General features: G+C 39.7%; 9 protein-coding genes across 14 annotated transcripts in view; 6 read left to right on the top strand and 3 right to left on the bottom strand.

Annotated features, from left to right (window-relative positions):
* Positions 1-7,270, top strand: part of guk1a (guanylate kinase 1a) — a 12,272-nt gene extending 5,002 nt beyond the window's left edge. The window contains exons 2-7 of the mRNA XM_022213174.2: positions 1,229-1,342; positions 1,963-2,004; positions 2,126-2,361; positions 2,904-2,988; positions 3,082-3,167; positions 5,969-7,270. Coding sequence (XP_022068866.2) covers positions 1,229-1,342; positions 1,963-2,004; positions 2,126-2,361; positions 2,904-2,988; positions 3,082-3,167; positions 5,969-6,007 — 602 coding nt within the window. The 3' untranslated portion in view covers positions 6,008-7,270. The remainder of the gene's footprint in view (positions 1-1,228; positions 1,343-1,962; positions 2,005-2,125; positions 2,362-2,903; positions 2,989-3,081; positions 3,168-5,968) is intronic.
* Positions 7,271-8,675: 1,405 nt separating this feature from the next.
* obscnb (obscurin, cytoskeletal calmodulin and titin-interacting RhoGEF b) lies at positions 8,676-66,215 on the bottom strand. Its single transcript, XM_051953619.1, has 79 exons — positions 65,129-66,215; positions 62,291-62,560; positions 61,394-61,654; positions 60,335-60,640; positions 59,977-60,243; positions 59,727-59,833; positions 59,105-59,273; positions 58,567-58,842; positions 58,190-58,471; positions 57,569-57,844; positions 57,196-57,471; positions 56,805-57,086; positions 52,954-53,229; positions 52,595-52,867; positions 52,224-52,490; positions 51,869-52,138; positions 51,515-51,781; positions 51,076-51,342; positions 50,878-50,990; positions 50,635-50,788; positions 50,363-50,524; positions 50,147-50,251; positions 48,937-49,203; positions 47,505-47,774; positions 47,150-47,416; positions 46,752-47,018; positions 46,247-46,513; positions 45,883-46,152; positions 45,528-45,797; positions 44,689-44,955; positions 43,308-43,574; positions 42,925-43,191; positions 42,416-42,682; positions 40,949-41,215; positions 40,440-40,706; positions 39,983-40,249; positions 39,142-39,178; positions 37,167-37,258; positions 34,217-34,483; positions 33,722-33,988; positions 33,048-33,317; positions 31,790-32,056; positions 30,999-31,277; positions 30,288-30,545; positions 29,774-30,040; positions 29,349-29,621; positions 26,963-27,229; positions 26,475-26,750; positions 26,086-26,358; positions 25,456-25,746; positions 25,209-25,238; positions 23,651-24,985; positions 23,187-23,468; positions 22,465-22,546; positions 22,232-22,356; positions 21,951-22,148; positions 21,703-21,735; positions 21,497-21,595; positions 21,122-21,340; positions 20,970-21,003; positions 20,814-20,866; positions 20,584-20,682; positions 19,400-19,456; positions 18,400-18,539; positions 16,888-17,088; positions 16,724-16,800; positions 16,469-16,639; positions 16,176-16,335; positions 15,886-16,002; positions 15,569-15,733; positions 15,326-15,484; positions 15,055-15,232; positions 14,810-14,923; positions 14,555-14,722; positions 14,277-14,379; positions 14,026-14,155; positions 12,017-12,110; positions 11,753-11,795; positions 8,676-11,113 (listed from the first exon to the last, which is right to left on the bottom strand). The coding sequence occupies exons 1-79, from the start codon at positions 66,213-66,215 to the stop codon at positions 10,012-10,014; spliced, it is 18,912 nt and encodes a 6,303-aa protein (XP_051809579.1). The 3' UTR covers positions 8,676-10,011.
* Positions 66,216-73,328: 7,113 nt separating this feature from the next.
* atg9b (autophagy related 9B) lies at positions 73,329-84,871 on the bottom strand. Its single transcript, XM_051953748.1, has 15 exons — positions 84,566-84,871; positions 84,162-84,296; positions 83,942-83,987; positions 83,639-83,701; positions 82,698-82,868; positions 80,714-80,855; positions 79,794-80,542; positions 79,221-79,374; positions 78,801-78,980; positions 78,426-78,671; positions 78,074-78,312; positions 77,866-77,959; positions 77,474-77,558; positions 76,542-76,714; positions 73,329-76,393 (listed from the first exon to the last, which is right to left on the bottom strand). The coding sequence occupies exons 2-14, from the start codon at positions 84,268-84,270 to the stop codon at positions 76,560-76,562; spliced, it is 2,433 nt and encodes an 810-aa protein (XP_051809708.1). The 5' UTR covers positions 84,271-84,296; positions 84,566-84,871; the 3' UTR covers positions 73,329-76,393; positions 76,542-76,559.
* Positions 84,872-85,078: 207 nt separating this feature from the next.
* Positions 85,079-93,502, top strand: abcb8 (ATP-binding cassette, sub-family B (MDR/TAP), member 8). The gene is made up of 16 exons (XM_022194459.2): positions 85,079-85,295; positions 86,443-86,773; positions 86,867-87,022; positions 88,010-88,104; positions 89,763-89,868; positions 89,980-90,141; positions 90,565-90,650; positions 90,763-90,860; positions 90,968-91,073; positions 91,183-91,216; positions 91,380-91,516; positions 91,619-91,713; positions 91,791-91,924; positions 92,033-92,180; positions 92,263-92,513; positions 92,738-93,502. The coding sequence occupies exons 1-16, from the start codon at positions 85,192-85,194 to the stop codon at positions 92,819-92,821; spliced, it is 2,127 nt and encodes a 708-aa protein (XP_022050151.1). The 5' UTR covers positions 85,079-85,191; the 3' UTR covers positions 92,822-93,502.
* Positions 93,503-94,117: 615 nt separating this feature from the next.
* On the top strand, positions 94,118-103,799 carry cdk5 (cyclin-dependent kinase 5). Its single transcript, XM_022194460.2, has 12 exons — positions 94,118-94,317; positions 94,661-94,749; positions 94,843-94,910; positions 95,031-95,091; positions 95,169-95,225; positions 95,385-95,480; positions 95,754-95,828; positions 97,378-97,474; positions 98,539-98,608; positions 98,774-98,834; positions 98,932-99,012; positions 99,850-103,799. Exons 1-12 carry the CDS (start codon positions 94,281-94,283, stop codon positions 99,934-99,936), a joined length of 879 nt encoding a protein of 292 aa, XP_022050152.1. The 5' UTR covers positions 94,118-94,280; the 3' UTR covers positions 99,937-103,799.
* A 64-nt stretch (positions 103,800-103,863) lies between these two features.
* asic1c (acid-sensing (proton-gated) ion channel 1c) lies at positions 103,864-211,874 on the bottom strand. 6 transcript variants are annotated; one of them, XM_022194467.2, is made up of 11 exons: positions 210,213-211,874; positions 120,312-120,462; positions 117,169-117,296; positions 115,192-115,342; positions 115,029-115,085; positions 114,443-114,596; positions 114,122-114,213; positions 113,684-113,763; positions 112,997-113,068; positions 108,252-108,304; positions 103,864-107,122 (listed from the first exon to the last, which is right to left on the bottom strand). In XM_022194467.2, exons 1-11 carry the CDS (start codon positions 210,765-210,767, stop codon positions 107,044-107,046), a joined length of 1,572 nt encoding a protein of 523 aa, XP_022050159.1. In that variant the 5' UTR covers positions 210,768-211,874; the 3' UTR covers positions 103,864-107,043. The 6 variants fall into 6 exon arrangements, with proteins under 6 accessions (XP_022050159.1, XP_022050158.1, XP_051809709.1 ...); XM_022194466.2 differs by lacking the exon at positions 117,169-117,296 and adding an exon at positions 119,607-119,734 and having other exon boundaries at positions 210,213-211,872; XM_051953749.1 differs by lacking the exons at positions 117,169-117,296; positions 210,213-211,874 and adding exons at positions 119,607-119,734; positions 138,159-138,755.
* Positions 211,875-225,081: 13,207 nt separating this feature from the next.
* On the top strand, positions 225,082-225,631 carry zgc:92591 (uncharacterized protein LOC436997 homolog). Its single transcript, XM_022194450.2, has 2 exons — positions 225,082-225,290; positions 225,376-225,631. Exons 1-2 carry the CDS (start codon positions 225,177-225,179, stop codon positions 225,610-225,612), a joined length of 351 nt encoding a protein of 116 aa, XP_022050142.1. The 5' UTR covers positions 225,082-225,176; the 3' UTR covers positions 225,613-225,631.
* A 7,661-nt stretch (positions 225,632-233,292) lies between these two features.
* On the top strand, positions 233,293-238,194 carry asb10 (ankyrin repeat and SOCS box containing 10). Its single transcript, XM_022194451.2, has 5 exons — positions 233,293-233,728; positions 234,981-235,248; positions 235,834-236,338; positions 236,878-236,991; positions 237,477-238,194. The coding sequence occupies exons 1-5, from the start codon at positions 233,404-233,406 to the stop codon at positions 237,660-237,662; spliced, it is 1,398 nt and encodes a 465-aa protein (XP_022050143.1). The 5' UTR covers positions 233,293-233,403; the 3' UTR covers positions 237,663-238,194.
* A 1,748-nt stretch (positions 238,195-239,942) lies between these two features.
* gbx1 (gastrulation brain homeobox 1) lies at positions 239,943-242,491 on the top strand. Its single transcript, XM_022194453.2, has 2 exons — positions 239,943-240,721; positions 241,431-242,491. The coding sequence occupies exons 1-2, from the start codon at positions 240,271-240,273 to the stop codon at positions 241,943-241,945; spliced, it is 966 nt and encodes a 321-aa protein (XP_022050145.1). The 5' UTR covers positions 239,943-240,270; the 3' UTR covers positions 241,946-242,491.
* Positions 242,492-247,283: the final 4,792 nt, after the last annotated feature.

The raw sequence follows: 247,283 nt of genomic DNA on the forward strand, positions 1-247,283 counted from the left end.
CCTTGAATAGGAGTGTGATATTTGTATTCAAAGCAGTCATTCAGTTTGAGCTGCTTGTTTTGCTTCGCTCTTCGTTTTTTTCCGGACATCATGAGCAGTGGAAGGCTCTCCAATTAGCGAGTAATTGCTCCTCCACAGCACCATGGCAACCTCACAGCTTCCTAATCAGTCGATTGCCTCTGCTCTTCTGAGAGCTGTTTTGGTGTCATCATTTGGTTTGTGTTTGAGAAGCGCTGGCTTATCATTTTATCATGTGGCTACCACCTGACCGAGGCGTGTCTGAACTCGTCGGTGCGCTGTGGTGTGACTGAGTCAAAACCTGCTAAGGAGTAAAAATGTGTGACAAATCATCTAGAAATTCAAATTCTTTTATTCATTAATCAAAGGACATTTTATTACACTTTCATGATTGCCATAACAATAGAAGCATATGAAAAGATAGTAAACTAGGCACGTTTTTGACAAATGCCCTATCAACGTGGAGCCATACATCTAGCAGATACCACCACGTCTTATGTACGTTATGTTTTGACAGGCAGCGATCTAGTTATATATGATCGATATATTTTGATCACAGACGGGCTGTTAGCCACAAATGATTTATTTTTCAGTCGGAAATATTTCAGTGGGTTGATTGATTTCAGAGAATGTTTTGTTGTACTGTTTTTCGCGACTTGATTTTTTGACGGACGCGGTAACATGCATAAGGGCTGTAATTTCCTTTCGTTTTTATTATACAATATGCTCTTGAATCTAGTTCGACTCGTTTTTAGTAGGTCAATATCTATGTTTTTCAGAATAAAGTTTGTTTTGTGGCAAATATAAATTGTAAAGCAGCAGGGGAACTCCAAATGTTGGCTCATCGGAATTGTTACACTCAGCACCATCGTAATTCGTCGATTATGAAAATAAAACCTTATTTTTCTCGAGAAATCATTAGAACTGACACATGGAATTGTTTCTGTTATCTCCTTTAACTTTATTATTTTGTCTAAACTATTTTTAAGGCACATTTTCTGGAAAATAGTCTTAAGAAAAGACTTTTTGAAATACTAAATCTAATTTTACCCATTAGCAGATAGTGACTTCACTTTTTAAATCATAAGTTTGTGCACAGCCTAATTGTGCTCTGCTGATGACTCATGTCAGATTCCAGCGGTTATGCCTTGCCTCCAACTCCACCCAGCAGTTTCCCTCAGTGATCTCTGTTTTTCCTCCTCTCTTCCAGCTATGGCTGGACCCAGGCCTGTGGTGCTCAGCGGCCCGTCGGGGGCAGGCAAGAGCACTCTGTTGAAGAAACTCATGAAAGAATATGACAGCGTCTTTGGCTTCAGTGTCTCCCGTAAGTGCACCGGTGTCTGTTCTCGTAAAGAAAGCATTCAACAATAACATTTGTGATGCAGACTTATGCACGTAACCCTGTAAAACCCAAATATATATATGCATATATACTGTAACTATGACAACAATTGAACACTACCTCAGCTGCCTGCTGACGATCACATGATTGCGATCCTACTACAAATCCACCGCTGCCAACTTATTGGAAATGATACAAGGAACAATTGATTAAATTATGGGTGTGTTTCCGAGTTTCCCCATCGCTCTCTACATATTTAGGTCACGCGATTCAGTGTCCGCACATAGTGTACACTTGCCTAACACACGCCTGTGCTCAGCACAAGGCCAATTGTCATTGTACAGCTGCAACAAAATAAGTGTTACTTGAGTTAAAATGTAATAAAAGATAAGATAAAATGAATACTAAAATACACAATGTAAGAGAATTTTCATGACTTGTCTATTTTCCAACATTATTGCATAAAACAGTTCATCTCTTAATCAGATGATTAGTCAACAATGAAATTCAGTTCTGTCATGGGCTAATAGATTGACAAACTGTTGAAGCTCTAGATTTAAATACAGTAGAGACTGTGACACAAATTTCTTCTCATTTCTCAGATACAACGAGAAATCCTCGACCTGGAGAAGAGAATGGCAGAGGTACAGCATGTAACTCCACTCTCACAACCGCTAAAATATCTTTTTTTTTTTTTTAATATCTCAACCTGAATCTGTGGTTTTCTTTATGTGTATGCTGTATGTGTACTTTGTTGGGTTTCAGATTACCATTACGTTACACGGGAGGTGATGCAGGCAGGGATCGACAACGGCGATTTCATCGAGAACGCAGAGTTTTCGGGGAACATGTACGGGACGAGTAAAGCCGCTGTGCAAGACGTCCAGGCCAAGAACCTCATCTGTATCCTTGACATCGACATGCAGGGTGTGAGGAACATCAAAAGGACAGACCTCAATCCCATCTACATCTCCATCCAGCCGCCGTCTATGGAAATCCTGGTGAGCACAGAGGAAAAGACATTTCACTGAATCAATATGTCGGTCATGTGTCTGTAGGTTCCATTATCCTGAACAGCTGCATTACACCACAGTATCCTGGTAATAGAGGGTTTGGCTGCTTTGTGAATACATACACTACCCTTCTAAAGGTTGGGCTCACTTAGAAATGTTCTTATTTTTGAAAGAAAAGCAGTTTTTTCAATGAAGATAACATTAAATAATTCAGAAATACAGTCTAGATGTTGTTAATGTGGTAAATGACTGTTCTAGCTGGAAACAGCTGATTTTTAATGGAATATCTCCATAGGGGTACAGAGGAACATTCCCAGCAACCATCACTCCTGTGTTCTAATGCTACACTGTGTTAGCTAATGGTGTTGAAAGGCTAATTGATGATTAGAAAACCCTTGTGCACTTATGTTACCACATGAATAAATGTGTGAGTTTTCATGGAAATCTTGAAATTGTCTGAGTGACCCCAAACCTTTTGGACTGTAGTGTATGTGGCTTGAAACTGTTCTTTGCTTTTTTTTTTGTTCCAGGAAAAACGTTTAAGAGACAGAAAAACCGAATCAGAGGAGAGTCTCCAGAGGCGTTTATGTGCAGCTAGGGTGGATATGGAGTTCAGTAAGTAGTAGATGGTTTGCTCAGCACAATTAAAAAATTTCAAACCACATAGATATTAAAATGATGACTGAGCATAATTGTTTCACCTTCTAGGTAAAGAGCCTGGTGTGTTTGATGTCATAATTGTCAATGATGTTTTGGAGGAATCTTATGGGCAGTTAAGAAATGCTCTTCTTGAGGTGAGTTACAGAACACAGACCTACATCAAATAACCAACACACTTAGATAGTGTTTTATGGTTTTTCCGTAAAGGAAGATTTTAATACCTTTACACAGTGAATTAATGTTTTCACATGAACAAGGTTCAGTTAAAGCAAGACTGTGTAGTTTTAGAAAGGAGATAAACACAATATTCCCGTGACTTCAGATGTGACATCTTTTCCGTTGACAGTTTGCTACACATCTCCCATGAAAAGCAATTGTCTAATCATAACTCAAGAGCTCTGTTTTTACTCTGCGAAGGAACGCAGCGGAGTTATGTGACAATTGGCTTAGGTTTGTCTGTCTTACTGCCTGTTAGCAACATTACTCAAAATTGGATTAATGGATTTGGATGAAATTTTCAGGAAAGATCAGAAATGACACAAGGACCAAGTGATTAGATTTTGGCAGTGATGTGGCTTATCGTCTGGATCCATGGATTTGTTAAAGATTTCTGTGTCATTCCAAGATAGCGTCACTGTAACTATGACGACAAATGAACCCTCCATCAGCTGCCTGCTGACGATCACATGATTGCGATCCTCCTACAGATTGACTGTTGTGGACTTGTCGGGACTCATCCCGCGGAAATGATGCAAGGAACAATTGATTAAAATGTGGGGGTGTTTCCGAGTTCCATCAATTCCCACCGCCCGCTACATATTTAGGTCATGACTCAGCAGCCTTGGTAGAGTACTGCCCTCTCTGAGTGCTTTTCTTCTTTAACAAAGTGCTGTGCTACTCTGAATTTTATTGCTCCACACTGAAATCCATCCATTATCTATACACCACTTAGTCCTCATTAGGGAGCTGGAGTCTATCCCAGCTTAGAGTGAAGGCAGGAGACACCCTGGACAGGTCACCAGTCTATCACAGGGCTACATGTAGAGACAGACAATCACACTCGCATTCACACCTACAGATACTTTAGGATTACCAATTAACCGCAGCATGTTTTTGGACTGTGTGAGGAAGCCAAAGAACCCACAGGACCGAGGTGAACATGCAGGCTTCATAAAGAAAGATCTTCTAGCTGCGGTGCTACCCACTGACCCACTGCGCAGTCCCCACTCTGAAATGTTTTCTTTCAAAGTACAGTTTTAAAACAAAATTTATTGCCATCTAGATACATGTTTTAGAAAGCTTCTGGTAAGGACCTATAGTGACTAAGACCCAATCAGAACACCAATGTAGGTGTCTACGACATCATTTCCTGTAGTCTTTTTTTTCATGTGTACACATCAACACTGAAAACAGAGTTCTGGAAAATGATGCATTTTCAGTCTTAATACTCCACTTGCTATGTGGCAGCAATGTTTAAATGTCCCATGTTGTGCTCTTTTTCAACAAATTAATGAAAGTTTCACAAATCTCTGTAATACCTTTCAATTTCTATGCATAAAACACCACAGAGATGTGTTTTTTTCTTTATCATGACCATATAACCTATTAGCCCTGTTTTCAATGGGCTGTTTCATTTTAGGCAGCTTTAAATACAGCTTAGCTGAATTTATGGTTATAAAATCAGTATTTCTACGATGCAGAGCTGCAGCTTGGAAATGTGGTGATTGCTGGTTAACATGTAGTCTTAATGTGTAGTACTTCAGTCACTGGTTCAAGTTGTCTCAAAACAGAAATAGAAAAATATGGAAATACAACTGAGAGCAGCTTTATTGGGACCTAGTATATGTGAGTTTATTGGTTTCAGTATGACTCGTATCTTAACAGGTTTACTTTACAGCTCCAAGTTTATAACAACCAATAAACACAACAAAAAAAGGCTTTTCAGCTTTCATTTTCGTTATCTGTATAAATGTGGGCAAAGCCTGTTAAACAAGAAAAGCACTCAGAGAGCGCAGTACTCTGCCAAGGCTGCTCAGTCCTTGTATCTTTTCCGATGGCTGAAATCTTGGAAAAAAACCAAAAACAAAACATGGCAGAAATCACGGCACTATAGAATGTGGCCATTTAATATAAATGTACCCACAAACAAAATGACCTTGCACTGAGCACAAGCGTGTGCTATGTATGTGCACATTTTGTACGGATACCGGATCGTGTGACCTAAATATGTAGCGGGCGGCGGGAATGAATGGGACTCAGAAACACTCAATTTAATCATTTGTTTCTTGTATCATTTCCGATGGATAAGTCGGCAGCGGTTGATTTGTAGTAAGATCACAGTCATGTGATCATCAGCAGGCAGCTGACGTAGTGTTTACTTGTAGTTACAGTGACGCTGTGCTGCTATCTCACAATGATACAGAAATCTTTAACAAATCCATGGATCCAGACGATAAGCCACATCACTGGCAAAATCTACTCAGGTGGCCCTTGTGTCATTTCTGGCCTTCCCTGAAAATTTCATCCAAATCCGTTTGCCCAGTTGTGAGTAATATTGCCCACAGACAAACGTACACCAATCGTCGCAGAATAATAATTACAGTGGTCACTACATTTTCGATTGATATTTGCATGGCAACACATGAATAAGTGGGTTATGTAACTGCGTGTGTCTTGTCTACAATAATTGTGCTTCTGTCACATTACGTTTCAGAATGCCACCTTTATGTATTTGATGCATCCAAATTAGAAGAATCTTGGGGAAACAGAATTTCTCAATGTCCTGTAGTTACTACTTTAGACCACAGTGGTCACTGTTGAGCAAAAGTTCCATAGTCTTGCTTTCTTCATCTTTGGCTGTAGATTTGTCTGTACCTCTGACCAAATTTACATAAAAATATTTGGAGTATTGCAATATTTTTTTTTGTCTTTCTAGGAAATTAATAAGGTCAAGAAAATCAGCACGTCTTTGTAGGGGACAGCAGCATCCTCCAGTCCCGTCCAGCCACTCCTCACAGAACAACAGACCTCCATTCCAGTCTTGTACATTCCCTCAGATGGTGGCCTGTGAAGACAACATCCTCTACAGATATACCAACATGTAGGGTTTTACATGGTGTTTAAAAGTAGTTATTACCAAATGATAATGTGTTGTAAAGTGGAACATCTTTTTTTTTTCTTCTTACTGACGGGAAGCATTTTTACTTTCATGAAATGAAGCTACTCCAAGAATTTTTACTTGAAGTGTGACTAGCATGGTATGCAGGCAGTTCTGTGTCGGACAGAAGTCGATACGTGCAGCCTTTGTTCTCACAGCACAAACAGGAAGTAACAGAACTTCATTCCATCAAGTGGACAAACCTGTTTTTCAAGGGGTATGAAAAATGCACATATTTGGATTTGATGGCTCGTGGTGCCAAGTTGTGCTACTCTAATCACTTCAGGATTTTTATTTTTGTGTAACCAGCCAAGTGTACTGGTGACACACAGTGAGAGTTTAATGTCAGCACTCAGGCCGCTGTTGGTGTCAAGTTCAGGAGGGAAACTCGTCTCTGGCGGCTGCTTTACTTTCAGCTGTACTTTTAAAACAACAGAATTATTCCAGTGCTGGTAAATGCTTTTCCTTAATGTGCTAACTCCATTGTAGTTTTGTTTGCTGGTTAAATACAGTCGTGCTGTAGTAGGATTAAATCCCATCATAGAGTTGGAAATTATGCTTGGAACAAAGTGTAACTAAGTTTAGAGCTTTTTTTATTTATATTTTTTGTTTGTGTGTCGGGGGGGTATAACAGACAATTTAACTGTTTTTATTTTACTGTTGTAAATTTGTAAAACTTTTATATTGAGTAACTTTATTACTTTGCAGCTTCACCTGTACAGTAAATGATGTTCAGTGGATTTGATTCTTCAAGAACAAAGGGTTAAATGGCATATTTATCTTTTTTATATGTGAATTAGAATGAAGCACACAGTAAGTCCTTTTACTTGAAAACTAAAAAAAAAAAAGTAGAATTCATTAATTGGCATGATTTTTTTTTATTACATTTTTTAATTTTGTGGATGTTAAAACTATCCATGCCATTCTATTCAGGTCCCTCCTAAGATCCTTTCCTTCACGCTGATTGGTTTGTGTTCCTGATATTACCGACTGTCCAGTTAAATATGTTATGTGAAAATGTAACATCATGCTTCCAGTCCTCTGATTTGTCATTTCAGATTAAATCAGCCCTTACATAAAGTGCTTGTTGTGGGATAAATGTGTCATGTATTTCTTACGTCCATTAATAAACTATGATACATGTGCAAACGCCAATAAACATGTTACACTATAAAAATGCACAATTTGTCTGCGAAGAAATAACATACCTGCCAACTACTCCGGTTTTGCCGTAATGATTACGGTTTTCATGATCCCACTCCGGGTTACGGTTTTATTAATCAAAATACGGATTTTTTCACAGTGGACCATTAAACCAAGTAGACCATTAAATCAAACACACACTAAATTCTTCAGATCAATCATTCTGCGCTTCATGCACACACCCTCATCATGGAAAACACGAAAAAAATGCGTATGATGCAGCCGTTGCAGGCCGAGCCTGCTCTCCTTTGACCTAGGCAGGTTACGGCGTGTGTGTGTGTGACGTGAGGAGGAGCGCTGCAGCTGTGTGTGTGTGTGTGTGTGTGTGTGTGTGTGTGTTGCAGACACGAGTGTGAAAACGGAGGCAGAGCGAAATGCACCACGATGATAACAATACAATAAAAAACTTAAAGATAAGTTTTAGCGCTAGCGCTTGGCGCTACCCGAGGCTGCCCAACCACGGTTCGGCGGCCGGCAGAATCGGGTCGGTAACACAGATTTTAAGATAAAGGCAATTAATTAATTGAGCAGCTTCAGGTAACAAGTGCCACAGTGTGTCCCATTCAAAAGAACAACTGAAGAAAGCCAAGAGATGCACCATGGAAAATAATAATGCTTGAGAGTTGAGACTGGACTCATCTGATAAGAAGAGACAACTTCAGTTCATAGTAACTGGTCTAGTTGTGAAAAATGTGCTGACTCTACTGTTGATGTGTGCAGACTCTTTGTGAATGTTAGGCTTTGAAATGACAAGACTTATTTTACATACAGTGATGTATTTTTGATAAGTCAATAATGTTGTTATTGGGTATAAGGATTCAAGTTATAACTTCCAAAAATATCTTTTCATGAACAGAAGTAGGTAATATTTCCTAATGACTTTATGGTAAATGAAACATCAAACAATTGTTCATTAAAAAAGAGAAATGTCATCACAATATTGAAAAATGTGATCTGGATGCCTGTGATATTTTGAGTTTAGTACCTGTCAAATTAAAGGAACATTCTGAAACGCTATATATTATTAAGTTTGTCCTTGATCTTTTCCATCAGCATTTATGAATTGACAGTTGAAGTAACATGGAAACATGATTCTTAGCCACATTCTAAGTTGATTTAATGCTAAAAATCATTTGGTGTCGGGGGGCTTCGCCCCCCCTGTACCCCCCACCAGGACTTTGTCCTGGACCTACCAGGGCCTGCGGCCCCTGGGCCCCGGCTGACTACGAGGCTTTTCAGGTTTCAAAAGTTGGCAGGTATGAAATAATGAAGTTGGTCGTAATGAGTATTTGCAGTACATTTATTTAATTCAACACTTTGTACTCAACCTTACTTTGTCCAAAACTACACATGTACAGTGCAAGCAATTACAATCTGTTAGTGCTTTAATAATAATACATAACGTAACCCTTGTAACTGACTGAAAACACCTTTAAGCAACACAAACGACACACATCTCTCAGGAGAAAGTTATTCTAGTCAATTAAAATGCATTAAAAAGGGAGTAAATCCAGTGAGCTCAAGTGTTTTACACAAACATTTGCACTTTGATATAAGGAGACGGTTCAAGTTAGTCTGGATAAACACCATCTGCTTTAGAGAAGCAAATACATGCAGGCACGCAATTAAATATGTGTCACTTACACGTGATTATCCCCGTTGCAGCCTGTGAGTTTGCAGGTAATCGCACTGCATTAACAAAAAGCTGAGTACAAAATTCAGTTCACAGTTCATGGCAGGAACATGTGCTGCACAATAATTAATGATGCAAATGTAAAACAGACTATCAGTTCATCTACCAAATGATCTGCTTGTACTGTATAAGTGTTATATTTGCATGAGCTGCTCACCAAAAAAAACTCCTAAACTCCAACCTAGTACAGAATCCTAACTCCATAATTTGATCAAACATCTTTGATTGAACTTAAACAGTCACCAAAGTTATGCTGCTAGATTTATAGTCAGTGCTGCTTGTTTAAAATGAGTAAAACTTGCAGTCATCACCTCACAAACTCATTTCTTGAAAGGTACAAAAGTAAATCCGAAAAAAATATAAATACCTAAATGTTTATCTATCTGTGTATGTATACAACAGCAGCCATCAGGATGATGACGCTTTGATCAGTTAATATTGGTGAATCAAGTCCATGATTTAGTGAAGGTATTTATGAAGGTATGTATCAATGAAAATGGCGGTGAATGTTTTCGTACGAATTTCAACTCAATACCACACACTGAAATTGTTAGTCAGCAGAAAGTCAGAGTCATTTCTTGGCTTCTGTCCACCACGTATACTGTACAACTCACACTCTTTATGTTTTAGCAGCTGTAACAGAACAGCATGGGTCTGAAGCCTGCTTATAGTGACTTAGTTATCCCTACGGTTTCCAACTCACCCAATCCAAAGAGACCATCTGATTCCAAACATCTGTCAAGAAAACAACTCTGCGGATGAGCCTATTTTCTGATTGGCAACTTCAAAATGGAATGGTTTGTCAAATGTAGTAAATGTACCGCAGGTTAGGATTCGTCTTTTTTTTTTTTTTTAATCATGCAAGTAGAAACATCCTCATTTAAGACTAAGAGGGTTCGTGGTGTCAAATAAACTTTGTTGGCTTCTACTGGTTCTGGTAATTGTTATCCCGAATTTGAAGAGTGACAGGGTTGCCAACTGATGTGTAACCGTAGGTCTGAGTGGACACTTTGGTTTTGAAGCTTCGCTGCCCGCCCTCAACTCTCTGCACCTCTGAGCAGTATGAAGGCTTCAATTCCAGCTTTGCGTGGCTCACTTGGATGGGGACGTCCCTCTCCATCCTGGATCGGGCTCCACTGGCCTGTGGGGCAGCAGACGAGAAAAGGCTACTGGAGAGATGCTCCCTGAAGCGACCGAAGAAGCCGCTCCTCTGCCTCGGCACCATGTCAGGACGCCCGACGTTAAGAAGCACCGGCTGCCCCACTGAAGACCCGCCGATCTCCCTCTGGAGCACAGAGATCTCACAGGGCTTTTCATCAGGAACAGGATGGGAGGCGGAGGAGCCGTAAGTCTCTCCTTCTTCTGGGATGTAATCCTCCAAGTCCTCGAGGGTCAAAACGTGATCTCCTTGTTTGAGGACAACAGGCTCGTGCTTTCTGAACTGACCACATTCTTTATCTTCATCATCAGGTTCAAAGATGACAGTGTGTTGATCGTCCAGATCGTCACTGTCCTCTCCAGCTGTGGTAAGGACAGATGAGACCTCATGTGGTTCTCCAGAGGCAGCAGGAGTCTCCTCTTCCTCCCAGGAGAGCGGCTGGCTGCTGATGTCTCCCTGCAGCTGGGCCTGAGCTTGATCCACCAGCTTGTTGTTGGAATTGTTAGTATTTGGGTTTTCCAGCGGAGATCTTTTGGGTCTCGAGGGAGTGGATGCACGCTCAGACCCTGCCGGAGAGATTCCTCTCCTCCGAGGCAGCCTGGGAGACTTATTGACCTTATACTCAATGACCTCCTCTACTTCAACCCACCTGGGCTTGCTATCCATCACCCGGGCTTCAGCGCCCTGAGGCTCAGTGACGTACAGAGTTGGGATGGTGGTCTTTCTCTGAGCGGGCATCCTCTTCTGCCGCGCCGTAGGAGGCTCAGGCGTGGAAGTCTCGGAGCGGTGGGCACCAGCAACCGTCAAGCCAGGAGATCTGTGTCTCCTCATGCGTGGGTTCTTCACCACAGTGGTTATAGTCTCTTCACTGGAGCAAAAAGAGAACATTACCAAAGCTATCTTCTGTGCAAAACACTGGGCTCTTGTAAATCATCCATACAAGCGACACTAAGCGATTAGCTAACTATGTACTGAGTATTAAAAAGAATACAATCACGGAACAATAAAGTTATCCAGATGTTCTGTGTTATAATTTAGCTTTTTCCATCTCTTCCAGTCCATTGAACATATGATTTATGATACTGGGCTACATAACTAAAATCTATTTAAGTGAAGTCTTAAATTTAAATCGAAAAGCAGCGTGATGCGCTCTAGTAATGAAGCTATCGGTTAAAGGAGACAGCTCCCTGATGAAAACAGCCCATCCTTTCATCATCCTTGTGATAGAATTCTTTTGCATTCAGGTTTTAAATACTGCACAATGCATACATGAGGCCAGAAAGAGAGAGAGAGGCACACACATACAGCAGTGATCCACTTCTCTTTAAGTCTATTGTATCTACTAGCAAGTCATGTCTACACAGCTACATAAAGCCACCTCAGAGGAACTATATTATGAAACAAATCTCCTCCAAGATTTTTTCTATTTTATATGAGCTCACAGACAAGCAATTGTAGTCTACAAACTGCAGTTGAAAAGACAAACTGACAGACTGATCACACTTACATGATAATGGTTTTCTTTGGTATTTTAGTCTCCTGTTCTGTAACTGAGAATGAAAAAGAATAAATGAGGTTCAACAGAAAAAGCACAATGGTTAGTGTTAAAACTACAGCTAGAGAACAAGGTTTGTTAACTGATTAAGCATCTTTAAATCTGCATTAAAAGCACAATGATAATAACTTTTCTGCTCAGTCAAAAACCTGAAAAAAATGAATGTATTTTAGTCAAGAAAGAGTTTCATGGAAAGGATAAAGTCAGTGTTCCTACCTTCAATGGTGATGGCCTGTTCACCAGTGCGAGCCACAGCAGAGGGAAGGACTAAATCTGCAGCACACTTGGCGTTTCCCAGGCGGTTGGACAGCTGGCAATAGGAGGGATATATTTTTAGAGGCCTAAATTTGACTTACTGTTGCTAATTGATATCAACTGCACTAGAATCAATCCTTCTCTTAAAAACTAGTTTTGACCACTGTAAAATCTGGCCTTGAAAACTTACAGTAGCAAACTATAAACATATTTTTTAGAAATATCTGCAATTTTACTAAAAATCCCAACTCAAATCATGTTTACTTTGCAAAAGTATTCACAGCTTTTGTTTCAGGGCTCCAAATTGTGATCAGAGGCTTCAGTTTCTTAATGTGTCCAGAACCTGGCTGAAGTGCCAAACTCTCTGTAGATTGCTATGATAACACTGTGGCAAACTATTTCAGAAGCTCTGCTTGAACAAGAAAACCTGTTCCAGACTGCACCCACCTTAGACCAGGATGATGTGTTGTTGCTATTGCAACAACACATCATCAGTAGGGTAAAACTAACCTGTCTCACCTTTTAGCATGACAGTGAACCAAAAAATAAAGCTAAGATGATGCAGGAACGGCGTCAGAACAAATCTCTGACTGTCCTTCAGTGGCTCTAAAACCCACACTCACGTATTAGCTGTGAGGAGACCTGATGGTGGCAGTTTACAGTTTACCGATGAATCTCATCCAACCTTTGTTTGAGAGGAAACATGGGATGAACTGCCCAAATCCCAATGTGCAAAGCTTGTACAGACTTACCCAAGAAGACTTGAAGCTGTATCTCTTGTCAAAGGGGTTTCTACAAAGTACTGAATTAAAGGTCTGTGTACTTAAAGCTGCTGTCCGGAGTTTCCGTTTGTTTTCAATTTATGTATCATTTTTTAACAAAGCTTAAATGTGTTAGTCTAGTTCGATACTATAATATAAAGTTAGTATAACGCGATATGAAAATGTATTCCTGAGCTCCGCCTTCCTCTCATAGACCCCCATGTTATTCCAAAAAGCGCCGGTTGCTGCCGACCAATCAAGTTCGAGCTTCAGCTTTGTCATGCTGTCAATCAACGGTTTCGCGCACAGCAAGCAAGCCCATGCAGAGGTGGGCGAGCTACGCACTACGCAACCGCGCGCACATTTGTTTTGCTTGTGGAGGAGAGAGCATCAGGGCTCAGCAACTTCCAGAAAAGTTACCCGTCCCACGGCTTGTCAGGCCAAGAGACTGCAGGACGTTTTTTGGCTCGGGGTGCTCGCGTCGCTCCCCGACCATGGCCTCCATAGCCCGCCTGACGGCTTCGTTTAGATGCCCGACCTCTGGAGGAAGATGTTGGGGCGTCTGGTACATACTCTTTGTCAGAGGAGTCATGCAATTCTGAACTCTAGATAGAAATAAATAAACAATCTAACACATATACACGCGTAAATGCACTAAGTTTGATAAACAACGTCATCGAGAGGGATACACGAGTGTAATCACATATTGAAACTTTACTCGTTCGTCCTAGCAGATTCATGTTATTTTGGTATTAGGACAAGTTAGACTCAATACAGCATTCTAACGTAATTCCTTTATTATTTACTAAATGTACTAAATGTAGAAGAGGGAAAAACAGCAAAACAGGCAAGATGCTGCAGCACTCCGGGCACCACTCTCAGGTACTGCGCGCGTGCACAAATAAAGGGGCGAAATCAGAGAGAGGGAGGGACCAACAGTGTTTTGGGAGACGCTGCGATTCAAACTCCGGACAGCAGCTTTAACTAAAATTAGAAATGGAATTCTCTGTTATTAAAGTCACAAACATGTCTATAACCATTTTCATTTTTTTTTTTATGGGTGACTGAATGTGGCTTGATGTGGAAACGCCAATTTTATTCATTAAAAATCTAAAAATGAAGGGGTCTCAATGCTTTCAGAAGTGACTCTATATTCTATATATACTGTATGATACATTGTATATTTATATATATTATAATGTCACCAACCTCACACTCGTAGTGTCCAAGGTCTCTCTCGGTCAGGTTTTTAATTACCAGAACCAGAACCCCACTGCGGAGCTCACTGTAGGTTTGATATTTTTCCTGGTCAGTCAGCAGCCTGCCTTCCTTGAACCACCTTGAACAGATAAACATAGCCAGGGTGAGGGGCTTTAATGTAGACGGTGAATTTTCAAAAGAGCTTTTGAAATGTAATCAAAACATTTTGGCAGTAAAAAATGTGAACAGAGGGTCCATACCTGATCTTGGGGGTGGGTGCGCTTTGTATTACACAGGTAAACTGAGCGTCCTCACCAGCAACAAAGACAGCATTCCTGATCTTATTCACAAAGCGAGGAGGTACTGCAAGAATCACATCGCAATATATTACATGTTTAAGCACAAGAGAGGTTGTTCACAAGGAAAGTGTACTGAAATTATGTATTTTGAAGGATTTTTCTTTTAAGTCGACACCCTGACTCTTCACGGACATTTTCAACGATGTATTATTGATGCATCACTAGCAGATGTGAGTTACCTTGAACTGTGATTTTTCCAAGAGTACTAGCATTGCCAGCTGAGCTTGTGGCAAAACACATGTACTGGCCAGAATCATCTGCAGTCATATTATCCAGGATCAGGGTGCAGGAACCGTCAGGGTCCTCAATAATGATGTGATGAGGATCTGCCTCCACTGTGCGTCCATCTGCACCCGACAAGTATACCAGTGAATTGATGAAACAGTAAGTCAGTGACCTGTTAGTCTGTATATTGGCAAGTGCAAATATCTTACCCTTATACCAGGTGATTGCAGGTTTGGGTACTCCTGTGGCTTTGCAGGCCAGCTTAACAGTCTGGCCCAACTCTGCTGTGCAGTTTGCCAGAATTTCTTCGAAATCAGGGGGACCTGGACAAATTTTAACCACAAAAGGTAATGTCTGAGAGTGTAAAATACGAGTACCTACTAAAAGACAGTGTCAGCAATAAAACAAAATCTGAGGTAAAATGAAAAAGTGGGACGGCGTGTATCCAACTCACTCCAAGCAGGCATGCTGTATCGCTGCTGCAGTTCTCGGAGGTCTCTCAGCCACGAGTTCTTGATGGTAACAGTTCGAGCCTGTAAGGTGTATTTTCTTACGGAGTCTTCACGTTCGTGCCATATCTCAAAGGCACGGTCGTCTCCCTCCACTGTTTCATTTACATCAATGTTGTTCAGCTGCAGGATGAAGAACACAGACAACATAATTTAGGATGATGAACTCAAAAGGAGAAACAACAGTAAAAGGAGTGATGGTATCAAAATGCTTACCTTCATCATGTTCTTGAAAACATAAGCCTGAGTATCAGTGTTGCTGTCTCTCTTGGGTTTGCAGATGATACAGTAGTTCTTAAAGAGGAAGACGTGGCGATGGTGACCTCTAGAGGATGTTCTGATTCCAGGAGCTCCCTCCCACACTTGGAAAGGTCCCTGAAAACATACAGAAACCATTAAACACAGTTAACCAACAAAGCGTCTCATTACTGCAGTGCACAGTCCGTAACTACACACTACCTGTCTAATGGGCTCTCCAAGAACTTCCAGGGTGGCAGGATAGTTCTCAATCATGGACACATGGTGGGTATTCTCAGAACGTTGAGGGAGCGCAGACACCACTGCATAGGCTTCTTCCAGGAGGCAGCAGTTTTGGCCATTTCTTGCCTTATTCCGAATGAGCTCCTGGAGATGACATAGTGGAAACCTCAACAAAACTGCAGTGATAGTGATTCAGGTCTCAAAGAAAATGCCTTATGCTGATGTGTAACATATGTTTCCCCCATTATGTAAATAAGTGATCCCCAAAAGACTTCTTTCTTTGTCAAAGCCCTCACCTTGAGGGCAGCTTTGTACTTCTGAACCCTGTCCAGTGGTTGCTGTAGGTAGGCGTTGATGCTTCTTACAGGTGGACCAGCGGGGTCTGCACTGGCCTGCTCCTTTTCACTGTACTCCTGTAAAAGAAAAATCATGTTAACAGTTTTAATAGTTACCTAAATGTTTACGTATTCACCAAGCAGCAACAAGATTAGTACATAGTAAACAAACAAAAAATATCTAGTATGGTAGGTGAAAGTAAATGAGTCTCCTTTAATCCACAACACTGCAGTAATAGGTCTGGTGTTACCTTAAAGAAGAGGTGGACAGTCTTGTCGCTGATAGCAGATTCAGCCCGACTCTGACCTACAAGATACTGGAGGTATTTCTCAAAGCCCTCCTTGTTCTTCAGGAAGCACATGGCTACATCGTCATCTGTGTCGCAGTCATTCAACTTTGGGAGGAATGCCCTGCACACAAAATTGCATAGAGAAATAACTCAGTGATAGTAAATAATATCTGACAGTATTTCTCTGGCTATGATGCAATCAAACTCTTTTAAAATAGCAGATGACAGTGATAGCAATGAAGAGCTGAACTCACTTGGTATGGAAGGACTTGATATCATTAATGTTCCTGAAAATGGCCTCCTTTTGGCTGGAGACATCAGGCGGTGCGTCGGGGCTGTCTGCATGCTTCACGTGATGAGAAGTAAAGAAATCCACCTCCTTGACAAACTCTGATTCTCCATTTACCAAGTCCTGGATCAATTGGCTAGGGACATGAAACAGCAATTGGTTGTGGTGCATCCTTTGACTGCATAATTTTCTTTGGGACTGTAGATACGCTTTTACTCACAACAACTTTCTCTTGTACTCCCCCTCGGACACCTCCTCTACATTTGTTTCAGGAAGGTCCCCGGTATCAGCAGAGAGCTGTAATACACATTTTGAAATTAAGAAAATATACTAATGCTGATGAAAAAGAAAAAAACAATATGCCGCTCTGGTCTTGAGACATACTTTGAGTTTTTTGTCCAGATACGCAGGTGAGACCCAGCCTTGACGTGATGGAGTCGTTTTAGTGGGTTTGGTCCGAACTAACCACTTGAGTGGATGAGCAGAGTCCAGAACCTCAACATACTGTCCCTCCTTTAGAGAGATGGAATCTTTGCTTGCCATGGTGGGGTTGTAGTCAGCTGTTGCCACATAGATGTCAAACATCTAAAATAATAAAAAAACAAAAATTTCTATTTTAATGATGCACATGGGATTTCTCAAAATGCCATAACGACCTAATATAAATCATGAGGAACTTACAGGATGCTACTAAGTTAACTATTCTAGTACCACCTTAGTTCCTATTGCAACTAACCTTGCCAGCAAGTTGATTTCTCGCGATATTTGTGAGTTCACAAATCTCTCAAGAAACCATCTTGCCCCGCTCCCGCATTCACTGTTCGTACAGAGCCAAGTTGGCACGGACCAATCACGCAGCAGTATTCGTGTGTGGGGCGGGATATCCGGGTGTGAAGACGACATCAAGCGCCAGTAGATCAAAACAAACATGGCAACGGAGGACAACGATCGTGTAGATGCTGCTATTAAGTCAGTTTTAGCTGAATCTCCTATCGCTTCTTTGAAGGAAGAACAACGAGAGGCGCTTTGCGCATTTCTGGATGGTAAAGATGTTTGTGCTTTTTTACCTATGGGTTTTGGTAAGAGTTTAATCTACCAATTGGCTCCGCTCATTGTGAAGATCCCGCGATTGGCTAAAAACAAACCTGTCAGAGGCGGGACATACTGTTGCATTGTTCAATCCGTGCCTCTTTCTTCCGAACGGATTTACATGGAGCGGTCCCAGATTGATATTGTGGAGTACTATCAAGTACTACACAATTATTAATCTGGCTATTGCCAGGTTATATTGCAACTGTACTTGAAGAAACCTTGTACTTGGGAATAATTTAGCTAATTTGTTAAATTAATAAAATTAAGCATTCTTAAATGTAGTGTTGCAAGTAAATACCTGCACTAAATCTTTAAAATCTTATGCCCCTTCATTATATGCAGGTTTGAGAAATAAAAACTGTATTTCAGGAACTGTTCTGTACTAGCAGAGTAAATTTAATAATAATTTTTGATAGAATCAGAATCAGAGAATTTATTGTCATTGCACACTTTAGTATACAACGAATACTAGTGTTACCAATGGTTTTGCTTTAGGCTTAGATATACTTTAAGTTGTCGCCAACATTTTAGCTCTTTATGTTTATAAGGTAGACAACACAAGACTAAGTACAAGCTTAAAACATACTGTAGAAGTAAGTTAACGTACAACTAACTAAAGAGGTAGTCAATGCATAAATACCATACCAGAGGTATATTGTACTGTGCTGTGTTACTCTGTGCAGGTGCATGCTTACCAGATTGGAATGAAGGTGGCGTAGTAATAATTTTGATCTTCATGAATAAATTATGATCCACAAATTCTTTCCAACAATAAACTAGATGGATAATTTTCATATATCTCACCTCTCCCCTGGCGTCCCCTTCATCGGACTCAGAGGAGGAGTCAGCAATGAGGGAGGGAGGACGAGAGCGACCGTGATGAGGCGATGGAGAAGGCGTTTTGGTCTCATCATCACTGTCAGCACCCGGTACACGTAATGAAGCTGGGGCAGCAAGGAAGGAGGAGGCAGTCAGAAGAACACACTTCAATACTGAAAGGAACTAGAGCATGTCCCGTTAGTATAATACATCATTTAATACTTAATTTGTCACTGTTATGTGCCATAAAAACTAGATGATAAAAAAGGTGGCTGTCATACTTAAATCTGCTCTGGATTGATCTGTTTTGGCTTAAATTTATAAAGCAGTTTTTAGTATGCACTCAGTTTGGCAAAGCTTAGCGGCTCTCCAGTAGGACCGGCCGGATTAAAGTCACATTTCAAACAATTACTGAGCATCAACTAGTGATATATTTACCTGGTAATGTTACCATTACCCTGCTGCATCATTTTAGATTTCATACTGAAGTAATTATATATTTTTTGGGGAAGTAAAGCAAAAGAAGAAAATCCACAACAATCATTTCATTTTAATGCTTTGCTACGTATTACTCCTGTGTTAGTATTGTAGCAGCATGCAAGCACTGAAAGCACTTATTCCCAACATACATGTCTGCTGCAGAGCATGTATTCCAGCTATACGCTGGTCAAACTTCAATTGTCACTACAAAATCATTTTGAAAAAATATTTTCCAAAAGACGGTAAAATGTATTGATGGTGAGTAAGGATGGATAAAGGGGCACTGATAGGTTGAAAAGGGAATGTTTTAAAAATTACAGAGGTGACAGAAAAAAATTAAACTGCACCTAAATATTGAAAACATGTTTCTCTCCTGAAGGTAAAGGGTAATGTAGACCTACAGTGAAATTGCTTCATCAAGTCATCTTAGCCATCTAGTGCTACAAAATGATCTCAAAGGTAAAATGTATATTAACTGTGATGTTGATGCACTTGGGATACATACTGGTTGTTTTGGGCCAAGATTTCATCCACTGGAGCACTTCATGATTCTGTAAACTGTCTGCATGACAAATTAATGTTTGGATGAGCATTGAATTGGTGTGATTTATAAAATGATGGATGTAAAACTGGTTAGAAAATTATGTCTGTATGAAGCAATGAGGGGTTTTTACGTCATATGTATAAATAAATCAAAGCATGCTGAAGAACAAGGACTAGAATAGCAGGTAAGGAACACTCCTCTGTCAGGTCAAAAGTCATATCCAAGAATTGAAGTGTGAAAGGATTCAGATTAAACAACACTCACAATTCTTGAATAGTCAGAATGAATTCAGTGAATTCAGTCAGAGCTGACGAGAATATAATAAACACTGAACAGAAGCACATAAGCGCAACATAAAGTGTGACTAATTTTCATACTTTCAGCATCTTTAGCTGTAGCAACTAGAAAAGGCAGGCATAGCAGAGAGAACAGAGATGAGAGGAAACCTCCAGGTTTTTATTCCAACCGCAGATGACACCAGGTGATGTTAGAGATATTAGGTCTCCAGCTGGGTGAAGGTGCCATCAACAGTGAAATCATCTTGTATGATGTTTGCTTGGAATGAAAACCTATAGTTTTGGGGGCGTGGATAGTCTTGGTTGGCTGTCTCTGATTTAGAGTTTGTTATTTTGTCAGTTTATTTGCTGCATGTTTGATGACAACAGAATTTGATAATTAGTAAAAAAAATCTGTAATATAGTAAAAACTTTAACACCAGCGCTGGATGTTAGTTATACATGCTACAGACACCCACATGTGGCTAGCTGCTTAGCTAGCCCTGGAGCTGAAACATCTTCCTCGACAGTTTCTCTGACACTGTACTAGATACCATACCTGATCAGTGTAAACAAGTTAAGACAACATATTCAACAATATTTCTCATTATTTTAAGTTATTAAAACACTGTCAAAACTTCATGTTAGCAATCTGCAGTCAACTATTAAACTTTTATCTCGGTTTAAAACCAGACTTGAATAAGCCTGATTAGGTCACTTCCTTTCTGGAATGCCCTGTGGATATTATAAAATAGCTCAGCATTTCTTGTACGTTGCATGTACACTGTAAACTGTGACTAGAATGTCTTACAAAATATAACAGCTATATATTTAACTTCATAGGCAGAATGGTTCACAGCATACACATACCTTGGGTGATCTTCGCTGATACCATCTCAGTGATCTGAGAGGTGAGTTTCATGAGGAATTCCTCTGTACCTACTTCACCGAGGTAGGGCATTTTACCCTCTTAGGACATGCATAAAAAGGAAGCAATGGCATAAATGTAGTAGCATTTACTACAAATAATTTACAATACTATAAATACCAGACAATACTACTAGAAATAATGTATGTCAGGTTATTAGGTGATGTCATACCTTTTCCACTGCGAGCCTCCTCCTTTGGAGGGCTAACTGTAATTCCAAGAACCCTGAGGAGAATTAAATGCAGCATTTTATTGTCATGTATTTGGATGTATATAAGCTGTACTTTAACATGCATATATTTTTATGTGATCTCAAAGAAAAACTTACTCCGAGGCTACGGTCTCTTTCTTCGGGTGTGATGCTAGAGAAAGACAGGTTGATGTAAAATTAGAGACAAGCTCTAGGCAGAACTCAGCTGAGTATTTTCTAGTTGAAGGATGTAGTTAATAACTAAACCATTTCAATGTAAGTTTCCTTACTGTCATCCACCTCGAGGTGAGCAGTGCAGATGGACTGTCCTGCTCTATTTGTGGCAATACAAGTGTAGGCACCACTGTACTCTGTGCCCACGTCCATCAAGATGAGGCTGTGCTGGCGTCCAGAGCTTGCTATTTTATATCCCTTAGTTTCAGGCTTGATCCACAAGACATCCTCCACCGATTCCTCCTTTAGCCAGGAGACCATGGGAGTAGGAGACCCTGAAAGAATACGGAGTATGGAAAAGTATTTATAATGGCAAAATGATGGATAGCCTGGGAATTGGGCTGTGATCCTGTTCAGATGTGAAATGCAAAATGGATCTGTTGTTTAAGGATGAAGTTAAACAATAAAAAGGACAAAATAAACAAACAAACCTTCTACTTTGACAGAGAGAGTGATGCTTGCTCCTCGTTTCACCTTCCTGTTGCTAAACCTCTCCAGGAAGCGGGGTGGCACCAGGGGCACTTTGGGATCTGTGATAATATAGTGTAACACAAGAGCAGAAACACGTTGAGCACATTATCATATCTGCTGAAGTACCTGAACATGAGTCAAGCTTGTAGAACAAATGTCAAATTACCTTTTTTATCTTGTGGCATAATCTCCCCTGGATCTGTTACAAAATACAAGCAGTATTTTATTTGTAACAATCTCAACAGCAACGTTGAAATGTCGTAAAACAATGTACTCCGTGCTATTTTTGCATCTATTTTATAGCAGCTATAAAGACATTTAGAATAGAATAGAATCATAGAATAGAATCACTTTATTCATCCCCGAAGGGAAATTCAGTAATTCATTTGCATACATATTCATTTGCATACATACTCAAGACTATCAGTCGGGCAGAGGAGTAGGCAGAACCCGCTACATTGCTGATGTAAGCAGAGTACTCCCCCATATCCTCTTTCTTCACTTCCATGATCTCCACGCCATGAACATCTCTTTCTGCTGACAACAGAATCCTTTTTGAAGGTCGCAGAGGGTGGCTATCTTTGAACCAATACACTCTGGGTTTGGGGAAACCTGGAAGACAATGAATATTTCAGAAACACCTTCTTATCTCGTGTAATGCCACTTGACACTTAAGACAGATGAAATAAACCTACCCTTAACTCTGAGCTGCATCTTTGCTATAGGTGCACCTGGACTGACATGAACATCATGAAGCTCCTCCACAACCTGTGGCAGCTGATCATCTTCAGCTACGGACTCAAAGGTCTCAGTTTCCCTGCTTGAAGACAACAGAACAGTACACCTCCAGTCATCAATATCTATGAATAACATGTTATTGTTAAATATATTATTAAATATTATGTTACGTTGTTCATAGTAAATTCACCTGGACGCGTAGCCCTTGGCACTGACATAGGAAGATGTCTCAGTGGCATCAGCAGCAGTGTCATAATCTGAGCTGCATGACACTGATGGAAAAGATTGACATATTATAATACAATGCTCAGTGAAATCAGGGACAATATGTGTGACAATGTATACATGTGACTATACAGTTTCACTAGCTCTGGACTGGTTATATGCAGAAGCTTTTGCAACATAAGAAAGTTTTGCCACTCTGCTGTTCTAATATGCTAATTTAGTTTTAGGAAAAATTGGTGTCATGCTTTCTAAAATATTTTCGAACAACTTCAAAAAAAAATCTACTCAATGCTGCAACCATCTGTTGGCTTCATGTGTAGAGGGGAAGTAGCAATAGTTAAAGCAGGAGACGGAGGTTTGACCATCAGAAAAACAAGCCTTGTACCCCATAATACTCTTGAGATTCCTTCTGTGGTTGCGTTTAATCTGTGACGAGTTTTTATGTAAGAATACAAAATATGGATATAAAATGTTAATTTAAATGCTTGACAACAAATTGTACATTTGGCCAATTCTGTGCAAATAAGAGAAAAGTGCCCCACTCAGCAAAAAAAAAGAAAAAAAAAAGCTCAACATATGGCAGATAGATTGCAGTTTATAGCCATCAGTGGAATTAAATGTAGCCAATTTTCAAAGCACATTTAGAAAACAAACTTAAATTTGTGCATGTAATGTATTTCGACTTACTGTCAACCCTGAGCTCAGCTTTAGTGGCTGTAATGCCACTGCTGTTTTCAGCCGTGCAGCGGTAGACACCCATGTCAGTGGGCAACACAGAGGTGATGATGAGTTGGTGGCAGCCCTCCTGGTCTTCATTGATCATGTAATGATCATTCTCCTCCAGCAGTTTACCATCTTTGTACCAGCGAACAGTGGGCAGGGGCTTGCCAATAACAACGCAGTCAAAGCTGACTGGATAACCGTCTGGAACATCCTGGCTTTGCAGCTCTGTCAAGAAGACCGGGGCAGCTGGGCAACAAGAGCAAATAGAAAGTAAAAAGAATAAACAAACTGACCACATGAAGTCTAAGTTATAGATAAAATATATATTTACCTTTGGTATATTGCATTTGGCGAGAGGAAATGACAGTGCTATTCATAAAAACTGTATAAGGATTATAACAGAAGAGCCTCTCTGATGTGTTTCTTACCTGGAGCTCCAGTCATAAAAGCAGGAGGCTGTCTATCTTGTGTTGGTGTCTGTGTTCCATCTTGCATGTAGCCCATCTTTCCAATCCGCAGCTCCACTTTGAGAGGCCCTGCTGGCAGAATGGTGGTCTCCACAGGGACCCCATGGACTGTAAACATTTCCTGGAACCTCTTAGCAGCAACCTCAGCCTCTGTCTGTGAATCAAAGCGAATGTAGATGTAATTTTCATCTTCACGGTAAGAGTGAGGATCTGGGGGACGCAAGTCTCCTTCATCTGCGCTGACAAACGGTTCTTCCTCAACATCTGGTGGGAGACGTGTGCGTAACAGGCGCCTCAGGCGTCGGCTTGCCTGCCTCAGTGATTCATCCATCTCACTACCAGAGGAGCTCTCAGGTTCACTGTCTGCACTGTAGCCCACTGTCAGTGGACGTCGTCCCGATGACTCTCTCATTGTTCCTACAGTCACCTTACCACTGTGAGAAGTTACTCCAAACTTGTTGGTAACCTCACAAGTGTAAACCCCAGTGTCCTTGGTGGTAATGGCAGTAATGACCAGAGAGCAGGTGCCATCATTGTAAATATCAATATGATGATGCTTGCCATCTGTCAGTAGCTCTCCATCTTTCATCCAGCGTACCTTATCAGGTTTACCGTCTGCTATGCATTCAAGTTGTATAGTACCATTAGGTTCTTTAGTCTGGTCTTTGAAGACATCTTTAAAGACAGGACGCATGTCTTTGCGAGCTTTGTAACCCTTGAAGGCAGCTTGAATCTTGATGGCAGCCTCTCTGAGTTCAGGCTCATCCTCTTTACTGATCTCCATGATGCTAGTCTCCTCTGCAGACACCTGTTTTTCATCTGTTTGCTGTATTGTTGTTGTTTTCACCTCAGTTTTCTGCACTGTTCTCTGCTCTGCCATTTGGAAATGTGCAAAGAATCTGTCAGCGGTCATAGTCTCTGTCTCATTGGTCGCTGTGACAGCAGTTGTGCTGCTCTTTTTGAGGTAAGATACAAGTGTTAAACCCCCAGACACAGACTCATCCTCAGAGGTGGTGGACAAATTGGATTCTGTCTGCTTCTTAGACACAGTGACAGTTTGTTTGTCTGCCGATTTTATTTCCACTTTCTCTGACTGAATCTGTTCTGATTTCTTCTGACCACCTTTACCGCCTTCTTCAGGCTGTTCAGAGATGGAATCGAGAGTGGGCTCTCGACTCATGCGCCGTTTCTTGGCTGATGCTTCCCACAGCTCATGGAGATCAGCTTCTTCAGCAGCTTCAGGAGGCAGACTGGGCTGTCCCAGTATCTCTGTGTCCACCTGTTTTGCATCTATATCTATAACAACAACAGAGTTACTGTTAGTCTCCTCATAGCATAACACCTGTGTAAGTGTTGCTTGATCCTAACTGTTAAAACTTATTTCAACTTAGCATGAGAGACATTTCTAAATGTTTTCATTTTGTTTGAGAAGCATAAGTGCACAGTGGTGTTTATTACAGTAGAACTTATATATATGATAAATATGATAAAAGCAGCACATTAAACAACACTGTCTTACCTGGGCTAATTCGTGGCTGTGTAGGCGCCTCTGTGTTACAATAAAGAAACAGATGACATTGAGGTTAGAAACATTCAAATCATTTTACTTTGCTTTACCACGTCACTAAGAACAACGCTGAAAATGTGTAATTAGACTTAACAGCTATATGAGAGATAAAATAGTACGTGATTAGGCAATAATAAGAAAAATGCACAGCAAATAAGAAAGCATGTTATTTTGTAGACTAAAATGCACATCAACTCACCAAGCTGTACAGTCTGAGGGAGCTCGACAGGCTCTCCAGTTCCAGCTCTGTTGATAGCTGCCACTCTGAACCTGTAGCTGCTTCCTGCGATGAGATTTTCAACTACAAATTCTGTGTTACACACAGGCTCAGAATGACATGGAAGCCAGAGGGCACTGTCTACCAGCCGCATCTCCACCCTATAGCCCAGAATGGGACTCCCTCCATCGTGAAGAGGTGTGAACCAAGAGAGGGTGACAGATTGTTTAGTCTTACTGAGGACTTCTGGATCTTCTGGAGGATCAGGTACAGCTGTTGCAAAGAAAAAAAAGGAGTTAATTTCTCTTATGAATGCTAATCAAGGACTACATAGATTGCAATGTTGAAGTGTCAGATTGTTCTTTTTAGCATCTATCGGTATAAACATTCCACGTGGAGTAGACGATGGAATAAATAAGTAGGTGGAGGACAGTCTACTAAGCATGCTTACATGAGTGTAATCTCTACAACATTTGTAATTTAAAACCACATTTAAAACACACAAAACTGAAAGATTAAACATAATACAATCAGACAAAAGCTTTAAAAATGTTACAACAAATCAAGCCTCACAGCATTACATTGTAGCAGTGATATTCATCAAACACTTACTGATGATGGTGAGCTTCGCCAAAGAGAGAGCATCTCTAGCGGCGAATGTAATTTCCTGCTGGGGCAAAAGGGGTGCCTGTCTCAGGACAAGGCGATACGAACAACCATCAGCTCTCATAGCCCAGAGGTCACTGGGCTTGAGCTCAACTCCGTTAGCGTACCAGGCCACCTCTGCCACAGGGACAGGCTCAGTCAGCTGAACACAAAACTCAGCCTTCTCTCCCACTGCAGCCACTTTGTCCTCCAAGCCCTTCACAATGTCCAGCTGCCAGCCTTAAAAGGGAAAAAACACAAAACATTGCCAATTAATTTTTACAATCCATAATTCGGGCAAGATAAAACTATGACTACAACTTCAAAGTCTTCTGGTGTTCATTGGGATGACTTACCCTTGATAGAGAGCTGAGCAGATGTGGACGCTGTGCCAGATTTAAAGGTCACTGTGCAACTGTCTTTAACATGCAACTCTTTCAGCAGGAGCAGATGGCGGCGACCACTCTCAAACAACACAATCTCAGCTGTGGGGGATTCTTTCACTGGTTTTCCATCAAGAAGCCAGCAGTAATCTTTGTTTTCAGGACGGGAGAGGGCACACTCAAACAGAGCTTCTCCTCCATCAAAAGTTTCCACATTCTCCAGACCCTGAACAATGTGAATTGGTTTAGCTGTAGAAAGCAAGCGGAAAAGGAAGAAAAAAAAGAAAGCATAAGCAAAGGAGAAAGAAAGCCAAGTCTTTAAAGTTTTTGCTAACAAAGAACACAAATTTTGTGATGATCGGTAAAAATATCAGTTTATTTGACCAAAGGACTGTTGGGTGTAAGAGAGCAGAGGAGATTCCCTAAAGCTTGGTGCTCTTTCCATGTGGAGGGAAGCTCACCTTCCACATGAAGTGAAGCGACCACGCAGGTCCCCTCTGCCTCACAGGAGTATGCGCCTTTGTCCTCAGCGGACACACGGCTAATGTACAAGCGAGCCACATTCCAGTCCTGCTCCACTACCACCCTTCGGCCATCAGGCTGCAAAGGTTGCCCATCTTTCTTCCACTGAGCCTTGACTGGCCTTGAGAACTGGCAGATGAACTCAGCCGGTTGGTTTTCAACCACCCGAAGGTCCTCCATCTCGCTCACCACTTCAACTGTGGGATCTGAGGTTGGGTCAAGGGGGTCATAGTGTCAGGGCTTGGCCGTGAGATGTAAAAATGTAAGCAGGACATGCCGACTGACAAATGGGCTTTCTAACCCCCAAAAGCATACTGAAGTGTACAGATGTAAAAGCTATTATGTATTTATGGATTGTACAGTACAATGTATTATGTGGCATGGTAATGGATTATAATGTATATTTTAATATCCACAGTAACTTTTGCATTGAACTATGTGAGATTTCAGGGGGTCAAAAAGTCCAACAGCCATGGTTCACAGTAACCATCACAACCAAGGGCTATGGGGTACTGGCAGCTGGCAAGAGAGGAGGAGACGGTGGACAGAAATGCCAAACTCATGGTATGTGTAGGAGAGTTAGAGGTTTTAGTGCGGAGTTGGGATGGGGCACTGGAGGTGAATGAAAGATGAGTATTTGACAGCAGCTGGCCTGCATGGATGGGTGGAGCAGCACTTTACATGTACAACATTTCACTGTTGATTCACTTGCTCTTTACAGTAAAACCTGAATCAAACATCACTGAAGCAAGGCCTATGGTACATTTTTCACTGAAGCCATATCACCAAATAAGAATTACCCATTGTTTACACTACCAGCGGGTGAATACAGTTAGGGCTGCACAATTAGCCTTATAATAACCACGATCATGCTTAGACTTCTGGCATTTTAAGAATCCCTGACTTACAACATATTTAAAAAAATCTATACTCATTTCCTGCATCCCTCTTTTCCCTGTTGTTGCAGGAAAGAACATTTTCACTGCATAATTAAAGCAAACCGCTCACAACTTTCAACATCAGTAAGAGATTAATAACAGATTAATTAGTAGTCATAACACTGAGTAAGTATCATACAGTGTAAATGAGAGTATGGACAAGGTTGGGTTGAAAATGTCATTTATATGACCTAACATCAGGAGGATATTAAAAAAACACAACAGATGTCTGGACCGCAGCATGAAACACAATATCTCAGTGGTCCAGAAGCACCAGCTAACTTCGCCACCAAGAATGCTAATCTCTAGGATAAAGATCAACCAAGCCACCAGGAATTGATGATAAAGACTAGAGAAATAAAGTTAACAGTACAGTTAACAGTGAGTTTCAGCACAGAGGTTCAGTGTACATCAAACACTCCTGTCTGCTTTTTTGGACATGCTTGAATGTGAACAATCTGAAACTACGATCAAAGGATTACTGTTGATACAGAACAACACACTAATTTGTTAATAACAGCAATATTATCATACTGCTAAAAGCCATTTTTCAAAGGTATTGCTGGAATTTTTGCACTTGATTTTTATTAATTAGACAAAGGTGCAGAAGTGGTGGCTGCATAGGGCATTTTTCTTACAGACTTTTGTTTTCAAGAATCAAGCTAACAATGTTCTTACAATTTTGCAATTCTATTCATTTTCTAATAAGTCAACTTTATTTCACATCTCATTTGGATCTTAAGATTTGTGCAACTCTGGTATGATGTAACATCAATGGCACTAACTAAGGTAACACACTGTTGCACAAAATGGGTAAATATTTAAAAATGACTGATCTCAGAAGTAAAAAACATAATCGTGATTATCGTATTATTTCAGCAGCCCAAAATACAGCCCATATTTAAGAAGAGCTGCACTAACGAAAAGTTTCAGGTGGTAGGATGCTACTTCACTATGATAAAACTTTGTTGTGGTGCTGCACCCAGCCGTATGTTTTGAATATACCAAAGCATACAGCATGAATTCTGTTATAATTATTAATAAAGAAATGCAAAACAATGCTGCTCATGCATGATTAAATACATAATGTCAAAATGTTTGCCATTAATCCATAAATGAACTGCAAACTTATTTATGAAACCCAGCAGAAAACAATCATAATTCACGGTATGTTCACTCATAGCCTTTATGAAGAATTGCACCAATGTTGTTGGTAACTGCTAATGATAAAGTAGATAAAAGAAAATTTAACCTCCTGACCCTACTGTTCTATTGATAATTTCATATTGTGTTCACACGATTTTAAATGAAGAATGTAAATTCTGCAGGGTTTATGACAGACTGAGATACTGCTTATCTCAGTCTGCAGTGAAAATCTTTATGATACCTTTGACTAAGAGCTTGGCTGTTGATGTTAAATTGCCAGCTTTGAAGGTGACAGTGCCAGAGTCATCTGTGGCCAGGTTCTTTAAGGTGAGTGTGTGGATGTGGCCCTGGCTCAGCCCTATCTCACTAAAAGGGCTGTTCTCCAGCAAGGTGCCATCCAGCCACCACTGCACCTTGCCAGACGCCCTACCAGACAGCTCGCAGGAGAAAGTTGCCCATTCTCCAACAAAGACGTCAGTGGTCTTAAGACCACAAACAATGAAGACTTCTTTCACTGTTGAGTGAAAAATAAACATATGTATACACTGAGCTTCAAACATACTCATTACCAGCATTATGCCAATTCAGCTGACAAAACAAATGACATCATATCAGACTGAAAATGTACTGTCGAAGACAGACGCAAAACTACTGTAGGGAGGCTACCTTGCACTGCTAAAGAAGCTGTAGTGAGCTGGTCTCCTGCATCACAGGTGTAGTAGCCACTGTCTTCAGGCTCCAGGTTCCGTATACAGAGCTCGTGAATGCACCCTTTCTGCCTCATCTCATACTTCTTACCGGGCTGGAGGACAATGCCTCCTTTCCTCCACTCAACACGAACACCTGGTTTAGACAACTCACAGTGCAGGGTAATATCATTACCCTCTACCGTGTCCTGGTTCTTGAGCTCTTTCTTGAAGAATGCTGGGGCACCTGGTGAGAGTTTAACATGGAAAAGTTTGACATAAGATACTGAGATGGCAAGTTGGTGATCAGATAGCTGAGATGACAAGAGAAACATCCTTGAGGATTTTGGCCAAAAGTTCTGTTGTGACGCCAGACTGGGCGTGTGGTTGAGGGGGTGGATGTTCAAGAATATTTCAGTTGTCCAGATCAATCCTATTTTGGTCCAGTCTCAACAAGAATGAGACTTGTTTGTACAAGTGGCATTGCTCTTTACCTTCCACAGTCAACTTGACATCACACTGTGCATCTCCAGTGTCACAAATGTACGTCCCTGAGTCCTCAGGCATCACGTTGTGGATACGAAGCTGATGGAAGGCAGCATTCTTCCTCAGTTCATACTTGAGACCTGCTTGGATGGCCACGTTGTTTCTGATCCAGGTGACTGTAGCGTTGGGATCAGAGATGGTGCAGGCCAGAGTGACAGTTTCACCCTCTAATGCCAGAGTGTTGTGCGGCTTCTCTAATATTAGCACTGTAAATATGGAAACGAAGCATTTATATGGACCATTTTCTCTTTCACCAGCTATATACATACATACGAGAATGCATGCACTGATTACTATAAGACATTTTACATATTAAATAATCTGATGTTTCAAACAATAAAACCTCTGTAAACTATGATGTAAAATTAACATTAAATTAAGTATTAACAACTATTCTGCTTAAAGGTATACAATGTCCTTTAATAAAGTATTAAGCAGTTATTCTGTTAAGTCTGTCAGCATTGTAATTGCATTTCTTTTAATAACAAATGCTATAAAATGTATGCAATATACGTATATAAGAAAAATAGAAGACAATTTAAAAGTTATGGTGATGATGAAGCTGGCGCCAGTAGATTTCCATAAAAAAAAAAGCTTGGCTTTGGATGGAGATGGATACGGTAAGTAAGAATCTCTAGTGATTATGTCATCTCCTTTACCTTTGGGTTTCTCCTCCACCAGAAGACAGGCCACACTCTTCTCCTCTCCTACTACGAAAGCAACATCCCCTGATTCATCTGAGGTAACCATCTTCAGGGCTAAACGGTGCACTTTGCCCTGGCTGCTCATTTGATTCAGATCATTATTTTGAAGAAGGTTGTCTCCCAGCCACCATTCCCCGCTGGTGACACCCGAGTGCGACAGCTCGACCTCAAAGACTGCATCCTGCCCAGTGGTCACAGTAATATCGCAGAGTTCTCTGATGATGCGCACATGCTCTGAGAGTAAAAGGCATGATGGGAGGTCATACATCAGATCTCAGCAGAGCTTCCAGATTCAATCATTCTGAGGGTCTATCCATCACCAGAAATCTACGGTAATTTCAATCCATACTTAATAGTTAATTTTCAGGTTTGATCTCAGAAGCATGTGTGTTGTGACATATGCTACTCTGATAACAAGTGATTTCAATAGCTCGAGGTTAATATATCAATTAAATAATGACACTTAATGTGAAGAATTAAGAGTTACACATGCTGACTCCCATCACAAAACAGACAAATACCAATTAATTTGTCTGAAGTCCGGTAATGAGCAAATGTCAGCCCAATTAAGACATCGCACTCACAACTCTATCACTGTGAAATACAAAAGAATTCGATAGCTTAGTAGGAAACATAATTTGATTCAATCCACGATAATAGGATGGATGAACAAAAGAAGAACTCCAGGGAGGACGAAGACAAGTGGAGACAAGAGATACACATTAGCTGAAGATGTGCTCTGTTACCTTTTACAGTCAGTGTAGCAGCGCTTTTCTTGTCTCCTGTATCACAGGTATACTCTCCACTGTCCTCCATGGCCAGCTTGTGTATAACCAGAATGTGTGTGGTAGCTCTGTGCTCCATGGTGTACTTCTTCCCATGGGTGAGGACTGTTGATCCCTTCCGCCAGGTCACCTTGCAATCAGGGCTGGATGTCTCGCAGGACAGGGAGGCTTCACCTCCTTCACGGGCCTCTTGACTTTCCAGCTCCTTCTTGAATAATACAGGTGCAGCTGCCAGAGAGACCAATAGGATTAATGATTTAAAAAGTTTCAGATGTGAACATGGCTACCACAAAACACACTGCAATCAATTATTTATACTCACAATTCCACAGTTACACACCATCAAGCCGCTTAAAACAGAACATGAAACCGCTATTAAGACATTTATTCATCTAAACACTGCCCACTTGAAAGCTTGAGGAAAAACACTGAAAGACTGAATAAAAAAATTTAAAAAAACAAAACTCAGCAATCACAAAAATTCTGTCTTTTCTCCTTGGAAAAATTACCTTGATAATAAATACAACGGAATGTGAAAAATGAATAAATAGTTGAGGTGTAAATATTGTATTTGCTCATCTTTGAGCACCATTAAAAGGATTAATACACAAATACACAATTCAAACCCTTTATTAGACAGAAGGCAGTACACAGAATGACTGGACTAAAGGTGAGGGAAAAGGGGGAAGACATGCAACAACGGCTTCAGCACGAGTCATTCAGGAATGTTGTGACAAAAGTAAATGGTCAGTGTATCAGAAAAAATAACAGTAATGACAATGCAAAGTGCTGAAAATTTGCTGTAAAAAAGAACACATAGAAGGATATTGATCAACATGACCAATATGCCATTTTATCACAAAGTGAAAAAGTAAGAGACGGTTTTGTTTAAAAAAAATAAAACATGAAAGTCTATATACTGCACAAATATGGCAGAATATGCAATAAACTGCATATTTTCTTCAAATGGACAAGGATGAAGATGGACAACAAGTCAGTGTAAGTGAAAAGTAAGTCACAAGAAAAAGGGAGTTCCATGAAATCACAAGAATTAATGCTTTGTGTTTTTGACCAAAAATAATTACAAGACAAAAGGGTGTCCCACAACGAAGATGGCAAAGAACAAATCAACAGAAGATCAAAAGGTTATTGTAGAAGGTAAATGGCAAACTGAATCCACTCACGGTTCAAAAAATAAAATATTTACTATTTCCCTTACCTCTCACTGTCAGAGAAGCAGTAGACGTGTGGCTTCCCACAGTAAAAGTGACTGTTCCTGAGTCAGCTGCAGTGACACCTCTGAGCGTGAGACTATGTACCCGTCCCTCGTTCTTGATCAGGTTCATTTCATTATTCTGTAATGGGACATCTTGGAGTTTCCACTGAGCCAGAGGTGTCTCCTCATGAGAAACCAGGCACTCAAAGCGGACATCTTCACCATCATATACAACGCAGCTCTCCAGGAATTTCAGTATCGTAACCTCGACTTCTGTTTGACAAATAGATATTGTGAAGTTCAAGTTGAGCAGTTTTAGATCATTTGAAAAGATTTATATATGCTGAGCTGTTATTATGACCAAGTGAAGAAAACCAGAATACAGTGGGTTATTGTTTGTGAAGACGGAAAAGAGACAAGCACAAAAGATGAGATCAGTGATCAAGCCCAACAGAAAAGTGTAAATGTGAAAAATCGAAGTGTAAAGCAGGACACACGTGATGAAGAACAAAACTTCAACATTTAAACAGTGTTTTTAGATGTAACGTTGATGCACTTCATGCTCAAGCATTTCTTTCTGAGAAGGTGGTCAATAAGACAAGGTGAGGTAGGCCACAAAGAAGGATGGGACACCAGTAGGTGCATGAAATGAACAACCTTAAATAGAGAAATCCTACCCTGCACAGTGAGGACAGCTGAAGTCTTGTGGCTGCCTGTATCACAGGAGTATTCTCCGGAGTCAGTTCCCTGCAGTTTATAGATGACAAGCTCGACTATAGTCCCTTCCTGTTTCAGGTGATACTTGCTGCTGGACGTCAGCACCCTGTCACCATTCCTCCAGAGCACATTTGCTCCCGGCTTTGTGGTCTCACAGAGAAGACTAGCACAGTCTCCTGCCTGCCTTTCAAGGTTCTGCAGGTGGGTTTTGAAAAGGACTGGCTTGGCTGTGGGAAATCACAGAATTGAGGAGAAAAGTTGAGAAGAGAGGACTATAAATTTCGTCCAAGCTTTATAAAACTAATGCATATGTGGGAGCACATATACATTACAGTGAGAGGCAGAGGGAAGTCATGGTGCATTTTTAAGTGTCTAGTTTTGAATCTTAACCCTAAAATCAAGTCACAAGTCGTATCAGTATTCCAACTACAAACAACAGGTTGCGGTGAGCCTACCCTTCACAGCCACTTGTGCAGTGCTTAGGTGGTCACCAGTGTCACATGTGTAACTCCCAGAATCCTCTGGTTCTACGTCATGGATTACTAAAGTAGCCAAGTGTCCTGTTTGTCTGATCTCATACTTGGCACAAGGACAAAGACCAAGTTGTTCTTTCTTCCACTCCAAAGGAACACCAGGTTTAGAAAGCTCACAGTGTAATGTAACACTGTCCCCCTCATCAGCTGCTTGGCTTTCCAGCTCTCTTGTGAAAACAACTGGGAGAGCTGATGAACAAAGAGAAATAACGTAGTAACTATGAAGTAAGGAATCAAAAAGATGGTGAGATAAAGAGAAATGAAGAATGAAATGAAAGACTTGATGAAAGAAGGCAACATGGGACAGATGGTCTTCATCCTACCATTTACTACAAGAGACGCTGAGCTTATTGTGTCCTCTGAAGAGCATGAGTAGCTTCCCGTGTCTCCACGTCTCAAATCAAGGATCTGTAGCTCATAGCTGAGTCCTGTTTGCTTCATCTGGTACTTTTCTCCACAACTTAGGACTTCAGTTCCTTTCTTCCACTCTACATGAAGTCCAGGTTTAGAAAGCTCACAGTGCAGAGTGACACTGCCTCCTTCTTCTGCTACTTGGCTCTCCAGATGTTGAATGAATACGACTGGAAGAACTGGGGATTGAATAGATCAAATAAGGTATTGATATGTGTTGTTGTAAGCCACAGGCTTTCAGAATTGGTACCAGATGGAGATTACAGTTGGCTGTGTAAAAATGTTAATTGGTAACTCACCTGTATGACTTTAGAGTTTTTTGCTCAATTAAAAATTAATGTATGGTTGCTTTAATATAGACACACATACACTAAATAAATGAAAATACAGCAAATCTGACAATGAAGAAGTGAAAAACATCCAATCAGGCTGAAAACACAGCATACAAGAATCCAAACTGAAAACACAGCATTAGAAAAGGAATAAACACTGACAAGTGCCACAAAAAATCCACACTAATAAACAAACTGTAGTAGTAGTACATGAATAATAATGGAATTCAAATGAATAAAACCACAAAGGATTTTGCTCAACTGATAGTTACATCAAAAATACCAAAAGTATTCTGAATAATTAATTAACTGCCAGTATGCAACTTCCAGTTCATCAGTCATCAAGAACAAATGAATCAGACGCATGAGAAAATCCTGAAGCTACAGGCAATTCTATGCTGTCACACCCTATGCTTTAGCAAAAGACAAACGTGAGAAACAGAGCCTGTACAAACTGTCCTCTTCCAATTTTTCTGTAACACCAGCACATACCTTCAGCTTTCATTCTGGGTTCCTCCTTCTCAGCTTCAACTTTACAGGTCACTGCAGATATCGCTGACATCTCTACAGCAACTGCATTTATTCATAGACACAAGTGTAGGTTTTAATTCAACTATATAGACTAGAACTTGAACGCTGCAACAAATCAAAGGCAAAATGCCACAAGTCTTTGAAAGTCACAATATCCAAGGAAACACAGCACCATTTTCACTTGATTTCAGTTGTTTTGATGAAAAGTGACACGTAAAAGTGCTTTCATATTTCAGATGATATTCATGCAATGTGTGGGAAAGAACTTTCTTTAAAAACACACAGACAGTGCCATGACCAGAAGCTTTATCTTCTTCTTTGAGAAAGGCAAATAACATCACAAAATGGGAGGATTGTCCATTGATTTAGCGTTAAAAATGCATTTAAGTTTATATAAAACAATAAACAACAAAAGTCACACAGACAAGGAACAGCCAAACACGTATCGAGACACATCATAAAACCTAAGGAACAGCATCCGAGCCAGAACACCTGCATTGTGTCACACAAAGACTAACAGGAATGTGGTATGTGCCTATCAAAACAGAGAAGCAGCCAAGCATTTCAGAAGACTGTCAAACACAGGCCTAAACTGTTCCAATGTAAGGACATCAATAAACCCAGACACAGAAAATCTTTACAGCGAGCAACATTCAGTCAGGCTGAACACACATCAAACAAAAATCCAAATTGAAAACACATTAGTAACAGAAACAAACTTTTGCACAGGTGTCACAAAAAGTCTACCTTGTCCTTTCACTTTGCTATCCAGCTCTATAGGCTCTGGCATCAGGATGACTTCAGAACCAGCAGGCTGCTTTATTTCTGCAGGTGCAACTGATTGATACAGAGCATAAACATCCACTCTGATGAACAAAGTGCAGAACTAATACAGAGGGGTGTACGACCAACAAAGATCAATGGGTTAGCAAGTCATGTTGAGCCTAAAGCCAGAGTTGTCAATGTCACAAAGGAGGCTCTCGATTAACCTTCTAGATCCTCATTACAACCTATGCTGCACAGCTAACCTGTTTTACAACATGTTTTGTTCTGAGTTAATACAGCCACAGAACAAAGTTGTTCAGTTACAGTCGGTGCAAACTGTAACCCTAACCCTACGCATCACATTAGCATGAATTAATGTATTTAGTTAGTGACACAGAAATGCATAAATATGTTTTTATGCTTGGTCCTGATTTGCTGCCATGTTAATTTTACACTGCTGGAATTGATACAACAATGACTAGAAAGTCATTTGTAGTCACTGATATCCACTGTAAAGATAGCCATTATCTTTGCATAGGGTTTGGTATTTTTTTGAAGCCCACTATGGCAAAGAAAGCCTGGCTATGACTAAATTGTTTTTGGAGTACTTCTCTCCAGAAAGTACTGCAGTTTCAGATGAAAAAAGAAAGGAACTGCCAGTGTGCAACTTCCAACTCATCAGTCTTAAATAAACAAATAAATCATACTGATGTCAAAACATTAACACACAGGACATTGTGTTTAACAAATGCTATTGCAATGTGAGCTTTTGCCAAAGTAAAATATGGAAATCCTAGAATACAAACAGAACCTGTACAAACACCAGCACATACCTTCAACTTTCGTTTTGGATTCCTGCTTGTCAGCTGCAACTTTGGAGGTCACTGCTGATGCTGCTGACATCTCTACGGAAACTTCATGTATTCATAGATACAAGTGTAGGTTTGAATTCAATTTACATCAACCAAAACCTGAACTTGACCAACAGACTGAACACTGCAGCAAATCAAATCAAAAAACACTATGCCACAATGTCCGAGAAACCACAGCACCATCTTCACTGGATTACTATTGATTCCATTGAGAGCTCCAGTGTAAAAGCTCTTCATTTCAATTTTCCAGACAATAGACATTATGCAATATCATGCATTGTGTGGGAAGAGCAGCTCCTTAAAAGTGTACAGACTTTAACTTGACCACAAGCTCTTTCCTAACACAACTGGTAAACAGCATCACCACATGGAAAGATGGCACCCACAGATCTATCAAGCACAAATTTCACTGAATAGTGAGCTCTTGGATAAGCATATTACTCATCTTTATCTCCCACATTATTGAAAATTACTTGGATCATAACGCCACTAATTATAATCAATGAACTATAAATTGATCTTAAAATTAATTTCACATTACATGATTACTGTTCAACACAGTACTTGTGACAAAATTCAACTGACAAGGGAACATCACACAAGAGAGTTCACAAGAAAACACAAGCCACTTTTGCTATACATTCCAGCCATTCCCCTTGCAACATACTGCTGAACAGATGCAAAAGCAAAACTGAACTGCAACCTCCCAACATGTTTTCCAGTGATGCCATCATATTAAGTGTTGTTCCACAAGACTGAAATTACATGAAGAGCATTGACAGATGTCACAGTATTCAACAAAAGCCATGCAAACACGTGTCTCATTACCTTCACCTTCTACTTTACGCTCTCTTGCACCTTTCTCGGCCTCTTGTCTGAGTAGCTGGTGTTTAGGAGTTTGTCCAGTAGTGGGCAGTGTCACAGCTACAACGATCGAACACAGCATTACATTTCATAGAAAAGCACCAGTTACATGTTAATACCCAAGTCTCGTCAAAACAAAAACACAGCAGATAGGAAAGAAGAGGCCTGATACCAACATTTAGCCTCCATGCGACAGCATAACCGAAAATTCACAGATATTGAGAATGAAATAATTGTTTTTCCGCAACAGTATCAACATGCAACAAAAATGTGACATTTAATGAGTGAGTAAAATCACCACATTTGCCAGAAAATGAGCAGGTAAAGCCAAAAACAGATAGCTAGACCACACACGTGTGTAGCCTGAAAGCAACCAGACACCATATAAGGCAATTTATGACCCATTTAGTTTTCATTTGACAACACCGATCAGCAGTCAAGCACATACTGACAATGTTTCAATAGCTTCAAGTGATTTAACGAAGAGTTGCTTTGCACACACTGATTAAATACAAATGTGCATTACAAATAAACAAGCAAAGCTGAGAATCTCCGAAGAAAATCACCTTCTACTAGCTCATTTATCTCTTGCTTCTTGTCCTTGTCTTTAGCATTTGTGGGTGGAAATTCAGGCATCTGGCCTGAAATGCAATTATGATATGGATCTAGAAATACTGTATAGGTTAAACTGGCAGCGAAGTGAGGCACTGCCAAACCTATTTCAGGCAAACCTCCAGTCAGTGCACATGAAACAATGGACATGGAAACTCCAGCCAACAACAGTTATCATTCTTAAACCATTAGCACAACTGGCAGAAATACAGACAGACATGCCTAAAAAATCCAACTTTAAGACAGCAAAGTGCACAAAATGGCGGACTAAAACATTTTTGGTAAACTACTAAAGAAAAGTTAAGAGTAAATTCAGCAAATCTTATAGAATGCAAGGTACAACCCAATGTAAGCAAAGACTGTGCATGGTAACACAAATGACATTATCAAGATGGACAGATCACAAACAGCTGGAAGTCAAGCTAGCATGTCGCCTTCCTCCCTTCATACCTTCTATTTTTCTTTGGTCTCCTGCCTCTTAGATTCCAGTTTAGCAGCTGATGGAGCTGACAGTTTCAAAGCTGAGAGGAAATAATGCAAATTCAGTCTGCTGTAGCATAATGGACCATTTAGCTTACAACATCAAACGAAAACTAAATATCACCTGAAAAAATCCAGAAAGATGAAACACCACAACACGTTCCTCGTAACTCCAATACAACATTAAAAAGCACTAGCTGGCTTTTCAGATTAAATGCGGTAGGCAAAACAAGTTTACAGACCAGCATACATACGGTTCCCATGCATAACACTACCAACAATAAACACAAGACACACGAAAAACAACAAGTAAGGTCTGATATGATGAAAGAAGTGATGTGAAATCTCAAATAAAAGAAACAAAACGTCAAAATTCCAACTGTCACATCACAGAGCACACTGCAGACAAAGCGATCCAAACCAAGACATTCAACCTGTTGATTCACAACAAAGTGAAGAAAATTTTGACATAAAACACTCACAAGAATGCTGACATTAGCCAGCAAACAGACACAAAACAAGAAAAAAAACAAAGTGACAGCGAGCAACACTTCACAGAAAAAGCAGCACGACATTACAAGTGCTTCAGTCAAAAATAAATCTGTACAATATAGTTTTATACAATTCATGATACAAGTTTCATACAATTATTCTTCCAATTAAATCAACTGCACATAATGTCTAAGTAAAAAAAAGTGACGTAGTGACAATAAAAAATTTAAAAGCTGCAACACAATATGTGAGAGACACAGAACAACAAAGTCAAATAATAGTATTTCTAAATAATATACTGAACGGGTTCAAATCACAGATCCCCCTACCCTTGATCTTGACGCTGGCTGTGGTCTTCTGGTCTCCACAAACACAGCTGTAGTCTCCACTGTCTTCTGGCACCACATGGTTGATCACCAGCTCATTCACAGAGGCCTTCTGCTTCATCTGGTACTTCTCTCCAGACTTCAGGACCTGTGTTCCCTTCTTCCACTCCACTGGGACTCCAGGCTTAGAGAGCTCACAGCACAGAGTGACACTGTTTCCCTCCTCAGCCTCCTGGCTCTCCAACTTCTGCTTGAAGGTCACTGGTTGGGCTGAGCATGTATTAGTTGGTTAGCAGTCAGTGGCATGCCACAGCATAAAATATGAAAGTACATTTATAAAGCAAACACACAATAACAAACACAGAGCAACTGCAATCCCTGTACCTGACTAGGGAAATTGCTCTAACCCATTTTGTAAAAAATGCTATGCTAAATGACTTTCTGAATGTCCTCCTCCTACCCTTGATCTTGAGGCTGGCTGTGGTCTTCTGGTCTCCACACACACAGCTGTAGTTTCCACTGTCTTCTGGCACCACCTTGTTGATCACCAGCTCATTCACAGAGGCCTTCTGCTTCATCTGGTACTTCTCTCCTGATTTCAGGACCTGTGTTCCCTTCTTCCACTCCACTGGGACTCCAGGCTTAGAGAGCTCACAGCACAGAGTAACACTGTTTCCCTCCTCAGCCTCCTGGCTCTCCAACTTCTGCTTGAAGGTCACTGGTTGGGCTGAGCATTTATTAGTTGGTTAGCAGTCAGTAGCATGCCATGGCATAAAATACATAAAAATATTTACATACAAAAGGTACAACAACAAGAAAACACACAACAGACAAAAACTGATGGTTTGCAACTCTAATAAGATATGGACTCCATAAAAAATGTGTCCAAACATGCACATATGAAAAATTCCTTCATACAAGTTTTGAAAAACATTACAGGGACCAAATCTTTGAAAATCCTCCTCCTACCCTTGATCTTGACGCTGGCTGTAGTCTTCTGGTCTCCACACACACAGTTGTAGTCTCCACTGTCTTCTGGCAGCACCTTGTTGATCACCAGTTCGTTCACAGAGGCCTTCTGCTTCATCTGGTACTTCTCTCCAGATTTCAGGACCTGTGTTCCCTTCTTCCACTCCACTGGGACTCCAGGCTTAGAGAGCTCACAGCACAGAGTGATGCTGTTTCCCTCCTCAGCCTCCTGACTCTCCAACTTTTGCTTGAAGGTCACTGGTTGGGCTGAGCATTTATTAGTTGGTTAGTAACCAGTGGGAAGCGATGCAATAAGATGTAGAAATATACATAAAAAACAAACTCAACATAACAAACACTGGAAAAACTGCAAACTGCAATAACATGCAGACTCTTCAATAATCACATTTGAAAAGTTGCTCCAAACTATTCTCTAAATACAAAACACTGACTGACTCCTTTCAAATCACAGATCCTCCTACCCTTGATCTTGACGCTGGCTGTGGTCTTCTGGTCTGCACAAACACAGCTGTAGTCTCCACTGTCTTCTGGCACCACATGGTTGATCACCAGTTCATTCACAGAGGCCTTCTGCTTCATCTGGTACTTCTCTCCAGACTTCAGGACCTGTGTTCCCTTCTTCCACTCCACTGGGACTCCAGGCTTAGAGAGCTCACAGCACAGAGTAACGCTGTTTCCCTCCTCAGCCTCCTGACTCTCCAACTTCTGCTTGAAGGTCACTGGTTGGGCTGAGCATTTATGAGTGAATTAGCAGTCAGTAGCATGCCACGGCACAAAATACACACAAAAAAAATTGTAGATACAAAGGGTACAACAACAACAACAACAACAACAACACAGAAGACAACAGACAAAAACGGATGGTTTGCAACCGTGATAAGATATGGACTCCATAAAGAAATGTGTCCAAACATGCACGTAAAAAAACTGCTCCATACACTTTTTGAAAAATATTACATACACCAAATCTTTGAAAATCCTCCTCCTACCCTTGATCTTGACGCTGGCTGTGGTCTTCTGGTCTCCACACACACAGCTGTAGTCTCCACTGTCTTCTGGCACCACATGGTTGATCACCAGCTCATTCACAGAGGCCTTCTGCTTCATCTGGTACTTCTCTCCAGACTTCAGGACCTGTGTTCCCTTCTTCCACTCCACTGGGACTCCAGGCTTAGAGAGCTCACAGCACAGAGTGATGCTGTTTCCCTCCTCAGCCTCCTGGCTCTCCAACTTCTGCTTGAAGGTCACTGGTTGGGCTGAGCATGTATTAGTTGGTTAGCAGTCAGTGGCATGCCACAGCATAAAACATGAAAGTACATTTAAAAAGCAAACACACAATAACAAACACAGAGCAACTGCAATCCCTGTACCTGACTAGGGAAATTGCTCTAACCCATTTTGTAAAAAATGCTATGCTAAATGACTTTCTGAATGTCCTCCTCCTACCCTTGATCTTGAGGCTGGCTGTGGTCTTCTGGTCTCCACACACACAGCTGTAGTTTCCACTGTCTTCTGGCACCACCTTGTTGATCACCAGTTCATTCACAGAGGCCTTCTGCTTCATCTGGTACTTCTCTCCTGATTTCAGGACCTGTGTTCCCTTCTTCCACTCCACTGGGACTCCAGGTTTAGAGAGCTCACAGCACAGAGTGACACTGTTTCCCTCCTCAGCCTCCTGGCTCTCCAACTTCTGCTTGAAGGTCACTGGTTGGGCTGAGCATTTATTAGTTGGTTAGCAGTCAGTAGCATGCCATGACATAAAATACATAAAAATATTTACATACAAAAGGTACAACAACAAGAAAACACACAACAGACAAAAACTGATGGTTTGCAACTCTAATAAGATATGGACTCCATAAAAAATGTGTCCAAACATGCACATATGAAAAATTCCTTCATACAAGTTTTGAAAAACATTACAGGGACCAAATCTTTGAAAATCCTCCTCCTACCCTTGATCTTGATGCTGGCTGTAGTCTTCTGGTCTCCACACACACAGTTGTAGTCTCCACTGTCTTCTGGCAGCACCTTGTTGATCACCAGTTCGTTCACAGAGGCCTTCTGCTTCATCTGGTACTTCTCTCCAGATTTCAGGACCTGTGTTCCCTTCTTCCACTCCACTGGGACTCCAGGTTTAGAGAGCTCACAGCACAGAGTAACACTGTTTCCCTCCTCAGCCTCCTGACTCTCCAACGATTGTTTGAAGGTCACTGGCAAAGCTGTACAAGCAAGTCTTCATTATTTTAGGTGAAATAAATAGTCTAAGAAAGGTTTTAACTGAATATGACATCAAGTTTTCTAAAACTTCGTTAAAATAGACATCGTGGCCCCATACCATTAACTTTCAAGGTTGCAGATGTCTTCTGGTCTCCACACACACACGAGTACTCTCCATTATCTTCAACCTTCAAATGTAGAATCTGAAGTTCACAAATGGTCTCCTTCTGCTTCATGTCATACTTCTCTCCTGGTTTGAGAACTTCAGAGCCTTTCTTCCACTGAATGTTGGCTCCAGGTTTTGACAACTCACAGCGAAGCATCACTGTCTCCCCTTCCATTTTCTCCTGGTTTTTGAGCTTCTCATTAAAACTGGCGGGCAGAGCTAAAATAAAATGAACAATGACTTGATTATATGAAACCTGGTGTCAGATTTCGTTTGGTTGGGAAGAAAGATGGAAAATGATAAAGATGAGGATGATGGGTAAGTTGAGATGCTTCAAGTTGTCCAACATTATCCTTTAAAACATAAATACAATTTCACGGCTGGGCTGATGCTCCTTTTGATGAAAGTTAGCAATGCACTTATCTCAAAGGAAAATCTAATGTCTCTTATTGTGCTGCAGAATGAAGTTTTTCCTTCAGTGAGAATGCATTGAGGTACAAGTCACTTTAAAGCACTAACACATGCTGATGGTCACCACTCACAGTTTGTAGATATGCAATCAATCTCCAAATCACACACAAGACGAGAATGGGACTGGCAGTGAACCCAAAAGCAAAGTTTGCCCTTCCGTGGCACACACGGCAACTAACTGAGGACAAATTGCTATTTTCAAAGTTAATAAAGATTTAGTAATAACTGTTCTAATGTACAGCTTTTTCATAAAAATCTACACTATAATTGCATGTGCCCGGGATATATCAATGAGGTGGCAACAAGTGGTGCGCATACATTCTGATGATGCCTGTCTCTGGGGCTCAGGTCAGAAAATGGACACCTTTGGGGGCCTCAGGATAACTGAGGGGGCTTGGCTTCAGAGGAGTGTGCTCTGTGGATCACTATGCATTTGGCAGATCAGGAGGACTGACACAGCAAACAAAAGCAGATTCTCTTTCAAAACGAAAAACATTGTATGGTTGTTCCAAAGGCTGTTTTTTAAAGCAAAACCAAACCACTGTATGACCTCTGTGAACATGGCATTCTCAAAGTACAGCATGGACAAACTCAAGCAAGCACAAATAAATACAGGTCAGCTCCAAATGTTGACAGCATTCAATATTTACTAAATCACAACAGAAAGGATAAATAAATAGCACATGCTAAATAACAATTACACAGCAGTAATCACCTTCCACACAAGTGCCTCATTCAATCTTCCAACACAAACACCTGACATGCAGTATTCCACTTATGCATGAAGCAGAACTTATAAAGATAATCATCTGCGCAAGACAAATAACTTACCACAAATCTATGTACATGATTAGGTTCTCACCTTTAACAGTCACCTTGGCCATGCTCTTGGCGGTGCCCACATCACAAGTGTAGATATCAGTATCTTTCTCCTCCAGCTGTTTGATGATCAGAGTCAAGACCCCCTCCTTCTGGGACATCAAATATCGACCTCCAGCCTTGAGCTCTGTGTGACCTTTAAGCCATATCACCGTGGATGGGGTTTGTGCCGTCTCACATTGCAAGGTCACAGAGCCATTCTCATCTGCTTGGCTGTCCTTTAACGCTTTAGTGAATTTATGGATTGGATCTGTGAAAGGAAAACAAAAATGTTACAATTTTATGATCGGTGTGAAACTGTATGATTGAGCTATTCGTTTAAAAAAAAAAAGATGATTTCATAACTCACTGTATAACACAACCATTCAAAAGTTTGGGGTCACTTAGAAATGTCTGTATCTTAGAAAGAAAAGCTTTTTTTTTCAATGACGATAACATTAAATGAAACAGAAATACAGTCTAGACATTGATAATGTGGTAAATGACTATTCTAGCTGTAAACAACTGGGTTTTAATGCAATATCTACATACAGGCCCATTTCCAGCAACCATCACTCCTGTGTTCTAATGCTACATTGTGTTAGCTAATGGTGTTGAAAGGCTAATTGATGATTAGAAAATAAAAACGTGACTTTTTGTGGAAAACATGAAATTACCTGGGTGACCCAAACTTTTGAATGACAGTGTATATATTTAGTTAAGATATTGGTCAGATTTTTATAACAATGCGTGCTTTCACAGTAAAATCTCCTAAATGTTTGCACACTGTAAAAGAGAAAAAGTCCAGTGAGATAGAAGTAAATTTGGGCTTTTCAGTCCCACCTTTGACTTCCAGCCTGGCTCTGGTGGTTGCACCTCCAACAACTTCACAACTGTACTCTCCAGAGTCTTGCGTAGACACACTGTGGATGGTCAGCTTTATGACCTTATCCTGTTGGTTGATGTCATACTTCTGACTCTTTTTGATGGCTTTGCCTTCCTTGGCCCATTTCACAGTAGAACTAGCATGTATCACCTCACAGGTAAACACAGCGTCTTCCCCTTGAATGGCACAAATATTCTGTAGGCCTTTTGATACAGATGACGCTTTGCCTGCAACAAAAGATGGTAAAAATGTGCATTTTAACACTGTAATCTTTGTCAGGGTCTCTTAAAAGTGAATAAGTATGTAGCTTACCTTCAACTGTTAATGTTGTTTTGGAGCTGAGGTCTTTAAGGTTGAAGACCACCTCACCACCGTCTGCAGGGGTGACATCTTGAATAGTCAGCATGTACTTGCGTCCTTTACTGGAGATCTTAAAGCGGCCTCCATTGGCAATAGTTCGACCATTAACAGTCCAGGAGCACTCATCTGTGCTTTCACGAGACAGGATGCACTCAAAGCTGCATGTCTCTCCTTCATTCACCTCAGCTGACTTCAGCCATTTTGTGATTCCAATGCCAATTTCTAGAGTAGAAACCATAAGGGCATTTTTAACTGTATATCTCAACAGCTGTGTTGAACAATATTGTATGTATAAATTAGTTAAAAAAATACCTACCTCTTATGGTGACTTTTGATTTAGAAACCTCAGTGCCAAGATCACAACTGTACTCTCCAGCATCTTCTTTGGTGACATCCTTGATGATCAGTCCCAAAGACTTGCCTGTGTGAAGGAGCTCATACTTTGGTCCTGCTTTTAAGACTTTACCTTCTTTTCTCCATGTGGGGGAGACCCTTGGCTTTGATGCCTCACATGCCAGGGTTACCATGCCTTTTTCTTCTCCAATGACATCATCTAGAGACTTCAGGAAAACAGCACGCTTTTCTGCAGGAAGATCGATAAAACAGATAATGATTAAGGCCTATATTATAATCTCATTTTTAGAATTAACTAGTGTCAGTCCTGTTGATACCATTTATATTCCCTTAAAAATCTAATTTTTTCTAGGTTTTGTTGTTTAATTAATTTCTGAAATGTGAAGTAACTGTGCAACTTCCCTTCATCAAGCTGAGAGAGAAGTATTTTAAGTGTACTTGTTAAAGTAGTGAATAGGAGTTCTTACCTTTAACCCTAAGTGTGACGGACTCTTTCAGCTTGCGGATTTGGAAGGTAATAGTTCCTCCATCCTGGGGTGCCAAGTTCTTCAGAGTGAGCTTGTGAACCTTCCCATCATGAGCGATGGTGTTGACCTCATTAGTAAAGAGCACTTTGTCATTCAGAAGCCACTGCACCTCTTCATCTGCATAGTTAATCTCACAGGTGAACACTGCATCACTGTCTTCATCAACTTCTGTGTCAGCCAAGTGCTTGGTGATCTTAATTTCACGTGCTTGGCAGAAAAAATGTAAAAGTAGTTAGCTTGTGGGCCAGTCAAATACATTTATAAAACAGCTGATTTGTGTGATAGTTTATGCATACATCATTGCTGTGTTGTCTGCAGTATTCAAAAAAGCACTTTACCTTCAACATGAAGTGTGCCTTTGGTCTCAGCCGGTCCAGACTGACAGCGGTACTCTCCAGTGTCTTCCACAGTCAACTTATGAATAGTGAGTTGTGCCCTTGTAGCATCTTGCTTAATATTATACTTATCTGATGCTGCCAGAGGTACCGCACCCTTGAACCAGTTAACCCCTTTGGGTGAGGCAGAGAATTTGCAGGTGAGTATGGCTGAGCTTTTCTCTTTCGCCTTCACATCTTTGATGGGCTCTGCAATCTCAAGCGGACGCTCTGAAATTGAGAATAGAAAGTGATTAGACTCAACTGGATTGTGCCGGAAATATCTCTCTTTAACAGTGCAACTCTTCAAGACATTTACCTTTGACTGTGAGCTGAGCTAAAGATTTGCTCTTCCCAGCAGTAAACTGCACAGGTCCTGTCATCGATGCTTTGGTCTTTTTGAAGGTGAGACGCTGCATAGTGCCTTCTTTTTCCATCTCAACATCAGCACCCTCCTGCACAGCAACTCCATTCAAAGTCCACACAGGAGGTTTCACTAATTCCATGCTGATTTCAACTTCAAAAACAGCTGCAAAGGGTTCTGTGACTTCTACCGAACTAAGTTCTCGTACAATGCTGATGGACTGCTCTGAAGGGATCATGAAAAGAGAACATTTTAGCTGCAAGTCAAAGATAAGAATCCATAAATTAAAAATAATCTTGATTCATAATAAAGGATCACAGCAAAGCCAACTGCAAATCTCATTCTTTACATTACTGCCAAAAATTAAGATACAGTGAAAACTTGAGGCTGATAGTGATATTTGGGAATTTAAAGTTCCTCTATGGTAACTGATTAACCTCCTTGATACTAATTTCCATGTATAAAAATGACATAATTAGATTTATTTCCCCATGAGAATACTCTCTTCATGCCATAAAATAGCTTAATGTAACTGCTGATTTACTGGTATAGCTCTACAGACTGTACAGTTAATGGGCGATAAAATACACAATCATCTGTACTTTTTTAGCAGGGTCTAAATATTAAAGGAAAAACAATCTAAATATGATACGACAGTTTAATATTAGGACTTCATATATGATTACTTTTAAAGATTGCCCACATATCCACATGTTTCCTTCGAACCCGCCGTGTCTTTAAACCAAAGTATGAAGTGTATTTAGGGATTCAGGGAATTCTTTTAAGAGCTACAGCTAAACCAAGGAATTTATCTTTAATACTGTCCACAGTACTATCAGTACTGTCAGTGCTGTGTTGGAATTTAAACAACTTACTCAGCAACAAGCAAAACCAACACATTATTTAAGTTACAGAGATAAACATGACACTTACTATACATCCAATGCAACTCCAAAGACAATTAAAATCCTCTACACACTTCTCACATTTGTGGTAAACTCACAAAGGTGTTTTCTGTAATAACCACATAATAATTTCCACCAAACATCACCCTGAACAAAAGCCTGATCAACCAAAAAAAGGAAAATACCTGCATTGGTTACTTTACCTGCGGTAGCAACAATGGTTTGCTAATTAGTTTTTTTGCACAGATAATTTGAAAAACTGAGCTCTATGTTAATTATTTAGTAGGTTGGGCTTGTTATAACTAGATGCAACATAAAGTCTCCATATTTCCTATTAGTACAATATTTCAGAGATAAACAGACAGACAGGTACCTCATTGACTTTGAGTCTGATGGCTTGTTTTGTTGATGTATTTACACCCTCACCCTCACCCTCACCCTAAAAGCTTAGAGTCAACCTCTGTCATCATCCATTGTGTTACCTTCCACAAGCAGTTTACAGGATGTCTTGTCATCAGTGGCGTCACACGTATAGGTGTCTTCATCCCTATCGTCCACATCGTTGATGGTGAGCTTTCGGTACACATCTTCACTTTTGATCTCGTACTTTTTGCTGGGTTTGATCTCTGTCTTGTTCTTGTACCACCTGACCTTTGCACTGGCCCGCGACACTTGGCATTCGAGATGACCACGATGCTTATACATCGCTATCTTATCCCTGAGTCTCTTCACAAACTTGACAGGCAGCTCTACAGCAACAATAAGACTGCATCAATGAAAACTATCATATGTGCCACAAAGGAGCATTAAATGCTACTACTGCAAAGGCTTTGCCAAAGCCAGTATCTCGGCACAATATGGCACAGGCAATGGCCAAAGCTCAACTTCATTAAAGCCAGAGCCAACTGGAGCTAAAATTTAATAATATATTAACATCTTTGATGCATCTTGACTTCAAAGGTTTTTGTGCAAAAGCTAAAGCAAATAGCAGAAATCTATAATTATACAGCACATTAAAAAGAAATGACTATGTGCTGCTCATTATTGTTTGGTGTGTCCATCAGTTTCTGCTTGACTGCATCCGCGAGGCACTAACATAGAAGCTACACAGCACATGTACACTGATGCAATTTACAATAACTAATAGTCAACTGATGGCAAAGGACGCCACTAATCTGTCTCAGAATTTACTCATCTTCTCATACTTTTGAAAATTTCCAATTCAATTAAATGACCCCAAAATGTGCATAGATAATAGACTAATAGCGTCCTCTTTAAAAACCATCACACATATGCTTACCTACATTAAACCAAAAGCAAGCTAAGACAAAACCCCTGGAAAAATAGTCCTAAACCTCAGCGAGCAAAACAATAAATTGTGTTGTTGTTGAGATGTTTGTTTTGCCATCAGGCCTCAATGAGGACAAACAATGTAAATGCAAGTTGCAAGTGAATTTTTTCTCTCTTATCAGAGAAAATACTGTCAGCATAATGCACTGTGTCAAAGCTTTGGTTTTTTTTGTGGGTTTATTTGTGTACAATTTTCTAAAAGCTTTTGACACAGTAAATAGAAACTATCCATTTGCAATCACATTAAACATTGTAACACAATGGTTAACTGATTCCATGCAACAATGCACACAGAATAAGCCGTTATGGGATTTTTCAGCACAGAGCACAAAGATTGTTTACCTTTTACTTTAAGTTTTGCAGTTGAAGATGCTTTCTCAGCTGTGAATTTAATCTCACCCATATCTTCTGGAGTAACTGACCTAAACAGCAGTACATAGGTTCTGCCTGGAACAAAACATTGTAATAGTCTTAATTATTATTCGTGCAAATTCTGTAACATAGAATACTACACAGCTGGCTGAATTTTACTGCCATCTATTTTTTTTTAGGCCTTACCCTCTTGTCTCATCTTGATGTTGTCACTGGCTTTGAGCTTTGTATTTCCTTTATACCACTGGTACTCTACTTCATCGTGTGAGATTTCACAGACAAATGAGGCACTCTCTTTCTCCATCACCTCCAGATCCTCCAGCTTTTTAACAATCTTGATTTCTCTGGCTGTATGGAAAACTCGTGTTAGAAGAACCCAATGTGAAACGCTGAAAATTGTAATACTGATCAATAGTATCTGGTTGCTTTGTTTACTTTGTGGCATGATGAATAATTACCATGAACCGTGAGCTTGGCAGAGGTGTTATCATCAGCAGTGCGACAGATATAAGTGCCTCCATCTTCAGGGGTGCATTTGTTGATGACCAAAGAGCGCTTCCGGCCTAAGGAATGAAGGCCAAAGTTCTTCCCTGGTTTCAGTTCCACATCGTCCTGCAAACGGATTGTTTTTCAAAAAGTCACATCTGTACTACACATATTATTTAACTCTGCAGATAGTAATTCAAACAATAATCTCTCACCTTGAACCATTTAACGTCTGCATTTGTTCTGGACACTTCACACTCAAAAGTAACTTTCTCCTTCTCAGCAACACTGATATCCATAATGGGTTTGGAGATCATGGCAGGAGGTTCTGTAGAAGCAGCACATTAGTCAAAAAGTGACTTGACTATCTCTGTTTGGTCAGTGAAGACCTTAACAGACTAAAAAACCTTTACCTGAGACAATCAGTTTGGCTGAAGTATGAACTCCCTCTGCTTGGAAGGAAATAGTTCCTGCATCCTCCCTCTTGAGACTGGACAACGTCAAGGTATGCTTCTTCCCCAGAGCTGTGATGCGGCAATTTCCCACTGATTTTAACTTGGTCCCATCTCTGCTCCAGGAGCCTTCAACATCAGCCTGACTGAGCTCTACTTCAAGCGTTACTGTCTCTGTTTCATGTGCCTTCGTTTCTGTCAGACTCTTTATTATTTGAATCTTCTTCACTGAAGGGAGAAGGAAAGGTTTGAAAGGCTTGTAAATCAGAATTTTGACGCATACAAACATTACTAGAGAATGATATGCTCTTTCTATGGTTAACACAATGTACTATGTTATCTTTAGAATATGTACACTATATTGTAATAACTTAACAATGTCAGTGGTGAACAGTCTTACTTTCTACGCTGAGCTTGGCCTGGGTCTTGTCATCCAGAGTTTCACAAGAGTAGATTCCACGGTCAGCATGGGTCACACTCTTGAAAACCAGAGCCTGTTTAGCTCCATTTACCCGAATCTCCATGTTTCCTGCTGGCTGCAGCACTACACTGTTCTTCATCCACCTGACTTCACCTGACACCTTACTGAGTTCCACTTCCAGCTTCGCCTCACTTTGCTCCTCCACTGTCAGGTTTTCTAGCTTCTTCTTAAATGTCACAGGTTCATCTGATAGGGGCACAGAGAAAGTTGAAGAGAATTTAAAAAAACGCAGAAATTGTTTTAAACCATACTTGAATGAATTCCCCTTCTTACGTTGCACTTGCAGGGTAGCTTTGCAGCTTTTGCCTTCTGCATCAACACTGACTTCTCCTGCATCTTTCTGAGTGACAGAGGTAATGGTAAGTGAGTGGCTGCTGCCGCCGTGTTCTAACTTGTACTTGGGCCCAGCAGTGATGGGTACATCCTTGTGGAACCATTTAACGCTGACATCTGATGGGCTGACAGCACACTTGAAAATGGCATCTTTCCCCTCCATAGCTGCTACATTGTTCAGTTTAGTGGTCAGCCTCACTTGTCTCGGAGCTGAAGGGAATAAAGTAGACTAATATGAATTAAATAGCTGTAAGCCTGAAACAGAATTTCTGAGTAAAATTAAATGGTTGATTACCTTTAGAAGTGACTTTAGCAGAGGTTTTGTCAGTTTTGCATTCACATCTGTATTCTCCTTCATCTTCCTTAGCCATGCCAGTCACGGTAAGAACTCGCTTAGCACCATCTGTTCTGACGGAGTACCTGCCTCCAGGTTTAATCTCACGACCATCACGGTGCCAGACAACATCCCCTGAGGGCTGATTTAGTTCACAAATCAGGCTAAGTGTACCTCCCAACTCCACTGTAGCAGGTGTCAAAGGTACAACAAACTTCAAAGCCGAATCTGAAATGAAAGCGTGAGAAATAAACATCAAAACAAGATGTGGCATCTTCAGACATCTACATATAGCAACAGTCGGTTGTGTTTTAAGCTTTTCAATGACCTACCTCTAACCTGAACTTTGAACTCCAGTTTGTCACCAGCAGTTTGACAGGAGTATGTGCCACTGTCTTTGGTTTCTGTGGATTTCACAATCAGAGTACGAGAAAGGCCATCTTTTTTCATTTCATACTTGCTGCTCTCCCTGAGTTCCACTCCATCTCTAAACCACTTCACACTACCACTCTCTGCAGTCAGCTCGGTGGTTAAAACAATGTTTTCACTTGCTTGAACAATAGATGTGTCTTTGACAAGCTTCTTCTGGAATTTGACGGCTACATCTACAAAGGAAAACATCTTTTCAGTGTTTTATGAAAAGAATTATCAAGCCAGTGGCAAAATTAATTATACTTGAAATATACGTTACCTGTCGACTGCAGCTTAAATATCAGCTTCTCTGTTCCAGCCTCACAAGTGTATTCTCCGGCATCTTTTTTGTCCATTTTTTCTATCACCAACTCACGAGTCTTGCCCTTTGACTCCATGTGGACTGCTTTGCTGGAAGTCAGCAGCTTGCCATCCTTGTACCATTTCACCTCTGTCTTTGCATCTGAAACCTCACAACTCAGAGTGGCTTTCTGGGAGAGAGTAGCTTTCACCTCCTTTTGGACTGACTCCTTGTTAGAGAAGCCAGCTGGGGCTTCTGCAGAAGAATGAAATAATAGACTTAATAATTAAATGCAAACAAGGGAACATATAGAAAAAAACACAGTTACATACCAAGGCTTATGAGTCAATGCACAACTGCATGATTTAGAAAATACTACGGATATTTTTTCCTCCTACCTGCCACCTGTATCCTAAAAGCCAGCTTCTCATTCCCAGCCTCACAGATGTACTCTCCAGCATCCTTCCTCTCCACACTGTTGACCACCAGCTGGCGAGTCTTGCCCTTTGACTCTACATGTATTGTTTTGCTGGTGGTCAGCAGCTTTCCATCCTTGTACCATTTCACCTCTGTCTTGGTATCAGCTACCTCACAACTCAGGGTGGCTTTCTGGGAGAGAGTGGCTTTTACCTCTTTTTGAACAGACTCCTTGTTGGAGAAGGCAGACTTGAGTTGCATCTCTGCAGAAGTAATAAAGGAAAATGTTATGGCATTTTAACAGCTTTATTTGATTTTCATTACAGCGACAATTGAAATCGAAAACAAGTCAAATATAAGCAGAAAAATTACATATAACATCAACCGTAAAGACAAAAAGAGGACAGATATACAGTATCACCAAAACCAGGATGCAATATTGGAAGGGTATATAAATAAGACCAAAAAAAATCCATAAAAATCCCAATATACACATATACACACGTGGACAAAATTGTTGGTACCCCTCAGTTAAAGAAGGAAAAACCCACAATTCTCACTGAAATCACTTGAAACTCACAAAAGTAACAATAAATAAAAATTTATTGAAAATTAAATAATCAAAAACAGCCATTACTTTTGAATTGTTGATTAAAATAATTATTTAAAAAAACAAACTAATGAAACAGGCCTGGACAAAAATGATGGTACCTCTATAAAAGATTGAAAACTATTTGACCAGAGTGACATGATTAACTCAGGTGTGTCATTTAATTGACATCACAGGTGTTTCCAAACTCATAATCAGTCAGTCTGCCTATTTAAAGGGAGACAAGTAGTCACCCTGCTGTTTGGTGAAAAGGTGTGTACCACACTGAACATGGACAACAGAAAGCGAAGGAGAGAATTGTCCCAGGACATCCGAAAAAAAATGATAGACAAACATCTTAAAGGTAAAGGCTATAAGACCATCTCTAAACAGCTTGAAGTTCCTGTGACAACAGTGGCTCATATTATTCAGAAGTTCAAGACCCACGGGACAGGAGCCAACCTCCCTGGACGTGGCCGCAAGAGGAAAATTGATGACAAATTGAAGAGACGGATCGTTCGAATTGTATCCAAAGAGCCCAGAGCAACCTCCAAAGAAATTAAAGGTGAACTCCAAGGCCAAGGTACATCAGTGTCAGATCGCACCATTCGTCGTTGTTTGAGCCAAAGTGGACTTCATGGGAGACGACCAAGGAGGACACCACTGCTGAAAAAAACTCATAAAAAAGCCAGACTGGAATTTGCAAAAATGCATGTTGACAAGCCACAAAGCTTCTGGGAGAATGTCCTTTGGACAGATGAGACCAAACTGGAGCTTTTTGGTAAGGCACATCAACTCTATGTTCATAGACTCAAAAACCAAGCATACGAAGAAAAGAACACTGTCCCTACGGTGAAACATGGAGGAGGCTCAGTAATGTTTTGGGGCTGCTTTGCTGCATCTGGCACAGGGTGTCTTGAAAGTGTGCAAGGTACGATGAAATCTGAAGACTATCAAGGCATTCTGAAGAGAAATGTGCTGCCTAGTGTCAGAAAGCTTGGTCTCAGTCGCAGGTCATGGGTCTTCCAACAGGACAACGATCCAAAACACACAGCCAAAAACACCCAAGAATGGCTGAGAGAAAAGCGTTGGACTATTCGAAAGTGGCCTTCTATGAGCCCAGATCTGAATCCCATTGAACATATGTGGAAGGAGCTGAAACATGCCATTTGGAGAAGACACCCATCAAACCTGAGACAACTGGAGCTGTTTGCTCATGAGGAGTGGGCCAAAATACCTGTTGACAGCTGCAGAACGCTCATTGACAAATACAGAAATCGTTTAATTGCAGTGATTGCCTCAAAAGGTTGTGCAACAAAATATTAAGTTATGGGTACCATCATTTTTGCCCAGCCCTATTTCATTAGTTTGTTTTTTTAAATAATTATGTTAATCAACAATTCAAAAGTGATGGCTGATTTTGATTATTTAATTTTCAATAAATTTTTATTTATTGTTACTTTTGTGAGTTTCAAGTGATTTCAGTGAGAATTGTGGGTTTTTCCTTCTTTAACTGAGGGGTACCAACAATTTTGTCCACGTGTGTATGTGTGATACCAGTGAAACAGTACAGCATTCAAAATTAAATAAAAAACTTTTAATTCCAGTTTCCCTTTCACTTTCTCTCATTCCAGTCGTCAGACAGGCCGACGTCAAACTTCAACAAAATATTCCAAAATAACAGATTATGATCACCAACACTGACCATTCCTTTTTATGCCCTCATAACATGAACTTTAAAGGCCAATTTTTCACTTCCTATTCCACAGATGTACTCTAAAGCATTTTTTCTATTCCACACTGTGAAGCACTGGTTGACAAATCTTGCCCTTTGATATCATGTGAACTGCTCTGCTGGGACTTAACAGCTATATCCACCCTTGTACCATTTTACCTCAGTCTTGTCATCAGCTATCTCATAGCTCAGGGTGGCTTTCTGGGAGTGAGTAGCTTTCACTTCATTTAGGACTGACTCTTTGTTAAGGAAAACTAATCATCCTGATTTATGTAGAAGTAACTGCAAATAAGTTGGGTGGCAGCACTACTACCTATGCAAAAATTGGAATTGCACTGCAAGATGCCACACTCATGAACAATTTATGAAACAATTAATCTAATAAGAAAACAACAAATCTGTGACCAAAACCTTACAAAAAACAAAGCCACAAGATACCAGAGCTGCATAAGCAAACAAACACAACAAAACATCACAGCATCAGGCTCAAGCGTGCACAAACAACAAAATCCAAGACATTATGGGAAGTCCAATTATAATTTAATAACTTGACCTCAGGATTCAAACTCTGACATTTGATCAAAGCATTGAAAATATCTTACTACTGAAGCAAGCAACAAAGCAGACAAAAGTCACTGTGACACTTAAAATCACACTTCAGGAGACACCATACGAACAAATACAAATCTCTAAATATCTGTTTGATACAAGATTAAGACGGTAAATGTCTTTTTTATGTCTATATATAAAAAGCAAGCACGAAACTAAGTATAATGCATGAGTTCAATGTTGTAAAATGCTTCTGAAAGGTTTTTTTAAGCTGTTGTTAATATAAAAATTAAACATAGGATTAATTAAACTTTTTAAACACACATTTACAGATTTTGCTTTTTCTACTTTTTTGCATATACAGGCATGTTTTATGAAGTTACCCTTGTAAAAAAAAAAACAGTCATTAAAAACAAGTTTCAACTACACTGGCTTTAAATGCACTCAACATGAACAGTAATTTGAGGTTTGAATAACATGAATGAGTAACAACCACAGACAGAACTTAGTAATTTATTAAACATACAGCAGTTTCCTTACCTTCCACGTGTATTTTAAAGGCCAGCTTCTCAGTCCCAGCCTCACAGATGTACTCTCCAGCATCCTTCTTCTCCACGCTGTCTATCACCAGCTGGCGACTTTTGCCCTTAGACTCTACATGTATTGTCTTGCTGGAGGTGAGCAGCTTGCCATCCTTGTACCACTTCACCTCTGTCTTGGTATCAGCTACCTCACAACTCAGGGTGGCTTTCTGGGAGAGAGTGGCTTTCACCTCCTTTTGGATAGACTCCTTGTTGGAGAAAGCTGACTGGACCTGAGTGTCTTGTGGAGACAATGAATGTAGATGACATATTTGGCAGTCTGTCTGCAATACCTGTTTAGTACATTAATTAACAGAAAATCTACAAACCAGTTGAATCCTTAATCCTACCTTGCACCTGAAGTTTAAAGACAAGCTTTTCAGTTCCAGCTTCACAGATGTACTCTCCAACATCTTTCTTCTCCACGTTGTCTATCAAGAGCTGCCGAGTTTTTCCCTTTGACTCTGTATGTACTGTCTTAGTAGAAGTGAGCAGCTTGCCATCTTTGTACCATTTCACCTCTGTCTTGGAATCAGAAACCTCACAGCTCAGACTGGCCTTCTGAGACAGAATAGCTTTCACCTCCTTCTGGACAGACTCCTTGTTGGAGAAGGCAAGCTTGGCCTCTGACAGAGGAGTGGTGACAGGGATAATATCAGATGTAACTCATTCAGAGCGTACTAATATGCAAGTAATGTTACTATTTTAAAAAAGCCCCCTTACCTGTCACCTGCATCCTAAAAGCCAGCTTCTCAGTCCCAGCCTCACAGATGTACTCTCCAGCATCTTTCTTCTCTACGCTCTCAATCACCAGCTGCCGACTCTTGCCTTTTGATTCAGTATGGATCGTCTTGCTTGAAGCAAGCAGTTTGCCATCCTTGTACCATTTCACCTCTGTCTTGGTGTCAGCCACCTCACAGCTCAGGGTAGCTTTCTGGGAGAGAGTGGCGTTCACTTCCTTCTGAACAGCCTCCTTGTTGAAGAAAGCTGACTGGGCATCTGAGGGCAACATCAATGAGAAATAAAGCTCTGGTATGAACACTGTTGAAGATCATGGATGACTGAAGAATATCAGGCGCATTATAACTAACATATTATTCAAGGAATCTTCTTAATCACGTGAACATATGATGATCCTAAAGTAGTAAAAATAAATGGCAAACACACTTAATCAAAACTGCTACTATATCAAAAATGTGATGTGCAAACATGGTTCAATATGCAGCTTGTAACCTTCAAAACCTTAACTCAAAGTATACTCATGCAGTAGCTTACAGACACGGAGACAGAACTTTATATTCTCTAAAAACATTGTTACATTCTATATATGTCAATCAGTCCTACCTGACACAAATATTCTGAAGACCAGCTTGTCCCCTCCAGCTTCACAGGTATATTCTCCAGCATCACTCTTCTCCACCTTTTCGATCACCAGATGACGAGTATTGCCTTTTGTTTCTGAGTATATCGTCCTGCTGGACACCAACAGCTTGCCGTCTTTATACCATTTCACCTCTGTCTTGCTGTCGGACACATTGCAACTAAGAGTTGCCTTCTGGGAGAGAGTGGCTTTCACCTCCCTCTGGACTGACTCCTTGTTGGAGAAGGCAGCTGCAGCTTGAGCTTCTGTAGGAAAAAATGACAAGTTCACTAAAATTTTGCAACAATAACATTATTAAGAGAGTAATTCTAAGTTCTGTAAAAGTATCATACAGTCGTACCTTTTATCTTGACCTGGAATGTGACTTTATCAGCTGCTGTCTCACAGGAGTAATGTCCCTCGTCACTTTTCTTGGCGCTCTTGATGATGAGCTTCCTTTGAGTCCCTTTGGAGATGATGGTAGTTCTTTGGTCCTCAGTGATCTCCACTTGATCTTTTCTCCACACAACAACAGCACTGGCAGGAGATACCTCACAGCTCAGCTCAAGATCTCCTTTAAGGGACGACGACAATCCCATGGTACCTCTGGCTTTGTTTAGAAACTTTGCAGGTTCATCTTAGACATGAGAAAGAGTAAAAATCATCTAAATCCGTTCATCCCTTTTTGAGTAATGTTAACAGAGAAACAAACAAACCAACGCCAATCATCACATAACGAGTAATTAAATATTTAGCAAAACTTTTTTTCCATTAGTCGACAGCTAGAGTTGTTGACTGTTCAAACATTTGTAAAGAATCCATGGTAAACTGACATCTGTCTCTGCTATGAAGTTATACTTGAAAACCATACTTTGTAGCTGTTCTTTTGATCAGTATACCTTTAAGAGTGAGTTGTATGGGCAGCCTGTCATCAGCCAAAACACATTCGTACACGCCCACATCCTCTTCTGTAACATTGTGTACCATCAGGATCCTCTTGCGTTCACTTATCACATATTCATACTTTTTGCCCATTTTTACCTCCCGCCCGTTTCTCATCCAAACCACCTGAAGAAAAAAATACAGAACAGATTGCCGATACAGACATGATAAATGCAGTGTTAGAAACACAACAGCACTTAAATATTCTACTCAAGTTACTACTATCGCTTGCATTTATAAATACTCAAGTATAAAACTGTCTCTGTTCTGAGCAACAGCGACATATGGTTGGTGTTAAAGGGTAAATGTGGAATGACAATGGCCCTCTGCAGAGTAGCAGGACAACAGAAGAGAAAGTCACAGGAAAGTTAAATAGAATATCCTTCTGGTTTGTTTATGCCATCAATGAAGGTCATGTAAAAAGCAGCTAGGCACAATACGTCATCAAAGTTGTTTGCATGACGTGCATTACACTTGCATTAGAATTGCATTGCACTTCTCCATCCCTGCATAGTTTTAGATCTATTACTAGAATGTGTCGGAGCAAACGGTAAAGGATGGAAATGACACGTCACAAACCTGCGTATTGTAATCTGACACCTCAGCAGTCAGCTGAGCAGTGGCTTGTGCACTGCAGGTCACCACCTCCAGATGATCTGACTTGTTGGTAAACCTGACTGAAGGGGCTATAAATACAGTTGTCAGGTAAGAAAGCAAAACAGTTTGCTTGTCACAAAATGAGAGTAAGAAAAAGCATATAGTTTTCATACAGAAAAGAAAATGTACCACAATACATGAACATGATTGAGAGTATTTTTCTGATGTATACCTTTCACAGAGAGGATGCAACTGCTCTGTGAACCTCCACCCACAAACTTGACCTCAACTCCATTCATTTCCATGGTCACAACACGGATGAGCAGCGTGTGGACGTTCTTTATTCTGGTGATGAGGTAGTCAGCTCCACTGCGCAACAGGCGGCCATTTAGCGACCAGAAGCCTGAGCAGACAGCAGACAGCTCCACAGAAATAGAGAGCTCCTCTCCACAGATTGCAGTGCTGTTCATAAGGCCTTTTGTGATTTCTGCACTGGGTTCTGAAGGAAGAATGATCAGGCATTAAAAAAAGAGATCATGTAACAACAAAACATAGCTGTGAATGACAAATATCAGAGACATCCATCTTACCAAGGTAAAAGCTTCCAGGTACCTCCAGGTACGGACTCTGGCCAAAGTCATTCATGGCAGAGATACGGAATTGGTAGGAGGCTTCCTCGGTGAAGTTGAAGATGGTAATCTCTGTTGAAATAATGTTTTCTCCAGCATTGCACCTCTGCCATGTTTGAGTACCAACCTTCCTCTTCTCCACGATGTAGCCTTTGATGGGTACGGGACGATCACTGTCAGGAGGAGACCACTGAATGGTGATGGACGAGTCAGTCTTGTTCTGCACCACAGCATCGACTGGGGGATCAGGAGGATGCTTCCGTGCAGCTAAAGTAGAAAAAGTGATGATGATAATTTTAATATCACCACACGAGTACTGTGCCACAGTTATTGTCTTTGTCCTGTTTGGTTTTTATTGTTTCCCTCCTGCCTCCTGTCACACACCACCCAGCTATGCACCAGATGTCCCTGAACTTTCCCTCTGTTCCCAGTGACCTGACTGTGCCACACACTTCAATTGTTCACAAACAACCCAGGACAGCAACATGGTAAGATCTAGCCATTTTTCTCTTTAAGACCGTTTTTCAAAACCATCTACAACTGTTCCTGACTGTCTGGTGTATGCATTTTGGTCCTCCTTCCTGCTTTCCTTTTTCACAAAATGTATTTTGCATTCATAGCTGGCAGTTAAACTTGTCAGTTAAGATAATAAAAAGCCTATGTTGGAACATGGCTTGAGACTTGTCTATTTTGTTTTGATGAGCTATCTCATAAAACCCAATTTATTTGACCCTTCTCCATCATATTTTGGAGGTGAAAGCAAAGATGATCACATCTGTTTATTGCAACTGATCATATGATTTTCAGAGCTAATATGTCAAAGTATTAATTTTCATTCCACTTTTGCATTAAACAGATGTTGTTTTTGGTAAACAGCATAAACAATGCAAAAGGCTATTAAAAATATTCAAAATATTAGGTACCGGTATGTTTAATATAGTTAACAGAGAGTACAGATTTAAATTATGACTGCAAACCTCATGCACTGTCAAAAAGGTTTTCAAAAAGCACCTGACTCACCAGTGACAGTGAAGCGTGTGGAAGTCTTGCAGTCTCCAGCTACAAAGGCCACCTCTCCAGAGTCATCTGCCTGGCAGTCTCTAATTGTGAGTGTGTATTGTCTAAGCACACAGGCAATGGAAATACGGGAATCTTGCTTCAACTTCTCGCCATTGCGAGTCCAGTAGGCATCTGGGCAGGGATGTTCCAGCTCCACACAGAAGATGACGGTGTCACTAACAGGAACAACTGTCCGTCGAGGAAGCTTCTTAGTAATGTTTCCTGGGATATGGGAATAAATAGAATTTTCAGAAAGAAAACCGCAATCAGGAGCAAAGAAGAGAGGATTTTCTGTACAACAGTAAATACTGATCTAAATATAAGGACCTTCCAAGGATCAGATCATGCCAGATTATACATACGCTACTGTTCAAAAGTTTGGGGTCATCCAGACAATTTCATGTTTTCCATGAAAACTCACACTTTCATTCATGTGCTAACATAATTGCACAAGGGTTTTCTAATCATCTATTAGCCTTTCAACATGAATAGCTAACACAGTGTAGCATTAGAACACAGGAGTGATGGTTGCTGGAAATGTTCCTCTACCTCTATGTAGATATTCCATTAAAAATCAGCCGTTTCCAGCTAGAATAGTCATTTACCACATTAACAATGTCTAGACTGTATTTCTGATTACTTTAATATTATCTTCACTGAAAAAAAAAGCTTTTCTTTCAAAAATAAGGACATTTCCAAGTGACCCCAAACTTTTGAACGGTAGTGTATGTGTAATACGTAGTATTTACGTTTGAATATTTATAATAATAATGACACATGACTTTTGCTTTGCAACAGCTCCACAAAACATTCAACAGTAATCAAGATGTGCAAAAAGCCAGAAAGTCTCAACTATACCTAGGACAGTGAGCTCAGCCACAGTGCGGCTGCCCTCTTTCATCTCGCAGATGTAAACACCGTCATCATTGGTGGTGACGTTGTGTATGGTGAGACGACGCAGAGTGCCTTCCTCCTCCATGCGATATTTTGTAGTTTGCTCCAGCCGTGTTTCCTCCATGAACCAGTTGGCCTGGGTGGCTATAAGAGGCACCTCACACATCAGAGTGGCTGAGGTCTTCTCTTGTACCTCCACATCCTGCAGCTTCCTCTTGAATGGCACTTTAGGCTCTGACAGAAAAAGAACAGAAGCAGCATATTCAGCATATTCTTTAAGATACTTTCAACAATTCTCTAATCTCACACGTTCATTTACCTGTGTGTTTGTCACATACTGAATTCAATTGTTTGTGTGCCGCTGATATTTCAACAAGATCTGACACTTGGCTTTTTAAATACGTATTTTAGAAACTGACAAGACTCACTTTATTACATGTTATGTAGAAGTCAAATACATAACCTGCACATTATATTCTAACGATATAAAAAGTTAACTAAAACCTTTATGACTGTCAATGGTAAAAAGATTTGACAATTACTGTAGTGTGGTAATATAAGAAGTGAATAAAAACAGCATAAAATGCATTAATTCTGAAGGTAGTGAGATAAAATATGCAGTATCCTATGAGCTTAACCCATACAAATATTGTCACAAAAGTTGTCTAATTTAGATGACTCTATTTGATGTGAACAATTTTTTCAACGTGCTTACTATCCTCAGTATTTCAATGAAGACTCGAGGTATGTCTTGTAACTTTCTACTACTTCTGTGATCTCACTTTGCTTCCTCCACTGTGCACCGTAAACATGGGTTCCAGTTTCACTGTATGCATACTATGGATCCATGCCAACAACTTAAACTTCATGAATCAAGTGTTGAAACATGTGGAATTCCAGTTTGAGCTATGGAAGAAGTCTGCTGGGTTCAGCAAATCACTCAGCATACTCATTTAAAACACTTTCCCACAGTGTAACTCTCAAAGGATGTGTTTCAGCTTGACAGTTAAATTTATTTTAAATATTTCAGGTTGCATTAGCCAAGCACTAGAAAGAATCAAAGTATGTTATATACAACATGGCTTCCACAATGAACCTTCGCTTAATTTTTTGTCACAGGCATTGGCAATAAATTGAGCATTACAGTCCTTAAAGCTATTTGCTTTGTTCCTTCATATTCAACGACCATGTTGATAGGTTGAACTCCCAGGAATGCAGAACAGTTTGCCAAAATAGACGTGATAACATGAGTGCTGGGGCGACAAGAACACTTGCGTATTCTACTCCAGCAGTAACCTCTGTTATTTTGAATGGACATGTACATGTGTTTATAAGTACTAAATATTTCCGAGTATATCGGGATCCAATAGCGGCCAAGAAAAGACGTATGTGATATACCATAAGGCTTCTAAAGTGAACCTTAGCTTATATTTCACAGAAATGTGACTGACTTCCCTTCCTGATGAGACCCCTCATCCAATTTCTCAGTGAGGAATACTAACTCAACATAAATATGTTAAAACAAAGGCTAGACAATGTGCAATGTTTTTAATTTACTGAAAATGAATTAGCCAGCTTTTTTCCCAGTGTCTGTTCTTTTGAACTGGTAGATCAAGAGGACCAAACAATTCAGTGGTGTAATGTATCACATTTGTTGTCACATTGCCATTTTGTTTTCTACTGTATTAATTATACTTTTGTATTTATTATAAGCTCTACTTTCTTTATTTATTACAAAATCAGTAGTCATTAAAACCCTAAACCACTAAAATTTCTAAATATTTACTATCTATTGGAAATTTTCCTTTCAACTCCAGAAAACAAAGTGTGAGGCAAAGATCAAAACTATTGATTTTCTTGCACTTACAATGACCAGGTACATCGGTGGCTCTGCCCTCATTTTCAGGCTCAATGCAGACTGTTAACCCCCATAAATCTACAACTCCACAGTTTCATCCTGTAGGTCAATTTCTTCCCAAGGGAAGTGACACTAGCACTGTGCCAAAGTGGTCCAGTAAGTGAGTGACCATCTTAGCAACTGTGAACTACTCATCACCAGCAGAAAATAGATGCAATACAACACCTTCCTTCAGAGGATGAGCCAGAACTCAACCTTGTAAAAAGTCACACACAATTTAAGAGATTAAAATGAGACTTCAGTATAATGACACTTACAGCACTCCTACTGCCAACAACCATTAATAAACAGAAATTAGCCACGCTGCTGCACCGGCTGACGTGTTCCTTTTGTGTAATGAACACAATCACTGTGGATTACTTTGAGTGGATTACATGTACACCATCACAGTGTTATAAATATTCACTAGAGCACCAAATGTGTATTAGTCTGCAGCTCAGAATAGTCCCCAGCAAATACACCATGTATTCCTTTTAGAAAATGATTTCAGCCTGCTTAACAATAAAACTCTGGACTACCTAAAGAATTATGGCTTCAGTGGGAATAAGTGGGCCAGAGCCTTTTGACCCGAGTGCCACAGAAAGACTGAGTGGTTTTCAACTTGTCAAAGGTTTTGTTGGACTTAACAACTATAGGACAAGACCAGCCTTATCCTTTAACCTCTAGACATGTTAGGAATATGCTCTAAGTAGTAGCAGTAGGATAAAGTAGTCCAGTGGGTTTGCATCAATAACATGATACATGCAAATAAATGATGCGTTTAAATAATATGTCCCTGCTAAAGACTAGCTTCAGTGGGGCTGTATCAAATGCGATTGATAAAAACTTCTAGAAATGGTTTGCTATTAAAACAATCTGATTATGTGACCACTTTAAAGGCTTACCTTTGACTGTTACCAACACAGCACTGTAGGTCTGCCCAGCCATATTGGTTGCATTGCAGGTGTACAGACCATTATCACTCTGCTTGCAATACAGGATCTTGAGGATGAAATTCTCAGCTTGGTCCTCATAAATCACGTGCCGGCGGCCCTCGCTGATGTTTGTCCCATCCTTCCTCCAGATAATGTGGGGCTTGGGGTGACCCGTCACAAAGCAGCTGAGTTTGGCGTGTTTGCCCTCAGTCACTGTGCAGGTACGGGTGAACACACCTTTGGGAAGCTTCGCCAGTGCAGACGCCCTCAGCTCATGCTCCAGACGCAGAGAACTCAAAGCATCCGTGATGTTGGTTTTAGAGGAGGACGAGACTGTGGTGCTGCTTTCGTCAGTGCGATAGACGGCGATGTCTTTCTTCATTTCCTCTTTGCGCTTCTGCAGGTGAGAGAGGAGGGAGGTGCTCTTATCTGAAGCCAGGTGCCGAGAATCCTGAGCGTCTACAACAAGAGCGGCTGCAGCGTGAGCACGACCAACTGCGTTCTGGGCCCTGCAGGTGTAGGTGCCGCTGTCCAGGTTACGCACACTCTGGATCTTCAAGGTGCTGCTGTCGCTGTCAGAAACAATCTTAATGCGATTCGTCTCCCCCAGGTAGCGCCCATCCTTCTCCCAATCAAAGTTGGCTTCAGGGTAAGCTGCAACCCGGCAGAGGAAAACAACATCACCTCCTAGACCCACACGTGCAGAGGTGGGCTTCACCATGAAAACAGGGGCCCTCTGAGACATCTCTGTTGGCAGGGCCACTTTAACGGTCACAGCAGCATACGCTTCCCCAACACTGTTTTTGGCTCGGCACATGTATTGTCCACTATCCTCCAGCGTTAAGTCGTAGATGGTCAGGCGGTATACGTCTCCATCCTCCACGGTCTTGAAGCGGCCCCCAGATGTTAGCTTCAGCTTTTCTTTTTCCCAGGTGATCAGCGGGGTGGGGCTGCCCACAATAGTGCAGCTCAGCGTGGCATCCTTTCCCACACACACCGAGAACGCCTTTGGGCGGGTGAGGAACCTGGGGGCTCCTCCAAACAGATTTTGATCCATTGTTTGTTCCTGTCATCAAATTTAAGACGAGTATAAGCAAAGAAAATTTTAAAAACTGTAACACGAAACATGGCATTTCATATGTCAAAGTCTAAATTTCACACATTTTCACAGTGGTACGAAAATACTAGACAGGTATTATCACTGCAGTGGACAAAAACATCTGCTGAAAAGTATTACTGATCTAGGTAGAGTTCTGAAATTTCAATTAAACTGAAATAAGTCAGAAAGCAAAAAATTTGGCAGTGAATAAAAACTTTACTATGCTCATATAAAAGCTGTCAGCCACCTTGTGTTACTTCTTGCCCATTTCTCTTCCACACAGACCACTGTAAGATGTGGCAGTTTGCTATGTGTACTCTATAAATACGATATGAATTCAATTCAATTCAATTCAATTCAATTCAATTCAATTCAATTCAATTTTATTTATATAGCGTCAATTACAGTCAAATCGTCTCAAGACGCTTTACAGAACCCATATGCCTGACCCCCAGAGCAAGCCCAAAGGCGACAGTGGCATATGCTATGAAAATAGACATAAAGACAGGACTGAGATTGGCATATTTATAGCTGGCAGTTACAGTAGCTAAATATCAGTGAACGTACCCCTGTCAGACACTCCTCTACACAAATGGACTTAGTACCATGCAGCCTATTCAATGGGGAACTAGTTTAATAACACAACAAATGAATTCCCTTGTAACAAGGTCAAATAAAGCAGATATGTGCCTTTCAAAGACTGACATTGGCCAGCTTTGTCACCTCTGTCGCTTGAACTGCCTGTCCCAAAAATAACCTCAGCTGTCAGGGCCCGTCTCTGTCCATTGCCATTTGTAGAAGCGAAAGGAACATCAGCTGTTTGATAAAGCTCCCACTTCAGAAACATACCTCATTTCTAGCACTTTCCGTTTTCTACCAGCTGGGGAAACTTCTATAACAGTGTTCTGTAATTTAATTATTCATTTTTGGTTTGCAAAACTACGAAAATTTAGGACAAACTAGCTCGTTGTTAGCGTTAAACAACATAAACTAGCTTAAACCAGCAGCAATTATTACTGTCGACGGTCACATGTGGCAAGGTAACAAATTTATGTTAAAATTAGTTGGAAAAATTGCCACCTTTGGTCAGGTTTCGGTGCAAATATTACTGTAAGGTTTAATATGAATGCCACTATTTAGCCTAATGTCACTTGGTCACCTTGAGTCTTCAGCCACTCAGGTAAAACAGGCGCTGAATCATGAGGGCTAAAAATGACTGTTAGCCGTCAAGCTGTCCGGATGGCCAATATGTCCCACCGAAAGAAAAAAAAATGTCTTCTTTGTGCTCAAATATCCTTGAAATGGTTGTAAATCCAGAATGGTGGAACATCCCCCAGTCTCCTGTGGTGGGCGGTTGACTAGACTTATTTTTTCTTTCTTCTCCGGTGCCTCATGATGCCAAATAGCTGACGTGCCTATTTTGGCGCAGCCTCCTTTCCAAAATAGATTTGTCATTTGCGGTGGAGATAGGAGCTGGGCTGTTGGTGAGGCCTGGCCTGGCCTCTGCTGGGCCGCAAACTACAATACGGACACTTAGGCTGTAAACAACCGTCCCGAATTACCTGCTACAGACGTGTTTTAAACTCTCAGTAGCAACACTGTGTGACTGGTCATGAGTGGACAAAATCAAATTTAATGGCCATAGGCCTACTAAAATGTCCATTGTGTTTATTTGTGTCTTTGGGTTTCCTTTGAACATTAGTGGAGGAGTACATTCAGTATTTAAATATTAATATTTAAGTATAAGGTCTGGAGATCCTAACCCAGTGGTGTCAAACCCATTTTGGTTCAGGGGCCACATAATGTTGAATTTGATCTCAAGTGGGCCACCAGTACAATCATAGCATAATAAGCTATAAACAATTAAAAATTCCAATTTTTACCTTTTGTTTTTGTGCAAAAGAAGTACATTCTGAAAATGTTCTCATTTAATGAACTATCTCCTTTCAAAGCATTATGAAAAACCTGAAATTTCTCAAGAAAAGTAAGTGCAATTTCTACAACATGATGCCTCAGTTTGTCATTTACATATTTTACAGATCACAGTATCTACAAAGACACAGAACTTTTAGTCACAAGTATCTGAAACTCAACAATATAGTATTTTCTTTTAGGAGCAAAGCAACTTGTCAAGATCTAGAAATTATTTTTAAACTTATAGTTTTATAAATAGTAAATTTGTGTTTGTGGTCGTACAAATTGTAAATTTGTTAAACTATAAGTTTAAAGAAAATACAATTTGTACGACTACAAACATACAAATTGCAGTTAATGTCTTCTCTATAATATTTACCCCTTGCATAATCATCCCACGTGCTGGATTGGACACCGGTGGACCGGTTTTGTATTGTGTTTTTGACACCTCTCTCCTAACCTTTTCACATCACACTTAATTTTATGCATTCTGATCATTTTTATGCAGTAATTGATACATTTTCTGCATCAATTTATGCTGTAAGTACGTTACTTCAGGCATCAGGTGACAATTTACAATACAACGGAATATGAAGGCTCTCAGTCATTCTGTTCTACTTTTTAAAGAATATTTATTCTCTTGTAGATCAGCATTTTACGTTCTCCCTCCTGAGTCAACGCGCATATAAGGATGATTTAGTCTTCTGCCCTTTTCTGTGTCTTTTGTTTGGCTAGTTAACCTTATAAAAAAAAGTGCGCATGGCATCCTTTCATGTTAATAATAAATTAATACATTTTAGTGACTTAAAAGAGCTCATATGTATTTCAGCAAAATGTCTGCTCATGTTGAAAACACTCTGCTCATCCAGGACATGTCACACATATCTGTGTTTGATATGGTGAAGTAAAAAGACCAATCCCTGTTGGAGGCACAACACTAAATAAGAAATCATGTTTTTATTAAGTGGGGGACAAAGGTACAAGGGGACGTAGACCCTGCACCCTCCCTAAAAGTCCATGCGAATGTTAGTCTTGACTCAGTTATATGATAAATGAGGACTCTTCCTCAATCTGGCTCCACTTTTAAATAAAAGTTGGAAATTACACACCAATTAAACACATTTTTGTAATTCCATCCTTTTTAATTCATCCCCTGGCCTTTATTGAGGTATTTTCCGCCTCATAATTCCTTTTTTCAGTCAGATTCCAATAGGAAAGGCTGTACAATTAACTTTTATGTTTTTACAGTAAATTTCAATTCCCTACACAACAGTTGCTGTTTTAAGTCCTTTTCCACACACAATAACGCATAAATAATTGCAACATAATTATCACAATATATTTAGGTGTATGGATCTAGATCTATTTTTTCTATTTTACACATTTAATGCCCTAAAAGTAGTCAAATTTAAATATATAATATTTATTATATATATGTTCAACACAAAACACTTTGCTGACTTGACTTTACAGTAGGCCCAATAGGAGTATGTATCTTTTGTTTTATTGGTCAAAATACGTACATTTTCCAGATATTTCTTTACATCCATTGCACAGGGACAGTGAAAGCTGCTGATCACAAATTTTGTGAAAACTTGAGTTAAATCATTTGTGCTGGAGTCACACACAGAAACTCTGACAAAATGCCTTGTATGGGGCAGTTGATGACTTCAGACTAGACTTAACGGCACCACAAAGGAATTACACCTTCACTTGCACTTTCAGGCCATTCATGAATGCGCAAACTTGAGACCTGCAAATCAGTCTCTTGCCACCTCTATCTGTATCTAATGATATGTGGTGTCAACTTACCGCAGCTTCAGAATGTGCCAGGTTAAATGTGAAGTTAATTTGCACGCTGGAGTTCCTGAGCGACAACACTTGGGCACTAAAACTCCACAGCAGATGTCCTTTCCTCAACTTTAAATCACCAGTTTGGCACGGTTGTAATTTTAAACTAAAACCCCAGTTACTGTTGGGGTTGTATAACATTGCAGGTGTCTTTTTCCAGGTTTGTCAAAGGCTTATCAGTTTCCTTATTCCTTCTACTTTTTCAGATCAACTAGAACAAACTCTCACTCTGATGTTAGGTTTGTCCATGTTTATATTGCTTCACTTGTACCAGCTATCTTATAGCAGAAGAATTCAGCCATAATTTCATTTATTTTCTATATATTAACAATGCGGTGCTGCTCTCTTTTGTTTAGTTACTCTGTATGTTTATTCAGGACATTCAGCCTATCCTGCTCTCTTGACATCTATCAGTAATATGTCTCACTCTTGACTGTTCTTTTTAGAATCTCATGCACTTCTAATAATAAAATCTACACAATGTGTCTATGAATGAGCAGGAAAGATTGTCCTGGAGCCTGTGGCCTGCAGTAACCCACCTGCACCGTTGTGACAGCTGCTTCACATTGCTCACCCATTATTAAATTGTGACTTCATGTAGTACAATACAGTAATACTTTAAATGTATCCTCACAACATTTTCACCATAATAAAGCACAACTTAGCACATATGAATTTGAAGCACATTTGTGCACCTTTGTAAATGCACTTTTAGATCATTGATTCAAAGTCACGATTTTTATTTCTCAAACCAACTGCCTATTTTGTTTGAACCAATGCTCGTCTTCTCACTTTTGTCCCTATTCTTTGGCTTCTGTGGTATTTTCTCCCAGTGTGGGCTTTCCCCCAGTGCCAGTGACTGACAGCAGCAGGTCGCCTGGACCCTGATTTAAACTCTCCGAAACTCTAGCAGACGGTAATCCACTGTTGCTGCTTGCCTCTGCTTCATCCTGTCCTGGCTCCTGTACTTGGTTTCCATACCCCTCAGAGTATATGGAAAAAAACGGGGAAATGACAAGAACTGATAGCTAATGTTGTCCTTAGACTCTGCACACCAATCATCCAAACCTTTCAGATCACAATATTGTTGGAAACGGAAGAATTATACATGTGAACTTAAACTTGAATTTATCTCAAACTGACTTTCTCCTCTTCGTCAGTTCTTTTTATAGGCTACTTTTCTTCATGCCTGCTCAGTTAACAGAATCTAATCAGATCTTGGACGGCATTTCCACACCCTTTTGTGACATTATCTAAAACTCACTCTCAGACAGCAACCACTCCTTCACAGCACATGGAAGACAACAGGAGCACGGCACATGGATATACCTTTACCAACTAAAGAACTGAATCCCAATTAAAACATTTCTTTGTGATGACATGATATTCACAGAATGGATGCAATGTACACTCTCTAATGTGACCTACACGGCTTTCCAACTGACCTTTCAGCCATGTCAAGACTAAGGTCATAGTTGTATCATGTTCACAGCCCAAAACACATGGGTGTTACCTCAAGAACATCTACATAGCAGATGACAAGTGAGACAAATGTTAGTTGTATCAAAGCCTGATTACTAAGAATGAACAGCAGATGGTGCTTATGTCTTCCTTACAGTAGTGGAGCACTTGGTCCATGAGAACTGAACAAAAACAGATGAGAAAAAGGTAAAATAGAAAAGCATGGTGTTTATTTACAGTCTGGATAAAATTTACAGTATTGTACAGGAAAATTTCATACATAAAAATGGGTAAAACAGGGCAATGAGACTGCACAACAGTCACTTCAACTATTCAAACATACAAAAGGAGCAGCAACAAAAAAAGAAAACTGAATCACAAAGAATTTACTTTTTTAAATGTTATTATGGGAAGATCCCATCTCTTGAAACTCCTCTTGAAAATAATTTAAACAAGGTGCAAAACAACCTAAGTGTCCTCACATTTACTGTTCTTACTGAGGTTTGGATGGACAGTAAGAGGAATCAGCTGACTATAATTTGAAAAGGGTCAGTGACCAAGTAAGAGGGGAGATGAAAGTATGTATACTTGTGCCCGTCTAAAAGATGACTGCAAAAAGATTTGTGACAATAGCTCCCCTTTGCAGAGAAGGTTCGAATGACTCCTGCATCAAGTTAGATAATACTGAAGTTTATACTTTTCAGATTTTTTCTGATGATTAAATACTTTGCTCTTTCTTGTCATTTCTTGATGTATATTGTTGCACTATATTCAAATTTTTACTCCGCCAAGGAACGCTCAGTGTACGTTTGTCTGTCTGTCTGTTATTCTGTCTGTTAGCACCATTACTCAAAAACAGACTAATGGATTTGGATGAAATTTTCAGGGAAGGTTAGAAAAGACACAAGGACCACCTCATTAGAGTTTAGCAGTGTTGTGGCTTATAGTCTGGATCCATGGATTTTTTTGAAGGTTTCTGCATCATTGCAAGATAGCGTCACTGCAGCTATGACAAAAAGTGAACACTAAGTCAGCTGCCTGCTGATGATCACATGATTGCAATCCTATTACAAATCCACCATTGTGAACTCATCAGGACCTATTCATTGGAAATGATACAAGGAACACTTGATTAAATTGTGGGGGTGTTTCCGAGTCCCATCAAATCCCGCCACCTGCTGCATATTTAGGTCACGTGGTTCGGTATCCATACATAATGTACACATGCATAACACACGCCTGTGCTCAGTGCAGGGTCATTTTGTTTGTGGGTATCTATATAAATCGACAAATTCTATGGTGCCGTGATTTCTGATCATCAATAACTAAAACAAATGCTGCATTTCTGACAATGACATATAGGAGAATGAACAGCCTTGGCAGAGTACTGCACTCTGAGTGATTTTCTTGTGTTTCATTTGATCACTCTTTGCTGCACCTAGAATTTTTTTTATATACATGCAAAAAATATTTGGCATGTGCTTCCAGTTATGTTGTTGGCAGTGCTACATAGAACACAGAATGTCAATACTTCACCAAACTCATCAGAATTACCCTCTGGAGACAATAAGTATCTCTAACAACCATAATAATAATGATAATCTATCCTGTAGTTTTCAAACTGCTTCATTCTTGACTAATAATTTGGACCAAAAGACAGTCGCAGTGTAAATTGTGCCAAATTATCTCAAAGAAAGTTTCACAATTTTGCAATCTAATTTCTAAACCTTGTAGTTTAAAAAGTAAGTTACTCCCAAAAAACAGGTAGCCAGAGGTTACAGCAAATGTGCTGTGTTATTTCTTAGGAGCTGACACCGTCAACTAGCCACAGCAAATCAAAACAAGAAAAATTAAAATAGATTTTTATTTCAAATAAACAAATACATAATCAACCACACATGAAATGATTAAATACACTCAAAATAAGATTTACTTGTCTTTCTACTCACTCACAGAAAACAACACATATTGTAAAGCTGTGCCGAAAACAAGTTCTTTTGGCATGTTTCACTTTTCAGCTATTGTTTCTTAATTTACAGAACAAAACAGACAAACCTTTTTAACAAAACAAACAAACAAAAAAAACACCCAAAACAAGACATGTCTGAAAACATATTCATCGTGTCAGGATGAAAACTTAGCACCTTGTTCCAGTCACTGTGATTCCTCGACTGGTGTATAGTGGGTAAGAAACCATAGCATGATGAGAGGTTTGGCCATGATGACGCTGCCAATTACAAGGCGTACTCCTGCTTATCTTTAGAATATTGAAGACAGTGCAATCTCAGACACCGTGACGAGAAGAAGCGTGCCGCCAGACACAACAGACCGACACGAGCTCTCAGCATCGGTTTGCATCTTCCATGCCACATCCACAGTTTCACTACATACTTGTTGCTATACACAATGACTCACCGATCGGAAATACTGTACACCGCATGTGCTGTTAGGTGTGTGAAAGCAAATCTGACAGTTTACATAAAATGGCTTCTAAAAAGAGCAAATGCTAATCCTTAATACTAAGGCACTGCTTCTGCTTATAATAAAATGACTAACATTAAACGCTACAGTGGGGTGGTTTATCTTATTTTATTAGATGTTTTTGTGGAGACTGTCAAAACTCTGTGAGCAAACACTGTGTAAGCATATCCAAGTGTGTGACAGAAACACACATTATTCCCTAAAGGGTGAACTTTTACTGACCAGAGGTAAGAATGACCTTATTTGATTGGCCACAATGTTTTCTTGTGGTCAATGACAATACATGATGCTTTTCTTATGTACAATGTGAGGAGATCGATCAGGAGGGAGACTGAGCTGATAAAACCTTTTCTACATGGTCACTGATGCAAGCACTGTATATATATATATATATATACACACACACACACACACATACATACACTCCCACACACATTGAAAAACCGGTTTTCTGTCAGTGCAAAAGTCTGAGTTAGTTACGCGAGTCTTAAAATGCATTCTTTCCACCGACACATACACACTCAACAAAAAAAGTAGAATATTTTCTAAACACGCAAGAGGGAAAAGATATATTTGTAGCCTCTGGACTTCTGCAGTAGTGGAGGATGGGATTTATATTACTGTGATGCACTGTTTGCAGAATGCAGTAAAAATGGGTAATATTTCGCACACTGCATCGACAAGCTGATTTAGTCCCTGTTTATTCTGAGTGTAAATCACATTCAGCATCATGCAGCTGGGCATGTCATCTTTGCATTAATAAAAAAGTTTCTTTTTAAATCAATGTCTAAAACAAATGTCATGGGGGGCACATACGATTTCTTTCATTAAAAAGATTGTAAGCATATGTAAAAGTATTTTTTTTTGGCAAAACAATTCAAATATACTTTTTAAAATAAGTAATAAATTTATACTTGTGTCAATTACACATGTGGGGAAAACAGGTAAGAAATATTGCTAAAGCTAATAAATGACGGCGCCTATGCAAAAGCTTTTTCTCCTTGTGCTCTACCGCCCTAAATTCTTCAATTCAACAGATGCAACAGTGCACACACTCTGACATCAGCCCTTATGATGCGTTCCATTTTTATGTGAGCATTTTGGGGAGAAGGACACAAACAATGCTAATGTGCACAACGAGGATTTGTAAAAGCAATACCACTCTGTTTTGTTCTTTAAAAAAACGATTCCACCATTTCTGGGACACCAAAGCTCGACTCAAAACATCTGCTGGGCGTGAAATAAGAAGAGAAAATGAAATGGTTTCTGTTTACACCTACCATTAAAATCAGAATGCAGTTAAAAGATGCACCTGTACACTGCAAAGAAAATCCATATGTATAAATATTTACACAACGGTAAATACACTGCAGAGGTATCGATTGAAGTATTAGTGTTCATTTGCCACTACTGAGGTAATACGGAAAACTAGGATTTAAATAGACGTTTTTATTTGGATGTTAAGGCATAAAGCTGGCTTTGTGTCCAGCTTAATAAGTCTTAAAAGGCATCTTCTATCTGCATTGGGATTTTGATGCTAAATGTACTTGGTGTCCCATATTTCGGTTTTTAAGAAAAGCAAATATCTTGATACATCCGCCGTAGAAATATTAATACTGAACAAAATCTGCATTAGGGAACAATAAACACAGATAGCAGCATCAAAGCACGGGTATGTCTGGTTTAAAGACGTGTTATACAACTCTATGTACGCTTTTTCCAGATACACGTGGCGTTTTAGTAGTACGGCTACTGTACAGTCAGCTTGTTTTCATATCAATACTTGGTATCATTTTCAAGGATTAGCTCTTGAAGTTAAAAAAAAAAACAGAATCAGGTTTAAAAGTATTACTAAGACGCAAAAGTGTATGAACATATCACAAGGGTCAAACAGCACAAGTTGAAATATTGATTTTTTTTCTTTTGAGAAGGTAAAAATTGTTCAGGCAGCTAAGATACAATGAGCAGTCTTTGTACTGTAGCACACATCAAGACACCACTCTGTGGAGTTTCAGTTATACTTGTACTGATAAACCCTGTGATGCACAAATACTTGAATTGTGCACACAAAGGCACAGCAGAATTTTTGATGAGCCTTTTGCATTTTACAATTAAAACTGTCCACAACCACCACCGACGCACACTGACCCTATGAATGCACTACACTGCCTCTCTGTCATACGAGCTTTATGTGCAGTTTGTACAAGTTAATGACAAAATCAGGATGAAGTGGACGGAAGACGTATGGTTTCCCTGATGCCATAGTCTGCCTGATATGACAGGATGAGGTGTGGAGGTGCAGAGATAGTGGTTATTCAATGAGCCCCTCCTACAACAAATGCTGAACGACGTATTAAAGGTCCATGCTAATTTCTCCATGAAGATCGTCTAAGGCCACAATGTTCATTGAAGAAAGCAAAATGTAAACACTACAAAAAAAGAGAAGAGAAATGATCATGGCAATGTATCCTTCGAGGAAAAAGGGCCATCATTAGGTTTGACAAACAATGCCACAGAACAAAGAACCACAAAGCATGGGCTGTGGATGTGCAATATTACACAAATGAGAGCATATACCTTATGACAAAAGGCACTTCAACAATTACTCCCAGTGCCCTGTTTTGGAGCAGATCCACTATTAATCTCCTGATCATCCTCATTCTCCTCTTCTTCCTCCTCTTGCCAGCCACCAAGGTGAACAGGAGCCGGCATGGAAATGCTGGAACCAAGGCCACTACGTGCCTTTAAACCTGGTGAGAAGGAGAATACAAAGTCTATTGGCTTGGAGTCTAGTTAAGTGAAGGTGAATTATTTGTATTTTCTGTGTTTTTCCTATCTTTCCCTACCTCTGACTTCAAACAGAGGATTTAATATTTCACCCCTCATTTTATTATTGTTTGTTGCTTACATGGCCATGCTTTCAAAAGTCACTCATCTGGCAAACTTAAATATCATTTAACCCATAATTGTTTATGCATCATTTTGTGAAGACAATCAAATATACTCTGAGGCTACCTTCTATTTTCAATTTATGACAAAGCATATACATATATTTGACATTTTTGGAAAGAGGCTGTATTGGTTCAGGTTTTGGAACAGTTTTTTTTTCTGACAACCACTGACTGATATGCATTCATTTCACTACAATTCAGAAATCTACTTGCAATTAGTTTCACATTTCCCACTACGTTGCGTGACAAGTTGTCAGTGCAGGTTTGGTTTCTGCAAAACATTACCATGTGGAATAATCAAGTTTCACAAGCATTAGTAGACACAATTGCTTCTAATACATAACATCAACAAGATGTAAAGAGGTTTAGTTAAATTCAGCACTACAAATATTTTTTCATCACATGCAGACATATGATTTAGTGTTAATACCAGAAATGTTTTGGAAATGCAGACCTGACATCCTGCCCAAACCAACACATAGAACTGCAAACTGACAGTAATATGTTTTATGCTGCACTAAGAATACAAGGTTCATCAAAATCAATATTTATATTTACCAGTGTTTGTGTGCAGATCTCTCATTGGCACTGGATTCTGCCACTGCCCCGACGTTCTCTGTGGGTGGGAGCTCTGCTGGTGGAGCTGGAGAGACAAGCGGTCGTCAGTATAAAGCAGAAGTGATCACTTACTGGTGGTTTACTAAGGAAAATAAAATCTGTTTCCAAAATCTGTTTCTTTAGTATCAAAAATGCAACAGTCTGACAAGATTTTAAAATAAAACAATAGAAACTGATCAACCATGAAATTCAGTGTAAATGACATCTACAGAACAATCTCTGCTACATGAGCAACTTTTTAAACTTTAGCAGGAGTGTAGATATTAGGGACATACATTTTGGTGCATCACTTGAAACTCTACATGAAAGGAAGATGTTAACACTGACATTACCTCATGCATGTAGATGGCATGGAGACTCATCTCAGCTGAGGCAAACTCTGAGTGCAGTGCATTACTCCGAATGCGAGAGTCACTGTTAGACATACTGAAAAAGAAGCATATTATCCAAAGCTGAAGGCTTTGCAATTATTTATCTTTTTTTAACAAAAATATTTTAAGCTAGAGTTTATTAATACTGCAAAACAAAAGGTAAAAACACCTGTCGATGACGGTGCGATCGCTGCGGTACATGGTGGTCTCATGGTGGAGAGAGGAGGGCAGGAGGCCATGTGAACGACCACGACTAGCATTTGCAAGCTGAGAGGTGGACAAAGAGGCCAGGACACTGGCTGCAGCAGAAGCAGCAGTGCTTGGTGGGATGAAGCGACTGTCTCGCCCTTGTAGTCCTGATGCAGTCAGGATAGGGTGGGCCAGCACACTGGCCAAAAGATTATCAGGCTGGAAACAAAAGAAAACACATACGATGGTCATGAATGACGTTTTCTTATGTACAATTACACTCTTAATTGTATTACTCTCTGTGCTTAATTCTTAGTTCTCAGGCTTCCTACCCCAGTGCCTGACTCGTTGGACTGTAGTGAGGTGCAGAGAGGAGCCTCTGAGAGCAGCAGCTGGGTGGAGGGGCCGCCCTGGGCATCGTGATGCACCTTCTCCTTCAAATGGCTGATAAATACTGAACTCTCCTGAGGTGGCTGCCAGTGTGGGTTCTTTATGGTGAAGTGCATGAGAGACAGCTCGGTCTTGCCGTTCTCAGCCTGCTGGTATATGGAGGCCTCCGTCTGGCCCTCTGACATCCACTGCAAAAACATTCAAAGATACATATAAAACTCAAGACAAAACACTAATACGGCATTCACTGAGACATCAGCTGCTTATAATTAGTCAGTCCCTCTTCAGTATGGTGTCACAGAATGAACAAGTCTTACTGTTGGGTTTCCATGGCGTCTGATGTCCATCTGCGCAAAGGAACATATGTCTCCAACTCCAACCACCTCCACAGTGAAGTTCCTGAAGAAATCAATGATTTCCAGAGACTTGTTTCTCAGGACGAAGATGAGAATGAAGGGCGTGACAATAGGACTGAGCAGCTCCTCCAAGATAAACACCTGATGTAAAGACAGATAACATTTATTACAGGTTCTAAAGTCGTTATATATATATATGTTCACATCCTAAACAAAGCCATGTCTAGATGAGCGTTCCCAATAACCTATGAGTAGATCCAGTGATTTTGTTATCAGTTTCCTAAAAAAAAACACTTCATCCATCATAACTGAAACAAATCCATAATGTCAGTTTGAGTGTGACAAATGTGTTCCTATCCACTGAGTGACTGCTCTCCTCACCGCTTTGTACTGAAACAGCTGTGCAACCTCGTCACGGGTCTCGCTCTTGTTAGCATTGCCCCTCCAGTGGTCTGGCATGTAGTGAATGTGTGCCAGCACGCACTGCAGCAGCTGTTCTGGACACCACACCATATGCTCGTCTGGGATAAAAGACCTGGCACAGGAAAGGCACAAAATGTCAACACTACTGCAGTACAATTCCTGTGCATATGAGATAAGCGAATAAAGAAAACAGGAGAGTTTATCACAGAAATGTCACAATTTCAGGCTGAACATCTGCAATGAGAGCACAAGGATGCCAAACACTTGCCCTTAAGTGAATAATGCACAGGATAACTTCCTATACAAGTAACTTTCCCCTATAATATGAAAAAAGCTCCTGTGCACTAAGACAACTAAAAATGGACATTACTTAACTAGAATGACTGCAACTTGTTACAGTATCTAGCTGTCTGTACAGCACATTAACATCAAGTAAATGTATTAACCAGTACAGACTACTTCTCTAAGTTTTATGCCAACTAATAGTGATGCTAGAGAGGCTCTAGTGAACAAGTGACCCTGAAGACTCACCTGGCGATAGTTATAACTACCCCCAGCACAGTGATAGCGGTCAGAATGTGCTGCACTGTCAGTACGTCCTCATCATAAACTGTCAGTGCAATGAGAACAGCCAACACTGAGCCTGAGAAAAAGGCAATGTTCTTAGCCAGCACAGTGAGCATTGGCGATGTAAAGGAGTTCATGTATTTGGAGGTGGGTTTGTAGCCACGACCTAAACGTCCATGCAGCTCGTGGTTCAACTCATTGAAGTGACGCAGGTATAAACGACCATACAGGGACCAGCGGCGTGCGCCCAGACTGCCAGGTTCTCTGCGGATCACTTCTGTATAACTGAAGAACGCATAGAGCACCTGCCACACCAGGATGAAGGGACATAGCAGCAAGTTAGCCAAACCCATCAGCAGGATGATTCTGCTGAGCTGCTGGGCGAGCTCTAGGCGGTTTCCACTGCGCTTGTATTTGGGGTGGAGGTTCCACTTATTCTGAAACAGGGAGCCTGGGCCCCAGAAAAGAATGAGCTCAAAGTTGTACTTGAGGCCCTGGGTTAGGAACACCACATTTCCCAGGAAGGGGACCTGCAGCTGCACCGGCAGCAGCGATTTGTTTATCATGGCCACCATGTAGTTTTTAAAACGCAGGATGCGGTGGTAGATGTCAAGTTCGGTCAGCTCTTTTTTGTGTATGCACATTTGCTGTTCCCTCTGAAGGCTGATGAGTCGGTCCTGAACTTCCTGCCATGTGAAGTTGCATAGTTCATCCTAAAGAGGCAGGGGAGACAATGTAACCCGACTAATACCAAGACAATAAATGACACCACAACTCAAAACATCTCATCGTATCTATTCAAAAGAGTAAACACAAGACATAGGTCAGAAGATTGACTTTTGCTGTAGCACATTTTGATACAGGCGTCCAGGTGTAGCACTCACCATTCTGATCTTCAGTGCTTTGATGTAGAACTGCCTGATCTCCCAGTAGCTCAAAACATTGCAAAAGACTTTAACAAGACGATAGACCCAGAAGATGGCCGCCATGATGAGAAGGAATATGATCCAGCTGTTGTTTTGAATCCTGAACAGAAACAAAATCCCCTTTAAACTGACTTCGTAGTGAAGGAAAGGCTTTTAATCATGCAGTAATAAGTAAATGTTTTTTACAGCTGTATTTAACACAACAGTAAGAGCTCACAGAATGTTTAGAAGATGGCAAACAAAAAATGATAATAAATGACCAGACAAAGTAGTTAAAAACATGGCCTTTTCTGAAATCTGGGGTTCAGAATTACTGTAAAATGATAAACATCTATAGTGGATAGCCAAGGGCACACATGCATCTCTCCGTCCTGCAAGTTGACCCTATATCATGTACTTAAAACCAGGATGAAAACATGTAAAAGCTATTGATCTTGGTGAATGCTATAATCTATTAAACTCATGTTTACAGGTTCTGGGTCAGATAAAATGCTTGTCATATTCTCTAATTGAAGAATCTTCTGAATATATATTTATAAAATAACATTCGATATCAGTATGACTGTAAAAGTTCCTCTACATTGATTCAATAGAATTTTCCATTAGGCCACTTTCAGATATAATAAACAAAATACAATCGTGTTTTGGTACAAGCGTGCTTTAAAACTGCAGTAAAATGGAAATCAGAGACAGGGTATGTTGAGGACAGAGTGAGTCCAAATTGTAGGACAAGCTATTCCCTAATTACAATTCCATGTGTTCAGACTTCACTGACTTTGAAATAAACAACTATTGAGCCATAGTGAGAATGAAGAACCCACTGAAGAGAGGCCTATACGCCAAGCTAGATAAAACAAGCTGGGTCTTGGCTACATACTACAAAGAAAAAAAATATGGCGACACAGGACTGAGGACGGATCTGTCCCTTGCAGCCAGATAGAGAGGTGTCATGTGGTAGTCAGCTTGCTGTCCCAGCCAAGTCGTCAGTATCTCGGCTGGCCAGTTGCACCTCACCGAAGCTATCAATTACACTGTCCTGTTCTCTGAAGCCATTCTGAGCACCGTACACAAACACCTTCCTCTGAGTAAACATGAGTTGCAGGAATGCTGCAAGTCAAAGCTACCAATCTCAGGTTGAAATAAACAACAAAACTGAGAAAGAAATACATTTCATGGAAAGGGACCTCACTTGGCCTTGACATCAAACATAAAAATGACAACTCAGGCTGATTAAACCTTTTGTGTTTTGATAGAACCATCCTTTTTAATCAACAACACTTCATTCAATGCTATACAGTACATAGCAATTAATTACTGCCACTGCTATAGAGATTTTTGCCCATGTTACATTGGAAAAGGAGTCTTTCAAAGAGTAATGTGCTGTAAAAAATATGTTGCTGGGGTCATATTTTGTTTTTTTAAGTTGAATTTGCTTATCTTAAGACATTTTAGAATACAGGAAAGCAGTGGATAAATCAAGTCATTACTTTACAGTGCTGCAGGTAATACAATTAATTAAAGAGTCATTTTATTGCCTTGCATTACAAACACCAGACAGCTCTACCAAATTACTAAGGTAAATCAAAAAATCCATAAAACTAAATAGAGTACTGTTCCACCCATTTTCCCCCTGTGAATGAGACTGTATCTTTCAGACTGAAACCACATCTAACACAATCCAATAAGAAATGAAGTACAAAAGTGTAATTCCAACAGTATTAAGCAGGACAAAGGAAACCTCCCAAAAGGTCCATCTCTAATCCTAGACTCTGTTTGAGAACAAAGTATCTAATTGGACTGGCTGTAATGAAACAGCAGGCACATCAGGCATCACTTTATGTGTCTGTGCATCATTTTTGAATTATTCAACTCATTTTGCACCAACAAGTAAAATTATCTAACACACCTAAGCTGTCGTACGTATTATAGTAAAAGTCTTCACCTCTCAGTGCACTTCTGGCTGGAAGCGATGGCATCCGGCAGAGTGACTTTATTCCTGTCCAGAGGGCTGTGGCCTGATCCGGTGTGGTTGACTGGTCGATCGGCAAACAGGACATCATACTCCACGCAGTTGACAAGGAACGTTGTGAATGTGACGACGAACAAAAACTGACTGTTGAGATGAGACGGAAAAAGGAAAAAAGAAGTCGGGCTTCATACTTACTGACAATAAAAACATAAGGAAAGTGAAATAGTAACGATGACAAAAGCGAATAACACTGGTATAGAACATGAAGACAAGCAACCATATTTCATTTCTAACTATGAAGTCACAAACAGTGCACCCTGACTCATGATTAATGCATAATACTGTGGTTGAGACAGATCAATTGTAATTCACTTATTAAATGTCTCGACAAAGCTGTTTTGTGCTTCCATTACGTGGGCAGATTTTCAGCAGCCCATATTAATAGGCCCACTGAGGCAAGATTCAGACAAACACCACAGTAAAAACCAATAACAGAGACGGCCTACTGGCACCTTAGCAACACGATATACATCTCAGGCAGCAACAATATGAAGAAATAACATGTTTGCCCTAACACATTGGCTGGATGAACTGATTTAGGCAACAGAACAGGATAAAATACCAGTACTGAAATACTAGTACAACATTGTATTATTTAGAGGGAACTATTTTCCACATACGGCCGCAGTTAATCATATGATCATATGGCTGAGCTTGTTCCTGCTGAAGCCTGAGGCAAACTGAACTGTCATAACAACATGAAAAACAACCAGTGACATACATGAGGCCCAAGTCTTACTGAAAACAAGCATCCTCTGAAATGTAAACTCATCTCAGTGTGATAGCTATAATTACAAGTACAATATTGTATTTCAAGATGCTGGCTTTAGGGAGCAGTATTTTGCAATACTTACACAAGTTCAAAAAACTCTGTCAACATCATACAGGCGAAGCCATTCTTTTGATGAAAATGATAAATGTGGACAGCAAGATTAAGGGAAATCTTTAACAGCAGTGTGAATTTATGATTGTACACTCTGTGAAAGTGCACTCATTAGGCAAGGACAACAGAAAATACCACAAATACTCAGAATTCAATTTACCAGGAGCTGCACACTAAAGTATATGACAGTCAGACAGTAAACAGAGTGGAATTCATGGCTATAAATGTGACTACTTGCACCAGTTTGTGACAGCATAGCGTGATTTAAAAGGATATTCTCGTGAAGAAGTTATCCAGGTTCTTGATATGGTGCCATGAGTCTGCAACAGAAATTAAAGCATTAGATAACTTGACCACTTTTAACAAGGTTGACCTACATGCATCAGCTGCTTTCAGATGACCCACGTATTTATTGGGTACGAAACTTTCACAGCAGTCACACAATCAGTTAAACTCGAGACTATTTTCAACTTTAGGCGTAATAACATGTTTACCTTTCAGGCCTTCAGGCACATGCACCAGTAAATCCTCCTCCCCTGGTGGTGAGTCCTCCTCGAAGTCCTCAATTCTCTGATACTCCTGGTAAGCTTCAAAGTTGGCCATTGTGATTCACATTCTTCAGCTTACTCCTAAATGACAAAATACTGGTAGTAAATACTATACGAAACCAATGCAGACTCGCAGCTTCAGCTACATTCTGTAACTAGCTACTTGGCAGCTCAAGCATTCCAAGCTACGGCTAACATTAGCTTGCTAACGTGCTAGTCTGTCGGACAGCGCTTGTGTAACCCCACACTGCTATGACATGTAAAACACTGCGTTGGTGTTAAAAATTCAGCACACGAAGCTTCGGTAGCTTTACTAATGAATGTCGGTCGCGTTCATTAAAGATTACTACCTAAGACAACAGTCTGGTATCTGGCTAGCCTGTGAATGATTCAGCCACTCATGTAGTCAGGGTGACACGGTTTGTTTTGTTCCCGACTGTCCGTGCATCTGGTGATGTTGATCTTCTTTCAGCTTTGCTTTAAGTCCAATCTCGACCAGACTTCGCTTCATACGCAGAGTTGAGTTCTAGTTACGACACGGTGGTCTTTAGTCTGTCCCGAGGTCCGTTAGTTGATTTCCCAAAATACCCATCCTCTGCGTGTCCACTGTTTTTGTCTTTCACAAACAAATGTCAACAAAACGCCGTTGATGCAACCTCCGGTTAAACTGTCGTCATTTCCGGGTGTCGATTGTAGTTTTTTTTTTTTGCGATTTCCAGAAAAAAGTCCCCGTTTTGTCGCGCGTATCCCTACTAGTGTTGCACAGATAGCCTAAAATATATGAGTGTGTTCAGCCTTGTGAAGTAAAGCAGCTATTTATTTCACAAAATAGCGTTCAAAGTTAAACTGTAGTCCTGCGACCACAGAAATGCACTCTGGGTCAAACATGGCAGCCTGCAGGGTGCCGCTGGATTACTGCAGAGCTTAGCGATTATTTTATCCTAATAACCTTGTTATCGCCGAAATAAGCATAAAAATGTTTCAGTTGCTTTGGTGTAGAGCAAGCAGTACTGCTACATTGCGGTCATTGTCGTTACATTCGCGAAGCACTAAAACAGCAGACATTTGGAGGCTTTCACGGTAGGTTAATGTCACCGGTAGCTAGTTTGGCTAATGACAGCTGACCTGTGTCTGCTCTCTATTAGGTAATCAAAACCGACATAATTAGCCTAATTTGATTTTCTAGACAGATTTTCTTGTTTATAGTTGGGACAGACACGTGTATGTGAGTTTTTTTTATACAGACGACAGTAGAAACAGAAGCTTAATTGAGTGACAGTAATTTCATCAGGAACATATTTCATATTTCAGATGATTTATCATTGTACAGAAGCATTTTAAATATAATAATTTATAACGTGAGTGTAGGGGTGACAAAACATCTGGCAAAATAACTGATACTACAGCGCAGTAATAAAGCCCCTAGAACATGGAAAGCATTTTACCTCATTTTGACTATCAAGTGGATTGCTTGTTTTCAAGGTAGAAGTTCAATCACTTGCCTGCACCAGCTCCCTACATGTGAGCATTTGCTGTGTTCCTTTGTTTTAAATTACTGTAAATGTGTTAAGTTTGAATCTTATAATAAAAAAACAAGAAATTTGTGGTTCATGGCACAATACGCCCGTCACCATGCACAGTCAAAGAAACACTGGTCCATGTATCAGCAGGCATGCTCATACTAAGCAATTCCTTCCCAGAAGACTTATAACTTGGCTAGGTTGACATATTAGCAGATATTAGCGTACTGTAAATACATTTGTCATATGTTTGTCATTCAATAAGCAACAAAATAAGCTAGGTTATTCATTGTACACCTTAGAGTACTCTTAATTTTCAACTCTAAAATGCTTCAGTATGTATTGATCCCAATTTTTAAAATTGTATTACAAGATTATAAGATTTTAGTTTTTTGTGGTCACTGAAAAATACTTTAAACAACACAGAGTTTTCAGTTTTCTCCCCCATACTGACAGTAGTATTAGCCTCAAAAAATCCTGTTTTAGTAGGGCAGTGCTTCCAAGTGCACCTCCACTGTAAGATAGAAAAAGGATTAATTAATATTGCTTAAGTGATACAGTAATAGTCAGATCAATCAATAATAATTGCTAGTTGCTGCCTTAATTCAGTTATTAAATTGTCTTAAAATGTTAGATTAGCTTTGCAAACCTGTCATAATTAAATGTATGTTATCCTTAATTGCATTATTATTCTGGTATTTTTCCAGGTGGTACACATCTCCAGGGTCTAATGCCTACAGCTCCTTACAGCGGCCTGGCAATGCTGTCAGCCGCATTTGGAGCCAGACTCAGAGAGCTGTCCGCCAGTCTGCCACACGGACAGCTAAACCCCCAGGAGTGGCTCTCAAGTTCATCCTGGGACCAGCAGCACTCACTGTCTCAGCACGGCTGTTTTGCCATGTAGCTCACTGCGAGGCAGATGTGAATAACAACACCCCAGTGGAAGCTGTAGCCAAACAGACTGTGCCTGAGTTCAAATGGCATATCTTGTGGGAATTTCTCAAACCTCAGCTGTTTGCTCTCATCGGTGCTGTTGTGGTAAGCCTGAATCAGTTCATTTGAAGGCAATATCAGTGTAATACTATGAAGGTATTCATGCTTATTGGTTAAACTGATGATTTCTCTTTTCAGCTTGCTTTTGGTGCAGCGATTTTGAATATTCAGATTCCTCTGATGCTTGGGGATCTGGTCAATGTTGTGGCACGTTACTTGAGAGAACACTCTGGGAATTATATCCATGAGATAAGAGGTCCTGCTCTGAAGTTACTTGGACTGTATGGTTTCCAAGTAAGTACACAACAGTGTCCTAAGCTGCTGTACAAGTTAATGTTCCAGTGCTTCAACAATAATCAAGTGCAACCAGTCAGTCATAAGCTAAGGCATGTCAAATGGACATACAGTATACCTCTGATACAATTGTGATTGTCTGGTCACTTGTTTTACTTCCACTATCTTGCGTCTTCTGCTAAAATACTATATATTTGATTTGTAAGTCTAATATACGGGATAGCAATAGAACATTTATATATGTATAAAGTCACTAATTACCTATTTAAGAATAACTAATAAGGCGAAAAATGCAACACTTGTTTAAGAAAGCAGGCTGCACAGTGACTTGGTGGTTAGCACTGTTGCCTTGCACCTAGAAGATCCCCCGTTCACGTCTCGGCCTTCACGGGAGCTTTCTGCATGGAGTTTACATGTTCTCCCTGTGCATGTGTGGGTTTTCTCGCTTCCTCCCGCAGTCCAAAAACATGCTGAGGTTTTCCGTAGGCGTGAATATGAGAATGATTGTTCATCTCTATGTGTAGCCCTGTGACAGACTGGTGACCTTCCTTCACCCTAAGTCTGCTAGGTTAGACTCCAGCCGCCCGCTACCCTAATGCGGATTAAGTGGTGTGTAGATAATAGATGGATGTTTTAAGACAACAAAAAAAACACCAAATTTGTGATCCTTGTAATATGCAACATAACAATGATTTAGCCTTTTATTACCACCTTTTTTAAAGACTAATCTGTGTGTTGTTTTTGTTGCGTGTACAGAACACATTTGTCTTTTCAGTTATTCCAGTCACTAGGTTGGTGCTTTCTTACAGATCTCACTGTGGGAGAAAGTTAATTTTTACTTTGAGTTGTGATGCCTTTTTGCATTCTGCATTCTCTGTTCAACTTATTGCCATTCAGATAAAATCTGCATGCAAACAAACAAATGTCAGTGCTGTTTCAATGGAAAATGGTCTGTATCTCTGACCATTAATCACCTCCTCTGTGCAGGGCCTGCTGACGAGTGGCTACATCATCCTGCTTTCTAGGGTTGGGGAGCGAGTGGCAGCAGACATGAGGAAGACCCTTTTTGCATCCTTGCTGAGGTGGATACCCCTTAATGTTGACTTAGAGCTATATATATATATATATATATATATATATATATATATATATATATATACACTTCTCAAAAAATATAAAGGAACACTTTTTAATCTAAGTATTGCATCAAATCAGTGAAACGTGGGATACTGATCTGGTCAAGTAAGTAACTGAGGGGCTTTTTAGTAAGTTTCAGCTGCTTTGGTGTTCATAAAATTAACAACAGATGCACTAGAGGGGTAACAATGAGACAACCCCCAAAACAGGAATGAGTTTACAGGTGAAGGCCACTGACATTTTTTTCCTTCCTAATCTTCTCTGACTGTTTTTCCACTAGTTTTGCATTTGGCTAGGGTAAGTGTCACTTCTGGCAGCATGAGGCGATACCTGGACCCTACAGAGGTTCCACAGACAGTCCAACTCCTCCAGGATGGAACATCAATGTGTGCCATTGCCAGAAGGTTTGCTGTGTCTCCCAGCACATTCTCAAGCGCATGGAGGAGATTCCAGGAGACAGGCAGTTAGTCTGGGAGAGCTTGACAGGGCTGTCGAAGGTCCTCAACCCATCAGCAGGACAGGTATCTGCACCTTTGTGCAAGGAGGAACAGGATGAGCACTGCAATAGCTCTACAAAATGACCTCCAGCAGACCACTGGTGTGACCTCCAGCGTCCTCTAGTGCCCGCTGTGCTCGCTGACTGGCACCGTGGAGCTCGGCTGGCATTTGCCATAGAACACAAGAATTTGCAAGTCCACCACTGGTGCCCTGTGCTTTTCACAGATGAGAGCAGGTTCACCCTGAGCACATGTGACAGGCATGAAAAGGTCTGGAGAAGCCGTGGAGAACGTTATGCTGCCTGTAACATTGTTCAGCATGACCGGTTTGGTGGTGGGTCAGTGATGGTGTGGGGAGGCATATCCATGGAGGGACGCACAGACCTCTACAGGCCGGACAATGGCATTCTGACTGCCATTAGGTATCAGGATGAAATCATTTGACCCATTGTCAGACCCTACATTGGTGCAGTGGTCCTGGATTCCTTCTGGTGCACGACAATGCCCAGTCTTATGTGGTAAGAGAACTCATGCAGTTCCTGGAGGATGAAGGAACTGATGCCATTAGCTGGCCCCCATGCTCACCTGACCTGAATCCAACAGAACACCTTTGGAACATTATGTTTTGTTCCATCCGACACCATCAGGTTGCTCCTCAGACTCTCCAGGAGCTCAGTGATGCCCTGGTCCAGTTCTGGGAGGAGATACCCCAGGACACCATCTGTCGTCTCATTCAGAGCTTGTCCCGGCATCGTCAGTCATGCATACAAGCACACGGAGGCCATAAAAACTACTGAAGATGGACTAGCCTGCCACATCAGTTTTTCACTTTGATTTTGGGGTGTCTTGAATTTAGCCCTCCTGAGGAGTTTATAATTTTCATTCCCATCAAACAATGTGGCACTTTTCATTCCTAACACATTATCCAGTCCATATCAATGCTAATATCCAGTTTGTTTTTTCCCCGTATTGAAATATGATGTATTTTCAAAGTGTTCCTTTAATTTTTTTGAGCAGTGTATATATAAACATTCACAATGTTGCTGCCATTTAGCATTTCGCAACTTCGCATTCCCAGTTTTTACATTGTCATTCTTTCTTCTAAGGCAAGATGTGGCTTTCTTTGATGCCAATAAAACGGGGCAGCTGGTGAATCGTTTGACTGCCGACATTCAGGAGTTTAAGTCGTCCTTCAAATTGGTTATTTCTCAGGTACTACCACAAGCATGATTGAGCTGTTACAATGTTTGTGTTTTTAAAGAGTGTATGCATCTTTAGGTCCCCTAATTCCCTTTTTCTTTGTATTTTTTTGTATATTTTCAGGGTCTGCGGAGTATTACACAGACAGTTGGATGTTTTGTCTCGCTCTATGTCATCTCCCCAAAACTCACAGGTTTGACAGTAGTTGTCCTCCCGTGTCTAGTGGGAGCTGGAGCTCTCATTGGTTCATTCCTTCGCAAACTATCCCGTTTGGCTCAAGAACAGGTGACCATATGTAGTATCATTTTGTTCAGAACAGTTGTTAGGACTGCATGTTGTATTGCTTCAAATAAAAATTGACTCAAAATGTTCAAAGACAAAGTGAGCAGAAATAAAGGCGTTTTTTACATGTAGTACACATACATATAGTCTATCTCTTCTTCTCTTAACACGCTATCGATCTGTTTTTTTCTACTGCCCACAAATGTCAAGATTTTAAGTGTCTTTACAACATCTTGACTCCTAATTTGTTTCCCATGATTTTGTAGACTGACTCACAATGAGAAAGATGCATATTTGCAATATATCTCAGTGCTTATACTATGAAATGCCACTGGCACTCAAAATAAGCAACAGTTCTCTTTTTATATGCAAAAAGAGTTTTGCTTGCTGACTGTCTGTGTATTTGCTTACTTTGTTAAATTCAAGGTGGCAAAAGCAACAGGAGTGGCAGATGAGGCTCTTGGTAATGTGCGTACAGTGAAAGCTTTTGCAATGGAGGAACGGGAGCTCCAGTAAGTCAGAGTATATTTCAAAATACTTGTAACTTCAAAACTTTCAGAAATGTAGTACAGGTATACATATGTCTAAGATAATATGTTTTATCTCCATTATTGTTTTCTTCAGATTATATGCATATGAGGTTGACAAATCATGTGACATGAATGAAAATCTTGGTGCTGGAATCGCTGTTTTCCAAGGACTGTCAAACATGGTTCTGAACTGTGAGTGTCTTTTATCCTAACTGGTGAACACAATGTGAATTCAATTTGTAATGTATCTCAGAACCTCTGTTACTCTAACGGTTTTCTGTTGTGTGCTGTTAATACAGGCATCGTTCTAGGAACTATATTTGCTGGAGGAACTTTAATCTCGAGCAATGAAATGTCTCCTGGAGACCTCATGTCTTTCTTAGTTGCTTCCCAGACTGTTCAGAGGTAAAAGACACAGTTTGCTCCACAATGATTGCTCGGCAGGACATTAACAATTAAATGTATCAGTTTAAAGTAGCTAAGGGTGTAACCCATGTATTTTCTTTATGATCAGGTCTTTGGCCAGTATTTCCATCCTATTTGGACAGGTGCGTAAATACATGTGTATATAAATCATTCATAAGGTATATATTATCTGACAGACAATCAGCTTTAAATTGTAACATTAGGTTATACTGTACATGTATTTGTTATTAGCCAAAATATTGTTCGGTTGGAAATCAAGCTGCTAATCGCTAACATTTGTCACAGATGGTGAGAGGACTTAGCTCTGGGGCCAGGGTTTTTGAATACCTTGCTTTGCAGCCTACAATCCCCCTCTGTGGAGGAGGACGCATCCCATACCATTCTCTGACAGGAAGAGTGGACTTTATGAACATTTCATTCAGGTTGAAACCATCGTAATTCAGAGTATGTTTCAGTTCTACATCCTAACTGCACATAAACATTTGAGTGTTTTATGTATGATTATGTTTTACATAAATTCATAGTTATCCAACAAGACCGGGCCATCAGGTCTTACAGAAGTTCAGCTTAACGCTGCCACCTTCTAAGACTGTTGCCATTGTTGGAGAATCTGGTGGAGGTAATTTCTTTACTAAATTTGATTGTGTGATGTTTAAAAAGTGTGAATGGAGAGCTCATAAATTTTATTCCTATTAGGAAAGTCAACCGTGGCGTCCTTGCTTGAGCGTTTCTATGACCCGACCAGTGGTGTGATCATGTTGGACGGACTCGACATTCGAACACTCGACCTTTCCTGGCTCAGAGGGCAGGTCATTGGGTTCATCAATCAGGTAAAGACGACTCATTATTGATACATTCTGTTTTTCAAGTATGTATAATTAGCAGGTTTAGTAAAACTAGTCCTCAATTTCCACTGTATTTTCGATCACTCTTTGAAGGAGCCAGTTTTGTTTGGATCGTCCATCATGGAGAACATCCGCTTTGGGAAGCCTGAAGCTACGGACGCTGAGGTCATAAATGCAGCAAAACAAGCCAATGCTCACCGCTTTATCACAGGGTTCCCAGATGGCTACAACACGGTGGTTGGTGCGTGCCCTCATTTAGCCTTTCATTACAGATTAGAAATTGTGTGACTTGTAAAGTCTAAGCTGAAGATTTCTAAACCCAGGTGAGAGAGGTGTGACGTTATCAGGTGGCCAGAAACAGCGCATTGCCATTGCCCGCGCCTTGATCAAGAACCCCAGCATCCTGGTGCTGGATGAAGCCACCAGCGCTCTGGACGCAGAATCAGAACGAGTGGTGCAGGAGGCTCTGGACAGGGCCACAAGGGGTCGCACTGTGCTCATCATCGCCCACCGACTCAGCACCATTCAGGGGGCTGACCTAATCTGTGTCATAAGCAATGGTCGCATTGTGGAGGTGAGGAATCTGCGTAGTCAGAGAAATGGAGGTGCTCTTATCTCTGTTTAAATGCCTCAGATAATTGATGAGGGTAGCTTGTAAGTCGAAAGAAGCACTATAAAGTACTGACTTCATTCAGTGTTCCGTAATTCATACGGATATATTGGCTGCTGGCATCTTATTTTACAGACCTTGTAATATCAATTTTAATTACATCTAACAGCTTCCTCTTTTCTTTAAAGGCTGGAACACACTTGGAACTGCTGGGCAAAGGAGGACTTTATTCAGATCTGATCCGCAGACAAAGAGCTGAGGGCCAGAAATGAAGAGAACCAAAATTGTTTACAGTAGATATAAATAGCAAAAATGGAAAGTATTTCGAAATGCATAGGAAAGGCCTACATGGACAAATGGATAATGTAAAATGTATTTTAAATTTACCAGGTCTGTGTCTAGTTTTATGGCAAACCTACAGATTTATATATGTGAATGTATAAGTGGACCAGCTGGATCAGCCAGTGATGATTACCAAAGTACACTACTTTTCAGTTTCTAACTTAAAAGTGAATTTCATATCACTGTTATCTCTTATCCTGTATAGATTGGTAAGTTATAATGTACTAGAAAAAAAGAATTAAATTTGATTTTAATGACAGAATATTGTAATTTTCTTTTTTTAAATTGATCATCATAATAATAGATTTTCTTATCACAAATAGAGTTGAATAAACTAAACACTGATGAGTATAGATAGTGCCATTTTTTTGTAGTGATCATAGAATTAAAAAACTTTGAATCTGATATCTGGGAAGAACTGCTGTTCCTTATTCAGATCAAAGCTATTCAACTGTATTTTAAAGCTGAAATCTACTTTTATGCATATGATTTTACTGACTAAAAATTAAATCTGGTCACAGCAAGTGAAAACTAGAAAGTTTTTAGCCACTATTCACTCCTACAGACAGTGTTAACATGCAATAAAGTTTTTGAGTGTAGTATGACTTTAATGCGGCTTTTTGTTGTGGCTTTATTTGATGCTTTTCTTGTATGTCAGTACAGTCTGTGTGCAGACATAAAGTCTTGCACACTGGTGAATATTAGCCATCAGTATTTATTAACTGTATTATGAGCTTAGATGCTGAGTGGAACAAATGAAGAGCTACAATGTATACCACTTTAGAACTGGGCTTACATCACTGAACAGATAAATTAGGCCATGTGGGAAATATACTTACCAATTCAACATGTAGTCTGGCAGCTTCCTAGAATCCATTAGCACTATGGGATTAGATTAGAAATGATCATCATATTAAGAAATGGAAACACATTTAGGAGTCTACTTTGTTCAGATATTACACACTGAGCTGTAACACATCCCTAAAGCTGTCATCTGTAACTGGAGAATGTGAGTTCAGTTTAAGAGTCTGATAATGTCCTGCTTAGAAATGATCATTGTAAATAAGTTTACTTTGTGTGTATGTGTGTGTATTTTGCTTTCCTTTTACAGACATATTCCCTCAAAAATATCTGCAAATAACATGACACGCTATATCAGAAGATGTTGCTGCATCCTGCGACCATTGTCAGTGTTTCACCAGAGCTGCAATTCATCTTTCAGCCTCTAGATGACCAACAAGACAAGCTTGACTGCAAACCGAACAGCAGTAGCAAGTGCAGACTGACTTAAAGCTAACGTCAGCTATACGAATATTATTCACCCCAATTTGGGGGCTTTGTCAGTCCTTGCTTAGCTAGCTTGTTCAAGGCTGACTTCACTGGCCAAACATGCAGAAATATGAAAAGCTTGAAAAAATCGGAGAGGGTAAGTTTCATGCGTTTTTTAGAAAGTTAATATCAGCTAGCCTAGCTGCTAGCTGATATTAATGCTAACCTAGCATTCATGTTGATGTAGGGCTAGCTAACGTTAGCTCGGCTGTACGCTTTCTGTCTGCGGTAACTAATCACTGTTAATCACATTCGAATGACTTTGTACAGCTTTTATCTACACTGGTTTAAGTCAATGACAATATCTGTCTGTCTGCCAGTTTGTACGGCATTGACGCTAGCAAGTAAGATAGCTAAGCTAATACTAGGACCTCCTATCGCTGCTATCCCATTCATCGGAACGATAACTGTGATTTAGCCGAACATTATCTGTTTTGTAGGGACTTATGGGACCGTGTTCAAGGCTAAAAACAGAGAAACCCACGAAATTGTGGCTTTGAAAAGGGTCAGGTTGGACGACGATGATGAGGTTTGTTCCATATCCACTGACAGCTCCAGTGTTTGCTAGCAGCTGGTTAGCAGCAGGTTAGTGCTAAATCAGACTGTCTTTCATCTCTTTCAGGGAGTACCAAGTTCTGCTCTGAGGGAAATCTGTCTTCTGAAGGAACTAAAGCATAAAAACATAGTCAGGTAAGTCTGCTGCCCAAACTGAATTTAACTTGTGAGATACATATGCACAAATGACCAACCACTTTGCATTTATCCCTGATGTCAATAAGCATCCACTTACTGCTGTTCTGCTTTCTCCAGACTACACGATGTTTTGCACAGTGACAAGAAGTTAACCTTGGTTTTTGAATACTGTGATCAGGTGAGAGAGTCATCCTGAACCTAAGCTGTATTAATATGCACCTTCTAAGTCTAATGTGTGTTTCTTAACCACTGCAGGATTTGAAGAAGTATTTTGACAGCTGCAATGGGGATCTAGATCCTGAAACTGTGAAGGTGAGGGATAAACAACCTGAAAAATCCATGATGAGAGTTTAACCACAAACAGCATTTTGGCAGTCTTTGATTGTCATAAGTAGATCAGTTACACCTTTAGAAACTTGGAATTAACTCTATAGATATTGTTCTGTTTCTATTCTTGTTTCTCTTCCGCAGTCGTTCATGTACCAGCTGTTGAAAGGCCTCGCTTTCTGTCACAGTCGAAACGTTCTTCATAGAGATCTGAAGCCGCAGAATCTCCTCATCAACAGAGTGAGTGTTTAGATGCCTTTGGACTTTGACTTCAAGGCTGGTAAACATTCATTACTGTGTGAGCAAATCATTTCACTCTGTCGGTGTGTTATTTCTATAAAGCAGAAACTAAAGGGAAGCCAAAGTGACTGTTGGGTCTTTACAGTTCACTCTGCGGCATTCGATGCAAGCTATCCAAAAACACTTTTTAGTAGCAAATTGTGTGGCATTATAGCATATTTTTTGTGCTGATATCATCCTAAAAGGTTTTGTCATTTGTTTCCCTGTATGCAGAATGGAGAGTTAAAGCTGGCTGACTTTGGGTTGGCTCGAGCTTTTGGCATTCCTGTGAGGTGTTACTCAGCAGAGGTAGGTTGTACATTATCACACAGCAGGTACTATTAACTGGCTGCTTCCAGCTAAAAAATGTATGACCAGCATAAAACTGAAATTGATTGTATGAAAAGACTGTAAATCAAGCTTTGAAAGCAATACGTGTATCCAAGATTAACAGTCCACAATCTGGTGCCTAAACATATTTTCTCAGTTATGAAACAAAAACAAGCTTTCTGTTTCAGGACTGGATGACATGACCTAAAAATCCACGTCTAAATATAAAATGGAGTCGCAATGTGGCACATTATTAATAGTCTGACAAGCAAACATTGACAAAAATATGTGGTCCCTCACTAAATCCCAAATGTTTCTCAGGCTATTAAAACCTCCTTCTTGTAGTTTCATTGTGCGTGGCTTGCTGACGGACTCTCTCTATATCTTGAAATAAATCTGTTAAATTAATGATGGAATAGAGTGGAGCACACAGCAGCAAGCAGGGTTAGTTTTTTTTGCTGTTTCAGATATTATCAGAGAAGTGACAGGCAAAGCCCAGATAAGTTTAGTGGTTCTGGTTGGCTGACTTAAGGGCCCAGCAAGCAAAATCTCACGGGAGTCAGGAAGGTCGACGCAGGGTGACAGTACTGATCTGAAAATGTAGTAAACAGAAAAAGAGCTTGAGGGGCAGCGAGTTTGAAGTTGGGGCATTTTTTAAAATGTTGCTTCATTTCAGGATATTTTCTTCCACAAGGAGAACTGAATGACCCTGTAGTTGTTCCACGTTGCATTCAGATAGTATGGGAACATTGTTATTATTCAGCTAATCTATACTAAAGCCAGAAGAGTCACAGTCCTAAAAATTCACGAAGCTGCTTTTTATGCAAGAAAGGTGCAGGAGTTCTCTACATAGTTGTGCTCTTTAAAACTATTTACTGAATATAGAAATTTCCCTTAACCCATAAGTGGGTGGTTTGAACCAAAGCACTGTAGGATGTGGTGAGTTTTTTTTAAAAGACTCAGCAGTGCTGTACAGTGTTTTATTTTTTTCTTTTTTGCATAAAACAATGTGATGTTTTGAGTTTACTTGGCTTACAAAATGCCATTTTTTTCTTGGTAAAAATGATTTCTGAAAAGAAACTAGTGGTTCTGTAGCAGGTGGTCACAATTAACATTTCCCACCGAATTGAACTTTTGAACTTTGGAAGCTGAAACACTTCATTTCCAGCTGCTTGCTGCCAGCCCACACACCTCACTGGGAAATTCAGCTTTTCTGTAATTGCATTTCATTTTCCCAGCGCACAGTGCACTCGAGTTGACATATTTTCATAAGAAATGGGGAAAAAAATGTGCAACTACCCGACAAGGCAGCAGCTTGGTAAAATGGTAAGAAAGCTGCAGCGGAAACAGATGCGAGGTTCACAATCCAGTAGTCGTGACAATACTGCTACATCCAGTTCTGCCAGAATGACATCCACTTCAGAAAACCGTCACTATAGGATGTGTGAATGTATGTTTTAACATTAGGTTGGCTGTGTAATGATTGCAGTTGCCCTAATTGCTCTGTTTTATTGCGTTGTGTATGTAGGTGGTGACATTGTGGTACCGGCCTCCAGATGTGCTGTTTGGTGCTAAACTTTATTCTACCTCTATCGACATGTGGTCTGCTGGTTGCATATTTGCAGGTTTGTTTGTGATTGATAACACATACAAGGAGGTAAATTAAACCGTTTTTGTATTTATGACTGTTTTCGGTGACAAGAGTGAATAGGATACAGTTGGAATGAATAATGAAAATTAAGTATAGAGCAATATGAATCACTATAGATGTTAAACAATGCTAATTTTACCGTTTCACTTTAACTGGAAAGCACTTTGGTCACTTTGAGTGTTGTAAAGTGCTCTGTAAATACATTTTGATTGATTGCTAGCAAGGTCCCGTCTCTTGCAAATTACACTGCCGTTCAAAAGTTTGGGGTCACCCGACAATTTCATGTTTTCCATGGAAACTCACACTTTTATTCATGTACCAAGGGTTTTCTAATCATCAGTTAGCCTTTCAACAATGACAGTATAGCATTAGAACACAGGAGTGAGCTCCTCTGTACCCCTATGTAGATATTCCATTAAAAATCAGCCGTTTCCATCTAGAACAGTCATTTACCACATTAACAATGTCTAGACTGTATTTCTAATTCATTTAATATTATCTTCATTGCTTTTCTTTCAAAAATAAGGACATTTGCGAGTTATCCCAAACTTTTAAACGGTGGTCTAAGTGTTTAAAGGCCTAAATAACCAGGTACCAAACTAGTTTCAGGTTTTTGAAAACCACATAGTGATAGTGGTTATGAGAGTCAACATTCAGAAAATATTTACTAAATCTCTTCACTGAATGGGGGCCTTATATTTGCAACAGTTTATCAACTGATGTGGGATCTTTGGAATCTGGTACAGTTTTTAAAAAGATCTGTTTAAGCTTTTTATTAAATAAAATGGCACAGGGATGAAAATTTATTTTGTAAAAATTCACAGTTTGTATATTACAGCAGGCCCAGCACACTCCAGTATGGAAATATATTGTTGTTATGCTGCAGTTTTATGCATAGTACATCTTTTTTGTTTTTGGTTTCAGGTTTCATATTAAATTGAATTTGTATATGTAAAACAGTATATTACATGGAGCTTATGCCAAACCACAGCCACCAATACTTAATTGTGATTTACTTTGATTTCATCCCTGTCCTAGAGCTGGCTAATGCAGGAAGGCCTTTATTCCCTGGCAACGATGTGGATGACCAGTTGAAAAGAATCTTCAGATATCCTTTTTTACCCCGAGTTGTCTTGGTGTGTTCCTGTTTATACAGTTCGCTTTGTGTGCCTCTGAAATCATAAACCTTTGTTCAGGCACAGCTACGGATCTATGCAAATCAATTCTTTATGAACAGTTCATTTTAAAAAGTTTTTCTTTAACCACTTGGTACATTGTTGGGTACACCAACTGAAGAACAGTGGCAGACAATGACAAAACTCCCAGATTACAAGGTACGTTTATTGATGTCGGTTTCTCTTTTGTAAAACCCACAGTGGATGGAGTTTTACTGCAGGTTTCGACTGAACTATTCTTCTCATCTTCCTCCAGCCATATCCCATGTATCCAGCCACCACCTCACTGGTGAATGTGGTCCCCAAACTAAGTAGCACGGGACGGGATCTACTTCAGGTACTTTGATTTGAAACTTGTCTAGCTGTCTTTTTTTCCTATGAAAAGTTTGTCTGTTGTGATTTCTGCTTTTCTACTTATGTGTGCTCTCATGTAAAACAAAACTGAAAGACTTTTTTTTACTCCGCCAAGGAGTGCAGCGGAGTTATGTGACGATAGGCGTACCTTTGTCTGTTAGCATCACTACTGAAAAATGGACTAAGTACGAAATTTTCAGGGAAGGTCAGAAATGACACAAGGGCCAAGTGATTAGATTTTGGGAGTGATGCGGCTTATAGTCTGGAGCCACAGAGTTGTAAAAGATTTCCGTATCATTGCGAGATAGCGACATGGTGTCACTGTAACTATGACAACAAGTAAACACTACATCAGCTGCCTACTGACGATCACATGATTGTGATCCTACTACAAATCCACAGCTGCAGACTTTTTGGGACTTATCCGTCAGAAATGATACAAGGAACAATTCATTAAACTGTGGGGGTGTTTCTGAGTCCCATCAATTGCTGCCGCCCGCTACATATTTAGGTCAAGCGATTCAGTATCTATACACAACATACACACGCCTGTGCTCGCCGCAAGGTCATTTTTTTTAATCAAAGATTTCATCTTTCTAATGATACAATGACTGAGCAGCCTTGGCAGAGTGCTGCACTCTCTGACAGCTTTTCTTGTTTGCATCTGAGCTCAAAAACCTATTTTAAGCAATGTTTTTGCAAATATCTCAGGACCGAAGGCAGAATGATGCACATCAGTTATTGCTAAAATGTAGTTTTGCCTGCAAGAACTATGTTGCTTTTCACTTGTTATTAAAGTGTTTGTTTTGTGTTCACTCAGAACCTGTTGAAATGTAATCCTGTCCAGAGGATCTCTGCAGAAGAGGCCTTGCAGCACCCTTACTTTGCTGATTTCTGCCCACCATAAATGCAAAATTGCCTCTCACTGAACTTCAGCCACCAAAATCAATCATCCTTCACTCTGTTGGGTCATTAGGACCGGTCCCAACAAGGCAAATCCCTCGCCGGTTTTCAAACACTCCCCTGCAGTTCATTCTGTTGTGCCTCTGTGTGGAACAAAGCCCTCGTGGCTCTGCAAAGGTTTTAGGTTCTTTTAAGCCGAGAGCCTGTTTAGTTTGGTACATCCATGCCTCCCAGTTAATTAGCACAAATTCAGGAGGGTGTATTGAATACATTTTCTTCCTGTGGAAATGTTTTTTTTTTAACAAAAAGCCCCTCTGCTCCAAAAATGATCAAATAAACATGTTCTGATTTATTTCTGACTTTTAAACAGTTTATTGTGAAGGAGACACGCTCTAAGAATCTGTGGTAATCTCATTTGGTGGATTAATGTTGAGCACCTAAAATGCGTAATATACCACTTTCTCAGACAGCCTTTCGAAAATTACGTCCTTGTTTTGATGTTTTGCAAAGCAGTTTTACCCACTAGAATCCGTTTTTACAAGTCTTATCATTTGTGGAAAGAAAAACGGGAAACACGATGACATCGATCAACACAAAGCTTATAGAAACACTTCTGATGGGAATCACTTATTTTATTGAGGAGTTGGGGCAAACACGTAATTATGGCACGTTTCTAAATTCATAATCTAAAAATATGTTTGGCTTTTCTGCTCTGCCTTTTGTTACCTAATAGCTGTCATAAACACAGTTACTGAGAACTTTGATAAGTTAATATTAACAAATCCAAAGTAGTTATCCACAGGTTCCTGGGGCAGCTAATGTTAATATTTACCAGAGGTTTAGATAAATTGACCTGCCGGTTAATAGTCACAAGTAAGCGCTTCATTTGAAAATTGCAAAGGTTTAAGTAAACTTTCCCCGCTCATTTATGATATTTTTGGAGCACAAGTAAATTTCTTTTGAAGGTTTCCTACATATAATTGTCATTTGGTACTAATCACAAGAAAAAGGGAATTACCTTTTGCTTTATTTACATACAAAATTAAATTATATTTTATTCTTTGCACAAATTCACATCATCTGTCTTTAGATTATACTGAGTGTTGATCACAGTTTATTCATGGGAAATGTACCAAACAAATGGTGGTCCTATTTTTTCCTGGGATTTCTGTAAAAATTACAAACTTATTTCCTGGAAACAGCAAAAAGTCACGAGGCAATTACAGACCAGATTTTACTACTTAGACTCCACACTTCTGCTATTTCAGATGTTTCACAGACCAACTCTTTGTCCCACTGCCTATTACAAGATTGTACAATAGCATGGGAAGTTAATTTATCATTTTCTTTTTCTCAGGCTTTTTATTTCCCATTTTGTATTTGTCTTTTGTGCACTTTGTAACTGATAGTTTTATTTTGAATTGTTTAGTTATCAATATTATTGAATATGTTTAACACTGACAGCCAGGATTATAGCCGGTTATCAATAAATGGGCCAATATATATGTATATATATATATATATGTGTGTGTGTGTGTGGTAATGACTAGTGGACCATTAGTGACACATCACTATTTTTTGACATCTTTGTCATTATTATGCTAATGACTTTTTGCTTTTCTAAAATGCTTTTGTAATAGTTAGACAAAAAATCCAAATAATCCACTGTTAATCTGTATTTTCATGATTGTTTTGCACCATTTGCTGTTTCCATTTTGGTTACTCGGTCTATTAACATGGTTAACAGCTGGCAGTGTTGTTTTGCTCCGGACTGTTACAGTGCTACTTATCCCATAAAAAGCCAACATAATGAGCTGTGTTTGAAGTAGCTGTTTTGATAGGGGAAGGATTTATTTTCATTTTGCTTATGTAAGACAAAATAATGGATGCATGTATTTATTAATGATGGAATGTCTGCTCTCTCTTTTTTTTTTGTTTTTGCCTTTTTTAAAACTGTAGCACCACTTCATTTGGTACAGCAACTCTTTGAATGATTTAAGTATACTCAGATCTAAGGTGTTTAGCAGCCTCCTTTTAGGATTTAAAATGTTTGAAGGTAGTGTGTGTGGATTAAGTTATGTTGGAAAAAAAAAACAACACAAAAGCATTTTCTCTTAGAAGTTCATTGTCCTGTTGGGATGACAGGACTTTACACAGCCTAAGGTTTCATTTGGTGAGGAGTGGGTTTTGCACTTTGGCTGGTATCTTTGCTTTTGCCGGTAGAAGTTGGGACAAATGTTGTGATCGTGTATATTTCTGATAAGACGCAGTATTCAGTAAAGTCAACATAAACACGTGTTTTCTTTAAAAATAATTTGTAGCTTGCTTATTCAGTCATCTTAATCTTTATAGTATATTAGAAACAATTCTTTGCGTCATTTATTTTATACTCTGTAATTAACAAATCAGCCCACAGCAGGGCCCATGTTGGATGAGGAGACATGGACATAGTTTAAATTTGAACATCTGCAGCTCCATTACAATCAGTGGCAAAACATAACTAAACACATGCATTACATTACTGAACAACTGAGGTACTTTTACGAGCATTATAAATGTTGTATGCTACAATAAAGGTTAGCTCCACTGCATTTTCAAGGCAAATTGCTAGATGTTGTAGTGGATGAAACTCCACCCTAAAAATTTACACACATTTGTAATACAATAATGCAATATACAGTACCAGAACACTTGGGAAGGGGGGGGATTCTGCATCATCATTGACACTTGTTTGCTGATTGTGTATCTCCAAAAAGATTTAAATACAGGAATTACTTGCAATGATCTACATGTGTGGTTTCTTTAAGATGAACTGCACATACACTAGTGTTCAAAAGTTTGGGGTCACTTTGAAATTTCCTTATTTTTGAAAGAAATGCAGATTTTTTTCAGTGAAGACAACATTAATGAGAAATACAGTCGAGACACTTAACGTGGTAAATGACTAGCTGATTTTTTTTGGAATATCTCCATAGGGGTACAGAGGAACATTTCCAGCAACCATCACTCCTGTGTTCTAATGCTACATTGTGCTAGCTAATCTTGTTGAAAGGCTAATTGATGATTAGAAAACCTTACACAATTATGTTAGCATATGAATGAAAGTGTGAGTTTTCATGGAAAACATGAAATTGTCTGGGTGACCCCAAACTTTTGAGCAGTAGTGTATGAATATTAGAAGTTGGTAACACTGCTGCTACTGACCAGAATGCATTGTACATCACTAAAGTGTCAACATTCGATACACAAGCATTACTTTTGTCTAGCTACGGGTTAACCAATTCACAACTTTTTGATTGTGGTGTATTATAAAGTTATGCAGACTTTAAATTATTTGAGTTCATAGATTGTTTCCATCCATGTTTGCAGTCTGCTTCACTTCCTCTTTTCTTACTATTGATCGGTCCAACAGAAAATCTGGCAGAATAATAGAAATGTGGAGCAGCAATGAGAAATACACCTGTGTTTTTGTGTGTTTCAGAAATCAAGATATTGAATTACATAAAGTGGTTTACAATGCATGATTTCTCTAGTACAGTTGAAAAATGGAACTCGTACTATTGTCTCAACTTGATTGAAATCCCTTGAATGGAAATGTTACTCCCCCATTCAAACAGCATAGAAACATTGCTCGATATAACTACTAACAGTCAAAAACTCAACAAGATTCCTTTAAGGGAAGAATAAGTAACACTTTTGAACTGCTTCTAAATGATGAGATTTATTTAGTCAGCTATTGTTTCCCAGATTAAGCATGAACTTTTAATCTCTAGCTGTGATCAATGACTCCAGTAACCGTGCTTGACTTTTAATCCAACATCACTGTAAAGTTTGCCAGGTTTGATTAAACTGTTTGCTGCCTTTAAATGGATGAAGTTTGGTCTGTGAGTAAACATCGTGTTTGATTCAACACTGACTACGTTACGCATAGTTAAGTGTGTATTAACTATTTAATGTACAGTTCAGAGTTAAAATCACATATCTACAATAAATTGCACATAGAGCATGTAGAGCCAGATGAAGCAACTCCAGTTCTCCAAATGTGTGTGTGTGTGTATGTAGGAAAATCTTGATGTAAGAACCTGTAAGAACCAGTCTTAAAGGCACATTACAATTTCACTTCTAGCCCTCACTGTGTTTCATCAATTCCTAGAAACTGTTAAGACGATGTTGCAGTTTTAGCATTAGCTTATTCTTTTGTTGCGCAGTACGCGATCCCAAGCCTGGTTAGAGGAGGGTTTTTGATGTAAAGACCCAGGACATTGTACCACGGGATGTGGAGAACATTTTGATTCATCTGGCTCCATAAATACACTTTGGACAATACAAAGTGAATAGCAGAGCTAATATTACATTAACAGACCAGAGATAATAGGGATACACAATGGTCATGCAAGGAAGAAAATGGGTGCCGTAAACGATTAGAATAAAATAGTTCAAATCCAAGTGTTGGATGACAGAAATATATAGAGTATTTTTCTAAAACTTGGCCATAACTATGCGGTACATATCAATTAAGGACTACTTAATTAGCATAAATAGTTGAGTAGCCTAATAGTTTCTGCCAGCTCAGATACACTCTGCTGTTCTTTGACTGGTAGTAAGGCAGGGGGTGGGGAGACAGAGGTAAAGACCCGGGACACTTTCACAAAGCCGACATATCTCCACAGTTTGCGGTCAAGTTGGGTCGTTTTTCTGCTTTTTAACCCAACAACATGACACACACTCAAAATCATCAGGGCAATGCAGCATCATCAGAGTAGCATCATTGTGTATCATCAATTGGCATCTGTGTTTTTTAGCTGATAACGGTTATTATGCAATTATCATATCATACACCAGGGTTGCAGTTGGCAACTGTTTTTCTTCTGCATCCATTCCAGCTGTTGGATAGGTCATGAATTGAAAATGGGAATCCCAAATGAAATATATATTTTTTTTATGTCAATTTGATTATAGTGATATTTGATTCAGTGCATTTATTGCTCTCGACACAATGCCACTGATTTACCTTCGTCTTTCCAGAAAGGTAAAATTTCCATTTGGATAAAGTCTCTCCACGAGGTGGTCTCTGGCTCCGCCTGGATTACACTCATAATTCCTGATAATGCTGGAGCTGTGAGCACACCAATGCGTAACAGTGTGTGTAGTTAAAACTAGAGCCACAAAAGGTAGTCACAACCATAGACGTCCGGTCATTGGCTTTCGAGTGATGGCTGATCTCCAAGGGTTTGTGCTTCACATCAACAGTCATCTAACACAGACAACAGAGTAATAAAGCTACAGTGTTATGAACACCACTTACTTGACTGGCGTTATACTTGTAAGTTTCACGTAAAAAGAAATGAAATGAATAAAAGTCCTCTGAATTTCCAGTAAAGTATTTATAGTCCATAACTGTAGTGTCAAGGATTTAAGTAACACAGAGTGAACGTTAACAAGAGAGGAAGTAGACTGACACGAAGATTAGAAGAAAAGTTGTGTACGTGGGTTAGGTGGGTAAATATAGAGTTTATTATACTTGATCATTTATACATCACAAACTGTTATTTGTGACTCATTACATATTCTGTAATAATAATGTAATAATAATAATAGGATACAGTGGTAAAATTGTACAATGCATTTCTAATAGAAATCAACCGAACTGAATGGGGCTGAGGTGGTTTGGATGTTTTGAGGCAAATTCTCTTGTACCTAATAAGATCTATTCAGTTGTCAGTCATGTTGTCATCACCAGAAACTCAAAGACACTTACGGTCTGCCCAGATAGAAAGTGCAAATTCCTTCTGGTGTAAGAACAGATGAAGAAACACCCTTTATTTTTAAATCTATGTACTGTATATCTATATTCATATATATATATGTCTGACAAATGTTTCACATGAGCAGTGTAGAATTTCTTCATGGCATTTGATTGTGGGTATTTACAAATTTCTGTCAAGTTTAGGAATGTCACCGGCAAGCCTTTGAAACTCTTATGTTCAATAGAGAATAGATTACTATCACAGGGGATTGTGCTGATGAATACCTTTAAGACACTGTGATGAAAAATTATTGAGAAAGGCAAAGGAAATTTGCAATCTTCCTGTTTAAATGAATTTCATGGAAATAAGGGCCAATTTTTACAGTTGGCTGAATACTAGCAAGTTTTTTTTGTGGCCGTCAGCACAGCAACGCTATCTAAAAATGGGTAATGAAAATTGAATGTCAGCTATATAAACATACAATCAACTGCCTTTTTGGCCTCTCAACTCTCTTCTCTGACTCCTACTGCTTGTAAAAAAAAAATACCTAAAGTCACAAAAACGTCAACTTCAGCAGTCTCACTCATCCCACGATCCATGGGAAACTATATCTAATACTTGCATATGTACAAATAATCAAGTTCCTCCTCTGTTTTTGTAAAATTGAAGCACAGTCGTCTAATTCATGAGACAGTTTAAAGCCTCATAGTAGCAAAAGGCAACATGAAACACTAGTCGAGTGTTTAGATTCAGGTCAGAGTAGCTCTTTTAACCAACAATCAGCTCAATAAAGTGGAGCCGATTTCTAAAAAGGCTCTTCTGTTAAAACTAGTGACATGTATAATATAAGGTCACTCATTACAGCATTGGTTAGATGCCAGACACTGATAATAAATGCTGCTACACATACCAATCCACTGTTTTTTTTTGTTGGTTTTGTTTTTTTGTAATTGATTGATGTACAGCAAAACTATCACAGCAGTATCACGTATAACTCATCTCAACACAGGTCAGAATCCCTTTCTTGGACACATTTATCTTCACTGATTGTATACTCTAAAGTGACCGGATAACATAAAACAAATCAACAAATAGAAACATGAATAAATTAACATTGATGCCTCGACATGGCAGTTAAACCTGAGTTCTGTTTTGGAAGTGGTCTCTTTTTTTTGTCTGATGATAGTATTCTATTTCTATTCAGGCATTGATAAACTGTACTATGCATTTTTGAGTATACACTCAACCCTTTTTTTCTGTTAAATACATAAATTATTTCACAGTTTACTGTCAAGTTCCCAGATGTGCCACCCCACCCGCAACCCCTACTTTATGTTGTCAACAAGCAAATTCCTCGAAGTTGCCTAAAGTCGGGTGACGAGGTAACATGTTCGGCGTGAATCCGAGACTGTCCGAGTGACTCCGGAGGGTGTCACAGGTGCTCTGCAAGAGAGAAGGGAGGGAAGGAGGGGAGACGAGTTCAACCGGGTTAAGGGAGGAGTGATGTGGGGAGTGATGACGATGATGATGACGGAGGGAAAAAAATGAGCCACAGGTAAAATGTGAGAGATCATGTTGGGGGGAAAAAAATCATATGTGTTGAGGAGAAATTGAGAAAAAACAGAAAAAAATGAGGGAGATGACGGTTATTGCCTCAGAAATGAGGATGAGGTTTTTTTAATTGAGGACAGTGAATGACAGAAACATATGTAGACAATGATGAGGTAATGAACACAACAGATTTGGGGTTTCCGAGATCAGCCACATTGCATATGTTTCACAGGTAGTGAGAAGAGAAATCAGGGGGCGGTGGGGTAAGATGAATGAAAGGAGGGAGAAGAGAAAGAAAACAGCATATTTTTAGTCCTGTTTTTACACTAGCATGTGAAGTTGTTGTAGCTATGGAAGTTGAAACATCCACATGTCTGCATTTCCCTCTATGTGCAAAGGTGTTTATTGAGGAGATAACTGCTGATATGTGGATAACACTGGAGGTCCCAGTGGCAAAAATGGCTATTCCAGCAGACAAAGAACCGTTTAAATTTTGTGCAAACTCACTGCATGCAGACCTGTGATAACATCACAAAGTAATGCATCTAGTGATGTTATCTGGCACGAGCCTCAAATGCATTGCCTCTAAATGGACCTCTGTGCTGCAGGGAAACAAATGCATCTCATGTGGTTCAGCTTTTCGTACAGTTCGATAAATATGTAATCTGTTTTCACGGAAGTTCTGCGCTTTACCCTATGGGGGGAAAAAAAGCATCATTATTCAGTGAAAGGAGCAAGTTTTGCATAGTGCAGAGTAAAATCTTTACGCATTTGGAGAATCCAACCAACTCATGTCCTCTGCTGAGCCAATAAATACAGACACACACCTCAAACTAACCTGTCCTGACATGGCGGTAGATATTAAAATGCTCACTGGAGTTGGATAATCATCCCTCTTTTGCCGACTGCCAACCATATCATTTGTAACCACTGAGGAAATGATGTATGAGATGGTCGCAGGTATGTATGAAAGAGAGGGACAGCATGGGAGGGAGCATCTATTATCAATGGGGTGTGCTACCTGGGGGCATGATTAGGCGTGACACCAGGGCTGGTTGGGTTCTCTGGAAACTCCTGGAATAGACATGATGAAAAGAAAGATGGGTGAGGGTGACTGAAATGAAAATAAAACACAATGTAAATGCTATCAGCTAAACTTCTGAGGGAACACTGAGAAAGACTGATTTCCCTTCAGTGATATTGTTAAAGTATTTAAGGAAACTGGACGTTCAAAACGATATTTGAGGGTTTTTCTTAATAGGAGTCAGTGTTGAAGATCACTGAAGAAAATGAAAGTCTAATAAATCATTAAATTACTTCATTGTTAGGTTGTCTGAGTTGAGATATGACAATGGACTAGTTGAAAAACGGTTTTTGGACATGAGAGAAACGAAGTAGAGAAGATGGGTTATTGTAAGGAGGTGAACATATGACATGAATGGAGTAGAATACAATAAATATCACACTATGTAAAAGCATGACATGCTGTAAATAACAGGCCACTGAATAAATGCTGCTTCTTCCGCTGTTTTACTACCGATCCTATTTGAACCAGACTGTGATAACACCCTTCATGTTGGCTTAAGTTTATATTGTATAGATCTCCACTTCTGCAAAAGAGAATAAATATATCCTTTCGATCTTTTCTTCTACAGCAGCTGCCAAACTCATTCCTGAACCCGATGCAACGGAGCATGCAAGAACCCCACCGTCATGCAGCCACGAACCCATAACTATTCACAAATATAAAGAAAATTTTAGGACAACCTCTTTGGCATGCTGTCCAGCACATAACAGAGCTTGCATTACCAACATTCTTCCAAGAAAGCTGGATGCAAACTGGTTGATAAAATAAACTCAGGGACAAAAGAAAATGTCTGCACTTTGCAAAATCTGCCTAAATGGCTTTTATTACAATTGAAACAGCATCAGAAAAGAGAAAATGTTACTTTGTTTATGATTCCACCCCTACAGTGACCTGCAGAGGTGAATTAGTGGCTTTTTTTCTTTGAATTTAGCTGAAGTCATGCTCACATGTTAAAAAGCAAAGAATTGACAAAGAACCGGACTAACATTTAAATTTAGATGTTGAGTTCCATTTTCATTGGATGGATAGTCTGAGAAATGTGATTGTTGTTAGTTTGACAGCTCGACAACCCTATTGAAAAATGTATTCTAATTGTTAATGTTATTCTAACATTTATTTTTAGGCATTTTTGGCTTCATTTTCACAAGAACAGTAACGAGAGGGACAATAAACGTGGCAGAGAAAAAGTAGAAGTGACTTTCAGTAAATGGTCCCCAGCCAGGATTTGAACTGTACATCTGTTGCGTGGGACATAGTACAGTGCCTACAAAAACTATTCAAGCCCCTTGCAAGTAAAATTTCCCCCTTTCATATCCTTTAAAAAAAAACATTAAATAATAGTCATTTTAGTTTTGAAAAAATATCTTACCATTAAAATAAAAATGGATTTCTTCAAAGTAATGTCGACTCATTGAAATATATAATGTAAAAAAAGGAAAGCCTGCTTAAGTATTCATCCGCTTTAGGGTGACTGACCTAATTCTACACAGATGCAGCCATTTGGGGAGAAGTCAAACAATTAGTGAAAGAGAGATCATTTGAGTAAAGTGAATGAGTCTGAAGTAATTGTAGTATAAAGACACCTCTTTCCAAGAGCCACTCCTGGCTGTAACTATTTAATGAAGACAAAACAACACTTGAAGCAACTCAGCGAAAAGGTTAATGTAAAGCACAAGGCGGGATGGATACAAGAAATTCTCCAAGTCGCTGAATACCTCTTATAGTAAAGTTAAACCCATCATTAAGAAAAGGAAGGAATATGGGATATGTGGTAATCTGCCTAGAGCAGACCGTCCTCATAAACTGAGTGACCGTGCAAAAAAAGACTAGAGAGGGAGGCCAGCAAGAAACCTATGACTCCGCTGAAGGAGTTAAAGCTTGCATACAGCAATAGTTTCCTTGTCACCACTCAAAGCTTTATTGGAGAGGTTCAAAGAGAAAGCCACTGTTGAAAAAAGCTAATTGTAAATGTTGATTACAGTTCACCAGAAGACATATGAGAGACTCTGGATGAAGGGTGTTGGGTCTGAGGAGTCCAAAATGTAACTTTCTGACAATAAGACTAGACGCTATGTTTGGTTGGAACCAAACACTACATATCATCACAACCACTGTAAAGCATGGTGGTGGCAAATTAAATTGAAATCCTGGGCGACAACCTGACGCAGACTGCAAGAGAAAGTGATTTGGAAGAAGGTTTGTTTTCCAGCCAGACAATGACCTGAAGCATACGGCCAAAGCTACACAGAAATTGTTAAAAGACATCATGATTAATGTTCTGGAATGGTGGGGTCAAAGACCAGACCTCACTCCAGTTAAGGGATTATTTGTGGCAGGACTGGAAAAGGGTTGTTCAGTTTTGCAAAGAAGAATGGGGTGAAATTGCAGTGTCCAGATGTACAGGGGTGATTGACATCTATCCACACAGGCTCAACGCTGTAATTGAGGCCAAAGGTGCATGTGCTAAATGCTGACTATAATAGGAGTGGTATTTATGCAGCTGCTTATTTTACTTTCTATATATTTTTCATGAATTGACATTAGTTTGTAGAAATGGATTTTCACTTTGATATGAAAGTCATTTTTGTACATTTTTGTCATAAAATCCAAATTAAATTGGCCATAACTCAATGTAAAAGAAAAGCAGTAAAATAGGAAAACTTTCAAGAGGGTGGTGAACAATTTTTATCGGAACTATATGTGCCAATGTGGAAAATAAACTAAAATAAGCATTGGAAAAAATATTTCTAAAAAGAAATAGCAAATAAAATAATTATCTGCTAAAAACATAAAATAAACTGTAAAAAAAGCACTCAAAAATGTATCGCTTCTAATTTTTCATTCTCAAACTTATCAGTTGTTTACAAACGTGTTACACCTTCAAGATGGAGTAGGGAAGGTGGCTGTTACATGCCAGTGTTGAGGAAATTTCACTCAAAGTCCTCATGCGAAGTTTTCTGTCGTGGGGTGTTTATTAGTATTCCGGTATACGGTGGGCTTACCAACACAGAGCGTGAGTGAAGGTAAGGTAACCCAGAACATTTACAGAGCAAAATATTTTATACAGTTTGTCAGACACTTAGGAGGGGATTGTATGTACAAGCAAAAAAAGAATAGTGGTCAGTTTTGTTACAGCTGCTAATTAATGACAAAGGGTACGAGAACAAAGAACAAAAGGTGACTGAATCAAGAGGTCTGGTAGACAATAAAAAGTAAGAGATGAGGGGTCTGGGAGAAAGTAGCAAACAAGAAAAGCACTCAGAGAGCCCGGTACTCCGCCAAGGCTCAGTCCTTGCATCATTAACCTTTGTATCAAATCTGTTAGTCCATTTTTGAGTAATGTTACTAACAAGCAAACAGGCACTTGGCACATACTACTCCTATGGACTCAAGCAACTTCCTTGTGGGTCTCTTTAGGAGTTAGTTTTTGTTGTTAGAAAAGAAATGTCCTAGTGACACTTCAGCCTGGCAAGAGCTGAGGGTGAAAAACCAGAACACTTAGGGCAGGCATTAAGAACAATGTGATCAATCATGTAAATTCAGAATTTTACTGAAAATAGCTGTATATTTTTGACGACAGAAATGTTTCTACAACTGTAGCCAGTAAATGCAGCATTTCCATCTTTTAGTAAATGTTTTACTCAGCGGTAAGAGCTCCACAGTTGTTGACAGTTAATATTAAGAAGGTGCATTTCTGATATAAATCATTTCTTAACTACCCTGTATAAAGCTTAAATAACAGTCTGGGGGAGTGGAGTCGCCTCTGGACGCAGTGTGTTAAACCACTGGCCTTGACAAAGTGCTGTGATTTAGGGCAGCAGAAGTGCTTTCCATTACTCTAGTTTTCATTAGAAAGATAAATTGGTTGTATTGCTTTGATGATTTAAAAAATAAGTTTATCATGAAAAGTTAATAAAATCTCCAGACCCCTTAATCTTGTTCTACTTTCAGTCTTCTGCTCTCACGTGAGTCCACTGTGAATTTCCTCTAATCATGCTGCCAGGCGGTAAGTAAAGCAGCAAGTAAAACATCAGCTCTTCCTGCTCTAAGTGAACTGTGATTACATTAAAGAGGCAGACACAGAGAAGCTACTGTGTTTTGTGTAAATACTGAAAAAGTGGGTTGGTGTGTGGGATTAACTGAGATAAGGGCCATAACCTCTGATAATAAGAGCAGTTTATGACTCATGAATAAAAGTTAAATGAAAGCGGGTCAGACACTCTTCTTCTAATTGTCCATGCGCTGATGTTTAAGCAAAGTAAATTGCAAAACAAGTGGAAAAGCTTAGAAAAAGAGATTACAGTCAGCTTGTTCTTTGTCAATGCTCATCCGCATTCCATTTGTGCAGCTTTTGTAGACTTTTGTCATCTTTATAATTAAGTTATGCTCCGAGTGTAACAATATACTGATCATGCATTCACACAGTTCAATAAAACTATGTGTATGTATAATTAATGATTATGTTTTTTCCAGAAAAAAATATCTTTTCTGCATTGGAAATTGAAATTAATGGTTATGTAATTTGGCATGCTTCTGCTTCCTCTCTGGTGCTGTTCATTAAAAGCATTTCAAATGTGAGCAGACATTTTGTTGTTGTTGTTGCTGTTGTTCCTGAGCTCATGTAACACATCACATACATTTCATTCAGTCAAATGCATTCAGAGAGACAAAAAAATTACCAGATTGTCGCTCTGACAACGCTGTGGTCGTTTCTTGCGTATGAAGTAACCCAAAACCTTATCCTTAAACACCTAAATGCAAAAACATCAGTTGAAGTCATTCACAGGTGGAGCATTTTACAGTCATCAACATTTTGGGAAATGCAATTATTCGCTTTTTTGCTGAGTTAAGAGGATCAATACTATGCTTATTTCATTCAATAAAATCTACCTGCCAGCCTCTAAAACTCACTAAATAAATTGTTAGATGTAGTTTCTTTAGTCTGCACAAAAACAAAAGCAATTATTTGCTATTTCACAGGGGGTAGCGCAACAGAATATTTTTCAAGTGAAGCACAATAACCTCCTCATTCAATTTGGTGTTGCAACCTCACAGTAACTACAAGACTCCAGGTAGTAGGTGACTGTGTTACTTTCAGACAGAGCCAGTTATTTCCACTTGTCCCCCTGAGTGCTATCAGTCTTCATATCTGACCTTCAGCAAGAAAGCCAGAAAAACATTTCCCAAAATCTGAATTATTTTATAATTCACATAAACAGTTCAAATACCAGATATAGAAATATGATGTCTGTGATTAACTATAGTAACATGGTTTAAAAATAAAACTTTATATACACTATGAAAAGAACAAATGAATTTAGTGTGAGTAAATGATACTTTTATCAATCAAAAGACAATAATTTTACCTCATATAGGTAGTCAAATATTTCCAGTATTGTTAGAACACTGGCTCCAATGAACAGTCCCATCTGACCTCCAATGTCACCTAGAGAAAGAGAGATTAGCAGATATGGGCAGGTACGGTAATTGAACAATGGTGCGTGAAACCATTCCCCACGCTGTCACATCTAATTCTGTATCTCTCTCAGTAATCTGAGCAGAATTGTCAGAAGTGTCCATCCAGCTCCAACTTCTCATCAGACCCAACCCGGCTGCCCTTGCAAGAGCATCAGATTATGAAAATGTGCTCAGCCTGTTTCACAAGTTCAAAGAGGGAACCTCAAAGCACCGAGCGTGAACACACGATGTGAAATGTGTGGCGGGGGGCCCGCTGGGAGTGCTGACACTGAGGTCAACCACTCTTTTTTTATGTCACAATGAACATGAAACTGCAAGAACCTTACCGAGAAGCCCTGCAATTTCATAGGCCTTCTTCTGCTCAATCTTCTCATAATTCAGAGCTTCAAAGAAGATGTCCATGACCAATATATTTTCTCTGGAGGGGGGGACAGACAAGAGCACAGCCAACATGATTTCACTTCCGCTGATATGACATTACAACATATGATATTTCACATTTCCTGTGTAACTCTTTCATTATTGTTACATTGAAGGTGAACGATGGAGACTCAGGTCATGCTATGCCACAGTACATCCATCCATCAACAGAAGCAAAGAAAAGAGGCCATTATCTACATTACTGACTAATACTAAATAATACTTACCCAATATATTGCTCACTTTTGTTGAATTTCTTAGCCAGATATTTAGCAGATGCCTTACTGGGGATCTTAACCATGGACAGCTCCTTGCCATAGCGAGTCATGTTGCAGGGGGTCTGACAGACACAGTAATCGTTGTCTTTCTCTACCAAAAAGTCTGTGGATGATCAAAGTCATTTAAAAATATTGTGATCACTATGAAGAAACCAAACAAACCTGCATACAGACGCTCTCAGTTTCGGCTAAAAATATCTCAGAGCTACATTCGCTGCCATCGTTCACTTTCCATGAAAGCAAATAATGACTGAAGCCATAACACAGAGGAGGAGAGAGGGGGGAAAAAAACTCAGTGGGATTTATTTGATATCTGTGAAGCGTAGACACATCACAAATCTCTGTAATGGAATTTTAAAACAATAATTTTACTTTATTATTTTTGCTTCAGCGTTATGTGAGATTAAAGCAATTTCAAGTTAAAGCTGCATAAGTATCGTCGTAAGGCTGGAATAGGCTCACGGCACTGCTGCGGAACACTTGCAAAAATATCACACGAATAATTTATGTGCAATAAAGTGTGAGGAGGGCTCACCTAAAGCCGGGTCAGCACAGTCTTTGTACTGCTCAGGTGTGCAAACTGTGGAGGTCCCTGTTTGAAATAACATATAAGTGAAAATCAATAGTTACATAAATACTCCATGAAGACAAAAGCAGGTAGGTGGTGCTTCAAAGGTCAAGGTGGTCTGAATTCATACCCGGCATGTGAACCATCCTGCAGTTGCAGTTCTCCAGCAGGTACCGGGTTTCACAGTCAATGCGGCATGCGGTGATGCTGTATGTGGAGAAGTATTCAGAGTCTATGGGAGTAGATTTGCAATCTCCCCAAGGCGGTGGGAGGTACTGAAGCTGAAAGAGCAAACAGCACATGTTTTCCCTCAGTATACCAGCGCACAGGATTACAGCGTGTAACATAATGCAAGCCCAGCGCAACAAAAGGGGACAACAAGCTGACAGGATCCAACACAAATGTTCGAAAAATAAATAAAAAATAAACAAAAAATACAGAAGCTTTTGAATGAAAATGTGCACTGAGACAGTCTTGGTGCAAAACGTCCAGTCAGAACAACACTACTGCTCATGTATAGAAGCAAGCAGACACCATGCAGAAAGTCACTGATGCAGGTCTAGTCCCCGGTAGAAAGCAGAGTACCATGGGAATAGAGACAGGCTTAATAGAAATCTGTAAAATATGTAGTTTCAGACAGGACACCACAATCAATGGACAAATTTTACAACCCTCAGAACAGAACAATAAACAGTTTACACTTTTCAAATGAACAATTACATGAATTCAACAGACATTATACAGAGAATAACATCTAATTTTAGAGTAAGCAGTCAGGTATTTAACAACGATAAGGACTAACAGATCCACTCTCTAAAAACTTAAAGTGCTTGTATTTTTGGTTAACTAGTTAGATTTTCTAATGCAGTTTATTACAAAACTAACCTGCATACCCTTCTGAATTTAACAGTGAAATGAAGATGGAGTGTACAGTCAGTTCATCATCTCATTAGAGGAAGAAGTCTCATTAAAAGGTGAAGAGCAGGTCATTATATTTATGAGCAACTCGGGGCTATCTTAATGAATCCATTACTGAAGAATATTTAAGGAGTGAATTTTAAAGATTTGGTTCACGCTAAACATAAAACATCAATGTTCACCTTGCAGAAATGTTTCCCTTGTGTGCCATCTGTTAGGAGCACTCTTTAGACATTAAAGGAACTCCTTTTTGGTGAACTGAAAAAACTGACCTCGGACCATTTCAGCTCCCTTTAAGGGTCTCGTTTACACCGGTTTATGATAATGAATGCCTAATACTTATTTTCACTACGAAAGTAAACCAATTATTTACGCAGGCCGGTGATGTTTGCTGGAGCATTACAGCACATAGGTACTAATTGCAGTAGGAGCTGGCCAACAATCGATTCCAAAGGCGGCTTCTTGGCAAACTTCACAGAGGAATTGTGCGGCTCCTGTCTCATTAGGGGTCACTGTATAATTCCCAGTAATCTCCACCAGTTCTTACCAAGCTAACTCTGACAATCTAACGGTCATTTAGTCAATGGAAAGTGACAGAGATAGAATGGAATTCGTTGAAGGAGTGGATTTAAACTGGCAAACCTGATTAAGCTTCATACTGAACTCCATCTGTAGCCCCTAGAATTTCATAACTGGAGCTGCACTGGCGATAAAAAGTCCTGCTGCAATATATGCTAGACTATAAACTGAAGCCAGGGTCCCCGTGGGTAATAAAACCTAATGAATTACATTGTTTGGTCCCTCCAGATGGCATTAGTGGTCTAGTGGATCGCCCCGATAACACATAAAAGTAAAACAACCAAAAAATGTGAATAGAAGTCTACATGGAAGTGAAAGGGTAAAGCCAAACAGCAACTTTGATGAAGATACAGACTTGGATGAGTGGCTTGAAGGAATAATACACATTAGCTCCTCTTTAGTGATATCTACTAAACAGGGAAGACAATGATGACAAGGACAGACTGCAGATGCCGTTGCATGTGGTTGCTTCAGCCACACAGAGGGGGCAGATGGATTATCTCCTTGGAGGGAGGACCAGCAGATGAAAGTGTGGAAGTTAATGAGTGTGAAGCTATTTAACAATACAGTACTTGGCGGCATGCAGCAAGCCCAGTCAGTCATACGCTACCCTCTGCTCTTGGGTGGAAACAAACGTTTGGAAGCCGGGGGCGACCCCGAAGCCCAGCTCGTGGAGGAAAGGAGGCTCTGACTGAGTGTGAAGCTGTACCTTTATGCCGGCCTCATAGGACGTCTCATCTAGGGCGAGGGGTGAGGGAACACAGCCCACATCATTATCAGAATAAAAGAGGAGCAACAGTAAGGTAAGGGACAGAAAGAGGTCGACCCCTCCAGACCAACATCCTGTTGTCAGTGTAACAATGAAACCGCTATCAGCTCCCAGCGGTGCAGGGGAACTCTGGACTACTGGTGAGGTGTCATTCAGCCATTCTCCTTTCACTTCTACTCAAGCTGGAGTATAGTTCAGTTTCAACATTATCTAAATGTAGTCCAAAATTTGGTGGCGTATTTTTTATGTCTCTCTGGGAACACAAGTCAAAGCCTCCTATTAAAAATTAAACTCCTCTGATGGACAATTTACAAAAGAAAAGTCTTTAGATCATAAGTGCTTCATCCTATTATTATTGTACAGAGAGCAGTGCCACTGTACACGTTGGGCACTGACTGAAATTAATGCTGGCTAGACTTTAATGACAGTCTAATTAATTCAGCACATCCTTTAGGCCATAAACATGTCATTTAGCTGTCACCGGTGTGGGCAATGCTGTCCTGACTACAAATGACAGTCCACGTATTTTAACTTACTTAAGGAAACTTAGTGATACTGATTAATAGACCGGATTCTCTTCTTGGAGATGGCTGAATGATGGTACACTGGGAGCAATAAAAACATTTTCAGATAGAAAGAGAAAGAGAGACAGACATATATTTCAAAGCAGCTTCCCCAAAATAAAATTTGTCATCTTTGTGGTGTCCAAGTGTCTGTTTCATGAGACCAGAACTCTGCCTCAATCATCCCATGTTATTCTGCTAAAAACAAGGAGAGAAGATTTTACTTGATCATTTATCTCATGCTGACAAACCGACCAAGCCGATTAACTTTAGGGAGCAAAATCATTGAAATTAGGCTTAATTAAATGCTGAAGAAATGAATTTGATTTACTGCTCGAGTACCCATTATTTAAAGTCTTCACAGGACCTGATTATGCAGAAGAAAATGTTCATGCGCCTGCAGCACAATACAAAAATACACTTGATCTCTAAGGCAATCATCGCAAAACCTGAAATCCTTTGTGACACGGCCGCCATTTTCTTGTGACTTACAGAGTGGATTTTTCCTGTTAGTCACAGGATATTTCTCTGTTCTGTCACTGTTTCTGTTTGAAAATCAAAGGATGTTTGTCTCATACAGACAAAAGAGACAGAATTTGTTCTCTCAGCAACATCACATAATTCCTGCACCGTTTCATTACATTTGGATAGGAAATCCATGTGAGCTCGGTGTTCAGACCTTGCACACAGGGGCTTGATCACTTTGGATTTAACTATAATTATCACTTTTCGTCTCTCACTAATGGCAACCTCAGATCTAATTTTCTACAGTCAACAAACCTGCCGCAGGATGTTCTGCTCCCCTTGATATTGTGTGCTAAAACACCATCTTTACTATATCTGTAAATCATAGTGCAATTTAAATCATGTCTTTAAAATAGCTGTGGGTCATCCTTCTCACCTAATGGTGCAGTTTGTAATGCTGCTGGAGCTGGGAAGCAAACTAATATGATGACAAGCGCCAGGTTTCTTTAAATGCCTTAAACTGACATCGATAACATTACGATGACTTAAAAAGCTTTTCCTCGAGACACACTAAGTCTTCAGAGGGAGTTTTCAGACATCAGTTATTTATAGCGAGCCTACAGAGCAGTTGGGTTTTTGGCTAAATGGTGCTGCCAATTATGAGGAATTGTTAAATCTATCTTCAGAAACTGTAAACGGGTGTTTTTTTTTTTATTGATCACAGTTAAAGTTTCAGTGATTACAGTCTGCTGATCATGGCTGTGTGAATTCTTCCTCACAGTTTTTCTCTTTGAATGAATGCCACTGGAGACAATTTTCACAGCAGTTAAGAAGCTGCATTCATATTTTTTTCGCAGGCTAAGAGTAGTGAAGACTCAATATGCAAAGTAAAATAAACACCCTGAGCTGCCATATATTTTTGCATGCTGTGCAGTCTGAGGTTCTTTTGGCTCTGATAAGCGCAGTATGCTCGTATTCTGGCAGCCCATCATGACTTGGCCCGGCTCTATCAGTATTACTTGGCTGCTATATTTCCTCAGTTTCATTTACTGTGTGCAGTTTCACAGGATGCTTACGCAACATCTTAATTGCACTTTTCCCACACGAGGTAGATCAGTGATTGGATTTTGCTCCACACTCTGTGACAGAGAGGTAATGGACGCCGGCTGGCAAGGATTTTGGGACAAACACAGCATGAAAGTGGAGCAAACGAGGCCGAGGTCGGAGGGGAGGAGGCTGAACTTTAGGTACCAGTTGCTGCTGACATGACACAAAAGTTTGAAAACCGGGGGCCACACCAAATCCCAGTTGGTCAATGAAGGGCGGCTCGTCCTGGCTGTGGATCTGAACCTTGATGCCTGCTTCGTAGGAGGTCTCATCTGTGGATATAGCACGCCACAAACATAACAGCAGCTACGGAAACCTGCTACTTGGGATGTTTAACACTTCACTAGCAGTCAGAGAAAGTTGTTTATTGTCTGACAGAGTGTACCTAAACCTCATGTTGGAAGTTGATATAGGAGATATGTTCATGTTAGTGTGTTGGTCCAATATTAAACAGACTTACAACCAAAGATTTATTACATGCTATGTAGCTTATGAATATGTGGTCCTAGGATGTTGTGGCCCATCGTAAATGGGAAACAGTAAGTCAGTCAATGCATTTATTAGATCTGATGTCAGCTGTAAAAGTGAAGAAACATATCAAGATTATATGCTATTAAACATGGTAGTATATCAGATCTGTGTGGTGCAAAATAATGCAAAGATTTATAAATAAAGCAACTACAAGACCTGAGAATGTCAATAATATATAATATATCCTAGGGATCATAAAGGAGTAGAAGAATTACTGTCTTTTTCAGAGTGAACAAACAAGATGGCGAGATTTCCACCAAGAGTAATACAAGTTTAGGTGTTTATAAATTTCAGAATAGAACCTAAAGCCTCACTGACCTGTCTCTCCCCAAACAGGCAGGTATTCATCCTGCTGAATATCCAGCATGATCTCCAAGCCGTTGCCTGTGCCACCTTTTAACGTGGTCAACAAAGGGTTGCCGTCCAATCCCGAGTTGAAAGTGTAGCATTTCCCGTAGCGTGTATAAATCTGTAAAAAGAGCACAGAAAGAAACAGGAGTGTCAAGGAAAAGTCAGAGCCTTTTTCACTGTGCTGTGGCAAACTGTGCACCAGTGCAAGATCTATTACATGTCAGCCTGTAATTGTGGACTGAAAATCATTGTAGAGGTTTTGTGATAATCAGAGAAAGCAGCACTGGCTTTAAACAGGCACCTGGCTCTGATTTGAAGGAATTAATGAGCACCCCTTAGCAGCAGCAGCTATCAATCTTTACCCAATTTCACTCCAAATTTCCCCTGAGTAATGTGGAGTGAATGTACTATTTTGCCGTCATTAAATGAGAAACATCTGAAGCTCTCTGGACACAAACAAATTCTAAATTGGGCTTGCAAAATGCATTTGTGTGTCTTGCCTTACAAACTTCTGAAGAGACAGAGCCTATGCCAGTGAAGCTCAGCGGTACTTAACGTTTGATGTGCAATCACTACAGCAGGTTTGCTCGCGCCAGATATTGTCCTGATTTAATTAATCCAACTGACTCAACTTATTTATTTTCAGCTTTTGCTTCAGTACTCACAGATGACATTTGTTCAGTTTTATGGATTTTACTTGTGACTGGAAAATTCTCAATCCTAAACTAAACAAGTAAAAATAAATCTGAATCGTGATTAGAAATGTTGACATTTTAAATTAAACTCAAGCTACCGTTTGCATAACGACTAAGAAAGCTTGAAATTACAAATCAACCTTGGGGGATAGAAGTAAGTTGAAGATAAGTTTGTCAATTTGAGATAAGACTATCAGATTGGTTATGCAACACTTGAAGGAAGGAGAATATCTATTCCTCCAGTATTTCAACACAATCTAAAACCTGCAGTGGGAGAATCAGTGGTCATACTCAATTCATCATAATTACATTTGCAGCAGTCTGCTTGTTTGTATTCACAGCACCACATATTAAAATGGGATGAGTCACAATTATACAAGAAAATCACAGAAGACACGAAAAGAAGCCAAGAAAGGTAGAAAATATGCAAATCCTTTGGACAAATGAAAACCTGTGAAATTGTAAACTTTACTCCAAATATATAATGCAATGCTGAACTGAAATGACTGAAATATTTAACTTATTAAAAATTCATCTGATTTTAATGAGTTACATGCCACTGCATTTTCCACTAAATTTCCAGAAGGTAATTTCAAGTTAAGCAATTTATAAATTTGGTTTCTAATCTCAAATTAAAAATTCCCATTAAGTTGGTCCCTCTTGAAGTTTAGATTATTAATATTTCAGAGTTATAAATTTTACAACATTGTACAAGACAACCATTACTTGTGGTTCAGATTCAGAAACAGGCACCCCATTGCTCATAAAATTCAAATTTTTTTTATCACTTCCAACTCCTCTGCTGCAAAGATTAAGGCATAATTTCCTACATGGAGCCACAATTCCTGCTTTAATGATCACAGCTGTCCACACACCCTTCCTACTCCCTATACAGCAGTCTGACAAAATGTATCCTGCTGAGATGCACTTCTTTGTTTGCCACATTTCAAAAGGACGTATTGCACCAGGACGGGCAGAAATATCATCTAACGGTCAGGTTTCATCAATATCCACTGTGATGAGGTCATGGTAAGAGGGCTGCTGGCAAAAATTCAACCAGCACGGCAGAGAGGATCTCGAGAGATCAGAGTCGGTGTTCCATGTCCAGACTCAGACAGACTTACATGCAGCTCAGACAGATAAGGCTGAGCTTTGTTTCCTTCTCCCTGCTGGCTATAACGAGGTCTGCAAAGTGACTAGAATCTGTCTAACTAGTGACTGTTTTCAAAGAGCCAGATTTAGGGTTAGATAAAATGTTGCATTACACCTCCATCATGAGTTGCTTAAGATGCAGAAGCACAACACAGTTAGGGTTAGAGGTTAACTCTAATCCCAATTAGGATCATTTCCGGCCATAAATTCAGATTTTTAGGAGATTCTGCACTGGTTTGTGCAAAGCGGCAAAGCCACCATGGGCGGCCGACATCCTGCAGTGTGCAACACTTTACATTTCAAATGTCTCACCCAGTTGAAGCTGTCACAGATACACGTTTTATTTTTTATGACTGGGACCCGCATAAGCAAAGGCAAGTAGTTAAATGTGATGCCTGTGACAGGTTTTTTTTCTCTTTTAAATCTACATGTGTGTTTCCAGGTTTAAATCATCCTGTCACTCTGCATGGAAACTTACCACTGCAGAGATTTTCACATCCACCCTTGCGAATACTTACTAATGGCGTTATAAGCGACTGGTTTGTGCTGAAAGTATTTACTAAAAATATTAGCATCAGGAGGAGTGGGACTGTGGTTTGCAAATGCCATCCACTTTCTCGGTTCAGTTATTCAAAAATGAATGGCTGTAATAGATCTGTCGTGTTCTTTAAATGGGAAACTCAGCAGCATTTTTGAAGCATATCCTCCTTATGCCCTACAGATGTTTCATTAGAGGAGATAAAATTTTAATTCAGACTGATTTATGATGTCTGAATTATTAATGCTCTTTTTTTCTTCCTTAATATTGTTGTCACAGGTTAGAAATTCATCAGTGAGTACAACCGAATGAGAAATTCTAAAGAATCTAAAGCAGACACACAACGACGATCTTCCACCACAACAAAGACGACATTGCATTGACATCTTGAGTGACTTTCTGAAGACCTCAAGTTTAATGAGGGAGAAGCTGTCATGCTTGAGAGGCAAAAACAGGACAAGCTTGTTTACAGCTTTGAAACATCGACACCTTAAAACACCCTGAGAGAATGCCTGCTGTAAGGGAGCTTTGTCAAATGCTTGCATGAATTATTAATACACCTTGTAAACAACACTCTTATCCACACCTGGCAAACACCATCTTTCTTTCTGTACATACAGTGCTGAAGTTTTTGTAGGTGCAGGTTTCCCCACGAAACCTGCACTCCAGCAGCATGTCCTCCAGCTGGTGACCGAGCCGACCCATCATCTCTGTGGTGTTGATGCGATAATCAAGGGGCGGGGTGTAGTTGTTGAAGTCTAGAAGACTCAGGAGACCCTGCTTGTGATTGTCTTTAAGGATGGACAGGCTCCTGTTTATCACTGTGTGGTTGGGATACAAGAGGTCCATCCAGTAGCCACTGTGGTACAGGTCATCCCTGGTCAGAGTGGACACACGGAACACATTTTTATTGCAGAAAGTAACCGCTGGGAAGGACATGTTGTGAGCCCAGACCATGTAGATCTTGGTGACGGCAGGGTAGGACATCAAATAGAGGATTCGATTCCAGGACCAGGTGAAGAGGAGACTGAGACACAGCAGGAAGGCCAGGACCCAGATGACTCGCTGTGGTTTCGTCTTGTCCGGAGAAAAGACAAATTTCAAACCATGGATCTTGGTCCGCATTATGAAATTCACTGTGATCTCTTTCCATGATGTCTTAAGCGAGCTGGACCCTGTGTTTTGAAGAGCGCTCTCTGGGGCATCATTTGGTTTGTGTGGCCCCAGGGCAATTGATTCGGATGTAGGTGCTTTGACCATGATTGCGAGTCGAGGCAAGTGCTTCGTTATCAAGTGCAGGAGCCCACACCAGACTACAATTTACACACAGTGGCTTTTTCCACAATCATATCCAAATAGATTTGTGTCACAAAAATTCCAGGTAGCAGCGACTGGAGTCCTAATGTGCAGCTGTCCCACTGTTCAGGCTTGAAAACACTTTGCTGTGAAGATATAAAGAAAAGGAACTGTGCTCCTTGGGGGAGGTAAAATTGATTTACATAATGATTCCTTTATGAGAAAAACAGCTGAATCACTCCATTAACAAAAACATCCAGCGTAACTATCACCAGTCCTTCATCAATAGATAAATGGATGTGATAATTGCCGATGTAAGCGACGGCTTCACTCCCAGAGGTAATCACTTTGAAAATCCGAAGAGGCTTACCCCTGTTGCTCAGATCTTTCACTCCTCCATCTCCCTCTCCAGTGCCAGACAATACTTGCAGATTTCGGTGGTTTCTCTCTTTGTGCAGTAGCTGCCCAGAACCCAACTCCTCCCTTTTTCCACAGATTGAAGAGATGCTTTTTAGTGTGTTGACTTGAAGCCTGCAGAAAGGAATATAAAGCTTGTTGCCCCCCACCACACTCTCTCTACAGTCGAATGGAGAATGAGGTGGAGCCAGTGGATGAAATTGTTTTCCTCCGGTGATGAAGTAGACCTCCAATGGTATAGAGAGGAGGGGGGTGCGGGTATCGATCAAAGTGGAGATAATTGTGATAAAGAAACTCTGCAACGTAAAATATGGAGTCTGAAATTCTTTAATATTGAAGGATCTGCAGCTCCCTCATAGATCAATGTATCTATATAATTGATAACTGAGGGGAGGCAGATAGCGGGAGAACAGAAGCAAAATCCTCTTTAAAATGGGCTAGAAACATCTGTTACAGCACATTTTTTTCATTTTTCGTCTTTCCTGCCAGTTTCAAATAGAATTTTACAAACACAGTGTAATGAGGGCTGACATCCTGCTGCATGCAGATGTGGCTCCGGCTGATATTAAAGGTGCTTTGCTCCATTTATTGGAGATTATCAGAGGATTTTTCTTGGCAGAACGCTCAGCTTCATATACTAGTACTTTTTCTATCACGTTAGCTTGAATCTTTTTAGTCTGTAATGTGAGTTTTGTAACTTGATCACAGCCATGGTAATATGGCTGTATAGAAATATTCTGAAAAATGACAGAAATGTTTTATTGGAGTGCGGGCTTTGGGGAGAAAGTGTCATTTGCAAGATTAGTTGGTAAGAGCTGGTTGAAAATAACAGGACTGAGTGTAGTTTAAATATATTATGAAGAAATGGAAGACTGGTTAGCATCACAGAGTTGAGATCTTATTGAATAAACTGATACAGTGATGCAAAGAGATGAAAAAGCTAATTTGCCAATTGTGAATTCATCAGTTATGCAGGTGTGTATTTGGCAACGAAATTTCATTCAAATGTGCATCAGCTAGCGTATGTTCTGTTCGACAATAAAAGTGGTTATTCTGTTCTATTCTAATTGAGAATGTTTCAGACTCAAAATGTGTATTCTTGGTGTCATGAAAAAAGAAAGAAACAAAAGAATTACTAGCATCTGGGTAAATGTGAAGCATAACTGACTCTTAGCTTGGCGTAGACTGGAACCATGAGGAAACAGCTAGCCTGGTTCTGTCCAGTGGAGGGTCACTGCTAGGAAATATTTCTAGCATGCAATCACTGAAGAGTCACAACTTGCAGTTTTTAGGATCTTTTTTTTTAAAAATAAAATAAGTAAACAAGATATAATATAGTTGCATGTGAATAAACCCTCCTTGCTTACTTTTTCACTAAACCATTTCTAACAGCCCTATATTGTAAATGGTAAAAAATGTTATATGCGTTATATATATTGTATTCTCAACATTTTGAGTAAAACACATTTTCTGCCAAATTATGTTTGCGTCACAAATACACACACCTTTTTACATTTATTTCATAGCTTTACTGTTGCTCCATTTCGGCAAACCAAATGTACATTAGATGAGTGGGCCTTGTCACTCTGGTAACCCTAAAAACTCTTGGAAAAGGGTTGTATTTTAGCCAAAAGTATACTGACAGTCAATAGAAACTTTGAGGTAGAAATGTACACAGAATTCTACTTGTAGGGGGGTTGTAATTATTCATTGTGGATTTACTGATGATCTAGTGCCCTGGTAGTTGAGATAATGATGAGTTGCCATTTTGTTATGATTCATTGCACATGGGTTGGTCACTTTGCAAAAGTGAACCAAATACACACCAAGCAATACTCAGTGAGTATCTGCACAATCTGAGAATGGGTTTTGAAGGGCTATATAAAGGCCCAAAAAAGGCCACCATTGTTAGTCCAGTGAACAGCATCATGCCGCGTCTATCACATGAACAACGTCTCCGGGCACTGGGTATGGTGGAGGCCGGTTTGAACTACAGTGATGTAGCCAGGCGTATGGGCTGTTCCCAACCCACAATCAGAAGCCTGGTCCAAAGCATGCGCCAACGGATTGCTGCCTGCATCGAAGCAAATGGAGGCCATACTCGGTATTGACTGTTGAGACTTTGTGTTTGGCAGGTGCCATTTTCTTTTGTGAAATTCTTTATTTTGAAATCATTCTTGAAACTTTAGATTTTTGTTTCTGTATGCCAATATGATAAACAAATGATTCATATGAAGAAAATCCAGTTTCGGGCTTCAAAATAAAAATTATGTTGAAAAATATGGTCTCAAAGTTTTTAATGACTGTCAGTGTACAATATATTTAAAAACCAAATGAAGCAGAAGAAGAGCAAGTGAAGACAAAACTTTAGTCAAAGAATAATAGGATGCACACACAGGACGCAAATTCCAGTTATCTGAGTGAAAGCCCTGTTTGGGAAAAATGTCTCCAACCTTCTAATGCAGATTTTGGATTTCTTTTAAACTGGAAACGTTTCTTAAACTTTATGGTCTTACCTTCCGGGGAGAAAATTGGAAGTAATAGTTACAATTTAAAAAAAAAGGAAAGAAATGTAGTTTTGTGAGTCAGAGATGTATATAATGGACATTTGTGAGCAGTACACTGAGATTATACTGTACGCTATCTTCATTTTGCAACATTGTCATCACCCATCCAGCCGTGCATTTTGCTAATGTAAAGTGCAGCACATTGCGTTGTGATATTGTTTGCAGAAAGCTTGTCGTTCCATTGTGAAAATTTTTTAGGGTCCTTAAACTTGCATTCTTTCTATTGGCCAGCAGGGGCGGCTCCTCTGGTTGCAAAAAGAGATCTGATTGTATACTAGTCTATGAGAAAATGACCCGACTTCATCCTTGATCTGTTATCTCAGTAAACATTCTCCTAATGAGTTAATGGTCTCAGTTGTTGGTTTCATGTCTCTTTCAATATTTCATATTGTTCAGTTCAGAAATTACAATCCATTTACAGCAAAATAGACGAGGAAGCAGGGTATGTTTCAGGACGTGGCTACTTTGCAATTATTCTCATTCTTCGGGTATAGGATATGGACATAAGCCCTCCATTGCTTTGTCCTTTTTGTACCATTTTCTGGTTCTACCACAGTAAAAATTTTGCAGAGGATTTGGATCAACAGCCAGTTAGGTTTGTCCATGGAGTATCCCTTTTAATCATTGTCTGTACGCAAATGTTCCACCAAAACAATTCCACTTGTCACTATTTTGAAGGAAAACCTGAAGCTGCATCCTTTGCTTAGCCCCACCCAAGATGACTGTGATTGATTTAAAGACATACAAACAAGACAGAGTATTTATGTCCCCTGTAGCAGACGGATAGTGTGGTGGAGCCAAACCATTATGTCCTACATAAAAGGCTGGCAAAACAAGACTACCTTACGATTGATAGGTCGCTATTATATCAGTGTGCACCCTTGAGTGCTCAGTCATTTCAACCTCTCTCCCCTTACATTCGAATTCAAAAACACCAAGCTGGCTTTAACTAAATGACAATCTCAAGACTTGAAAACAGTAGTCCACAAACCAATAGGTGATGTCACAATGTTTCACTTTCGTCTATATTTACAGGCTTTATGCCAAGCTAATCTAAATTCTAAGGCAATCTAGTTCATATTTAATGCAAAAGTAGGACAGTGGTATTGATCTGCTCATTCAACTCCACTAGAAAACAAATAATAAAACAAGTCGACATGGTCATCAATATCCCCCGCCACATGTGATGTCTATGAGTCTATATCCAAAATCGTGATCAAGGGCCATAACTCTGTTAAATATTATCGCACAGGTCTCATTTTGGAACTTGATCAAGGTGTCCATGGTGTGAAGCTACACACTAAATTTCATAATCCTAGCTATAATAGTTTCCGAGAAAAGCTGTCCCCTTCATCTCGGACGGACGGACGGACGACGCACGGACGGACGACGCACGGACGGAGGCCAAACCTATATCCCCCTTTTCCACTTCGTGGAGGCGGGGGATAATAAGCTCACTAATGCTTGTAAGTAATACATCTGCAAATTCCCTGAGCCACCATTTCAATTTTACTTGTTTGCAAATATTCTTGCTCTACATAGGAGATCCTGTAATGTCACATCAGAGATGAAGCTTTTTTCTTTATTTCCACCTCAGGCTGTCCAACAGTCATCTAGCCTACTTTCAAGTGTCAACATTCACCACTGTTTTATCTGTGCGATCTGCTCCATTTTCATATGTTGTCTTATTAAATTATTGCTCTGCAGTGCACATGCCAAGTTTTTCATCAACAGTATTTGTTTCTCACACTGGCACGGTATGCTTACCTTTCTTCAAAATCAATAACAAAGTCTGCGAGCATAAGAAACAAGGCTTATGACTACTAGAAGATACATTTTTGTTATTACTTAAAGATGCAAAATACAGTTTATTAAAATGATTATTTAAAAACACAGATAGTTTAATGTAAAGCTAAAATTATATTTTCATATTAATCAGAGTAACAACACTATGTGGAATGTTTTGTTCAAAAGTTTCAGTGCTAACATTAATGAATGTCTAATAAATGGAAGTAACAGCCTCAGTACTGTGGTATTGGTTGTTTTCTCTTTGTGTGCCTTCACAGCTATCCAGCAGAAGCAAAACAACTAAATGAATTGCTTGAATTCAGCTCCCACAGCAGCTACTGTATGTCATGTCTGCACCACGCCTTTTTTTCTAGCTTCCAGGCAAGACAGATGCCCGGCAATGCTTTGTTTTTAGCCTCATGTTGAAACCACTTTATTCTTAGAAACAACTGGATAAGCTTTTTTAATTGTACAATTAAATTCTCTTTTTTCTTAGGGAAAGATCCAATCAAAGAACAATGCAGTCTATTTTGGTAGGTGATAACTACCTCCATTTCAGACCTAGTAACAAAGCAAAACAAAGAGAAGAAAAATACTAACGCTGCACAAGTGGCAGACAAGTAATAATTCCAACAATGCCACCTTATCAGAGTTATAGCTGACTGGCTGGTTTCTCCACTTATTGACCAGCTGCACAGATTTCCTATATTCTCAGCTTCTTTGGAAACATGTCAATAGAGACTAGTGAGTTAATTGCTTGAGCTCATTTATCCCATTCATGCCCAGTGCAGGCGTACGGCAGACGGCTCTCCTGGTCTCAGAATCATCCCTCGTCAGCAGTTTGAACCAAAGCGCAATTTCATTACACGGAGCTCCAGAGGTTACATGCTTTTGATGCATGACAATCATTATTAGTCTTTGAAACATGTGCATTCTCGTTGACAGCAGCTCTCCACAGATAGACGTTCAGTCTTTTACTGTTTGGTGCATTCAAGCATAAAAGTTTAAATCATTAATTTCATTTTACATTTTAAAATGTTAAATTTCGACTTATTTAGAGATGACTGTTTGTGTATGTGCTCACAGTTAACCTGCTTTGTCTCTTATATTTCCTCTCTCTTGTTTCTTACAGATACACTACCAGTCAAATTTGGACACACCTACTCAGTCATTGCTTTTTATTTATTTGTAATATTTTCTACATTGTAGATTAATACTGAAGATTAACACTTTTTTTTTTTTTTACATAGTTCCATATGTATTTTTTTAATAGTTTGGTAGTCTTCAGTAGTAGAAAATCATTTATTAAAACCCACTGAATGAGAAGGTACGTCCAAACTTGTGACTAGTAGCGTACATGTTTCAATGCCTAAAATAATAGAATAATTATTAAATAAGCAGTTCATTTTACAGGACTTGAGCTGAGCTTGAAGCTTTGTTTTCATTTGACAGAAAGCAAAATATATAAAGCTACTGTGCATTAATCACAGAGCTACACTGCTTACTTAAAAGAAGTAGGGTACCCTATTTGTTCTGGTTACTTCAGAGAGTTAAGCCTGAAGCTTTGATTCTTTAGAGAAGCTGCAAATAATCAAGAAGCACCGTATTTTTTGTTGCATTACCTGTTTTTTTGGCCACTTGGAGGCAGTGAATCTCCAGACATAACACATATCATCTACGTCATAGGTTCCTAATGACACAAAGCAACATAAGCATTAATTTGGATTTGCTTTTCCGTCCATTTGGGAAATTTAAATACAACATTCACTTTCCTTTCAGCACTGTTTGCTCAGCTAAATGGTCCACTATGTTCACCAGCCAGCAAATTGCTAACCTTGTTGGTCTGTTGTTTATTGCTGTGTAGTAAATGCACAGTGCTTTACACAAATCAGAGCTGAAAAAATGCAGAAAAAGAATGCTCTGTGGAGTCAGGTGATTATTCTCTGTAGATTTATTACAGCAGTAGCAGCAGGTAGTGCAGCTTCCAGTACACTGGTCTGATAAATGAATGTGCAGGTATAATTCTTTCTGTACAGAAATTCTGCATTTTTCTCCTCACCTGTGATACTGGAAAGCTGGATACCAACAAAGCTTTCATTGCCATTTCTTTCTTTCTTTCTTTCTTTCCTTTTTAGATAGTTCTTGGGGCTTTTTTTCGTCTTTTATCATAGAAGACAGTGATGAGAGACAGGAAATGTGGGGAGAAGAGACATCCAGTAAATGGCCATGGGGTCGGATTCGAACCATGGCATATAGCTACGGGGTCGCCCTAACATCCCATTTCTACCCAGCCCTGCAATGCTTTAAAACTTCTTTATGACTTTTATGACTATATATTTGTAAAATCATTTCATAAAATTGTTAAATTAATTAAAATATTCCCTCAAAGACCATGCTGCAATCACTCAAGAATTTAAAATGCTCTGGGCAGAAATGAATGATTTTCCTCCCTTATAAAATTGCTATCCTTCTTATTGAAAACAAATTTCTGCTGCTCACACATTTCTTTTGTCATCTTCCTTGGGATAAAAAATGCATTTTATCTTTGTCTCAGTATTCAAGCATGTAATTAAAGGGTCATGGTGTAATAAATTTTTCCAAATTCAAATGAGCTGCTAATTGCTGTTTGATGATGAAAAGAAGTAGTACTATTTGAAGGATTTATTTTTCAGATTTTAACATTTATTGGCCAGCTTAAAGACCAACTCAGCGATCCCTTAGACTGTCAGGGATTGACATTAACCATCCTCTTTTATGTCGAAGCCAAGATGAACCCCAGAGGTCTCATTAGAGGAGGAGCAGAGTTTTGACTGGGTAAAGGGAAGAGCTCCTTCAAGGGCCAGTGAGGACGTTCAACACCAAACGAAGTCCTGGCAGCAATTAGATGCACATCACAAACCCACCGAGCACCAATAGCACAGGGATCAAGGTGGAAAATATAAAAGCCCCATTGAGTAGTTATGTTCAGCTAATGCAGAGCTGAACTGATGCGATCATTTAGCAGATGATTTAAGGTTTTCTTAGTCTTTTGTGATTTGCACATATGATGATAAATTGTTGCTGTGAGAAAATAAGTGATTTGATTATGTTACCTTGAGCTCTCGGTAATTGTGATTGTGACATCTTGCTCAATTTTCTGATATTTTACAGAGCAAACAATTAATGATTAATTAAGAAAAGAGTCATTAGTAGAAATGTGGAGTGATTCTAATCCAATGCATTTTTTTTTTTTGCCAAATTCTGTGAAATTCTCCTCACAGTCGGCTAGCTGTCTGCTCTGTGGGTGTGCTGAAAACAAAAAATTGCTGTTCTGGGGCACAGTCCAGGGTCAGTAAATGGGAAACAAACACAGCGGCTCAGACCACTCCATACAAAACCATTCTAGCGTGTCCTGTTGTAGCCAGAGGGACAGTAAATGTGGCACACGCTTACTATCTCAATATGTTAACTAGCAAAATGAAAAGAAAAAAGGATGCAGCGAGCAGGTACTTAGATTATAAATTAATCAATATATAGTCTATTATTTTCTCAATTAATCAATTCATTGCAGAGTGAAAATAATTCTCATAAAAAAAGTGGAAAATTCACATTCAGTCTCTGGATCTCCAAATTTATAGTTTTATCTGACCATCATAATTAAACTGAAAAGTAAAAATCAGAGAATGTTAGTTACTTAAAGATGACTGAAAAGGGTTTTAAAAATTGATATTCAGTCAGTCAGCTCTGTTCTAACTAGAAATGATCCATTTCTTGGTTGTACAAATGTTAAAATTAACACTGACAGCATTAGATTTACCTGTTCAATAAATTTTAAGTTTGAACAGACTCATCAGACAAGTACGTAAGAACAAGTAACATGACATACGTCTCATCCTTATAAAATTCTGTGGCATTTATTGATCGAATGAACGGAGCTGATTTAGTTGAATAACAACCACATGTTTCACATATTATGACCAGAGTCCATCAACCATGAGGTAAGGATTCCTCATTGAGTTACTTGATATGCAGCATGTCACGCTCAGCTTCACATGAAAACTTCAACAACTTGACTCCCACAGAATTTCAGAGTCTAAAATCAAGGCCACGAAACTAGTTTATACATTCTGGTTCTGGTTCTAAATGACTAAACAAATGCAAATCTGGACGAGACAGACAGACAGAAAAGACGGAGAGCTAAGCATTTGCAATCAGACTGTCACTCTAGTGGACAGGCAGCTTCTTTAGCAGAGGGAGACATCTTGTGGCCTGCCTCTAAATGAAACTAACCTCTTTCTGCCTTAAAAAGCAACACAGCCTCTCTGTATGCTGCACAAGTAGTGCAAGGGAAGCCAGAATGGATCTTCAGTGAAGAGAGGCTCATACTGTGAAATACCTCATATAAAATTCATCAAAAGGGAGAAATATTGGCATGTACTTTGTAAGAAATTTTAATAAGTAAAATTACCCCAAAAGCTGTTTTGAAGGAGCACAAATTCAGCGTGCATTTTGTTATCTGCAAAACTTTTTTCCCCGGAAAACTGCTGTGTTTTTAATTTACTGCGGCATGTTGTTCAGGTTACTTACTGTAAACTACAGTAATAATACACATTTCTGACACAGCGTATGTACACTATATCCTCACAAGCAGACCAGGTGGAGGGCAGATGCAGTCTGTATCAATAAAAAACAGATGCAGCTGGCTACACCTGCTGTCTTTTTCCCCTTGTTCCATTCTAGACAGAAAACGAGAAAAAAAAACCTTGTGCTGTCACTCAAGCTTTCAGTCAGCAGCCTGCAGTCACACTTTGATAAACTCACTCCTCGAATTTCCTCACTGGTACTTTTCATTTGCAAGGATAATGTCATTTTTTCTAGCATGCTCTCATCTTGTTTGCTCAGCTGGAAGCTTTTGGTATCCATCCCTGAATCCATTTTGCCGGCTTGCCCAGAAATTAAGCAAAGTAAGCACTTGCCAGCACCCTAAAAGTGTTATAGAGTCACTGCATTCCATCAAGAATGTTTTCCTGTATGTATTATGAATCAAAGCATATCTTTAAACATCCACCAATAATCTCCCTTTCCATTATTCAAAGATCTATCATTGTACAATCTCAATGTAAAGGATTTTTGAAAGCGAGTTACCTTTAAATACTTCAAAAAACAAAACTAAACAAAAGACGTTTTCCTATTTCCAGCAATGTCTCATGCCTGGCTTCCTCTGACACGTGGTGTCGAGGGGAATCTCAGTTTACTTGAAAGAAGATAGTGATATAGTTAGGAAGGTACAAGGCTTTTATTGGCTAAGAGAGCAGGATGTAGATCCCCGAGGCTATTAGTGGAAACGAAAGCTAAATATGGCCACCGCAGGTAATTCAAGCTCAAAAGGACATGTGATACGAAATCATGAGTCATCTCTGTCTCATGAAAATCTGGTAATTATCAGGTACAATTTATGCTTTTGTTGGGACATCATAGGATGCCAGGAGGCTGGCAGTCTACAACATAACATTATAGCTCTATTGGTTTTGGACAGAGGCACACTTGTGTCCGGTGTCTCCACCTAACAAGCTAATTAACTTAAGAGGTTCTGTCAACTGGCACCTTCAATGTCTGCCTCTGGTAGTATCTGCTGCCTGATGTGCAAGTCAGCAAAAAGCATCCTTGCACAGCGTCCCCTCAATGAATTCCTTCAGTATTCCTCCTCAGTGCCATTGATCGCACTGCCAATACTGCACTTACAGTAACAGTGACTCCCACATTGGCCTTTACTGACACTGAGTAATGGAACAAACACATTAGGTATTTGTTATCTGGCCTGTCATCTGCGCTCACTGCCTCAGATTTGTTTATTTCATTGTTTGCACTGTGGGGTTTTATTTTATCTCCCCTCCCCTCCCTGTTCATGCTCTGGGCAGCGCTGTAATTTTGTGCTCCTTCACACACCTCTTCCCTTCATCTCTCCTAATGCTTCCAGTTGTGCTCTGTGGCGCTGGCTCGGCTCCAAAAGCAGGCTGAATCACAATGACGTGTCAGTCCTCAGTCGAGTCCCAAGTCCCACCTCAATCTAAGCACAGCTCAGCCTCCTTTTCTGTTTTCTCTCCTGTTTCCATTTTGTCTTAGTGCTCTCCTTCGACTCCGTTTCTTGCTCTCCACCGTCTTCCACATCTCAATCGTATAAGCTGCTACTATTCTGTCTTTTTTTCACTCCCAGCTCCCTTACTGCCTATTTCCTGCCTCTGTCTGCAGCCAGGCTCTGTTTCTGAACACTTCCAACACTCAATCCTCACATCTGCTTCCTTTACTCACCTTTCTCTTTTCTTTGACCTCTAAAGTCAACTTCAGCCTCTAGACAATACCACAGAGAATTAAGTGAAACACCACATCCTGCTTCTGGTTTGGCAAACCCTGAAATCTGCCATCACCACAGACAAGCTATAATATCACATTAAGAAGTGTTTAAGCTCTTTGGTTTCAATGCAAACAAATGCCTGGACAGGAAGCTCAGCCACAACATAGAAGATGAACGGTAATAGGATAAATGTGTTAGAATCAACTCTCTGCAGTGGAGCGAGCCAGCTAAAGTACTGAGCTGGTGATCGATTGAAATGATATTACACCAACTTCAGCATGCATCCTGCATATACACACTGACAGATGATTTATTTGGGCAGAGCCAGTCTTGCAGGTTTAATCCACAGCAATGAGTTGGGGTGCTTACGCTTTTGAGCATTAATGAGGTAATCAATCACACACCAGTTCACAGACAGCGTGTACGGCACCAACATGGAGGCAGGAGATTAATCTGATAATGAAATAAAAGCTCCTCCAGGAAAGGTATTTGGATGACCTGTTGTATTGAAATCTAAAAATATTATCTTTAATATAGATGCATACAACGTCTGACACGCAAAAGTGGACACTCTTCACACATTTAGCTTGTTGCCACAGTCTGACACATGCACAGTCAACGCTATGCTTCTGCATATATCTGGAGCCCGAGGTAGAAATTTTCTAGCATCTACCATCTGCCAGCCTTTTAATATATGAGACCGATTCTCCTCCAGTAAATTACAGCATCCTACCCCCCAAAATATTCCATTACTTTATGCAGAGGGAATAATTGCACTTGATATTTCCTCTCTGAGATTTCTCAGTTCGAATGCACCCATATCCAGCTCATTAGTTGAAACATCTGGTCTATCCTGTCACTGTAGGCATGCTGAGTTTCTTCAGCCGCTGGTACGTTGTCTAACTTTGACACAAAAATAGCACACAAACATCCACATGCATGAACTTAAAGGCGAACAATAAAATCATTCTAAAAAACTCCTGCAAAGGCTTAAGGGTTTTATAGTTGATGGGGTAAATTCTAGGACAGCAAAGATAATAACACAGTGATGGTTTGAAATTGGAAAGCAGAACAGTCTGTTTATTCTAATGGACTGTCGTTTTAATTTCAAACCCAAACGCACTCCAAAGTGAAATGTATCATCAGAGGCATTTGAGTGATTTAATGCGCACATTTTCTCAGATTTTTTCCCATGCAGAGAGCTAATTGTTAGATGTTGTCAAGACCTTGCGTGAGTCATTTTGCAGTGATGTTGCTGAAGTATATAATGGCTAATCTCAGTTCCATCCCATCTCATCTCCTGTGAGAGGACCTGCCTCTGAGCCTCCCACAGTAAGATCAGCAGGCCGGGGGAATCGAGGAGGGGGAATTCAGGCAGCTCCATGAATCTTTAATTAGTCCCCTCTATACTTAGGCCCTCAGCGCATCTCCAGTTTCTGACATTTAGCTGAAATTTGCCCTTTGTGCATGGGGATGTGAAAAAGCCAAGGTCACCTGACTGACCACAGAGATATCAAAATCTGCTTTTATGAGCTTAGATGTGCCGTTTTGGTTTTGGAACCATCTAGTAAGCCATTTACATGCACAACTCTGAAGCCATTCTTATAGCAGGTTTTGCTGTAAACCTAACTTTATCTTTCAATTCAAACTACGGTCTCTCACACAAAATAACAGCACTGCCACTGTAGAACTACTAAGTAATTAGTATAAATCATTTGCCTCGGTTTCACTGCTGGGTTGCAAAGGAATTGTGCAGCATGACAAGCCCATCTTGGTGCTAGGCTTTCATCACTCAAATCAATGGCCCATTTCATCGAAATACAATCCTTCCCCTGTCTCTGCAGCAGGACGATTAAGTTCCATTCAAATTCTGCTGACATGATTTTATCTCTTTGGTAAGAGGCCTGAAAATAAAGGTGACAAAAAACTGGGGTTTACAAAAAAAAAAAATGGAAGCATGTGTTTAAAAAAAATAACCTTTTCATAACTACAGTGACACCGTTTTGTTTTGCTGCCGTTATGCGTTTTTGATTTTGTGAGATGACACGATAAAGATGATGACTCTTCTGAGGTATTTACAAAGAAAAACAATAACATGCTAAAAACTCTACTGGTCCTGAAAACAGCATATGTTTGCTCCATTATGCATGATGCATGATGTCAGCAGAGATTTGTTGAACCATATGGCACCGCAGTAGTTTACACGTTTCCGAGGACACTTAAGAAAGTCGGTCTTATTTCTCCTTCAAAAGTGACTATTAATAGTAGTAGCAAAATGAAGAATTGGACACAGTATAAATATTGGCATCGCAATAAAGGCCCAGGAAAATATCTTGCTGCTTTTGGCACTAGCACTTGTAAACAGAGATAAAGGACTGCTTTATTAGTATTCCTCAGAAACTTTTCCTGTCTTACGCCCCCATACCTATTGTTCCCCCTAAAGCTACTTAATCTTTCCACAAACATGCGGTTAAATATTTAAAAAAGGGGGATTATGTTAAAAAACAATTATGAAATGACAACATAATTTGAACCAAAGTGACGTCTCTTCCCCTAACGACATCTGATGTGCATATGTTCATCATGACAGTGTTCATTTTATAAAAAAAACAAAAACAAAACAAAAACAAAAAACAGACTTCATGCAACAGATCACTGCTGTAATGTCTCCTGGTGTTCATAAACATAAACTGACTCATTTTTCATTTCACCGTGGGCAGAATGAAGCATTCAACGTGTAGTGTAATGACTATTAAACAGCTCACAGTTGTTGGCATTTTTGCCCAAGGCTCCTGCATATGTCAGAAATTTTGCTTTTAGGCTCCCAATCAATGTTGTTGTCATATTAAAGATTTCTAACATACTATTTGTGACTTTTTCTAAATATTGTGTTGAATATTAAATCTGCATTCATCCTACTGTCATTCTCTCACAGTTCACCACCTTGAGTTTTTCCTACACTGATTCTGGCGCTGCTTGCACTGATTTTATCCGAGGCTAAAGCTTGAGCACAGTTGGAGCTGTACTTACTGTAGTAAAGTTCTCTGGACCGCAATCTTTGCCTCTATATTTGCAGTCAAGCAACATTTCATCTATGTTGTGGCTAGTCCTCTGCACAAACTCCAGCATGTTGAAGGTCTTGCTGGGGAAGAACTTGCTGTTGTCTGATGGTTGCCCTATAGCAGCCATAAAATCATCAAAGTCCCCTTGTTCCACACCCAGCATCCCCGCCATCCAGAAGATGTCATTCCTGCGGATCTGAGACTTTCGAAAGCTGTTGTAGTTGCAGATGGTGATGGCTGGGAAATACATGACGGGGCTGTCCATTTCATCCAGTATGGTGACATGGGGGTACCGGTAGTACTCAATCACACGGTCGGCCACTTGGAGCAGGAAGATGGAAAGGGAGGAGCTGAATGCGGCAGCCCAAAGCAACCGTCGGATAGTCACTCCACCGGGCAGGAATATGTGGCTGAGGCCGTGGAGGGTACAGTTAGCACCAAACACAGTGATGTCTGAGGGCGGACGAGGTGCTTCCTCCTCTGGAGCTCCCATTTTCTCCAAAAAAAGTTCAGATCTCACCTCTGTGATTTCTGGGTATGGTCTTGCTGTAGTGGTGACTTGCTGAATACTGATGGTAGCAGAGGGGTTCACCCAAACTAAATGTTCCAAGAAGGCTAGACAGGGCAGGGTTCGGTTTCCCCCTTTGCATCCGAGGGAGGGGAATGGGTTGGACATGCAGAGCTGGGTAATATCAACCAATCCTCATTGAGATCTTAGAGGGCACTTTGAAATCAACAGATCTGGTTTCAGTTAGGAAGTCAGACCTGATACCACAGTGGCTAGTGGTGGATGGACCCCAGAGGCAGAGATGTAAAATGAAGCATATTCAATTTAGCAACCTCTGGCACCCGAATTCTATTCTGTCTTGTCACAAGAATTTTTCCAGCAGCACTTTCTGGATACACATTAGTCTTAATATGTGAATACTACCCTGTAGCTGCAAAAAATAAGTACTCCCCCCCCCCCCCCCCTTAGCTTCAAACAAAAGGATTCAAAGCTATTTAATGAGTGAATAAACACTGTGACCCAATCAAACCCATTGGAGACGTCGCAAATCACAAGTGGTCATGAAGTTAAAAACAAAGCTGTTCTTAGTTACTGAAAAACTGACATTTAGCAGATAGGAAAGGCCAGCAATTCCCAATTAGCATCATATTTAGTTACAGAAGATCACAGAAAGCTTGAGCTGCCATGTACGACCACAACAATCTATTGTTAGCCACTGAGGAGCTACACTGGGGTAATGCTTTAGTGCTTTACTTAATGAAACCTTAACAGACGTTGTTGTGAAAGGCCAAAGTATTACTCATTCATGGTTCCCATTACCCTTATTACAGCAGCTGACAGGAGACAAACCCGGCACCCTTTGTACTCACAGACTGACATTGTAATTTCAAAGTCAGTCTGCTGTAATTCCTCCGAAACCTGTAGATTTCTTGCAGTGATTACGCATAGTAAAATGCTATGAGTCACTGTGGAGAATTGAAGCAGACATTCATGAACTGTACATATTCCAAATAACCTCTTGAAACTCATTAAAAGGGTAAAAGTACATTAGGTCCAAGTGCAGGCAATCATAGCTGATCCCTTAAGTTTGCAGCATACATCATCTTCTATCTTGCTGCAGTCTCGCTATCATGTGTTTTGTAACAGCATCAATTATTAATGTCTTCTCCTGCATACATTTCAACTCATGGACAGAGGTGTAAATTTGCAGAATGCAGGCCTGGGGCTAATTCAGTTCACCCTGGTAAGGAACTGTCTCGACTGAAATTGATTAGCTTGGAGCAGCATTCATTTAAAATAAAGTTAATAAGTTAACTACTGTTGGAACCCTTATGCAGACATCTAATGGCCTGTCAGGACTACTTACACCACACCTAGTTAACCCATCCTCACCTGGTCGTCTCCACTTTCTTTACCCATCAATCTCTCCTCATCATTTACGCCTTCTTCCTTTTCATATATCCTCTTACGTGCTCCTCTTTTCATCTTCACATCTCTCTGCCTCTCATGCATTCACTTCTGCGTAACTATGTATCTCATCTATTTCATTGACTATTGATGTCCTTGAGCTTTCTGTCGTGTTGCATTAATGATATTTGCATACCAAAAGTAAAAATAATATATATACTTGTGTTCAAAGGTTTGGGGTCACTAAGAAACGTCCTTATTTTTGAAAGAAAAGCATTATTTTTCAATGAACAATAAATGAATCAGAAATACAGTCTCGATATTGTTAATGTGGTAAATGACTATTCTAGCTGGAAATGGCTGGTTTTTAATGGAATATCTCCATAGGGGTACAGAGGAACATTTCCAGCAACCATCACTCCTGTGTTCTAATGCTACATTGTGCTAGCTAAAGGTGTCGAAAGGCTAATTGATGATTAGAAAACCTTTGTGCAATTATGTTAGCACATGAATAAAAGTGTGAGTTTTCATGGAAAACATAAAATGGTCTGGGTGACCCCAAACTTTTGAACTGTAACGCATGTAAAACCTGCCTTTAACACATTAACCCTGTCCCAGTGGCGTATCCAGGACTTTTTTACCGGGGTGGCCTTGATGGGACACAAAGCTAGTGTGGGGTGGCTATGGCATAGCGGAGTTTAATGCCATGTACGCAGCCGACCACAGTTCAAACCCCAGTACTTTGCTGCATGTGACATCCCCTCTTTCTCCCATGATTTCCTGTTGAATAAAGGTGTCTATTCTGGTTTATTTTTAAATTCCATTTCCCATTATTACAGTCCTCAATTATATCTGGTCATTTTAACTACTCTAAATCAGTAAAATATGTTCAGGATAGGGTACAAATTTTCTAAGAGCCATTTCCTTGGATTAAAGTCCTCATCTCTTCACAAATTAGATTAGATTAGCAAAATTCAACTGCTCTCAACTCATCCTGTAGAATAACATTATCAGTCATCAGCTCATCAACTGTGTCACCTGTATTGTTGCTTTACTAACTGAAGCGCCATCTTGTACCAATTACTGCAGTAAGTTGCTAGGAACGCTAGATTCATAACATCGAATTTTAAACAAAAAATTGTCTCAGATTAGTTATTTCACCGGTAAGCAGCTGTGTAATACACAGGATGATGTAGAGAGCTGGTTAGATCATGGGTAGAAGCCAGACACGGAGCTGATGGGGTTCTATCCATCTTCTCGGCGTTTATTTCACTCTAGCTATGACAACCTGCTAACAATATATTATTCCTTACATACATCTTACATGTGAAAAGTAACCCCACGAGCTCTTGTTTCCTTACAGCGCTCATTAGAGCATCCATAGGCTGAACAGAAGTCCGGCATCTAAGTGTTGAGTGGCAAAACCAGCATTGTAAAAAAATATCCGAGCACCTTGTGTAGTAGCTACACGTGTGACGTTTCTATCATTGATTGACAGAATATCTCTTGTTTCTCGTGTTGACGAACTTGACCAACCATGGGCGTAACCACCATCTCAGAAGTGAGGGGGACAAATTTTTCAGAGCGATTTATCATTCTCTTACATTTAATTGCACCGTCCTTAGTGGCTAAAGAACCACACAATCCCTAACAGCCACAGTACAATACCAGGGGACCAACTAGGCTAGTTCTTTAAACTATAAAGTATAAAACTTTAAACTATAAAATCTAAAGTTTTAGTGGCCAAACTCTAGTTGAGTTGACAACAATGTCCCTTGAACATCTACTGGACGAGTAGCCAAAGGTGCCAAACACTGAACATGAAATGATCAGTACTGCCTGGTTTCTCCCTGCAATAGATATCTTATTTTCAGGAAGTTATAATCTCTCCTTATCTGTAAAGACCCTACATCCTTGTCCCTGCTGCTGGCCTCTAATCCATCTCCTCCCTGACTCTGCTCTTTCTGTTATGGCAATAAACATTAAAAATGTGGTAAGAAAAATTCTGAAATAGCATTAGGAAGAGTAAAAATTGCAGTAGAATTTAACCTCAAAATCACTTTAACCCATAGATACATATTTTTTTCTCAGCCACTTATATATATTTTTTCACCTCTGCAGACCCTGCATGGTCAACATTACTGCTGGCCGCCACCTCTGGTCCATCTCCTGGCTGACTCTGCTCTTTGTTATGGAAATAATCATTTAAAAAAATCTGAAAATCAAAATTCTGAGATAGAATTTGAAAGAGAAGCAGTAAAAATAGTTGTAAATTTAACCACTTTTATACCATAGATAGCCTATTCTTTTTTCTCCTCCCTGACTCTCCTCTTTTGGGACCAAAAGACTTAAATACATGGAGAGCAATTGTGAGCACATCTTCTGCCCAGAAATTAAAGAGGACTGGGTTTATTCCAAGAATAAACTAATTAGCAGTAATGTAACAGAGGTAACCACATTTAAATTATTGTTAACTAGCTTAACATATTGATATATTGCCACGTTTTACCTTGTCATCATTTAGCTAACAAGTCTAACATTGTGTACATCCAACAAGGTCACACAACTTACACGGTTTGTTTGGAAAGAACTGTGTAAAGTTTTTTGCTTCTTGCTGGCTCTGGCTGGTTTGCTAAACATTACTCCAGACGCACGTTCAGCACTGCTCAGCACAGCAGCACGTCTCCTCTGGAACTCCTGCGTTAGCATGCGCTCATGGTGCATTCAAAGACAGCTCGGGAAAACACGTTACTGAATGCTAATAACGGGTTTAGCTGTTGTAACGGCTGAAAAAAGTGCGGGGGACAGAAGGGACAGATGTGGAAAGTGCGGGGGACATGTCCCATGCGTACCCCGCGTCCGTTACGCCCATGTGACCAACTACCTATCAGATCTGGGGTGGCCGCAGGGGTGGCCAATGAGATTTCAGGGGTGGCCCCGGCCACCCCAGGCCACCCCCTAAAATCGCCATTGCCCTGTCCCTTAGAAACTGCAACTAAATTGCTTTCCGACACATCCATCTATTGTTCATGCAAAAATATTGATGTGTGCTGCTTTAAGAGCGCTAACATGCCCAATGAGGTTCTCACTGTGTGTCTGCACTAAACATTTAAACAGCCCACACTCCATCACTTAATTCCTGCCAGACAGAAAACGACATGTGTTCTTACTACAGACTTACTAATGCAAACATACTGTACATCCTTTCATAATCACCGCTTGCAATTGACATTATTTGCATTTATTTGCCTAAAAACACTGCTATCTCAAGGCTGCACATTTTTTTGACACTTAACATGTAGCATATCAGATTTTTCATTAAATAAGGCCTGCATTTTTGTGAGGAAATTATAAAAATGTTGCAATATCCCTATATATATGTATTCCAAAAACGCCACACCCCACAATGTAAAATCTATTCCTGGATCCACAGCAAAAACAAATCACTTGTTTCTTAGCTGGTGTCCTACTGTAATCTTCCACCAAATGTCATTAAAATCTGGTTACTATTTGAGAAAACCTAATAAACTAAGGTAAGCACACATACAGTGACACAGAACAGAAAGCACACACCATCCTCACAGTAGAAAACACAAAGCTCTTCCCGAAGTTGCGACACACTTTAGTTGAGCGTTTAAGCAAAAACACAAAAGACGAACAAATCTCACTTCAAGCTGATGCCTGAGTTTTCTTTGAAGATAACACTCAGTAAGAGAGAAACAACAGCGACGTCTCCCTCAGCGAAAATGTCAAATGACTGATAAAAAAAGGCATTCAGACAATTTCAAGTGTGGCAAAAACAAATCAAAACTAAATAGGTTTGAATGAAGAAACTTTAAATTCTGGCTTTTTGTTTGCTGAGCACTTCTATAACTAAGTCAATTCAAAGGCTTTTAGTTCATTCAGTGCTCTCACCTGTGGGGAAAATAAAGTTTCTTCTTACAAAATGTAGTCTAACTTTATTTCTGTAATTAATAGGTGGACTTTGAGTGAGCCACTACTCAATCAATACACAGTCGAGTTTTTCCAAATGCTTTAAGTTGGGTGTGCTGCTTAATGCGCTGCCCAAAGAAATCAGCAGTTCAGTACATCATGGCTTCTCTGTGTTCCGAAAACACTCGCTTCGCTCTACAGTGAGAAGACGCTGAGGCTGCATTCACACGTGTCAAGATTACTGATACCAGAGACTAAGTGCTCCCTCTCATCAGCCACTTTGTTTCCTGACGGTGTTGAGAATGTCATGGTTATTCTGCTGAATCTGACGGAGGACATGGTACTGTTGGCTCTAAGAATGTCATTTCCACAATGCTGAAAGGTCATTTAAATACTGAATGTGAAAACATCCGATCTGTCTCTCCATTCCCTCAAGTTCTAATTACCTTGCCTCCTTCTTGCTCGAGTTTACAAGGAGGTTTAAGTGCTTTTGACTGTTTTCCAGCTTGTTTACTTTTTTTGGCACCATCACAAAAGTCAGAGGTCAGAAGTCACAGAGTTTCCTGCATGAGGACACTTCAGATCACAGAAACTGTTGCCAGCTGTTGCCTAACTGATAGTCTTTCACAATTTCCTCCATCACATGCAGAGAAATCCTTTCATGTATTTCCAAAATCAAAACACAGAGAAGGAGCCAAGTTTGAAAGTGCTGAGCAGACATAATATTGTAACGACACTTTTCACATCAATAAGCTTTACTGAGATAATCATGAACAAGTATGCAAATAAGTTCATTAAAATGCAGGAATGAAGCAGAGCTGGAATTTATTCCAAAAATGTTTTAAACCTCAGACCCCAACACTCCAGAGTGTTAAGCTTCAGGGGTCACCTAAGTGATCATTTCTTCAACCGCAAATGCTAAACAGTGACCAAATGTGGGAATTAAAGTCCTGTTTTGACAAAATGCTTCACTTAAGTCCTACTTATTGACCTTTAACAGAGATGTTAAATGTTTTCTACCACAAAATCAGCAAACATGACTGCTGAGAAAGACTGTGAGATATAGCTGGATGGAGTTAATGGTTGCGTTCAGAATCAGATTTACTTAATCTTTTAATTATTGTTTGTTTTGCAAAGACAAAAAATGTCAATTTCCCAGAGGCCAAGGCATATTGTAATACCTTGTTTGTCTATCCAACAATCCATTGTACAAAATACAATCTAATTTGCCACCACAGAAGGTCAAAAAGCTACCAGATATTCAAATTTCTGAAAAAAGCAATGGATTTTTGCCTCAAACAATTAATTGATTGAAAAACTACAAAAGAAAAGCAAAAACATCACTGAATATTTTATAATTAGAAAAAAATCTTTTCATCACCAATCCAGATTTCACTGAAGTCCTTTTTTATATATCAAAACATTGTAACTTTAATGGTTCTTACTCAAAATTTACATTTACATCTTTTCAACTTTTGCCAACTGACCCACCAGGAAACCCTGAACACATTTTAATGCCAGCACAGTATCTGCTGCCATCCATCCTCTGCTCCAATTTTACTTCATAAAAGCAGATTTCTAAACGCCAATAATCAGTCTGGGACCTCAGTGAATGTGGACTGCAGCTGGTTTCTCTCACGGCATGCAGGAAATGGGCATCATCTAATGAGGAAATTCAATATTTCAGGAGTGACCCTAACACATGAGAATCCTTGATTAAATGGGAATCGTAATAGGAAAGGGAAGATGCTATAGCTGGTGTTTGCACAACAGTGGTGTATAGTGTAGATGTGCTTCATGAGGAGCACAGCTTCATGGGAAACAACGATTTTTGTGCTGCATGGTGATGACAGAATCCCTCCCCAGTTTGATTTAATGCCTAATTCCATGCTGACAGTTATTCATCAGGCACAAGCAGAGGACTTCATACAGCTGCCAAAGTAATCACACCGAGTATGAAAGGCAGAAAAGCTTCACTGTGGGTACTTCAAAGACCTTTCAAAATTAATTTCTGTCCATCTGAGACAGCAATTAGCTGTAAGTACAGTTAAGGGGAATAAAAGGTGACTTTTCCTCCATCCATTTAAGGGAGCAGTTTGGAACCAACACTCTCGAGAAGAAAATCAGAAAATGACATTCACGTCTTGTTCGTTTTCTCAGACTGCGGAGCTCTTGCCTCTTCAAAGAGTGAAGTTTTCAGAAATACATAAAACCGATTTCACAGGTTTGTCGAGGTGTCAGGGAACATCGCCTGAGCAGCTTGTCAGCACATGAGCCAATAAACGTTTGATTCCGAATAACTCAGTTCAGTTTTGTCAATGTCGAACAGAGACATGGTTGGTCAGGACCGTAATCTGTGGTGATGAACGTTTAAGTCTGATAAATGGCAGACTACTCCACTTCGAAGAAAGTCCAAGAATAACCACAGTAATTTTCCAGGGTGCAACCTTAATTCTCTGATCTTTGAAGAATGAACTTGAAATGGCCACAAAAACGGAATTAATGATTGCTGTTAGCGCTACCTGAGATGATGTTTGACTTGTGGTAATGAACACTTTTCTCCTGGGTGATGAAAAGGTCTGAATTTGCTGATATGGTGGAATTTGTGTTATATGATCTCGCTGCAGCTTTTAATCCCAAATCACTGCTGCATCCATGTAGTATTAGTAATTCTGAACCTGAACTCGAGTCCCCGGGAACCAGGAAATTAATGTGTCATTGACCAGTGTCACTGCACAGCCACGGTGTCCACAAGCTCTGTGACTCACCGAACACCGGAAGAATTAACAGGAAGCTCCACTCGATGAAATCACAGATAAGAGTCTCTGTGTTGTCTCTAGGTCTGATAGATATTTCTATATATAGCATAGTAATCTTGGCTGCTTTATCTCAGGTCATAGCTACACATGTGAACTCACACAGCCAATTCGAAGACAGTCCTGGCAGGAAAAGCGCACTGAGCCCAAGTGTTTTATTTTCGTAGATGATAAAGAAGAATCTCCTTTGAAAACCAACATCCAATCAGACTGAACCAAGGTCCCTGTGCTTCATTCAACCTGACAAGGCTTTTTTGCAAGAATGATTACAGCCTTCATACTGTGTGTTAATCCAATACAAGACTTACAATAAAAAAAGGCTCATACACTAAAGCAATGTTAGACAGCATCACAATCTGGAAAGACTAGTTGGCAGCAAAAGCAAAATACTCTGACACCCAGAAGTCAGCATCTTGCCAGTAAACTGTAAAGAGTTGCTTTCTATTCAGGCTTTCTCTGAATCTTTGCTTCAGATTTTGACAAGCAACTTGCAGACCTGCATCAGCTTCTGTGCCTACACAGCTTTACACATCACAAAACACTGTATTTTAGAAAGAATAATATAAGAGCTGGTGGTAGTGCTGTATAATTTTTAGACATTTTACTTTTTCTAAATACCGTATTTGTAAAACAACTGTTTAAAAACATGACATTGATGCTGCTTGGCATATTTAGTGATCTGTGTAATAAATAGTTGACTGATGAACTGTGAGAACACCACCCTGTTGATGTACAGATGGCTGAAAATATTTGCTGAACAAAAGAGAAGTTCTGCAAAGTGTTTTATTTTTAATGGACTGCAGTGTTCATTTCATACCAAGGGATACAAAGGTATAGAGCCAAGGAAAAGACAGAGCTTTAAGAACTCCAGCTTTCTCTGGAGTTGCTATTTATGAGACAGTCGAAATTAAATTTTAATCGTTTGCTTCTTGTGAAAGATTAAAACTTGATTTAAAGAAAGTACCCGAACCAATCAACACCAGTATCTCATAGAAAGTATCTGGTGTATTTAATAATAGTTTGATGACATATTCTTCACTGCAAGTCCACTTACTAGTCTGCTCAGCTGTTGTCACGGTTGTTGACATTCACTGGTGAAGACCATGAGACGGAGTCAACCTTGACTGAAAAAATTTAATATTTTACTCAAGGCTCTTCTATCCTGTGAGAGTGACATGCTCATCCTGCTGATGAGTCATGATAAATCCATCAAGTGTTTTTTAGTGGTGTTGATTGATGTAATCTATTAGATCTTTTATCACTAATCATTACAGCTAAGTTGTTTAATCCATTCAGTCAGTATGAAATGTTGAGAGCGATGCTGCTATCTGTAGCTACACTTCAGTATTTGGGCGGCTCTGCAGCATAAAAGTCCACTCTGACTGACTTTGCACTGCAGTATAAAGTCAGCAAACTAAATCAGCAATGACAGTCAAAAGGAGGAACCGGACAGTTCTTGTCAATAAAGAATTACTTCCTCTTCACGTTTATGTCTGGGTGTAAAGTTTGCATGGAGGACACAAGTGGCTCACTCCCACAACTGTTAATTATAGCAGCTATAAATTGCTTCGGAGCAATTAATACACTACTGGAGGGAGCGTGATTGTTTTGATAGCTGTCTGAAAGATGTCTGGGAAATGAAACAGAGAAGGAAGAGCGACTAACTGTGAGGGGTGTGATGGCGCAGTAGTGCTGCCTGGTCCTGTCTGCTGTCGTCTCCCTCAGGGAGATTGGCAGGATGTCCGTCAGAGGGACGGCTGACACCTGTGCTGGCTGGATCCTCAGCTTTAGAAGCCGATGGAGGCAGTCAGTCACTCTCTCTCCCTCCCCTGGGATTTGTTTTGAGTGGGTTTAGACCTGCATCTGTTCATACATTGCAAAACATTCCCACTGTGTCATTGCTTATAAAAAATATTCAGCTGGATGTGATTAAATTTCTTTCCGGTGAATGCAGACTAGGAGCAGATCTCTGTTTTTGGCAACAAGGAGGAAGGTCTTAATTCCAGGCAATAAAAACTAAAGGCCAAGTTAGAAATCTTGATGTTTTAATGGATCTTTGCTTCCTCAGCACACTGAAGCAAAAACTAAATCATTCTTTTTTTATTATGTAAAACACAAAGTACTAAAGGTTTCCTCCCATACAACATTTGGAGAACTTTAGTGAAGTCTTCACAGAAAAGTCTGTTTTATTTATTTCTTTATTTGATAGGGACAGTGCATATTAATGAATGTCTACTTGGACAGGAATAGACCGCAATATGCCGGATTATAGTAACAATTTTAATTTACATCCGCAGTCCCTAGCTGGTAAAGAACATAACAGTGAAATATAGGACAATAGGTCACAATAAAAGCACAGTACAAAAAGTATACAAAGAAATTAAAGGTCAGTGGTCACAAGACTGGTTCACTTTCAGCCACTGTTTAAGGTGAGTTTTGAGGGTTGGTAACATGGAGAGTGGAAGACTGTTCCACATCTTACTAACCTTCACAGAAGGAGCATTTTGTCCAAAGGCTGTTTTTCTGTGTGGGACCTCACAGTTCCCTGAAGAAGGCCCTGGTCCTGAAACCGCTTTGAGCCCTTCTTTTACCAAAGTCAGACATGGGGGGGTGAAAGGGGGGATAGTTCATATAACACTTTGTAGATTAACATTCTCAAAGCTCAATAAGTTGTACGTCTAAGATATTACAAACATGATATGACGGTTTTCTATCGAAGACCTTTAATGACTTTTTAGAGTGATTCTAAGATTTTGCATCAATGGTATTGTCTAGTCTTCCGTAAATGGCAAATCAACAAGTGTGCCACAAACAGGATTCTACTATTAGATTTAGGCTTTTAAGAGGTTAGCCTAGGAATTTATTTCTTTGTGTCTTTGTTTTTGGAGTCCTCTCTAAAAAGTAGGCCTGTTGGATGGCGGGCGAACAAAGTGCATGACATTCATTTGCATCAAGGTCAAGTAAGATTACTGTTTGGTTAAATGTCCTGTTTAATCAACCTTTAACTGAGACCAGGGTCATTCTCAAATATCAACCAAGTACATAACCTTAAATGCATAAATCCTGCTTTTACTCCCCACTTGGATCCAATTTTTTGAATGTTTCGTTACCATGTTGAAAACAATCTGTATGCAATTATGTGTCTCCCAGGACATTTATGTTGTTGCAGATCAGACCTGAGACCTGATTACTTCATTAGCCTAACTTTTACTCCTTTTCTTTCTGTCTCATCCATTTTTATTTATTTAATAATCTACATTTTTTAGATGTTCTATTAACTTTTTTTGCATGACACAAAATATATTAAATTCCTTTGTTTTTAAAAGTGCTAGACAAATAAAACGGCCCACTCATCCGAGCACTGCACAAGCTACGAGTTATTTACATATTTGAAATTATCTTTCTGCTGTGTTAATAAACCTTCAAACACGAATGCTGTGACAGAGACGTAGTGCGTGAACAACACTCTGAAACCAATTACCTTCTTGCCGTATGTCTGAAAGGCGACTTTAAGCTGAGACAAAATAAATGAGGACATAAGTCCGCTCGGGAATCAGTGCCATTAGAGTCTGTATTTTTACTGATTGCAAAAATCTTTCCCTATTACATCTGACCGTCTGCTGTGGAAAAGAACTGTCAATGGACAGCAAGCTTGAGTTAACTAATCAGGCTATCTTCGGCCAGTAATGGCTGTGTATAAAGCATGAGGAATTCAATTAAACTGGGCAAGTAAACATTCACTCAGCTACAACTTGTGACATTAATCCATGGGAACACCCCGGCGAGTCCATCTTCCCTTATTCCTCTGGGATTAACTAAATCAGTCTTTCTGGTGGTTAACCAAGCACAACAGAAGCAACGACACAGAGGCTTATGAACATGAAACATCTCACATACTTCGGCATTTTTAAAAAAAAAAGAATTAATAGTGGTTTGAAGCATGCCTTGGACATGAAACAAACGATACACCACACAGTAAATTGGCAATTGTTCTGGAAAAAAGGCAATAGTGCCTGATGTCTCCTGTTGCACCTTTACTTGGTTATAGCTCCAATTTTTTTCAGCCTTTGCAGGCTTTCAACTCATTTCTGTGATGCAGAGGTGTTGCCTCCCTGTCTTTGTTTTGGCAGTTTCTACAGGCCATATGATTTTACTTCTGGGAGGTGAGGCCAATGCACAGCATCAGAGCCCACTGGTAAGAGCAATTCTATTCTCAGAGCAGTTTCTTTTTTCTTCTTTTTTTCCTGGGCCCTTTAGCAGACAGCGAAGTGAGAAGTTTCCATTATCCTTTTCAGCTGCCTCCTTAACAAGCTCTCCTGTGTGCCTCTGAGCTATCTGCAACATATCTCCACTGTTCATCCACCAAGCACTCGCGACCAATACAGTTCCCGCAAACTCAGTTCGCTCCCTGGGTAGTGGAGTCTCCAAGGCCTACTCCATGCTTTCTCTGGCACACTGGGAGTTTTAACATTCAAGCAGGTGCATTGCCTGCGTATATCTGTAAAATATCAGCTAAATGCTTAGCGTTACATCCAAAGCCACACGTCATTCCGCATTTGACTCATCTCCCAGCCTGATGTGTGGTTACGACAGCAAAATTAAATGTCAGTCAGTGAGCGGACACAGTAAAAAAAAAAAGCATTTCACAGAAGAATCTTTTTGTGCCCTGTTTCAATTAATAGAGGCTGGCAGCAGGTGGCAATGTTTATTTAGCCAGGGACACAGAATAGTAGCTATTGTGTCTGAAACATAATACTGAGTGGAAAAGATGCCTTAATGACTAATTATTTAAGATCTAATGTAATTCAACACAACAGCTGATCCATAAATTTTGCATTCGCAAAGATAATAAGTTCAGTTTTGACTGACCCTCTCAGAGAAGCATTTGTTTAATTATGTATGATTGTAGGTTGTAGGTTGCAGTGCAGCATTACAACGTGAGGTGCTTTCAATGTTTTTCTTAACTCATTTCCAAAGATAAGAGGTGAACTATTAGAAACACCTCTAAATTTAATCAGAGTTGAAGTAACAACTAACAAAGTTTTACACAGACTGGGTGAAAAATGTGGCAGAGCTGTTGTGCCGGACTAAATTGTAAGGTAAATACATTTCATTTAAAAAAACAACATAATATTAATGCACATCATGGCTGGCAGATGAACCGGCAGTATTAAAAACACAATAACACACCAAACACAGCTGCATTACATACTAAAAGCCTATGAGTCAACTTATTCCTGGAAAACAGGAGACAAATGAAGTGATGAATATTGTGCTCGGAAATTGTAATAACTACGTGTGAACGCAGAAGCATGCACACACACAGAAACAATGAGTATTCCATCATGGAGCAGCTACTGAGCCACAAATCATTCAGTTAGCGTAGACAAACAATCTATTTATCTATCCTGGTCCAGATCTGCTCCTGACAGCAGAGGCGAGTCTCCAGATTAGGTCTCGATGGTGACTTATGAAGTCTGTCTTTTATTTCAAAATGACTCAAGCCACCAAATTCACGGAAATATATTCACATGATTGCGCAACCGAGCATTAATAAATGATGACTGTCATTCATTCGCCTTGAGGGTTTGTTCAAAGGCATCTAAAAAAGTTGATTTATCTGATGCGAGGCAAAATTTATCTCTGTGTAAAATACATTAGTGCCTATGAGCAGCAAAAAAAAAAAAAAAAACTCAACAAGTGCCTATAAGTTGTCAGACTAGTGGTTGCAGAAGGGTGCTTATACATTTCTGACACCTGAGAGTTTCAGTTTAATTTAAGTTCACTCGTGTGAGAGATTACAGTGGCTCTGGGTACCTCTGAGAGGCGCTGGTACATGGCAGTGGAAGAGGACTTGGCTTTCCACCTATTACTCTCAAGCCTCCATGACCAATAGCATACAGGAAGGCAAACAAGTCTGTCCACCCATGATAATGCTCTTAAGGCAAATCTGTGGGTGACAGGAAAGCTGCTGCCAATGTGCTGCCATTTGTCCTTATAAACAAAGTCTATAATTATTTTCTCTGACGCTGTGATCACATCTCATGAAGGAGCGAGGTCTTGGTGAGATACGTCACTTACATTACGAAAATCTGCATTGATTCAGCCATTTAATGAGAGACAATCATTGATATTTATGGAGTATGTAGACTCCTTTGTACACACAGCAGATGCTCAGTCTGTCCAAAATCATTGATCTCTTTGTCCTCTCCCACTGATTATGCAGTTTGAGCGTAGCTGCATGCCATCAGGTTGTGAGCAGAGAAACACAGGTTTGGGTTTATTTCGATGACGACTGGTCCAGTGATAGGCACATTCTGATGGATGGGAGGGGATGGCTTTGGTTTCATGGCTGCAGCTTTTTAATTTGTGAAGGATCATTAGCTGGAGAAGCCTCCTGCTTGTAGCTCTGGGGTGTGGTGGTGGTGGGGGGAATCAAATAAATCCAGCACAAAGACACACCGCTTCATTCTTCTAGATGCTGTCAGAGGATGTTATTCATGCACCACAATGCAACGTGAACCGCCACTGTAAACCATAAGCCGCACGTGGTAGGTCTTGGCATTAAAACTACCTTTCTGTGTGAATCATGTGCCTTTTGAGATGCAGAGGAATACCAAGTGGGCTCGAGTCAAGCACTGTATATCCTCGAATTGTCATCCTATCCCCCACCCACACACATGGCAATATGTGTGGGCATGGAGTGTCAGGCCGGGGTCTCACTTTCTGCTGCAGTCACTATGTAAAGTAGACTCATATATGCAAACAGTGTACACAACTGATTCAGATTTGCCCACAGGGTAAAAATAGATGCTTGCAACTTATCTACTTTCCCCCACTAACACGGCTACAGTATACAGATTTTTGCTTCATCATCGGGTTTATTGCAACTATAATAAAATTTTAAAAAGAAAATTACTTGAACTTTAGTACTCTGAAGTTTCAGGCAAGATACCACAGTGGCTGATGATAGTGTTCGATGTGTTTTCTGATTTTGCAATCCACAGCTCTGCCTGCTTCAGAAAGACCCGCACTTAGGCACAAATACTATAATTGTCGCTCCGTTCTAACTCTCCAATGTGCTGCGTTTTTCAGTTAAGTAGGGGTTAAATGAGCATTTTCCCCTTGCATTTTGAAGGCTAAACGCTCTGCAGCAGGAGATGTGTTCTTTATCCTTGAGCCCACTCATATGGTACCTTTTGATTCTGCCCCTACCCGAAATCAATAGCAAGGAAACAATACAATCAAGAGCCCGCGGCAGAGTGCTCATTCTATTGAACACATGTCTTCGTAGTGATTGCTCCAGGAGATTGAGTATAATCATAGCATACCCAACATTTTCCTTCTTTTTCTTTTCCTTCAACAGTTTCTTTGTAATAACAAAAACTGACACAGAAACAAATAGCTGAAAAAAATGAAATGTTTCGTTTAAAAATACATATACATTATACAACAAAATCAAAAGATATCTGATGCTCAAACCGGAGCATTTGATAATACAAAAGAAATGTCTCAAATTAGTTACTCACTTATGAAACACAATCGGTGGCATTATCAATTTTTCTCTTAAAGATTTTTAAAGCGGTCGCTATCTTGTCGCAAACTGACCAAATAACACTGATATACAGTAGAAGTATGTGATGCAGTGACTACGATATCACCCAACAATGAGAAATACACACATTCTAGTGATTTACAGGCAAAGATTAAGCTTACAGTGAGCTGTATTGCTCTAAAAAAAACAGTCTGACCATTTACGATGCATCTCTGTGCACGATTTACTGTAAACCTCTCTTCCAATGGAAAAGGGTGATGAGGCAGCCCTTATTATTAAATGTAAAGTACCATGTGTCATATAATTTTGCCATCCTGCCAGGAGTGTAAAGCCTCAGTCTATTTATAGAAACATGTCCATGGGCAGGTTGGTGATTTAAGGAGCATTGTGCATGGACCCCTGGAGAAGAATTACGGTTGTTTCCAAAGGATTTTCTCTGCAAAGAGGAAATGCAGGTTTTGCTGTGTCAGTCAAATTAGATGTAAATTGAAAATATGATTGCTGGGAATAAGTAGGTGACGTAAAAAGATGGATGGATGATAACCTTTAATGGTTTTGGCCCACACGACCACAATTTACAGCACAACGGGGACACATGTGATGAGAGATAATTAAGCTTTAAACAGAGCCTGAGCAGTTGTGGCAGAGAGATGTCTCTGAATGACACAGACTTTACCCTCTACCCACCTTCCAGCTGGGTTATACTGCACATATTGTACACATAGAATGATTGTTAATTTAAAAAAAGGAGAAGCAAAACACATGACACATCTGTTGCTAGTACAGTCAAACTATCAGGGCTCAGGATTTCTCTCATGATATGATAAACATGTTCACATATTCAACACTGCAATAAACTGAAACACTTTGGAGATATAAACAATGAACAAATAAATGTCTTTTCAGGAATTTTTTCGGTCTTTAACTTTGTAATTCCTACAACAGGGTAAACTGGATGTACACCAAGAGGAATGTTCCCACTTGGCGATAAAATTTCCATCAAGTGATTATGCAAAATTCATGATTCATTAAATTGACACCACAATTTTCATTGCCCTCTGTCTTTGCCATAAACAGCACATTCTTCCCTTTTCATCCCCTTGACTTATCAAGTTTATGTCGTTATCTCTCATTTCTCCAGGCATCCGTATAATGAGCATCTGATCTTGTCATCAGTAGCTTAATGTCTGCTAACGTAATGATCATCACCACCTGGATGTGGATGGATTGCATTGTACTGGCACTGTAGATAACTAGTCACCACTGTGTGACTGCATGAATCAAAATGTCCACCGTCTCACAAGATCAGCAGAATCTTTTGTTGAAAATCCAGCATAGGGTGTCCATCTGAATACAAGTTTAATGAGCCCTATGACTCCAACTTCCCTGCCTGTTTATCTCACATTTCAGTGGGTATCAGCTGGTGCAGATTGTTTGCATACTTTAAAAAAAAAAAAAATCAGCATTATCCTGGCAGAACATATCACAGGGCCACTGAATAGGCAATCTTCCTCCTTTTTAGCTCTACAAATGAGCCTGCAAAATGCATGCAACTCCTAATACATGCAGATCTTAGCTCATTCACATGACTGAATTTTGACTTGTGAAAGGCCATGACTCTGCAACACTCATTATCAATCAGCTGGCACAACTTCTCTGTAGTCCTCCAACACTACATTTATCAAAACAGAGCCAATACATGCTGCCACAAATTACTAGTACCTTGTACTTGATCATAAGCTCAAATGGACTGGCCATATAAACATGAGAACACATCAATGCACCTTTGAAAGAAATTGTTATCCTTTATTGTTCATTACAAAATGCTTCAAACATTCGATTGTGCTTTTATTGAAAGTGTTCTGGCCTTCTGCATCATCTGCTGGTTTGGCAATGCTACTGAGGCACAGACAAAAAAAAGCATGGCTAGAAAAACTGCAACAATGGCCAGTTACACTTCCAACTATGCAGTGTATCTACAGAGATAAAGAAATAAGGCAAACAGCATTGTGGGTGACAGCAGACACCCATGCTCAAAGATATTGCCCCATTTAGGTTACTAAAAGCAGGTTTAAATGATCATTCGTTCCTCAAGGAATACAAACCGTATTCCTTAAACAGGTACCAGTAAGTAGCCCATATACCTATAAGTAGGGTGTCCAGCTGCTCTGGCCGCCCTGATCTGTATAAAGGTGTGCAGTATGGTTATGTGTACATGAGTATGGGCGATGTGAGATTTCTGCAAACCAAATTACCCCACAAGGACAAATAAAGTGTTACTGTAGTCTTACCAAACCTAAAATGAGAGAAGCTCCGACTTGTATGGCATCCTACAAATGAGACAGGCAATGATTAAACATATAAGTAAAGTGAAGCAGATATCCCTCATGTTTTCATATTAATACACCATTAACCACCTACCATACACTTTTCCCCTTCTGCTGTCCCTTAAGTAGCTCTAAGGTTGTTAAAATCATCTTCTTTCTCACCGGCAGACCAGTGGGAAACTGCTTGTTATGAGGTTAAGAGCAACTTAACTCCCAGTCTGAGCATAAACATTCCTCCTCTTGGTCTGCAATGTTGCTGCGCTTATGAATTCTTTTGAAGAGAGCCCCAGATGGTTTGTATTACCTGAGTTTCTTCCAGCTGTTGCAGTCAGAAAGAAAATGACAGAACTCTTCCATCACAATTATAGTATTCTGTCTGGAAAAATGCAAATAACTGCAATGCACTACCAACTATAGAGTGGAACTTGAATCAACTGATAATATATTAAGGTGATGGTATGAATAAACTTTCATTCGATAAAGTCAGTTCACTGACAATAAATACATCCATCTATATAGTGAAGTAAAATGAAGCACACAAGCCACTAGAGTGGTTTGACCACTATTAGGAGAATCTTGTGTGATTGCACCTGTCCAAGATGACAGCGCCGAAGTCTGTTAGCACATTAAAGGTATTATATCAGCAAAACTGCATGTCACTAGCTGTGGCATTTTCCAAGATGGTTGAAACAAATTGTGGCGAAAACTGAACATTGTCAATACTGAGAGCAGTAGGTTAGGTGTAACACACTCCAGGATATTTTTAAGTAGAAGTGATGTACTTTTGCTTCCGTCTCTTAACCATTTCTCTCCTTCACGTTGTTCTTTTTCTAGATATGTACTTTAATGTAGTAGACATAATATTTCCTTGAAAAGCTATTGTAGAACTGCATTAATGCTGACAGTAGGGGGTATATTATGCCGTTATGAAGGTAAAGCATAACGGCAATTGTGTATGTTGTATGTTTTTCAGTACAGATAATTTATAAACTCTATTCATCCATCCAGTTCACTGCAGGAAATCATTACAAGGCTGAAACTCCTGGCATTTCAGCACGTCACCACATATCATCTAGGTTCCTGGATCTCCTCCTCCTCACATAATTAATGTGGAGAATCATGGATCATCGTGTATAAGGAAGCCTAGCAATTGAGCAGTAGTCCAGTTAAGCCCAGATATTCAACCAGCCGTGTTTTGTGCAGTACGGTACGTCAGTTTCTCTCTGCGTACCTGGATAATGACTGCCTCTCTGAAAGGCGCAATCAGAAAACTCAGCCTCTTTCAGGCACCTAATGCAGGGACATTTGGTTTCTTTCTCTCCCCCTTCCCTAATCATTACATCACTTCACGCTCTTTTATGGGGGTGATGTTTATGTGTTTTAGAAGGTCTGTGATATTGCCACCATATCCCACAGACTTTTGAAACACATTTCATTTTGCTTCCCACCATTTTAGTAAAGTATCTTCAAATGGTGCTTCACTTTCTCCCTGCCATTTGCCTGCTTTTACTCTGTCCTGCTTTATCTGTCTATATATTTCTCAGAGGGCCTCTGATAATTCTCATTACAGTCAATTCTGTCAAGAGCGAAAAGGTCATTACAACAGCCAACAGTGAAGACAAGAAGGAAGACAATCCATACTGTGCAGCGTAAAGTTCTGATACCCACTTAATAAAGGAGATCTCCGTTAAAGACAGGGAGAATGAGCTGATAACACTGGGGAACACTTTTTCAGTAACTTTGAGTTGCATTGGATATTTTAACCGATTCTGAAGGAGTAGTTTTTCTCTACAAGCTCTAGTTTGTATGCAATTTGAGGTTAATGAAACTGTACAAATGTGAACTTGCGTAAACCATGTATAAGCATTTTCACGTCCATATATATAGATAGCTTCTCATATTTTGATCATTCTTCTTTTGTTCTAGTTCAAACATGGCTTCTATAAAGAGACATCATTGCAGAAACAAGCCTGATGCCTTCGGACTGTCGGTCACTCAGTGTATTTGCGGGAAGACTATGATGCTATGAGAATGGTCATGGACTTATTAAAGTATCATGAGCACAATTGGATCATTTGTGTAGACTTAAAGATGGTCAACTTTCTTCTTGGACAACAGAAAGGTTTCACCAAGTTTCCATGTTTCCTCTGTATGTGGGACAGCCGAGCACGAGACAGACATTGGGTCCAGAAGGACTAGCCTATTCGTGACACCCTTGAAGCAGGCATGCCAAATATCACACAAGACCCAATTGTAAACAGAGATAAGATCATCTTTCCTCCTCTTTACATCAAATTAGGTTTGATGAAGCAATTTGTCAAGGCACTGGAAACCGAAGGTGAATGTTTCCAACACATCATCATAGCTTTACCAGGGTTATCATTTGAGAAGATCAAAGCAGGTGTGTTTGATGGCCCACAGATTCGAACCCTAATTCCTGATGATCAGTTTGTTGCTAAGATGACCGCATTAGAAAAGGCAGCATGCTTATCCTTTGTGGCAGTCGTTCAGAGCTTCCTTGGAAACAATAAGGCGGACAATTACAGTGAACTTGTGAACGGAATGCTCCTCGCTTTTCGTGATCTCGGGTGCAACATGAGCATCAAGCTTCATTTTTTGAACAGCCACCTTGATCAGTTCCCTGACAACCTGGGGGCTGTGAGTGACGAACAAGGAGAACGAGTCCACCTAGACCTAAGGATCATGGAAGAACGCTACCAAGTATGATGGCTGACTACTGCTTGAGCATTAAACAAGATTGCCCAGATGAAGTGTACAAACGCAAAAGTTACAAACACAAATTCCTGCCTGACTAAAATACACAAAGAAATTGATACGCTTACATCAGCTGTGGTGATGTTCTAAAGGATGCTAATCTAACTTTGGGATAGAGATTGATGTTCTCTAAGAAACGCTTTCAGAAAATACGGCCCAACCAACAATAGTGTAATTTACTCTCAAATCACATTTTAATGTTCTGTTTCTTTTGCCTTAATAAATGTACAGAAATGACTTTCATACCGTTTTAAGATTCAAGTAAACAAAAGAATTGTGGCTGATATCGCAATTTCCTATAACAATGAAAAATTAAAGAATAAATAAAAATGTCAAATTGCATAAAATCTGTAGCTTGCAGACAAAAACCAACTTCAGATTTGAAATCAGCACACTCAAATTGACTATAGAAAAGTCTTTTTTTAAATGCAACAAAATGAGTGTTCCCCCGTGTAATGGTTCATTGACCATAGGCAGTAAGAAAGTGTTTACCAAAAGCAAACAAAAGAAGAAGAGGAAATATTCAAAATCAGTCATTATTTGGGTTGGAAAAAAAATATTTTCTGTCATCAGCAAAACCATTGTTAAGCTGTTTTTTAATAATAGGTCAAAGAGGAGCTTCTTTATCGAGAAGTTTTGGTGCAATAATTTGGCCTTTACATGTAAATAATATAAATACACATGCATTAATCCAATACCTATCAGTACACACACACACACACACACACACACACACACACACACACACACACACACACACACACACACACACACACACACACACACACACACACACACACACACACACACACACACACACACACACACACACACACACACACACCCCAGTGGAATGCATTGCTGTTATTTAAACCTCATTACAGTCATTATTTCAGCAGCACCAGTGAAATTGTTTTTTGAGCCCTTCCTAATTATGAGGCTGGTCTCGTCGTGTCTTGCTGGCTCTCTCAGCATTCATGATTGAAGGTTCAGGAAAGAATGGAAGCACATTTTCTGATACAACCTAATATGGTGCATCCATTTGTTCCGTTGTATTCAGGGGAAAGCAGTGGTTTAATCAGGTCTTGTGTAATTAAATGTTGAAATTTAACATTGCAGAAAAAAAAAGTATTTCATTTGTCTTTCTTCTGGCTACAACAGAATGAGCTGAGGATTGAGGTGTCTACAGAAAGTCCTGCTTCAGTGAAGCAGAAATCTTAAGCCAGGAAGTTCTTCAGTCTTCACTACAGGCATTCATTTCTGAAATTTTCCACAGTCTAATTTAAATTCACAGCTCCAAACAACTAATCTAATGTAAAATGACAAATTAATACTAATACATTGCATTACAAACAAGTAATCAAAATTCAGCCCCTACCTGCTGTCATTAATGCGGAACTAATACCAGTGGATTTTATAAATATTTTTACAAGCAGAGCAAATAACTGGTTCAAGTGGTCAGAAAAATTAAAATGTAATGGATACCTACATTTTAATTTTGGCAATTTCGATAGGCATAGTAAAAAAATGCACTGGTGCAGAACAACTACTCAAGCTGTACTTTAGCAATTTGTGCATTAAATGAATATTAAACTGACAGAAAATTTTTTAAAAAAGGAAAAAATTGTGATGATGTATGTTTTTGCCACAACAAAAGACTGGCCAAAAATTAAACAACACACACAGTGTCATTACATTACAAAATGAATATGGCTAATATGTTATTTACACAGAGCAACATCCAAGTTCTATTTATTTCTTTTTTAAACTCTGCTTTGCTCTCCACTAACCTCTGTAGGCAGTAACAGATTCTTAAGACCATTTTGCCTGGGACCTTTCTGCATGGCGTTTGCATGTTCTCCCTGTGCATGCGTGGGTTTTCACCGGGTGCTCTGGCTTCCTCCCACAGTTCAAAAACATACTAAGGTTAAGTGGTAACTCTAAACTGTATGTAGATGTGAATGTGAGTGCGCTTGTTTGTCTCTATATGTAGCCCTGTGGTAGACTGGTGACCTGTCCAGGATAGACTTCAGTCCAGCTGCGACTTTAATGAGGATAAAGTAGTGTATGAGCAATGGATGGATAGATGTTTGTGTCTGATTTGTACACGGTTTCAAACGAATGGTTACAAACACAGTAGGAAATTCTAAATTCTGCAGAAATCCTGTGCTGTGCCACACCTTAGTAATAACCACACTGACTCAATGCTACAGCCCAACCTGCAACTATCAGCTACATCCTGTATAAAGTGCAAAGTTTCTATGTTGTATATGAGGAGCAACACAACTGTCTGTGTGCCCAACCGACATGTAACCTCTGTACTATAGCGTGAACAGAGCAACATGCCATGAGCTGTCTGCTAGTCCGCATTAGTCAGCGTACAGGGATGTAGAATTGGCTTTAAAGCTAAATGCTCCACTGTGTTCCCCAGTTAGACTCCAACTTTCGTTCTTCTGTCATTTGGTGCTGGTAGCAAGGTTAACAAGTGTAATAAAAAGTAAACTTAAACATTAAAGTTGCAGGCAGAAAACTCTCTGCAAAGCTGAGAAAAGCTGCATAATCCGGGAATAATTTGCAGTGAATTTGTCACCACAAGTAACTTCCTTCACATTACACACAGTCGTTTGATGCATTGTACATTTGTAAAAGTCTATTTAGCACAGCTTTAAAGCCATTTATCAAGCAAAATTGCATCTCATTGGGTTGCTACAGCTTCTCAATTGTGATGATTTGCTGCATTGTTTTTATAAAACAAACAGGCATTTTTAATGCTTTTGTAGTGTGGGAAAGTGTGGTTGGAACTTTTTTTTATTTTTTTTAATTTCAAAGACTGAATCACAGTATTTTAATTAATTGATTAATCAGATTATTCAACAATTTTATAAACTTTTCCTGAAACTACAGGTAATGTGAGACTTTGCAAAATGACAATTGGTCAGTAGTGCATAACAGGTATAAGAGACCATGAGGGTGACAAGAACATTTTTAGATTGCTCAACAGAGAATACATGAGAGCACAGACCTTACCTACACAGACCTCGTTTCCAAGAAGGCAAACTAGGAATGCTACCGAGAGAAAACTACCAAGTAAAATCAACACTGAAGTTGTGCAACCATGCGTAAGGAATCTTTAATTGCCAGCTGTTCCGAGATGTGAACGGTCATGAGTTGAAGGGGCTTAGAAGATGTCTTGGTGATGTTTGCATCTGGCAGTTAAATTGAACACACAAGGGAAACAATTCACAATCACCAAAGACAGAAATAATGGGACCTCGTTTACCTCAGGCATGATAATCAGCCTATGCAATACAGCAGCAGCAATCAGTTCTAAAGTGAAGATGTGCAGCTGACTAACTAATGAGGCAAATCACTTGTCAGACCACAGGAACATGTGACTAACCAGCTCTTTGAGGAGGTTATCCACAGAAAGCAGCTCCACAGTTGATCTGCTTGTTTTCTGGGCGTATGAGTGCTGAATCATATGCTGCGTATAAGGCAGTCTCTGAAGCTGAGGAGCAGAAGTCTGTTGATAAGGTGTCTCAGTGAAATTATGCTGAAGGAAAAACATCAGTGAGGAGGAGGGTGACTCAATGCACCTCCCAGGGTAATGAAACTGAGGCACAAATAAAGGTCTTGACATGCAAATGAAGATGATCATGAACATTCTGGATGATTATAATTTTTTTTTTTTTTTTTTTTTTTTTTTTGCTGTGACGTCATGGATTCTCCACTTTTTTCAGAAGCAAACTGAAAATCTTTCATGCTTTATAGTCAGACATCTCTGCCTGGAACTACTCCTTCATTCCTGCACTGCACTGTCACAACAACAACAAAAAGGGATTTGATTAAGCATTGTCCTCCTACGTCCAGTTGACCTGATGTCTCTCAGTTTTGGTTGAGTGGAACATGCTTCCTAATGTCACCAACAACCTGGCTCCAGATTGATGTTTTAAACAGGGGGACTGACCTTGTGAGAGCCAGTATGAGAGTAGAATGTTAAGGTCAAAGCCAACACTGGTATTTGAGAGCTGCAGTCAATAATCAAATAAGAATGCAAAGGTACATATTCATTTTTCACATAAATGCAAACAGAAAACCTCATCTGCTCAAGAACCACCAGTCCAAATCAACAAGTTAACCCTCTGAACTCCCAGCAGAGTCTTGGTATTTTATTCATTTTTTGCTTCTGTTATGTTTTTACTCATTGTGGGCTCATTTTTCACTGCAATATCAAGTCCTATACACTTCTGTAGAAACAGCACAAGCATGGCTAGAAGTAGCAAGAGTTAAAAATGAGAACCTAATCTTAAGCTTTTTTCTGTTTCTGATGAATGTTTTGCAAACAGACATTTTATATCAATTGGAATGTTCTGTATTGTTGTCCCTTTCTGGAAACTAGACCTTCAATTGAAATTTTGACTCTTAATTGTTTCAATTTCCTCCTTTCTAATTCTTACTCAGACCAGTTTGGTGCCACCACTGTCTGCCTTAATACGTTCAAGCAACATTAAATGTAATTAAATGTAAAAAAATGTTATTTATTTTTCTCTCTGTCAATACATTGAGGAAAAATGAATTCATTAGAATTCTGGAGTGGTTTAATGCAGAAAGTAGGAGACACACTACCATTCAAACATTTGGGATCACCCACACACATTTTCAAATTTTCCAAGAAAACTCACTTTTCTCTCACATTCATGTACTAACATAATTGCATAAGGGTTTTCTAATCATCAATTAACCTTTCAACACCATCAGCTAACACAATGTAGCATTAGAACACAGGAGTGATGGTTGCTGGAAATCTTCCTCTGTACCCCTATGTACAGTGAGTACAGAAAGTATTCAGACCCCTTGAATTTTTTCACTCTGTCATTGCAGCCATTTGCCAAAATCAGTCTGAGGTCCTGAGCACTCTGGAAGAGGTTTTCCTCCAGGATATCTCTGTGCTTGGCCGCATTCATCCTTCCTTCAATTGCAACCAGTCGTCCTGTCCTACAGCTGAAAAACACCCCCACAACATGATGCTCCCACCACCATGTTTCACTGTAGGGATTGTATTGGGCAGGTGATGAGCAGTGCCTGCTTTTCTCCACACATACTGCTTAGAATTAACACCAAAAAATTAAATCTTGGTCTCATCAGACCAGAGAATCTTATTTCTCATAGTCTGGGAGTCCTTCATGTGTTTTTTGGCAAACTCTATGCAGGCTTTCATGTGTCTTGCACTGAGGAGAGGCTTCCGTCGGGCCACTCTGCCATAAAGCCCCGATTGGTGGAGGGATGCAGTGATAGTTGACTTTGTGGAACTTTCTCCTATCTCCCGACTGCATCTCTGGAGCTCAGCCACAGTGATCTTTGGGTTCTTCTTTACCTCTCTCACCAAGGCTCTTCTCCCACCATTGCTCAGTTTGGCTGGACGGCCAGGTCTAGGAAGAGTTGTGGTCGTCCCAAACTTCTTCCATTTGAGGATTATGGAAGCCATTGTGCTCTTAGGAACCTTGAGTGCTGCAGAAATTCTTTTGTAACCATCTTGAGGAGGATCAGAAGAAATGGACAGCATGAGTTAAATATGATTGTCGCTGCAAAGGGTCTGAATACTTCTGACCATGTGATATTTCAGTTTTTCTTTTTTACTAAATTACAAAAATTTCTACATTTCTGTTTTTTTCTGTCAAGATGGGGTGCTGAGTGTACATTAATGAGAAATAAAATGAACTTTTTTGATTTTGGCAAATGGCAAATGAGTGAAAAATTTCAAGGGGTCTGAATACTTTCCGTACCCACTGTAGATATTCCATTAAAAATCAGATGTTTCCAGCTAGAATAGTCATTTACTACATTATCAACATATAGACTGCATTTCTGATTAATTTAATGTTATCTTAACTGAAAAAACAAGTTTTTCTTTCAAAAATAAGGACATTTATCAGTGGTCCCAAACTTGTGAAAGGTAGTGTATATAATTTGTATACAAGATAAAGTATGTATACTCCTTTTATGTTATTTGGAGTAAAAAAAAAAAATCTCTCAGCTACAAGGGATGCAAATATTGGATTTAGGGCGAATATGAGAGGTGATAAACTAGACAGGATACCACAGGGTATCAAACTGTCATCAGCAGGACATTTTTGTGACTGTGACCACTGGCATTTATACCTTAAACTCCAGCAGGATCGCGGCTGGTGACGAGAGGTTGGTCTACTGCAGCCACTTAGAGGGGAAACCACAGTGTTCTCAGTCAAAGAGCCCACAGTTTCCAATACCGGACAAGGCCCATCAGGCTTGGAACGCACCAGGGGCCTGCTTGTTTTCTTCAACATTCATGTGCTTGTGCACCAGAAATGAGTCCCACACGGTGAGACTGTTGAGGCAGAGTTCTACTGTAATGTTCTGAGGAGCCTGAGGGAGACACTCAGTGCAAACGACCTGAACTGTGGCGGGATGGTGGGTGCTCCAGTGCACCGCGCCCCTGGTCACAGAAAGTTTTTTTGGCCACAAAAACACAGTCATCACTCATTATCAGCCCTAACCGCTACATTTGACTCCTTGCAAGTTCTTTGTCATCCCGTTTAAGAAATTCTTTTAAAGGGTCACAGTTTCTACACAGTTTAGTGGATTCAGCGCTGATAGCAGATCATACTTGACATGTTTATGTAACAGACTTGCCAAGGAGTGTTAAGAGTGTTGCAGAAGCCCAGGGAGCACTGTAACAATGCACAAAGGGACTACTTCAATGTAGCTGGCAACCAATCAGGTATGGTTTGTGATTTTTAGAGGTACACTCTCGAATTTTTGATCATCCCGTATCAGTGCAAACGGACAAAACAGAAAGTAGCACACAGTGAATGCTCACGGCTGTCACTTAAGACCTATCTGTGTTAAAGAAGACGACAGATTCCTCTTGCCTGATTTGGGTTTTTTGAAATTTTTTTTTAGATATAATTCTTAGTTTTCATTTGCCAGTTAAAACTCTGTTAAAAATGCTTGAACACAAAGCCAAATCTCTGAATCACTGTAAGTCTGTAGTCAAGCCAGTTTTATAAAGAGTCTAAGCAGTTTTATCTCATGTAACTATCTCTAAAGTCATGGCAAAATGTAACTGACAGCAGTCCAAGGCCCTAAACATCCATCTTAAAGTTGCATTACTGAACGATGATATAATACTCCTCATCCTTATGATGGGGGTGTTTCTATTAGTTACATTAACATTAAGTGCTGAATGCCAAGACGATTTTGCAATGTTAAACTGATGCATAGCTCCACACAGAATGAAGTGTAAAGAGGTAGAGAAAGTGGCCCAATGGGACCTGGGATGATTTTCTAGTGCTCTGTGTACATTTTCTGGTTGGGTTTGATAGTCCTTCTATGGCATAATGCTCATTTGAATGCAAATTCAAACAAACATTGGCCAAGTCTTCAAAGTCAGGATATGTTATGCCAAAGGAGCACTTCCACATTGCATAGAAGATTAGAGTCTTGTTTTTCTAGGATGTTCATGGACCCAATACCGACTGAACTGTCATGGTGAGGTTCAGCTAAAACTTATTTAAAGTCAAAGAGCTCCTGAGTTGAAGATTTCTGGAGCATTAAATTATCACTGAATAAAAGTCTTCTTTCTGAAAATGCATTTTCTCTGATGTGAATATTAAGTTAGATTTCTAATTTTCCAGTATGACTAGTAGAAAAATACATTTCAAGAGAAAATATTACTAAGATGTAGATATGGGACAACCACCCAATGGCCTCAAAAACATGAACTTTTCTGTCAAGGGGAAAGATTTTTCTTTGACATAATACATGCTTTGACATGACATTCCTGCAAAACATAACCTACCAGTAAAGTTCTCACTATATTTGTGAACTCTTTCCTACTCTCCTCACTGCAATTTTGCGCTCTGTAATGTACCTACCTCATTGCCAATTAGCACCTTGTATCCAATGTTCATCTGTATTTGCACTAATATGCTTCTAAATTTGTGTTTCCTTTTCAGTCTATTTTATTCTTATGATCTTACTTGCTCTACATATATGTACACTACCGTTCAAAAGTTTGGGGTCACTTAGAAATGTCCTTATTTTTTTTTAAGGAAAGCATTTTTTTTTCAATGAAGATAACATTAAATTTATCAGAAATACAGTGTAGACATTGTTAATGTGGTAAATGTTGATTCTAGCTGAAAAAAAAACAGATTTTTAATGGAATATCTGCACAGAGGTTCAAAGGCCCATTTTTAAAAAAAATTATATTGCTTTATCTTTAATTTCTTTTTTTCTACTCAGTTTCTTACGTCATCGTTGCACTGCCTGCTCTACATGCCTGTTAATTGCCCCCTTGGGATAAATAAATGTTCCTGAATCTGAATCTGAATACTTGCATTGATACATCAGGTCAGGTTTTAGGCAGGTAGATGGTCAGGGTTACTGTTTGTGCTTAAAATGAGTAGATGCAGCAATGGCAGACAGACGTCAGTAAAGCATGAAATGAGCCATCCCTACGGAGGCGTCACTAGCAGGTAGCTCTATTTCTCACTGCACAACACTTGCTTATAGGGACTCTAAAGAGACAGCTGGTCTGCACTAACCTCCACATAAAGACAAGCAACAATTATGTTACTTGTGGTGTTCGTGGTCAATATTATTCAAAAAATATATATACTGACCCAATAGTGAATAGTGGATAAATAGCAAAATCTAAATCTTAGTCATTTTCAAGCACCTATTATCATGAATATCAAAACCCCAAAGATTAATATTCAACATTTGCTAGCTTATTTTTTGCTGACACTTTCCTAAAAACTCTGATTTCTTTATGGAGAGTTATCAAAGGAGAAAAGGATGATAATCCAAAACTTTTGTTTGAGATTGTGTGAGATGGTAAACATTAAATACAGTGAGTAGAAATAGTATTCACCTCCTCCTGGAAGTTTTCCCTTGGTATTGCTTTCAACATTGAATCATGAATACAATTTGCCCTTTTTGACAAGAATTTACAAAAATATAACGGAACATAAACGATTTCTTAAGTCTTTGCACCCTTCCCAGTTGTGTTTAGTCGATGCACCTTTGATTCCAATTACAGTAATGAGCCTGTGTTGATAGATTTCAAACAGCCTTGCACATTTGGACACTTCAGACTGACCTCATTCTTCTTCAGAAAATTGCTCCAGCGCTGTTTGGTTGTGAGTGAACAGCTCTTTTTCAGTGCAGCTGCAAATTCTTTACTGGATTGAGGCCTGGGCTCTGACCCGACCACTGAAGGACATTAATCATGTTGTCTTTTAACAGTTTCGGTGTAGCTTTGGCTGTATGCTTCGGGTCATTGTCTGGCTGGAAAACAAATCTTCTCCCAAGTTGCAGTTTTCTTGCAGACTGCATGAGGTTGTCCTCCAGGATTTTCATTTACTTTGCTGCTTCACTGTACCCTCTGTCTTTACGAGCCTTCTAGGGCCTGCTGCTGAGAACCATCCTGACATCATGATGCTGCCACCACCATGCTTTACAGTGGGGATGGTGCGTTTGTGAACTTGCAGTGTTGGGTGTCCGCCCAAACATAGTGTCTCGTCTGTTGGTGAAGACTTCTGCTACTTGACTTCACAATTTCAACATGCCTTCTGGTGAACTCTAGTTAAGATTTAATATGAGTTTTTCTCAATAGCAGCTTTGTCGTTGGTCCTATCCATAAAGCTTTGACTGGTGAAGAACTCAGGCAACAGTTGTTTGATGCACAATTTCTCCTATCTGAGCTACAGAAGCTTGAAACCCTTTCAGATGAGTCATAGGTGTCTTGTTGGCCTCAATCACTGGTGTTTTTCTTGTATAGTCACTCAGTTTGTGAGGATAGTCTGCTTTTAGCAGATTTACACATGTGCCATTCTTTTTAAATCTATTAATTCTGTATTTAACTGTACTCTGAGGGAAAAGTAAGTGACTTGGACATTTTCTTGTACCTATTCCAAATTATGCTTTTCAATAACCTCTTTCACTAAGTTGCTTGGAGTGTTCTTTTAACTTCATGGTGTAGTTCTATACAGGAGGGCTGACTCACCAGTGACTGGACCTTCCTAACACTGGGGTCTTTATAATACAAGCACTTGAGAATCATTCAATGCACTCAGATGATCTCCGTTTCACTAATTGTGTTAAGCTGTGTTGAATAGGTAAGTCCTTAAGGGGCAACTACTTGTGCAATCATTTATTCTCTGTTTCTATCTTTTACTATTTGACATTGCTTTTTAGAAATATGTTTCTACTTTGAAGTGAAAGAGTCTTTTTTGTAAATTCTTGTCGAAAATAGCCAAATGAAATTGACCGTGATTCAGTGTCAAAAAGCAATAAAAGGAGAAAACTTCCAAGGGGGGTGAATACTTTTATGGGCACTGCAGATTTAATGGAGAGTTGAAACAAGCTGATACTGCCAGACATTGAGGAATAAGGGGTTTTTAACCTTGAAGCTATCTAAGGCAAATGAAAGAATCAGTTTCCGTACGGCTGAATTACTCCAATACTGCAGCTGTGTAGTGCTGAGTAGTTTCACAGTGTTTGAGCAGAGTCATAGGTGGGTGGCATGCTTCAGCTCAGGTGCATGGTGGAGGGTCGGTGGAGAAGAAGGTTTCACAGATCTGCACATTATAATGGAGGCAACAGTATAGAGTTGCATCTGTACATCTCACATTAAGCTATTTGAAGGCATTAAGGGATTATGTTCATGAAAGTTAGATATAATATGCTGATGGATCCGACACGCTGAAATAACAGGTGTAGTGAATTGACTTAAAACCTTATTTTTCACAAGCTATTTAATCCATAAGTGGTCCCCATGCAGAACTATTCAGGCAATCAGCTTAAAGGATTTATTGAAAGTTTAACTCAGAGAATCACTTGAAACTAAAGTGACACAATCACAGAGAATATAAAAACCCACACACACACACACACACTCACTTGTAGTTGTGGGGGTTTAATGCAGAGTGATGTTTCTTTTCCCTCACAAACATTTGGCTGAGCACAGAATCTCTGTTGTTGGACAGCACATTCACAGACAACAGCCAAAAGTTCTATTAAACCTGATACAGAATGAAAACCTAATGAGCTAAAGCTGATATAATCCACAATTATGATGGCATTTTAACCATCAGCGCTGGCTAAAGATGAGAAACTGCCACCCAAAAGTTCTGTCACTCTGTGCGAAAAAGTTTGGCAATAGGTTTACCCTGGATTTCCCAACACTGAATCCAAATTTGAAAATATTATTTGAGCCATAGAAAGTACATAAAAGATGGTTTGGGCTTTAGAAGAAGAGTTAGTGGCTGAGTTTGGCTTTTGGTCACCGCAATCTGACTCTTGCAACCAGATGTCGCAATCAGGACCTGGATCTGACTGAGAATCCGAGGATCAATCACAAGGTAGAGTCTATCTACCATACTCCGCTTTATCATCTTTTTTTATTCTAAATGGAACCATAATTGACTAAATGAAGATCGTGTTATATTGAAGGAGGCATGAAATTAGCCACTGAGACCATAAACTCATTTGGAAAAGGTTTAGTAGGCTAAAAAAAAAAAAAAAAAAATCCAGTGAGAACTAAAATAATTTTCTCATGGATTTCTACAATTAGGCTTCTTTTTGCAACCAGAGAGGGTATTCCCCTGCTAGCTGTTTGAGAGAATGTGGGTTTACGAAACTTCTCAGGAGCTTTTTAAATCTTTTATATACAATCTATGATCTAAATCCAAACAAACACACCCCAATTTTACCTTCATTAACATATCAAATCAAGGTTTACAGCAATAACAGCGGTGACAAACTGGACTGACATCTTACTTCTTTGTACTCGCTCACTTCAACTTTTTTAACCATGAATCTAAATTCTAGTGGGGTACCATTAAAGAGACTAACCTGAGGTGGAAAAAAGCTTAGTAAATCCTCCCATTTCCCTAAAGCCAAGACACAAACACAAACCCCTCAAGTGATAATGAGGAGGAAAAATGTGATGGGAAACAACTGTGAAGCCACAATGCAAGCAGGCAACACAGGCCAGCTGCTCACTAGATCAGCTTCAGCAGGGGTATCTCACTCCATCACCACCGCATCGGTGAACACATCACATAGATAGAGAAAGGCTGCATCAATCAAACACCACACCACAGGGAACTCCGGCTCTCAGCCCCTTGGGGAAAACTTTGAAGAGAGAGCCAAAATGCAACAGAATATCAACAAATGAGCTTTTGGTTAAAGCGCATTTGGAGTGTAGGGAGAGAAAAAAAAAAAACAATCTTCAGAATCCCTGCTGATACCAATGGGTGCACTTCCTTCCCATGCCAAGTCCAATGCTTAAAGAGTTAGGTACACTCTGAAGGAGGAATACCAAAAGTACAGCAAAGAAGGGAATCAAAAGTAGGAGAAAAGGAAACGGTGTAAGCCCTTGAACAGACAAATCCCGGTTTGCTTCAATTGTGTGGATGTACCCCTGCAACAAATGATGAGGAAAAGTGAACAGGTGTGGAAACATGAACATCTGAAGTCTGCAGTGTCCAATGAAGTTGAAAACACACTCACAAAAAAATGTTTCTGTGCTGTCAGCATCACAAAATTGGATCACAAAATATGAAGTTGTCAGCTGCTTGGAGTTCGTTGTGAAGGTACACGATACATCGCACACTGTGAAAATAAATAGAAAATGTGAGTGTTTCTCACCACATCGTGCTCAAATGCAGCTTAAGAAGGAAGTAGCTCACAGCAGCAACTGTCTGTGCACTGATGTGAGAGAAAAAAAGGCACAATAAAGAAGAGCAGAGGGCTCCATGCCAAATCTTGGGGAAAGAAATGGGTAAGGAGACGTGAGCTGCATGTGCAGTTTGTTCTGCACAGAGCTTGAGGTAACTTCTAAAGCCAAAATAATGAAGTCCATCCAAACTAGCAGGCTGCATCTTCCCTCTCCTGATGTACAGACCGCTGCAGAGCAACAATTTTTACTCCCAGATGCTCCTCACTGTTCTCCTTTTTTACTGTTGTCTCAAAGTGCAAATGCATTGTAAGTTTTGTGCTGACAAAAATCAAACAAGTTTGAAAACCTCAAGATGTCTGAGGAGACTCAAAAAGTAGATCTGCCAGCCTCTGTGCTCTGCTCTCTAACTTAAAGAATAGCTCTAGTGATTTCAGATTTAATTTTGTCTGTTTACTTACTTTTTCATGTCTTACGTAGTAAAGTGGAATTGATGCCACTTTTTATATAAGCATCAATGAAGTTTAATGTACAGAGTGGGACCTTTAGACAGCTGTTGACTGACAAGTTAAAGCTGGACTTGCTAGAAGAAATCAGCTTCTGAGGTGCACTATTGACCTTTGACCTCATGCCGCAAGACTAATTTTATTTTTTTTACATTGCTTCTGGGTTTATTTTGTTAACTTCGGGCCCATTTTGCTGGTCATGTTGAAGTCAAGTGCCCTGATTGGTTCACGCAGCTTACTAATGATTTCTTCAGCTGGGAACACACGTCCACATTTATGAGGAGGTCTTATGACTTGACACGATCATACCCATCACAGATATTGATTAAAACAGGAAATCTTTGGAGCAGTGTTACCTGCAGAGTTATGTCTTGCAACTAGGTCAACAAGCTAACTGTGTGTTGTAGCCTTATATTATGCTTGATGTTATAGTGAAAAATGTCAAGAACACTGACACTTAACTAATTAGTATATTGATGCAGGTTATTGTCATTTATGTACCATTATTTACAGATGCAACAAAAACAGTAAATAGGGACATTTCTAACAGCAACCTTTGAACAGTAGTGTATGTTTTACGATTTGGGGAAAAACCATACTGTATAAAAACTGGACTGTGTGTAATAGAGAAGCCATGTGAAAAGATGTTGCATTAGCACACATTTTGAATAGCCACATTCACACAACTTGCACTCCGATATTCCAACAGCAGCAACATTCTTACCTGACACCAACGAAACACCACCTGATCCCAGCATAGGATGCACTGTGCTGATACGCTTGCCTTCCACTAAAAAGTATAACTTAATCAGCCTAGCTTATTAACAGTGATGCTGATTTGCTGCACACTCTGCTGTTCTCCTCCCACATCATACCAATGTAGGACAAGGAGTCAGCATCAGCTTTCCTTCATAGGTCCAGCTACATAATGACTAACTTCAACACATATGGGGTTAAGAAATGTGTAGTCAGCAACATGTTTTCTGCTTACTAAATATAATTTCTCCAAATGCGAAATTAATTGAAATATTTGAACAAGCAAATATTTGATATTGTCGGAAACAGACTGTTGCTAATGGTTATACAGGATGTCCCTAAAATCTGGACATACAGGGAAAAAACACATTTTCATGAAATTAAATTAAATTCATCTGCCATCTTTCGATATGTCCATGCTTTATGTCCACTGAGAAGTACCAGTTCAACTCTTTCTTCTTTGACAAAGCCATACTTCATGTGTGGAGGCAAAAAATGAGAATTCTTGAGATTTCACATGTGTCCAGACTTCAGGGACACACTATATATTTGAACAAAAGACACATAAAAATGACATTTTCATCAAATCACATCCATCAAATAAAAATCAAAGGTACCAGATTAGGTGCCAAAGATTAGAAGCTCCATAGGGATAACAGGTGGAAACTGTCTTTCAACCTCTGATGTCGAGGGTCTAGTGTTCTCTTTGCTTTTGACGTGTAGTGTCATCATGCCATGATCTACACAGCTCTCTAAGGCTGTCAAAAAAAAAAAAAAAAAAAAAGAGCTCTGGATGCTTTTAAGTCTGAAAAGGGAAAGACTTCCAAATTATTAACAGAACAAAACTACATTTTGTCAATGAAAGCTGTTTGATCACAGTAGCAGTAGACATGTTTGCTTTTATCAAGACTTATTAGGAGCTTTGTGTGTGAGAAGAAATTTGATTCTGGATTTACCAGTGAGCCAATGAAGAGAAGCTACTATAGAAGCAATGTGACTCTTCTTGGTAGTACTCTGGCTGCCACATTTTGGCTCAGCTGAAGGACTAATTTTAGATACTTTAGATTTACTGCTTTAAAAATACAAGCCCCAAATGAGTAATTAAATGCAGAAAAAGTCAGTGTACTTTTCATTTCTGAGATTCAAATCTGTTATGTTTTCACTACTCCATATGCCCATCTTTAATTTTGATTACAGCCTCAATATGTTCTGAAAGGCTTCAGATACATTTTTTCAGCTGTTTATGCTGGATGGGTTGTGCTACTTACTCTCTAAAATATCCCAAAGCTGTTCTGTTAGGCTCAAGTCAGTCGATGTACTGGGCCAGGTCACGGTTTTCACTTTTTTCTTTCTTCAGAAACTCTTGACTTTGGCAGTGTACTTTGGACTGTTATTGTGCTGGAATCTATCTCCTCTGCCAAGTTTCTGCAAACTGGGAGTCATCTTGTCAGCCAGTATTTTGATATATCCACAAACATTCATGGTGCAATTTATAAATGCCCAAAACGTCAACCCCACATCATCACATTCCCACCTCCGTGCTGTATGCATTCACTGTGGTAGTCCTTGTCAGGCTTACACAAAACTAGGTGGACCCCATCCGAGCAAAATAAATTCATTTTGGTCTCATCTGACCAAAGAATGTGCTCCTAATATTCAACAGGCTTCTTTTTAATGTTCTTTAGGAGTTTTAGCAGCAAGTTTTATGCCAAAGAGCAAGCAAGGGTATGTTTTATTGGACATCATCCACTGAGGTTCACATTATGCACGGTCCTTCACACTGTCTGTGCTGTCACAAAGACACAGATTTTTACTAATACCCCTGTGCCAAATCTAAAGCGCTCATCGGTCTAGGTTGTGCAGGAGCACACTGTATGTGGCGGGATTTTAAAAAGACCGCCACTGCTGCTCTGATTAGTGGTATCATAGTTAATTCTGTACCTCCTGATTATTGCTGTAACTGTTTTCCTTCAGTTAAATTTTCAGTCACTCTTCTATTTCTTTTACATGTGGTGCGCTGCTGGAGACATGCAGACAGACACAGTCCAAAGGTCCAAAACTGAGCAGTTTCTGCTTTGACGGTCTTTTGTTTAAACATTATTCATGCTATCTAGCTTATTGGATGTTATGGAAAAATTTCAACCAGCTGAAGTCATTGAGTCGTGGACAATTATGCAAAATGCCTGAAACAAGTTAATTCTGCTCAAGGGTGTATTTACTGATACTTCTGTTCAATAAATGACTGAAAAAGCACTTTTTCCTTGTGTTTCTGTTCAAGTAGATCACCTTTATCTGTAACCTTAAGTGTGAAGGGGTGTGTGCATGTGTATAATTAAATTTATTTAGCTATACCCTTTAGGCTTGTTGTTGTTTCCAAACTGCACATGGAACATCTGCATATTTAAATTTGCACTGGCATTCACCACTGTGAACAAGCAGCAGAAAAATCATGATCTCTGCAGTTCATCCACACCCACCGTCTATCAATGTATTGGACACGCAGCAAAGTGATAAATGAGGCCCATTCAGAATAGGATACCAGTTGTTTCGTATTCACTACAAAGGCAGTCCACTGGGACCTATTACTGCATGAGTACAATTTACCAAATCAAGACATATTGTGTTTTTGTCAGTTATGTATCTTAATAAGCCACATAAAAGCATTAAATATAGTGAAAAGCCATTCAAGCAGACTGTGGGAATATAAGAGTATGATGTACCTGAGCACAGAGATTTTGTCAGAGTCAGTTGAGTCATAATCCACCTCTTTTCCAAAATAAAATCCTGATTCTTTACTTAAAAATCACACAAAATGCTCCCTAAGCTGGTCTGAGTCCATACTATTGATCGATGCCATACATCCCCTAACCCATCATTTGCATGCACGCGCACACGCACACAGACTAAAACCGCATCCACCAGCTGAGCTTCTTTATAACTCCAAGGGAGAAAAAAGTGAGGATTCAAAATGCTCTCTGATCCAGACTTGAAAGGCAGGTTGGATTTTAATACAAATGCCCGGAAAATTATGCGTTTCATGATGTGTGTGTGCGTGATATGATTTCTGTGCTGTGTGCATATGTGTGTGGGAGGTTGCATTGTGTGTTGCCGCGTGTCTCTGTATGTACAAACGCGTGGGTGGATAAGTGCATGCATGGGAATGTGCTTCTGCCAGTGTGAGTATGTGTGCACACGCAAGCGTTTATTTGCTCTCACAGGTCTTGTCTTCAATGTACAATGGCTGCGTTTGACCTTTCAGCATCGTCTATAGCAACAAACGGGCGCAAAATCACGAAAACTGTGACAGAGATCAATTCTCTCATTTCCACTCTCATGCTCCCCTGGGTTTACCACTTGGCCCTTTTCTCATCCAGCCTAAAACAGAATTAGTTGACCTTGTGCACTGTGAAACTTCTCTGCTGCAAACTTTACAGTATCATCAAATGTATAATGAAGTGAGTGATAATTAATTAATGCAGCCCTTCCTGCGTTAATGCTACAAGCCTCTTCTGAGTAGATAATGCTCATCTGTATCTGTGTGAGGAGGCCACGCTTCAGTGCCTGTGATTGTGTCCACGGAAAATAGTAGGTGACTGGCAGGAACACAGCATGACTGATGTAAATAAAACTAGAATTTCTGCAACCCTCCTCCCCCGACACTCCTGCACTCCGACACTGAATGCCATCCAGTCATCAGGTTATTAATAGGCAATATATACAGTGAGATGCTGCACAGACATTTTAATGGATTTGTCATATTTTCATTTCAAGAGGACTTGATTGTCATAGTCTCTGACAACCAATGCAGATGCTCTGTTTTGGGGGGTTTAGCTGGCTGGATTTGTGAAAATAGTTTTGTCACTGTGTTCTTAGTTGAATGCAAAAATTCACATCTATTAAATAACTGTTCTCTGATTTAAAATTCTGAATTTTCCTGTTTGCGAGTGATGTTGGTTTCAGGCCTCTGAATTGCTGCCCACATCAAAGATTTGTTTCAGTGATTTCTGATGTTGTGCTCATGGCTTTGTACCCACTTGGATAAAGAACTGACCCAATCAGAGCTTTGAAGGCAAAATTTAAAAAAGAAAAAAGGATGATGTCAGGTTCCTGCGTCACAGAAAGAGAAATACCAACAGAAAAAAGGGCATTAAGTGTGGATGAGATTGACACAGCACAGTACAAGTTGTTTCAAGAACAGAACAAAAATAACTTTAAAATCAGCATATTTCTTTGATTAGCATGACAAATGTTGAGACAGGTGCTCAAAGCAACTGCTGCTGCCGCTTTTGTGTTGACTAAAAATGACGTGGACAAGTCTGAAATATCACTACTCACTGGTTACGAGAATAAGAACAAATAGCATGGCCACAGTGTGAGACGTAATAATGAGGTGAAAACAAATTCTGCTAAGAGCTGGCACAATAAACAAACTAGTTGACTGACAGGAATTTAATTGGCAACTCTTTTGAAAGTAAATCTTAATGTAATTCCGCTTTCTAAATTGTGAATAATTTCTATTTTTCTGTCTTCAGAGAGACTATAGCAATATTTTTTTTTAATGAAAAAAAAACTGAAAACTCACCTTGGGCTGTCAGACACTATGATGGTAACTTTTGCTCTTTGTGTGGGCAATAAACTCAGAAAATAATTGGCAGATAAGCATTGAGAAACTTGGTAGCTGTAGGCGTAACTCAGTTTTAAATGCTGCATTCCTATCATTTATGTTACTGTCATTTCAACAGTTACTTAAATATAATCACAGTGGTCAAAGTGACAGTGCAACAGATAGAGATATTATTGTGCAGCCATTGGATGACATAGTGTCCAGAAAAGGCATATTAACTGTTATGAGTACTCGTAAAATCAGTAGTACCCAGCTCACCCCTCTCTAATACTTTGCATTTGGCTTCACACCAAGATAACAAACAGCATAAGTGTTATAATGCAATATGTGCTGTGATATCCCTTTCAGAACACATTCACTCTCTTCTTGGCACGTCACAGAAGCATTACCATGTCTGAGCTGTCTATTGTTGTTATTAATGCCCCCGTGGAACCTGTATGCATTAATAATGAGGCCCTTCTTCCTCGCTATCATCTGCCCATTTAGTTAAAGATAAACAAACCTTTTTTTAAACTTCAGCCTGGTGTCAGCGAGCAACGCTCACATAGTCTCATCGAAAACTGGGCAATATTGTCAGGCCAAGGGACACATTAGAAGATTCAACACAAGTGTTTTAATGCCTTGTGTTGTCTGCAGTGGCCCAGTCAATATTCCACTTGGCCTTATCTAAACTTTCTGAATGCCCCGAGTTGATTGATCGTCTTATTTTATCTACCAAAAGCAATTCAAGCCACCCCAAGTTGAAAAAAAAAAAAAAAAAAAAAAAAAAAAAAAAGATCGGCACTCAAGGACAGGAAGGCAGCTTGCCGCAGAAACAAAATTCCGACAGATTTTCTCGGTTACCCCTCTAAATTCTCTCTAAGGTAACAGCTGTCAAAAGGTGAAATAATCCCTCACACAGTTATCAAAGGCAGCCTAATAGATCTCTATAAGCATGCAGACAAATCTCTCTCAGCTGTCAATCTGGAGCCACGGAGAGAAAAGTAATAAGAAATATATTACTTATGAAACTTTTTAAATTTCCGTACTGTGGGGCAACAAAATAACAACAAAACTTCTGCTTCTTCATGGTCTGCTAAGCCACAGCTGATGACTTCACAGTAACATCATAAACCAAAATGAAAAGCTGTCCTGTCAGCACTTTTGTCTGCAAGAGCAGGAGTCAGCCCTGTCCTGAAAAGAGAAGGAATAAGAAGAAGATACAAGTGGCAGCGGAATTGGCTGCCACGAGAGACACCAATTTCCTGATGTTTTTCAAATCAGCAGCGGAAAATAAACACAGTATTATTATGGCGACATCTGAGACAATGATCTAAAGAAAGGCTTCTTCTAAAGGCTGGCATGTGTACGAATACAAAATCATCTTTTGATCTTTTGAAAAAAAAAAAAACATGTTTTTTTGTTTTTGAGTCAGAGTATGGATCTCACTCCCCTCCAGCTCAGACGTATAATCTATTTTGGTTATATTAAAAAATGTCACTGAATGAAAGATGGATAAAGCTTTTAAGTTGGAGACATTTGTAGTGGTAAGAGAGCTCCCACTAATTCAAAGTTTAACAGATATAGAAGAGATGTAAACAGCAGCAGAATATTAGATTGTTTGTACTGTGAGATGGCATGATTTAGTGTAGCTGTACAACTACTTACATAATACACAAACTGCTTATGCATATGCCATAATTTAATCATTTGTGTACTAGTCCTCTGAGCCAGTCAGAGCGGAGGAGCTGGGATTAACACTGGTGACGTCATGTTCCAGTGATTTGAGTAGAAACAGCATTTTTCTCCCCTGAGAGATACATAAGAGCTTGTTTTTCATAGTTTTGTAGTGCTGGGCAATCTTCTACAGGAGCTTTGTAACCTCTGGAAACGTGTCAATTATCACTGTTTGCTATTTTTCTATTTACCAACATGGAATAAGTTCTTTTTGGAGGACAGATAATATTTGTCTGTCTGTATTTGGCTGTTTGTCTCTCTGTTTCCTGCACCTCTCTCCCTCCATCCATCTACATCAAAGCTGTGACAGGAGCAGTGAGCTATCCCACTACTGTGTGTTCATGCGTTACAGCTTCATCTTGTATATCAGCAAAAGTGTAACAACTTTGAGCTTGTACACTATTTCCTCTGGCTGCAATTAGCTCAGCACCCTGCCAGGCTAAAAGCTTTACCACTTTCCACATAGGACTGCCGACGTAAGACATGCACACCATGTACACTACTGTTCAAAAGTTTGGGGTCACCCAGAGAATTTCATGTTTTCCATGAAAACTCACACTTTTATTCATATGCTATCATAATTGTACAAGGGTTTTCTAATCATCAATGAGCCTTTCAACACCATTAGCTAACACAATGTAGCATTAGAACACAGGAGTGATAGCTGCTGGAAATGTTCTTCTGCACTCCTATGGAGATATTCCATTAAAAATCAGCCGTTTTCAGCTCGAATAGTCATTTACCACATTAACGTCTAGAAAGTATTTCTGATCAATTTAATGTTTTCTTCACAGAACAAAAATCCTTTTTTTTTTTAAATCAATCAATCAATAATTTATTTATAGAGCACTTTACAACACTCAAGGTGACCAAAGTGCTTTCCAGTTAAAAACAAATAAAATAGGAAATAAAAGCAGATTAAAACAAAACAAAAAAAGAACATTTCTAGGTGACCCTGAACTTTTGAACAGTAGTGTTTATATATTTGTCGTGTGAATGAACATTATCCTAAACAACAGCCATGTATAAGTTTTACTAGAGTCAGGGAAATATACATCCTTTTAAACATCTGTAGCTTATGTGTGTGTATTTTAGTGACCTTAAAGCAAACAGCTCATCATCACCTACAAAAAGTGAAGGAGTCTGTCTAGTATCCTGCCAAAAAGCCATCAGGGGAGAAATATACATGTGTAGATCCTCAGCCGTTATAGTAATCCTAAGAGCTTCAGTAGAAGGCAAATGGACATTTCACCTCTCAGTCAAGAAGCCTCCTCAGTTCCAACTGACTGATGGAGAGTCCCACATGTGTATTGTCGCACCCACCTCATATGGCTAATGGCTCATTAATTACCCCAGACTCTCATGATTTGAGGTGTAAAGAGTTGTGAAACTGCCAGGTGAGGGATGACTCAAGATGGTAATGGTAGTGAAATTGTCTTGAGAGAGATCTCAACATTGCATTATAAGTACCTGATAACTGCTGTCGTAGACCCCCTCCTCTGTTTAGAGATGGCTGTTCCACTTTAACACAGATGGCTTCCTTCACTCCTCTCTCAAACCATCTGTCTGCTCTGTCCGGAATGTGAACATTGTTTTTCTCAAATGAGAGTCCCTTATCCTTTAGATGCTTGTGGACTTCTGAGGCCCTTTAGAGTCAGGGAAGAAAGGCCAAAATGCTTCAAAGAAATATTCTCAGAGAAACAACGAGCTGAATGTCAAATAGATTTGACAGCTATGCCATAATATGGTATGACTGTACAACAGAGTGGTTTGTTAGTGATTTTTTTTATGTCCTTGAAGGCATCACATCCACAGCATCGGTCTAAAGGCTACAACAGCAACAATAACAACACACAAGCCTGGTACCAGAAACAATTTATACTGTATCATATCATTTAGACTGAACAGCTTTTAGCAGAGTAAATCGTGTAGGCTGAATGTATTTCACTATCGTATCATGTATACAGTACTGCATTCACAACACCTCAAGAATTTCTGAAACTTTGAACTCAGAAAGCAGAGAGCAGAAATATACTGATGGAAAAACTGAGCCCATAGGAGAAGTCACATCCTTGAATCATATGCACTGAAGTCTGTATTTAACACTGGAAAATGCAATTCAAGCAGTTATTATGCAATAGGCTTCACTCTTTAACCCAGTGTATATCCATGACTGACACTGTGGAAATTATGGTTATACAGATACAAGTAATATTGACAAAAAAGGCTTATGGGAAGCTCACTCCCTTTGCATATCCATCACCAACAGAGGCAGCGACTCTGTTTGAATCCCATGCAGCTCTCACCTTGGGGAATGCAACACTTGAGTTGACAACATTCATATGATGACTGCATCCGTGGGGAATAGAGCAGATTTAAGGTTAGTTTTTAAAACACTTCACATGAACAGTGACAAGCATTCAGTTTCTAGATGTGCAGGTGTGGACGCGCTCATATAGTAATCACGCCATCTGTCCACAGTTGTACAACAATCAAAGGCTCATCTAGTCCAGGAGCCAGCAAATACCCATGACATATTACCACTCCACCATGAACACGCCACATTCACAAAACACTGTGTGCAGGACCGAAGGAGCCTTCCTGAAATCAAAACAAAAGCCTCCTGACACATTCGGGCCACTGACTCGAAGTCGTCTCGGTACTATAGAAACAGAGCTAACCCTCAGGTCGGACTGATAAAACAGATGCAACTATTACTGTGCTTGGGTGTGTCACATAAATATCACCGCTGCACAAAAGCCAGATGGGAGAGTGTACAGAACGCATTAACTGCAATTCAACTGAGATTTGGTTGTATCTGATTTCTGATAACTCATGTGACCACTCATGCACAACACAGACACACATACCTACAGTGGTACTTAGAGAGCCACAGTTTAATGAACACGAAAGCACCGTTTTGCTTCCCTTATGCTGTTTACGCAATTTTAATTCTGTTTGTAATGCCACCTGCAGAGGCTCAGGTAATTACAAATGTTCAACAGCAGTCCACACTGCAATATAGCAAGAGAGTTGCAGAAAAAGGAAAAAGCTCCAGTGGCTCTGTGCTCCAGTAAGACACAAAGGGACGACGCAACTGCTTTGTTGTTTGCTCACTCATGTTGCTTTCTGTCTAGCAATGTTTGGGGATAATGACCAGACGCAGATCCATTGAGCTGCCCTGAGATTCTCACTCCCATTTGGGACTGTGAGGTCTTTGACTGGTTTCAGGTTTTGTGTCGAGTGGATGTTTTCTGTAACTATGCAGTTATGTTTTTAATGTAAGCACATAGGGAATAAGAACAGAAATAACAGGCTTGCTAAATGTGTATGCCGATGACTCACCTGCGTTAAATAGTGATCACTTTATGGAACACAGCCAGACAAAAAAAAAAAAAAAAAAAAAAGATTTACATCCCTAAAGACTCCGATTTGGTGCGATTTGTTTGAAAAGTGAGGTACATAAAGACCTTCATTAGACACCCAACTACCCCATTAATCACAGTAGTGTGCTTCAGGTGCAGCTGAGGCTGACTGGATAGCTGATCACGGTGGGTCTGTGATGGATTGTGTGTGTGTGTTGTGTTCCCCGAGTAAGAGCTGTGCTGCCTGGGCCGGGCTGCCCCAGTGACTCACAGCCATGAGGAATTAGTTGGGTTTGCCCCACATTTTTCTGCCTTGACATGAATCTGTAGATCCACTACGGTCAACATAAAGTCTGGGCTTGGAGGAGAAGCATGTAGCGTGATACATCATTTTGCTTGTATGGAAACTTTGCAGAGTTACACTGTGGAGTAGCATGCATGTCCACATCCAGCTCCCCCTAATATGTGCCCGACAGCAAATACACAACAAAACCAATAACTAATCTGTTTACAGAACAGAGAGGGAATGGTACTCTTTGAAGTAAAGGTGAGGGGAAAAAGTCAATTACAATTCTTCTATCCTTTACAACTCTGGATCAATTCACAGGTTCCAAAAATTGATTTTGTTCATTGTTAATAATGTTATAGTTTCACGATGCTGACAGAATGGAAAATGAGGAACTGTATCAGGGCAATGTGCAGCTGTAGGTGAGCGTTCTGCTCACATAAAGTTACACATTAAGGCACCTTCAGATTTAATAACTTTACAGAACATAGGTAAGCATTTTGTGACATTGTACATTATTACTAGAGACAAACATTAGTGAAATAGAGGCCTGATCTACTCTGGCTGGCTGAAGAAAAAATAACTTGAGCTATAGCCCGTTTCATTTCAAAAGACTTGCACCAGCATTGCAGATAATAATAGGTTGTCTGTGGTACAAGTGTTGCAACAGAGGGGATGTTCTCCCTGGTGGAGACAAATGTTAGTAAAAGCCAGTGGAAGAAGTGCTCTCATCTTTACCTCAACAAAAGATGTATGACTTTTATGTGGAACAGTGGAAATACTCTGTCAGACATTAAAGGCATATGTTCAAAATGTTACTTTCAGGTAAAGTCGTGAATTCTAATCCAAAACACTTTCTGTCCAATTCAACAAACGTCTCCTCAAGGTTCTCTGCAGTCTGTTCTGTGTGTCCACTGAAAGAAATGGTTTTCATACACAGCCCTGACTCTTTCAATGAGAGAAAAACAAAGTGGTTCGGATCACTTCACACAACACAATTCCAGCATGTGAAAATTAAGGCTCTTGCACGCTCGCTCGTACACAGAACAAGGGGGAAAAGTAAAACAAACGTGTAGGTGCCTTAACCCTCCACAAAGTATACCTGTGGAATTGAAAGATATGTTGCCTTAAAAAATGACACCATATATCAGAGCCAGAAACTGTAATAACAGGGAGAATCATTCAATTTTAACTTCTCAACTGTCCTTAAACTACTCATCATGGTTTGCCGTTCTGTTGGGAAATGTAACCAAATCTAAGCATTAAGAATGTGATATTTCATCAAGGTCGCTGTATTTTACAGGTCTCACCAACAACTCACCTAATGTAACCTGTTAACAATAAACAGAGTCAGTAAAAAAAAAAAAAAATCCTGTGTTCCTCAGTGCAAATGTGAAGCCATTAGTGCATGAGCTGTGACTACCAGTTGAAAATCTGAGTGTTTTTGGTTTAATTTGACTGAACTGTGGGCTGTACGTACACAGAGAAGAGTAGGAAATCAGGACTGCAACTAGTAAAATATCTATATTATGTAAAGCAATCAAATACTATCCAGTAATAGTAATACCATCAGGGCACTTGGAAAAAATTTTATAAATGTTAATTCCAAGTTTTTAAAATTTTTGTAGAATAAATAATCAAATAAATTCCACTTTTATTTTTATCCCTACTAGTTGTTCCTACTTTTAGCCATGGTTGTGCTGTTTTCACAGAGATCCAGGACTTTATGTTCCAGTAAATAAAAGGAGCCCACAGGGACTCAAAATGTGACTGCAATAAAAAAAAATACCCAGAAACTGTTTGGTGTTCAGAGGGTTAAACTTGCATTCTTTCTAACAGCCAGCAGGGGGCCACTCCTCTGGTTGCAAAAAGGAGTCCGACTGTATAGAAGTCTATGAGAAAACAACCCTACTTTCCCCGCCATGTGCTATGTCAGTACACTTTTCCTAATGAGTTTGCTGTCGTAATCACTAGTTTTACATCTTTTTAGAAACAGCATGACATTCATTTTGTAAATTATAGTCTATTTAGGGGAAAACTGATAATAAAGCAGAGCTACCAAGTTGGTATTGTATCACCATGCATAGTGTTCCTGAGTTTTCAGTCAGATCCACTTCCTGCTTGTTACATCCTGTTTCAAAAGACCAAGATGCCGATTGGCCAAATTCCAAACTAAAGGCTTCAGAACAGTAGTTCACAAACCAATGGGTGGTGGTGGTACGGTCACTACATGCATCTTTTGTACAAATGCTATTGTGGGAGCAAGAAGGATGGCAAGCCTGGCATTTCTTAACAATCTACATATACTAACAAGCTAAATATCAGCTATATTTCTGTAGAATCAGGGACAGTCCAAAAATAAAGGAGTGAAGTAAAAAGAAAATTATTATATTATATTATTATTAAGCTTTAAGTAGAAATAGTCAAGTAAAGCTTGAGTACATAATTACTATTCTTAAGCAAAGTAAATGTACCTAGTTATTTTCCACCAAAGGTAAAACATGTAATCAAACTTCTGCCTCTACATGACAGTTCAGGCGGTGTTGGTGGTCATACTGTTCGCATATACAATACTAGAATATATTTCTACTTAACTATGGTTATCTTTTGCAGATAATAGAGCTTCACTCTCGCTTGCCTTTATTTCTGCTTTATTAGTTCAGTCAGAGAGTGACTCTGACCTTCTTAAAAACATGAATGAATAGTTTGTCACACAGTGAGTGGTGAATAAAACCGTGAAACCAAAGATTAAAGTCAAATCTAATCACGAGATAACTAAAAGCTTCCCCTTTTATTGTCCGCATTATCCGTTTTATTGTTCGTACTTACAAAGGCAGGACTTAATGCATGTGACTGGGTGACTTCATGAGAATAATTATTAACTTTGATGGATAAGTTGTTAGATATTCATCAACTTCAGTCACTAGTTAATTTGCTAATTTAGGTTTAAATTATACTCTTTCTGAATAAATTGATAGTTGTGAATCATCAGCAACAGTTTGAAGGACAGGAGTTGTGCCGGGGCCGCTGACAGCAGCAATGTCATGTCGAAGCATACGCCAAATGTGCTACATTCTGACTGAAGACAGCAGGGCAAATTACGAACACTAATCAACAGCATGCTTTTAACATGCTGCTGATGAAGGCAACCTGCTTTGGGCAATGACTGTTTGATCGAGGCAAATGTTATGTCTGTTTAAATATCACAAACAATTTGTATTCACCAGTCGCACGCCCCTAAAAGGAGGTGAAGAAAAGGCGGGCAGAGGGGAGGGGAGCAGGGATTTTCGGTGTGAGGCTTTGGTGCTTGACGCCTGCTGAATCAATGAGATAAACATAAGGGCTCTGAATGTCAGAGTTTACATCTACAAGATTGAAGACTTAAATTTGGTCACTGGCGGCTGCTCTTAGGGAAAATTCCATTTAAAAAGGTCAGCCTCAACCCTCCTCATACTGAGTAACCGAATGTCTGGGTCCCTGTGTGGCTGGCCTGCTTTATCAAAAGCATGCAATTGGTTTAAATGCCTTCGCCTTTGTTTAATAAAACCACTCATTTCTGGAAACAGAGGGTTGTTACATCAACATAAATGTTCCTTCTTATACTGTAATTTTTCAGCTACTGAGTCTAGAATGGCACAAACCGTTTCATCTAAAAACTTGCACAGCAATAAGTGCCGCGTTCTCTGTTAGTTACTACCTTAACTGGCTGACACATTTGAGAGAGTGGTATTAAAAGCCAACAATTAATTTTCTGCTTATTCAATCCTGTAATTCAATCACACCCAAACAAAGAAGATTAGCTAAACACTTGGCTCTGGCACTCGCTTATTCATACAAGTTGGCGCCAGGGTCCTTGCTGCGGTCTGATGATGGGACTACAGCTTCATAAGGAAACCTGGCTGCCTTATGGATGGGTCTCTGGCTGGGATTAGACTTACAACTGAAGACCAGGTGGCAGTGCAGTAGGACGCTCTTGGCAGGAGGCGGTTTTGTGAGACTGGAGGGGAGGAGAATGTTATCCTGCTGGCTGAGGGAGCTGTTTCTCACCCCCTGGTACAAGGCGAGCGCCATTCTGCCAGAACATGCCTGTGGCGTGTGGGACTTTTACCAAGTCTGGAAGGAAGAAGCTGAACTTCAGAAATATGAAGTTCGCTACTGTAATTTTAGATTATTAGCAAGACTCTCATGATTTTATTTTCTCTTTAAGACATCTTTGTTTTTAGTATTAGTATTTAGTATTTCTCAAATATTTTTTCAAGAAAATATATGCATGCTAAAGATCCTGCATAATATTTGGTTAATCTATAAGCAGGTCACAAAGCTTGGAGTTGTAAACAGGTGGTAGGTCTTGAAGGGAAAATTCTCTGCCACAGATGTTACATGACTAGCAGCAATTGTTTGGAATAAGAATTACTCAGCGCTTAGCATGAAAGGCAACAACAATCATGTCTAAACAGCGGAGGGGAAAAAGGAAAAATGCATCACACAGAACAACGCAGCAGTGATGCTTAACATCAAAGATAAGGCATTGTACCGTCTAAACATATTGAATTCTATAGTGTATTTTTAGAGTAGGCCAGAATTAGAATTCTTGTACTATTATTGGATGTGGTGCTGAGAGTGATGTTTTGGTGCCGAGCCATGCGTCACCATGCCAAGCATATCAAATGCTGGACTGTCCCATTCACAGGAGACAAGAACATGTTTTTTTGTTTTTGTTTTTTTTTTACAATGAATCTGGTTTGAACACAAGAGAGAAAATTGGTTTGGTAAATGAGATTGGGTTTGTGCTGTGGGTGAAGGCAGAAGTCAGAGTGAAATCCTCTTTACAAGGATAGTTTGTGACAAGCCAGAATGAGGATGAACCTAAACCTGCCAAATTAGGAGTAACGGAAGTTTAAGTGAGCAATTCCCCTGTTCAGACATGTTTTTGATAAAGGCAAAAGAAAAAAAAAAACAAAAACGATGTCAGGTCAGAATAATCCCTATCCTACTGCAATCTGGCTGCAACTCCCCCACCCCTCCTTTCTGAAACAAACACAGACATTTATTTGTCAGCAGTCAGATGCCCATCTAAACCAATGCAAAGCACTCTTAACCCTTCCATGTGTGGACTGTCCTGAAAATCCCCATTTTGAATCACAACCATAATTGTCGTTCCCAAATCTCAGATGAGAAAATTCCTGTGGATCTGGCTAATCTTGTCACATGTTCCGTTTCTCTGATTCAACTAATACAATAATTTTTACAGTTTTAACCACTTATAAGCAAGAGAAGGGAAGATGTTCTAACAGATGAAATCAATTTCTATGTTAATGTAACTAAAACAGCATCTACAATAACTAAAAATAAAAATTAGAATCACCGTGCCAATAAGTATGGCTGTCCAAGTTACAGAATGCTACATGGGTTCTTGTTTTAACACATACTGAAACATAGAAAAACTCATAGCGAAATATCACTTGCCAGCAGCTTCCAATCAGTTCTGCCAACTGAGGACAATTATCAGACCCATAATGAGTTCATTAGGATAATGAAACAGCCAAGCCTGATTTTCTATTCTGTATCTTAAACCCTTGTATTAGCTTCTCTGCTAGTAATTTAGATTAGCAACCCCAAACAGTGACTCAAAAAATGCACTGTGGAAACATTGCTGTGGCAGAACACGTAGAGGTTATAAAACATCCAAAGTACCTGCTGCCGAGAAAGTAGAATAACGTTGCACAATGATCTCGATGGGCACAGCAAAGTTTTACAGGAAGGAGTGATTACACAAAAATGTACACTGCTAGTCAAAAGTTTGGACACCTTCTCATTCAGTGGGTTTGAATTCACTATTTCATACATTGTAGATTAATACTGAAGACATCAAAAGCATTAAATAATATGTATGGAATTATGCTGTAAACAAAAAGTGTTAATATTCAGTATTAACCTACAATGTAGAAAATGATACAAATAAATAATAAAAAGCATTGAATGAGAAAGTGTCCAAACGTTTGACTGGTAGTGTATATCCTGAGTACTTCAGGATTTCTGTGTTATGCTACTATAAACTATATGCTACTGCTGCCTGTTCCTTTTGTTTCCCCCTCATCAGTTTCATTCCTGTTTGTCCCCATTTGCCCTTTCACTCCTTGTAAGTGTGTGTCTGTGCCTGGGTGTGGCCACTCTTCATGATAATTCACCCTTATCCACGAATCACCTGCTGCAATATTTAAACCCCGGCTCTGCATTCCTCTCCTCGTCTGACAGTTTTGCTGGCTGCCATGGTCGTATCACCAGCCAACTCTCTTAGTAGTATCTGCTCCCTCGTGTAATCCCTTGTCTGACCAGCGACTTCTTTGTGCTTCAGGTCCAAGTCTCCTTCTGTCGTCTACTCACCAGCTCGCTCAGCCAACTATCAAGCCACATATCATGCTCAGTCACCAGCCTTATGACGAAACACACTACAAGATTCCCTCGAAAGTCATTTACTGGCAACAGACGCTATTCTCTGGATTTCCTCCTTCGATTTCTTCCTTTATAATAAGCCTTCTTGAACCATGCACCACTTCTTTGTTCCCCATCTGGGTCCAGTAAATCCATTACCTATGACAGCCAGCCAATAATGATATTTGACAGCTAAAAAAAAAAATCCGCTAACAATTTATCAGCCATTATCAGTAACAAACGCATCACAGAAAGCATAAACCTACTTGCTTGAAGATTTGTAAGATTCACTCCAAGCCAGACATTTTTACAGTAAAAATGAACTTGTCAGTGTTCTGTGTAATAAATACAGTTTGTCAATGCAATCCCTACAGCACAACCACATTCTGAAGAGAAAACAAACCAACAAATGGAAAAATCTGACTTCCTCTTCCAGCTTTCCAGTGCAAAGATGTATAAATGAAATGTCATTATCCAGAAAACAAAGATATAGAAGGGATGTACATGGACTATTAAGAGCTACACAGTGTTCAACTGTGGAGTTGTGCTCTGAATTATGTGACGTCCCAAAACTTTCTGAACCAGTAAGAATGGAAACAGGGTAGGTTGCCTCACTCTAAAAAGACAGACATACAACATGACTGAGGTGTTTATAGATATGATTTGGACATGGTGACTGATTGGACAAGAGAGGTCCCCCAGCTTGTGTCAACTATAAATATTCAAATGTTAGGTCTTTATTTTCATATCAAGTTGACTTCTTTGTCTTCATAAAAGTTTTTTTTTTAAAATCTGTTTAAGGTTGGTAGGACCTTGGTGTATACAACCCTCTCTGTTCCCATGTTTCCTGTCTGTATCTCCACTAACGGTACACATGGCAAAAAATACATGTGTGAAAAGAATTTTAAATGCAGGTCCCTGAAAAATCTTCTGACTGCTTTGGTTGTATATTAAAGGCCACTGTGCTGCTGTATTGTGCAGAAATGTAGCACAATGTATAACAGAGGCTACTAGCCCAATCATTTTTCACATATTATGAACATAAACACCCTTATTCAGTGGATTCAGAAAGTTTTCAATCCACACCCCTTTAAAATCTTTTTTTAAATTGATAAAACATTTTTAGTCTATACTAACTAAACCACAATGATAAAGCAATTACAGCTTTGAGCTTCAGACAACTGGTAAGACTCCACAATTGCAGAACACCTTGGTTTCTGCAGTTCATCCCATTCTTTCCGGTAGATCACCTCATGATCCACCAGATTGAACAGGCGGCATCTTTGAACTCTCATCTTCAGACTTCAACACAGAGCTTCATTCTGTGCAGTTTAAGTCAGGGCTTCCGTTGGGCCACTGAAGGGCAGTCAGAGATTTGCTCCAAAACCACTGTGATGAAATGGTGCAACCCCAAGACAATCACAGCTTTGTCATGGCTGTATGCTTCGAGTCATTGTCATGTAAAGAGGTGAACCATCACTCCAGCCTCAGTTTGCTGCACTCCGTTCACCACTCTACCGCTATGTAACTGATTGCATTCATACTTCCCAAAAAGTTCTGACCACTCTTTCTTTCCCTCCTGCTGAGAAGCATTCCCATAGCATGCAGCTGCCACCACCATACTTCACTGGAGGTATGGTATAAGCAAAGTCCTTATAGGCAAGTCTCACCATTTGACAGGTATCTTAGAAACACCCCTGGGCAGTTATTTCAGGCTAACAGGATGAGGCCACAATTGGAATGAGTGGAAAGAGAGCCTTGACTGTAATTTCAATGGTTACTGGGACATAAAACCAAGATTAAAGAATCATAGATCAAATGTAACGAAACTGAATAAAATGTTTGGTGACTTTGTTTCAAAATAAAGTTTTAAAAAAGGTTTTCCCCCCACAGGTAATACTTTTGCTCCACATGCAGCACAACTGGATGGTTGATTTCTACAGCTACAAAGCTGACAACTGGCTGTGGGACATGTCATAAAACTCACATTTCTATTTAGGACTCCAAGTGCAGAAACTCTCCCTTATAATGTCTCTGGTAATAGTCAAGTGATGAGCAGTCCACCGTGTTCTGCAGACAGAGTGCTCGAAATTCTGCTCACTTTGTTCAATTTTTATCTCAGACTAGAGAATCTTTATCCTTCTGCTTGTAGAGTCCTTGTACCTTGCTCTACTCAGTCTGCCACAGGTGGATTAGTAAAGTAAAACATGCACCTGACAACAATCTGGAAAGCTGGAGAAAGGTCTGGATAAGGTTATAAATGCAAGACTTCAGTTTTTGATTTTCTTTCTTTATAAATTTGCAAAAAACATGTTTTGAATTTTGCATTATTTGTTGTTGGACATAAAATGATTGACAAAAACTGTCATTTTATAATTTACAATTTAATCAAGAACACAAAATGTGAAAAAAAAGGAAGAAGTCTAAATAATATTTGAATTCAGTGTACCTTTAAAGGCAGAGCCAGCAGTTCTAATACAATACACTTTGTCATATTCAGTAATTATCTCTTCATAGTCCTCTGTTCTGTGTGTCTGCTGAAAAAACGTGATGATTGAACACATCCTTGTCTTGGTGGCTCAGACTGACTCACATTCTTTGCACTGAAATATGACAGCTAGCAAACTTTTAACAACTTTTGTCCTGAATCACCCTTAATTTTGAATCTTAACCCCATATTTTTTGTTCATTTTAAATTCAATATGCTGGAGTAAACAAAAACAATGGCAAATGTGTCACCATCTAAACTGTATGAGCTACATTGTACACAGAAGACTGGTGCACAAAAGCTAATTACCATATGACTAAGCAGGTGATCATGGCCTGGGTGAAGACAACACCAGAAAAACAAGTCTTGGTTGAAAAACAATGCCTTTGGTAAGACCCATGAATCACTGTGAGTCACAATTTGTTCAATCTTTTCACAATGAGGCACACACATGTAGTCCCTTATGTACGATTTGTAAACAAAAGGTGCCGGAACTATAATAAAAGCCCGACAAAAACAGGACGACAGTGAATCACGGATCGTTCATTTGCAGCGCTTCCCATAAATTCATAACGGTGGTCGTTTCTCATCCTCAGCTTGAGGCATGCAAATGAGGTCGACGCTCCTGTCATTAGCCTGCGAAATAAGCACCGCCTCTCAGTGAGAAGTTTGAAACAGCACTCAGCAGCAGCACAGATAATAAAGCATGGACAAGGCTATCTGCTTTAATTTATATGCAGGCAGAGAGTGATCTGCCCCGGGTGTGTTTGGCCTGACTAAGCAGAGTGAGTGAGACATTGACTTGTCTGCAGAGAGCCTTCCCACGATCCACTGAAGAGAAACGCATCTCCGTCGGCTCTCAGCAGCGGCACCACACTGACGTACAATATGTGGACTCCAACATTTACAACAACAGCTTCACATGAGCTTGACCAGACCCGACAGTTTCCACATCAAATGGCGTCGGCTTGCAAAGTCAACAGCAAAACAGGGGTGAGAGAAACTTGACATCTGAAGCTTCATCAGGACAGTGCATTTGAGGGGCATGTGCCCTTAAAACAGCCATTTGGGAGCGCTAGTTCAGCAGTTTCTTAATAACAATTACTGTTTTAAGTGTTCAGTGTAAAGTGTCTTCAAAAAGGAATGCTCCCCTGTGGCTGTCATACAGACTCCTAACAGACTTTATCGACAGACATGAGAGAGACAGCAAGACGGAGAAGAAGATGGAGATGAAACAACGAGGGGATGAGGCAGACATAAGGACCAAGAAATACAGAAACAGAGATTCCCTTGGCTTTCCAAGGTACATTAATTGGCTGACTGCTGTTTTTGTTAAATGTGAAGAGGATAGTGCAAGACCAGTGCTGCATTATTTTAGTAATTACTGTATTCAGAGGCACCCAATAATCATGGAAATAATGGCTCTTTTATGAGAGGACTATTCAAAACAAAGCTATTCAAACCATAGGCATTTACAGCCTAAGGAGCGGAGAAGGGTCAATGTGAGCTAATACTGGCACGTAGCTAAAAACAAACACATAGAACGCCTACGGATTTTCAAGGCAGATAACAAAATGCAATATAGACATGAGGTATATACGGAACACGCTGAAAAAAAATCATTTTCTGATCAAAACAGTGCAAGCAGTGGATTGCATTGTGTTGGGTAAAGAGTGAATCGGCGGCAGCAAAGGTTTACTAATCCTCAGATACAGAGGCAGAGACGGGAGACAGGAAGGTACGAACTGTGCTGCAGAAGAGAGACACTTTGAGATAAGCACAGTTACAGAAAATGCAAACTAGATGAGTCACCACTCCTCCTCGCACGTATCAGAACAACACATTTCAGGTAAGGTCATTACAATTACAGATAACAATACAGTGGCAGAATTCAGCACTGTGCTAAGTGTGTGATTCTGTTTCACTATCTCTTGCAGGTTTGCAGTTCTGTCAATGTCCTCCCCATAACCCCTCCGACTCACTTAGTGGGAGCTTCAGCCCTCATTTGGAGAGCTATTGGCGAATCCACCGCAAATCTAAAGACCGGCATTGGGGTGATATAGACACTGTCTGATTCATGCCGCTTTCTCAATATTAGTGGAGGTGCACTCTGAGAGAGCATATTCACAACACCTACAGTGTGTTTCTGGCTACAGTAACACAATGCTCACTTTTGACTGCTTTCCATTAAAGTCTACAGGTGGCATGTAGGCTTCCAGTCAAGCCCCTTAATAAATGAGAGACCTTGTAAATCTGTATTACGCTAAACTGTGAACTCAGCCCAAGTCACATTTGGATATCCATGACAACAGCCAATTTAGCGGCTCTGAAGGGTGTGACCATGAATACATACTTGGCATTTTGGTGTCTCACTGCAACAGCCCAACACCTTACCAAAACAAAAGCAAGCAGACGCACAGAGAGGTGGAAGTTTGATACTCCAAAAATGTCTTTCTGGTGACAATCATGTCCCCAGTGAAACCATTATTTTATATCCTCAAGTTTCATAGCCATAATGAGTCTCAGGGGAGTGAGGAGTAATAACAAGCATCTGCCCCCAAATACAAACAAAGACAGGAAAGGCTACTAAACTGGAACTTGTTATAGTTGTCATATTGTGGATCAATCGCCACACAAGGGAAAATGGGAAACTTCATATAGCGACAGTCTGTGCTGTTAAAAGACATTCAGTGAATATAAAGGAGCTGTGATGGATTTGGGTTTTTTTTTTCCAAATTAGGTGCAAAAATTTGAGAAGTAATACATAAATCATTCACATTAGTTTTAATGCAACCAGCAAATTCGCTACAACTCAGAAGACTGAGCGCAAGGTAGTGAAGGGCAGCAGAGAACCCTACCAAGCAGCTGACTTGAAACCTAAAACTGCATGTAAACACTATCAGTTTTCTAACCAGGTATTTTCATCCTCTCAAACTTTCTGCCATGCATTTGATCTTGAAATCCCAGAAGGATCTGAGATCACCTCCAGTGAAAACCCCCCTTAACATTTAAATTCAATTGTGTGGTAAAAGAGGATGAGCAGAAATGCAGAAGCAAACAGAAAAATGCTTCACTAATCCCTTAGTTAGACGGAGTGACGTGTGTGTATTTACATTTACAAGGAAAAGTGCTAATTGTGTTTTCTCTCTCAACCGACTTAAATGAGGGAATTGCAGAACAAATACCTCTACATTAAGCAGATTTTGTCCTTCCTCAGTCGAGTCGTCCTCGTAAAATATTCTTAAAAGTCACTGTGTTCATTCTCACGTATTGATTCTTCTGGATGAAGAGTGCCTCCATGTTGTAATGTTCACTCAGCCAATACATTGATCAGACAGGAAATGAGATGTCATTTTGTTTGTTCATCTACTGGGCGCTCCAAGCAAAAGTACTTTGGAGTAAATGCAGGGGGAAAAGAAAAAATATTGGGTCGAAGCCTGCACTGCTGCACCCCATGTTAACTGTAAGAAGTGTGCAGTTGCACCTTGGAAACTGGTTAGATGAGCCCAGTAATTGTGCCGAATGTAGAGTAATGCAATTCGTGATAACAGCATTGGAGCATGCCTCACAGATGACTGCCATGGCAACAGACTGGCCCAAGGTAGCAAAAGGGCTCGACTGCGTTTCAGTTCACACTGAAAAGAGAAAACACATTTATCATGTCGCAGTAAATCAAGCTTTTATCTATTTAGGCAGCTACTGTTCAAAGACCTAAGGTTTAATAAAGGTAAGTAAACATCTGTGATTAGATTTACGGAAAAACAGGCTTCAAATATTTCTTTTTATCCATGGAAATAGATGGGTACAAGATTACTAATAGTGTTTTACTCATCAACAGAGCGTAGGAAATATAAATTTTGTGTTTTTTATTCAATTTGTAGCAGGCATGGGAAATAAAAATCATTATCAGTCACAAGCGTGTGTTCATCAGCAGTCTTTATAATGCTACTACCTATTAAGATTCCCTATAGTTTCAATGCAGCAGATATGAAAGTATGTAGCTGGTATAGAGAATCAGTTGCTCAACTGGTGTGTAATAAGATCTTGGCTGGACCTGTAAAGGAAGACAAAAATAATTATGTTTAAATGAGTTTTCAAAGGGCGGACATTGTACTCCCTTGTCACTGCAACAATTTTCCCTTTGGCTACATCCTTTGAAATCTTAGCGTTACCAGGGTAGAGAGACATTTAGAAAAAAACTGCAGGGAAGATTGTTGAATCACAAGAGAATATATTTTCGACACTGCTGAAAGCTGGAATAATATTTTACAGTTTGCATGCGTTCATTTTTACTTCGGGTCTTTTAAAAGCTGAAAATATTAGCAGGTTTATCAATTATGTGACAGAATGTTAATCCGGCAAATAATTAATTCACCACGTCAGTCATTTTTTAAAGAAAAATTAACGAAACATCCTTCAAGTCTGCTATGACATTTAAATAAATATCTTCATGTTTTGAAATGATGGGGGAAGAAAACAAGCAATTCTTCGACTTAGGAAAAACTGACGGGGATTTTTACAATTTTTTTTACATTTTTAAAACCATTAATTATTAAACAATTATTTCGTTTGTTAACCCTCCTATTACTTTAAAATATACAAACATCTTTTATCCTTGGGGTCAATCTGACTCCATCAATTTAAACCTTCAGAAAATTATTGTAATTCAAATTATTCCGAGTTTGTGATTCATGGACTTTGTCTTTTTGTTGACCGCTTAAATAGCCCTTTCAATAAAACAACCCTCCACCCACTCCGCTCATACATCCAGAATACCAGAAATTTGCAGATCACAAAATCTCAGTGACTGCCCTAGAATTGGAGATAGACATCTTTTTGGTATTTTGGTGGCTTTATACGATTTCAAAGAACATTTTTGTTTTCTATAACATTTGAAATGAAAAACAATTTCTGTTATCAAGAATAGTAACATGTATCACGTTTCAGGTCAGTTTGATGCCAGGAAAACGAACAAAATTTCAAAAAGTTTAGGATCCTAAAGTTTTTTGAAGATTACAAAATTGCATGTTATAATGACTTCAATATCATCCGAAACAATCAAAACAAAACTGTGTAAAACTATTTCAGCTAAAAGTCTAAAGTCAAACTGACCTCAAGAACACGAATGTGTACAACACGTGTACAGGACATTGAAAACATATCATCACATTAATTTTATATTTACTCAGTTGTCCCCATTAAATTATTAAATGTCATTAAATATGAAGAAAAAATAAAGATGTCAAGAATTTATTTAGAGACCTTAAACATTGAATGGGTTCAAATTAACCCTAAAGATAATAGGAGGGCTAAGAAAAGAATGAGCAGATTGGTCACTGAAAACACCCTAAGTTTCAGTTTTAGAGACAAACACATAACATTTCCTTGATAAATGGGACTATAACAGACAAATACAGGCTGGGTACTCCTAAAAACAACTCTTCGCATTAGTTCAGTGTTCAAAACAATAATTCAAATGTCAGCTCGGATGGTTTCACACATGGGAGGCTGAGGGGAGCTGGACTTGTCTGTTGCTCCCATAGAGGTGTGACCTGTCTGGCCGTTGACCGCGAGCTATCACTTCATCTCCCGGCTTTCTATCTGTAACTACACCACGTTCTGCGAGTGCAGTGTAGAAATAAACTCGCTGCAGAGCCTATTTGTGATCGTGTCTCTATTTCTGTTCACGGCACTGTAAGGCTGGATTTTCGCAAATGCTGAAGGGCCGCTGACCTATTACATATTACTCAACATTTTTCAGCTGACAGGGTGAAAAGCAGAATCCATGATGCTATACAATATGTAACACATGAGGAATAAGAATAAATCACATAATGCTGCCATCCATGTAAAACCCTTTTGTGAAGTAAAGGGATATTCTGGACTTAGTATGAACCCACAAATTAGAGGATTTTGTAGTATAATAGTATTGGCCATGGTTGTTACAGGACAAATGGGAGGGACAAACCATCACAGAGCACATCATGTAGCAAAAAGCAAACTAAGTAGATTTAATGAAGGAAAAAGAGAGGCAGAGCAAAGCTTAGAGGCACACAGCAATCTCTCTAAGATTAATTTCATTAAGAACAGTAATTCAAGACTCCAAGCCATCTCTTATCAAAGCAAAAACAGAGCAAACAACTTAAAACTTTTCCATTAGTATGGCTAAATATTCTCTAAATCTAACAATAGGAAATAAAGATATTCTGTTATTCAAATGTATTAATTATTCCTACAAGACTTGTGCGAGTGGAAACATTTTGTGTTCCATAAACACACAAAGCGTGTTGCTCTCTGTCATAAACTGAGCTCGTAAAATACCGACGGACATGTTGACAACTTGGCCTTCATACAGTAATCCAGTCTTGGAGAAGATAAACAAACCAACACAGCACACGAATGTAAATGAGCACGGTGCTGCAGCCCCATTTAAGATGGTGCAACACAGGTCACAATCAAGGTAATGACAGCTGTAATGATTTGTAGAATAATTCGGTCTGTGTGATTAGTGACTCGATGAACTCAAATGTAAGGGACTAAAGGAGTCGCCTGTTTTCAACCTCGGGGCAAATTTTTGGTGGGAATTAATGAATATTCTGAACATGTAGGAGGCAGAATCAATTTACGCAGAGACATATTCATTTGTCCTTCCTCATTGTGTTGCTGTACGTTAATGGAAAAAGCACTCATGCAGACAGAGGGTGCAGAATGCTCACTGTGTCCATGCGTCGACAAAAATATACAAGTTCCTGTTTTTGCAAGAGCAACATCATCTTCTGTTTGCCTGTTGTTTCTATACTGGCAAGTCATAAATGTAAATTAAACTAGATTAATCTTTGCTTACAGTACAAATGACTGTGCTTTCCACAATAAAAATGCATACAGATGCAAATAATTTCATTAGGTGATGTATGAGTTTACCTTAGGTCAAACAGATCACAAATTTCTAACAATCAGTCAAAGAAACAAGCAAAGTGAGTGAGTCATTTGCTCTTTTCCATATGCAAATATAACGGACCAGCACACAGCTTCATGGTTCAAACTGCTGTTCTGACAGTGCGATCATTCTCATGATGCTTGACAAACAAATTTTACTTTTTAATCTTTGGAGTGCTGAAATTTATATTCTCTGTTGAGAACTCTCATTAGCATGCATATTACTGGACGCTGGTCAGTTGCATGGTACAAATCAGTGCTTTAGACACGTTGCAATCATTGAGAGAAAGAATATAAATACATTCATTTTTAGAGTTGAGATATACCAAATATTTGAGGGGAAGTTTTCTGTTACACTCAAGGTTTGTTCAGCAAGAAACTTAGCAACGGATGCATTCATCATCTGTGTGGGAGTGTCTGCTTTTTGTTATGTTCAGTCTGTCTGAAATTTTTCCCACCCTTCTTTTTCTTTTGTCTGTGTGTTTATGAAGTGGTTTAATAAAGGATGGGAAAAAGCATATTACTTCTTTCTAAAGGGAATTCATATCATATATTTTCTTTGCTTTCTGTCAAACACGTTTAAGCAAACAAAAAGTTCTATTGAAAGATTTTAATTTGATATTATTTGCTTAAAGCGCTGATCAGCCATGACTAATTCATGGTATTTATATGGCCTGTAATCGCAAATCACAATTTGTAAAACAATCAACACTCTGTAGCATTTTCTAGTCTGAACAGAAAGCAAAGGTTAGCATTACTCATATTTTAGTTATGCTGGCTCATCGTCGCCGTTTTATTCTGTATTTATTGTGCTGTTTTCAGTGTTTTCATGGAGCTAAATCTGGTCTTTTAATGCCAGACAGAGTAGACTGAATACTATAATGAAAGACACTTTAATCAGCCAGTTGCAGCCAAATACAAATCAATGAAAAATACTGTATGTACTTGTCTGTGTGATATACTCTTTTGTCATGCTGCTCTGCACAAGTGGGATTGTTTTATGAATGTTTTGACAACCTTGGTGAATATTCTCACTTCTACTGGAGTGAGTGTGCTGCTCCAGTAACTGCCACTGCTATGATAGTTAGTGCAAACATTAACTTTCTCTATAACCCCACCAGTATTTCCCACAGAGGTCTGAAGCAAGCCAGGGAGAAGCACAGGCCCGGTTATGTTATGAAGCAAGTGGTTCATAATGATAGGTTATCTGATCAGTCAGAAACCAAATGTTTACATCCAAACTGCCACAGCTGAAGGTGAAGTGAAAAGCTGGCTGTAGTAGAGAATATGCGGGCACATATTAATATGGATAATGGCACCAGATTGACATTCAGAGTGTTGCATTCTGTGGTAGACATTAAAAGTGCTATAAATGGTTGTGTCACGGATGAAAAAAAGAAGGAAAGAGAGAGAGAAGCTCTGGTCCAGCAGGCTTCCTCACCTCTACACAGCTGACCAACCACAACTTTAAGTGGGTGTAAATGACGGATCATTGGTTTCGACATGGACACAGCCCTTCCTGATCAGACTCCGGGGAGGCGTGGAGGGGAGGAGGTCCTGAAGTTATCCAACCATCCGGCAAACACTTAGGAGCATACTGGCCTCTGAACACCTGTCACAGCACTGCAGCACAGATGACTGCAGAGGTTGTGGCTTTAACTATTTGTGTAACTTTGTACTCGTAAGTAGACAAGCTTGTTTCTCATGATCATCAATTTTTCGTCGTAACCTAAAGCGTCTTTTCACAATCCTCACTCAGTTGTGTAATCCAAAGTCAGTATAAAGTACATTTTGATAATAGAGGACGCTGCACAGGAATATCTTTGGGATATTACAGCTGACTTGTCATTTGGTTGCAGAAGCAGCAGGCTGTAATAACGAATGTTGTTATCTGCTGATGTCAAATGTGAGCTTTGACACAAAGCAATCTCAGGCACAGATTAGCCTCATTGGAGACACTCTGACTGGAATGCAGACAAGAACAGCAGCTTAGTTGACAAAAACTGCAGTCAAGCTGGACAGTTTCAGCGTTTCTGCGATGACACTAAAAGTCTGTCAAATATTTGTCATGTTAAAAAATGTTACTGCTGATGTGGGCTGTGTTATAAGACGAGAAGTGTTTTGCTCATATGGATTTTACAATGAAACAGTCTGTCAATCTCCTGTGGATTTAGTGCTTTGCATCCCCCTCATACAGGACCAAGGTATTTAGACGACATAATTTTTGTCAATTCGCCTTCGTATGTTGCCACAGTGGATTTGAATATGTGACTGAAGTGTGGACTTTCAGCTTTTAGAAATGGGATTGAACAAAACTGTTGTACTAACTTTAGGACTTAAACCCATTTTTTACATTCTCAAAATAGTGTTGATGCAAACACTCATGCAAAGAGAGAAGGTGCAGAATGCTCATTGTGTCCATGCATAGACAAAAATATACAAGTTCCTGTTTTGCAAAAGCAACATCATCTTCTGTTGTTTCTATATGGGCAAGTGATACTTAAATTAGATTAATCTTTGTTTACAGTGCAAATGACTGCTTTCCACAATAAAAACACATGGAGATGCAAATAATTTCAATTTGCATATGCTGCCACAATGGATTTTTATATAGTCCCTTTCTTTTTACGTTCTCAAAATGATGTTGATGCAAATTAAGGAGTTATGTCATTCGTGCAAAAAAGGCCTATTAGAGAGAAATCAGAAACATTAGGAGTGGCCAAATAACAATATGGCACATTCTTAAAAGAAGCAGACCATCATCTTAAGGCAAAAGGCTGGTAAACCACAGAATACAACCAAAGTGGATGATCACAGAATTATTTCCTTGGAGTAGAGAAAAAGTCAAGAACACTCTCAAGTGGGTAGGCATATCTTTGTGAACAATCAAGAGACGCTTCTATGAATGTAAATGCAGAGGGTTAACCTCAGGGTGCAAACTACTTTTTACATTCAAGAACAGATTAGACTTCACTTAAAAACATGCAAAAAGTCAACAACAGAATGGCATTATTTGTAAAGATGAAACCAAAATGTATCAAAATGATGTTAAAAAAACACTATGGAGAAGGAAGAGCCCAAGATGCTACCTGTGCTACAACATCCCCCGTCAAACATGATGGAGGCACTAATATGACAGGGACGAGGGCTGCCAAAGAAACTGGGACACTAGTGTTTATTGATGATGTGACTGATGATAGCAGCAGCAGGACGAATTCCGAAGTGTATAGAGATGTACTTTCTGCTCAAATTGAGCAATATGCAGCAAAACTGACAGGACGGTATGCCACACTACAGGATAATGACCCAAAACATGGTGTGAAAGCAACTGAGGAGCTTTTAAAGACAAAGACATGGAACCCTCACCTGAGCTTAACCCAGCTGAGGTATTTTTCACTTACTGAAACTGAGGACACAAAGACCCACAAACAAGCAGCCACTGAAGGTGGCTGCAGTAAAAACCTGGTAGGCATCTCAAGAGAGGAAACGTAGAGCATTTGGTGATGTCCATGGGTTTCAGACTTCAGGCAGTCACTCACTGCAAAGGATTTGCATTCAAGTATTAAAAATAATCCTTATATTTGTAATTACTTTTGAGCCAGTGAAAATAGAGGGACTGTGTATAAAAACTGGAGGCAATAAAGATTGTAATTCCCAAACGGTTAACGTAATATTTTTGTTAAACCGCTTGAATGAAAGCTGAAAGTCTATACTTCAGTTATTTCTTGATTGCTTCATTTCAAAACCATTTTGGTGATATACTGAGGTCAAACTACAAAAAGATTGTCCAAAAACTTTTGGAAATGACTGTATGAATGTCTGAATGTGACACTATAGCAAAACTTCCAACTTGTAACCAGCAAGCCTGGGAGGTTCAGGTCACAAAATAATAATTCAGCAATTATGACTAAACAAATCATAAAAATTATTACACCTCCTCGTTTTTTTAGCACTCTGTTGCTGCAACAGTGATGTGCTACTTTTTAAGTGTGGTTCAAGCTCAGGTCACAGAAGTCTCAGGATTAATTGACCTACAGTCAGTGCTGTAGTGGTTTCTTAGCTGGTACAAAGTCTCATAAGCTTCATTTCTATAGGTGTGCTTGTGCAGAAATTAGCTGTTAAACCTAAATATTTTATATTTTTCCATGATTTTTTTCAGGTTATTGAAGATAGGAAGGTAATGGATTTTACTTCCTTGAGTTTATCCCCAGATAGTGCTTCATCCCTGGACAGCATGCTGTCTGGATGGAGGTACTGCCTTGAAGGCTAAGATATTTGAACAAAAGTCTACCATGGCCCTTCTATATTACATGGAAGATTGTAATATGACTGGCTGCAGCTTTGCTCTACAAGACGAACAATGATATATACGGCTATTTTTAGGCAGGTAAACGGTAAATCCCTGTGCCTGGAGGTGGGTATAACTCATACCTGTATCCACACATTGCTACATCTTTGCCTGTTGTGAATTTCAGGAGGCACTTCACTCAATCTATGCTCGCTCAACATTACTGAACTCCAAAGTAACTCCATCAAATCTAATGAAGTTTTTCTCTCTCTTTTCTATTTTTAGATCTGAGTTGATACTTGTAAATGAAACGGCAAGAGTGAAAAACAGACTTCTTTCTCACTGTTAGAAACACTGTCGTTTACCAAACACGCAGACACTCTTTCTGTGCCTCAATGTTAACTGTAAGGTTGTACTGTAACTGGTGGCAGGGTGCTGATCCACAATAATTAGCTTGAAGGATGGAGGCCTGCTCAGGGATTAAAGCTCTAAACCATGTTGGCAAGGTGACGCTGGGTCCATTACTTCTTCAACAACAGATCTCAGTATGCTGTATTGTCTGCACCATCTTTATTTGAAGATTAGCATTCACACTGTTGCTTCTTAGTAGTGTTAATTTAGACCATGTCACCATTCATTCATCCCCATATAAACTGACAGGAGCCTTATCATTTGTCGTAACATATTTCTTTAACAACTACGTTGTAGATTATGTTTGATGAAGAACCTGAGGCTGATATTTGACCAAAAAAGTATAAGTCTGACTTGTGTATCATCACATGAAGAATCTTTACCTCCTAGAAAGCCAAATATCCCTGCAACCTGTAAATGTTCTAAATACTTTATACTTCTGTCATCGAAAGGGCAAGATGATGTTTGATTTTGTCAGTTAGGTAAAACACAAGAACTGTTACAAATTTGTCTTTTTAAATATGCATAGCGCTTTAGCCTGGGTGTATTTGTAGAATACATTTAATTTGTCTTACTTTCCAGACAACCCTACATGTTCTCCTGTTTTCCTTTCTCCATGTGTTCCTGAGTTTATACAGAGTGTGTCTGCTATACTCTGCTAAATTCTCATAACTCACCTCCTCTTAACAAAAACTCATGAAACATTACTCAGTGGAGTGTCTCCTTTCCTTTTTTCAGGACACTGTCGCTTGCTTTCGCTGTGTTCACATATCAGCTGCATTTGCAGCTGTGGAACAGTGTGGACACATAAATTTATCTTTTTACTAAAGCCAATCGACTTAATGATGCAGATTTAAAGACTACTTGTCAGAGCCAGCTGAAGTCTGAGGATAGCTTTGTTCCACAAAGTCAGTCCACATATCCACTTAACAAAACAACTAAGGCAGGTTTGCTCAGTGGCTACTGAAGCAGTTAGATTTTTTTACTGATGCAAATTCACGGGAAACAGCTTTGTGGAGTCTTTGCTTCCTCTGTGTATGTGTACATAAGGCTTCATGTGGCAGTGTCAGCTGCCACGCTCCTGACTGCAGACATGCCTCTGTGTGTATGTACACATGGAAAGAGGATATGTAAACAAATGTATGAGCATGTGCATTGATTAGACCTGGACTGATTCTGGAATTTAACAGTCGCTGCCAATATTTGGGAGTGCAGAAGTCCCAACAGCAGACACAGCAACAAAAGCACCTGTGTAATGATTAGTTAAAGCTGTACTAATAAATACTCTTAAAGGATTAAAAGATAAAATAATAAAGCATATATATTTAGTAAAAAAATGTACAGAGAATTATCAAACTCTGCCTTTTCCTTCTTTTCTGTCAAAAATTCTAGCATCTTTTCTGTTATGACGATTTACTCACACTGCTGCCATCAATACTGTTTCCAGCTACACATAGGCAGCTGCTTTTAGCAAAAAAGCTCTGAGAAACAGAATAAACTACCTGACCAGCAATTTAACACAGACAGACAACTACATAGTGGACCATATGGCAGCTTAAAAGCTTAACATTTTTATCAAATGACAGAAAGTCATTAGAGACCAAAACAGATTTAACGGTAGAGAGAATATCAGACTTCTATGCAGCAGGGGGTCAGACACAATGCTACAAACACACAGAAATGTTGCTTGCTGTCTTCTAAATGTGTAAATAAACAACTGCTTGGTAAAATATTGGCCATAAGAAATTTATTAGGTGCTAAGTTGTCAATGTTTTAAATTTAATCCTATTTCTTAAAAAACATTGAACTGTTTTATTCACAATAAACTCTAAATCTGGCTATCAAACAGTTGGGACAGCGATGCATTTCACAGGGTTTCTTCCGGCTAATCATTAGTTATTAGTAAGAGAATCTGCATCACCATCTGCTGAACTGTGATATTTTACTCTGCCAACGTAGCTGCCGCAGAGTGCTGCAAATAAAATAATTTTTTAAAAAAAACCCTGCTCAACACACAATGGAATTACGACCATTCTAAAATGACTTCAAGTGGGTTTTACAGCATGTTGTACTCTCGTTCCACAGACCAGCAGACATGCACCCCAAAAAAAGCCAACATGCAGGTCTGTAAATGCCTGCAGTGGTAGTGGCTAAGAACGACATTGTCTGACCCTGCCATCAAATAACCCTTCAAATGTTGAGAACTTTTGCCTTAAAACTTTTTTCTTCCATGTATACATCCACAGGTCACATTGTGTCAGCCTGAGCTGTAGCCATGTTTTATCCCCTCGGCACCTGCTGTCATCTGGATGATAAGATGAAAGACAACTCACTTTTTAAAGACTGAGCTTCAGCAAAATCTGATGATGAATACTGATTTCACACACTGTGTAAGAAATGGATAGAAATGTAGCCCAGAGGGACATGTCATGACCTGTCAAGACTAAAGAATGAGGCACTACATCCACACCATCAGATTATGATAATAAACCTCTGGTTCACTAGCTGCACTCTATCATTGACTGAGGTGCCATTTACACAGCGTTAGTCACACAATTTTCAGAGTCACAGCGAGTCAGCAAGTACATATTGGTGGAGGTCATTTTCTTGAAAACAGCCATTTCAACTCAATTAAGTCCTAAAAATATGAATCTGTTCTACAAAAAATATAATTCCTAGCGTGTTGAATTAAACTTTTCAGATGGATTTTTGCTGGTGGCAAAAAGTCAAATTTAATTTGGTTCACATGAGGTTGGAAGCAGATATTTACATTTCATGTTTTTGCTAAATGTGTTGCATCACTCTCAAGCTTCACCTCACTGTGTAATGTAAGAATCAAGGTTACAGAATATACTCATATGAATCACGATATTCAAAAGAAGTAAAAACTGCCCTTAAAGAATTGGATTTTAAAAATGAAGCCTGACCTAAGGGCCCAGTCCGGCTTTCTTAAAAACAGCACTTATGATGTAAATTCTGACTGTGCTGGTAAGAGTCATATTGAATGAAACGTCAACCCTCAAGGAGTCAAAGAGATGCAATATGGTTTCAAAACTGGGGATAACAGCGTACGCTTTCAGATGATCTCCCATTGATAGTGCTGTATTGGATTATTTGCATGAAAAGTGACACAAATAGTAGAACAAGGAGCACTAGAATGAGAAGTACAGTTCCTGGATGTGCTTTCCTATCTGCACAACTGATCAGTGAGCATGAAATGTGTGTGACTTTTCATTGTCCACCTTGGAGAGTTACCAACAATGTCCCACTCAGACACCTCCAATCCAACACTGTCTGGAAAGGTGCGACACCTTTCAGCTGTCAAGCTTCAGAAGCAACTATGCTTCCTTCGTAACTGTCATGTCTTGACAAGTTCAAGCAGCTTTATTAGATTTCAACCAAGCAGTCGTAGAAAAGCTGCTCCACTTTGGGTCGTGGATGGGCAACAAGAACAATCAAACTTTGTTGTGAAATTGGGAACATATGCTTCATAAAATCAACAGGACAGATTAAAGTGGTCAATGGCTTTTGAAAAACAAATTGCCATTCTCCCCTTGCCCATCCATCCATTACAATGCAAAACATTTTGTATGCTTTGTTTCCCAACTGCATCATAACCCAGGCTTAATGGAATTCTTCCTTCATTTATTCAAGGTCAAAGCTCATCACTCCCACAGTCCTTTGCATTGTAAATCTTCCTCTCAACATGTCTGTGAGGGAATTTGAATAATTGAAAATTTCCTGTAGCAGTCATCTAAATATCAGTATACTGCCAGTGAATAGTGATTTTGGGTGTGGATAAGGAAGCAACTCGACATACATATTCACAGATAAAGTCAACCAAATACAAACTTCTATTTTAGGAGCATATCTTGAATTTGTGCTTTCTGCTCAAGATTTCTGATAAACACCATGCTGGAAGTGTTTTTTCCCCACCAAGGCAGGTTATGAACTCCGTTACTCCATTAGCGAGCAAGCAGCAGTGTTTGCAGTTACTCGTGTGAGATTATTATCAGATATAGCACCAAACACTCTGCTAGATGGGTATGGCGTACTGGCACTCATCCAAGTCCTGACAAACACATTTCTGCCCACTGAGAGCATAATGCAGCGTGGTGTGGCACTACTTTAACCACTCTGAGTATCAACAAGACTGCACAAATCTGAATCTCAGTGTAATTACTGGACAGGAAAAAGTTCACAGGTCTCTGGACCACTATATTTACCCGACAACAACAAGTCAACATGCAGCATATCCATTAAATTTTTCTACCAGCTCATTTGACACTGCAAGTATTTCCAATCAAGCAATACAACAGCAATTAGCTTCCCCTGAATGGTTTGTTTCTCAAGACACTCTTGAGTGCTGCTTGGAAACAAACATGTAAATGAAGACGTTCCCGATGTGCAATATTTGAGACACAAATTGAAAAGAAATAAGACTGAAAAGCAATATTAAATTAGCGCTCTATCTCCTCCTACAGCAGAGAGGAGCTTTGATCAGCTCTGAAGATTGCAGAGTCAGTCACTTAAAAACTGGCCATCTGGGGGGATTTCTTTCAGGGTTGATTAAAGATACAACGTAGATAAGCGATCGTATTTTTGAGAGTGGATAGGCTCAATTGAGAGATAAGTAAGTTAGGTGTTACTCTATCAAACCTCCACTTTCAGAGATGGGATAAGAGACAGACACATTGAGAATAATAAAATAAAATGCTAAAAGAAGGATCGGAAGTGAAACAAAAACAAGCAATATTGCAACAATGCCTATCTCTAGACTGAATCTTTATTTTTTTATATATATATTCAGCGGCCAATTTGCAGCATTCTTGTTTACAGTCCAGGCTGAGCCAAGGGGAGCTTAGCTGGGTCTGTATTTCACTCAAATAAAATGGGCCAATAGTAATTAAACAGCCTGATTAAACTTAAACTTGTCTTCCTAGATTAGATAAAAGCAAAAGTGGAGAACACATTTTGCATTACATGGAAAATGTTTATAGAATAATCAGATTACACACAAATTTCAGATAACTACAGTAAAAAAAAAAAAAAAAAGCAGTTAAACAGTCATTTACTGTAAATGCCACTCAGTAAGAATATGCAGCCACATTTCACTGTGTATATTATGGTGCAGCTGCAGTACTTGGGTGTGTTCAAATCTCTGGAGATACATTATTTCACATGACCTAGATGAAGGGCTCTTCTTTAACTAATTTATTCCACTACTTTTAATTCACTGATGAAACAATTGTGGGGCCCACATGATGTTACAATGCCTATTTTAAATGCCTTTTTGGTTCTCTCTCGTCATGAACTAGTTATGTACCATCAATCACAAAAATATCTTCAAATGGATTACTGATAACACATAACCAAAGGGAAGCGCTTTACATTTTAGTGAACTTCATGTTGCACAGTGAATCAAGAGTTATGCGCGATTGCCAAATGGAGAGTGGAATAAATCAAAGCACAGAGTAGAAATGCTTGCTGAACCCCATAGCACCTTTTTCTGAATGATTTCTAAAATAATCTTTGTGAGACACTAAATGTGTTACAATACAGTGTTTGAGAAATTATTTGGAGAAGCACTGATGAATACGTGAACAGTCAAAACAAACAACACGTGGAAATCATGATAACAGACACAGTGGACTTCAGAACAAGGCAATATTCAGCTACGAACCTCAAATTGAACAGTTTAGGAAAAGCATCTGTCAGATTTTTAAGACTTGAACCTTCTATCTGACCTCAGTGCAGCACCTCGTAAAATGTTTTCTGTATTCTTGGAAGTCATGCTGTCTTCAGAGATGACTGAGCAAGTAATGGCAGCATTTCACCTCAGGACCTTATCACAAGTTGTACACATTATTTGCTCTTCGAAAAAGCATCAGCTGTAGAACACAATTCAGCACCGACAATAACAGCTTTACTAAGCATTCAGACCACTTTAGAAGTAACAACCACAGCATCAACACTGCTCTATCTTCCAGGAGCAAATGCATTGAAGTCAGACGTCTGTTTCAAATGAATTGCGCCAGTCACACTGAAACTGAGTCGAAGCTCATTGAACATAAAAGAGTGCGGCAGACTGTCAGATGTGGCAGGAAATAGAACAGCAGACATACTGTGCAGAATTACAGCACATCCAGATAAGAGCATGGCTACTTACTGTGGTGAAGTTCACCGGGTAGCAATCCTCTCCTCGGAAGGTGCACTGCAGCAGCATGTCATTGATGTCATGACCAGTTCGGTTATAGAAATCAGTCATGTTGAACAGTTTGGGCTTGAAGTTCTGGAAGTTTGCCTTATCCTTTAGGGCAGCCAGTACCTCGGGCTCAGCCAAGTGTGGGTTGGCTATTTGGTAGTGATTGTTGAGGAGGGCCAGCAGCTCTCCCACATGATAGAGGTCATTTCTGGTGATTTTGGAGAAGCGGAACTCATTGAGGTTACAGAAGGTAACTGCTGGGAAGGTGAGGTTTGTTGCCGCCACTTCGTCCAGCTTGGTGACGTGAGGGTACTCCAGATAATATGACACTCGATCCATGCAGACCAGCATCAATAAGCTTAGTGAACCCAGAAACGAGAGAGTCCAAAGAAATCGACGGAATGTCATGTGCCCATAGGCGAATATGTGACTCATGCCATGTAGGGTGGAAATGTTAGCGAAAGCTTGCAGGTTGGAGGGCCTGACGCTTTCAATGCTTTCCTCTGAGCTTCCTTTCATGGCTGTAGAGTGATGCTCAGTACCGTCTCTCCAAGAACTTCAGGTTAGAGACTTTGCTTAGCAACAGGAATAGGAGAATCCAGCCAGCAGTGTTTGTTTCGTACACTGCTTCTTTATTCCCTCCAGAAGTGGTTATGGTCTCAATAAATAGCTACCTTAAAATGGTTGTCAGTCTCTGTAACAGTTTTCTTTTCATCACAGTTCGCATTCCATTGGTTGTCAGCTGTTTCTTTAGTCCCAGGTCCCCCCTTTTTCTTTCAGGCTGCTGTTTTATTATCTCCAAAGCTGTCTCTCACACTCCCTGCTCAGCTGTCCTTTGTAGCGGCACCAAACACAATGACAGAAACACCCACTTCAACCAAAACGCAATGCCGCCTGATTCCTGAGTGGTGTGAAAAGGAGCAAGAATACAAGGGACAAGAAAAAGAGGGAACAGAGAAAACAGCAGACGTAAGGATAGAAGCGAGAGATGAGGAGGGGGGACAGCAATGAAAAGGGCTAGCGTTTGGAGAGAGGTGCTAAGCCTCAGCAGTCAATGGGACCCTTCCTCCTCCAATCGGAGAGAATGCCTCTACATCGCTGTGATAATGGGATGCGATGGTTTTGTGAATGAAGGTAATAAAGAGAGAAATGGCTCACTGGTCCCTCGCTGCCACCTTCCTTTTTCTCTCGTGTCTCTTTTGCGCTTCTCTTTTCTTCCAGAAATGAAAATGAGGGGGTCAGAGACCTCCAACCAGCCCACCACTGTGCTTGACAACCGGCGTTCACAGATTCCGCGGCTTCCACTTCCTTATTTGCACAGATCCTCAGTTAATAGGGAAGACCACCTCTTGATGCTCTATGGCTTCCCCCCACCAGCACAACCACTAAAGCCGCTTCAAGACCCCAAGCTTTAGTCCTGTTAACATACAGATTTATATTCTGCCGTGTGGAGCCTTTCACTCTCTTTCTCGCGTCCTCTCTCTCTCTCTCTCTCCCACCACTCCCCCATTTCTTGCGCTCTCTGTCTCTCTCTTTCAGCCTCCCTCTCTCTCCCTCTTCCTCTTTAGTAGTCAGGATCCATCCCACTGCTGAATGGCTGCTTTGCTTGTGTGTCTGTGCTCACAGGGGAAGTCTCTCAATCTGGACACCACCTTCGCTATGGTATTATTCTCTAATCTGCTCCTACAGCCCCTCTGCCATCAACATGTTTGCTCGCAAAGAACGCTACAGGTTGCATGTTTATTACATAATCAGAGCTAAACGATGTTCCAGAAATGTCCACATTGTAACCTTGTCATGACAAGAAATGTTTCATTACAAAACATGAATTAATCCAAATCATCTGGTTAAACAATTTCTTACTTATTAAATATGATTGATTAATTAGCTCATCTTACAATTTGCCATTTTTTGATATATATTTTTTAAAATATAAATCTTTTGTGTGGTTCCGAGCAATGGCATAATCCAAAAAAGCATTTCAATCTGATCAAAGGAGTCCTCGGTTCGCTGTGTGGGACTATGTGAAATTTTGAGGCTTCATCAGTAATGGAGCTGGCGATTTTGATGGGGTTAAAAGTTCACCACGCCACTCTGACAAACCTTTTAATTTCTCCTAGGACCAAACAAGATTATCACTCATTGGCTGGGTGGGAATGACTTATTATCATAACAATAGGTGAACTGCCAAGCATATGACCACAGGCCTTAAGGATTAAATCAATATTCTGCCTTGGTTACCGAGCACGGAGGCCATAACAACCACTAGCCACAATACTACAGAGGTACACAATGTATATAGAACTACAAAAAAAAAAAACTCATCTGCAAACTGAGAAAGGCAATGTTAACCATATATTGTCACAGCAACGATGCAATTTGAAAGAAAAAAAAAAAGCTCTCCGAGGGGAAATGTAACATGCTGTCTAAGGTGACAGAATATTGTGGCTCTGAATCCACTTTCACAGTGACTGACTGCTAAGACTTACAATGTGTTCACTAGTCTGAGATACTACAAGATGCTGCCTTCTTTGTCTCATAAAAGCCGTCCACACAAAAATCAAAACAGCATTAAAAGCCACTTTAATAATTCATAACATCATGACACCTCAAATAAATCTAATGCTATTCCTAGTCAAAATGTCATTGGCTTGACTAAGATGTTTGAATTTGCAAGTGGTTTGTGCTTGACTCAAGGCTTGCTATTCTCTGCATAATTTAAAATGTATAAAACTCAGCTGCACTCCTTTGTATTCACAGTCATGACTTGTAATGATTAATGGGCTAAAAAAAAAAAAACAGTGATAGATGATGCTGTGCAAACTTAACACGTGAGACCCTCACTGAGTTATTATATGTCCTCATCCACAAACAGTGCCAGGTAGGTCAATGTTGCTGACAAACCCTGACAAACTACAAATACTTCTCCAAGGACTCATTTTACTGCTTTAAACAGATGTCAAATATGAATTTGGCTGAATGATACCGCTACTTTGCACATACCAGTGTCCAGTGACAAGAAAACATTACATATACATTACAAAGATGCAGGGAGCACTGCGCACTACACAGCCCACACCGAGTTCATCTCCAAGAGCTGGATTTTGTTAGTGGATCGTGGCAGATGTAATAGAGGTTGAATATAACCTGAACTAATGTGCCCACGATGTTAAAGGTCATGAACCAACCTCTACTAGTGGGTGAAAAAAATCATTTCACAAACATATTGTGGTTCTCATGTTGCGTAACAGTTAATCAATTCTGAAGTAATGATGACAGTTGATAACACTGAGCTGAAGATGGAGGTTAAATATGAAAGCACTAGCAGCTGACGGATGGTGTTCAGTGTGGACATATTTATCTAAAAAATAATAATAAATAGGGACACGTTAGGGTGCATTTTGACTTTAACAACGTGGTAATGAAGTCATTAAATTATCTGACGTCACAAGAAGTTGAATACTTTGTACTCCATCACAGAGTAGTAGAGCAGAGCACTGAACCCCTGCATCAACTAATGAAACAAACTGACCAGCACACTCTGCAGCACTTCACAAAACTTCAACCAGCCACAGTGGAGCAAAGGAAATAACCCAGTCTATAGTCAGCTCTGCTTCAAAAGCCCTGCATCTGTGCAGTGTTTTAGTTAGCAGTGCTTTTCTGCAGGAGAGAGACGTTTCTCCACTGCTAAATACATAATGATAACAATAGCACAGTGGAGGGCTCCACTCCCCCCCCATTTCTTTACCCAAGAATACTCACACCAACCTCTGCTTTTACACAGAAACAACAAGCCAGAGATGTTCACCAATAAATTCCACTTTAATTTCCTAAATCTGACATGGACAGAAGACTGTAAGATGATATTTCAAAGTTTACGCCGTCAGCTAGCAACCTCAAAAAAATAAAAAAGATAAATACACACACAAATGTCTCTGATTTTAGTTAGTCAAAGACTGACCCTCATCAAATCCACTGAGCTTAACTGTCAGTTATGTTTCACTTGCAGCTCAGTGAACAGGACAGGAGTCAGTGGTTTGGCGTACAGCATCAGAATACGAGCCAAAATACAGTGCGACTTTCTCTTTTACTGAATCAAGGATCATTTTGAATCCAGAAGTGATTATAAATGGAATCATGGCACCAGAAAATAATCGAATAGCAAGATTGTCAAAGATTCCCACCCCTACTAACTCGAGCCATTTATATGAAAATAAAGCTTTAACCAGTGACAATAGTGCATATATGTTTCACATTTACTGCACAATGATTTCAAACCTAAATAAAAAGCAGAATCCGATGAACAACTAAATAATCTTAAGTGGAATAAACATACAAACATTTATTTACATCTTGATAAAAGATTGTCATTGTAACATAAATTTGCATTCTATTTCCATGTGCAGCGACAGAATGCAAATACTGTTTACACTGCATTTATTTCCATTCTCTTTACATTTTGGTAACATTTTCCTGTGTAAACAATAGCTAACTAAAACTCAAAATTCATACCAGCAGGTAGGCCTGTTGTCGCAGATTGCAGGGTGAGAGTGGTCGACTTTTCAACAGTAATTGGCTTTCAAGTGGATGGTAGAATGCACAGCGTAATGCAGTGAATATTAATAAGGAAGGGTAATATTTGAGGCACTGCACTCTCTTTAAAGGGGCCTTTGAATTTAACTTTTAACTATCAGCTAATGTTGTGAAAAATTTCCAGGCCCCAAACACCACAAGGCTATGGACTTGTGCCATAGCTGACAAAATATAACAACTGTGTCCCAAGAACTAGTCCAGATACGATTGAGAAAGCATGCTATTATAAATTCAACATTCAGTACAAGCTGTTTTTCCGTGATAAATAATGATTTAACACTGAAGTTGCAACAATATTCTCAGGCCAGAGAGCCCTAATGAATCTTTACACCGCTGGGGAGTTTGTTTGGATTTGCTGAATTTTCTACTTAAAGGAAGGTGTTCCAACCAAATACAGTACTAAATAAAAATTAAGATCTGTACTCTATTATTCCATATATATGAGTGTACTTGTATGTTTTCATTGGAAAAGATTTCTGTTTTTCTAAATCCCATGTGTTGTGTATGAATCCATAAAAGTTGAATCAGGTACGACGCAAATTAAAATGTTCAGTTTTCAGAAATGTGACTAAAAGCTCCTGCATGGAATGTTAACGGAAATCAGAAATCCTGATAGCAGGAGGAAAGACAAAGGCTTTTAGCAGTTTCACTGACTGAATCACAGTAATTGTTATAGTTTAGATAGGAAGATACGAAACGCATATTCACAAACAATGTGATTTATACCACTCCTGCTTTGCTTTGTGTCTGCTGTCAACAAAATGTGCTTCAAAAACACTCAACCAGGGTTTCCCAAACTTTTCTGCACCCGACCCCCAAAATAATAGTGTCAGAGACCCTGGCTGTCCCCAGAGGGTGCTGAAGCATACAAACATTGCCAGCAGCGGCACACACCTACTAACAGACCTATCCCAACACAACCGCAACAGCAGGACACAAGAACACAACAGCTCAACAACCATCATATTAATCAATAGTTACTAATAGCAGAATCCATCAAAGTAACTTCTATGTATAAATTGTAATGCTAAGAACATACAGCATGCAGGATTTTTTAAGAGGCTATTTCTAATTGTTTTTAAATTCCATTTGCTTCCTGGAGTCCATCTCACAGCCTCCACTTTGTGAACCAAACCACTGCTCTGAACAAAGGTTTACCCTAATTTGACAAGCGATTGTGAACACAGTGCAGCATTGATGTTGTCACTCTCACCATGTGACTCTAAGTGTTGAATATTAGATAATGTGCTATAATTACTACAGTTCAGCAGAAATTCCGATGAAAAGCAAAACCGCCCTAATGTAATGCAGAGCTAAAAGGAGCAATTACAGTAAGTCATTCTTTGTGATGCCCAAGTTATGCAGATTTGGCAAGCACCTCAAAGAACAGATTACCCTGTTAGGAGCTGAACATGGCATTAAAGCGGTTGACATTTAAGAGCACATATATCAAGAAGTTAAAGAATGAGCAGAGAAGCAACACTGTACTGGACAGCGCAGTACAGGAATGACTATGCTATAACACAGGCTGAACAAGCGATTAGACTGGAAGTGTGATATTTTATTGCTATCCCAGCCTCTAAGCACTTTGTTTTCATATATATGTTCAGAAACTGGCACAAGCACATTTGTAGCACTATCTGAATTATTATACCTACAGAAAAAGTCAATGGTTGTAACTGAGTAAAAAAAATCTACGTAAACCTCAAGTCTACTGTCGTTTAGATGTGTATAGCTAATAATGGAAATAAGAAACAACTATTTTATTGCAGTCCTGGCTATTTTTCATCTACGCTATATTGTAGACATTTCTATTAGTGCCAGGACAAACTGAATGCCGTTTGTCCAAAAGGTTTTAAATTGCTCACTTAATAAGGGTAGAAATTAAAAAGCTCTACCATTTGCTTGAGTGCGGTTATCTCTACTGAAACACAAACTGGTATATTTGTATACAAGACTGTGAATTTGGCAGCTAGAGCAATCACTGCAGGTATCGGGCGAAGCTTTGTTCTATTAAGCTACTAACCCTGCAGAAAAAAATAAATGAAGCAAACACTTCATGGCCTTAAGCAATATGTTGATATGAAAGGCTGTGACAAACAACAGCCAACATTCTTCTTTTTCTGTTACGTTGTGAGGTAGCAGATGTGCACATACACTCAACTTTTTCCATCTTTTCTTCACAGATGAAACAATCGCACAGCAGAAATCTGCCAGACAACAGAGAAAAAGATGGCCTTAACAACCAATGGCCGCCATTAAATGTGTGCAGCAGCTGCTGCAAATGACCTTGCATAAATGCTGCCTGAGATAAGGGTCTATTCATATGTAACCTACCGCTCAATATGTGCTTGTGGAGAACAAAATTGACGTGGGAAGAAAAAGTCCAAGACCCTGGACCAGGCGATGTACTTTGAGGAGATCCGGCACTAATTAAACACTGAAATGGTAACAGCGATGTATCATTGCTTAATACAAATGTACCCATTTGAAACAGAGAAAGAAATAAAAACAGATTTAGATCTACAAGAATATCAGAGAGCTGGCAAAGTGATGTAGAAGCAAAACAAACAGTGTGGTTGGGTTTTCTCTGCTGTGCACTGAGGTATTCATATAGAGTGCCTTGTGAAAGTATTCAGCCCCCTTGAACTTTTCAACCACATTTCAGGCTTCAAACATAAAGATATAAAATTTTAATTTTTTATCAAGAATCAACAACAATTGGGACACAATCGTGAAGTGGAATGAAATTTATTGGAAATTTTATACTTTTTTAACAAATAAAAAACTGAAAAGTGGGGTGTGCAATATTATTCGGCCCCTTTACTTTCAGTGCAGCAAACTCACTCCAGAAGTTCAGTGAGGATCTCTGAATGATCCAATGTTGTCCTAAATGACTGATGATGATAAATAGAATCCACCTGTGTGTAATCAAGTCTCCGTATAAATGCACCTGCTCTGTGATAGTCTCAGGGTTCTGTTTAAAGTGCAGAGAGCATCATGAAGACCAAGAAACACACCAGGCAGGTCCGAGATACTGTTGTGGAGAAGTTTAAAGCCGGATTTGGATACAAAAAGATTTCCCAAGCTTTAAACATCTCAAGGAGCACTGTGCAAGCAATCATATTGAAATGGAAGGAGTATCAGACCACTGCAAATCTACCAAGACCCGGCCGTCCCTCTAAACTTTCACCTCCAACAAGGAGAAGACTGATCAGAGATGCAGCCAAGAGGCCCATGATCACTCTGGATGAACTGCAGAGATCTACAGCTGAGGTGGGAGAGTCTGTCCATAGGACAACAATCAGTCGTACACTGCACAAATCTGGCCTTTATGGAAGAGTGGCAAGAAGAAAGCCATTTTTCAAAGATATCCATAAAAAGTCTCGTTTGAAGTTTGCCACAAGCCACCTGGGAGACACACCAAACGTGGAAGAAGGTGCTCTGGTCAGATGAAACCAAAATCCAACTTTTTGGCCACAATGCAAAATGATATGTTTGGCGTAAAAGCAACACAGCTCATCACCCTGAACACACCATCCCCACTGTCAAACATGGTGGTGGCAGCCTCATGGTTTGGGCCTGCTTTTCTTCAGCAGGGACAGGGAAGATGGTTAAAATTGATGGGAAGATGAATGGAGCCAAATACAGGACCATTCTGGAAGAAAACCTGTTGGAGTCTGCAAAAGACCTGAGACTGGGACGGAGATTTATCTTCCAACAGGACAATGATCCAAAACATAAAGCCAAATCTACAATGGAATGGTTGACAAATAAACGTATCCAGGTGTTAGAATGGCCAAGTCAAAGTCCAGACCTGAATCCAATCGAGAATCTGTGGGCAGAGGTGAAGACTGCTGTTCACAAACGCTCTCCATCCAACCTCATTGAGCTCGAGCTGTTTTGCAAGGAAGAATGGGCAAGAATTTCAGTCTCTCGATGTGCAAAACTGATAGAGACATACTCCGAGCGACTTGCAGCTGTAACTGCAGCAAAAGGTGGCGCTACAAAGTATTAATGCAAGGGGGCCGAATAATATTGCACGCCCCACTTTTCAGGTTTATATTTGTTAAAAAAGTTTAAAATATCCAATAAATTTCATTCCACTTCACAATTGTGTCCCACTTGTTGTTGATTCTTGACAAAAAATTAAAATTTTATATCTTTATGTTTGAAGCCTGAAATGTGGCGAAAGGTTGAAAAGTTCAAGGGGGCCGAATACTTTCACAAGGCACCATACACACTACCATTCAAAAGTTTGGGGTTATTTCATGTTTTCCATGAAAACTCACACTTTTATTCATGTGCTAACATAATTTAACAAGGGTTTTATAATCATCAATTAGCCTTTCAACACCACTAGCTAACACAATGTAGCATTAGAACACAGGAGTGATGGTTGCTGGAAATGTTCCTCTGTACCCCTATGGAGATATTCCATTAAAAATCAGCCGTTTCCAGCTAGAACAGTCCTTTACCACATTAACAATGTCTAGATTGTATGTATGAATAATTTAATATTTATCTTCATTGAAAAAAATATTTTCTTGCAAAAATAAGGACATTTATTGTGACCTTGGTACACACACAAAAGACTCCTAAATGCCAAAGTGAATACTGAGTTTAACAAAGTAATGTCCATTAATTAAAAACATAATGTATAAAATAAGTCGCAGGCAGGATAATGATGTGACGATGCTTCTCAACAACAAGCCCTGGAAGTCTGCAAAAAAAATAAACAGAAATCTCATGCAGTTTGCAACAGAGCTGTAACTTAAAAGAAAGATTTGTTTTCCAGCGAGACATTAACCATCAATGTTCATCAAATACTCCACAAAAATGATTTAAAGAGAACAAGTTGAATGTGCTGGAGTGTTGGAAAGCAAACCTCAATCAAATAGAGACTTTGTGGCTAGATTTCAAAGGGGCTGTTCTCTCATGTACTTTGACAGAGCTTGACCCATTTTGCAAAGGAGAATGAAGTAAAATTCCAGTGTCCAGGAGTGCAAGGCCTTGACTGAGACCTATTCACACAGACTCAGTGCTTTAATTGCAGCTGAATGTGCATTAACTAAACACTGACTTGAAGTGGATAAACACTTATGCATCCACTTACATTTTAAATTTTTAATTAATTGACAAAACTTTGTAGAAATCTGTCTTCACTTTGACATCAGTGAGTTTTGCTGTTCATTCTTGTCATCAAAAAACTAATTAAATTGACCCTGATTCAACATTGAAATGCAATATAAGAGGAAAAGTTTCAACAAGGGTGTAATTGCTATAGACAGTATTGGTATGACAACTGAATGAATTAGTTTTTTAGTGAATAGGTTTGTTTGTTGTTAACAACATGACAGACATAATTCTAAATACCTGTAGCTTTCTGGATGTTTTTTAAAGTCAAATGTTATTGATAATTTCCAACTTTTCATCATTAAGCTGTTATTGTGAAGCTCCACTAGGTAGGTATTTTAGGTGTATATCTATCAACAATTTAAAGTTCTAACTTGCTAGAACCAGGCTTTCTACTCATCTATTACAAGAGTCTAAATTAATGGCAAGCTTTGGCGCGATGCAAAAGAAATAGCATAATCCAGTGCTTTACCATTCAGAGAGATGTGCAAATGTAGAATGTGTGTTCAGTTTCATCCAGTACTGCTGATCTCATCAATCAAACAGATAAAGAGCATTTCAGAATTGAAGGAGATTTGGGTTTCAACATTTTTCAAACATAAGCCTTCTCTTTTACAATTTTGTGCTACATTTTCACCAGTAATAGGTAATAAACTATCAAAGGCTTGCTTGGCTCAGCTTAATGGTAAGTTTAACGGTCAAAAAAACTTTTCCATGTTTTCTCCTGCTCTAATCACAGTAACAGTGTTGCTAATCCATGTTAAAGTTAGCTTTTCTCAGGAGTAGAAGCTAGATATTTAGTTAGCTGTTACTGCTGACCAAGAGGACAAACTTACTGATGTAAAAATAAATTTGTCTTATCCTGATAATATGAATAACAGGGTTGCATGAGGTAGAGTGAGACGTTCAATCCAGGCTTACAAAGTTATAAAAATATGAAAAATAGAAGAAAGGACATAGCTTTGCTCTACCCGTTCATTTGGAAAACTGTTTGATTATGTTATATGTGATTCACTGTTTTCTTCTTCTTCTACCAACTAAAAAGGTTATGCTAACAGGGTTTTTGTGGGACACATGTTCCATGTATGATAATTATTTAAAATATTATGTTGATTTAAAAAAATGTTCCCACAATTACAAGAGACATCCATGAAAAAATAATGCCTAAAAAGGAGATTCAAATTTTATTTTAACTGTTTAATTTGAGATTCAATTTGGTCATCGGGGGTAGGACAAGAGAAAAAATTCATATTTCTTAAATATTTTCAAACATTCTTTTCTCCTAGTTTTTTTTTTTAAATTTGGTCTCAGGACAAGTAAATTTACACAACAACTGCATGTTTTAGTATTTTGTACATCATTTTATTTAATGATTTGCGGTGATGTTTTGAAATTTGATGTTTGGGATGTAAAATATCCTCCAATTCTGAAATGATTCGTAAAATACTGATGAAACAGGAGCCAGGACTTCTTATACATACAAACCGATCAGATAAAATGGACAAATTCTTCAACTATAATAGTTCCATGTTGTCAGTGCTAAGAAATATATACTCCAATCAAAACCTCAAATAAGACTGTGGAAAACAAGGAATGGGAAGTAACAGCTGTACAAATAAAAATACATGTGGTGCGAATCAGGAGATGCTGACATATTTTAATCACACCTGCTTCTACTTGGGAACATGATTTTTTTTTTTAATGACTACAAAAAAAAAAAAAAAAAAAAAAAATCACATGCTGAGGACCAATTTAGATGTTAAACTTTTCATCCCAAACAACAGAAATGCTTAAAAAAAATAATGACCTGGGGTAGAGCTATCTTATCCTAATTATCAGCATGAATATCTAACAGGTATCAGCGTGTTCTATGAGCAGTCCAGGATCAAACACAAGCTTAGAGATGCAAATATGAAGGCGATAATAAACAAGCAGACCCATTACCACAATCAGTCAGAATGCTAGCACCAGCTGTGACGGAAATACATTCTGCATACAGGATCAAGGGAGCAGATAAAAAACTTCCTGAAAGCTCAGCTCCATTACTAGCTACCACCACTGTGCACTTACTGATGCAAAGCTAAGCATAAGTAGAGTGTTTGAATTTATAGGACAAAATATTTATTACAGTTTGCCAAGAGAGTCAACAATCAATCAATAACACAAAGTTGAAATACTGCTCGTCCCTGATAATTAGAGCCAAATAGGATCGCACTTAAAAACAGACTAGCTTTGGCACACAAAATAAATATGGTTTGAATTAAATAGTAGCAATTTCACACAGTGTTCCTCTACATTAAAAAAAATCAACACTAGACCTTCCATCCGTCCATTCGCTACACCCCATTATGGCTTAAGTGGTTGGCTGTGGTGGATCCCAGTTGAAAGATGGGGGGATAGATAGAAACAGACTCCTCCACCAATGAGTCACCTATCAACCTAACACGAGAAGGAACATGGGAAGTCCTTCACCACTCCACACCTAGAGAGACCCCTGAGAGTCAGCAGGTTTGAACCAGTCTTATAGTGGTCTTAAAGATCCCCTACAGTGACAATAAAGTGTTTTACCTTGTTTATATGTCCAGATGGTGGCTTTTAAATGCTAGAAGACACGTCATGAGTGAAATGAGCAGTGAACACTACGGTTGAAATCCTTGAAACCACAGTGCACCAACAACAGTCTCAAAAACATGGATTCAGACTTGCTCCAATATTACAACTTGTCATTGTGTAGCAGAGAGTAGCTGTACAGTGTTTGAGCAGAGTGACAGCTGAGCTGGTGTGTTTGAGCTGCTGCAAATTTGGGAGGGGTGATTGGAGAAAGAGGCAAGACATTCAAAAATCCACACATTTGAGAAAAGGCTACGGTGTGGAGTTACATTTAAGCCATTTTAAGGCAACGAGGGACTATTTTTAATGGGGAAAAACACGTAAATATGCAACTGTAATACAGAGAAATGAGCTTTAAGGGTTAAATCCATGAGCAGAGAGGGACTAAACACTGCACCACTCTGCTGCTCGCACCAAACACTATCGGACAAAATGAACCTGGGGCTTTTGGGGCTGGGGTGAACACTTTAATCCAGCTTTGCTCATAATACCACAAATTTTTAATAAGTACAGCCTCAGTGTACATTAATCTACTTCAAAGCAATACATGTGAATCAGCAGTGTCATACCTAAACACTGGATGCAACTACTACAAATTCAGCTCTAAGGTGTTCTCTGATAAATGCTGTGATAATTAAGTATACTGATAGGTCTACTACAATTTACAACCTATAAGAGCTACAATCAAGATTAATGTGTATTAGAATGGACTCTATAGAGGGTGTACAGTTCTACTTTTGGGTTTATATGGAGCTTTTAAACCTAATGCAAGTGTGCCACCCAGTGGACACCATTATTACATACAATTGTTTAACCTCCTGAAGTCAGAGTAGCATGTGCCAGCAGCAGAGGTTGTATTCTCAGGACTACAGTTGTAGAACTGCATTTTAGGACCTTTGTCTTTCAATAACTCTTTTTTTTGGCCCAGATAACTTAGTGATTGGGTCTGTCTCTCTGTCAGCTTCATGAGGTAGTCACCTGAAATGGTTTTCACTTCACAGATGCGCCTTGTTAAGGTTAATTTGTGGAGTTTCTTACTTTCTTCATGGGTTTGGGACCATCAGTTGTGTTGTGCAGAAACCAATTTGGTAAACAGTTGACAGCCCTATTTGAAAACTGTTAGAATCCATATTAATCTTTAAAACCACATCTCATTAGTTGAAAATATTACTGTGGTGGAAGAGACCTTAAAAACTATGAATATTTGGACAGAAAGTAGTAATTTGGGTGAAATAAACCTATAAAACTGTAACTCATTTGTTAGAAAATACTACTTTGGTGGAACAAATCTTTAAACTATAAATATATGGGCAGAAAGTGATATTTTGGGTGAAATTAATCTGTAAAACTATAACGCATTTGTTAGAATATCTGATTTCTATGGAATAAACCTTTAGAGCGCTCAATATTTGGGCAGAAAGTAGTATTTTGTGTGGAATAAACATTTAAAACAATAATGCATTAGTAGAAAGTACTATTTTGGTGAGATAAACCTTTGACACATAAATATTCAGACAAAGTAGTAGCTTGGTTGGAACAAACCCTTGAAACTATTAGTATATGGACATCAAGTGGTATTTTGGGTGGAATTAGCATACCAGAACTCTGTATTTTTGTCAAATAAGTGTATAGACTGCTACATATTTGAACAGAGAGTAGTATTATGGGTGCACTAACACTTTAAAACCATAACTATTAGTGAGAAAGTACTGTTTTGGTAGAACAAACCCTTGACTCGCCAAATATTCAAACAAAAAGTAGTAGTTTGGGTGGAAGTAACCTTTAAAACTGCACATATCTGGACAGAAATTTGAAATTTAGGTAGAACAAACTTGTAAAATCATAAGTTATTAGTTAGAAAGCACTTTTTTAGGTGGAACCAAACTTTAAAACTATAAATATTTGGACAGAAGTTAGTATTTCAGGTCAAATAAACCACATCTCATTAGTTGAAAAGTATTATTTTGGTGGAACAGACTTTAAAAACTAAAAATATTTGGACAAAAAGTAGTAATTTGTGTGGAATAAACCTGTAAAACCATAACTCATTTGTTAGAAAGCACTACTTCGGTGCAATAAACCTACAAACGACAAATATTTGGACATAAATTAGCATTTATTTGGACATAAATTAGCATTTCAGGTCAAAGAAACCTTTAAAACTATAAATATATGGGCAGAAGGTGAGATTTTGGGTGAAATAAACCTGTAAAACCAGAACTCATTAGTTACAAAGTACTATTCCGAAGAGGGGAAAAAACTTTAACCATAAATATTTAGACGGAACAAACCTCTCAATGGGCCTGAAACTTCAGCTTTCTCTGAAGGACTCCTCCTCCGCAGAGGCATAAAATTGGGAATTCAAACTCCAATACAAACACATTAGACTACTGGGCTGAGTAAAAACCTGTAAGTGAAGCTTCTTGGCAGTAGTTACGAATTTTATCTGAATGCGCAGCGTCAGTCAGTCTTCTCCAACAACAAAGCAGCTGAATTAAATGAGTGTCTAATTACGGCGCTACATAAAGTGGTGTCCAGCAGCCCCAGAGCTGGGTAAATCACTCCTGAAATACTCGATACGGGTCAAACATGACTAACGACATATCCAAAAAGAAGGGAAAGGGTTCAAGCGAGAAGAAGGCGAAAAGAAAAGCCAAGAGACGAGAGACTTACGCCATGTACATCTACAAAGTTCTGAAACAGGTGAGTGACGGGAGCGCGCGCGGCTGACGTGTAATTGCTTGGCTGTCTCCGGGTGATCCAGCAGCCATGTCCGTGTTTCCTTCAGGTTCATCCGGACACGGGTATCTCCAGCAGAGCCATGAGCATCATGAACTCCTTCGTGAACGACCTGTTCGAGCGCATCGCCACAGAGGCGTCCCGGCTGGCTCAGTACAACAAGCGCTCCACCATCACCAGCAGGGAGGTGCAGACGGCGGTGAGGCTGCTGCTGCCCGGGGAGCTGGCCAAGCACGCCGTGTCCGAGGGCACCAAGGCGGTCACCAAGTACACCAGCTCCAAGTGACACACCCGCATGTGTTGTGACAAGCTTACAAAACTTGTCGGCTGGTGGTTTTTGCAAGCTGGTCGTTTCAATAAATGCACATAAAGCTGATTGGACTTGTTTTTTTTTATTTTATTTTAATTTTTTTGCCCCATTCCGACTATTAATGTCACTGCCAACCACCAGATGGGGTAATTGCGCATCTGTCATGTTGCAGGCTTATTGAAGAATATTGCCAGTGCACTGAATGTCTCATAAATACAGGGGGACTTCACGCATTCCAGTTTTAAATGTTCGAATACTCTTAAAAAAGTAATTAAAGGGATCAGTTCCTACCATTTAATGACATGCATTGATGCAAGATAAGTTCTTTACTGGTTTGGATAATTATTTTGAGGGGTTGGGTTGATATAACATTGCATCAATGTAATATTGTGTGTAATTAAACTCCCATTTCTGCATTAGTTGATGTAACTCAAAATTAAAGTTGAGGTAATCTTGAATTTCCCTCGGAATTAATAAAGTACCTGTGTTTTGAAAGTTTTTTTTTTTTCTTCACTTCATCCTCACATATTTGAACCTACTTTGAGATTTTCAGAAGACCGACAATTAAAAAGGTGTTTGAAAAAGGAAACCTGAAGAAATTTTCCCTAACTGAGAAAGATTAATGCAAACAGTTTTTTTTTTTCTTGTTTTCAATTTTTTTTAGCCCAAACTTTTTGTGTGTATATTCAAAACATTAAAAAAAGTTGAACTGAAATAAATTGTACGATGTTACAATATGCATGGGGTCAGTATGTTGCTGCATTTACCTGTAATACCTGCATTTCCACTCAGCTGGCAGTTTATCCGACTAAACCAATACAGTCTGATATAAATTTCCTCAGTGAGGGATCAATAAAGTTTATCTTATCTGTGCTGCAATAAATTCTCCCTTCATGAAGATTATGCTCCATTTTTTTCTGCAATTATTTTTCAGGGGTATTGATTCAGCCATGTAGTCTGCAGTTTGTGGTTTTGTTGACCTGTACTGAATTATATTATCTGATAGCCTGTTATTTTGACCATCCCATTTATATCCTCAATTAGTGTAATGATGCACAGTTAAGCAGTACCACAGACTACAGCCTCCAAAATGACCATCCAGCTGGATCACCACTTGACTAAGACTGAATGATCAGTACATGCAGGAAAGGAGGATTTATCCCAGAATTATGTTGTACTGGTTTTAACTTGGTGCATATAATAAATAGCAAACTGAATGTATTTTCTCAGATGATGCTTGTGGACACTTGAACTGCATGTTTTGGATTGCAAAAGGAAATTATTAGATGTTTCTAATCAAGTCCCAACTCCAGGAAACTTCCTCTAAACTGTCTTCATAATCTCATAATTTTAACTGTGATTTTAAATCAGCTGTTTTTTTTATCCACAAGCTAACACTGTCAGCATACCATAGTGTGGTAGAAGATTAGCCTGCTATACCTCTACAGTAAATTCATAATTTATAGCCATCAAACTTTCTGTCTGATTGCAGGAAAAGTTGGATCTCATCAATTTTGTTTTGAATTCTCCTACCTCTTCCACAGGCGTACATCATCGCATTTTCTTATTAATCAAAAAGCAAAGGCAGCACCTGTGTCTCTTGATACCAATAAACGAGGATGCACTGGGAGCACAGCAGCAATCTCAGGTGGGAAATTAAACAGGTGGCAGCAGTGTTATAAAGGTTGAACCGGATAAAGGCTTAGTTGCTGCCAGTCAGGTTATCTATTTAGTTATTGCATTTTGTCTCTTAAACTTACCTATCTGCAGTGATTGGAGACCTCACAAAAGTAACAGGAAAGAGGTTGAGAGTCAGTACAACCACAATTAATGCAGGCACAGTTTCCCTAAGTGTGTTGACCGATCAGTGGTTAGCTAGCTAGCTTTAACTTGCCGTGTCGAAGTAGCCTTAGTCCACATATACACTGCCTATCCAAAAAAAAAAGTCTCCACTTGGAGCCGTTCATTGGATAATTACTGCATTTATGAATATGTTTCAACAGGCAACAACTTATTTAACCTTAGCTGATGCAGTGAGGAGCTTCTCATTTCTTAAACAATCATGTTGAAGACCTATCCTGTGGTCATGGAAAGGATGTTAATCTGTTTCAGAAGGGTCAAATTAATGACCTGCAGCAAGCAAAGAAAACAACTAAGGAGATGTGTGAAACTACTAAAATCATGTCAAGAGCCATCCAATGCATTATTAAAACCTGGAAGGATAGTGGTGAACCATCATCTTCGAGGAAGAAATGTGGTCGGAACAAACTCTTAGACGATCGTAGGAAATCAACAGATGAGTTCACGGCTATGTTTGCTAGTGAAAGTAAGAGCATTTCCACACACACAATGTGAAGGAAACTCAAGGGATTGTGACCAAACAGCTGGGTAGCCTCAAGAAAATCACTGATCAGTGAGGCTAATCTGTTAAAAAAAAAGAAAGAAAGAAAGAAAGAAAGAAAGAAAGAAAGAAAGAAAGAAAGAAAGAAAGAAAGAAAGAAAGAAAGGCTTCAATTTGCTAGGTAGCATAAAGATTGGACTCTGGAGCAATGGAGGAAGGTCATAAGGTCTAATGAGTCCAGATTTACCCTGTTCCAGCGAGATCAGAGTTAGAGGAGAAGTGGATGAAGTGATGCACTCATCATGGCTAGTGCTTACAAGCCTGTGGGGTTATGGGTTATGATCTGGGGTTGGTCAGGTTCAGCAACGTTATGTTCCCAAAGAATGATGTTAGCTGAATACCATCAATGGAATCTTTCCATCATTGGAGTTTTTTTCCCTGATGGCATGGGCATGTTCCAAGATGATGATGATGATGATTCCAGGATTTATGGGGCTCACATTGAGAATGAGCGGATCAGGGAGCATCAGACGTCATTTTCACACATAGATTGACCTCCATAGAGTCCAGACCTCAGCCCCACTGAGAATCTTTGGGATGTTCTGAAGAAGACTTTACACAGCAGTCTGACTCTCCTATCATCAATATAAGATCTTGATAGAAAATTAATGCAGCTCTGGACAGAAATAAATGCTTTGACACTGCAGAAACTTATCGAAACGATGCTACAGCAAATGGGTGTCGTTCTCAAAGCTAAAGGTGGTCCAATGGAATATTAGAGTGTGCGACTTTTTTTTGGAAGGGCAGTGCTTTTTCACACTTCCTATTGTCTCTGTCCAGCTGCAACAAAACAAAGAAACTGCCTTATGACAACTCAAGCAAACAAACCTGCATGGCTCAACACAGGAGACTCAGCAGTCCACCTGTTTCTGGAGAATAAGGGACAGCATTGTTCACGGTAGGGACTTAGAAGACAGATGGTTTGAGAGAGGAATGAAGCAGGTCATCCATTAAACTGGAACAGCCACCTGTTAACAGGGAAGGGACTCTACAACACAACTTATCAGGTACTTACACTGCAGCCTTGAGATCCATCCCCAGGCAGTTTCACAGTCATGTGATTTGGAGGTGAGAATAAATATCTAGTTCACACTACCAGTCAGTTACACCTGAGAAGTCTTCTAACATGCGACATACAACATTATCACGAACCAAAATAAAAGTTCACTCTCCTTCTCCTAAAGCACTGAGGATTACTGTGACCTGGATGACTGAGAATCTACACCGATAAATCGAACAAAACTAGTTTCCAAAGTTGCAGCTATCAAAATAAAGATGGCAACCAGAAGTGACATTCTCTCTTTTTTGGAAGTCCAGAAGCAAAATGTCAGCAGGATACATGGCCATATTAGCTATGTGAGGAGGACCTAAATCTATAAAATCATATTGATGGAGACAAATTAGCTCTGAATAAAACAGAGAAACGGGTTTTAAAAACATGAGCAGTGACATTTTGTGGCATCTAGACCCGTTTTCAAAACATTCAAGCATTTTAAAATATAATTATTTATCTCTCTCTGTAAGGACATTGATTGCATGCAACATACATGCTGTTTAGTATACTTTTCTTCTTTAAATGAAGCAGTTTTCTGCTTTTTAAAGTCATCCTTTTCACCTTGATGAGGTTCACAGAAGCCCTGGCAGGAGCCATTCTTCGGTTAGCTTAAAAAATGGACATATTTATAAACTCACAGAGAAAATAATGCAGCATTGTATCCCTGTTATGCATTTTAATCAGGTTTTTAAAAGACGACACCATCAGCTGAATAGTACTTGATTACGGGATAATGACACTAGCGTTTGCACCAGTTCAATCTGCATAAAATGGAGGAACTGATAAAGGTCTCTCTAATTAGGATGGTGTTTACATCAGGCTTTACATACACCTATTTGACTGCACTTACCAGCATCCTGCAAAGCCAGGCTCACTGTGATAATGCACTTGAGTGTGACTCCCACCGCTGACTGTTATTGTTGAGATACCCATTTCAAATGTTTCCCAGTATTCTTGGTAATGATATGAAATCTACAGATGTTATTATGAGGGTGATACAGTCTTTGATGGCAGTGACTTTGTTCATGATTATCGTGGCCATTTAGGCTTTGTATCTTGCACCCTTCCCCATATCCCCTTTCATGCCCGTGCCTAGTGGTAGTCATCGCTGTCTCCTTTAGGCAGACTGCTATGAACACATTATGGATGGGTGCATTAGTGAGTGATGCAGAGCCCGGGATGGCTTGCCTTGTTTTCATGTGAGAGTGCATCATTAGAAAATGTTCCACTTGGCAGGGAAGCGCGTATTAACTGCAACCGCAATGAAATGAGGTTGTGATAGATGGTTAAAGTTATACAGGACTATTAGGTTGAAATATGAACCTCTCAATTGTCATGATGAAACAGAGGGCTATTTGCGTGGTGATCAGTGCATTGAGAGACAATTGGAATCTGCAAACACCGATACAATACATTATAGGTTGTGGGCTCAGTGCTGAAAGAGTACAGAAAAAGTAATCATGCTTCCATTGAATAGTTTGGAGCTACTGTTCAATTCAAGGCTCTATAAATTCATTTAGGTTCTTCACCAACATCCCAAGCATTGTGATGAGATCTCAGGAAGATTTGCAAACAAGGCACCTTCTCTAAGCCCTGCAGTGAACTCTTATGAGCCATATGTATGTAAGCAATCCCCTGTTGATTGGTTATCAAAGGGGCTTTAATGGTATCAAATATTCAAAGCAGACTGTGTTTGCTGACCTTAATATGTCTGAATGGACAACAACACGACACAAAGGAAATTAGAATGAGCCTAGATGTAAATCAGTAGACAAATGTGGTGCATAAATCCAGCAACTAGCTTCTCTTTAGATAATGTCAGTAGCCAATTAGGCACGCTCATTTTCTCTTATCATGTTTCCATGGTGACCTAGCAGTTTTTCCACCACCACAGTGCAAACTTCTTTTCAGCTCCTAAGATGTGAGCTGAAATGAGTAAATTGCATTTTAATTGCTCTCACAGAGTTGCCCAAAACCCAAACATGATCTCGCTTCTCCTAATAGAAATCACATTAAATGACACATAAATCACTCAAATACGAGACACCTGATGGATAACTGAGTGCTCTGATGCCATGGTGATGCTCTCTCTAAACTTAGACTGTCTTTGGGTGCTCTGACTCTGTCTTAAACTAACAGCAGATCCAATTGCGAACCCATTAGCATTTAATATTACTGTAATTACTGTGTACATTTCATTATGTTCTCAGTATATTAAATGACTGCTCAGTGCAGAGGGAGGGCTATAGTTTAATCTCTTTCTGTATTACTGTGTGCCACAGTACTCAAAATAGCATTAAGAGCCACATAATCAGAGGGAACTAATTGCCTATGATTGCATAAATGAAGTGCTTCACTCTCATCAGGGCTGTTGCTGATGTCCAGCCTCTTAGTGCCTCGGGATAGGAAGGTGGTTGACCACAATGCAGAAAACCTCAGAGAGACAGCTACTGGTGGGTAATATGAGGAAACCAAAGATTTAATATGTCCACAGGGGGCTGTGAGGGCAGGGGGTGTTACTAGCTACTGCTGATGTTTTTTTGTTGTCATCAGAGTTGCCTCCGCTTCACAGAGGGGGAAAAAAATCCACGAAACATGAATGCCCACCATTTGAGAAATGAATTTATCGAAGTGGCTGTCTTTTTCCCCATTAGTAAGTGTTTAGTTCAGCGTTTTAAATAATTGCGTTACCAGGAATGATATTTAAAATACATTTGGGAGTCAATGAGGCGGGAAAGTGCCTACATGTTTTGCTGATGACACCCGGGCCATTTGGAAGACATCAAAGTAGAGAGGAGGTAGCCCAGATGCATATTATAAACTCATTATGTATATCATTTAAAAGGATGTACTCCAGCCGCAAAAACAATATTCCTAGTCTCTCTCTGGTAATGTGTGTTTTCAAAGTTGAAACTCTTACTCGCCTTCAGTTTAATGTGGCATCTATTACCAAACTGTAACATAAAATAAATGACCTTGATTTCCATACCAGAACAGTCGTTAAGGTATAGATGAGATGCAGCTATGCCTCTGTGTTTTCAAATGGGAAAGAAGGCAAAACCTCTTCACCAATATCCTGTTTTTTCTCCACCTGTGGTGCAAACCTTGTGCTCTACAAGGCTTGCCTGCATCTTGATGGACTCCAACACAGAGGCGGATAAACACACCTGAAAATGTGTGTGTTTTAACCCACTATGTATCAAATAGAGCACGTTTAATTGGGTGGCGATATCAAATAGCCTACTAAATACTCAAAGGTCATTCTGAGTCATCTTTGCCAGCCGTGAAAAGCCGTCCTCGGTGTCCACGGAGCCCAGAGATGTTTTGCCACTGGGTAGAATTTCTACCACTGGAAAAAGGGTTGTACATCAGTCAAAGGAGATGTTTGTCAGATGCCTAGCGAGTAGGCTTAAGAGGCTTAATTATGCGCCGTCCCTCTGCCATTAGAACACTACACGTGGGGCAGAGTGACACAGCGGTTGCCAGTCATTCAGCCTAATGTTCTAATGCAGGGAGCCATGTGGATACATAAAATCCATTAAAGCTCTTGAAAAACTATACTGAGCAGAAAAAGACATTTTGCAAGCTACTCAGTGCCTGGCAAATAGGGCATTCTTATTTGTTCTTTCTCTAAAGAAAATGTCAAGACTAACTTTGACCTTAAAAGTTGCTAAAATCCTGACATCAGCTGTTAGACTTATTCTTTGAGTTAAACAGTGAAACTCCCAATGAGAATGGCAACGCTTTATAATCCAGCGACTCTCCCATTTCTAGACTGTTCATGCTCAGCACATTTAAACTAGGAAAGGTAGAAATGTCCTGAAAAGCAATATTTCCATTTGCTAAATGTAATATATTACCTATATTTTAAGGGAGCAAATCTGCCATATTTTTCTCATTTACTTTTTTTGTCTAATCAAATACTATACAATTTTGTAAAGATTGTTTTAACACCCGGAAAGCAGCATGTGCTGAGCATGAGTTTATTCAATTCAGTTGACACTTGCAGCCTGAAAGAGAGACTTCATGGCTGTAACTTTGCTGGAGGCAAACAGGAGAGGCTTGAGTGGCTGCATGTGAAACATAAAAATAGCATTACTTGTCACACTGCAGGGAGGGTCTCCTGCCGAATATCAAAACAACTCTGTGAACTGACCCTGTGAACAGCCGGCAGGCACGAAGTGGACATCAGCCAGACAGAGTGAAACAACAACAGAAACGGAGAGACGGGCCTTTGTCGACACTCTCCCTCTCTTATAAACACACATCCTACACAACCCCTTTTTCTCCTCGAGAGGTACAACCATTCAGCATGTCGAGAGGCAGCTTTGTCTTCACACCCATGGCCTTACGGTCTCTTGAACTTGACAAGGACATGCTGGAAAGAGACAAGTACAAGAGGCAGCTTGCTTCCCATCACTTCAGCAGTTATATGCTGAGGAAGGAGGCCGTGGACAGAACAACGCTGACGTCCAGCACTGCTCGGCCACCGACTGTCTGCCAAGATGTGGTCATCCAGAACGCTTTGTACACAGGAGACCTGGAGGCTATGCAACACCTTTTTCCTCGAGGATCCACAGCGAACCTCATCATTGAGCCACAGGGAGGGGACATGCGCTGGGTTGCCAGAGGGGAAGGTAAGGGACAGCATCTGTCTTCATTAGGAATCTGTTTAAGAATTCATAGGATTTGACAGATCATTGCTTGTAGCTTTATTGTATTTAATAGAGATTAGCATCCAAAAACCAAAATTTTAACACTGGGATTTCAGCAGAACTGATAAAAGACAAAAGGAAATTACTGTTTTCAAAATCAGTATAACATGCAGCTATGAGCAGTATGCATCTGCTGCATCTCACCTTGAGACTGTAGGCTATTTAAAGACATAGTGAGATGATATTAATAGATACAGAGCACGAGGCGATATTTATAGAAACCATCATATGTCCATCAGAGCCAGAAGTCATCTGTTGGTTCTGTGCAACAGGATCTTAATGCATTAGATTAATCCGTGTCCCTTCCATTGAAAACTAAATAAGTTGCTGGAAAAGAATAACATGTTGGATCGATTTTCATGTGCAATAACTTATCAAATCACTGGACATTAATACTGAGGACTATCAGTTAAAATTCTGAATTAAACATACAATTGGCTTTTTGTAAGATTGGATAGTATTAGTACTTTTTACATTTGTTAAAAGAATGTGTTGCTTCTAATTTCTTCAAATGCAAAAGTGCATGATCCCTTGGCTTTAACAGATTAGCTGGAAAATAGGTAGGTTTAATGTTTGCACAGTCATTGGTTATTGGCTACCATGCGACTGTGTTGGCAAGGTTCACCGGGTCAACCAAAATATCAAATAACACCTCCCTGAAATAGCCCTGTCTGCACAAACAACCTACATAAGTGTCCGTTCGAGTGAAACCCCACATCTAAAACATTAAAAACAAACTAGTTAGCTGCAAAATGGCTTATGTAGGGCCTAAAATAAAATGGCGCAAACCAAAGAGCTACCGTGAAGATGTGATCGCCACAGCCAAGGCCTCGGGTTGCGTCCTGCAGTTCTGGAACTCTTTGCTCGTGGGTGACGAGCTGACCATCCTTAGTATCGTGGACGACGATGAGTACGGCTACCTTATTGATGCTATTTACGACACCAGCAACATAGAAGAGTGGAAGAACTTCCGATTTAACTACAGAGGCCTAAGTAGGTTGATTTTATCGTTCATTCTTTCCTTCAATGTAATTATCATCAAGGGAGAGGTGTTGACATTTAATGGGTCAGAAATGCTAAAATTCACTTGAAAAGAACACTTGCAATACTTAAATCTAGCGTGTCTGCTTGAACTCACAGTTGACTTTATGCCAGTTATGCTCCTCGTTGGCAGGACTATGGTCACTGACTTATGAGCAGGAGCTGACGACACCACTTCACATCACAGCCAGTCGAGGTTTCACAGACTGCCTGAGACTCCTGCTGCAACGTGGGGCGAATATAGACATAGCACCTAGTGGCACCACAGCCCTGCACGAGTCCTGTGAAAACTCCCAGCCAGAATGTACCAAGCTGCTGCTGATCCACGGTGCCAACGCCAACGCCGTCTCAGAAGATGGCGTTATGCCTTTGCATGTTTGCACAAGCCCTGAATCCCTTGAGTGAGTAAAGTAGAATAAAGCTAGAAAAGTGCATCCCAGTTTCTTATATGATGCACACACTCAACCGCAAGACCTTGTTCTCTTGTAGGAACCGCAAGCTATTGGACTTGCTAGACTATAAAATCTTTGAGTGTATTGATTATTGCTAATTAGTCTAACCTTTGTAAGAGCAGGATTGTGGTATTTAAAATCAGCAAACTGCAGTTTGAGAAAGTACAGTATAGCAGAGGAAACCCCCAAGTTTACTGAGTTCATCAAGAACTGCAAAGTTTTTTAGTCTAGTTAGCAGGTGAACAAAGAAAATGGAATGGATAGCTAAAAATACTAGCACACTAATAAAATATGAAGCTTCTGCTGCACCAGGGTATTCCTTTAATATAACCCACTGACAACAAAAAGACTTAGCTTACTGCTGTTGAATCACTTTTAATTTCACTTCAGTTTAACTAAACAGATTTAGAACATGACGTCTGATGTTGATGAAGAGGTACATAAGCTCATCTACAAGGACTTTTGGGGTATGTCAGGGACAAAAATGTTTGGGAACCAATGATCTAATTTATCATTCTCTATTTATGTTTGCAGATGTGCCAAATATCTGCTTCAGTATGGTGCAGCGATCAGTGGTCGCAGTCTAGATGAAGACGACACTCCTTTACACGTGGCAGCCAGGAACGGCCTCCCAGACCACATCGAGCTCTACCTGCGCTACGGAGCTGCTGTGGACAAGCAGAACGATGAGGGTCTCACAGCCCTTAACGCTGCTTGTGCGCAACCCCAGGAGTCTCAGGACCTTCAGCGTTACTTCAAGGTTTGCCAGTTGCTGCTGGGGGCAGGGGCTGACATCCACATTATGGACCAGGACAAGCACACTCCTTTGCACATGGCCTGTAAGAATGTAAATCCAGACGTAGTGGATCTGCTGCTGGCCCATGGTGCTCAAGTTAACGAAATGGACTACGGTGGTGAAGCTCCCATGCACAACATCCTGAAGGTGGTGTGCTTCAAGGTTCCCCATAACCCTGAGAGGATTGTCCGTGCACTGCTCAACCATGGCTCTATCCGGGTGTGGCCCGGTGCTCTACCAATGGTAGGAAAGCCAATGCTAAATGTTACCAGGAAGTAGGATAAAATTTGTGAACAAAACATGAAATATGTGCTAATGCAGTCCAGATTGAGATGTCGTAAAAGATCGCTTTTACAGTGTGAACCAATTATTCATCAAGGTGGCTCATTTTGCATAATTAGCAAGTGCCGCACATGTAACACCTTGACTAAAAGTCTTGAAGCACTACAAGGTTCGCTGCAGACTTCACAACTTCACATTGAAATCATTACCATTTCATGACACAACATGAAGTGTTGCACTCTCTGCGGGAAACAGACTACAACTATCAGTGAACCCACGTGCACTAGACAAAATGCCTGGTTCCTAATTAGGCAAGTGTTAATAGGAGATTAATTAGCTCTAATTGCATAATTTCCAGTTAAACCCCTGGAGGGAAGACCAATCTGTTCATTTCACAAGTGTTTAATTACTTTATTTCTTCAGTTCTATGGAGTCAGAGGATTGCTCATGAACTTAAATGACAATTGTCTGGATCTTTGACTTGTGATGTTATATTTTAGGTTATAAAACACTGCGCAGAGTCTCCACGCACCATCGAGGTTCTCCTGAACGCCTACAGCCACCTCAGAGTCACAGACACCTGGGCTGAGGCTGTGCCTGAAGAGGCGTTTAAGGCAAGATCTTGAAATTATTCACTGATGAAAGGAGTTGTTTTTTTTTTTAATTTTACGAATATTATATTTCTTTAAATGGTATATTTAATGTCTTTATTGTATTTTTATGTTTCAAAAAGTGCATGTTTTGGGCAGAATATCTACCACACCATGATTGAAACTGCTCCAACAAAACCAAATGTATTATTTTTGACAACATGCGGTGGTCCATCTCAGCTATTTTCAGTTTGAACAGACATAAGATGTACAAGCCTTAAAAAATAGAGAGAAAATAATATGTGAGATTGTTGGGAAGGAGTTCAACAATGGATCACAATCATTTCATTATGTTTGACATCCACACAGGGCTGATATCAAGAACATAATGATCAATCAGTTGTGCACTGAGTGCTCTCATTCATTTTAGAATATAAGCTGATTGTTAAACTATAAGGTAAGAGTATCAGAGCAAATGAACATGTGTTAATCCGTGTTTTTTCCTGCAGGCACACAAAGAGTTCTTCGAGTCGATCCTCTCCTTGGCAATGACTTCTCGCTCCCTGCAGCACTTGGCACGCTGTACGCTCAGGAGCTTCCTGAGTGGCCGAGTGCACAAGGTGGTCCCAAAACTGGATCTGCCCACGTTCATCAAGAACTACCTGCTCCTGGAGTACAGAGGATATGTCCACTGAAAGTACTTTGTGTGATCTAAGTCAGAGAGAGGCCTGATTGTGATGAGAGTGCTGCTAAGTGAGGAGTTAAAATACTAAGTATCATAAATGATGAAGTGCAGCAGTATTTATTGAATGTTTAGGACATTTTCTGCCACATAAGCTTTTCAGAAGCAGTTGCTTGGCTTCCGCTACTTTTATTCTGTAACCGTTTCATCACAGTAACATGTTTGAATTTGCACCACAAGAGGGAGCTATAGACTAGAGTTGATGAAGTATACAGGAGGTAAGCACTTGTGTGTTTTATATTGCTTTTCATTTTTTTTGATTTATTTTAGTTTTTTTTACTTCTGCATTTGATCCTAAAGAGGCTTTTAATTTTATACATATTGTTTGTCACATGTTAATGGGAATACTTTCAGTATTTTTGTGTTGTGGCTTTCACTGTAGATTCCCAGCAAATATTTGCATAAACAGTGTTTCCCACCGATAAGATTTGGAGATTTATGTCAAAATTAAGCTTGATTAAAATAAAATAAAATATTCCACCATGGTCATGTAATCTTATTGTTCTTTTATTCTTCCAGAAATATCATCTCTCACTCATCTTTCTGCTAGTAGAATCTTCTGATTGATATTTACTGCTTGTTCATTGAGGATTGGAATAAAATTCATGACATGAAATATATTTTCAAACTTAAGAGTCATTATATTCGAGTAGCTTTTAAGTTTGCAAATTTTAAATGTAAAATCTAATTGAATCTAATTGAAGGAACGTCATGAAATAGTTGACAGTCATTTATGTGGTCATTTGGTTTAGAAAGTTCATGATAATCTTTGATAACACCGGAAAAAAGGAAGAAACAAAAGACAGTCAAACCTGCCATTCTCCTCCGTCAGTCATTAGAGGAAGCATTCAATTTCGGATGGTGATTTCACTTTATATTAGTGACATATATTTGACTTCTTGGAGATTATCTTTACGCTTGATTTTGTCTGTTCACCTCATTATAAAAACAAGTCCACTAACAATGAAAGGTGTATTTTGTAAAAGCAGATTTATTATTTTTATTAGAGCCATTTCTGTCATCGTGTATAAAACTTTTTCAGTGACAAAAAGAAACATGAGCTTCTTTTTAATGCAGTTTTGCGTGAATCGTTTAAAAAGGGTGGGGGGGCTAAAAATACATTAATAAAAGTATGATGCAGTGTAAGACCAGAAAGAAAGAGGAGCTCGGCGAATGGTTTCAATAGATCAAAGAGAGGTGCTGCTGAAGTCACTTGCAATTATAAGAATTAGCCTGGCCTGGCCCTCCACTGCTAATCAGAGTCGGTGTGATATGTTTATGTCCTCATGCAATCAGACGACCAGTTGGAGAGCCCGGGCACCCAGGACTCAATAGGGCTAATCATCATCAGTTCCCATTGCCATTTAAAAGGTGAGATGATCTGCGATTAAACCAGTGCTTAAAGAAAAGAGGAAAGCGTTTCTCCCCCCCTCTACATGCGTCTTTGATCCGGGACAAATTACTATTTCCAAAGCGCAAAGCAAAATGCGTGCGTTATTTCATTTAGAAAGTAAGGCAAGGATGTTTTAATTGACACATGATCTGAGAAGAGGCGCTCAAATTTATCGTTGACAGGATTTGAAATAAATTTCCACAAAAAAAAAAAAAAATCAAAGTGGAAATCCTCTCAGATTTGACTTTGGCCACTGCCTGTCCGCGTCCACACTGCAGTTGACCTCGCATAAACGCCTTTTATCTGAATCTAATTTCGCTGAGCGTATCTCTCTCCGGGGAACAATTGTTGCAGCACTTCTTTTTCTGAAGCCCAACGCATTGTTTTTAGCCGTGGAGAATAGGAGAAACATCTGCCTCTCCTCCCCTCCTGACTCTGATGCCCATCGGCCCCAATATTTCAACAAAAGCCACCGTTGTTTTACGCTGTCCCTTGAATCCAGAGTAATTACTTATCATCAATCAAAATTAATAATAGCTGATTGGGTTGGTGTGGTCAACGATTATAGAAGGGGAAGGGCTGGAGCAGTCTCTCACACCGTTTTTGCAGTCAATGGTGAACCTGGCAAGAGGGGAGGAGGGCTGGGGGGTGCGACTCGTCTATTTGGTCTCCACTGGGAAACTACCGCCTCTCAAGACGGCCAAAAAGTCAGAGGCTGAATAAGGAAATGAAGCGTAATTTGAGGAAGATGGATGAGCCCCCAGGGAAACACCCCCTTTTCATTCCTCTTGTATTGCAGATGATAACCAATGCGCTCTCGCCCTTCCTTTCTGCGCGCACACACACTCTCTGTGGCTCGGAGAGGGGCGGAGGGAGGAGTTGCAGAGAGGGGAGAGGTAGATAGATAGAGAGAGCGTGTGTTTATGTCTCAGTGTGTGACAAATAAGAGGGAAAAGGTAGCGCTGGGGCATACAACAAAGCCCCCTTCTGGCTCACGCATATAGAGTGCACAGATCCGGAGAGGCAGTCCACTTCCAGGGATGACAACACGGCAGAGGATCTACTTTCACTCCACTCTGTCTTTAAACTGAAAGTTTTGCGCGTCGCTGAGGAAAAAAAGGGACATCTGCTTTCAAGTTTTCACCAAATTAAAGTGTTTGCCTGCAAAATGCAGAGACCAGGCGGCCAGGGGACGGCGTTTTCAATCGACTCCCTCATAGGGACCCCTCAGCCCAGACCGGGACACCTGCTCTACACGGGCTACCCTATGTTCATGCCGTACAGACCTTTGGTTATCCCACAAGCTTTATCCCACTCCCCTTTATCGTCTGGTATACCTCCACTGGCGCCGTTGGCCTCTTTTGCGGGACGGCTCACCAACACGTTCTGTGCCAGTTTGGGACAGGGGGTGCCGTCCATGGTTGCGCTCACCACGACGATGCCAAGTTTCTCGGATCCGCCGGACAGCTTCTACCCGCCACAAGAGCTGCCTGGTCCGCGTTTAAGCGCCGCTGACCCCGGAGCGAGACGGCAGGAGAGTCCGCACTCCGAGGAGCTGCACAGTAGGGACAAGGGCTCTGAACTACTGAACTTCTCGGAAACTTTTCAAACAATATCAGGTAACGTGAAACTCTTGTATTATTATCTCTATTTCGTCATTTGTAAAGATAAAGCCTGGTGCGTAATAAGTAACCACCGTGCGTAAAATGCGTAAAATCATGACTAAACTATGTGGACTCTGTTGGTGTTGACTTCAAGAATAGTAAATCCAGTCTGACACATTTGTAGGTTGACAGAGCTAATTGGGATGTTCCATAGCCTAAATGTTGTGGATGCAGTTGGATCGTTTCTGATAGAATTACTATTTAGCGAGGCCATGATCGAATTATTCCAGAACTTGTCCTCATAATATTTTAAAAACAACTAACTGAAGAACAAACATAGGCTAAGTTAACCACATTTTAATTTAGTTAGATTGATTTTCCATGGAGGTGAAATTAAACATTTTCTAACTTGCAAAAAAACACACTCAGTTTGTAGTAAAAACAATGAAACTCAAACAACTCAACACAACTTTCGGACTCTTATAAATTCCATTAATGCTGCCACTGAAGCTAATGTGATTTTTCTAAATTCTGTTTTGTTTCTTGGTCATTGTTTTTTTTTTTTTTTTTTTTTTTTAACCAGCTTACTCAAAAGAACGCACTGTTTGACGCCTAAACGTTGTGAGACATTGCGTAATGCTCGCTTTTCACTTGCAGGCTCATGAACTATTTAACGACTCAAAGTAAATGTGTGTCTTCCTTGTTTTTCTCACCACATTTTTAGGTGAAACCAAATTGTACAGTTCAGACGACGAGAAGCTGGACCTAAAATCCGCAGACACCGTTTGCAGCGACCGGGAGGACAGCTCCGCAGACAGCGAGAACGAAAGTTTCTCGGACGGGAACAACTGTGGTCCTCTGTCCCAGAAGAGCAAACTAAAAACCGGCTCGCAGGAGGCGCTACCGACCGGCAGCTCAGCAGGGAAGAGCCGGAGGAGACGAACAGCTTTTACGAGCGAGCAGCTGCTCGAACTTGAAAAGGAGTTTCACTGTAAAAAATACCTTTCTCTGACTGAACGCTCCCAGATTGCACATGCACTTAAACTGAGCGAGGTGCAGGTGAAGATCTGGTTTCAGAACCGCAGGGCCAAATGGAAACGGATCAAGGCCGGTAACGTCAACAACCGGTCAGGAGAACCGGTGAGAAACCCCAAAATTGTGGTCCCCATCCCAGTGCACGTCAACAGGTTTGCAGTGAGGAGTCAGCATCAACAAATAGAGCAGGGGACCAGGCCATGAACTCAGAAGAAAATTTAAAAAAAACGAATAAGACAAACACTTACAATGACTCTATGTTCCACTGATTTGTTGAACGCATGAAGCACAAAAAGGAGGATTCAGTTATTTTGTCTGAGAGGTGAGACTGAGCAGAGAGGAGGATTTGCTCACAGACAGATCAATTTGGCAATACGCTGTCATTTTTATTTATTGTTCTGTGAATATGTAAATATAAATGGGTTAAAAATGGTACAAATGGGCACTATGAGATGCGGCTGTAAAGATTTTTTTTAAGTATTTATATGTAGGGCCAAAATGTTCTGTTGGTTATGTGCATGTCCTCATTTGGTGAAGCTATTCTGGATTTTTTTGTTTTGTGTTTCGTACAATTTGTTAAACCACATTTGCATGTAACTTAAGACGTTTTACATTTCGTTTGGCAACTCTAGGAACCACCTTTGACAGCTATTTGTGGAAAATAATAAAAAAAAACGATGTGAAGGAAATAACGACCAAACAAGGGACAACTGTAAAGTATATTGACCTAATAAATCGCTTTATACAAACGCTGGGATCCAGGTTGAATTATTATTATTACTATTTAGAGAGCAGACCAACATTGTGCTTATGGTTGAGAGCAAAATGTCAAGAAAATATTTCAGAAAACTGAAATGAAAAATGTGGCCTGCACTGTTGAAACAGAACGACTGATTTTGAAGACAAACTGCAACCAGGCGACTGTTTTGATCGACACGTCTGAAATAAAGTGTCACGTTTTATTATCACGAAGACATTATTTTTCGATTTTAAAAAAGACAAGATTTCTGCTCATTTTCTAGACTTTCAAAAAATATATTTAAAGCTCTTTAGCGTGGAGAGCTGAAAGTTCACTGATGCCTGAACTGATGGAGCGTCGCAGCTTCTTTTACGCACGTGTTTGTTTAAATCTCCTGAATTCACAAATGATTTGATATTGTTTTATTTATTTATTTTTGCAAACGTCAGATTCGGCAAGGTAGACGAGTCTTTTTTATTTAAAAAAAATATTAATAGGCAGCAGTGATTGATTCCTCTTTAGGAGGCCATGCTGTCTCAAGTGGACTGATGGATCCTCATTAGACAACACACTGTAATGAACTTCTCGATCAGTCACTGCACCGACCTGAAACGACAGGAACTCCTTCTAATCTCATGCCAACAAAATGTGTTTTAGTGAATCATTGCAAAATAGACTCAGAAAATGCCTAGGTAATATAATAAGATGCATATCCAGGGTTAAATTCTATTTTTAAAACAAGTATGAAGACAAATTTGCTGTTTCTTTGGCACACTGTGGACACAATTACAAATTATTTATTTTGTTTAGCATTCCTTTAACCAGGTTAGTCCCAAGGAGACCTGGCCAAGAGGGCAGCAGCAGTGTCACATTTAAAAAACAGTAAACAACAGATAAAATTAGCATTAAAATTTGCACACAGACAAGGCGGACTGTCATGATTTCACCAGAACTTTAAATTCATTCAATCTAACAAGGGTTTGAAGTCGAGATTGTAGAATGTTTCGAGGACTAGGTACCTCTTTTTGCACAACTAAATAAATTATAGTGAGATTTTTCTTTTAAAAACATTTGTTTGTAAATGATAACACTTGTAGAAAATTGATAAAATATAAAGTGTAAAATATCTAAGCAGTATGAGGTTAGGGAGCCAGAATGCAAGATTTATGTAATATTTTTATTTAAATGTTTTTCAAATAGAGAATGTAGGAGTGGGAGAAAATTGCTTTTAAAACAGCCCAGTTATCTGAGAAATACATCCAAAATCTGTGGCTATTAAATGCAGATATTTCCCTTATAACTGCATATAAGCACGAGCAAATAAATGCCACAGTTTGTTCAGTCAGATCAAATAAGAAAATCCCTAGTGCATGGCAGCAATATTAAAATAATCGGTGACTAAAATAATGTCTGCCCACACAGCTATCCTCTTACAGGAAGGTCAGAAGAAGAGGGCTTGATGTTTTATGGAAACTTTCATATGCAAGGTTCTGGGTTTCCACAGCTTCTCTGAACTCCTTCCAGAAAAGTCTCATGTTGGAATATTTTCACTTCACCTCAGAGGAAAGAAAGTGATTGGTCTCCCTGCTTCCAAAATAGACTCGGGCCTCGAGCCATGTTTAAGCTTTTCTGCAGCAGCATCTGTTGAAGTATGAAGATGGGGGCATGATTCTTCAAATATTTTATCAGTGTTAATATTTAATTTAATGAGCCAGCTCTGTCCTGAGCGAGCATTCAGCTACAACATGGTGGCAAGTGTGTGGATTATCTCACTTTTCATTCTCTAAAACCTCTCGTGGACACACACCCTAAATAATCTAATGTCTCAGTTTGACCTCAGAGAATAAACAAGACATTTCATGACCCGGGCACCCATGAGTAGTAAAGTTTATTTCACCGTCCACCTCATACATCAAGACTGTGACACTTGGATGGGGATTGAAGGAGTGTTGATCGTGTGACGGAGTAGTGGAAGTTTTATTATGGTCCATGAGCTGACTAATGCAGACGGTCAATTCCACGACATTGTGCCAGACTGTAACAGCTATTTCAGTCCCCATGAGCTGTACGGTGACGATGAGGAGCCATGACACAGCTCAGCCACTGCCTTCATGTCGGTTGTTATTATTAAGATCCTGGGAGTGGAAATAGGCTAATCCTAAATGAAGGTCATCTGCTCCAGAATGACACTAAAATCTGATCATTTACAAGTGAAATTATTCCCCTGAAATGTGATATTATTTAATAGGGATGTGTAATCAACAAGTGGACTTGATTTGACAATTACAGATTTATTGTGTTGTTGGAACAACTCCTCTCTAATAGGCTGAGGTGTCTGTCAAATGCATTAATCCTTTCTGAGTTTTAATAATCTTTCTGCAATTAAAGCCACTCCTCAGTCTCACTTTCTGCTACTTGAATCACAAATTGAAATATCAGAAGTTCTTTCCAGCAAAGACATGTAACTATTTCCTCATTTCTACCTGCAGACAGAGAGAGAGAGAGAGAGAGAGAGAGAGAGAGAGAGAGAGAGAGAGAGAGAGAGAGAGAGAGAGAGAGGGAGGGAGGGAGAGAAGAAAGTGAAGGACCTCATTACTGGCTGGTTGTGTGAGTGTGCAGGCTGCTCAGCGCCGACTGGAGGCCTGACTTCTTGGGAGGGACTGGACGGTCGTGGCTACAGTGATGTATGGGCAGATGCATCAAATCGCACAAGATAAACAAGCGATGAGTTTCATCAGGGCCATCATAGCTTTAATTTGGCTGCCTAATGAGTCAGATCTAGTGGCGGAGATAAGAGTTGTCAGAGGCCCGGCTCTAATGAATTTCTTGCCACTTGTAATCAAGGTTGCCTGTCTGAGGGGGGATGATTAATGGAACCCTGGAGGATTCCCTCGGCCCTCAGCCTTCATTACAGCTAATGCATTCTCAGGCAAATTAACGGCGAAATGCAGGCAAAAGCCAACGGGGAAGGGGAGAGAGAAAGAGAGAGCATAGAAGAGGGAGGAGAGAATGGGAGAGAGTGATGGGGAAAGAGTGTTTATATAAGACAAAGGAACAAGAGGAGGGTGAGGAGGAAGATAGCATGGTGGGTATGAAGCAGCCAGGTTGGCAGCAGGAGAGAGGAAGAGAAGCAGAGACGGAGTGAAACCTGCAGATTAGCGCACAAGGATATGGGGATGTGTATGGAGACAAGAGTTTGGGGCATTCAGAGAGGGCAGAGTGTAACAGGGATGTAGCGGTCAGACATGATGGAGCTGAAATTGATAAATGGATGTTCAAATCTGCGGGGATTCCGGGGAGGAGAGTTGGATTTAATTACTGGTTAAAGAGGTTAAAAGGCTGGAGAGAGGAGGAGAAAACGGGGAGCAACAGTAGCATATCCAGATCAAGACAGGCAGTGATGAACATGGAAGATAAACCACAGCTCAGCGCCACCTTGATGCAACATTCATGTCAGGACGGGACACATTGCTGACTGCTTTGCTAAACAGGCTGTTAAAGTGGCCTGTGGCCAAGCAGCTTCTCCATGTTATGGAAATATGGATTTAATGTTTGCAAATATGGTCTCGTCAGGTCTTTGTGTACCCATCCATCAGCCTCAGACCCACCTCTGCAATCTTGGAGGCAATTTGTCTGAGAGGAGGTGGGCGGCAGAGAGCCCTCCTCACTGTTTAGCAGGCCCTGATGAAATATCAAAACACACAGCAGTGCAAGCAAGTGCTCCAGTCTCACCACAACAAACACAAGTGGCCGGGGTCTGCCAAGACGTGAGGCATGGTAATAAATTACAGGACAGATTTTTATTTATTTTTTGGAGGGGTGTTACTTCTCAGGAGGTAGGAAATAATCAAGCGCCAGCTGAGCTTAGTGTGAGCAACATCCTCAGGCTCCGATTTGAAATCTTGAATGTTCTAAAATTAATATTTTATATTAACAATTGTGATAACCCGAAAGAACGTTATCACCTTCTCTGTAGTTTCCCTCAGACTTGAAACCAAGAGTTTTTCCACATTGCTTGAGTTTCCTGACTTGTTGTTTTACTGTTTACTCTCAGCTGCAACAGAAAAGAAAGCTCTAAAAGTCCCTGGTCAATGTCTGCCCAGTACTAAATAACAGACAGAGTAAGTAACTTGCTGGTGACCAAAACAGAACATTTAACTTCTAAAGAGCCACTTTTCCCATCGTCAGTTGATGGAGGCCAAAAACTGAGGTAAAAGAGTAGGAATATTGGACTTAAACTTGTCAGGGGTACACATATATGACTTCAAACGAATGTGAGATTGATCAGATCTGATTGACTTTGTAACATTTTTCAGGTTGTGATTCAAATGTTGCCAATTTGTTTGTATGCAGAGACATGAAGCATCACTTTAGTCTGTATGACAGTGGCTAAGTGAGTGCTGACCAGTGAGGACAGTACAGAGAAAATACAGAAACATGTGGAAGTAACGATGTGAAAGAAAAAGCAAACTGCTACACAATTACTACTAGTAAGGAAGCCGAGTGAGAAAATGTGTTTTCAGAGCCTTTAAGCGTGACTCGGTGCACCACGGCTGTGTGTTAAGGCAGGCCGAGGGAGGAAGAGGAAAAACTAAAGAGAAACCAGGTGATGAAGCGCAAACAATGGCGGCCAACAGAGAGAGGAAGGGGATGAAGATATGGGGAGACAAGATTAGCAGGAAATAAGAAGTGGATTAGTGAGGGCTTGACTCCTCTGAACACTGAGACCTTTGGGTTTTCCCCACAGTGATGTGCTGCCTGACACTAAGCCCGGCTCTTTATCTTAATCCTCTTTCAGCAACT

This window comes from Acanthochromis polyacanthus, chromosome 9, assembly GCF_021347895.1.
Source record: "Acanthochromis polyacanthus isolate Apoly-LR-REF ecotype Palm Island chromosome 9, KAUST_Apoly_ChrSc, whole genome shotgun sequence".
Taxonomy (NCBI): domain Eukaryota; kingdom Metazoa; phylum Chordata; class Actinopteri; family Pomacentridae; genus Acanthochromis; species Acanthochromis polyacanthus.

Excerpts from the sequence above, each read along its gene's own strand:
- obscnb (XM_051953619.1), bottom strand. The coding sequence starts at position 66,215 with ATGGATCAAAATCTGTTTGGAGGAGCCCCCAGGTTCCTCACCCGCCCA. Across the intron at positions 60,244-60,334 it reads ACCTGGAAGCTTTTACCTTG|AACCCAGTGCAGAAATCACA; the intron begins GTAAGATGGATG and ends TTCTTCCTTCAG. Across the intron at positions 27,230-29,348 it reads AGCCAAGCTCTTAGTCAAAG|ATCCCACAGTTGAAGTGGTG; the intron begins GTATCATAAAGA and ends ACCCAACCTCAG.
- atg9b (XM_051953748.1), bottom strand. The coding sequence starts at position 84,270 with ATGGCCAACTTTGAAGCTTACCAGGAGTATCAGAGAATTGAGGACTTC. Across the intron at positions 82,869-83,638 it reads ACAGAGTTTTTTGAACTTGT|TCAGTTTTTGTTCGTCGTCA; the intron begins GTAAGTATTGCA and ends TCATCTCAACAG. Across the intron at positions 80,856-82,697 it reads AGCCAGAAGTGCACTGAGAG|GATTCAAAACAACAGCTGGA; the intron begins GTGAAGACTTTT and ends GTTTCTGTTCAG.
- abcb8 (XM_022194459.2), top strand. The coding sequence starts at position 85,192 with ATGTTTCAGTTGCTTTGGTGTAGAGCAAGCAGTACTGCTACATTGCGG. Across the intron at positions 91,074-91,182 it reads GCTTCCCAGACTGTTCAGAG|GTCTTTGGCCAGTATTTCCA; the intron begins GTAAAAGACACA and ends CTTTATGATCAG. Across the intron at positions 91,925-92,032 it reads TCATTGGGTTCATCAATCAG|GAGCCAGTTTTGTTTGGATC; the intron begins GTAAAGACGACT and ends CACTCTTTGAAG.
- cdk5 (XM_022194460.2), top strand. The coding sequence starts at position 94,281 with ATGCAGAAATATGAAAAGCTTGAAAAAATCGGAGAGG. Across the intron at positions 97,475-98,538 it reads TGCTGGTTGCATATTTGCAG|AGCTGGCTAATGCAGGAAGG; the intron begins GTTTGTTTGTGA and ends TCCCTGTCCTAG. Across the intron at positions 99,013-99,849 it reads CGGGACGGGATCTACTTCAG|AACCTGTTGAAATGTAATCC; the intron begins GTACTTTGATTT and ends GTGTTCACTCAG.
- asic1c (XM_022194462.2), bottom strand. The coding sequence starts at position 123,989 with ATGGTCAAAGCACCTACATCCGAATCAATTGCCCTGGGGCCACACAAA. Across the intron at positions 113,069-113,683 it reads TATTTGACTACCTATATGAG|GTGTTTAAGGATAAGGTTTT; the intron begins GTAAAATTATTG and ends TTTTGCATTTAG. Across the intron at positions 107,123-108,251 it reads ACGCCTAATCATGCCCCCAG|AGCACCTGTGACACCCTCCG; the intron begins GTAGCACACCCC and ends TCTCTCTTGCAG.
- zgc:92591 (XM_022194450.2), top strand. The coding sequence starts at position 225,177 with ATGACTAACGACATATCCAAAAAGAAGGGAAAGGGTTCAAGCGAGAAG. Across the intron at positions 225,291-225,375 it reads TCTACAAAGTTCTGAAACAG|GTTCATCCGGACACGGGTAT; the intron begins GTGAGTGACGGG and ends TGTTTCCTTCAG.
- asb10 (XM_022194451.2), top strand. The coding sequence starts at position 233,404 with ATGTCGAGAGGCAGCTTTGTCTTCACACCCATGGCCTTACGGTCTCTT. Across the intron at positions 233,729-234,980 it reads CTGGGTTGCCAGAGGGGAAG|GACTATGGTCACTGACTTAT; the intron begins GTAAGGGACAGC and ends CCTCGTTGGCAG. Across the intron at positions 236,992-237,476 it reads TGCCTGAAGAGGCGTTTAAG|GCACACAAAGAGTTCTTCGA; the intron begins GCAAGATCTTGA and ends TTTTTCCTGCAG.
- gbx1 (XM_022194453.2), top strand. The coding sequence starts at position 240,271 with ATGCAGAGACCAGGCGGCCAGGGGACGGCGTTTTCAATCGACTCCCTC. Across the intron at positions 240,722-241,430 it reads AACTTTTCAAACAATATCAG|GTGAAACCAAATTGTACAGT; the intron begins GTAACGTGAAAC and ends CCACATTTTTAG.